Here is a 281,044-nt window from a genome sequence, read left to right as displayed (position 1 = left end):
CATGTCTTTTTCCTTTTTTTTTTTTTTTTTTATATTGTAATTTTTATATGCACACATACATACATACGTACATACATATACATACATATATATATATATATATATGGTGCAGGATAGGAGTTTGGAGGAGGAAGAAGGAGGAGCACGGAGGATTCTCTATGGCGTACCGGACGGAGGTATGATAGCAAAGCAGCAGATATGGGCTGCTCAGATTCAAGAAGGTTTGCAGAGCCTCGTCGCCGGTGTTGAGCTCAGAAAGCATGCTTTGGACCCATGCGGAGAGATCAGACGGGTTGTAGTGGACGGTGTCGGTCTTCTGAGCAACGAGGTGGGATTCTCGGGTCGTCAGCGTAGGCGAGTGGCTCCAGTCCGATAAGATCTGGTCGGGTTGGTCTTCGGGTCGTGTCGTGCAAGGACCGGTGCGAGATCCGGTTGGAGGATCCGAACTCTAGCGAGCTGTTCGCCGCCTACTTCGTGCTCAAGATCGAGGATGGCACCGGGAAGTACGCCTTCATCGGACTATGATTCGCGGAGCGGAACAAGGCTTTTGATTTCAACGTGACGCTTTCGGACCACGAGAAGTACGTGAAGAGGGAGCACGAGAAGGAGAGCAACGGCGGCGAAACTAGCGACGACTGCCACATCGATATTCATCCCGCCGTCAATCATAGATTGAAAGAAGGTGAGACGATAAGGATAAACGGGAAGCCGAAGCCGCAGTCGACGAGTGGGGCCGGGATGTTGTCCTCATCTGGTATGGACTCTGTGAAATGGAGGAAGGTTTGGGTGGGCGGCCATGGAAGAGCAAGGCCCTGACGGTGCAGCTCCGGCTCAGGTAGCGGTTCAGGGTGGAGAAAAGGTGGAGCAGACTATAGAGTTTGTGTGCTCGATAGACGCTGCGCTGGAGGCTATGGAGCTTGATGATGAGCTCATCTTCTTTTTCAGTGAAATTGCCACGATTGAGATCAGGTCTAAGGTAGTTGATCCACCGCAGCCTGCAGCTCTTCCCGCATCGGAGGAGGCCCGCCGCCTTGGGCAGTGACCGCCAGCAACCCTCGCCGTGAGCTCTGATGTAGGCAATGAGGCGGTCGTATTCTTCCTTGGTCCAAGCTCCTTTGTTGGTGTGAGCCTTCTCACAGCAAGGAGATCTTCCCATTTAAAAAAAATATGGAAAAACTTGAAAGCTTTAAGAAGAATAATTAGTTGCAGCTAGAAAGTCCGTTGCCTTTGTTGTTGTTTATGTCTGGTTTTTTTTTTGTTTTAGACACAGATGAAGTGCTGGTAGATTCTGAGGACACGATCGAGGGTAAGAGTGAGGCCGTCGAGAACGACGCTGGATATGACAGCCTGCATGAGGAGTATCAAGAGACAAGGAAAAAATGTAAATCCGCAAGGCCGAGAGGATCATGATCATGCACTGCTACTGCTAGTTGTTCTTCTGTACTACTCATAATTTGATTATACTCGGATCATATGCTCCCATTGGGTCGGATATCTGCTCTCTACTGTCACTGACCGCCGAATCACGTGGTTGCCGCTGGAGAAGTACTGGTAATTTCTGAGGACATGATCGAGGCTAAGAGCGAAACCGTCATAAACGACGCTGGATATGACGGCCTGCATGAGGAGTAAGGTTGATGGCGTGAACCGTGCTGGGCAGAGACATATATATATGTTTCCCTTTTTTTTTTTTTTTTTTTCGAAGAAACTGTAATTTATTTTGTACAAAGAGAATTGCAAATTTTCTTAACAAAATAAATTTGTAATAAAATTGACTTTCTTTAATAAAACATTTATTCTTTTTTATTTTGATGTGACTGAACTCGAAAAATTGAACATTCGAGCTGCCTACGTACCCTTCCAAAGAAGAGATCAAGTCGTAACGTAGTTCAAATACTTTTTTTTTTTTTTTTTTTTTTTTTTTGCGCCGTTTGCAGTTTTAGCTCATGCAGGCAAGGAGTGTTGGTGTGTTTGCAGTTTCAACTCGTGCAGACAAGGAGCATTTGGTGCCGTGTTGCAGTTTCAGCTCGTGCAGGCAAGGAGCGTTGGTGTTGCCTTTTATGCTCGTGCAGACCAGGAGCGTTTGGTGCCGTGTTGCAGTTTCAGCTCGTGCAGGCAATGAGCGTTGGTGTTGCCTTTTATGCTCGTGCAGACCATGAACGTTTGGTTCGTGCAGTTTTAGGCTCGTGCGAATAAGGAGCAGTGTGTCCTACAGTTTAGGCTCGTGCGGACAAGGAGCTTTGTGCCATGCAGTTTAGACTCGTGCGGGCAAGGAGAATTTGTGAATTTTGTCAAGCAATCCGGGAGAGGCGTTCCTCACAATTTTCATAGCAAGGAGCTTTGACCACGTGATTGAAGAAGTCTTCGGGCAAGAAGTCGCGCATCGTGATGGCAACGGACGATCTTTGTGTCGCAATTTCATCATCTTCAACACGTTCACGTTGCTTTGAAGGTTGACAAGAGCTGCTTTGCCCCCTTTCCGATTGGCGGACTTGTGGAGGAGACGTATGCTTCTTGTGCAATTTCTTAGGAGTGACTTGAGTCCATCCTTCAACTTTGCTTGTCTTTGAGGATGCCCCCAGTGGTTGAGGTGAAAACTTTGAGTTGGAAGAGCCGAAAGGGATGGTGGTATAGTTTGACTTCACCACATCGTCAAGATCTAGCTCGATGATTCCTTTTTGAGCCAGTTTCATGATAAGATCTTTTAGCACGAAGCACTTTTCTGTCGGATGACTGATGAAGCGGTGGAATTTACAGTACCTTGGACTGTCGGTGCGATTCCTCTCTTCTGGCCGTCTGCACTCAGGCAAGCCGATCACCTTCTTTTCCAGCAAGTCTTCTAACATGGCAACCACATCAGAGTCGGGGAATGGATAAGTTTTCTCCTCAAACTCCTTCAAAGTGCGTCTACACATCTCTTGATCACGAAAGCCTTCGACTTGAATCGCCTTGCCTCGTGTAGGGATTTTGACGGGAGCTGTGTTGACTGTCATTGCTTCCTTGGTGGATTTCCACGCAGCTTTCTCCACATTTGTCTCAAGAACTTTGTCGTTCTTGTAGTCGGCGATCGATTCTTTCTTCCCATGATGGGCGATGCTTAACTCCATGTCATGGGCTCGGGTGGCTAGCTCTTCGAAGGTCCGTGGTTTAATGCCTTGGAGGATGTATTGCAAACCCCATTGCATGCCTTGGATGCACATCTCGATTGAAGAGGTTTCCGAGAGCCTGTCTTTGCAGTCAAGGCTTAGAGTGCGCCATCTGTTGATGTAGTCAATGACTGGCTCATCCTTCCACTGTTTTGTGCTCGTTAGCTCTAGCATGCTCACAGTGCGGCGGGTGCTGTAGAAGCGGTTGAGGAATTCCCGCTCCAATTGCTCCCAGCTGTTGATGGACTCAGGCTCTAGGTTCGTGTACCACTCAAAGGCGTTTCCTTTCAACGAGCGCACAAACTGCTTGGCAAGGTAGTCCCCTTCGGTTCCTGCGTTGTTGCAAGTTTCAACAAAGTGGGCAACGTGCTGTTTCGGGTTTCCCTTTCCATCGAATTGCATGAACTTTGGCGGTTGATAACCCCTTGGCATCCTTAGGGCATCAATTTTCTTTGAATACGCCTTCGAGTACAACCCGGAGGTATTTGAGCTCCCTTCGTATTGTGCCTTGACGGTGTTGGCAATTATCTCCTGCAGTTGCTGGATAGAAAGAGATCCCGTGAGTGCCGTTGCTTGGTCTGGCTCCGGCTTCACATCGATATTCTCCACTGAAGGCTCCTCTTCTGGGTTAGGGTTATCTCCGTCATGTGGCTCCAGTCGGCTGACGAGTGCAGCGATTTGCAAGTCTTTTTCTTCCACAGTTCGGGTTAGCCTTGCGATTGCTTCATTCATTTGAGCCAGCTGCTCATCGATTGAAGTTGCTCCAATGGTCATGACTTGCATGGCTGAACTGTCGCTTGAATCGGCATCGGAGAGCATGGATTCGGAGTATTTCCTTGGGCTTTCCCCCCTTGGTGCCCTTAGTGAGGCTAAGGTGATCAAAGGCTCGTGCCTTGGGTGTTTTTGTTCCCTTGGCAGAGTTGATGCAGAGGTGAAAGAGGCAGCAGAAGTAGCTCTTGCCATGCTTCGAGTCGTGATGCCCAAAGTGACACCAGTTACGACGAAGACGCTTTTGTTCTTTGCGTCGGTTGCGGGAACAGTTTGAGCCTTCCTTGATGCCATTAATTTTGGAAGTGCGCTTGAATTTCTTGAACGGAGAAAGAGATGAGAGACAGAGATTGTCCCACTGGGCGTGCCAATTTGTGAACACGGAAATTTTCTGAAACGAAAGAGACAAGAACAACGTGCACAAACAAATATTTGTATTTGATGATTTTGGGTTACAATCTCTCTTAAATTTGATCCTCTGATTCAATCTCCGTAAGGTGTGTATTTGTGGATGTGTGATTGATCCAAAGGGCCGTTGGGCTTGATCTAAGGATGAACGTTCTTCAAGGGCCGTGGACTTGATCTTGAAGGTGGATTTGAGCGGATCTTCAAAGGGGCTTTTGGGCTTGATCTTTGAAGATCAGTGATGAACGGATCTCCAAGGGTTTTTGGGCTTGATCTTGAAGAACAGTGATGAACGGATCTTCAAGGGCTTTTGGGCTTGATCTTGAAGAACGGTTGGATGTGTGGATTTGTCGACGTTGTTGATCCAAAAGGCCGTTGGGGCTTGATCTTGGATGAACAGATGATGAACGATGGTGCTTTCTTCAAGGGCCGTCGGGGCTTGATCTTGAATTGGTGGATGGTTGATCCAAGGGCCGTCGGGGCTTGATCTTGGAAGAACGATGAACGAAGAACGAAGAACACTTTCTTCAAGGGCCGTCGGGGCTTGATCTTGAATTGGTGGATGATTGTTGATCCAAAGGGCCGTTGGGGCTTGATCTTGGAAGAATGATGAACGAAGAACACTTTCTTCAAGGGCCGTCGGGGCTTGATCTTGAATTGGTGGATGATTGTTGATCCAAAGGGCCGTTGGGGCTTGATCTTGGAAGAACGATGAACGAAGAACACTTTTTTCAAGGGCCGTCGGGGCTTGATCTTGGAAGAACGATGAACGAAGAACGAAGAAGGCTTTCTTGATTCTTCGGGAACCTGGATGCTTGAGAGCTTCGGAGTTTCAGAACTTCAGAGCTTCAAGGTGTAATATGAATTGGTCCCCTCAAATGAGTGAATTAGCCTTCTATTTATAGAAATTTCCAAGGCCTAATTTTGAATATAATATTCCAGATGAAATAAGTCGTTTCTGCCAGGTGTTGACACGTGTCCTGTTTGATGACTTTTCCAATTTATTTCGATTTTTTGTTTAGACACACGCTACGTGTAAAATTTATGTAATACATGAGCGTTGAAACTTTGATTTATTGGTCAACATTTATTTACCGAAATTTCGATGTCTACAATATCTATTTGGTCTAGTTGCATCTAGTCAATATATATTTTTTTGTTTGGGGAGGTATTTTGTTTGAATTTGTTGTGTCAGAAGATGTATTAAAAAAATTCTTCTCGTTGTGCCACTTTGTGAATTGCCTTTAGGTCTTCCTTTTGTGAATGGCCTTTAGAAAATTCTCACCTTGAACAACATGAGCTATAGTACTGCTTACTAGGGCTGGTTTGGTATGGAATCCCATACTGAAATCCTTGTCCCGATTTCCAAACCAAAATTTTCGGGAATCCCAATTTCAATACCGATCCCAAACCAAATTTTCGGGAATCCCGAAATAATTTCGGGATTTCGGGACAAATCGGGAATCCCGAAATGGTTTTGGGCTTTTGGACTAAAATTTGACATATTATCCAAATTCCCATCAATAAATAAAATAAATGGTTCAAAAATATGAGCATTCAACATAGAAGTATCGTGTATTTGAACTAGGAAGCAAATAAAAATAGCTCGTTTCTAAACTAGGAGAATATAAGTAGCCCCACCCCCACAAAGATAGTACAAACATGAAAGCTAGAACCTACATACAAGATTTATCAACACTTATTTGTAGCGCTTGTATGCTAAACCTTTAAAAGTTGCTCGAGCATCAACAGGTTCAAGAAAAACAACCTGAAGAATAATAATTCAAGAAAATAATTAGTAGAGAATCACTCTTTAACAACACAACAACATAGTAGACTAATATGATCAGTAATCTAGAAGTTTCTTCATCTCTGCAGTATGAAAAGATTGGGAGAACAAAAGTACATAATGAGGCATGATCAACCAAGTGTCAAAGAGTGGTTGAAAAACTCACCTAATTAAAAAACCAAAAGCAAAGTGTCCAATTTCCTAAAACATTACAAAACTACTCTCTTCTACTCTCCTTGCCCAAACCGCGGCTTAATCAAGTGCACCACAACACATTTATTCAATTATTCTTCTCACTTGTTAGTAAATAGTGGAGCTTTCATATTTGGCATTAGTTAAGGAGTGGAACCAGGAAAAAGGATTAATTTGCATTTAAATGTACATGATCGTAGACTAAATATTCATGTCATCAAACTGGTTTGACCAAACCCAGAAAATAAAATGCCTCAAAAATCAAGAAAGCACCAACCTTGATGAAATTGTTGCCTGCCTGCGATTGGGTCTTCGAATTTTGCCTCCGAGGAGATAACAGATCCAGAGAGAAAACAGTAGTGTGGCGGTCGGCCGGTGGCTGTGTGGTGAAGGAAGGCTGGAGTGGAGAGTCAGAGAGAGATGATAGTATGGTGTGGTGAAGGAGGCTCAGGGGCTGGAGATGAGGGATCAGTGAGGGAGGCTCAAGCAAGGATAATCGGATAAGGACTGCGCAGCGCTTCCGCTTCCATTCCAGTTCAATAGAACAAATGGAGACGGAAGCGAAGTGAAGTGAAGTAATGAGATCAGACCTAAAACAAATCAACGACACAGATTAAATCTAAAACAATGAACGGTTCAAATAATTTTCTTATAATTAAAAAATAATATATATATATATATATATATTTTTTTTTTTGGTTCGGTATGGGAATACCGAAAAAATGAAACGTAAAACCGAATCCCATACCGAAACTTTCGGTTTGGTTTGGGATTATATCCCGAAAATTTTGGAAATTTTGGTTTGGGATCGAGATTTTTTCGGTTTGGTTTGGGATTTTTGGGATTTTTTTCCAGCCCTAGTCTCTCTTACCCCCAACTGATACATAGAAAACAGGGGCCTCGTTTGGTTTCTTGAATTGGAAGCATAACCCACTATAGAGGTGAATGATTTTTTATTTTGAGAAAATTAGAGAAGGATTAAACAAAAAGGAAACTTGTCCTTCTAATCTTTGTAATTCGGAAGGGATTGAAATAGATTCTCAAGTATTCCATTTTCTACCTTCAGTTGAACTCAATTTTATCAATTCTTCCTTCAATACAAGGTTATCAATTTCAATCTAATCCTAGAAACCAAACCCGGCCAAAGTGATTAGATAAGATCAATGAGCTATTGTGCTAATTACCAAACATATTATTGCTTACATTTATTTGGACACAGATATTTCTATGCTAGTTTTGACTTTTGGGCCTACTTATGAGTAATGATCAATAGACCAACTTTTTAGATCACATATACAAATCATATGATGTGTCATCAATATGAAATAAGTACGTTAATCAACACTGTAATAATTCAATCTTCAACAATCATGTCAAAATTTACAAAATATGGTTTAATAGATGGTCTCCCTAGCATTAACCGGTACTTACATATGGATATTTTTGCTAAGTAATTTTCACATAGGGGACCATGCCATGCTTAGTTGCTAACGATATATTGAATCCCAGTAGGATTAAAGACGAAAGACTTTGACATTCAAAGTAAACCACACATTATGGATCTGAGAATTTCCCTTTAGCTCTTCAGTTTGTGCAGATGCATTCCACTTCCAAATCCCTTTAAGCCATTACCATTCTCATCTCTCAGCCTTCTTTTTTCTTTAACTGGTTTAGTTACTGTCTGTTGCATGCATGCTAGATATGGATGCAGCTGCGAGCATTGTTTTATCCCCGGCTTTGCAAGTGCTCTTTGACAGATTGGCGTCACCGCTCCTACAAAAGGCTTCTGATCTCTTTGGTTACAACGACAACTTCCAGAGCCTGCAGCATGCATTGGTGCGAGCTCAAGCTACTCTTGAAGTTGCAGAAGAACAACAGTTCACAAACAGAGCTGCCAGACTTTGGTTGTTGGACCTCAAGAACGCAGTTTGCCATACTCAGGACCTTCTTGACTTCTTTACTGCTCGGAAAAACTGGAATCATATTTTTCGTCTTTCAATATCAGATGATGGAATTATAAAACCTGAAAAACTCAGGATTATGCTCCAGGAGTTGGAAATGACTATAACCGAGGGATTTCGCATGTTCAATATCAGAGAGCCTACCCAGCTGCTGCCTGGTATCGTGGATCAAGGGTCTGCGAAAAGGGAGACCAGCTCTTTTGTTAAGGACACAGAAATACATGGGAGGAAAGAAGAAAAGGAGAAGTTAATCAAGCTGTTAATATCTTCTGATGCTAACCAGGTTGAAGGAGGATATGCAGCTTGCATTCCAATAATTGGTCATGGAGGAATTGGTAAGACGACTCTTGCTCAATTGGCATATAATGATAATAGGGTAAAGCAACACTTTGATGTTAGGATGTGGATTTTTGTTTCTGATGACTTCAATATCACCAAGATCATGAAAGGAATTATTGAGTCGGTAACAAAGAGTAAGTGCAAGATTACCGGGATTGACGAACTCCAGACTCGGATTTGGCATTTGCTGCACGATAAAAGATTTCTCCTCGTGTTAGATGATGTATGGACTGAAGATCTGGATGATTGGGAAAAGCTAACACCTTTGTTTAGAGAGGGAGTTGATGGATGTAAGATTGTTGTTACCACACGCAGCAGAAAGATCCCGTTGATGATGGACAGCTCAATTCCGTATCAGTTGGATGGTTTAACGTTTGATGATTGCTTGTCTTTGTTTAATCAAAGGGCTTTTGGAAGAGGAGGAGAAGAAAAGTATCCACACCTTGTTCTGATTGGGAAGCAGATTGTCAAAAAATGTGGAGGTTTTCCTCTAGCGGTAAAAAGCTTGGGAAGTGTAATGCGCTTTAAAAGAGAGGAAGGACATTGGTTGTTTATGCAGAACAGTGAACTTTGGCAATTAGATGTATGCCAACAAAAAGTTTTACCTGCGTTGATGTTGAGTTATCATCGTCTTCCGTCATATCTTCGACAATGCTTTGCCTTCTGCTCATTATTTCCCAAAAATTATGAATTCAAGAAGCAAAAGCTAATTCATCAATGGATGGCAGAAGGCTTCGTTCTAGGACAAGGGAGCAAGCGACTAGAAGACATTGGTGATGAATACTTTTCTGATTTACTGTGGATGGCTTTCTTTCAAGAAGTAGAGGTTTCTGAAAATGATGATGTAGTCGGATATAGAATGAACAATGTGATTCATGATCTTGCACGATATGTTGCAGGAGAAGAGTCTTTGATACTCGAAACAGGTCTTCCACCATATATTAATCCATCACAAATTCGACACTCGTCTATTGTTTATACAAACAGAGATGGAGAAATCACAATCCCATTGGAAGCTCTATATGCAGCGGAACATTTACGAACTCTATTATTCTTAGGAGATTCTGGCTTGTCAAGCAGCATGGAGAAGATGTTTTCAAGGTTTGTATATTTGCGTTTGCTAGATCTTAGTGGCTGTGGTGTTTCTAGTTTCCCGGATGCATTGGGTGCCTTGATATGTTTGAGGTATCTTGACCTCTCTTACACGCCTATTGAAAACCTTCCTCTTAGGGTATGTGGGCTTGTATCATTGCAGACTTTAAACCTAATTGGTTGCTATAATCTCCTTAATTTGCCTTCCTTGGAAAGAATGACCTGCCTAAGACATCTCAATCTAACTGGATGTGAACAATTATTTCAAATGCCTGCTGGTATTGAAAGTTTACATCAACTTCAGACATTGCCATTATATGTCGCTGGGAGAGATAATCGCCTTAGTGAGCTGAAACAATTAAATCTTTATGACAAGTTGAATCTAACACACTTAGAGAAAGTACGGCACGCAGCGGAAGCAAAAACAGCTGGGCTGATGATGAAGAAAAATCTCGATTCATTGGGATTATTCTGGGGACTGTATCAGCCGAGATCGGAAGATGTGGACATATCACTGGGGATAGTACCTAAACGCGGAAAGGTATTTGGCATACGGGAACAACTTGCACCCTCTGCAGCACAGCAGTATAAACATGCCGAAGAAATTCTCGACAGTTTACAACCACCGAAAAATATGAAAAAGCTATTCATAAATGGCTATCCAGGATTTAGATTTGCTGCTTGGGCTCTCCCGGAATATGTAGTTGCAGTTGAAATTGCGAATTGCCAAAATTGTGGACATCTTCCAGCCCTTGGGAATCTGCTGCTGCATAAGACTCTTTCTCTGCATGGGATGCATGGCGTAAGGCGCATTGGTACAGAGTTCTACGGTGACGGTGCAGACATAAGATTTCCATCACTTGAAAAACTATCACTCAGTGATTTTCCCAACTTGGAAGAGTGGACAAGTGCAAATAGCGAAAATTCGTTCCCAAGCCTGAAGAAATTAACCGTCAAAAGATGTCCCAAGCTAGCACATATCCCATCTCCTCAATCCCTTCAACATCTAAAGCTGCAAGACTGTAATCCAATGCTGACGTCCGTAGCAAATTTAGGTCTGCTTTCTGTGCTTGTTCTAGAGAACATTCCAGGCCTACTCACTCTCCCAGAAGGGCTCACTGCATCAGCTTGTCTGTCTTCTTTGAAGATCTTGTCGTGCCCCAAACTTCGTTCACTTCCTTTGCAGATCCGAAACCTTACTGCTCTGAAATCATTGACCATTCGATGTTGCGAAGAGCTCTCCTCTCTGCCTCAGACTTTACAAAACCTCAAAGCGCTGGAGTCACTAGAGATTAGTAACTGTCACAGTATAATATCCATGCCGGATGGTTGGATTGGAGGTTTGAATTCCCTTCGAACATTGTCCATTGAAAACTGCAGTAACCTAACTTCTCTGTCGTCGAGTTTGGAACGGCTCACGTTGCTTGAGCACTTGACGATTATGTTCTGTCCAAATCTTGGTTCTTTTCCAGAAGGTGTTCAACACCTCTCCTCCCTTCGAAGTTTGATCCTATTGAGCTGTCCTTGGTTTGATTCTCTGCCAGAAGGGTTACAACATGTGAGAACACTGCACTGTCTCAAAATTGGTAGCTGCCTCAATCTAACAGCTTTGCCAGAATGGTTTGAGGGTCTTGATTCTCTTAGGTCCTTGACGATATTTGATTGCCCCGGTTTACAACAATTGCCACCAGGTTTCAAGATTCTCACTAAACTCCAACACCTCTCTATTCAAGAATGCCCGGAGCTTGAGGAAAGATGTAGACAAGGTAATGGTGAGCATTGGTTGAAGATAGCCCACATCCCGCATAAGTACATCGGACCACCTCAGGCCAGGCAGTCCGGTGAAGCGAGCACATCTGGCAGCTGATCTCTTCTTTCAAACATATTCTCAGTGAGCAACTTTCATTTCATTGTCGTCAACAAGCTTTCATCATTATGCTAAGCCATGCCTAGCCTCCTTGTGTACTTGTTTCCGATGGGATGATAAGTAAACACTGCTTATTTTCTTAAAAACACAAAATCATTCACTAATTAACAAAAGCAAGAGTAATTAATTAGAAGGATGTGTGTAAACTGAATTAATTGATCACCTGCTCATGATTTACCGTGGTTCTAATTTCATTGTATTGATAACTGCAGCATGTTTGTATACACGGTGAAGAGGCTGCACGTATTGAAGAGCTCACAGCTATCCACTATACAACGTATGTGAAGCGTACTGTTGATCTCATAAACTTTTTAGTTTGAAGATTGCTATCCAGACTCGCTTTGAGCAACTCTATGCAACATGCAAGCGAGTTTTGAGTATAAGCCGCTCCTGACTGTGCTTACACTAAGAAAAAAAAGCTGTAGTTTGCTTGTTGTCAAATGATCATAGCTAGAGTTTGCTTGTTGCACTTGTTAATTATGATTTATTAGGTACTTGCTTATTAGTATTTATCTTCAATGACTAAATAAAACTAATCGAATACATACTTTATTTATTTTTCATATGACTCACAAAGTCACAATGATTTGGCGAAATGACAAGTGATATTAAGCCGGGGACAAAACAATGCCTGCAGCTGCTTCCATATCTAGCAGCAGACAGTACATTACCAGTTAAAGAAAAACAAGGCTCAGAGATATGCACATTGTAATGGCCTAACCCTAATGAGATTTGGAAATGGAATCGATCTACACAAGTTCAATTTAGTTGAAGGGTAGCCAGAGGGAAATTGTCAGATCAATTGAAGAAAGCTAAGATTTCACCATAAAATCAATTGACAAAACGAGGAGTAGCCCAATTTACTTATAAGCACATGTATGGTTTCTCCTCTCATCAATGTAGGATTGATTCTCAACATCCAACAATCACAATGTAGGTTTGAATCAATGTCAAGGTCTTTCATCTTTAGTATTGGTGTTTCAGTTAATATTTGAATATTAGGCTTAACAGTAGGGAGGCCCAAAGACACCAAAATGAGATAAACTCGCCTGAAGCCCAACTATGAAGCCCATAGTCAAACTAAAGCCTTCTTAGCCAAGGTATAGGCCATGTGTCTATGGTTGAAGTGACAAGTGACAAAGACCAGCTCACTACCAACCAAAAAACACTTTCTGAGAGCATAAAGGTGTAATTACGTGATGACTCACTGCCCCTAAAAGCCCTCGGCCAAGAACAAAGACCAGACAGTCGGGCCAAATCGCTTAGAAAATGAGGAAGAGACATAAAAGACAAGGACACTCAACCAAACAACATACAAACTCTGCTCTCAAGCCAGATTTGCATCCAGAAAGCTGAAACCATCCTAGATTCAGTCTTTTTAGTCATAGTCTCCTTAGAAAATCTATCTTTTGTCTAGTGTAAAAGCTCTGCTACCTTCCCTCGTGTTGTAGTAACAATCCCCTCTTGTAAAATCTATTTACCATCCATCCGTTTTAGTATACCACCTCTGTAAACACAAAGAGAAGTGAATGCAAGAAGTTCAACCTTGCCCGACAAGGTGAAATCTTGTCCGAATCTCTTTGTTTGTCCTCTAAATTAGTAGATCTGTCACCTAAATGTATTTTTCAGCATGCATTCAAGTTATTTCTAGTTATTTCCCACTTAAGAGTCCCATTTGCATTCGGATTTGGTAAACTTAATAGATCTGTTTGCATTAAGAACAACTTGGAACCAAGGAAATGTTTTAAAATGGCTCTTGACTCCTTTCATTCGAACATACAAGATTGCAAACTAAAAGTCCTTGTTTATAAGGCAAGAAAAAAAAAACTTAATACAGACTCAACCCATCTGTGACAATCTTTTGATAACAAGAAGTTTGAGTAACTTGGGGCGCAAGTAATCACTCAAAACACCTTTGTTTCAACATCTGTTATACTGAGATAACAGTGGCACGCCTAGCACTATGTTAGTTTTGATTGTGAGCCTCAAGGCCTACACCTAAGGCCCCACAAAGCACCTTTCAAACTAACTGTGAACTCTTTTTGCAACACACCAAGCAGCAAGAGGTCACCCAACTACAAGTCACCAAGTGCCATCGATCCTTGAGGAGCTGTGCGAGGGACCATCCACCTTTGCCTTCGAACAATTGGAATCAAATCATTGTTAGCAACTTAGCATAAATATTCAAATAAAAGTTGTAAAAAATATCGGTGTCCAAACAAAAGTAATTAAGCACTAATATGTTTGCTAATTGGCACCATGGAAGTAAGCATTCCAAAATACCAACCTTACTAAATTACTAGTAGAAGCCGTCAATGGAAAATTAGAAGATGATGGCGAAGAAAATTTGTTCTTAGTATTTATCTTGTATGTATTCTAGGTTACTGCGTTTTGATTTGTTCGTAGTCTTTTTATTTTTTATTTTTTTTATTTTTAAAATTCCTTCAAAGTTGGAGAAGAGTATAATGAATTATGTGAGATTTTAATTTAAGGAGAACTCTGAAATTTAACCCCAAAACTTTATTTTTTAAAACTCAATATTTACGGTGGTTTCAGTTAGAATATTATTAAGGCGTGTTTGTTTGCCCTCGTTAAAGTTCACTGGACTGGATTGCTTTGCTAAGACTACTAATCATGTGTTTAATGCGAGCTGGACTAAACTTAAATGAGACTAAGTCGGACTTGTTCCAACTAAGTGCTTCGCTAGGTCGTCCTAGTGAGACCCCCCAAAAAGCATGGGATTCCTAATTCTATCTCCAACATCGTTTGCATGCCTTTGTCGTCTGCAACTTCGACTCCTTTACGCATGCCCAAATCTCAAACTCATTGCCTAAATCTCAAAATCAACACCTAAAATTCAAAACAAAAAAATGCAAAACCCCCAGAATTAAGCACTTGCAGACAAATCCCCCACACAAATTCAAAATAAAAATGCAAAATCACCATAAAATTTCGAGATTTTCCTAGAAAATCAATGTAGGTGTTGGGTGGAGAGCTCCAATAAAACCTCTTCGTGAATCTTTGCATAAGGAAAAGAGGGGGAGAGTGGAAGAGGAAAAGTGGGAGAGGGGAGGGAGAGAGTGGGCGGAGGAAAATAGGGAGAGGTATACGGAGAGGAAGAGAATTCTAGAAAAATGGTGAAACAGGATAAAAAGAGGGAGAGGAGAGGGGGAGACTGGCGGAGTAAAAGAGAAATGGGTTAAGATGATTTTAGAAATAAATAAATAAAAAGATATTGGCTATTAGATAGAGAGATGATTCTAGAAAAAAAGATGATAAATTATTAATAAACTATTAATAAATGTAGAGTAAATAATATAATATTTGAGTCTTTTAGTTATCTTGCTTCTTAGTCTGACACTGCATCAAATGTTTCACTAAGTTAGTCCAACTTAGTCTAGTCTAAGCCAGTCCAGTTTAGTCCCTAAAGCTTGTACAGTCCGAGATAATCCCGTGCAACAAACACACCCTTATAGTCTAATAAAAAAAAGGGAGTCACTTTATGATAGAATTAGAGTATCCAACCCAAAACGTTGGTGATGAAGGAAGAGGCTCAAAATGTTCTCGTTTTAAATAGGTTTCAGGGTGCTTTGAGGTTTCGATCCCATTGTTTAAGGCATTTCGTGGCTGCTGTTAAAATTTCATGCAACATGAAACCAACCTTAACGTTGGATTTGTAAAGTCAAGCCAGAAGTTCAACTAAAACATTCAAAGAATACGAAAAAATTAGATAGAGAGATGATTCTAGAAAAAAAGATGATAAATTATTAATAAACTATTAATAAATGTAGAGTAAATAATATAATATTTGAGTCTTTTAGTTATCTTGCTTCTTAGTCTGACACTGCATCAAATGTTTCACTAAATTAGTCCAACTTAGTCTAGTCTAAGCCAGTCCAGTTTAGTCTCTAAAGCTTGTACAGTCCGAGATAATCCCGTGCAACAAACACACCCTTATAGTCTAATAAAAAAAAGGGAGTCACTTTATGATAGAATTAGAGTATCCAACCCAAAACGTTGGTGATGAAGGAAGAGGCTCAAAATGTTCTCGTTTTAAATAGGTTTCAGGGTGCTTTGAGGTTTCGATCCCGCTGCTGTTAAAATTTCATGCAACATGAAACCAACCGTAACGTTGGATTTGTAAAGTCAAGCCAGAAGTTCAACTAAAACATTCAAAGAATACGAAAAAATTACAAAACAATATGTACAAAAGAACAACATGAAAAAGTTTAGATTTCTTGCAAGTCAAGATTGGATTTGATTTTGACCTAAAACTAATAAAACATAAAACACTATTATTATCTTAATTAAGAAACTTTATTTGGAATCTCTCAAAGTAAATTTAAGTGAAACTTTCCGACATCGTAATATAGAATATGAACAGCAAGAAACCTTATTTACCTACGGGAAGATTATTGGGAGTTTTAACGAAAAGCCCACGGTACTGTTCACTTTAACAAAAAACCACATTTTTACACTAAAAAGTCAAACCTGGTACTATTCACTTTACCCTTTATTTTGTCCTTATCATTAAAACTCAAAGTTTTCAAGCCCTTTTCATTAGTTTTCCTAAGATTATTACGGTACGTATCACTGTATTTATACAATATCATTGCCGTCCCTGACTGTCCAATGCCAATATATCACCTTCTGTTCGAAATTTCATATATCTTAAGGGTGATAGTAGGCCTGGCAATTCCTGACATGACCTGATAACTCAATACAACACGAAATCAACAGGTGTTCAGGTCGACACGATAACAAATCGGGTCGTTATCGGGTAATCCAATAAACACATGTTAAGATAACGGGTTGATTCGGGTATACACGTGGGTAACACGATACACGATTAGCAAAATATTAATTTTATAATTTTATAACCCTAAAAAATACTATAATAATTATAGATATTAATTTAACAATTTTATACCCCTAAAAACTATAATAATTATATATATATATTAAATTAAATATTAAAAAATTAGTGACCATTGGATCGGCTTAAATATACATACCATTCAATTTCTTAAGTGTTATATGTACAAAATAAATAAATTTAAATTTACTTAATAAATATATATATATATATATATGCCATTAGACTTGATGGGATACGAATTATATAAAACTAATTTCAACGATCCAACCGTCAAACTTGTTTGTATATGCTTTGAGATCGCATCAACAAAAAATCGTAAAAAAAAATACATTCAAAGATCAAGTAACGGGACAAAACTTTTCGACAATTATCAACGAAAAATCACAATTTAACGGTTATTTTAAATCCAATTTTGATGTTTTTTTACAGCTACACTCCTTGACCTTATATGAATACAATGAATGAACTTGATCTTCAATTTAAAATATTTACACTAGTGGATACCACAAAATCTTATGTTATACTTAATGAAAGTATGAATAAACTCTTAAATGTTAGTGAATCTATCGTTTTGATGGGATACGCATTCTACGAAACTAGTTTCAATGATCCAACCGTCAAACATGTTGTATATAAAAATTGCATAAAAAAAAACATTTAGGGATCAAGTAACGGGACAAAACTTTTCGACGGTTATAAACAAAAAATCACGATTTAACGGATATTTGAACTTCGATTTTGATGATTTTTTACAGCTACACTCCTTGACCCTATATGAATATAATGAATGAATTCGATCTTCAATTTAAAATATTTACACTAGTGGATACCACAAAATCTTATGTTACACTTAATGAAAGTATAAATAAACTCTAAATGTTAGTGAATCTATTGTTTTGATGGGGTACGCATTTTACGAAACTAATTTCAATGATCCAACCGTCAAACTTATTTGTATATGCTTCAAGATAGCATACGCCAAAAATCGCAAAAAACAAACATTCAGAGATCAAGTAACAGGACAAAACGTTTTGATGGTTATCAACGAAAAATCACGATTTAACGGTTATTTTAACTCCGATTTTGATGTTTTTTACAGCTACACTCCTTGACCCTACATGAATACAATGAATGAACTCGATCTTCAATTTAAAATATTTACACTAGTGGATACCACAAAATCTTATGTTATACTTAATGAAAGTATGAATAAACTCTTAAGTGTTAGCAAATATATTGTTTTGATTGGATACGCATTCTACGAAACTAGTTTCAACGATCCAAATGTCAAACATGTTTGTATATACTTCGAGATCGCATACGCCAAAAATCGCAAAAAACAAACATTCAGAGATCAAGTATGAATAAACTTTTCAACGATTATCAACGAAAAATCACAATTTAACGGTTATTTTAACTCCGATTTTGATGATTTTTTACATCTACACTCCTTGACCCTATACGAATACAATGAATGAAATTGATCTTCAATTTAAAATATTTACACTAGTGGACACCACAAAATCTTATGTTATACTTAATGAAAGTATGAATAAACTCTAAGTGTTAGTGAATCTATCGTTTTGATGGGATACGCATTCTACGAAACTAATTTCAATGATCCAATCATCAAACTTGTTTGTATATGCTTCAAGATTGCATACGCTAAAAATCGCAAAAAACAAACATTTAGATATTAAGTAACATGACAAAACTTTTCGACGGTTATCAACGAAAAGTCACGATTTAACGGTTATTTTAACTTCGATTTCGATGATTTTTTATAGTTACACTCCTTGACCCTATATGAATACAATGAATGAATTCAATCTTCAATTTAAAATATTTACACTAGTGGATACCACAAAATCTTATGTCATGATAATTGATGAAAATTGAGGATTTTGTAAAATGAATAACATACAAGCTTTGAGTTCCATTGGCAAGGTTTAAACTTTTGAGAAGGTCTTCACAACCTTGAAAACAAAAACTCTTTCATTTTGCATATCCTTGCACATTTAATATTTTGTAATAGGCTAGTAGTGTATGAATGTTTGTTTATTAGACTCTTATTTTCGAGTGTAAATGTAGTACTTAAACAAAAAATGTGTTTTAATGTTTTGAAGTAATATTTATGTGGCAATGTGTGGTATGTGCAAATTGAAGAAAAAAAATGGGTAAATTACATAGTAGCCCATCAGGTTTGAGGTCTATTTGCAATCTTATACAACATCTTTAAAACATTTCACTTTCATACCTCAAGTACTATTTTATTTCAATTTCATATAACCGTTACATTTTCCATCCATGGATCTATTAAATGCTGACGTGGCTGCCACATATATGCCATGTGGCTGCCAAATGTCTGCCATGTGGCAAATAAAATAATTTTTTAATTTTTTAAAAAAAAACCTAAAATTGGAAGAAAAAAAAAAGAAAAAGAGAAAGGGACCGAACCCAGAAGAGAAGAAGAAAGAGGAGGAAGAGAAGAAGAAAGAGGAGGAGGAAGAAGAAGAAGAAGAAAAAGAAAAAAAAAGAAAGAAAAGGACCGAACCCAGAAGAGAAGAAGAAAGAGGAGGAGGAGGAAGAAGAAGAAGAAGAAAAAAACAAAAAAAAGAATGATTGAACCCCCTGCAACCCAGAAGAAGGAGGAAGAAGAAGAAGAAAAGGAGGAGGAGGAGGAGGAGGAGGAGGAGGAAGAAGAAGAAGAAAAAAAAAAGAGGGACCGAACCAAGAAGAAGAAGAAGAAGAAAGAGAAGAAGAAGAAAGAGAAAAAAAAAGTGGCAGACAAGTTTTTTAAAAAAAAATTAAAAAAATTATTTTATTTGCCACGTGACAGATATTTGGCAGCCACGCGGCATATATGTGGCAGCCACGTCAGCATTTAACAGATCCATGAATGGAAAATGTAACGGTTGTATGAAATTGAAATAAAATAGTACTTGAGGTATGAAAGTGAAATGTTTTAAAGATGTTGTATAAGATTGCAATAGACCTCAAACCTGAGGGGCTACTATGTAATTTACCCAAAAAAATATATTTTTCTTAACAGGTCATAATGGGTGTGACATTACACGACCCGTTAAGATAACAGGTGTTACATGAAAATAACACGAACACGACAGACACAACCTGTTTACCAGACCTAGATGACAGTAGGGTGGGTTAATCTGGCCCCTTTTTCATCTTTTGGGTCTTGCATGCATTACCAAACGCTTGCCACTGAGGTGGACTATTTGCTATAGGTATGAATGCAGTACACAGATCATTAAGGCAATGTCAATCGTTAGTTTCGGTTGGATGTAGATATTACTTGGTCAAACAAAATTGTGGTCCTAGAAAAATGCATATCTGGAAGTTAAATATCGCAACCAAAGTCTAAAATATCGATATTATCTCGATATTTTTATCGAAATTTCTGTATTTTTTTACTACCGATATTTCCGATAATTATCGATATTTTAGATCTTAATAGGAACTCTATGTGGTACTAAGTCACTCATGTATCTTACCATGCAATGTATAAAGTGTAAAATATTGTACTAATTCATTATATATAAATGATTATGGTGTGTTTAAACTTCTTTAATTAATTACTACATATTTTCTATACTCATAATGTTTGTCAGCTCGGTATATATTCAACTTAAATTAGTTAAATCCAGCATCCAATGCATTTCCTTCCAATTTTTTGTGATAAACTAATTGATAATTGACTAAATAAACATCCAGCAAAGTTTCAATAAAAATTTCCAAGTTTTTCTTACAATTTCCGTGGTTTTTATTCAATTTTTATCGATATCGATAATATCCCGATATTTCCATCGAAGTTTCCGTATTTTTAGACTACCGATATTTCCGATATCATCGATATTTTAGACCTTGATCGCAACTAAGTAATGCGTAGTTTCGTTCGATTTCTTATAACCATGCATATATTTAAACGAAAACTAATGAAAATGGCTTGAAAACTTTGAGTTTTAACCATAAGAACAAAATAAAGGGTAAAGTGAATAGTAGCAGGTTTGACTTTTTAATGTAAAAATGTGGTTTTAAATTAAAGTGAACAATACTGTGAGTTTTTCGTTAAAACTCCCTATATTTAATAGCGGAGTCAAAATCTTATGACAATGAGGGTGTGATAAAGAAGTCCTCAAATGTTGATTGTTCACATATATATACTTTAGGTTATACGCATATATGACAAAGATATAATTTTTTTATTAGTCAAAATGAAATATGAGATTGGTATAACTCATTAGTTTGATTCTTAACAATGAAAATCAATAGAAGTACTTTCTGAGTTTATCTATCGTAAATCATTTTGTGAAAAATCTACTAATATTATTGTTAAATTGTCACATGCGAATACATGACCACCTTTTAAGAGTATTTTTGTCAAACCAACCTCTTCACTTAACAAGAATATTGATAGATTTTTCACAGAATGATCAAAATAATTTACGGTGGACAAATTCAAGAACCACTTCCATCGATTTTCATTGTGAGGGACCAAAGTGAGGAGTTATGTCAATATTAGAAACCATTTTCACTAAAAAGCCTGATTTTTATCGCAAATTTAATTTTTAATATATCTTAGATCTTCGGATATTTTTCTTTCCAATATTTAATGTTAAAAAAAATCTTAGATTCAAATTCCGACCTTATTCATCGAAGACGAAGTTCTTGGTGCTCTAATTAATACACATTCAGAATGGTCTTAGTGTTATGATGTGCAAAAATAGTATCAAATGCACATGACTTGTTTTATCTGTGTATTAATATATTTCTTGGAATCAGATGCTAAATTTTAATGGTAACAAAGGCATCTTGTAAGGGTCAGAGACACCCATTGCCCCCTACCTCCTCATAGGCACCCATTGCCTCTACCCAAGGAAGAAAATATCGGTAATATCGGAAATATCAGTAGTCCGAAAACACGGAAATATCGATGGAAATATCGGGATAATATCGATATCGATAAAAATTACATGGAAACCACGGAAATTGTAAGAAAAACTTGGAAATTTTTATTGAAACTTTGCAGGATGTTTATTTAGTCAATTATCTATTAGTTTATCACAAAAAATTGGAAGGAAATGCATTGCATGATGGATTTAACATTATCAAGTTGATTATATAGCGAGCTGACAAACATTGTGACTGTAGAAAATATGTAGAAATTAATGAAAGAAGTCTAAACACACCATAATCATTTATATATAATGAATTAGTACAATATTTTACACTTTATACATTGCATGGTAAGATACATGAGTGGCTTAGTACCACATAGAGTTCCTATGAGGTTCAAAATTTTCACTATCTTCATCATCTCTATGTGTAGAATGAGTGTATTTTGAAGAGTAGTTACCAACTATGGCAATGGTTTTCAAGAACCAAAACCCAAAAGTCAATAGGAAACCGAATACTTCGGTACTTTTCGGGATTACCAAACAAATGGGATTTGGAAACCAATCCCATATCGAAAATTTCGGTATTTTTCGGGATGGGATTCCCGAACTTCAGGATGGTTTTGGTTTGGGATTTTTCGGTTTGGGTTTGGGACTTTTTCGGTTTGGTTTGGGATTTTCCGGAATTTTTTCCAGCCCTTGACCAAATAAAAAATAGAAAAATTAAAAACCACTTGCCATTGACTAAGTAATTAATTGACACAATTTAAAATATAATACCACAAAAAATTTGGAATATGTGCAAATTTGTTTCTTGTAAAAATAAACCATATATATAAATATTGTAGCTTATTATCATAACAACATAAGTGGTACAGTGGTTAAGGCATTAAGAAGTTAAGTGGGAGGGGTTCGAACCCCTTTATGCTCAAAACCGAGTCTTTTCCAAATTTTAAGGAATTTTGGGACTAATATCGCGATATTTTAGCTAATATCGCGATATTATAAGAAATATCGATAAATATCGCGATATTATCGAAAATATCGATAATATCGTGATATTTTGACGAAAACTCATTGGATACTCCTTAAAATATCGGTAAGTCAAAAAAACGAAAATATCGCCGATATTTTCGATATTTAAATCCATGCCTCTACCTCCTTCTAGGCACCCATTGCCCCCTACCTCCTTATAGATAAAATTTTCAATCTATCAAGAACACGATGCGTTACAGTAAGTGTCACAGTATAATTAGATAAAATATATTTTCTAAATTTTCAACTAATTGTATTATAACACTTAACATAGCAAATCATGTTTGCGACACTTCGAAAAATATCTCATCATATTTGTATGTGTATCTCCGTAAAGCACAACAAAGTGAAAAAGGAGGTGCACTCAAGAGTGCACATACATACTGGTCTTTCCAACTTACCTTACATGTGTATATGATAAGGCTCAGCGTTACCATGTTTGCGACACTTCGAAAAATATCTCATCATATTTGTATGTGTATCTCCGTAAAGCACAACAAAGTGAAAAAGGAGGTGCACTCAAGAGTGCACATACATACTGGTCTTTCCAACTTACCTTACATGTGTATATGATAAGGCTCAGCGTTACTATAACGCCTCCCTCCATCTGGCCTTCAATAAAGATATGAATTTATAATCCACACCATGCAAAATTCGGTGGTCAATTAATACTTAGTCAAATTCAAAACATGAAAAATTGATGTCACCTCAGCTTTAAAAGATAAAGAGACTATGCAAATCGCTAGGGGTGGATTTTTTTGCCAAATTGCCGTGCCAACCGAATTACCAACCGTGCCATACCGATTTTGTGCCAAATTTTTTGTGCCAATCGGTAATGGTACGGTATTGTACCGTACCGAAATTTCTTGGTACGGTATTGGTAATGGATATCATTACCACGGTATTACCTTACCGTACCGAACATATAATATAATATATAATTTATAAATTATATAATATATTATTATATAACACATATTTATAATATTCTAATAATTTGATATGATGAAAGAGGCTCAACCTTGGTTCAAGATTCCAAATAGGAAGAAGATTGCGGCCAATGTGTGGGATTTATATGTGTTGGAGAAGTCTAAGTTATTTGAAGCAATGCATAATCAAAAGGTAAGTATCACAACCGATACTTGGACATCGGTACAAAACATTAACTACATGGTAGTTACCGCTCACTTCATGGATAGTGAATGAAAGTTGCACAAACGGATCATAAATTTCATAAAGATCACGGGTCATAAGGGAGAAGACATTGGGAAAGTTCTAGAGGTGTGTTTGAACCAATGGAGGATAGAGAAGATCTTTAGCATGGGGGAAACTTCTATTTGTTTTGGTTCGTAACTTCTATTTGGATTGTAAGCTTAATTTTCATCATGAATCTTGATGCATCATTTGAATTATTGTGTGTGTGAATTGTAAATGATGAATAATAGATGAATTTAGGCTACAATGTATGAGATAAAGGTACAATAAAAAAGTTTTGCCCTTGAATTAGGTTAAAAAAGCAAAATCAAATTTTGTCCCAAAACAAAGTGGTAATTACCATTGCCATACCATGCCAACCGAACATTTGGCAATACCGAACTTCGGTATACCGAAAGTTTGGTATGGTAGTGGTAATAGATTTTACCAAACCGAAAGTTTGGTATGGTAATTGGTACGAGGGTTTTGGTACGGTAACCGTACCGAACCCACCCCTACAAATCGCCACAAAAGAAGGTACCTAGTGTGTTGCCCCTGGAGATTTTTTTTTATGTGTCAAGAACACGATCTAATACACTAAGTGTTATAATGAAATTGGTGGGATTTTTTTTTTCTTCAAATTTTTAACTAATTGTATTATTGTACTTGATGTGTTAAACTGTGTTCTTGACACACTGAAAGTTTTTTCATTCATTTGAGTTTAGATTCCTTTTTGCATCCATTAAAGTAATTTGAAATATTGTATAAAATAAGACATGCACAATAAGAAGGTATTAATGCATCCACCATTTTTGAGAGTGGGAGTTTGTAGTCTTGTAGATATCTATATATCCAGAGCCTTTAAGGAAGGGTTTTTTTTTTTTTTAAATGGAGATTAGTTGGGGGTCCAAACAATATTGAACTTTAACAATTTAAACTGTCTATTTTCAAGTTATACCTCATAAATCATTCTAACAAAATATTAGCCAAATCGGAAATATTTGACACATCTAAGTGAGTTCAAAGAAATTGACGAACACTATGGTTTAATAAACATTGAAATTTTATCGTGACAATTGAATGAGTAAATGATTTTTTATTGAACTGAATTTTTGTAAGGATGATATATGAATCGAGATTTACAACATAGACGGTTCGATATGAAGTGAGTCCCATAACTAATTCCTTTATTATTATTTTTCAAAAATGAGAGTCCCTCCCCATAAAGGGCCTATCTATATATCTATATACATATCTATGTATCTATATACATAAATACATATGTATCTATACTCATTTCCCAAAGACTCTGCAGAATTTTATCTGAAAGGAAGAGCTTCCTTAGGCAGACATGGCGAGTACTACTAGTGTGATTGATCATGAATTTCAGAATGAATTATGTGAAACTGGTTTCAATCCTCTCCAAAATGTGGAAGAAGGAGATGTAGACGATGACGGAAAATCGAAAAGAACTGGTATGTTCTTTTTAGTTTCTCTCTGCCATGTTTTTAACCACTTTTTCTCTATATACAGGCTTACATTCATCTTGTTTTTCAATATATCTCCTGTAATAAAATTGATCTCTTTTCTCCTTTAATAAATTTCTCTACCTTCTTTTTCTTTTCCTTCCAATATTTGGGCTGAGGAAGACTGGGTGGAAACTGGCAATTACATAAGAACTATCCAGAAGCAACAGTTCAGAAAGAAAAAAAAAAGTTTTGATGTCTAGATTATTGCATCGTTTTGCTGATAAAAAATAGCAAATTTTCCTGGTTTCTTCAGGAGAAAATTGCATTTATTTTAAATATTACACGAAGTATTAATTTAGAGTGGTGCTATTTACACATTTTTTTTTACCTTTTATACATTCCTCTTAATTTGTCATCGTCGGATGAAATAAATTGAAGAAGATGAAAAGACAAAAATTAACAGTGTGTGTGAAAAGTAAAAATGAGTGCCAGATATACGTAATTGGGTATGCAAAAAAAAAATATATTTCAAGTATGTCTTGAATAATTTTCTTAGAAAAAGGTGGTAAAAAAACCTTCAATAGAGTTTTTTTTATTTGGGTCAACTGAAATACAGCCATTTATGCATGTAACAAACTTTCTTTGGAAACTACTATTAATAATTTGGAAATTAATTAATGTAGTCAGATTCTGGCTTTGTTTGGGCTTTTTGTTTGAATTTAACAATTTGAAAATATATCCGCATATATATGCCGAAAAAAACAATTTGAAAAGCAAAATTAGACGACTCATTTTTAGAATAGGATGGAAATTTTCTCTGAATCTCCTTTGTGCAGACACTTTTCATCAACTAATACTGGGTTTTCATCAACTAATAGTCTAATACTGGTTGTTCATCAACTAATACTGGCTGTTTATACAAGATCCTGTTACTTAAATTCAAGGTTCTAAAAAACGCTAAGCGTTAGTTGGACGGCAGGTTGGCGCCTAGCGCCTAGGCGGCTAGGCGGAGTCGAGGTGGGCGTCTAGGCGGATTTAGGTAAATTTATTGTATATCTTGTAAATAAGTGCATATTGACACTTACAAAAAATTATACTTGTATGAAATTCATGGATAAGATAATAAAAGAAAAAAAGAATAATATATGTGATGTTAGGGTTTAAATACATACTAATGTAAGTGGTCTTAAAAGAAAAAAGAATAATAAAACAATAGAATTTTTAGGAAAACTAATGAAAAGGGCTTGAAAACTTTGAGTTTTAATGATAAAGACAAAATAAAGGGTAAAGTGAATAGTATCAGGATTGACTTTTTAGTGTAAAATGTGTTTTTTCGTTAAAGTAAACAGTATCGGGTGCTTTTCGTTAAAGTTCCCTAGATTTTTACCAGTTTATGTAGATGGTCTTAAAAGAAATAAAAGAATAAAAAATTGGTAAAGAGAGTTAATTGGGACTAGGACCCGTGCAATCAAAGAGATGACATGGTGGGACCATAACAAATTCACCCCACCGGTCAGTTTAAACTTTAAACTTTAAGTTAAAAATTAATATGCTGGTCCCCATCCCCATCCCCTTCATTTTCTTTCTCCCGACCTGCAACATCATTTTTCCAAATATATTTTCAGATCCCGGCGTCTTCTCATAAGCCCGCCTAGGCCCTCCTAGCTTCTGCCCAGCCCCGCTAGACCCGAATAGCTCCGCCTAGACCTATCTAATCCCACCTAGGCGTCCGCCCAATACATTTTTTGATTTTACGATCGATTAACAGTTAATCGGAGAGGTCGGTCACCGTCCAGCGCCTAGGCGCCGCCTAAGTCGATTTTTAGAACACTGCCTAAATTAGATTTTAATTTGGAGAAATTAGGTTCTCATCATTTCTTTTGCTATTCCATTGATTAAAATCCTATTCATTTTCAATTTTTTATCAAGGTCCTTGGGTATTAATAACATAATTAATTATTTCAATAATAAAATATTTTTTTTATTTTAAATATATTCATTTAATGTTAAAAATGTTACAATTAGTATATTTATATTAATGACTAAAATTTTTATCATATATATTTAGTTTTAGTTTGTACCCATTTTTAATTTGTAATTCTTTTTTAACTTGTACCAATTTTCTTTTCAGTTTTAATTTGTACCCATATATTAATTTCTTTTTGTGCCCATAGTTTTTAAAGTTTATCTGTATTTGTATTTTTTATTTTGCTAAATGTACCCATGCTAATTATATGTACCCAATCATGTAAAACTTTTTATTCTTAAAATATACTCATTCTTAAATATACCAATTTGTTATATGTAAAATGTACCCTTTTTTTTATATATAAAATCTATTCATTTTTTTTTCTAATCTATTTTAAAACATATATGGGTACATTCTTTTTTCTTTGATTTTAAAATGTATCCATGTCAAGTTTAATCAAAGAAATTTACTAATATTATTAAGCCTAATATCTTTTTTTTTTTTGTGATTTTGAAGAATGTACCCATGTTTTGATACAATAAAATTTTTGGTTAATTTTGATGAATGTACCCATGTCTATACACACACACACACAAAATAGTATATTTGTATTTTAATATTTTTAATCCCACAAATTCTAGTTTTTTTATTTAAAATCTCATTTATATAAACAACTAAAAATTCTAATTTTTAATTTAAAATATATAGTAACGTACATAGAAATAAATTATCATATTAATTTCAGAGACTTCGATCAAAAATTAAAAATCAACAAGATTTCAATAAAAGAATATTCATAACTAAGGATCGCATCCATACTCTCTCTTTTAATTTTTTAACATTTTTTCACATGCAACGAGGCACTCGACTTCTTTCTTCGTCAAAAGATATTAATCTTCTTTTTATGTGACATATATGCAGGGACAGTGTGGAGTGCGTGTGCACACATAATCACAACATCAATAGGTGCTGGAGTGCTCTCTTTGGCATGGGCAATGGCTCAACTTGGCTGGCTTGGTGGCATTTCCATTCTCTTGTTCTGCACAGTTGGTGCACTTTATGCTGCTACTCTCTTAGCAGATTGCTACAGATTCCCAGACCCAGTCACTGGCAAGAGAAATTACTCTTACATGGAGGCTGTCAAAGCCTATTTAGGTAAAATACTCATACGATTTGGAAACTCTCATGCAAATTTATGTTTGGAAAATGCTCTAGTCCACCGCCCCTACAATTCAAAGTGAATGAACTACCATTATTGCATCAGACAGAAATGGATACGTGGGTTGCTTACCATTCACTTTGAATAGTACGTATAGTAGTAAATTAGAGCATTTTCCGTTATTTTCCATGGTCAAATTTTTATTACTACTATATTTGTCTTTAATTTCTTCAACCTATTAGGTGGAACAATTTACAAGTTCTGTGGATGGATGATATATTTAAATCTTGCTACCATTGGAGTCGGCTTTACGATAACTACGGCAAAGAGCATGATGTAAGTTTTTTTCTTATTTGTTCTTTATTTGCAGACGAAAAATTGAGAAATTAATATCACTAGACTAATAACTAATTCGAATTTTTATGTGAATTTGAGTAATCAGAGCCATACAGAAATCGAATTGCCATCGCAAACATGGTAGTGATGACCCATGCAAGTTCTCCAACATTCCACATGTGATTGCATTTGGAATTGTAGAAATTCTCTTATCACAACTCCCAAATTTTCACAAGCTCTCTTGGCTCTCAAAGCTTGCAGCAATTATGTCTTTTGGGTATGCTTTTATCGGAATTGGACTTTCCATGTCAAAAATCATAGCAGGTAAGTTCTTTCCGTCCAAAAAACTATTGACAAAGTTATACGTATGTGGCACTACGTACTCACACAAAAAGTGGGCTCCATTGCATGCACGTTGGTTTCGCCTTAGCCCATCATTTGTGTCGGTAGTACCACATATTGACATGACGTTTGTATCTAAGAACTTCTTCAAACTAGGATAATGGTACGATCTAGAAATAATTTAAAATTTTGATTGGGCAGGGCATGGAGGAAAAACTTCTCTTGCAGGAGCGGACCTGCCTTTATCTGAAAAAATTTGGAGGATGTTTGCAGCAGCTGGAGATATTGCCTTTGCTTGCTCATATGCTCTAGTGCTTTTGGATGTCCAAGTGAGACATCCCAATTGTCAAGTCAATTAATTAGTTCTTTCTTTTCTCACTTATAAAAAATATACTGAGGCTTTTTCTATTTAGGTTTAGTTTTATACATTTTATTGCATTTTATTAATTTTCAGGACACTCTAAAGTCATCGCCACCAGAAAACAAAGTGATGAAGAAGGCTGTGTCAATAGGGGGTTTGGTTATGTTAATATTATTCACGATGTGTGGTACGTTGGGATATGCTGCATTTGGAGATAAAACCCCAGAAAACCTACTGGCTGGTTTTGGAGATGATGTAGCCTTCTGGCTTGTTGATATGGCTAATGTTTTCATTGTGGTGCATATAGTTGGTGCATATCAGGTACATATATATACCTTTTCCCTAAATTTATGCTTCTCAAGTGTGCTCAAACACGAAGACAACAATATCACGTCAGAAGATTTTGTTTTGCTAGATAGTCTAACACGTTAAGTTCTCGATAACTAACAATCTAAACTCACTACAAGAATACATTCCAATAGTTTAGTAGCATAAAATGAGGTGAGTAAAAGCGCTATCAGTGAGTAAAAGCTTTAGCCACCCTATCATCTTGTGCCAATTATGTTAGTGACTGTTGATGATGTTTTCTTAGTGATTATTGATTTAAATCTTGTTTAAATATGTCAAATTAACAATATAATGACATCATATGTCATATTATAAATATAACATGTTATGAGCTAAGTGAAATATTATATATCTAAATATGTTGTTCAAATTGACATTTTTATTAACATAACAAGTTAGATTGTCAACGTATAAACTTAAGGTCAGTGTTATTCTATTTGAGCAGGTACTTTGCCAACCGGTGTTTCGTATTATTGAACTATTGGCTAGAAGGAGGTGGCCGAAGTCCAAGTTCATAAATAGAGAGATCCCAATCAGACTAGGGAAGGTAAAGTTCAACATCAACATGTTTAGGCTGTCATGGAGGACAGCCTATGGGGTGTTGGTCTCGTTTCTTGCCATAGCTCTGCCATTCTTCTCCGACATGCTTGGCCTTCTTGGAGCCCTGGGCTACTGGCCACTCATAGTGTACATTCCGTTGGAGATGCACATTGTGCAGAACAAGATTGGGAAATGTACAATTAGATGGTTTGGGCTCCAATTGTTTAGTTTTTTGTGCTTGCTTCTTTCTTTGGCTGCAGCATCTGGTGCCATTCATGGTCTGTATAAGGGTCTCAAAGCCTACAAGGTCTTCCAATTTAAAGAGTGAAGTGAACCAAAAATTAGTATATGCTTCGATATCAGCATATAGCTATGTGTATTAGATAAAAGGATTTTGCTAAGAACATACACCTTGGACGAGTTGCAACTGACTTAAGTGTTGTTATTAGACATAATTTGAGAAGTTTACGTAAGAACAATCTCATTAGGCTCTTATACTATCCTATTAACTACTCCATTAACATGTTTGGTGTTCAAAAGAACAATTATTTTCTTAATTTTTACATGATGAAGTAGTCTAGTTACTAGATGGGAGACTTTTAATTATGCAGCCTTCATTTTCTACGTTCACATATGCTTTTTTTTTTTTTTTTTTCCCCGAAGGTATTCTGCTTTTTCTTCTCTCTTTTTAAGCATTTCAAACTTCTAAAAGTGGTATGTGGAAGCCCACTTAGGCACTTTAGACTAATCTAAATCTTTTTTGGAGCACAAAATTGGATGCATGTCTATGTGCCTATTATCAATGTTATCAAAAGCACCAACTATCAAAGTGCTCTAATAATCTAAAATCACAAGACGTGTGTGATAATAGATTCCAAATTAGGTTATATCATCACAATGACCATTTAGTCTAACAATACTGAGTAGATCTGCTTTGCTAGAGGGAGTGCTGAGTTCAAATTTTACAAATGATAATTGTTGATAAAAGAAAGTAGGAGCAAACAGAATAATTAGGATGACATTCTTCTGACATGCCATCTCAACTTTCAACTTAGTTATGAGCTCTCCTAATCTCTTAAAACGTGTTAGTTTACCTTTGGGTACATTCATGTTGGTTATTCTAATATTTTCAATTCTCCCCTAAAAAACATCAGCCTATGACAAAACAATGTTAGCAAGAAATTCAATGGGATGTTGTACACTGCAACCAAATATATGTAAAGTTAATATAGAAGGGAAACTTGTATATGATGCGGACGATGGTTTTTTTTTTTTTTTTTTTTTTTTGTCAATGGTAGAGAACATCCATTATGCGAAATCCAAACGGACAGATTACAACTACAAAGTCCTAAGAATCGGCATTCATAAAGAAGACGTTACTTATGCAAACAAAGCATGAGTAATAGTTATTCATTGCAACAATTACAAAATAGACATAAAAGAAAAATCATAAAAGGGTTTCGAGCTAGTTTGGTATTGCTATGCTTTGAAAAAAAAATGCTTCTGCTGTGCTGTGAGAATAAGCAGTTGTGAAATAAAGCAGCAGAATGTTTGGTAACTTTTTTGTAAAAGGACTTTTGGAAAAAAAACAATATTATAGTGTTTGGTAAACTTTTATGTAAAACAACTGTGACTGTGTGAAATGACCAAAAAGGGTATAATACAAGATGTGCCATTAATTTAATTTTCTTTAAAAATAAAGGTGAATTATTAAATATACTTTATTTTTAAAAGAAAAATATTTATAAACTTTAACTTAAATATTAATTAGTATGACAAACTACTTCAATTGAAATATTTTAGACTGAATAGCTAGGATTCATTAGTACAATATTGTTAATGTACTTGAAAGTAGTCTAATTAGAAGCATTCATCAAACTTGCCTCTATTCTATTTCTTAATGCTTATCTCTCATGTGATCATTCAACTTATGTAGTTATGAAGAGCCATTGTAGCAATGACAATCTTCACTTGCTTGTTGAACGGGTAATTAGGCATACCCCTTAAAATTGCCCATCTTTTCTTCCATACTCCAAAAGTTCGTTCAATGATGATCCTAAGAGAAGAATGCATGTGGTTGAATACCTCTTTATGACCCGTTGGTTCGGCACCCCTATGAAAATCCGGGAGATGATATTTTTCACCTTTATATGGTCCCAAACAACCTCTCATTTGTGGGTACCCCCGCATCTACCAAGTAATATTTTCCTGACAATTGAAAATTTTGTTTTGTATCGTAATAATTATACAAAGCAAGTAATTGAAGGATTTGACGAAGATGCCCCATTTTTTGCCATCGATACCAACTAGTGATTTGTGTGTGTGTGTATATTAAAGCAAGAACAGATGATATTGTAATATAACCAAGAAATCAAACTAATTTGAAATCAAACTATTTTGCTAAGGAAAGACACACCACTTGGAGAAATCAAACTAATTTGAAATCAAACAATTTCTTTATTATTACCACTATATAACTCATGTTTGAAACCCACTACTTTTACCTCTAGTCAATTAAATTGGTCCAGAAGGTGCCAATTTGACATCTGGAAGATAAACAATAACATTACTAAGGACAAGATCATCATGCTAAGCAGCTAAAGCCACAGTACCTCCCAAAGACCATATGTATGCGTGGACCTCCCAATGCTAAAATTTCACGATTTACCACTGCCCACAAACCATATGTATGCGTGGATCTCCCAGGCTCAAACCATAGACAATCATACTAGCAGAAAGTCTCAAGAAGTTTAACATTCAAGCCATTTGCACCCTCAAAAGAGGGTACGTAGATCTGTTACACTAAAGTCTAAACATTTTAGTATGCCTAGCTAGTAGACACAGATAGAATACATAATTGTAGTAAACGATATAGGCACAGACAGTACTCTGCATCATTTTTGGATGACAGTCTTTATTGTGGGACAATAAAAGACACCAAACACATAAATATCAGGAAATATATGGTCATAAGGAACCAAATCGATTAAGGGAACCAAATCTAACCAAATCGATTAAAGGAACCAAATCTAACCATATTTTTCTACAAATAAATAAAAATTAGACAAATAAAATTAGCAGAAATCCTGAAAAGAAGGAAAAAAATATATTAACCAGCCTAAACCAAAAATTGTGAACCAAAAACTCAAACCTAGTAGTAATTAAAAGAATAACATAAATGAAGACTTCAGCAAAAAAAAATATAAAACACGATAATAGATGGAGTGAGAGAGATAAGATACGAGCACTGACTTGGAGGTTGGAGTTTCAGAAGAGATTGCGGAGCTTGAAGAAGACGATGAAACGGCGTCCTAGAGGGGTGTGCTGAATCGCAAGAGACGAGGGAACGGCGCATGACCAATCAGAAGCAGAGTTCACAGATCAGAAACAGAGCAGAACTTTATCCTTTCTTATATTCCTAAACCCTAAGATATAAATCAGAAGCAGAGTTCACAAACCAATTCAAAGCAGTTCACAGAGCAATTGAGATAATGACAAACAAGAAATTAATCTAAAAAAAGTAATCAACAACTATAAAAATGTTTCCTCCAGACCTTCTAAAAAAATGAATAGAGAACTTGTAATGTTCTAACCCGAAAATTTTTATTTCGGAATTTACATTTAGTGGTATGCTAAAAATTAAACTCTTGTTTATTTTCTACTATTTATCACAATTGTTTTATTTAATTCTTAGATACTCACAAAATCTACAACCCAAATTTATTTACCAAAAACATAAGGTTAATTTTTAAATTAATCACCCAATTCCTCTTCTTAGACAAATTTCCAACAAAAGATTAATCTCGGTTATTTTTAAGGATGCATCTAACTCCCGTTAGATTGCCTACGTACCCTTAAACGGGATCAAGCCTTTTGTAGTTCACATTCATTGTTTTTTTTCCATCTCCGAGATATTCTAGTAACGAAAATATTCGACATTAGCTTTCATAATCGAATCACATCAAATGGGTACAAATTACGAATTTAAAATATCAAAATTTATATGAAAAGACAACGTCAGCCCATTGGCCACGCGCTGCCGTGGGTGGCGGTTTCCGGTGAACGAAAACTCCATTTTCCGAACAACTCTAAAAATTTCCAAATTTTACAGGCAAGTAGAGTTCAATGAGAGGAACAACTTTCATACTTGGGCCAAAATCCAATTTGACCGGGAAACACCTCAACTCGACCTCGATCCGCCGAAAACCCTAGAAATGGGTGGCTTCCAATCTCATAAAAAAAAAACCGAGTTAAATGGGTTTGATTTTGGGATAAACTCACCAGCGGGTTCGTGGGGGTACGACTCAAATTCCTTTATTTTTGAAGGTAGTACAGTCGACCACCACCATCAAACAACTCCTTTTGAGGTCTGGAACAAAGCCCAAACAACTTAGGGGCGTGATAAATAGTAGAAAATAAACAAGAGTTTAATTTTTGGCCTACCACTAAATGTAAATTCCGAAATAAAAAATTTCGGGTCAGGGCGTTACAGAAGTAATTAATTTTTCTTACTTCTCTTTCAATTTTTCTTGTTTCCTCCACAAACCCTAATTTTTTCCCAATTAATATTTTCCACAAACCATATCACCTTCCCCAATTAATTTTTTCCCAACCCTCCATCCCCAATTTTTTTTCCCGACACCCATACACTCATCCCTTTGTTCTTCCAACCCCTCTTTCACTCTCACTCGCCCATTCCCAAATTTAAAAATCCAAACAAATAAATAACGAAGTTTTAGACAAGATAAGCTTACCAGAGGAAGGACGCCGAGTCGAAGAACGCGACCTGGAGAACGAGAGAGATCCCTGGGATGAAGGATGGCTTCTTTCAGATCTAGTGTAGCAAATTGGATTCTGAAGGAGATTGGGGGGACATTGGGTCAAGAGGGTAAGTCGGGGTTCGAAAATGGTTGGAATCGAATAGTGTAGGAGTTTTACGAGGCAAGAGGTTCTGGCTTGAGCTGAGATTGAAGTTTTCTGGTTTTGCAAGGGTTTTGCGAGAAGGCGTGCTGAAAGTGTGAGGAAGGTAAGAGAAAGGAGGGCAATGTTGGCAAATTGAAAAATTCATTAATGAATTTACCGTTCACCCTTGTTTTTCAAAATAAGCTAGTTCTTTGAAGGTTTTTTGTTTTTTTTTCATCCAAAACTTTAAAATAAAGTTGGTTTGGAGTGTTTACCAAACACCATAAACTCTCCCAACTTTTTTTAAAAACATCTTAGTACCAAAACAATACTTCAACTTATAAAAAAAAAAGCTTAGGTGAGAGATGACCTGCCGTAACTGCCCAAAAACCAGAAGCAGCTGACAACACACACTGCTAATTCTCCACCACAAAATAATATTTGTTCACCCTCTACATTGTACCATATACAGATCTTCAAACTCCAAATAATAAACAAAACTAAACCACAAACAAAATATGTGCATCATTCCTTCTAGATGCATGGCCCATCAGTTTGTTCTTTACTCCACCAACTAGATAAGTTCGTCGTCCCTTCTAGATGCATGGCCCATCATGTTTCTCTAAAGCATATGCTAAAAATTCGACCGTTTTGCTTAAGTGATGCTCTATGGGTAGGGGACTTAGTTTTCTAAACCAACCGAAAATTACATATTCAGCCACCAAAAGTGCATATGTACATGCTCTATTTTCAAATCGTTTTCTATCTTTCTCCGACTTACCTAACCTATTCACCGTTTATTATGTTATACATAATTTACTTGATATACATTGTTGACTTATTTATTGTAAAAGGTCGGATTTCAGTTACTGTATCTCTTGAATGCTTAAAGCTTTTTGGTTTTTTTGTTGTATAACATTTACTAGATCTATATAGTTTCATTTTTCTTTCTTTTTAATCTATCATCCTTTTTTTGGTTCAAACTTTTAGTCTTGTTAAGTGATTGGTTCTTTGATTTTTCCACTCAATTGACTACTTGTTGAATGGCAACAGTCGTATAGGCGGCCGTGGCAATGAGTGTGTCCAAAAGTTGAGAGGTCTTTAATCTTTATGAAGTTCTTTTGAAAAAGGACATATTTTGACTATCATGCATATTGAGCTGGTTTGGTATTGATGTGCTTTGAAAAAAATATTACTTCTGCTATGCTGTGAGAATAAGCAGATGTGAAATAAAGTAGCTGAGTGTTTGGTAAATTTTTTTGTAAAAGTGCTTTTGGAAAAACAAGCAGTATTATAGTGTTTGATCAACTTTTATGTAAAACAGCTGTGACTGCGTGAAATGACCAAAAAAGATATAATACTAGATGTGCCATTAATTTAATTTTCTTAAGTCTTCCCCTTTTATTTTCTCCATTTGCATCGAGAAGTCTCTCCCACTACCCCACTACTGAACCAGACTAGGCTGGGTCACCGACAAATTCCACTCCCTTTATCGAAGACCACTACCGCAGCAACACCAACTGCAATCCCTCGAACACAATCCTTGCTATCTCGACAGAGATTTGGGAAAAGTCGCGGGAGAGTTCCCACTGAATGGTCTGCTGCATTTTTCACAAGTTTTAAATTGGGGCCACAGCAGCTTGCTGAAAATTATTCAAATGCTTCTATGCCCACCTTATTAGACAAGTGGGTATCCATAGATGAGTATCTTGAAGGGTACTTAGTCGAGAGGAGTAGTAGATACGGAAAGAAGATGAAGATGCTTGAACTAGGAATGCAGGATATAAGTACATATTTCAAGCTCTTCTTGTTACGTCTGTTCTGTTAATGTTCATGTTCTGTTCCAAAATTTCAAAAAAGCAAGTGTCCTAGACCAATTGTTTCTGCTATTGCAATCTGATATTGAGAAACAACTATGTGTTAGAGGCTTCATGTTGTACTGTATTGATCGGCCAGCTTCCTTTCACCAATGACGCCTTTACGGGACGCCTCGAGTAGGTCGACGCCGTCAATGTCCATGGCCATGGTGGAGCTCTGGTCTTCCATGTCGTTGAAGAAGTCCATTGTCTCCGGCCTCATCACTCTGAAACCTAGATTACCCAGGATCGTAGATCACCCACATTACCCAAAAATCCAAATCTTCCAATTCTACCTTCCAATCATTCAATTCAATATTCCAATTACCCAGAAATAGAGTTGAAAAAAAGGAAATTTACCTTTTTATTGATGAAGAGTGCTCGAACCAGATGAGAGGGAGAGATTGTGCTCGAACGGAGGGAGAGAGCTGGAGAAAGGGAGTGGGCAAGAGAGAACATTGAAAAGACGAGTGAGGGTAGGTTTGGGAATTTGGAAGTTTCATTTAATGAACATTATTCATCCGTGTTTTGGAGAAAATAAGCCGGTCTTTCAAAGCTCATTTTTGTTGCTTCATATTTTCAGCTTATTTTCATCCAAAACTGCAAAAATAAGATGTTTTTAAGTGTTTACCAAACCCCTTTTTGAGCTCAATTTTTTTTAATACCCACTTTTTATAAAAACACCTTAGTACCAAACCAGTACTTAGTCAATGACCAGACCATGATTATAAAAATTTAATGGGAAAATTAGCTAATTAAAAAAATTTAAGGAGGTAATCAATTAAAATTAAAATTTCGGGAGGGGGGGGAAGGGAATTGGCAATTGCATACAAGTTCAAGGGACAAATCAACAAATACCTCTATTGATTTTTATACACAAATTAATAGTACAGACAAATTATCTGAAAAAAAGTTGAGGTTTTGCCGTAATAACAATTGCAATATGAGGCCTTACAAGAAGCGACCCTCACTGATGTGACTATTTTATTTTCATATACTCACACGCATTTTCATGTGTGGAGAATTTTCAAAGCACACTATCATTAATATAAATTGGGTGACATAGAGCACGGATGACCGTTAAGCTTCACATGTAAGTCACATGCTCTAATATCATAAAAAACTAATAGTAAATATAAAGAGTAACCCAAAGTATGAAATTTCCTGTCACCTGCCATTGTCCTTCTAGTTCGTGGAATTTGTACTCTTTTTGACTTTTGATATAAACTGAACGTAGACATTGAAAATCATTAATTTAAAAAAAATATATATAAGATATAGGCTTAACGGATATTGGAGAAAGGGGTATTCACACATCATTTTTTATCGTTTACATATTTTCGATTGTTAGATTAAATGAATTTAAAAAAAAAGATAAAAAATTAATAAAATATGTGCGAATAGCATCATCCTTGAAGAAATGCTTTATAAAAATAAAAAATAAAAAATAAAGCAAAGGCCCATGTTCCTTTTCACATTCACGCATATGCCCCTCAGTCACTTTTCGTAAGCTCAGAGATTATGGACGAAATATGCCACTTAGCTAATCAGCGTCACATTGAAAAATTTATCAAAATGACAAATAAATGTCTCTTTCAACATGTAAAAAAATGTATTTCTAATCTATCTTCTCACGCCATATCAAGAGATTAGTAAAACTCACATCTGCAGCTTAGCATAATCATTAGTATTAGAATATAAGCTTTGTTATCGATATTTCACAATCTACTAGTAACTGCATTACATCACCAAACTAATCAAACAATGAATTTTACTTGAAATATTCTTCAAGAATATTAGATTATAATTAAATCTAACTTGATAGAGATTAGCAGCCCCTAGATTTTGCTTTATTACTTAATATTGTTAAACGATCCATATTTTCCTTAGACAAGAGACAAGAAAATTAAAACAAGACCATATGAAAATTAAAACATACCAAATAATTTTTTTTTTTTTCAATTTCTCCCTAAACATATGATTATTAGTAGGTTTGGAAATTTTTTACATGATCTGTTAATTCGACACGAAACGACACAAAAATAACAGGTTTTGAGTCAACTTGTTAACGATTCGGGTCGTTATTAGGTGGCTCATTAAGAACACATTCACAAATCGGGTCATTATCGGATCACCCATTAAGAACATGATGAGATATTGTTTGTCAGATCTAGACATTAAACATGACAATTTATTGTACAACCCGTTAACTTGACACAAAACAACATGACTCGTTAACAAATTGGATCGTTATCTGATCATCTGTTAATAACCAGTTAAAATAACCAATTTAACATGATAAGACACGTTAAAATAACGGATATGACAAAAAAAAAAAAAAAGGAGACGAACACGACTCGTTGTCAGGTTTACTTAATAGCTCCACTTGATGCGTGTCAAAATAAACCTCTAAGTTGACTAAAACAACACAATTATTATCATTAAATCAATGTCTGTGGCATAATGTAATTTTGGCCATTGTGGGTGGCATTTCTACACGCAGAAACGCATATAATCCCGCGGTCCAACCCAACCAAGTTTGAATAGCAGCAGTTGCCTCTCCCACATTTTCCCGGTAAAACACCCAACCGGAGCAAACGAACTAAGCCACATGAAATGTCGAAAACACCCCTGCCACTCCCATCCTCCCTTCTCCTCTTCCTCCTCATCTCCCTACCCTTGATCGTAATTTCACAATCCACAGAGCAGTCAATCCTCCTCAAGATCAAAGCGCAATGGGGAAATCCACCGTCCATCCAATCGTGGAACTCCTCCTCCTCACCGTGCGAGTGGCCGGGGATCAACTGCACAAACGGCATGGTCACTGGGCTCTCCCTCCCCGATGTAAACATCACGGAGAGAATCCCGGAGGCCGTCTGCGAGCTCCCAAGCCTCGCAGAGCTCCACCTCGCCTGGAATTACATTCCAGGCGAGTTCCCGAAATTTCTCTACAACTGCTCGAATCTCGAAGTCCTTGACCTCTCGCAGAACTACTTTGTCGGCCCAATTCCCCCCGATATCTACCGGATGTCGCCGTCTCTTAAGTACTTGGACCTCGGAGGAAACAATTTTTCCGGCAACATTCCTGCGGCCATCGGCCGGCTGACGGAGCTGAGGACACTCAGGCTTTATTCGAATCTGTTCAACGGGAGTGTTCCGCGGGAGATCGGGAACTTGTCAAATCTCGAAATATTCGAGATGCCTTATAACGGAAAATTGGCTGCGGCCAGCATCCCAACGGAGTTCGGGAATTTGAAGAAGCTGAAGAGCTTGTGGATGATGGATACGAACTTGATCGGAGAGATTCCGGAGAGTTTTTCAGGTCTCTCGAGCCTCGAGAACTTGAATCTTGCGAGGAACAATCTGGAAGGGAAGATTCCAGGTGGGTTGTTTTTGTTGAAGAATTTGAGCGACTTGTTTCTCTTTAACAACAAATTTTCAGGGGAGATTCCGCCGGCTGTCGAGGCGTTGAAGTTATCTCAGATTGATCTGTCTACGAACAATTTGAGCGGCTCGATCCCACAAGATTTTGGGAAGATAAAGAATCTGACTGTTTTGAATCTTTTTTCGAATCAATTAACGGGTGGGATTCCGGAGAGTTTAGGCCTAATTCCGGCGATGAGGGTATTTCAGGTCTTTAAGAACATGTTGAACGGGACCTTGCCGCCGGAATTAGGCCTTCACTCGAAGCTCGAAGCTTTTGATGTATCCGGGAATCAGCTGAGCGGCTCTCTGCCGGAACAATTATGCAGCGGAGGAGTTTTGCAAAGAGCTGTTGCCTTCTCTAATAATCTTACCGGAGAGTTGCCGAAAGGGCTTGGAAATTGTGATTCTTTGCGGTCACTGAAGGTCTACCACAACCGTTTTTCGGGTGAGATTCCTTTAGGAGTTTGGACCGGACTAACTCTGTCGAGTTTGATGCTGAGTGACAATTTGTTTTCGGGTCAGCTTCCCGCCAGCAAGCTGGCTTGGAACCTATCGAGACTGGAGATTAGCAACAACAGATTTTCCGGTGAGATTCCGGTTCAAGTTTCGTCCTGGGAACGTTTGGTTGTTTTTAAGGCGAGCGGAAATCTGTTTTCGGGGAAAATCCCAGTTGAACTGACTAGTCTTTCTGAGCTGAACACTCTGCTGCTTGACGGGAATCAATTTTCGGGCGAATTACCATCTCAGATCATCTCATGGGAATCCTTGAATACTTTGAACCTCTCAATAAATGCGCTTTCGGGCCACATTCCAGCAGCCATTGGTTCTTTGCCTAACCTGCTATACTTGGACTTGTCCGGGAACCAATTCACAGGCGAAATCCCAGCTGAGTTCGGCAGCTTGAGGCTCAGTTCTCTTAACTTGTCTTCCAACAAGCTTTCCGGCAAAATCCCAGATGTGTTTGATAATCTCGCGTATGGAAACAGTTTCTTGAACAATTCGAATCTTTGCGCCAATAGTCCAGTTCTTAACCTTCCCGGTTGTTACACCAAAGTCCGTGTCTCCCACAAGCTGTCCTCGAAAGTCCTTGCCATGATTCTAGTCCTTTCCATCGCGGTGTTCCTTGTTAGTGTTCTATTGACCTTTTTCGTGGTCAGAGACTACCGGAGGAGAAAGCGCGGTCAGGACTTGGCAACATGGAAGCTCACCTCATTCCACAGATTGAATCTCACAGAGTTCAACGTGTTGGCGAGTTTGACGGATACCAATCTCATTGGAAGTGGAGGTTCAGGGAATGTTTATCAGGTTAGCACCAACTGCCCGGGTGAATATGTCGCGGTGAAAAGGATTTGTAACAGTAACAGATTGGATGAGAGGCTTGAGAAAGAATTCAATGCTGAGGTTGAGATACTGGGGACAATTCGCCATTCAAACATTGTTAAGTTGTGGTGCTGCATTTCAAGTGACAATTCCAAGCTTCTTGTGTACGAGTACATGGCAAATCAGAGCCTCGATAAGTGGCTACATGGGAAGAGGAGAAGGCCAGCATCAGGGCTGGGTGTGGCTAATCACATCGTTTTGGACTGGCCGATGAGGTTGCAGATTGCGATAGGGGCTGCACAAGGCTTGTGTTACATGCACCATGACTGCTCTCCGCCAATAATTCATCGTGATGTGAAGTCCAGCAATATCTTGTTGGATTCTGAATTCAAGGCTCGAATAGCAGATTTTGGACTGGCAAAGATTTTTTCCAAGGACGGAGATCATCACACAATGTCCGCTATCGCAGGCTCCTTCGGCTACATGGCACCAGGTAAGAGCTTAAATTGTTCTGTTTAGCATTCATATATTTCGGACATTGCTTACATTGTATGACATTTTGCTTTTCAGAGTATTCTTATACAACGCAAATCAACGAAAAGATAGACGTCTACAGCTTCGGGGTTGTACTCCTGGAACTAACAACCGGGAGAGAACCCAACTGCGGAGATGAGCATACGGGCCTAGCAGAATGGGCATGGCGGGAATACAGCGAGGGAAAGACCATAACTGATGCCCTCGATGGGCAGATCGCAAAACCGTGTTACTTGGAAGAGATGACCACCGTGCTAAAACTAGGACTCATCTGCACCAGCACATTACCTTCAACTCGTCCTTCAATGAAGGAAGTTCTGCACATTCTTCGCGGCCATGGTCCGTCGGAAGGTTTTGAAGTGAGAAAGGTGGGAAGTGACTTTGATGTTTCTCCCCTCCTCAGCACTGCCACCTACCTTTCCAGTTACAAACGCGGTAAAGAGGTGGACGATAGCTTAGTTTACAGTGTGTAATGTACATAATAATTGAGAAGAAATCTCGCCGCGAATATATGCCGGCGGGAAAGCATCGGTAGGGGTTCCATATCGAATTTCCAACTAGTTTCAACTTTCAAGATCAGTATAGCTTTATACATAAGAGACGGGAAGCATTGTAAACACTTTTGGAGTCATAAGCTTCTTAGTCTCAGTTTTGCAAAATGTTCACTTGGTACTGCTGTTTCGATATTGTGACAAAATCGAGCTTTTATTTCCACACAGAGAGAGAGAGAGAGAGAGAGAGAGAGAGAGAGAGAGAGAGAGAGAGAGAGAGAGAGAGGGAGAATTGCTAAAAATCTGTATTACAATGGCGGGTTGTACAAACTCCAGAAGTTTGATGAGTGTTTAATTTATATATAGACAATAAGAAAGCAAAACCCCTCACAGCCTGCTCAGCTCAGTTCTTGATGAACTCTTGCCCTGATAAAAGTGACTTCCATACAAATCTATACAGCTCAAATAACAGGGTTCTTGGCGACTGCAATGACACTTTTTCATGAATTCATGGTGCTTAACTTTAGCAGGCCACATTGAAGCCGAAGATACCAAGCCATGCGGCATTCTGTTTTGCACGGATGAAACTTCCACACTACTTTGGAAAGGCATCACACACCTTGAAACCGTAATGAAATCCACCAGTTAAAATGGCACTTACCCTTGTGCTACCTTTTTTTCCTTGGAAAAGTGAGATTCCACCATCAATGATTTGTTGCCGAAAGTTGAAAGGTCATTCCAATGACCTCAGATTTCACCTGTTGCAAAAGAGCCACCAAACAGGCCAGTATAAAAATATAATGGTTTGTTTAAAAAATATTATGAGTTGCAAATGCATGCCTTACTGTTGGCCTCTGCATAGATCCTGACCTAGCTCCATCTTCAAAATTGACGGTACTCCCGATTGCTACAGCTGGCTCTACAATGCAAGATCGAGAATAAAAAGACTTTTCAGGTTCCTAAAAATGTGTTGGAGAAAAGAGATGAGATAAACACGAAGGGTACACAAAACTTGTAAGGTATTAAGCACAGTTACTGGGAACAAATCACGTATAGTGGTGCAGAACCTGCCACCACAATATGCACCAGTTAAAGACATTGTCTGTGCTAAAAAAAGGAAAATAGAGAAAACATGTATAGGAGAGTTTATGTTAAAACCTTAACCTCTTCTGACAAGGCATTTTGAAATACCCTATTCGCATTTATAAAGCACCATTTCCCAAGCAACTCTGGCAATTCCAAAAGTGAATCATCCTGCAAATATCCCCTTCTCCCACCATCTTCTCCAGAACTTTCAGTTTTCTCACTTCCATCTGGTACATTTCCTAATCCAGAGTTCACAAATCAAGTAACTCACTTTGCAATTGAGTTTATGAGTGATAGAAGTGACCCCAATGCACATTCAGCATTCTCCACCCCCGTCTTCCGACTACATGGTTTGACTAGTTCTTGGTCAACATCAATAGCATCTGCTGTCCAATTCAGTAGTCTTCCAGTAGAGCCAGCCTCCAAAGTCTGCATTCAGCCAATGTCACATTTCCAATTCTGTACTTATTTAGGTCATCTCACATGTTTCCTTGGACTCTGAGATAGAAGCTGCACATGGAATTACCAGCTCCTTCCAGGGAAGAGGTTTCTCCAACTGTTCAGATGGTTTTACCTCATAATCCTCTTGTGAAGGCTTGACCTCATTTCTGACTTTGGGGAATTCAGGAACATGCATAGATGTGCACTCGCTTATAGTATTGGATTCGTGCACAACATTATCAACCATTCTCACGTTTCCAACACTTCCCCTTTCACTCTCTAACTGTTCAACAGGCAATCTACTATCAGATTTCTTTTCTGCATCTCCAGTTGCCAGACACTCTAACCTAATGCTGTTACTGAAGCTGGTATCAGGTGCTCCACCTGTACTACTTTCTGGGGCCACAGACTCCATCAATTGTGAACTAACAGATGTCTGCTTCTCGAGTTTGATTGCCCTCACATCCTCTGTTTTATGATCAATTTTCCTCCTGGTATGTCTTTCCGCAGACCCAGAACTACAACCTGCAGAATCTTCATAAGTTCTTTCGTCCTGCTGACTTACATGCATTGATAATCGAGGCCGCTTACACCCATCGGGGAAAACAAAGGGAGGAAGCTGCTTCCGGCGAACATGAGAAACATATATATCCATCCCAGGTTTCCAGAACATGTACATGTTTATTCCTTCCCTGAACTCATCGACTGTTCCACGTATATCAAATTGCTGACCTTCTTTACCTCTCACTCCCTCTTTCCTCTGCAAACCCATAAAGAAAGCACAGTGCGGGCATGGCTTGGATACGTCGACATATTCCTTAGGATATGGATGGCACTGCAGCATCCCTTTTGTGTCTCGCTCTATCTGCACGGAGATAAAATGCAAAACATTAAGAGGAAAACCACAATAAAAGCTTTCAAAACAACTCCAGAAGAAACCGTTTACCTTCAGGGTAAGCTGTCTAAACCGGGATTCCACCCATCCCTTCCACGTCAGCAAGTCATCAACATCAGCTGCAACTATGTCCACTTGTAGATAATTTTTGTATGCCTCAAAGAAGAGATAAGGTTCAAAGAGAGCACTCCACTGGGCCTTATTCAGCTCAATCTCCTGTAATAAAACCAAAGGGCAAAGGCAATCAATAATGAAATAAAACCAGCCAACGCATAAAATATTCAATTCATGCTCTCACCTCACATATCCTATTACCATGGTCAAACTGCTCCGCTATAACACGTAAAGTACTTACTGAGACATTGTAACTAGAGTTCATGCAAGGGTATGCAGGAGTTATTATTGGCATATGATGAAGGCGGTCCCGAGGGTTTCTACGAGGGTCCCATGTAGGGAACCCAAGTTCATTCTCTTCAATTGAACATAAAATTACAGGATTTGGCCAACGCCACTGAGTATACACTCTGAAAAATTTGGAAACCAACACGCTAGGAATTGCATTGGGATAAAGCTGGCATATCCGAGCAACTAAGATAGCCCAATTTACACCACCAAGGAATCCAGTAACCTACACACAATAGAAAAAAAAAATTACGACATTTCATAAGTGTAAAAATAATGAGTTATTAATAATGAAATTCTGAACAGCTCTGAACACAGCAAAACTTACATTTGAATAAACACCACGTCTTTTAGCCCAAAACTTCAAACATCTGAGTGTCGTCCGGAAGTGCTACAGTTAAATAGAGTGTCACACCTTGAGTCAATTAAACCACAAAATAAACCAGGGCAAGAGATAAGACGTGATCAACCTCAACATTGGGGACAAGTTTAAGAATTTGATCTGCAACCCTGCAGCCGTTCAGACTTCGAACAGTTTGCTCATCAACATCATATAGCACAGATCCATATGAGATGTCTACATCCTGTTGACAAGCATGTTCCAACACCACATCAATATCATAGAGAACACCAGGATCACTCTTTGTTATCTCTATCATGGTAGCAGTGTATGCATCTTCAAATGTTAGTAATAAACCGATTTTCCACACTAGTACCAGAACCTTAGATGGCCCAGCTGACAAAACAAGTGAGGAAGGATGCAAGAGAAAAATTACATTGGCTCGGAAATAGTTTTTCATATATGGTCATATGGTCATGAAACACAATGAAATGGATAAACAGAACAAATAGCAATAGATTTTAAGAATATGTGTTCTGTACTCACTTCTGGAACAACCAAAAGAGAGATGCTTGCATACAAAAGATCTATTGATATTCCCTGGAACTTGAATTTCATGACGGGGACATGAGCATCAGGAACTGGTTGAAGTTCAGTAACCTCTTCCAATTCAGCAAGGATACCATGCAATATAATAAAGAAATCTTCCTGCAGAAATAGTCAAGTGTGAGGTAGAGCAGCAGGTAACAATTCTGGTCGAACAAATTAAGAAAGAATCGGTCACAATTCTGGTCAAACAAATTAAGAAAGAATCGGGACTATACATATGAAAATGTATGCATAAATCACCTCTCGATTCACATATGATGGCCCAACACACAAAGTGTCTATGTCAGCTCCAGGCCCATGAACCTGTCACAGAAATAAATACATCAATAATAATACAGGTACCATGGCCATAATGCTACTGGGCACAAGTAGCGTAAAAAGTTCCGCACTCAGTAGTTGGACAATACAATCAAAGCAAGAACAAAGTTAGGTATGTACAATAACATCTAATAAAGTAAAGTTGAGTAAACAATCACAACAGCAGCAAATTCTAAAATAAGACTGATCACATAGGAGTTGTTCACTGTTGTGGAACTAACTGTTGTCATAGATGCTTCTGATGATCCTCAGGTGTTTTATATGTTTGCATGATCACATCCACTGGCAATGGCATCAATTTCAATGAACAAATAAGACTGATCACATAGGAGTTGTTCACCTTGGTGGAACTAACTGTTCTCATAGACTGAAGCATTGATGATCCTCTGATATTTTATATGTTTGCATGATCACATCCACTGGCAATGGCATCATTTTCAATGAACAAAGTCCTAATAGGGGCTTGTTATTCTTATAAGGTTTCATTATAAATGTGAACCGTCCAGTAGATTTTAATATCAGCATTATCCTTGGCTAATTGACATGTACCAGTTTTTTCATTACAAAGCATGGATCCTTGCTTGCCACATCCAAGCATATGAGTGGCAAATCAAATCACCAAAAACGGATAGCATACCATTCTAGATCATAACCCAAATCTGTTCGTGAAACTCCAGAGATAAAATTGTATCCCCCACCATATAAGAACAACATGAGTTACAAGGTACTTGTAAACAGTGTTACTTAGAGGGAAAAATAATCAACTGTGGATCCACTACGAATTCAAACATAACATACCTATAAAAATGATTATACAAAGCAAAAGAAATTGATGTTGCACTACTACTAGAAGTAATCGTTGGAACTGATATTTACCCCAAGACGATAAGACCCAAAAGTAAAAATGACAGCATTCGCGTCCTCCACCATCTGATCCGTGTAGCCTCTTTCAATTGTCAACTGCTTCACCCAGCCTTTCACAATCTACAGTAAAAATAAACTCAGTATAACCATTGGTAACCTCATTGAACGAAAATACAATCCAACCGAAGCAAAATGCAAGCCTTCAAATCTATAGAAGTTTGATATACCACATGGCGTATCAATGACGACAGTAATGGTAAACATAAGCTAAGAATCCAAAGGGAACCAAATAATAAAATTTTGGGCTCATTTGATGTCTAGGATTGGCTTGGACAATCAACTAGATTCAAAGAATGTTGAATAGAAATATAGATGTCAATTTGCATATTTTGTCCAAGTGGATATGATCGAGAAGTCATGAAGAAAACTTGTCCCTTTCAATCCTACCATTTTTGTGGGGATTAGGAGGGATAAGTTTTCTTCATGATTTCTCCATCTTCTTCCATCACTTGGACAGAATATGCAAGTTGGCATCCAAATTTTCATTCAACATTAATTGAATTTAGTCAGTTGTCCAAGCCAAGCCAAGGCAAGGCAATCCTAAGCATCAAATGAGGCCTTTAGGTCACACACAACTGACAGTATGCACAGAACAACCCTACACTGGTAATGCCTTAAATCGACCCGCCAATTGTGATAAAATTCTTAGTCATTCCCAAAATCATCAGAAAAAAAGACTTCCATTGTAAACATAAGGGTCACATCACTGATATGCCAACAATAGAACAGTGAACTATATACCTGATCAATGCGACCAAGAACCTCTTCTCTCTTCGCAGCCTCGTCTTTACTCTCGTAAAGTCCCGAATCAATCAAGTACTACCAAAATCAATAGAACAGATAAAAATAGCAACTTGCAAATCAAGCCAACTAAAAATAACCAATCTTTAGCATCATAAAACAGATTTATGTACGCATCCATGTACCTTTTCGAGTTCGACATTTCGTTGAAGATCATACTCGGTAGGACCGGAAAGGAAGATTGGCCTGGTGGTGCCGTAGTGCTTTGGCGGCTGCTCAGCCGGGGAAGAGGCCACTGGATCCTCAGAACCCGCCATTTCAGCACTCGAACTATCAAGATTGAGTATTTATCGAACCTAATTGAAGAAATTGTTTAGGAAACTGGGGTTTAGAAGGCAATTCGAGAAGAGAGTGTGAGCTGCTGAAACAATCGGAACCCTAATTCGTCGGCGGAGGAGAATCGGAAATCTAATTGGTTGGTGGAGGAGACGGGAGAGAGTGAGAGCGATCAGAATTGGGCAATGAGAGAGAGGATTCAGAAGTGGCGGTAGAGACGGTTAGGGTTCGATCGGATGCGGAATAGATTAAATTAAAGACCCTGCGCACGTTACGTCCAGCTAGTCTGTTCCGTTTATTAAAATTACATTAAACTCTCAAAATTTTGATTTATTTCACTTCATAGATTTTATTATTTTATCACAAATGGTTTCTGACAATATTTTTTTTTATTTTATCAAAAGTAGTTCATAAAGTTAAAATCTATCAATTTAATCTGTAAAGTTTACAACACATCAATTTACTCATTCCCTTAAATTCTCTAATCTTCCTCCACCCTCACTCCCTCCAATTTATCTGTCTTCAACGGCGTCCATCTTCGAAGTCTCGCTTCAAATCGAGCAGTTGTCCATTGCAGACTTGGGAAGTAATGCAGTGAATTGCCATCAACCTATCTTGTAGCCCTAGCCTCTGACCTTCCCATTCAACATGCCACATTTGCTACTCTTACAAAACTTTGGTGAATAGGGTTGGGTTAATACCATGAGTTACGAGTTTGAAGATATATTTTTTTAATTATTGTAATAATTTTGGATCTTTCTGCTTAATAATAATAAATTTAAAAAAAAAAATTTGGTAGCCAAAAAACGATTCTAGTTTATTCTAGTCACGAAAAATAACGAGAATGACTTTACACCTAAACCATTGTAAAGTTTGGGAGTTCGATAAAAAACAAAGTTTCGGGGGTTAATTGTGGAAAACAATCTTTTAGCCGCTAATTTCATAAAAATGATAACATTTGGGTGACATTTGTATTAAAAAAAAAACGATTCAAAAGTTTTTATAAGAAAAAAAATATGTTTAGCCGGTAACGTCACTGTCGCTGTCCGTTTGCTATTCACAAAGCGGGAAGCGACTAACCAATCACCGCACTCACATTGCCTCAAGAGCTCCGGACGCCTAGATACATGCGCCTCCACCCACTACTTCCCCTCCTCCGCCGCTCTAATGGCGCGTTACATCCCACGCGCCGCCCTAATTTCCAGCTCATCGTTTCCATCTGCGCCGGGTTTAATCTCCACTCCAAAAACACACCGCATTGAGGCCTCCGTATCATAGGTATTTGGCCGGAGACTTCACTTGACGCTCGGAGACAAATGGAGGTGTGCAGCCAGACCGCCACTGTTAAAAGGACGAAACTGCAGTTCGCAGAAAGGCGAAAGAAAAGGTTCGGCGGCGGTCCCTGAAAAGCAAGGAGAAGGAGCTCGAGCTCGATGTCAGTATTGTAGAAACTCATGATTCTTTAACAAGTCAATAGCATATTTAGACTGGTGAAGAAAGAGTCCTGTAGCAGATCTGTGCACCTCAATTCCCAAAAAGTAGTGAAGATCACCCAAATCCTTGACAGGAAACATAGTTTGTAATTGAGAAATGATGGAAGTGCAGACAGAGGTAGAGCTCCCGGTGATGATAATGTCGTCGACATAGACTAAGATGAAGGTGATGGTAGAATCCTTTTTGATAAACAAGCTGGTATCAGAGGAAGAAGCCAAGAATCCCAAGGACAAAATAGCTTTGTAAAAGGCTTCATACCAGGCCCGAGGGGCCTGTTTTAAACCATAGAGAGAACGCTTGAGTTTACACACATGGTGAGGGTAGTTGGAGTCAACAAAACCAGGGGGCTAGATCATGTAGACATCCTCTTTTAAAGTACCATGCAAGAATGCATTACTGACATCAAGCTGATGAATGAACCAGTCATAGGAAACTGCAATGGACAGTAAAATGCGAATGGTAGTTGGTTTAGCAACTGGACTGAAGGTCTCAGTAAAATCGAGGCCCTCTTGTTGATGGAACCCTTTAGCCACCAGCCTAGCCTTATACCGTTCTATTGAACCATCTGGTCTATGCTTGACTTTAAAAACCCATTTGCAACCGACTAAATTCAAGGCAGGCTGAAAAGGAACTAGATCCCAAGTCCCAGTATGCTGCAAGGCTTGAAACTCGGCCTCCATGGCAGCCAGCCAGTGCAGATGCTTGGAAGCTTGTAAAAATGTGGTAGGGGTTGGAGGAAGACAAGTAATGGAATCAACAGAAGCAGGAAGAGAGTGTTTAGTAGCAGTGAAAACCTTCGGCTTGTGAATTCCAGCTTTAGCCCTTGTAGTCATTGGATGAAGATTAAGAGGAGTAGGTGTGGGAGTAGGGGAGGAACCCGCTGGTATAGGACAGGGAAGAGGAGAGGAAGAAGCAGCAGAGGGTGAAGAGGTAGAAGATGGTTGTAAAACACTGTCGGGATGTGCCAACTGAACTGTACTTGGGGAAGAAGAAACAGGAATAGTCAGAGGTATAGGGGCAGGAACAGTACTTGGAGGAGAAGCATCAGAAGACAGAGGAGAACCTGAGAACAACCCAGTCTTGAACGGAAATAAGTGTTCATCAAATGTAACATGTCGAGAGACATACAACTTATTAGCCACAGGATCAAAGCATCTGTAACCACTATGATGAAGACTATATCCCAAAAATACACACAGTTTGCTCTTGGTATCCAGTTTATGCGATGAGTAGGGCTGCAACCAAGGATAGCAAGCACAACCAAAAGCCTTCAAATTATGATACTTATGAGGCGCTTGAAATAGTTTCTCCCAAGGACTAACTGAAGAAGCTTGAGGTGGCAGGCGGTTGATGAGGTACACAGCAGTGTGAAAAGCTTCTACCCAGAATTTTGGTTCCAAACCACTCTGAAAAAGAAGAGTCCTGCCCATTTCGACAACATGGCGATGTTTCCTTTCGGCACACCCATTTTGTTCAGGGGTATGAGGGCAACTTAATTGATGTGTGATCCCTTGTGCATTAAGAAACCCCTGAAATTCCTTGCTTAAAAATTCACCACCAGAATCAGACCGTAAACATTGTATTTTACAATCGAAAAAGGTTTGAACTTTGTGTACAAAAGTCTTGAAGACAGAGCAAACATCAGACTTATAGAACAATGGATATAACCAGCTGTATTTCGTGTAATCATCTACTACAATGAGATAGTATTTATAACCAGTACAGGAGGAAGTGGGAGAAGGACCCCAAACATCAGTATGGAGTAAATGAAATGGCCTATTTGAAGTACACGGCAAAATGGAAAAGGGTAGTTTAGAGGCCTTTCCCAACTTACAAGCAGTACAAATAGAATCTGTGTTAACAGAACCAATCACAGGTAGTTGGTGTTTATTCACAACATTATGAAAAACTAGACTCGACGGATGACCGAGGCGTTGATGCCAGACATGAGCATCCGCTTTAGTAATCATCAATGCATGAGGAGAGAGAGCAATGCCTGAGATTCCATTGGATGCATCCCAGTAGAAAGGATATAAGCCACCTTCACAGGGGCCCTGGAAGAGCATCTTCCCAGTACTTAGGTCCTTGATATATAACCCAAACGGATCAAAAGTCAGAGAAGCCCAATTATCACAAACAAACTTGTAAACAGATAACAAGTTATGTGAAGCTTTGGGAACTAACAACACATCATTAAGTCGAAATGTAGCATTCATAGTGCGAATTAAAGCAGATCCAGTGTGAGAGATACACAGACCTTTACCATTACCAACAAAGAGTTGATCATTGCCAGTGTAGGGAATGGCAGAATTGAGAGAAGCAGGATCCGGAGTTACATGATGAGAAGCACCACTATCAGTTAACCAATAGCTTGGTGGAGGAGAAGTAGAAGCGGTCATACCAAGAGGAGGTCCAGGATGAGATCATTGAGATGCAAACTGAGAGAGCTTCTCACAATTGAGAGCTTCATGACCAGATTTGAGGCATAACTGACACTGAAGAAACCGACCAGAGTAAGAGGTATTATTGTGCTGACCAAATCCATTGTGCTGACCAAATCCTGTAGATCTTGAATTTGGACCCGAGCCAAGCAGACCACTAGAATTGTTAGGAGTATGACGATTGCCTCCAAACGTGCGATTGTTATGATAGCGATTACGATTCTGAAAGCGACCTCGAGAATTACCTCGGTAAGAGTTGATACCAGAAGATCCTTGTTGAGCCGTATAGGCGTGAAATGGTGCAGATGATGAAGAAGAGGCTCTGGTCTTTCGTTTCTGAAGAGAAATTTCCTTACCAAGAAGTAATCCATGAAGTTCATCAGTGTTGATAACCTCAGTTCTTGTTTCAATAGAGTCAACGAAGGAATCATACTCATCAGAAAGACCAGAAAGGATGTAGGCAACAAGATCGGATTCAGAAATCGGATCGCCAGCCGCTGCAAGTTTATCAGAGATCTCCTTGAGAGAGTTGAGGTAATCCGTCATCGAGGAGTCACCTTTCTGAATTGTTTGGATCTTCGAGCGTAAGCTGTGAATATGAGTACGAGAAGCACCAGAAAAACGACGTTCAAGAGACTGCCAGAGAGACTTGGAATCATCCATGCCAACCGTCAAAGGAAGGAGATCTTCAGATAAAGTCGAATTGATCCAAATCATCAAGAGTTGATCGCGTTCACACCAAGTTTCATACACCGGATTAGGAATTTGAGCGCCGGAAGAATCAAGCACAAACGGAGAAGGACACACATCAGTGCCATTGACAAGCCCTAAAAGCTTGAATCGCTTCAGAACAGGGAGGAAGAGACTACGCCAGGTGATGTAATTGTGACGAGTGAGTTTCGTCGCCACCATACCAGTAATGTTCTGAACGATAATCGAAGAGAGAGATTGAGCTGACAAATTTGGACCGTCGACATGAGAACCTGATGAAGCAGCCGGAGAAGAAGAGGTCGCAGCCATCCAGAAGAGTAGAGAAGAAAAATTCAAGAATTTCAAGAAATTGAAGAAATTAGGGCAGAGAAGATCTGTTTGGGAGAAGAGAAAGAGGTGAGAAAATTCAAGAAGATGGAAGCGGTGGATCGAAGTCGGTAGACAACGGCGAAGATACCATGTAGAAACTCATGATTCTTTGAGAGAACAATTAGAGATAGAAAGAGAAAGAATTTTAGAGAGAGAGAGGATTGAATAGAATGATTTTCATTATATTCAGACTATGTACAATACAATATATATAGATACAACCACCTACTCTATCAACTATATCTTAACAGATAAGAAATCTTTTTAATCAGATATGGGCTTAGTTGGTGGTCCTATTGTATCCTTAACAAGTATTTCTATCCAAGAAGCTTTGAACGATCCCGAAATCTTGGTATGTAACTATCAGTCTATCACCAACTGTTTGTATAAATGTCTCTTACGTAATACCAGTATAGCTGATTGGCTGAAGTGAAATGGAGTTTGAAAATTGCAGAGAATTGTGGAACTGCTCCGGCTGGATGCTCCGGTGGCAGTGAAGCTAGCGTTTGATTGGCTGAAAGATTCAATGTATAAAACAAGGGACAATGCTATAGGCGGTGTTGCGGGATATGAAAGTGTGGAGCTTTCGGTGCTTCTTTGCTATAACGAGTTTATCGGGAAACTTAATAAGGAGTGGAGAGCGGAGGACAATGCTACTGATGTTATTTCCATGTCCCAACACGTCCCTGATCTTAAGCTTCCCATGGTACTACTGTACTAGCTCGTTCGATAATTTATATCGTTTTCTTTATTAGAGTGAAAGCATGCATTATTAGTACATTGTATGGTTTGAAGCTTATGTTGGTGGACATTGTGATTTCTGTTGAGACAGTGGCAAGACAAGCGGAGCAAAGAGGCCATATGCTTCTTGACAAGATGCGCATTCTCATGGTTGGTTTAAGAACATTATTATTAGTGTGTTATACGCTTCTTGAACTTATGCTTCTTCGAACAAATGTGTGGTCTTCAGATATTAAGGAATTTGAATTTGTAACTTTCGGTCGTAGTTTGATAACTATAATTACTAAACCCTCCTGTAGGTACATGGATTGTTACATCTGTTAGGATTTGATCACAAGGTTAGTGAAGACACTGAAGTGGAAATGGAGGAGGAGGAGGAGGATCTTCCCTTAAAGAGTCTTGGGTGGAAGGGAAAAGGGTTAATTCAGAGTGCATATGATGCTGCGACCCATTCCGATGGGCTCAAACTAGGTGGTAAACCTTATCTTTCTACAGCTTCACTTTTACATCCTTATTTTATGGAAATTATTTTATTTGTTAATCATTAAACTCTTCATTCAATCTGTAGCCGCAATTTGCTTGGTTAAACTTTGTGATGAGATAATCTTACATCTGAGTTGTTAAAGACAGAAAGAAAGAAGGAAGCCCTCAATACTATAAGCAAATGTTCAGATATATATTCAGTGATATGGATGGCAAGTTTGGGCTTATTGTGTCATACGCCTGTATTTTATTTTACTTAGCTTGTAGGTTTGTAGCCTTGCACCGACTGTTTTTATATTGTTTTATCTTGATATACAAGGCACCCTTCTCAACAGCAAAAGCCAACTGAGCTCAACAAATGTCAAGGCTATGAAAGAGGCCTCATCAAGGGCTGTGAAAATAGTGATAGCAACCGGAAAAGTAAGAATCTCATTTTCTGTTCATTATCAGCAGGAGACATTGTAGAAATGTATTATAAATTTTACTTATTCTGGTGTTCTACTGTTGGTCAGTGTTTCTTGGTACATGATTCTTGATTGTTGAATTGTGTTGATTAAAAAAATCTTCTAATTGTTGACAGCTCTTTGGAACAGGCTCGGCCAGCTGTGATTCGCGTTTTTAAGGGGGTAGATTTAACTGGAAAAGATGGCATTGTTTCAGAATTTTCTCCTGGGGTTTTCTTGCAGGTTCTCTTTTTTCCTTTGAAAATTTCATCTCAAGCTTGCTGCCAAGTTATGTGTGATGAACATGGAATTGTCTTCACTTGATAGAAGCATGCTTACTCCTGTCCAGAGAACTGCTATCTTAACGTTTTAAGTTGCTTTGGTTATATCTCACACATGAAATAATTTTCTCACTTTTATCTGCCCTCAATCTACATGTGGTACTCTCTTTTGTAAGCTTGATAAGGACAATAGAGGGAACCGTGATATCCATTCCTGTTCCCTCTTAAACATTTACATACTCTTCGTCTGTCACCAAACTTATGTAAATTCCACCACCTCAAGTATCTTATGAATGACTTGATATCTGTAATGGTTGGTCAAGCTTTTAAGAAACAAAATTCTCAATGGTTGTTACCTTTATCATCTCTCCCTCTTAGGACTGTTTTTTGTCCGGCTCGAGTTGATATTAATACATTTTGTCCTTATCGTCTGCCTCAACTTGATTCCAGGGATTGCTTGTTTATGGTACACAAGGTCGGGAAATTTTTAGAAGGAATTTGGATACAGATGTATGCAGAGAGGTAATAGTTTGGTGAGGCGTGCATGAATATATTATTCATTGGCTTGTAATGAAATAAAAGACCAGATGTTTATGTGCAGGCATGTCGTTACTCTCTGGAAAATGAGGTTCCTCTTATAACATTCACCAAGGATCATTGCTTATCCCTTTATGATCACCCACTTGTTGATTCCATGCATACTGTTTATCACGAGCAAAAGGTGCCAAAAGTTTGTTTCATCATGGTCATAAATAATAGCTTACTGGCTGAGGTTTCATTTTGCGCCATTTTATATAACTTACATGGAAAGTATTCATTTACAGGCGGAGATCATGCCTTCAGTTGAGCATCTCATGGCTGCTGCTGGTATACAGGTACGGCCCTCAAGGAGGAACAATACTGTCCCCATCCTCTCTAACAAAGAGAAAAAAAAAATATTAAGCTTAGTGTTTTGCTCTTAATTTCTATTGATTCATAAAAGATTGAGGTTTTAGTCAGAAATCCATTGTCTAGCGTCTCCAGTTCATACACTTGGTCTCATTTGTAAAATTTTGATTGAATTAATATCCTATAGTTCTTGCTTCTTTCAGTTCTTGTAATGTCGCACGCCTCAATATACAGAAACTAGTCTTCATGGACACTGCTGAGGGAGTAACAACTGCTATGAGGCCATACTGGTCAGAAGCAAATGGAGATGGTGCCAGAGTTGTTCAAACCGTGCCTGACATGCTTGAAATTGTTCCCCCTGGAACCTCAAAAGGAAGTGGAGTGAGCATGCTGCTCGATCATTTGGGAATCACTCCAAAAGAGGTATGGACAACAAAGCTGTTCTCCTATCTCCTTTTTTTTAGCGTTTTTCTTGTTTTAATGGGAGTTGTTCATGTTCCTCAACTTGACCGGCACAAGGATTATCACCACAGATTGAAAAGGGGTATTTGATATTTCACTGCATCGTTCTTACCATGATAAGCAGTATGCGTTGTTCCAAGAATAGTTCAAACAGTATGTTTAACCAACCGACACAAGTTGGCGATGTTGGTGGATGATAAGGCCACTGTCATTGACTTTATTTACTTCTTGTTTGCATACAAATATCGTTTCCATTCCTGATCGATTCTTTTAATTTGTTTTTTCAGATCATGGCTATTGGCGATGGGGAAAATGATATCGAGATGCTTGAGCTGGCTTGTTTAGGCATTGCTCTTGGTAACGGAGTGGAGAAGACAAAAACTGTGGCTAACGTAATTGGTCTCAGCAACGACGAAAACGGCGTAGCTGATGCAATATACCGGTATGCATTGTGAGCTTCTCTTCAAGACAGAGGAACCGGAATACAGACATAGCTTAATAATTGTGAGCTTCTCTACCGATATCCAACCTGCGAAATTGCTACTGAGGTCAATTGTATTTGTACGTGGAGTCATTCCTCCATCCACAACACTTGTCAATAATTTTTGCCAAAGATGGAAAAGAAAAGATTGTCATTCATGGACAATGAATTGTAACTGAGAGGTTTTAGTTTGTTCGTGGAGTGTGAATTAGATAAGAGTGCAAATGTTTGTCTTCACTAAGTTTCACTGGACTTAATTAATATTGTAGTCTCGTGTTTGTTACCCACAAAGACTAGCTTTAATGAGATTAAGAGGCACTCGTCTCAACTAAGGCCTCGTTGGACGGTCCTAGTAAGACCCCTCGAAAACCAGAGAACTACTAGACTGTCCTCTCTTGCGACCTCGTCCTGCTCGAGTTCTCTGACAACGATTCCTCGTCTTTAAGTCCTAGACCCCCTTCTCTGCCCTCTTCCGCCTCGTCTTTTCCTCCAAGAAGTCTCGTCCGAGATAATCCGATGAAACGAACGCACTTAGCATAATTATGTTACGTTCGTCCGTAGTGTAAATTCAAAAATAAAACAAAGGAGGCATTTAAGTTCGTGCCGTCTCCGTCAGATTGTCGCTCATTTACAACACAAGGTGCGATCGAAGCAGCCACTCGCACACACTCCCTCGCGAGCTCCAAAAGCCTTGGCCCCATAAATGCTCCTCCGCCTCCCTACTCTCCTCCGCACCCTCCACCCTCCCTCCCCGTCCTCCGCCACTCAAATGGCGCGTTACATTCCGCGCGCCACCCTAATATCCATCACCCCTCTTCCCATCCGACAAACCACCGCCTCATTTCCCGCGCTCATCCATTCAATCTCCCCTCCTGAAACGCACCGTTTCAACACCTCAAAAACTTCTCTATTCGGCCGGAGATTTCACTCTCTGTGCGGACACGAACGGATACGAGCAGCCAGACCGCCATTGCTACGGGGACCAATCTTCTTCTCACAGAGAGAGTACCGAAAGGTGAGACGGCGAGCCGCAAAAAGCAAGGAGAAGGAGATCGAGCTTGACGTCAGCATTTGCATCGAAGAAGGATTGCCTGACGATCCTGAAGTGCTGGTAATCTCGGGACCGCCCACCAGGTGTTTGTGTAAATGCCTCTTTATATAAGCTTGGCCTGATTACCTGAAGTTTGAACTTGCAGAGTATTGCGGAATTGCTTCGTCTGAATGTTCCAATGGCAATGAAGCTGGCGTTTGATGGGTTGAAAGGTTCAGTGTATAAAACAAGGGACAATTCCATAAACGACGTTGGTGGATTCGAAAGCATAGAGCTTTCGGTGCTTCTCTGCAACGATGAGTTCATCCGAAAACTTAACAAGGAATGGAGAAATGAAGACCATGCCACCGATGTTCTCTCACTGTCGCAGCATGTCCCAAATCTTAAGCTTCCCATTGTACTAGCTCATCACTTTTTCTGTTTTTTGGTTCCATTTCTTTTTGCATAACTTTAATCACTGAAGCTTTGTATCGTGTGCAGCTTATGTTGGGTGACATTGTGATTTCTGTTGAGACAGCGGCAAGGCAAGCGGAGGAAAGAGGCCACACGCTTATTGATGAGATACGTGTTCTCATGGTTAGTTGGTTTAAGGATTTTTTTCGTAGGAGAACCAATTAATTGAGAGCAATGCCTTTTAGTGTAGTTTGATGACTTTAATCACTGAATCCTCCTGCAGATACATGGGTTGTTACATTTACTAGGATTTGATCATGAGATTAGTGAAGAGGCAGAAGTGGAAATGGAGAAGGAGGAGGAGCTTCTTTTAAAGAGTCTTGGGTGGAAGGGGAAGGGATTAATTCAAAGTGCACATGATGCCGAAGCCCAAACAAATTCCCATGAGGAAAAACCAGATGGTAATCTTTTACGGTTTCATTTTCACATCTTTTGTCATTGGATTTGCCAATATAAGTTTTTAGTGGAGTAATCTTACTGGTGAATTGTTAAAAGACAGGAAGAGAGAAGGCAGCCTGCGATTTTATAAACCAAAGTTCAAATGCATTTTCTGTGATATGGATGGTAAGTTGGCGGTTACTGTAATCTAGCGCCTTCATTGTGCTATGTTAAGCTTAAAATGAACTTTATATATTATTCTCTTGATATTCAAGGCACCCTTCTCAACAGCAAAAGTCAAATTAGTTTAACAACTGCGAAAGCTCTCAAGGAGGTGTCATCAAGGGGTGTGAGAGTAGTGATAGCCACTGGAAAAGTAAGAACAACATTTTTTTTCTTCATAATGATTATCAGCATATTATGCTCGAAAATGTGTTTTCATTATGTTTGCCAATACGATTTTTTGCTTATGATTGATTTGTTCAAAAACTTTTGGAATCTAATGTTTTACTGTTGCTCTAGCCTGCAGTGTTACTTTTTATGTCAGTTTATATATTGATGTATGTGTTGCTTCTAAATATTATAATTCACATTGAAACAGTCTCGTTCAGCTGTGATGAAAATTTTTAAGGAGGTAGAATTAGCTGGAGAAGATGGCATTGTTTCGGAATTTTCTCCTGGGGTTTTTTTGCAGGTTTATCTTTTCTTCCTTGCAAATTTCATTCTCACCATGTTGCAAGTTCATCTGATGACCGAACTATTCACTTGCTACATGCTTAGTCCTCTGTTGAATGTGTTTCCATAATTTTCTCACTTGTATTTACCCAATAATCTTCTTAGACCTAGATGTTTTTTCTTCCTTTTGTAAGCTTGATGAGGACACTATACTGAACTGTGCTAACCATCCCTGCTCATCTTAAATGTTTTCATGTTCTTTTTCTGTCGCCATAGGTAACTCCCTGATGAGTTTTACTTACTGAATCTTGGCAATTGCCGGTCATACTTTTAGGAACAGACTGCCGTACTGACTATTGCTTATGCTAGTCTTTTTCAGAACTGTACTTGCTTCTGTCTTGGGTTGATATTCGTACATGCTTCTTATTGTCTGCCTCTACTTGATTACAGGGGTTGCTTGTTTATGGTAGGCAAGGTCGGGAAATTTTTAGAAAAAATTTAGATACAAGTGTCTGCAGAGAGGTAATACCTTGGTGGGGATTTCTAGAATTTTGGGGTTTCACTGGAAATCTGTCTAAACAAAAGACTGTATGCTCTTTATTTGCAGGCGTGTCTCTACTCTTGTGAGAATAAGGTTCCTCTTATTGCGTTCAGCAAGGACCGTTGCTTTTCTCTGTTTCAGCATCCATTACTTGACTCAGTGCATACATTGTATAATGAGCCAAAGGTGCTATAAAAAATCAATGTTTCATCATGATGATAAATATTCTTTATCGCCTGAGCTCCCCCCTCACCATCCCCTTTTTCGTATATGGAATGATATTTACAGGTGGAAATCATGCCTTCGGTTGAGCACCTCTTGGCTGAAGCTGACATACAGGTGCAGATTTGATTGTATTACGAAAATATGCAAGCCACTAGCTCTCAGCTTTGATCTTAATTTTCCTTGAATCAACTCTTCTTGTGGATAACTAGAAGTTTCTTCGGTCTCAAACCAACTGCGACCCTAACATGAAACTAATTTATTGTTGGTCTTTTGCATATACAGAAAGTGCTCTTCATGGAGACCCCTGAGGTAGTGGCTACTACTTTGAGGCCATACTGGTCACAAGCAACTGGAGATCGTGCAACAGTTGTTCAAGCTGTGGAAGGGCACCTTGAAATTGTTCCCGCAGGAACCTCAAAGGGAAGTGGGGTGAACATGCTTCTTGATCATTTAGGAATCACTCGAAATCAGGTACAGAGTTATCTTCTTGTTTTAGCGTTTATTGTTTTAATCGGAGTTAGTCGTATGCCTATACAGAGTTATCTTCTTGTTTTAGGAATCACTCCAAAATCTTACAATCTGTGTTGGTGCTGATATCGTGTTTTGCATGTTTCCTTGTTTTAGTTATGTACCAATTATGATTTCATTCCTGATTAGTTCTAATAATATATTGTTTAGATCATGGCTATTGGCGATGGAGAAAATGATGTCGAGATGCTTGAGCTGGCTTCTTTGGGCGTTGCTCTTAGTAACGGATCAGAGAAGACAAAAGCTGTGGCTAATGCAATTGGTGCAAGCAATGATGAAGATGGTGTGGCTGATGCCATTTACCGGTACGCATTTTGAGGTTCAGTTTTGACAAAGAAGAGTTAGCATAGACAATTCATAGCATATTGAACGGATGACTCATGCAACCTGCCGGATTCTTCAGGACAAGTCTTCCCGGTTAAGGTGATGGAAATTGTCATTTTTTTACGTTTTGGAAGAATTTTTTGGTATTTGCATACTGAATCGCCCTCGGTCCAAAAGAAAAATACTTTGGTTAGTGTGATCCCCGACGAGTATTTCATCTATCAAATGTTAATTTCGGGTGCAATAGTAGTCGGGTGAATTAGGTCGAACTACTATTTCTTTCTCTTCTCCAAAATGGTGTTTTAAGCATTGGATTGATCAAGTAAGGCTCTCAACTAAAGAATTCATGTGTATTGAAAGAAGAACGCTCCCATATAAGAAAATACTACATGTATTTCTCAAAGGTTCTGGTATCTCAATCTCATCAAACGATTCGGTGGCCACATCAAACAGCACTATGGAATCTTCGCAGAGCTTTTTTATCGCGGGGCAGAAGCCAGTGCACGGAACCATTGACGAAAACGTTCCTAGGACATGGGGTTGCTCTTACCGAGAACAGGGCAACCAGCAAAAGAAACAGCAGGAGGAGCTGGAAGAGGACTAAGAATCCTCCAGGATCCCCTGGCTAAGGAGTAAATTTAACGCCATACGGGGTGTTACTGGCATGAAAACAAGAAAACCTGTCCCGGAAAATTCTCAGCACCTTGCACTTACAGTCATTGGTGCGCGAATCATAGCCGAACGCAGACGCGGTTACAATACAAAATATCGGCAATGTATTTTGGTCTAGTTTTGGTCCAAGGGAAGGTACAAATGGTAGGAGGGAGGGGGCAAAGTCACAAACATTTTACTGCAGGGTTGCCAATTTATTATGGGGCATGTGGGGGAGCAGTAGAGGTCATTAGCAGTGTTCTAAAAACCGGCTTAGGCGATGAAGACCCACCGTGATTTAGGGCAAATTGTTTTGAAAAATAGGTCTGGAGCTAGGCAGCCGCCTAGGTGGGCTAGGCCAGTCTTAGGCAGTGGGCTAGGCGGTTCCTAGGCAGTCCTAGGTGGATTTGGTTTTTTATTTTATATTATTTATTTATTAATTGTGTGCTTTTTTATTTTTTAGTTTCATGGTGGTATACTTCTGAAAATGGTGTACCTAATTTGCAAAGGATGGATTGACTACAAGTTTATCCAATTGTGAAATGAATTGGAGAACTTTTGAGGGGATACATACAAAAAATAAATAAATAAATAAACTAGATACAATAACGTTAAATAATTTAGTCTATGTCCAATCCAATGCAAGAATCATGAACAAGAAAATTTAGTCCATCATCCAAGAATACTCCTCATTATGATTATATGCTTACTGTTTTTTAAATATTGAGCTTGTTGGATGGACATACTTTATGTATTCTTCTACTTCTATTTTTGCAATTTGTCATTCTTTTATTATCCATTTAAGTATAGTTTTTTTTTTAAGTATAAATAGGCACCTATTTACAAGATATATAATAAATTTATATAAATTCGTCTAGGCTGCCTAGGCATTAGGCCCCTGCCCGCTGCTGAACTAGCGCCTAGCATTTTTAAGAACCTTGGTCTAGGGGTGGGCAAATGGGTATAGGAACTGCGGGTCAATCGGGTAATCAAGGTTCAGGGTGGGTATGGGCCGGTTCTAAATTTTTAATAAGAGAAACGGGGCGATCAAATTTTAGGGGCGGGCCGGTTTCAGAAGTATAGAAAAACGGGTACCCGAACCAGCCCGTTTGTAATTGCGTCACATAGCTCTCACCAGTCACCCCTCCACTCCTCGTTTTTATTATCTTTTTCCATGCGAAATCAAAAATTTCTCACTACAACTAGAAACCAAATCTTTCTTTAACCTCTTCAAGTTTATAAAGTGGCATCGTTTCGAGACCATCGTTATCACCGTCACCAACCATGGCATCATTGTCGAAGAAGATCACCCTCAAGAGCTCGGACGGTGAGTCATTCAAGGTAAAGGAAGCGGTGGCGCTGGAGTCACAGGCCATCAAGCACATGATCAAGGACGATTGTGCTGACAACGGCATTCCTCTACGCAATGTCACCAACAAGATTTTGGCCAGGGTCATTGAGTATTGCAAGTAGCATGTCGACACCGCCAACCTCGACGAGATCAACAAGTCATCCTGATGGTAGGACGACATCTTCTACGCTCTCTGCAGCGCCTACGTCCTCGTCTCCTCTGTCGCTCTAGTCTCTCTCTATCTAACTTCATATATTTAGTGCATATGATTCGATTTCATGCTTCTTATCAAAGATTTGAGGATGAGAAGAGGCAGATCTGAGTTAGGCAGCGTCGAATCTCATTGTGGGTGGCGATTTTGAACTGGGCTTGGTGGCAATTTGGTACTGGGTTCTGGAGCTCTATATCAAAACCGAAAAAAAAATAAAGTAAGAGGACCTGTTGTACCCGACCTATAACAACCGACCTCTGAAATATATATTTTCGGGAAATAATTCCGATGATAGGCCCAAATTAAACTCTTGTTTATTTAACTACCATAAGTCATAATTCTTTATCTAAATTTATGAATCACTCACAAAATCTATAACCAAATTCAACATCCAAAACATAAGATTTAATTTTACAATTAATCACCAAACTTCTTTTCCTAATTCAAATTCCCAACAAAAGATTTATCTTAACTATTTAAGGCTACATCTAACCCCTGTTAGACTGCTTACGTGCCCTTGATGTGGGATCAAGTATTTCGTAGTTCACCTTTCATTGTCAATCCATTTCCAAAGACATTCAAGTAATCGAAATAACCAACATTGGGTTCAATAATCGAAACACATCAATTAGATGCCAAATTCATATTTAGAATATCAAAATTTGCACAAAATGACATCATCGGCCCACTGGCCACGCCCCGAAGTGGGTGGCGGTCGGCCGGCCCGACTCGTTGGAAAATTTCACTATTTCTAAAAATTCTCAAATTTTATAGAAATGTAGAGCAAGCCAAGGGGAACAATGTTTATACCTGGACCGAAGTGCAATTCAACCGGAAAACACCTTAAATCATCACAAACTCGTTGAAAACCCCAGAAAGATGGGTTTTGATTCGACCTTCATACGTAGTCCTACGCCTCCACCATTGCTTGGGCCTTGTTCCTGGCCTTCAGAGGAGTACTTTGGTGGTGGTAGTGGTGGTCGAAACCTACAGAAATGGGCGATCTCGTTGTGACCCCGTCGGAACCCACGGGTTCCATTTTTCCCAAATCAGGATCCAATCGAGGTGGATTTTGGGTGGAAATGAACGAGGGAAGGTTAGGGAGTTGTTTGGTAGGGGTGATAGGACGTAATTTGCTGGAAAAATGGACAGAAAACCCATCGAAAATTATTGTAGGCAAGGGTCGAGTTAGAGAAGAAAACCTGGCAAGGGATTCAGTGTGGTTCTTCTCTCTCATTTCCCCTCCTTTCCTGCTCTCCCCATTGGTCACCCCTCATTTCCCTCCTTTCTCTGATTGGCCTCCTCCTCTTTTTTCTTCCTTCCTTCCTTTTTCCTGTGGCCTATTTCCACCAAAACAGAATCTGGAGCCTTCCAGATTCATGGCAAAATGACTAGTTTGCCCCTACCTTCGTTCGTTTTTATTTCATTCGTTATAACTTTGTTTCACGAACTGTTTTCACCTACGCACTCGGAGGGTCGTCCTCTATCCAAATATGTCAAAAAAATCCGATAAAGTATATGAGTATAAAATACGTCCTAGTATAATTACGTTAAACCAAATAGGGCATTTTCGTCTTTTTAACTTAACGATAAATTTTTCAACATAATTTATAATAACTTCCGGAATAAAACTATAAAAGTTTTCAATTCATTTTTACATACCCATAAATCGATTTATTTTCGATTTTTCTCCACATATTCATATATTAAATTTTCAAGGTATTACACGGCCCAAATCTGTTGTACCTACCACAGACCGTCCCATTTCTTTTAAACCCCGGTCCGGTCCGACCCATTTCTTTTAAACCCTGATCTGGTCCGGTCCGATTCCTTCAAAATTTGGCCCGGCCCGGCCCGTGCCCAACCCTACCTTGGTCACAAACATTAGGTTTCATTTGACACATTGTATAAGATCATTATAGAGCATTAATAAAACGGAACAGGTGTTTGGTAAGTTTTGTATTACATAAGCACCAACTTATTTAATCTGTCCCCACCTATTTTTTAGTGTTTGTATATCGAGTCACCGTCTATCTAAAATAAAAGGTACTTCAATTAAGGTACTTAATTTACAACTAATTATATTTGTGAAAGATAATTAAAAGAAAAAACAAGAAGATATATATATAGGGTTAATCTCAGTTTACTACCCTAAAATTTCTTGGTTTTCAACATTTAGTATATCATGTTTTTTTTGTCCCAGAATGGTACCTAAAGTCATAATTCTAGGGTAGTAAACCAAGAAATTTTAGGGTAGTAAACTGAGATTCTCGGAAAGATCCGATCGGAAACTGCCCCTTGGATGATTCCAAGTGCCTTTGCATCTTTGATTATGTTCTCCCTCACCAGCTTGCTCTCAGCTTCAGTGAGTTCTTCATCCTTCTTCGCCGGAGTAGCGAAACCCTTCTCGACAACATCCCAGAGTTCATGAGATTGGAATATGGTCTTCATCCGAATCTGCCAAAAATCGAAGTTGTCTCCATTGAATACCGGTGCTTGAAGATCAGCACCACTTGACCCAGCCATATGAGACTCGATTCAAGATCACTGAGATTTCTTCTCTGAATTTTCCTTCAGCAACAAAGCTCGACAATCAGTTCGAGTTCTTTGATGCGCTCTTCACAGATTCACGCCTAGTTGCAGATGGTGCAATCTGGCTCTAAGGCCATGTTAGATTGTGTGATTTAGTGTACTGTGATTCAATGGATATAAGAAGGAATTTTTGGAAGACGAATTGAATAATTTCAGAGAGTTTCACAGTGATGGACGCCTCACTTATTTCATTGAATTGCTCACTCTCTCTCATACAAATCAATCCAATATTACCGTTTCAACTAGAAGGAATATTACCCTTCTCTCTCTTCTAAGAGAATGAAACAATCCTAGCCCTTCATGACATCTATCCTATGAGATAGTTACAAGTGTCACAAAATATCACTAACTCTAATTAATCTAGAGCATTCATTTGGAATAAGATCCAAGGGCTCTGATTAAAACAAATAAAACATAAACTTATTTAAGCTAAAATCACTTAAATACCAACACGTCGTACAAATACGGGCACAAAACGAATGCACGGTACTTATTTTGAAGATACACTTCATCCTTGGCCAAAGAAAAGAAACGGGGCAGGCAGAAAACAGTACATAATAACGAAAACAAAAACTCATCTACTAAGAAGCCAAGCTACACAATCATGTGCCGTAATAAAAACAAATTATTGCGAATTGACGAGATTCGTTGCAGCTCTCGATAACTAATGAAATGATAAGCCCATGAGGGGTTTATTGCGGGAGGGTTCAGTTCACTATCCCCAACAAGTATTCACCTATCAAATGTTAATTTCGGGCGCAATAATGGTCAGGTGAATTAGGTTGAAATACCATTTCTTTCTCTTCTCCAAAACGGTGTTTTAAGCATTGGATTGATCAAGTAAAACAAGGCTCTCTACAAAAGAATTCATGTGTACTGAATGAACAGCGCTCTCATGTAAGAAAACGCTACGTGTGTTTCTCAAAGGTTCGGTAGCTCAACCTCACCAAACGATTCAGTGGCCATATCAAACGGCACTATGGCCTCTTCGCCAGAGCTTTTATCGCGGGGCAGAAGCCAGTGCACGGAACCATTGACAAAAACCTTCCTAGGACGTGGGTTGCTCTTACCGAGAACCCGACAACCAGGAATAGAAACAGCAGGAGGAGCTGGAGGAGCTGGAGGAGCTGGAGGAGGAGGACTCCAGGAGCCCCTGGCTAAGGAGTAAACCTCAATGCCATACGAGGTGTTTCCCGGCAGGACCACAAGAAAACCCGTCACTGAAAATCCTCAAAACTTTAGTTATTGAATCACCGTCTGTCCAGAAGAAAAAGTACATTAATTAGTGCACTTCATTTGCAACTATTTATCATACTGAAAAGCCCTTCAAACATCAATCTATAGAAAAATCCATCACCTATCAACTGATCGCATGGCTACGATGGCGTGACCGTTGGCTAACAGTCACATTTCAAATTCTTTTTTTTTTTTTTTAAACTTTTTTACACTTAATATGATTGGGATCAAATAAGACCAGATCCAACGATAAAAATTAAAAGCATTCAACAGCTCAAATTTAATGGTTACAATTTTTTAAGAAATAATTAGGTCTAAATCCTAATATTCTAAGCCCCGTGCATTTGGAGATGGTCTCATTGTCAAGTGCATTGACAATTGGGCTAAAAGCCTTTTTTTCTTCTTTTATTTATTTATTTATTTTTTTTTTGAAGACTTGTATATATACATATATTCGTAAAGCGTATTGTTAGGGAGACTAAATTTGTAGACAAAATTTTGAAAATTAAAGGACATGAAAGTTGATGATTGGTTTATTACTTAAGCATTGATAAAAATGCTCATTCCTATTGATGACACATCACTTAGTTTGTCTCTCTAGCATTACCCATTTGTAAAAGATAATTAAAACAAAAAAAATAATATATTTATCATCAATACTTTTATAATTCCAAATCCATACATTTGAAGGAATGTAACACAATAATTTGAAGAAGGAATGTTAATTTACAAGTGAAAAGAAAGTGCTAACTAATTAAATCCAGAAAATTACTTGTTGCTTGCTCGCTGCTGCTTCTGCTTAGTAAGAATAAGCATCAGATTGGTCAAGTAAAATAAGGCTCTCTGCAAAAGAATGGAATAGGATTCTCTCCCCTCCTATTACTATCCTTTTCTTTCCCCTCCTCTCACACTCTTCTTTTTGTCTTATTCTCTATATAAAAATTTCACAAGATGTAGACGTAGCGTAATCGCAACCATTTAAATAGGAGGGAATGGAATGGGAGAGAGATTAGGAGATGAGAGAATCCTACTTCCAAAAGAATTCATGGACTCGTATTGGTACGATCGATCAGCCCTAGAACATTTTACTTGTTTAGTCTTAAAATCCACTGTCTGCATCCATTCAGATCGACCATCCTCAGTAGGCACTTTAAACACTTGTTCGCCATTGCTTTTAAAAGCGAAGTGTTCGGGAGGAGAGTACACCAACTTGTTCAAGGTTACGTTGTATAAATTAGTCCACGATTCCACCGTACCATACTGTTGCATGACCCATAACTTGTCATCACAAACGTTAGCTCTTTCCCATTGCATCTTAACTAAGGCAAGGGAATCCTCATATACTGAAACAACAAGGTCGTCATAAGGTAAACCGGCACCTGGTGTTTTTATCAAACGTTTCGGTATCTTAATTAATCTCGCCAAATGATTCAGTTGCCATATCAAACGACACTACAACATCTTCACTAGAGCTTTGATCACGGGTGCACAGCACCATTGACGAAAACACTCCTAAGACATGGGTGGTTGTTATAACAGAAAGCATGTCAACCAGGAAAAGAAACAGCAGGTGGAGCTAGAGGAGGAGGACTAAGAATCTTCCAGGAGCCTCTGGCTAAGGAGTAAACCTCAATGCCGTACGGGGTTCCCGGCAGGATCAAAAGAATGTTCATTACTAAAAATGATTCTCAAAACTTTGTAGTCGTTGGTGCGCAAATCGTAGCCAAACGAAGTGGAAATATAATAGGGCAAGTTAATAACGTTTTCTTCTTCTTCTTCGTTGGTCCAAGGGATGGTAATGGTAGAAGGGGGGGAAATTATTGCGGGGACTTCGGGGGTGAAGTCCTCATCATTAGCAAGGCATATGAGGCTGTTGCAAGTCCCGGCCAGATCATAATCGGAAGAAGTAAGTTCGCCGTGAGTCGAACGGTAAGTGAAATTAGTTATAGCCTTGCTGTTGGTACTATCAAATCTAAGGAAAGATGCAGAAACAGAAGCAGGCTTATCCCAATACAGCAAGTATCCCTTAAAATGGAAGGGTCCTTATAGTAGATGGAGACTACCGACATCACCATCATCATTATCAGCAAGTTGGTCATCATCATTATCAGCAACATGGTTTTGGTTGAGGAGGAGGCGGCGTCGGAGGTGGGCGTCAATGATGGACGGGCTTTGGATCAGATATTTCCAAGACTTGCACACGGCGGTGCACTTGATCACAGATTTTACCGACGGCAACCTCGCCAGGATTTCCCTATGATTTCTTCGAGGAGTAATTCCCCATCAATTTTGAAGCAGTCGGTGGTTTTTACGTCTGGTAGATACTGAAAGGCGGTGTCGGTGTTGGCATTCCGGTGGTTCTCCTCTACCGACGAAGACCACAACTTCCTCTTCTTCAGGCGAGGAGGAGTTGGTGGTGAGTTGTGTGGTGGCCATGTTGTTTGTTGTTTTTGATCAAAAACTCTGCTGCGCTTTTTTCACTACAAATTTAGGCGCTTATTTAAGCTAAAGCATAAATAAAAGATAACCCAATTCAAGTCAACCAAGAGATGAACATGTTTTCAGCAATAAATGGCAGAAGTTTGTTTTCAATAAAATGAACAAAACACAGATCAGATAGCCAAACTGAGAGCCTTGTCATACATCGTCATACAAATATGCCACAATACGAATCCACGGTACTTATTTTGAAGATATTCTTCCTTGGCCAAAGAAAAGAAACGGGGAAGGCGGAAAACAGTACAGAATAACGAAACAAAAACTCATCTACCAGGCAGCCAAGCTACGACAGTCATGTGCCGTAACAAAAACAAATTATTGTGAATTGACGAGATTCATTGTAGCTCACGATCACCATAACGAATGATATGATGAGCCATGAGGGGTTTATTGCCGGAGTGTTCACTATACCCATCAAATGCACAATTTTTTCAACGACGAGGGCACCTTCATATCGTTTTGAGCTACAATTGCATTATATTACTGCTCGCGCTGGCGTCTCAAGCTGTCTTGCAACAGGGCATTTTTTCTCGCACATGCCAAGATGGTTTTATCAACGGTGATGAAGTATGTAGAAATTGTTGCTGTTCATCAAATAAATTAAAATGTCAATTTTTTCATGGTCCAGACAATTAAAGCTCTATGAGGAAGAATTAATACTTAAAAGCTCTATCTGGTAAGTAAATTGCCACAAAGCTAGAATCTCTGTAAGCCATGCAAAAAAAAATTAAATAATTAAGTCATACCAGCACTGATGATGAGTGCTTGAGCGGTGTAGTTGAGGTTATACTTTGCCCAAGGTACCGTACGAACAGCACCCAACTGGGAATATGAAGAACAAGTAAATAGTAGTCATTAAAAAATATACCAAGATAGCAAGATCTCCCTCGAACTCAGGGTAAAAAACAGACTAGTAAAAGATATCCTAGACTCCTAGTGTAAGAGGCTCTCAATGCAAAATGGGCCAATCTGGAAAGGACACAGCATACACAGCCATACCCATTATTCTCAGAGAGGGCTATTTCTATGACTCGAGACGACGACCACCCAAGTTTGGAGCAAGTCCACCAAGACACAGCCTCCAAACATATACAATCTGTGTGAACTATACTACAGAGTTACTACTGACCTAAATTTTTTAAAGGAAAACTAATGAAAAGGGCTTGAAAACTTTGAGTTTTAATGATAAGGACAAAATAAAGGGTAAAGTGAATAGTACCATGATTGACTTTTTAGTGTAAAAATGTGGTTTTTCGTTAAAGTGAACAGTACCAGGTGCTTTTCGTTAAAGTTCCCATTTTTTAAAGACAAAAGCTGCAAGACCATTTCCTTTTTCCCACAGACAACCATACAATTTTGTTAGCACTCCATTTTCAAGTTCACATGGAAACCCACGGACATTCAAAATTCATAGATGTTTGGTGAATTTTACACTCAACTACGAAGGCAATACCAACAAGTTTAAGAGCATAACCCAAGAGGAATGAAGAATAAAAACAAGCAGTAGCAGAGACTAAGAAACGAAGAATAGGATTCAGTTTTGTTGTTCAAAGGCAGTGGTTATACAGCCTACCAATTTCTAACAAACAAATAAAATTATGGAAAGCTGGGGAACGCTACACATACCGTAGCCACACTTGAGATAACAGCCGCAACAGCACCGTACTTGAATCCCTCCTGAACACCCTCTGCAGATAATGAAAATGTTAAGTGATATCGGACATTGTCCAAATGTCACATGTATTACCTATTATCACGTCGTAATCAATTAGCCATAAGTCTCTCTCTACAAATACGTTGCTGATGAATCGATCTATCGCACATACACTCTACTCAACTAGAGATGAACTTAAAACCAATGGCAATGGGTAGCAATGCCCAAGATCAGTTAAAATATGAAGCAAGGCTTTAACTATCCCATGTGGGATTCCCACTCTCAACACGCCCTCTCACACGTGGGGTCACTCAAACCAAACACACGAGCAACCCATGTCGAGTGATCGAACATGCATTCTACTCAATAGACATGAACCTAAAGGCTATAACCAATTGGCAATGGTGGGGATGCCCAAGATTAGTTAAACTATTAAGCACGGACCTAATAAACCGCTGTGGAATCTCACTCTCAACACGCTTCCTTACATGCTATCGCGTACGGCGGTTGGGCCTTACACGCAAATACACTACATCATTTACTACAGATAATGTAAGCATCCAACCTAACATCAGCGAGCAGTGGACCCAAAGGTTTCCAACTAATTACGCAATAATTTACTTCCCCAATGTTAAATTCACACTCCCAATTCCCCAAACACAACATAGCTAGATTAAATTCACCTCAACTTAAACAAAAAGTTCCCAACTTTTACAAAACAACAGATCAAATTCTTGATTAACTTCAAATAATCAAAACATTACAGATTAAAAAACCAATCAATAAGTAACCTAGAACAATTTAAACAACCAGATGCTCCTGCTAATTGTAATTAATGGAAAGGATTAAGTAAGAAACGCAAACCGTCGATGCACTTCTTGGATCTCAGCAGCTTCGCCTCTTCAGCTGGCGAAGGAATCACCAGAGCATCCTTGCGGTTCACCCACATGTCCCTCAGTTCCGATGGAATCCCCATTTCTTCTCTTCTTCTGCAACTTCTTTTTTTTTTTTTTTGGTCAATCTTCTGCAACTTCAATTACTCCAGATTTAGAGAGAGAGATAGAGAGAGGAGAGAGAAAGGATGTAGCGGTGTGAGTAGAGTGAGGATCCTCAAATGACGAGGCGAGAGCGCCTGAGATTCTGCCACGTTTTTTTCGTTTAATCTATGGGCTGCTTTACTTTCTTGTCTCTGTCTCCCTCCCCACGCATGTGATTGTTGCTTTTACCCAATAAATATATAAATTCTAGATTTGGATATGTATGTTGGATTCGATGCCTTTTTTTGGATATGTATGTTATTCTTTTAATTTTCTAATGCACATTTAGTCGTTAAATTTAGTAAAATATTGTATTTGTTTGATGTATTTTCTATTTTGAAAAGCTAATAGTTTAACTTTTTAATTAACCATTATAAATATATACCCTACGACTCTTTATTGGAGGATTACGATATTAGACATAAATATTTACGCTCGGACTCCTTATTAGAGAGTCCTTGCAGACTTACTTTAGGCGAGTCTGTTTAGCCTTTCTTTAAATATATATGTTTTGACTATTATCTCACAAAAATATTAGTGAGAGAAAAGTTATAAAACTAAAATTCTACTAGAGACTGATTCCTCCTATGTGGATTAGAAAATTGTACACCGAGTCCGAGAATTGCACAAATTATGGGGTGGTGCCGAAATCCAAACCTGAGTTGCAATAGATGGCAATCGCTGACACTGCCGTCCACCTGCATGGCAATAGAAACAACAATAACTACCTATTCAGAGACAAAAAGGAAGACTGCCATCGAAAAATGTTCGTTGAAGATCTTACGCTCACCTGCGCGTTCTCTATAAGAGGATCTTCTAGGACGGATTCTAACAGCTCAGCGGCCTTTCTGTATTCTTTGACTTGCAACTTGTGATTGTGAAGCCCTTCATGATATGTTTGTGAAAGACGGAATTCCTACCAAGACCAAACTAAACAGTATGAACTCTATCTAATTACTGATCGGAAAAGGAAACATCTTCGGCTGAGAAAATCCAAACGCTTCTGAATCGGGCTACCATACAAAAAACCCGCATTCAATTCACATTTTCCGGCTCACTCATTTGTTGAAACAATGATAAGAAGTACAATAAGCTTCCCAAATATATAATGATACACAGAAGTCAAATTTCTCTCCTCTGTTCTCATCAAGTTGACTTCTGCTAACAATGCTCGAAATTTACCCACAATAATACAATCCCATAAAATCCCAACTCATTGACCTAATCCAACAAAAAAATAGCTGAACTGTGAAAGAAAACGTAGAGAGAGAGAGAAGGAGGCATGCCTGAGCTTCTTTCGTGGGAGGCTCCCAATTGCCTTTGGACTCCGTATGATTGATAGCTGCAATCGAGAACTGAAAAAGCATAGAAATTCAGAACACAAACACCGAAACAGAATCGAAAAAAAACTAAATTAAATTAAATAAGCTCGATCGAACGAAAGAGGCGTTCGAATTACTCATCAATTCGAATGCAGTTATTAAGATAAACTTTAATTGAAAAAACAAATGTCGATGCATTAAGATAAACTTTGATTGAAAAGCCAAATGTGGGGTGCGTGAGTTGTATTCAACAATACGTGGGCTGCTAACAAGCCTTATTTAATAATCACAATTAGGCTTAAATGTTAAAATGGTCCATATGTTTTAGTCATTGAGTCAATTTAGTCACTGTGTTTTCAATTTAACCAATTTGATCATTGTGTTTATCTCCGTTAGCCAATTAAGAATATTTCCATCTAATTTCTGTAAAAAAAATTATAAATTATTATAAACTTATTTATTAAATTATTTATTCAATTTAAAATATTTAAAAATTAAATTATATTAAAAGGAAAAGAAAAAATTTTCTCCTCCCAACTCCCCAACCTCCTCCCTAACACTACCCCCTCTTTTTTCTATGTCACAACCTTAATCATTTTTCAGATTGGAAGTTTTATCTCTTATATGTGTTATTTCTTATTGATTTTTATTTTTTGTTAAAGAGAAAACGTAATTATATTTAGTATAATTTTTCTTATAAAAATTTTAAAAGAGATTGAATGAAATGTTCTTAATTAGCTAACATAGACAAATACAAGAATTAAATTAGCCAATTCAAAAATACGAGAACTAAGTTGGTCATATGACTATAACACCGAGATCATTTTAATATTTAAGCCTCACAATTCAGAATCACAGGTTAAAAAAATAAAAAATTGAGAATCACATGTCATAATAATTTCTCCACCCTGAGGAGACTGAAAGTGAAATAAGATATGAAAAGCTAAAACCCTAGAGCCGGCAAAGGCCCTCCGACGGTTGGGTTGTGTCCTCGTCAGTGAGCAAAAAATGGCTCGTGGCAGCGGCGGCCGTTCTGGTTCCCGCTCCGGAGGTGAGAAAACACAGAATTCGATCTGTTTATGTTTATGTTGTTGATCCCAGCTTATTTCTCCATCTTATCTGTGGCTCGCAAGGTTTTGGTCGATCTTCCTTTAATAGCCACGTTGGTTTTCCCTTCTTTTTTGGGATCCGTATATAAAACTATGGTCTGGTTTGGCTTGGTAGTTAATTATTCATTTGCATAATTTTGGGGGTTTTCCCAAAACCCTAACCTAACCTGATAAAATAATTTCATGTTTAATCTGCAGGATTCAGATCCTCCCGCTTCCGTTCCCGTTCCTGTTCCTCTGGCACAAGTTTAAAGAGTACGTACGAATTTAGTTGTTTTCAATTCCGTTGCATGCTGGTGGGTGGGTGGGGCTTCAACACTTTGATAGTATTAATCTTCATGATCCGCACTTCCCCGTCACGTTAATTAGGTTTATCTCGTAATTAATTGCCGGTATCATTTCATTTCGTGGTCTATCATCAGTTCTCTCTGTATAATTACAAAACTATTATGTAATGATAATATCTAAATTAATTCTGTTAGGTCCTAGTGCCCCTGATGAGGTGGTGGTGAGATATTCGAACGGCGGCCCTGTTAGGGTTGTTCGTCCTTCAGAAGTTGAAGGAGCTGCGTTTCAGAGTAATTTATATTCCGAGTATGATAAATACGGGACTCCTTCCGGATCCTTGCCTTGTGAGGGATTTGAGTTTTGTAGCTGCAAAAAATTGCTTATGTCTGCGATTGAGGTATTTATACTTCTCTCAGTCTTCTTCTTCTTCTAGTACCATATACAAGTTTCGTCTTGCACGTAGCTTATAGCTTTTACATGATCTCCATCAGTTTTCTGGAATCGGAAACCGAATGATATAACTAGAGCACTTGTTACGTCAGTTCCTATGAATAAAATCAACTTCTGCGTGATTGGCTAGCCCTGTATTGCGATTAAATAGAGAAATCAAGCCAATATTTTGAATGAAAACCTCTTCATGTTTATTTATTTTTATTGTTTTTATGCTAGACAACCCTATTTGATGGGTGTAACGGTCCCATCGGTTTGTCTTGCCGCCTTCTCTTGGAACTTTATTGTGGTGTTGAGGTGGACATTGGTGCGTTAAAGAAAGGCTCGACTTGCAGTGGTCCGGTTCAAAAATGAACATGCTCAACAATTGCTTGCTCAAAGCTCTGGATATTGTGAAACCCTTTCTTATGTCTTATTTGTTGTTTTCATTGCTTTTTCATACATGGTTTGTAATCTCTTCATAATTCCAACGTGACATGCAATGCACTCCTAATTCCATATGCTTTTGTCGATGCAACGGAGTGGCTTAATTACTTTGTGGTATCGAATTGGAGGTAGTCATGGATGTGGTATGCTTCTTGCGGGAAGATCGATGTAAACATTTATTTGTCGTCAAATTTAATCTCTGCTTACCGAACCGAGTCTGGGGGCAAAAATTGGGGCAGTTCTTGAAGTTGAAGATCCAGCAGAGGTTGGATTTCGAGGTTTCCTGAGATTAAGGGTGGATTTTGACGCATTACGGCCCTTAATTACATGTCGTTCAGTACCATGCCCAGCTAGGGGTTCCTATGTGATTCGATTCAAGTATGAAGGATTGAGAATTTTCTGCTACCGTTGTGGGAGGTTAGGCCACTCGAGTGCGTGTCCTCATCCAGCGCCACCGCTACCATCTGGCGAAACCCGGAAATTGCATTGACAACACTCGAAAAATTATCTCGATATCAAACGACGTAGTACTAGACTGCCTACGTATCCTTGATGAAATCAAAAGACCTAGTTCGTTAATGTTTTGAATTTTTGGGGCTTCTAGCAAGTGAATGACCTCACTAAAATTTGGTACTTTTGGATTTGTGGGGTTGCGTCTAGATTGAATTTCTAGATTACTTATGTATCTTTGACGGAATCAAACCGGCGTAGTTCTAGCGTGATTTGATTTTGATGGGTTTTGTACCATTTGGATTTCGGATTGGCTTTTTGCCATTTTAGAATGATTTTGTGTTACTTGAGAAATGTGGGACAACTCTATGCCGTTTGAGACTTAACACGGTTTCGTGCCGATTGAGACTTGACGCGACTTCGTGCCATATGAGACTTGATGCGGCTTGTGTCATTTTTGGCTTAATATGTGAATGACGGATTAATTTGAAAGGATTTGGGCCCTTTGTACGATTTCGAATTCAAGAACTTGATCGAGTGGGTGATTGACGCATTGAAGAACCCTCACGGCTTTCGTACCATTAGAAAATTTGGAATTTGGAGTTGGGAGTTGTAGGCTTGATACCATTTGGGTTTGGATAATTAATAGGTCAAAAGACCCATTAACTTGGAATTTGTGTGTGATGATTTGAAAGGAAAAGTTCGGCTAAGCCGCACAAAATGGGTAACCTAATTTAGTACCGAATTCGCCATCCACGAGATTTGAACCCAATACCTCTCACTCCCAAGCGAAGAGGAATACCATCAGACCGTAATACTGAATGGCAAAATATCAAAGTTAGACAACTTCAAAAGTAGTGAATAAGGCATCTGGGAATTTTAAACGTTGAAGTGTTTCCCTTGTAACAATGATAAAATTCAAAGTGAATTTGACAAATGGCTCGGTTAATTCCGGACAAGCTCGCCCAAATTTTGTCTATAATTTAGTGTCCCTAGCATTACTCATGATAAAATTCACCACTCAAAACTCGAAAGTGGTGAATATCTTTAGACAAGCTCGCCCAACTCATGGTCTGGTAAACCAAACTACATAGTACAAACACCCGTTTCACGTAGGCATTCCGTAAAGGAGAAATAATCACACATAAGATTATAAAGGCTTAAACAGTTGTTGATGCTCAACTCAGTTAAAATCTGAGAGAGGTTGTGTGTTTGTATTTATAGGAATGAATTACATCAAAGAGTTACAAGTCAAACTGATTACAACTAACTAGTCTATATCAATCCCGAAATATAAGAGATAATACAAGAGTATATCTCCAACTCTTATCAGCAGCATCTGTAGTGGAAGAGTCACAGCAAACAACTAAGTTATGGTTTATCACGCCCCCGCAAGCTAAGCGGTCGACCAAGAACGGGAAGCTTGGAAATTAGAAATTGAAACCGAGTGGAAGACAAGCCTTTGGTCAGAAAATCTGCTACCTGATCCGGAGATGCAACATATCCCACAATAATTTCCTTCCGAGTAACCTTCTCACAAACATAATGGTAATCAACTTCAACATGACGCATGCGTGCTTGATATACAGGGTTCGAAGCAACGGCAAGAGCAATTATATTATCACACCATAACTGAGGGGGTGTAAGATAAAGATGAAGATCATGAAATAAATTGCGAAACCAAGACAAAGTAGCGGCAGTATAAGCGAGTTGACAATACTCAGCTTCAGTGCTTGAGCGAGAAACACCACGTTGTTTCTTGGAGCTCCAAGAAATTAAATTAGATCCAAGAAAAATACAATAACCGCCTGTGGAACGACGATCATTAGGATCACCGGCATAGTCCGCATCCGCATAAGCTGTGATGGATAGGGAACTTGGACGATAGAGCAAGCCATGATCATGAGTGCCCTTAAGATAACGCAAAATGCGTTTGACAGCAGCCCAGTGTACCGTTGTGGGAGAGTGCATGAACTGACATACCTGATTGACAGAGAAGGCAATGTCGGGACGAGTAAAGAGCAAATACTGAAGGGCACCCACGACACTACAGTATTCAGTAGCATCAGAAAGAGGATCTCCTTCGTGAAGAAGCAAACGACGACCAGGAGATGATGGCGTTTGGATGGGCTTGCAATCGGCCATGTGTGTTCGTTGAAGAAGGTCCCTGATATATTTAGCCTGGGACAAATGAAATCCAGATGTGGTACGAGTAACCTCCATTCCTAGAAAATAATGTAGGGGCCCAAGATCTTTCATAGAGAAAAGGGAGCCGAGCTGAGCAATGAGTTGGGCAATCTGCGAACTACTATTTCCAGTGACCAAAATGTCATCAACGTAAATCAAGAGATAAATAATGGTGGTGCCATCAAAGTAAGTAAATAAGGATGAGTCAGCTTGGGAAGCAACGAACCCGAGTGCCTCTAGATGATTGGAGAAGCACTGAAACCACGCCCTGGGGGCTTGTTTGAGTCCGTAAAGCGAACGTTGCAATTTGCAGACATGAGTGGGAAACTGAGGATCAACAAAGCCCTGGGGTTGTCGCATATAAACATCTTCAGAGAGGGAACCATGTAAGAAGGCGTTCTGAACGTCCAACTGTCGGATAGACCAATTGTAGTGCAGTGCAACAGAAAGAATTAAGCGGATGGTGGCGTGAGTAACCACAGGACTAAACGTTTCGGCGTAGTCAAGGCCTTCCTGCTGATGAAAGCCATTAGCAACAAGGCGGGCTTTAAAGCGTTCGATGGAGCCATCGGATTTGCGTTTGATTCTGTAAACCCATTTATTTGGAAGAACATTAAGATGTGGTTGAAGCGGCACAAGAGTCCAAGTGTCAGTGCATTGGAGAACGGTGAACTCCTCAGCCGTGGCCTGACGCCACCGAGGACATTTGTTAGCCTGTGTAAAACTAGAAGGTTCAACCAAAGTATTAGTGACAGCAAGTAAAGCATAGCGGGGATTAGGTTTACGAATGCCATCTTTGGCTCGGGTAAGCATGGAGTGAGAAGGTAGAGGAGGTGTCAGTGGCACAGTGCTCGTGGTCCCAATATTCGCAGGGGAAGGTAAGGATGGGGAAGGGTTAGAGGTATGGGAAATAGTGGAGTCTGAATGAATAGTGGATGATATGATAGGGATAGTAGGGTTGGCAAGCGGTGGAGTAGGAGTAGATAAAGGTAGAGGTGGGGTAGGATTAGGTGGCAAGGGTATAGGGTGGACACGGTGGGTAATGTGGGCGAGTGGGTTTGTAGGTGGCAGGAGAGAAGGAGTTGGCAAGGGAATAGGATTGAGATGGTGAGAGGTGGTGGGATTTGAGACTGTAGGTGGCAGGATGTGGTCAATGTTGATCATGTCAGGGGATGGAGCATGCAGAACCGGAGGAACGACCATATCCTTATAGGGAAAGCATTTTTCATCAAAAATAACGTGGCGAGACATAAAAATTTTGCCTGTGGATGGATCAAAACAACGATAGCCCAGCTGATTTAAAGAATATCCAAGAAAAATACACTTTTTAGACCGAAATTGAAGTTTGGTGAGTATATGGGCGAAGATATGGGAAGCATGCACAACCAAAAACCTTTAAGAATTCATAGTTAGGAGGAGTGGAGAATAATTTTTGAAAGGGAGATGCATTATGTAAAACTTTGGTGGGCAAGCGATTAATCAAATAATTGGCAGTGTGAAAGGCTTCTACCCAAAATGTGACAGGGATGGATGCATGAGCAAGAAGAGTAAGGCCAGTTTCAACCATATGTCGATGTTTACGTTCGGCAAGGCCATTTTGTTCAGGGTGACGAGGACATGTAAAACGATGATGAATGCCATGAGAGGATAAATAGGTTTTAAAGACATGATTCATATATTCACCACCACCATCCGTTTGCAAAGATTTGATTTGTCTACTAAACATATTTTCAACGAGTTTCTTAAAAGTGACAAAAGTATTAAACACGTCGGATTTTAGTTTTAAAGGATATATCCAAGAGTAGCGCGAATAATATTTAAATCCATCAATCGAGTAAGACGGGGAAGTCCATACATCCGAATGAATTAAATCTAAAGGAAATTGGGAATTTGAACTGGAAAGCGGGAAGGGAAGCTTGTGACTTTTGCCTAGAGGACAAGAATGACATAGAGCAGAAGTCACATGGCCATGAATTGGCAATTTATTTCTAGCAACTAAAAACTTTAAAATAGAAGAAGAATGATGCCCTAATCTAGAGTGCCACACTGCATCAGAGACGCGACCACCATAAAATGCAAAAACGCCATGTTTATTGTTTGATGAAAGACTGGAAAAATGATAGAAGCCGTTCTTACTCCGGCCTTGCAAAAGGATCCTCCCTGTCTGAACACGATAAGAATGGGGATATAAGGTTAGGGAGCAGTGGTTATCCATAGTAAAACGATTGATAGAAATAATATTGGTAGAAGCATTGGGACAATATAAGGTGTTGGAAAGATTAAAGGTATGGGAGGGAGTGCGAATATGTGAGTGACCAACTTTAGAGATATGCAAACCTGTGCCTCCAACTACACCATTCACATGGTGATTTCCATTGTACTCTCGGGGATCAGCCACTTGTGTGAGATCATTCGTAATATGAGCATTAGCTCCAGAATCAAAAAGCCAATTTTGAACTTGAGGGGGAGCCACGGGGAGATGGTCAGGAGCATGAGCAGCGGTAGAAAAGGCTTGAAGCTTGGGCGCAGGAACGCGACCTTCGTATGCCATGTTCATACGATTATAGCAATTGATAGCAGAGTGACCAGGTTTGTGGCAGATTTGACACTGAACACGACCATTGGGATTAAAGCCATGACCTTGTTGAGGGCCAACACCAAGAACACCATCATGAGGAGCACGAGCTCCTGGTTGTCGAATCACGCCATGACCACCTTGAACAGGACCACGGCCGCCACGACCCGCAGCAGCATGAAAACCACGACCACGACCGACCTGAAAACCGCGCCCTCCACGGCCAACAACGAGAGCAGTAGGGGCAGCATCAAGGTGGACCACCTGACTCATCTTTTGACGACGTTCGGCACCGAGAAGCAAGGCCTCCAAAGCACCATAGGAGATGGCATCCTCTCGAGCTTGAGCAGACGAGACGGTGCTTTCAAACGCAGGACCAACGTTGTTGAGAACAATGGCTACCAAGTCCGAGTCGGAAACAGGAGACCCTGAGAGAGATAGAGTGTCAGCAAGAGAGTTCACACGATCCAAAAAATCAGCAATAGATGAATCACCACGATGTGTGTTCATCAGATCACTCCGGAGTTGCAAAAGACGACCAGTTGATGTGGAAGCATAACGCTCACGGAGAGAAGTCCAAGCGGAGTGAGAACTAGTTTTGCCAATAAGAGTGGCCAAAACAGTGGGGTGAACGGAATTGTTGATCCATGATATAACCATGGCATCCTGCTGCATCCAGAGTTCGAAAGCGGGGTTGACAATATTGGTGAGATTGCCGTCAGTATCTTTGAGAAAAGCCGAAGGGCACTGACTAGTGCCATCAACGAAGGAGACGAGGTTCCTGCTACGAAGCAGGGGTAGCATTTGCGCATGCCAAAGAGGATAGTTGGTACGATCAAGCTTGATCGTAAAAAAATTGGAGACATTAGGGATAGCGGAAGGGGTTAGGGCAGAAGAGGAGTCAGAGGGGGAAGACGCAGAAGAGGCCATGGCGAAGAAGGAAAAAAATTCTAGGGTTGTCGTGAGACTTTCTTAGCTCTGTGATACCATAAAGGAGAAATAATCACACATACGATTATAAAGGCTTAAACAGTTGTTGATGCTCAACTCAGTTAAAATCTGAGAGAGGTTGTGTGTTTGTATTTATAGGAATGAATTACATCAAAGAGTTACAAGTCAAACTGATTACAACTAACTAGTCTATATCAATCCTGAAATATAAGAGATAATACAAGAGTATATCTCCAACTCTTATCAGCAGCATCTGTAGTGGAAGAGTCACAGCAAACAACTAAGTTATGGTTTATCATTCCGGAGATAACGACACCAATTACATATGTTTTCAAGTATAAGAAGGAAGAAAATAAACTTTGGGGATAATGATTGTAAAATTAAAAGACTATCATTCACAACGACAATCCATATCCAGAGCATGAGTCGAAATTAAATTGTAACGGTCAAACAAAAGAAGGAATTCAACGTGAATTCCGGCTGATGCAAGCCAAGTCTCCAAAAACAGCAAATCACAGGAGGGGAATGGGGAGATAATCAACTCTCACCGAAGCAATTAGAGACCCTGCTCGATAAGGTAATCGCCCAGCCTCTCAACGACTATGTTGCACTGCCCAGGAGTCACAGGCTCATCATACACACCGATTAACAGGGCCTGGCTGGTCTTCTTGATAGTAATTCCACCCGAACCCTGACATAGTAGACCCATCACGTCAATAGAAATATCACAGAGTTAAACAAAATCAAACATCTGCACCTATAAAGTAGCAGTACGTGGTTTCAAAATCTAAACAATATGCGTTCTGAGGGTTTAGATTTACACTCTAATCTAAACAGTAATACAGTAAAAGTAAATCAAGCATCTGATTCAAATCAAGAACAATTACTCCGAGTTAATCAGATAAAAAACCACATAAACACTTTAGTTAAGTTCATCATTTCTCTATCAAGTTCAAATCCTATGCATGTCATCGATCGGATTAGAAAAAGTTAAAGAGAACGTAACAAAGGAGAATATTCCTGAGAGAGTTCGTTGTATGACCAACTTCAGTTTGACAAGACTCACTTGAGTTTTAACATTTATCACGGCGTTGAGGTGCTGAATCTTGCCGAATGCGATGGAAGCTTCAATGAACCAACTTCTTCCAATTTGATCCGTATTTACCAGACCAGAGAACTTCTTAGACAGGAATATGCTTGCAGTGTTGTACATTACTGACAAGATAGCATTGCATATCACCTGTGCTGCTCATCCGAATAGTGTCCTGCAAGCATATGATATAATTACATACTGCACAAAACATGAAATTACAAAATCTCTAGACTGATCCATAAAGTTATTGACTTGTGAAAACCTAATTCTTTGTTTGATTGGAAAAAATGTACCGAGCTTTACAGTTTGGGGTAAGCATGATCGAGCATCAAAGCTATTTATACATGAATACCGATTGACTTACAGAATCCCCAGATTGATCAATCCAGTTCTTCCCTTGGGAAATACACTGAGAAATAGCCTTCACTCCCTCGGCAACCAATAAATTCCAGCACTGCTTGCTTGAACTTTCTTGTGTGTCTATGTCAGAAGCATAGCGAGTAAGGATTTACAGGAATCAAGGCATTCACCAATCCCTGGAGCTGCCATAAGGATTTGCAATTTCCGCTGATGGCAATTCAAATAAACATCAACATCCATAGGTCTCTGATGCAAGAGACCTCTATTAGCAGCCTCCTCTAAAAGCAAATGAGCCACAGGGAAAGCACCATAGTTATTTGTTGTTGTTTTTTACTAAATCTGGACATATCACCATATTCGGTATCCCATGGATTGGCTTGATCAGGACATGAAACAGAAGTATCAGTAGAATCTTTGCTTCCCGATCTACCAGCAACAATAGCTTTGTAATAATATGACCGATGTCTCATAAGTGAAGAACTTGAGCTTTTCACAGAGCTTTCCGATATAGTAAGCATTTGACCAATCTTGCCTGATACAGAAGAAAGCAGAGACAGATTACCATTTGATGATGGCACATGAGGTGGCTGGTTTTTGTCTGGAAAAATGAAACTAGGTAGAAAAGAGGGCATACTTGTGAGCAAAAGCTCTTTTTAAAGTGTCTCGTTGATTTCCCACAAAACATCGTCCATGCTGCATCCTTCACAGATACAACAGTTCGCTGATCATAAAATGGCACCACTCTGATGGATATCATGGTACACCAATGCCAATAACTCGTGTATCTCAAGACTGAGCCACAAAATGAGAAAAAAACATCACATTGATCAATCACATCCCGAGGGTATTCTAATATCCAAAATCAAAGCGAAAAAACAACTAGCTTTTTTTCTTGTTTGCCATTATGGCATGCTAATGGAAAAGAAAAAATTTGGAAAATCCCAACATGAGCAGAAAGAGAAAAGACAACACCCCACTCCCCACCAATACAATAATATATAGGAAAGAAAGAGGTCTAACCTGCTGAACTGATGTCTTTGCCAGAGCCAAACTCATTAATAGACACCGTCTACTCCTCCTTCGACTTGTCTCAACTCTTTGAGGTAAAGTAGCGTTCTTTCTCCATCCTGCCATCATTTAGCAACAAGTCTACTTCCTGTAAACAGGATCATTACAAATGGAAACTTTTCGACACAAAAATCTTTTGGTTCCTATAGAATTCACAAATCAGAATGATAGACAACAAGCATCCATTTGAGGTATATGCATCCATATAATGTTCAGTTTCTTTTGGCAATTCGATACACTTCCTTCGTCCCATGTTCAATGGGATTGATCACTTCTATCCCTTAACTGCACAAAATTTCAAATTGTGGGTATATAACTATGTATGAATAGGCAAAGCTCCATAGCAAATATAGGAGGCTTATGAATTGGTCCAATGGCATAAAGGAAAACAAAAGGTGAGGAGAATAGGCAGATGCAAAAGATGATGAGCATAGGCTGATACATTTTTACTACACGAATCATACACATAGTCTAAGCATTCGAAAATACTAGCGATAAAGTCTTATCTTTCATTAGTCAATCAATCAAGTAAAGAAAGAAAGCTACAACGCCTTGTCATTAGAACCCTTGTGATAATTTGTAATGGTGAGCATAGGCACATGCAATGTATGCAAACACATGGAATTTAAATAAAAAGGGAGAGAGGGGAGGAGCTCACAGAAGAAGCCTTTGCATAAGGTAGTATGTAGTGAAAAACATCAGCACAATGTTCCTTTGTCTGGCTGTCACCGGGGCTAGTATTTTTGTGCCTACAGTACTCATCTTCATAGGATGAATCACATCAAATATTTGGACCATATTTAACCCAATCATTGTGCAAAATTTGGACAATTAATTAAATAGCAAGGCAACAAAATATAATAAAAATATATATGAAAAATGGAATTTTAACGAAAAACTTCGGTACTGTTCACTTTACCCTTTATTTTGTCCTTATCGTGAAAACTAAAAATTTTTAAGTCTTTTTCATTTGTTTTCTTTATAAAAAAATTCAACATCAAAGGCAAAGCCAGCATTCCCTTAATTAATAAAAATATTCAACTGTCCCATCAAGTCTCAAATAAACAAACTTCAAATAGGAGAAGTCCAAAAAGTCCGAACAAAATTTTAAACAAAGTCCTTCTGAAAATAGTATTTTTCCGGGGCTCGCCTTGATCATCCGTATTCATGCAAATTTCAAAAAAAAAAAAAAACTCTCCAAGATAGATCCTTTGGAGAAACCAAGATGTGCATTTTCGACACCGTCTGCAATTGCGGAGCTCTCCCACATCCTTCTGGCTCTTCCTGCTCTGAGAGAAGTGCTCAAGACGTTGACTCTGTATGAGGCCCTGGATTGCATGTTGAAGAAAGAGGGAGAGAAGTGGGACCCGAGCAGGGGCTACAAACAACAGGACCGCTCTAGGTATGAGATGACAAATGGCTAGTGCAAGGAGATAAGGACCAGAGTGTGTGGAGAGGCAAAGAGATAGAAACCAGAGGAATCGGTCAGAGAAAGCAAATCCAAATAAGAAAAGGAATCGGCGGGGGAGAGCAAATCCAACAAGGAAGAGGAATCAGCGGGAGAGAGTGAGGTACCTTCGGGCGAAGACGATTGAGCGGGTAATACTAATTTAATTAACAAGAAAATTAGTATTACCCGCTCAGTCGTCTCCGGCCGAAGATACCTTGCTCTCTCCCGCTGATTCCTCTTCCTTATTGGATTCGCTCTCTCCCTCCGATTCCTTTTCCTTCTTGGATTTGCTTTCTCCGACCGATTCCTCTAGTTTTTGTCCCTTTGCCTCTCCACGCACTATGGTCCTTATCTCCCTGCACCAATTATTTGTCATCTCATCCTTGGAGTAGTCCTGCTATGTGTAGCCCATGCTCGGGTCCCACTTCTCTCCCTCTTTCTTCAACATGTAATCCAAGGCCTCATACGGAGTCAACGTCTTGAGTGTCTCCCTCATAGCAGGAAGAGCCTGAAGGATGTGGGAAAGCTTCGCAAACATGGTGAGCTTGCATTGCAAATGCGCATCTTGGTTTCTCCAAAGGATCTATCTTGGAAAATTCAGAGGCATTATCCGGATGCATGCGAAGTTTGACAACCCCGTGGCCATCTTGACATCCTCCGTCAAAATCACTCGAAAAACCTTGGCATTGTATTTCCTATGTCTGGAGCACATCTTGGACAACCTCCACGCAGACACCGTGTCGTTCAGATGAACCATGTTGATTTTGTTTGGATTTTTTCTTTCAGGAGCAAAAATGGATATCACATCTTTTATAGTGTACACCTAGGGTTGTAGGGAGGGGTTCATGCCAACAGCCAGAATATGCTCACATCTATCGGCCAGATGGCTTGCTCAAAGCTCTGGATATTGTGAAACCCTTTCTTATGTCTTATTTGTTGTTTTCATTGCTTTTTCATACATGGTTTGTAATCTCTTCATAATTCCAACGTGACATGCAATGCACTCCTAATTCCATATGCTTTTGTCGATGCAACGGAGTGGCTTAATTACTTTGTGGTATCGAATTGGAGGTAGTCATAGATGTGGTATGCTTTTCCACGAGTGTTTGTTCAATCTTCTTGCGGAAGATCCATGTAAACATTTATTTGTCGTTAAATTTAGTTTGCAAATTTAGTTTACCTAACATTACTCGTGATAAAAATCACCACTCAAAACTCGAAAGTGGTGAATATCTTTAGACAAGCTCGCCCAACTCATGGTCTGGTACACCAAACTACATAGTATAAACACCCGTTTCACGCAGGCATTCGGGAGATAACGACACCAATTACATATGTTTTCAAGTGAGGAAGAAAATAAACTTTGGGGATAATAATTGTAAAACTAAAAGACTATCATTCACAACGACAATCCATATCCAGAGCATGAGTTGAAATTAAATAGTAGGAATTCAACGTGAATTCCAGTTGATGCAAGCTAAGTCTCCAAAAACAGCAAATCACAGGAGCCAATTGGGGAGATGATCAACTCACCGAAGCAATTAGAGACCCTGCTCGATAAGGTAATCGCCCAGCCTCTCAACGACTATGTTGCACTGCCCAGGAGTCACAGGCTCATCATATATACCGATTAACAGGGCCTGGCTGGTCTTCTTGATAGTAATTCCACCGGAACCCTGATATAGTAGACCCATCACGTCAATAGAAATATCACAGAGTTAAACAAAATTAAACATCTGCACCTATAAAGTAGCAGTATGTGGTTTCCAAATCTCCCCATCTTCGACGCAAAATTCTATATTAGTACCAAAACTTTAACCACAATCAATCAAAACGACATTCATGTGACAAAGAAGTTCTGTATTCCACCATCTCTGAATTTAAGCTAATAGCAATGGCATCTGGTAAGAGGGCATACTTGTGAGCAAAAGCTCTTTTTAAAGTGTCTCGTTGTTTTCCCACAAAACATCGTCCATGCTGCATCCTTCACAGATACAACAGTTCGATGATCATAAAATGGCACCACTCTGATGGATATCATGGTACACCAATGCCAATAACTCGTGTATCTCAAGACTGAGCCACAAAATGAGAAAAAATCATCACATTGATCAATCACATCCTGAGGGTATTCTAATATCCAAAATCAAAGCAAAAAAACAACTAGCTTTTTTTCTTGTTTGCCTTAATGGCATGCTAATTGAAAAAAATTTGGAAAATCCCAAAGGACCTGTATGGCCAACATGAGCAAGAAAGAGAAAAGACAATACACCACTCCCCAGCAATACAATAATATGGAGGAAAGAAAGGGGTCTAAACTGCTGAACTGACGTCTTTGCCAGAGCCAAACTCATTACTAGACACCGTCTACTCCTCCTTTGACTTATCTCAACTCTTTGAGGTAAAGTAGCATTCTTCCTCCATCCGGCCTTCATTTAGCAACAAGTCTACTTCCTGTAAACAGGATCATTATAAAATGAAACTTTTCGAGACAAAAATCTTTTGGTTTCTGCAGAATTCACAAATCAGAATGATAAACAACAAACATGCATTTGAGGCATATGCATCCATATAATGTTCAGTTTCTTTTGGCGATTCGATACACTTCCTCCCATGTTCAATGGGATTAATCACTTCTATCCTTTAACTGCACAAAATTTGAAATTGTGGGTATATAACTATGTATGAATAGGCAAAGCTCCATAGCAAATATAGGAGGCTTATGAATTGGTCCAATGGCATAAAGGAAAACAAAAGGTGAGGAGAATAGGCAGATGCAAAAGATGATGAGCATAGGCTGATACATTTTTACTACACGAATCATACACATAGTCTAAGCATTCGAGAATACTAGAGATAAAGTCTTATCATTCATTAGTCAATTAATCAAGTAAAGAAAGAATGCTACAACGCCTTGTCATTAGAACCCTTGTGATAATTTGTAATGGTGAGCATAGGCACATGCAATGTATGCAAACACATGGAATTTAAATAAAAAAAGAGGAGAGAGAGGGGAGGAGCTCACAGAAGAAGCCTTTGCATAAGGGAGTATGTACTGAAAAACATCAGCACACTGTTCCTTTGTCTGGTAATCACCGGGGCAAGTATTTTTGTGCCTACAGTACTCATCTTCATAGGATGAATCACATCTAATTTCTGGACCATATTTAACCCAACCATTGTGCAAAATTTGGACAATTAATTAAATAGCAAGGCAACAAAATATAATAAAAATATATATGAAAAAGGGAACTTTAACTAAAAACTCCCGGTATTGTTCATTTTACCCTTTATTTTGTCCTTATCATTAAAACTCAAAGTTTTCAAGCCCTTTTCATTAGTTTTCCTTATAAAAAATTCAACATCAAAGGCAAAGCCAGCATTCCCATAATTAATAAAAATAGTCTCAAACAAACAAACTTCAAATAGGAAAAGTCCAAAGAGTCCGAACAAAATTTTAAACAAAGTCCTTCTGAAAATAGTATTTTTCCGGGGCTCGCCTTGATGACCGCGTGGAGGTTGTCCAAAATGTGCTCCGGACATGGGAAGCACAATGCCAAGATTTTTCGAGTGATTATGAAGGAGGATGTCAAGTTGGCCAAGGGGGTTATCGAACTCCGCATGCATCCGGATAATGTCTCTAAATTCTCCAAGATAGATCTTTTGTAGAAACCCAAGATGTGTGTTTTCGACGCCGTGTGCAAGCTCACCGTGTTCACGGAGTCGAAAATGCACATCTTGGGTTTCTCCAAAGAATCCATCTTGGAGAACTTCAAAGGCATTATCCGGATGCATGCGGAGTTCGACATCCCCTTGGCCATCTTGACATCCTCCTTCAGAATCACTCGAAAAACCTTGGCATTGTGTTTCGTATGTCCGGAGCACATCTTGGACAACCTCCACGCGGCCATCATGCCGTTCAGATGAACCATGCTGATTTTGTTTGGATTTTTTCTTTTAGGAGCAAAAATGGGCAGTGAGCAAAAACGAATATACGTAAATAATATTAAACAATATTAAACAATATTAAATAATATTAAATTTAAACAACATTAAAGAACACAATCTTCAACATAGTACTACTTGAAAAGATTGAATTGAAAGAGATATTGGAGAGAGCAAAGCTGAAGGTGTGTGAATTATAGCCCAATATCCACCATATTTATGGACATTGGAAGCTGAAGATAAGAAGTGTCACGCAGATAAAAATCATATCTAAAATTCCCACGACCAATTACATCTCGACACGTGGCACTCAAAATCTTATCTGAAAAATTATTAAGATTACATATCGACAGGAAATCTGAAGCGTTGCTCACATATCGACACATGGCATTCAAAATCGGAGAAGTAAAATTATTGAGATTCCATATCGATAATAAATCTGTAAAGTTACTCACATATAGACACGTGGCACTCGAAATCCGAGACGTAAAATTATTGAGATTCCATATCGACAACAAATCTGAATAGTTACTCACTTTAGCAACATGTGCCACTTTATTCGAAAATTTATTGAGATATCTCATTGTCCGTATGGTCGTTGAGGAGCCTGCCGATGGTGGCCCACTTATTTCCGTAATTGGCATGCGCCTCGTCCGTGATCTCATCCTCCTCATGAGTGAAGGCCCGTTGCTTCACCTCCGGCGATTGCTGGTTGTACCACTGTTGCCAGCAGGACTTGCCTGATCGTCCTGGCATCGACTTGATTGTCACTGACCAGTTGCGAGAGCACCGTGGAGGTGAACGAGCTGCCGTAGCTTCTCGTCGTTGTCGCGGCTCCACAGACCTTTTACCCGATCCAATTCTCCCTGCGCCATCACAGAACACTCCATTGTTACCTATTCAACTCGTTGATCCATATAGAAATCCATAATCCTAGCTAACTCTAGATAAAAACTAAGTCAAAATTCAAAAGGGATAAATAATCTACGAAATTGGAGGAGAGAGATTAGGAGAGGCGGTGTGGGGCAGGAGAAGGAGTCTCCGCCCTGAGAGGCTTAACAAAAAAAATAAAATTTGATTTGATTTGATTTTCAACTTGTAATAATAAACGGGCAAACGAGTATAGTTAAATGGGTAAGTGATTATGGTTATGGTTACGATTACCCGTTTATAAGATTATCCAATGAGTAAACAATTATACGGGTATTAATCTAAACGATTATGTGCAAATAACTGCGGTTACCCGTCTGCTATAACCGTTGTCCATCCCTAGTTAGCACAAGAATGTTAACATTGGGGTTCTCATGTGCTCCCTCCCTCCTATGCGTTAAAATCTTTTGCAAGCCATGCATGACGGATAGGCCGCTTGCGGTACATACGTCATTGTGGTGTTTTAACGTGTTAATTCACTTGGCGTGGAAATTGTCCTATCTGACCAAAATAATCATCGTGGTGGTGCCGCTTCAACCCGTCTAATAATGTTTATCAACGCTTAAGTACTAATCCAATCATCAACCTTTATGTCATTTGGTATGTAAAATTTTGTTTACAAGTTTGATCTTCTTAGCATTACCGTTTGAGTAAAATGAGAGAAACCAAATTTGTGTCAACTACAACCATATTTGTCGTCAATTCTCTTACACTATGTTTGGATGAAGAAATTTAAGATTACTAAAGAATTTTAAAATGACGGAAATTGAATTGACGGGATTTTATTTTCTAGAATTTGTGAATTTTCTTTTTTGGTTAGCCTAAAAGAACAATGGAATTGAATACGGAATTTGTTATTTTTAAGCTCTCAATCATAGAAATTGGGAAATGACACCTATTTACATGGAATTTTAACTTGGGAATTGGAGGTCCCAAATTCCAAGTTTTTTTCTACGCGGAAATTCTAAATTCCTTTGTTTATGAATCCAAACAAAGGAATTGGTGCATGTCAATTTACAAATTCCAAGTTTATTTCCCTCATCCAAACATAGTGTTACAGTGAGAACTAAATGAAGTTCATAAATCTCAATATCAAGGTTCACATCTTAATATTTATTGTAAAAATAGAAATAAAAATGAATGAAACAATTAGAAAAAAACCATTAGGATTTTATGTACAAAAATTTCCTCTAAATCTCTTAAACTAACTTAATATATATATATATATATATATTCATATTCATATTCATATATTTAAGCCTACAAAGAATTATATACACCAGCTACTACCAGATACAAATAGTTGTATATTTTGTGGGTTGTGGGAAAAAAAAGTCTAGTATTAATTTTTTATTTTAAAATAAACACTATCCAACCAACGATTAAGATCAGGAAACAAACATTCTTACTCTTATTGTGAGCCATTAAATTACATGACATAAATATGAATTATGATGGGGAAGTTTTCCAATTATTGAGCCTGAAAAGGATGAACAAATAAAAGTGTCGCCGCATGTGACTTCATCAAATGCTGATGATTATGTGACTAACATTCACACCATGTTCAATATTTTGCATTTCGGGAGGGCGATACACCCATGACATTTGTGTAAGATTTATGTGGAGTTTGACGAATATCAACTGTTTACTTGGACGACTAGCAACCTATTTTTACTAAGAATAAGGTGGCTGGAGATGAAGGGTAGAAGGAATGAATGTATGGACAACGATTAGAGAGAGATAGGGAAGAGAGAGGGATCAAAGATATGAAACCCATGAATTGTTTATGTTGTTTTTCTTACTTTTTCGTTTTTAAATGTGTTATACAATGTTTGGAAATTGAATTTTCTGTTGTTCTTCTTGTTTCAATCTATGTGACACCATTTGATTGAATATGTGAGTTTTATATTTGTGCCATGTCGGCCATAAGTGGGCCCTAATTATGCCACATATACAAGCGGAATACAAGGAACAAGTTAGAGTAGAGTGAATATTGAGTTTTAGAGAGTAAAATGACGACTTTTGAGTTTTATGAGGCAAAGTGAGGTTGAAAATCGAGTTTCAAAGAGCAAAGTGGTGTCGTTTGAGTTTGAGGGAGAAAAACGCAATCAAAATCAAATTTTCAAGAGTAAAACAACGAATTTTGAGTTTTAAAGAGCAAATTATGATCAAAATTGAGTTACAGGAAGCAGCATAGATAAAATAATAATAATAATAATAAAATAAATAAATAAATAAATAAAGGACTCTGCCATCGTTCTCTCCGCTCACCGATGTCACAGACCAATCCATCCCTGATTACCGTTGAAAACAGAAATATAAAGCCAAAACTCATAACTTTACAAGCTGAATTACTTTGTGGCTTCTTTTTTTTTTTTCTTTTTTCTTTTTTTTTTTTTTTTTTTTTTTGAAAATTGGGCTGCAAGTTTTATAACTAGCAACACATAGTTACAAGAGAGAGACTCACATACAACACAAACACAACAACAAAAGTATGGACCAAAGTACAACAAAACCAAGCCCAACAGAAAACAGAAAAAAAAAAACACCGAACAGCTTGCATCCTCTGCCGCTGCTGCCATCCGAAGAACCTCCAGACTCGAACTAGTTGCCAAATCGAGCCCTGAAAATGGCTAAAAAGAAGGCTTCAACAACCACCAAAGAGCACATTGAAGATCTGCACCACAAATCGAAGAAAGCTCGCAGGAAACAACCCATAAGCAACAGAAGCAACAAGGCCAAGTCAAGGCAAGAAGGTGGTGACAACACCTGAGCATCAAAAAAATCCGAAGCTTTACACATCTCCCTCCTAAATAGGAATCGCAAAGATTCGCATTTACGGTGTGGATTAGTGGAAGCCGACCTAGAGGATGAGAGTACTGGAGGAGTGAGCCAAGTGGAAAGGGTGGAGTAAGGTTGGGCAAACGGGTCCTGGACCCGCGGGTAGGGGTGGGTAATGCGGGTACGGGGCGGGTACATATATTGTAAATTCAAAACGGGGCGGGGCGGGTCCATTTAAGTAATGGGGCGGGGCGGGTACAATTTTCAAATAAAGCGGGCCCCCGGCCCGAACCTTTTCCACCGTTCAATTATAGGGATTGAATCCCCACCGTTTATTTTTAACACCGCCACATTTCGAGTCCCCGACTCCTCTCGACCTCAATCTCCAGATCCAGATCCAGATCCAGACCAAAGTCCTCTCGAGTCCTCCACTCATTTCGAGTCCCCGACTCCTCTCGACCTCAATCTCGACCTCGACCTCTATCTCAACCTCGACCTCGACCTCAACCTTGAATTCTTCGTTTTAGCAACCATTTCCAGCTTCCAGAATCCAGTTCTCGACACCTCCAGTCGTCAGGGGTCTGTCGGTCGCCAGATTCCTTTCCTATTTCAGCCATGCCCGGGAAGGACGACGCTCATCCGAGAAGGAGAAGAACCTCAAGCTCTTCCTCAAAGTCAAATTGGACGAGCGCGCGGCCAAAAACACCATCGCCAATATCGCCAGCCTCACCGTCGTCATTCACGAGGTACTCAATCGTTGATTTTCTTCTTCTTTTGCTGCTTAATTTTTGGGGTTTTCCGATTTAAATGCATGCAATTCATAATCCCGCAGATGTATACTTTTATTTTACCTATTTTGTTGTTCTTGAATAATTCCAGGCCGTGCTTACTAATGGATCCAGTTTTCTTATTTGTCTCCGGCGGCTCTTCAACTGGGAGCCTGGTGGGATACTGAAAATTAAAGAGAGAGAAAGAGAGAGAAAAAAAAGAAAAAAAAAAGAGTACCCGTTGGACCCGTAGGAATCGGCCCGTTTTATACGGGCCGGGTTAAGTCCGGTTCTCATTTTCAAAATAGCAAAACCCGTCCCGCCCCGACCCGTTGTATTTTCAAGCGGGTCTGGTCCGGTCCCTCCAATTTTGGGCCCGGCCTGGCCCGTGCCCAGCCCTAGTGTGGAGTGATGAAAACAAAGTAGGTGGAGGGAAAAGGAAAGGAAGAAATGGGAGTTGAGGAAGGGAAACTAGAGGCAGCAGTAGAGTAAAAAACTAGCAGGGACAAAAGGAAAGAAAAGGAAAACAAGAAGAGCAAAGAGCTACCACCAACCCTAGTCATAGCTAGGATCAATGGCAACGAGGAGGAGAACAGAAGCTGGAGATGCACTCATACGCAGACGGTGAGAAGAACTTTCATGAAGGAAAGGAGAACTCTCATGAAGGAGAGAACGAAGTTCTCTTTTGTATATCGAAGTGGAGGTAATCTTCTTGCGGAAGATCGATGTAAACATTTATTTGTCGTCAAATTTAACCTCAGCTTACCGAACCGATTGTCTACTTATCTGATTTTTTTGTTTTTTATCATAATTCGCTCTCTCAGCTTAAGGAGAGTGTCTATTCAAATTTAATCCTAGCTTACCGAAACGATTTCGATTTCTAGAATTTGATCGAATGGGTGATTGACGCATGAAGAACCTTCATGGGTTCATACCATTTGAAAATTTGGATTTTAGAGTTGGATTTGTAGGTTTTATACCATTTGGGTTTGGATGATTAATAGGTCAAAAGACCCATAACTTGGAATTTGTGTATGATGATTTGAAAGGGTGAGTTCTTCTGAATCATACAATAAGCAACTTAATTTAATATCGAATTCGTTATCCACGAGATTTGAACCTTAGATTAGAGGTGCAACTTAGGTTGGGCCAATCCAAACCCGCCCATGTCCAACTCGACTTTAAACCTGAACAAGCGGGTATTTTTTTAGTTATAACCCGTCCGAACCCAACCCAATTTCAACCCGTTTATTGATTGGATTGAGTTGGACTGATCATTTGCCCATCCATTCCCAACCCGACTAACCAAACTCAATCTAAGCAGATTGTAACCTATATCAATTAATGCTCATACTACACCCAAGTAAGCCAAGTCCAAAAACCAACGCCCTTTCTAATATTTTTTAAAAAAAATTCCTTTTATAATTACTTAAGCTTTTAGGTAATAAGAGGCTTTGATTAGTCAGCTGATATTCGTAGTCTCTAAATCCTAAAGCTTTAGAGTAGATTGTTAGTCTCCAAAACCTAAAGTTTTAGAGTAGATTGTTAGTCTCCAAAACCTAAATTCATTGTGTCTCGAAGCAATTGCTCAACAACTTTGATTGATTTATGAATTTAAAGTTAGCTAGCTTTGATGCTACTTGGCTCAACTTTTTTATGAATTCTTAAAAACTAAGTTGTTACAAGATTAAACTTAAAAAAGTTGGGTAACCCAAACCCAACCCAAGTGAACCCTAACCCAATTAAACTCGAGCTCAAATGAACCCGAATGAAACCCAACCCAAACCCGAGCCCGAATTGTAAAAGTTGGGTTATGATTGAGTTGACCTTCCAACCCACCCGAATTGCACCCCTATCTAAGACCTCTCACTTCCAAGCGAAGAGGAATCCCACCAGACCGTAGTACTAAGTAACAAAATATCAAAGTTAAGACAACTTCAAAATTAGTAAATAAGGCATCTGAAAATTTTCGACTTTGAAGTGTTTCCTTTGTAACAATGATAAAATTCAAAGTGAATTTGACAAATGGCTCGGTTAATTCCGGACTAGCTCGCCCAAATTTGACAAGTGATAAAACTCACCACTCAAAACTCGAAAGTGGTGAATATCTTTAGACAAGCTCGCCCAACTCATGGTCTGGTAAACCAAACTACATCGTACAAACATCCGTTTCATGCAGGCATTCCAGAGATACCTCCGGAGATAACGACACCAATTACATATGTTTTCAAGTGAAAGGAAGAAAATAAATTTTAGGGATAATAATTGAAAAATTAAAACACTATCATTCACAACGACAATCCATATCCATATCCATCACATCCCAAGCAGCAACAACTTTGTTTTCAAACCAAATTCACCATGACTTCAAATTAAATTGTAACTGTCAAAACAAAAGAACGAATTCAACGTGAATTCCAGTTGATGCAAGCCAAGTCTCCAAAAACAGAAAATCACAGGAGGCAATTGGGGGGATAATCAACTCACCGAGGCAATTAGAGACCCTGCTCGATAAGGTAATCGCCCAGCCTCTCAACGACTATGTTGCACTGCCCAGGAGTCACAGGCTCATCATATATACCGATTAACAGGGCCTGGCTGGTCTTCTTGATAGTAATTCCACCCGAACCCTGATGCTGATAGAGTAGACCCATCACGTCAATAGAAATATCACAGAGTTAAACAAAATTAAACATCTGCACCAATAAGATATTATTACATGCTGCACAAGACATGAAATTACAAAATCTCTGGACTGATGCATAAAGTTATTGACTTGTGAAAACCTAATTCTTTGTTTGATTGGAAAAAAATGTACCGAGTTTTACAGTTTGAGGTAAGCATGATCGAGTATCAAAGCTATTTATACATGAATATCGATTGACTTACAGAATCCCCAGATTGATCGATCCGGTTCTTCACTTGGGAAACACTATAGCCTTCACTTCCTCGGCAACCAATAAATTCCAGCACTGCTTGCTTGAACTTTCTTGTGTGTCTATGCCAGAAGGATAGGGAATGTTTGATCCTGATTTCAATAGTAAGGATTTACAGGAATCAAGGCATTCACCAATCCCTGCAGCTGCAATAAGGATTTGCAATTTCCGCTGATGGCAATTCAAATAAACATCAACATCCATAGGTCTCTGATACAAGAGACCTCTACTAGCAGCCTCCTCTAAAAGCAAATGAGCCACAGGGAAAGCACCATAGTTATTTGACGTTTTTTTTAATAAATCTGGACATATCACCATATTCGATATCCCATGGATTGGCTTGATCAGGACATGAAACAGAAGTATCAGTAGAATCTTTGCTTCCCAATCCACCAGCAACAATAGCTTTGTAATAATATGACCGATGTCTCATAAGAGAAGAACTTGAGCTTTTCACAGAGCTTTCCGATATAGTAAGCATGTGACCAATCTTGCCTGATACAGAAGAATGCACAGACAGATTACCATTTGATTATGGCACACGAGGTTGTTGGTTTTTGTCTGGAAAAATGAAACTAGGTAGAAAAGAGGGCATACTTATGAGAAAAAGCTCTGTTAAAATGTCTCGTTGATTTCCCACAAAACATCGTCCATGCTGCATCCTTCACAGATACAACAGTTCGCTGATCATAAAATGGCACCACTCTGATGGATATCATGGTACACCAATGCCAATAACTCGTGTATCTCAAGACTGAGCCACAAAATGAGAAAAAATCATCACATTGATCAATCAAATCCCAAGGGTATTCTAATATCCAAAATCAAAGCAAAAAAAAACACTAGCTTTTTTTCTTGTTTGCCTTAATGGCATTGAAAAAAATTTGGAAAATCCCAAAGGACCTGTATGGCCAACATGAGCAAGAAAAAGGAAAGACAATACCCCACTCCCCACCAATACAATAATACATAGGAAAGAAAGGGGTCTAACCTGCTGAACTGATGTCTTTGCCAGAGCCAAACTCATTAATAGACACCGTCTACTCCTCCTTCGACTTGTCTCAACTCTTTGAGGTAAAGTAGCATTCTTCCTCCATCCTGCCATCATTTAGCAACAAGTCTACTTCCTGTAAACAGGATCATTATAAAATGAAACTTTTCGACACAAAAATCTTTGGGTTTCTACAGAATTCACAAATCAGAATGATAAACAACAAACATGCATCCATATAATGTTCAGTTTCTTTTGGCAATTCGATACACTTCCTTCCTCCCATGTTCAATGGGATTGATCACTTCTATCCTTTAACTGCACAAAATTTTAAATTGTGGGTATATAACTATGTATGAATAGGCAAAGCTCCATAGCAAATATAGGAGGCTTATGAATTGGTCCAATGGCATAAAGGAAAACAAAAGATGAAGAGCATAGGCAGATGCAAAAGATGATGAGCCTTAGTATAACATTGGGTTAAAAAAAATTAACATATGAAAATTTGAAAACCCTGATAATTCAGGATAATGAAATGTGAATTACCCTTAATATTAATATAAATCACCAACACAAATGCTTGGTGTAGAACAGGGCCACATCTACTACCTTTAGTTGGGAAGAGAGAGAGTTAATCTCCCCCAAGTAAAGGAGTGGTTGAAAATATCTTGAACCATGTACTTTCTCTATATATGAGAGAGTGTAGAAATGTATGGAGTGCTTTGAACTCTAAACATATAGTCATCTTTTGAGTTTTAAGAAATACCAAATCATGAAATAAATAAAAATTAGTGTGGACTCTATTGGAGCCAATCTCTGAATTTTAAAGTTTAATTTTATTTTTCTCCTCCTTGCCAAAAGGGTAGTGGAGCTCATTATGCATTCCGAGAATGTGTCACACATCCACTTTTTCAAAAGTGGAGGTTAGCAGTAAAGAAAGCGAAGTTGTTTTAAGATGGTACGCGAAAACCCATCTAGTTTTTCGCTTTGTGTTGTAATTTTTATTCTCAATATTTTTTGTTGGATTCTAGACAAAATCGTATTTGAATTATATTATTGTTAACTTATTATGAGGTTTAACCTACTTCCTTACTATAAATCGTTTGTAAAAAGATGAACCCTAAAACCTGTGCTATCGCATCACTCATTTAAGTCTATTGCCTTTAGCTCCCAACCTCAAAATTGAAACGAGAGAGAGGCTTTACTGCAGCGAGTCGGGTGATGACCGACTGGTGACTGGTTATTGAATCACAAGCCTCTCTCTCACATTGGTGACTGGCTAATGCAGCGGCGTATCAATATTCATGTCTCTCTCATCCCTCATTACCGTACCATCTGGCTGATAGCTGTGAGCATATTCTGGCTGGGGCCATGAACTGCTCCCTACAACCCTAGGTGTACATTATAAAAGAGGTGATATCCGTTTTTGCTCGCAAAAGAAAAAATCCAAACAAAATCATCATGGTTCGTCTGAACGGTGCGGTGACCGCGTGGAGATTGTCCAAGATGTGCTCCGGACATGGGAAGCACAATGCCAAGATTTTTCGAGTGATTCTGAATGAGGATGTCAAGTTGGCCAAGGGGGTTATTGAACTCCGCATGCATCCGGATAATGTCTCTGAATTCTCCAAGATAGATCTTTTGTAGAAACCCAAGATGCGTGTTTTCGACGCCGTGTGCAAGCTCACCGTGTTTGCGGAGCTCTTCCACATCTCTTCCTCCCTCAGAGCAGGAAGAGCCAGAAGGATGTGGAAGAGCTCCGCAAACACAGTGAGCTTGCACACGACATCGAAAACACGCATCTTGGGTTTCTACAAAAGATCTATCTTGGAGAATTCAGAGACATTACTGGATGCATGCGGAGTTCGATAACCCCTTTGGCCAACTTGACATCCTCCTTTAGAATCACTCGAAAAACCTTGGCATTGTGCTTCCCATGTCTGGAGCACATCTTGGACAACCTCCTCACAGTCACCGCGCCGTTCAGACAAAACATGATGATTTTGTTTGGATTTTTTCTTTCGCAAGCAAAAACAGATATCACCTCTTTTATAGTGTACACCTAGGGTTGTAGGGAGGGGTTCATGCCCCCAACCAGAATATGCTCACAGCTGTCAGCCAGATGGTACGGTAACGAGGGATGAGAGAGAGGCATGAGTATTGATACGTTGCTGCATTAGCGAGTCACCAATGTGAGAGACAGGCTTGTGAGTCAATAACCAGTCACCAGTCGGTCATCACCCAACTCACTGCAGTAAAGCCTCTCTCTCTCGTTTCAATTTTGAGGTTGGGAGCTAAAGGCAATAGACTTGAATGAGTGATGCGATAACACAGGTTTTAGGGTTCATCGTTTTACAAACGATTATAGTAAGGAAGTAGTTTAAACCTCATAATAAGTTAACAATAATATAATTCAAATACAATTTTGTCTAGAATCCAACAAAAAAAATAATAAAAATTACAAAACAAAGCGAAAAACTAGATGGGTTTTCGCGTACCATCTTAAAACAACTTCACTTTCTTCACTGCTAACCTCCACTTTTGAAAAAGTGGATGTGTGACGCATTCTCGGGATGCATAATGAGCTCCACTACCCTTTTGGCAAGGAGGAGAAGGAGAAAAAAAATTAAACTTTAAAACTCCAATAGAGTCCACACTAACTTTTATTTATTTCATGATTTGGTGTTTCTTAAAACTCAAAAGATGACTCTATGTTTAGAGTTCAAAGCACTCCATACACTTTTACATTTCTACACTCTCTCATATATAGAGAAAGTACATGGTTCAAGATATTTTCAACCACCCCTTTACTTGGGGGAGAATAACTCTCTCTCTTTCCAACTAAAGGTAGTAGATGTGGCATCTTCTACACCAAGTATTTGTGTTGGTGATTTATATTAATATTAAGGGTAATTCACACTTCATTATCCTGAATTATCAAGGTTTTTAAATTTTCATATGTTAAATTTTTTTTAACCCAATGTTATACTAAGGCATTCTCCAATCCTGAGTTAAAACTCAAATTTCCACTTCTATTTTCCCCAAAACTCAACCCAACCCAATGCTAAAATGTGGCGTAAAACCTAAAACTCAAATGGAAGCCAAATTTAGCCCAGGATTAGTGGGGCTGGCCCATCATATATGTATATTTTATTTAGTTTTATTTTTATAAATTCATTTAATCCAACGGTTAAGATCTAATTTGATGAAATTCAAAGGTAAAAATAAATAAAAAGTTAATGGTCCAAATTTAAATCTAATGGCTACAGTAATTAAAAAAAATCTTTAATTTGTTTCATATTTTTTCATAGTGTTTAACGAGTTTCATGGTATCGATTAGTGATTTTTCAGTATTTGTCAGAATCTAAATATCTTTAGGTTAAAATGTTCATAGAATTAAATTATGATAGTCTACATAATTTTTTATTTTAAAAAGGTTAATTTAAGAAAAAAAATTTAGTCTAAATTCATTCTATAATAATTTGACGTTAAAATTTTAGGCCAGAATGGTTGGAGCAGAAAAACTGTTTTTGGGTTAAAATTTAAATTTTCTGGACTAAAAATTTTAGATTTTAGGCCAAGGATTAGAGATGATCTAAAGTTTGAGATTTTTGTGACACTTTTATACTTTTGCTATCATTGGACAAAAATAAATAATAATAAACAATGGAATTTGATAGTTTCATCATTAACAGTGAATGACAGTTGCGAAGAAACTTGAGAGGTTTTATGCTCCGACCATTGAAAAGATTATTTGCGTTTTTGAAATAGCGTTTTAATATCTTTATTTTATTGGTCTTCTCGTGCCAATTGCGAAATGAATAAAGGAAATGATTCCACGCGCTCAGTTCTTACTAGAATTTGTACCCGCACGTTGCTGCAGGATTGAAAACTATATGAAAGATTATGCAATTTCAATCTTCATAAACAATGTTTGTCAAAAACTAAGTTACCAATGCCAATGCAAATTATACACAACCTCATCATGGATGAAACAAATTTAAATATCAAAAGAGAAACCTATTTCGTCTATTAAAAATATTAGGAAGTTCTTTGGATACGAAAAAAACACAAATTGCTTCATGTCCAAAAACATTAATGGGAAATGTTGTTTACTGCAATGCTAAAAGTTGTCCTATGCTATGTTGATCATTAAGGAAGCATCCCAAGCAAGGGAAAAAAAATTGAAATAAATTTATAGACAGTAGAATCATATCATGAACAAAATAAGAATAATGCGTGTTTACCTAGTGTTTTTGTGTGCAGAAAGAAGTCTGATTTTGCACGAAATGGAGATGACCTTCTCTGGCATTTCTATAGGACGCAATCAAACTTTTGTGCGTTTCCAACTTGCCTTGCAACCAAGTTTCTACAAAAACAGAAAGAATTCAAGAAAGTAATTAGACCAAGGCATAAGAGATTATAAGAAAAAGTATAGAAAATATAAACCACATATACCACTTATTATACTACTTTGTATTCCGAATACACCTAAAAATATATCGCTTTCTAGTGAATGGTTCGGTTCCAATTAATTCCACTTTAGTTTCTTTCAAACCCTTCAACTTATCCTTGACTTTTTTTTTTTAACGGCATCATAATTAAGAGTTAGCTAATAATAAATATACAAATTTGTTAACCTTTAGTTGACCCTCAACATGTGCTCGGAAGAGGGCTCTTCCAACATCCTGAAATCATGTCAAGAGTTAAAAAGGAGCAAGAAAAAACTAATGTAAGAGCTCTGTAAAATTGAGGCAGAGCATATTACCTTATAGGGCCTCTTTAAAATCAGGTGGACCAAATTCCGTTGCCATGGTTTCATCATCCAATTTGTCAACCATCTGAAAAATGAAGAGAGAGTATCTACATAACTAAAATCTGAAAAGTAATAGCAAAAAATGAGTCGGTTGTTTAAAACAACGATCTAGCTAAGACAACATCCATACCTGCATATAATTCACAACTTCTGAGACAGAACAGTGTAATAAGGAATTTCCACCAAGTTCCTTTTCAGAGATCCACCAGTCCCTCTCAAAAATCCCACTTCAATGAAAAGGAAGTTAGGCCACACTATAAAATGCACTACTCCAGCTTTTTTCAAAAATGATATTCTAAGAAGCTAAATGCTTGAAGAACTTAATAAGATAATATATAAATTCTATATATACTAAAACCCAAACCGGTTGGTACTGTTCTAGGACAGTGTGCGGACTAAAATGCCCCTTAAATTGGTCTTCAGCCATTACTTTTTATCTTTTTTGTACAGTAAAATTCCGAAATTACCCTTTATATTCACCCTTTATTCCATATGTGGAGTCTTTCTTTTAGTTTTTTCTTAATTTTTTAAACCCTTATCTACACGTGTCGGCCATCGTAGAAAGGAAGGGGACATGTGGCACTCTTTCTGCTTCTCTCGGGTGGATCTCTAGAATTCTCCTTTGGTTTCCGTCACCCAACCAATCCATCAGACTCATAATTGCTCTCACTTTGTCCCACGCCTCATTTACTCTCTCATTTCTTATACAAATCACCTGTGGAAATTGGTTCCGTTAAAAACCCCTTCTAGAATTAATTACCTCTGGAAATTTTTTGGCCTTTAAAACTTCTCGATCGGTTCCGACTGGATTGAGTTTTCGATTTCGTGAGAGTGGATTTGTTAGCTCCAGTTGGTGAGTTTTTAATTTTTTTATTAATTGTGTTTTAGTATTTTGCTGGTAGTTTACCATGTTGTGGTGATTTATGGATCAATTTTTTTTAATCTGATTGTGGGTATTTTCTTTATATTGTTAGATCTATTGTTTTGGTGTATGATTTGTTTGTGTTTTTCGTTCTATTGGATTCCTGAGTAAATTTGGTTTTCGTTTGTTTGGGGATTTTGTTTCCAATATCCGTTGTTCGACTGGTTGTGCATCTCTGTAAAGCTAGATTTGTAAACGTTTTTTCTGTTGTTTTGCAAGGAACCAGAGCCTTTCCATGCTCGAGCTGCACAGGTATGGCACCGCTCTTTTACATGTTTTTGCTTTGATTCGAGTTTTTTCCAAGGTTGACGTGGCGATTCTCTACGAGGATTGCAATGGGAGAAGGTGGCTGCTCTGTGATTTTTGCAAAGGGCAGAAAACGAATGTGAAATCTGAGACCAATCGAATCTACGGCCGATGCCCATCTTGCAGAACTGTGAGTTTTGAACTCTTCCTCACAAGAGAAAGCCCAATAACTTTATGTTTCAGAAGTTTGATTTTTATGGAATTTGAAGTGAAAGATTTGGTGCTTAATTTTTAGGTTTTTTTTAACATAAATTAATGTGTTATAGGCTATGTCAGAATAATGAAGGACCTAAGAGAGCTTTATTTGGAAGTAGAAGTCAAGGTAATTGTTTGCTCCCAATCCTCATCCTCTCTTCACGTTTTTTCCTTTTAAAGTAATTTTTCCACCCCTTAAGAGTGTAAAATTTTATGTTCTTCTTTTCTTGATGGATATGCTTTTGTTTGTAGGTTGATCCTGTTGTTTCATTTTGTTTGTAGAAGTCAATCAAATGCTTTGCTGAAACATCCAATAAGAATAAAATAACTATGGTAAGAAGCAACCTAATTTCAGAAATTTTATGTGATTTAGTTTTAAAATTATAGTCTTCTAAAAACCTTCTGTGGATTGCAGAGCCATTGGAGAGAGGACTTGCTGAGGACATTGAGAATGTATATAAGCTACAGTGTTCGTTTCTGCAATGCAGATTGAGTATGATTTCCTAGGTTTGATTTATGCCTTCCATCGTGTTAAGTCGGTTAAATGTACTATTTGGTTTTTTTTTGGGGTTGAATAATGCGATCTGAATCTCGGGTTTAAAATTTTTGTAGTTTGATTTTGCCTCTTCTCGACTCTTCTTCATTTTTGTCTCTCTCGGAAGTGAAAGGTCTGGATGTACTCTTATTTTCTCCTCTCTCTCTCTCCGTCTGTGTTTGCGCATGGCTATCGGGTTTTCTTGGACGACAGCAGATACCTGCAGCGAAAGAAATCTCACCCTGCGGCACCGCCTCTCACGGAACCACCGCCACCACCATCGTTCGGCTCGAATTTTGTGGGTTCTCAAGAGCAGCAGCGACATGCAAATATGTGGTACCCTTTTCTTCTTTCTGTATTTTTTTTTGTTTAATTTTGTATTTTTTATTAGATGCATGGTGGATTTATCGTTGGTAACTATTAAATCGCTTTTGAATTGTGTTTAATTTGGATTTTTGTGTTTTGGATTTCTGTTTTTTTTTTTTTTTTTTTTTTAATAATCTTGAACTGATAATATGCTATGTCTTTCAATTTCTAGCAGTGGATTTTTGTTGTGATCTTTTGGTGATTAATCGGGTGATGATCTGCATGTGATTATTTATAGAATATTCATAATTATTTCACAAGATTTGTGCTTCCACTTGCCTTTTCTTTTTTTTTTCTTTGGGAGTCTGGAAAAATAGGGCATCTGTTTTTGGCTTAAAAGTTTTAAGATTTATATTCTACTTTGTATGTGATTTGAAAATTGAAAAACATATATGAATTATTCTTAGTGCTTTGGCCATGAAGGGTATTAGCAGGTTGTTCCCCATATGAGAAAATGATTGAAAAAGAAGATTTTTTTATTTATTTGTTGGTTACTATGTATTAATTTTTGTTTGGGATTTTGTGTAGAGAGTTCTCTGTGGAAACAGCAATGCAAGGGCAGGATCTGATCGGTAGCACTCAAACAGGGGTTTGTTTCTCAAATTGCGTTCATTAGTTAGATTATTAATGTGCTTTGGTAGGGGTTTCAATATGATTTTCTATTTTCTCTTTTTCTTTTTTTGGTCTTTGAACTATCTATGTGATTTATGTTTTGATTATAAAGAAAAATTAATAAAACAAAGAGATGCAGCAATTGGAAACATGGCTGCAAGTGATAAGTCAAAGTCTTTGTTTTAAATCACTGTACTACTTTTGTAGTGTATGCATGTGTAAGAGAAATTCAAATTGTAATACAGGATCTTAGGGCTGTGCAAAATGGTGTACAAAAATGCACACGAGTTGGAATTGTGAAACCAAGTCAACTCTCACTTAGAAGTAAGTACTAGGAGGTCATCCTTGAGCGACCTGGCATGAGGAATTTAACCAACATGGTTAGATTTCTGAACTTCATTATATTTTCATGTATTTTTCTTATGTAGAATGCGTCTATCTGGGGATCGAAACATGTCCTTTTTCTGAATTTTTCAGGGCATGAAAATTCAAGCTCGGGCGGTGCCCCCATTTCAAGGCAAATGAGACCATTCGACGATGGTAACCCAAAGGCTTTCTTTGTTGTTTTTCCTTAATGGGTTAACGATTCCTTGCTTTTTACTGAGTTTTTGGCTATGTGTATTTTGTATTTCTAAGCTTCAAGGCACATTTGCCCAGTACGTATAATTGTATTCATAATTTAGTATTCAGCACCGCTTGCCAATTTATTGCATGAAAATTTTGAATATTTTTTTGGAAAACATATGGTAAACCAATGGATAATATGTTTACCTGAAAATTTTGAAAATTTTGAATATTTGTGTGTATAAAATATTTTTTTGGAAATATGGTTATCTTTTCTGGTCTAGAAGGGGATGTACAAGCAATGTCAAAAAGAGTTTTTGAGTTTTAGTTTACTGGAAATGTAATGGAATATGTGTTTATATTTATATGAGTTTGATAGTTATTACATCTTATGAGCTATGTTCCTTTTTAGAAGCTTTGATCAGAGCATTGCTCTGTGACAATTGTGATTGATCTTGATTGGGAACATTTTGGCATGGGTTGAGAGGTAGCTTTTATCTCATACGTATAACATAGTTTTGCAACCCGCGGCATCGCGCGGGCTCAAATGCTAGTTAATACTAAATTGTAATATTAAATCTACATATACTAAAGTAAAGTTATCATAAATGCGCAAAAATAAATCCAAACAAAAACTTGAAACTAAAAACCAAATGGTTATCAAACAGCTCCTAAAGGAATACACATTTTGGATTTATTAAATGGAGTTTTTCAATACCTTCAACTAAGTGAAACTAATATACAAATACTAAAGAATAATGTCGCATAGCTTTACTTCAATCTTCTCAAAATTGATCATGACACCCCCTTTTGTACCACATGGAATATCCCTTGCCTACAATGTTGCTAACAGAAGCTTTCAAAACTATAATGAATGGAAGGACAGAATCCTCAATCTTCCAAACATGGATTACCATAGTTACCTGACCAGTCTGCAGGGTCACTTGAATGGGTTCAAAATGGGTGAACCTAAAATTTGAAATAATGAGAAGCAGGCAAATTTAAGGCCCTATGCAAGCAACTTCTCAATGCACATCACCTGGATTTGTAATTGTCTTCAGAAGAGCGCTTCCTCTCCAATATACCCCAACATGACCTTCTGGGATTGATATCAGTCCTTGGTTGATACCCAGGTTCTGGTTCACAACTAAATTTATTAATATTCACATAATCATGAGACACGATTAGATTATTAGGTTCACAACTAAATTAAAAAAACATTCACATAATCATGAGACATCATTCCAACTCATTTCATAAACCCAAAAGAAAATCTAAAATGAAACTATTATTTCCACCACAAAGAAGTTGGAATTCTCTACTGTCACCACCCTGTTTTCTCTGCCCAGAAATTGGAAGAATCCAATATTGGACCCATATTCTCACACTAAATAGCAAAAAATAAAATAAAAATTCTGAAGTTCGAAGAAATTGGGAGCCAAAATTCCATAATTAACCAAAACAAAGAAAAATATCTAAAACCTAGATTTGAAAACATAGAAATAAACATATATGCCACTCGCCATTTCAGTGGCTTCTGATTTTGTAAGGTTATTTATTTGACTGCTGCAGGGTATACGAAACCAAGCGTAAAATAAATGGAGCATGTTCAGAAAATATCCCAGATGAAAACCCAAAAAATCAGAAGAAAGAAAACCAAAAAAAATACACGTTCCTAAATTTCTTTTTGGAGGTTTTATCAGAAATTTGTAAATCAAAATTAAATTCCAATCCAAACTCAAATTGCAAAAAATCAAAGCTACAAATTTAATAACCCAAAAGGTTAATGAAACCAAAGCTATACTTGAGTACCTCACTCAAAGTTTCAGTTGGGTGTGTAGCATATGCTTCCCTGTAAGAAACAGCTTTCCGCAGGCGCTTCCCACGACCAAGAGCTGCTTCTTCCTCACTTTGATATTTCTCCCATCTACAAATCCAACTAAATGCAAGTAAGTCCTTAATAAATCAAGAAAATGGGAGATGGAAAGCACTTGGTACACAGGAAACCTCATCACAAACACTAAAGAATTCAACCTTCCTTCGAGATCCAGACGCCAATTTCATCGGTTCCTCCGATTTCCAGAAACCAATCTGAAGCACGCAGCAATCCTAGTAAAGAAAAGGAGAGAGAGAGTGAGTAGGAGAAGCAGCGATCTTTTTTTTTTTTTTCCTAGATGATAGAAAGGGAGGCAGATTGTCTGCCCTCCCGTTGTGGTGACCTTCCAATCGTGTACTCCTATGTTGTGTGATCACGATTAAGCCACGTTAATATTTTTTATTAATTTTTTAATAAAGATAATAAGACAAAAAATAATAAAAATAAAAAATATTGATGTGGTTTAACCGTAACTTATAAATAGGAGGGCATGGAAGGTCACCACAATTAGGAGGGCAGACAATCTGCCTCCGATAGAAAGCGGAAAACAGCAAAAGAGTCAAGAAGCAGAAGTCGAAGTAGCAATGATGGACGCGTGGGATAGGATGGCAAACCCGTCTTTTTGCTGTGTAAAATGGAAAAAGAGGCTGATATCAAAGGAATTGGATGGCATTTTCGTCCTTACACTGTTAATGAACAGTGTTTTTGGTTGAGTTTTAGTATATGTATAATTTTACAACACAAATGATTGCCTTTTGTTCCATGACTTCATACAGGATTTGGATCCTCTCCTAAGCTTAAGGAGAGGATCTTCCTGACCAAGACACGTGGTTCGTTAAATTTTCTATAATTATTATAATTTTAAAGGGACCCCCTGTTTGTAGCCTTTGGATTTTCATCTAACAACCCACGTGTCTTGGTCCCACGTGTCTTGGTCAGGAGATTCCTCTCCATAAGCTTAGGAGAGGATCCAAATCCCTTCATACATGTTAAATGCACATTTCGTTTTGTCGATGTAATAATTCATAAGAATGAATGTTCAATAAACTTGATAGCATAAAATAATCATGTCTATGTACTCTGGTGCGGATTTTGCTTTCAATCAAGAAAATACCATTACAAAATTCTTTCATTGGAATAAAGAATCTTGGAAAATTAATGGTCTTAACTTAAAAGCCAAAGTCTTGGCCTATATATAAACATCTCTTAGGTCATCTCCAACTGAGGGTTGGCCAGATTGCTCGTTTTAACCATCTGACCCTTGAAGATATTAATATTTTAATGAACAGTAGGGTCATATTTGCCTCCGTCTCCAACCGAGGGCCATAGGGCTCATTTTAGCACTGTCACAAAAAACCGTCTTCAACCGAGGGTCAAAGGGCCAAACATAATTTATTATTTAAATTTAAAAACTACAACAATTTAAATTTAAATCCAACAACAACTTAAATTTAAAAACTACAACTTATATTTAAAAACTACAACTTAAATTTAAAAATGATGAATTAAATTTAAAAACTACAAATTAAATTTAAAAACAACATTAACTTGAATTTAAAAACTACAACAACTTAAATTTAATATCCATAATCAACATCATCTTCATCATTCGCCATTGTAAGGGTATAGTCAGAGGTAAACAACTGCCGTTGGGTCATAATTTCTTTTTTTTCCTATCAAAATAGGTCTTACTCATTGGAGTGTAATTCGAGGTGATCATTTCCATATTCTTATCATCCATCTCTTCTTGTATTTGTTTGACTCGTTCTTCATGCATACTTTTCCTTTCTTCCGCCTCAAGGGCATTTTGCTCTGCCATTAATCGCAATGACGCCGCCACTTCATGTTGAGCGGCGTAATCATCATTTACCTTGCCATTTTTCCTTCAATCTTCGCGCCTTGTTTCGTCCCATAGCCCTAGGTATGGAACCTTCACCCGAAGATGGATTTTCTACCCTTGTTTGTTGAATGGTTGGAGATCCATCTTCATCCATATGTGCAACTGAGGATGCAGTTCCGAACACCGGCGTATGAGCTCTACGTGGTAGATCTTCAAATAACATCCACCCTTTACAAATTTCCCAACAACTGTGAAACTAAAAGGCTTTCGAGCTGCTCTCCTTATACAATTCATCCGCTTGGCGTACCTAGAAAAAAATTAAAGGAAATTAATTTATGAAATTAAATGTAATATAATTAAATATTTAAAATAAATTGTGAAAACACTTACTTCGTCGTAGTAATTAGCGCCGCTTTCATGTTTACTTGCGGCTGCTAACAATGCTTGATGCCATTTGTTCAAACTTGGCTGAAAATGTTTCTTCCATCTTGAAGAACAACTCTCGTGGTTTCGAATATTCACTGGAGTGGTGCCTTCATAGAGCTCTAAGTATTTTTTGGACACACAAGTCCAAACATCGTCATTTGTTTGACAATTCCCCCTCTCACTATCTTCTAACACCCATCTATAAACATTGCAAAAAGCTTCATCTTCTTTTCGGGTCCAAGTCCTACCTTTCATTGCAGACGAGGCCATTTGAAAATTATTGAAAAAATTGAAGGATAAAATTTTGAAAGATGAAAGAAAATATGAGAATTGAAATGGTGAAAATTTTGTGAGGAATGGTGAATGAATGGTTTAGGTATTTATAGGAAATAAAATTTAGAATTTAGAATTTTTGAGATTTTGTTTTTTTTAAAAGGCCCAAAAAACCTATATAAAAAAAAAGAAAAAGAATCCAACGATAACCGGCGCTAGCTAGCAATGGCTAGCTGATGTTAGCTAGCTGTTGGATTCAAATTTCTTTTTTAGCATTCATGTCGGTTATAACCGACAGGATTAATCATTTTTCTGGCCAGCCCCGGGCTGGCTAGTTGGCTGCATGCAGCCAGCCCTCCAGCCTTCCAGCCCTTTCAGATTCCTTGGGGCCCTCTCAAATTCCACAAGCCCTCTGGCCTAGCCCTCGATTGGAGACGGTTTTCAAGTTATTTTCGGTCATCTGGATCATTCGGTTGGAGATGGCCTTAGGGCTTCCCATTCATAGATAAGTATTATCATCACTTCCTATACATGTTTTCTAAGACATACTTCAACTCTTAGAGTAAAACTCAAAATTCAGGTTCTAAATTTATCCAAACTTACTCCAACCCTTGAAACAAATATGAGTTTTAACCCAAAACTCATTTTTGGGACAAATTTAGCCCAGAATTTTCCCTGGGTTAATGGAGTTGGTCCACCATATATGTGTACTTTGTATAGTTTTATATTTATAAATTCATTAATTCTAATGGGTAAGATCTAATATGATCAAATTTAACGGTAAAAAATAATAATTAACGGCCAAAATTCAAATCCAATGGCTAAAGTAATTAAAAGAAATTATTTTATGTGTTTCATATTTTTTTCATAGTATTCCACGAGTTTCCCGGTGTCGGTTTAGAGGTTTTTCAATATTTATCAAAATCTAAATATTTTTCGGTTAAAATGTTCATAAAATTAAATTAGAATAATCTACATAATTTTTTTTTTAAAAGAAAAGTTACTTTAAGAAAAAAAAAATTATCCTAAATTCATCATTTAATATTCTCGGGCTAAAAATTTAGGCTTCATTGGATTAATAGTTCCCGTGGTGATAAGGTAGTCCAAAGGTACCTAAGGTCAAAAAATTAGGACTTAGTGAAATTTATTGAGATTTAAATCCAAAATTGAAAATTTCATTAAACTCTTCGTTAATTGAGGCTCACATGTGAGGCTAAAAAGATAAAAATAGCCTCACATGCAAGCCTAACGTACTTAGAATTAATATAGAGTTCCGTTTTAGCCTCATAATTGTGGCTCATGTACTAATAATTAACAGAAAATTGACAGAATTTTAATTTTGAACATAAATCCTAACAGACTTCACCACAGGAACTTAAATCCTAATTTTTTTTACCACAAAGGTTATCTTCCTATTACCACATGGACTAATAATCTAATTAGGCCAAAAATTTAACCTAGAAGGATTGAAAAAGAAAAATTGTTTATGGGTTAAAAATTTTAGATTTTAACCTAAGAGTTGAAAATGATCTAAGAGTGCTATATATGTGGGAAAATGATCATCTCCAGTTCCCTTCCACCAAATCCACCAATCCGGACCCTTAAAATTTGATCAAATGGCTAAAATTATTATAACTTTTAAAATGAGCCTCTGTTTTTAGCTATTAGATCAAATTTCAAAAGCCCGATTAGTGGATTTTGTGGAAGAAATCCAGAGAGGATCCCTTTCCATATATGTGTACCTAGCTAGGGCATTAGTGTTCCGGGCGATGCCCAAATATAGCTCTCTCCACTTCAACTATGACAGGAGGTGATGGTAAACCTCAGTGAAAAGTGCTGATGAGAAGCAGAGAACGGCTTCCAAAGCCGGATGTATGGGGGAACAGAATTAGTAGCCACCTACTTAAGCATCTGGGAATTTTCGACTTCAAATTTTTCCCTTGGTAAAATGATAAATTTCACAATAAATACATATGTAAAACACGTCGTTAGACGCATAATAATATTGAAGATTGCTCAAATACCCTCACATCAACAAACTCAGCAAATGGCTCGGTGATTCGACCCCATTGGAAATCCACAAATTCCACTTGTTAATTGCATTGTGGAAATCCACAAACTTGGTTCAAAACCCAAAAGTTCCCGGAATGCAAAGCAAATAAATTTTATGGAATGAAAAGGCAAAGCAAATAATGTTCCCCGTCTTTCGCCCAACTCATGTTCTGATAAACCAAACTACTTAGTACAAATACGCAAGGCATTCCGGAGATAACAGCAGCAATTACATGTGTTTTCCAGTGAAAGGAACAAAATAAATTTTAGGGATAATAATTGTAAAATCAAAACACTATCATTCACAACGACAATCCATATCCAGAGATCCCGGAATGCAAAGACAAACGGCTTTTACACATAATATCCATCACATCCCAAGCAGCAACAACTTTGTTTTCAAACCAAATTCACCATGACTTCAAATTAAATTGTAACTGTCAAACAAAAGAACGAATTCAACGCCAATTCCAGTTGATGCAATCTAAGTCTCCAAAAATCCAGAAATGAAAACAGCAAATCACAGGAGGCAATTGGGGAGATAATCAACTCACCGAAGCAATTAGAGACCCTGCTCGATAAGGTAATCGCCCAGCCTCTCAACAACTATGTTGCACTGCCCAGGAGTCACAGGCTCATCATATATACCGATTAACAGGGCCTGGCTGGTCTTCTTGATAGTAATTCCGCCCGAACCCTGATGTAGTAGACGCATCACGTCAATAGAAATATCAAAGAGAAAAACAAAATCAAACATCTGCACCTATAAAGTAGCATTATGTGGTTTCCAAATCTCCCCATCTTCGACGCAAACTCTAAATAGCAACACTGAACCACAATCAATCAACACGACATTCATATGACAAAGGAGTTCTGTATTCCACAATCTCTGAATTTAAGCTAATAGCAATGGCATCTGGTAAGAGCAGGATTCCAAAACCTCACCTTCTTTCCTCGAATGACAGCGCCGGGTTCACCCTGGATCACCATATACTTCGTCCCACCAAGGAATAATCCAGTTGGGGCAAGTGTTCCGGGTTGATCGAAATCTTTCAGAATTGCAGCAATCTCCTCAGGCTTAAACTATAACAACAATCAAACAACAAAATCACGCCAGTGAACAATATACTCGGCAACATAACAAAAAAATAAACCAATTTGTTCTGAGCATTTAGATTTACACTCTGATCCAAACAGTAATACAGTAAAAGTAAATCACGCATCTGATACAAATCAAGAACGATTACTCCGAATTAATCAGATCAAAACCCACATAAACACTTCAATTAAGTTCATCAATTCTCTATCAAGTTCAAATCGTATGCATGTCATCGATCGGATCAGAAACCGATCGACCGAACCAGTCAGTGATAAAGTTACTTTTCGAAATCAGATCCAGTGAACGAAGTAAATCTAGAACTTAAAAAGCGAAATAAACACTAAGAAAAAAGAGAGAGAGAGAGAGTCGAACCGCAGGGAAAGAGGCGCTCTGAGACCAAACGCTGCCGTCTTGGCCGAGGATAGCGGCGGCGGTGAGGCGGTTGCCGTCGATATCGCACATCAGGTGGTCGTCGACGTACTGCTGCCACGACATCGTTTCGGGATCCCGATTGATCTTCTTCTCTCTTCTGGCGTTGAAAGCTTTTGCGGTGGAAAGGGGGGAAGCTTCTGGAGCTCAACGGAAATGGGAGATAAATATCTCGGGTGCCCTCCTACTTTCTGAAGCGGGTTTGTCTCTGGAGGTTACACGTGGCGCGACGTGAGTTGCCTGTTATTGTATTATATTGTTTTCTTACCGAATCCAGTGTGAATCGGGTCCATGCCTTTTCTCTGGGGTTTACGACTCTATAATCTTAAGATTTGTCGGTCTAATTATGTTCATGTGCCAAAATAATTAAGTTTGGAGTTTATTGTTTGGAGTTCATTAAGTTTGACATCCATTGCCGTCACCCCACTCCACATCCAACTCAAGTATTTACCCGTTTTCAACCCTCTATTGCTAAAGAGAAATGTTTAATGGCATGTTTACGTAAGGGTAATCGGAATAAAGAAAGGGAATTGAATTTCGATTACGGAGTATTCCGGTGTTTACTTAATATTAAGGAATAAGAAAAGTGGTGGAGCCCACACGAAACATGGAATCCAATTCCTGAAATTGGAGGAACGGGATTCCCTAGTTTTGTGAGGTATTTGAATTCCCTGGGGGCAAGGGAATTGAGAATGCATCTTTTATTTCAATTATGCCCTCACTTGTTTCTTATTATCCCAACATTGCCCTTCATTTGACACTCATTATGTCATTTTTAATAAATAAATAAAACCTATTTATATATTTTTATATAGATAATTTTATTATATAAATTTAATTAATTAGTATGAAAATAATTTATTTATGTAAGGGCAATTTAGTCATCAACTTAGTTTTCATTCCAATTAAAATGAATTAGTAAACAATTTATATGGACTCAACATCATTCTTGCCATCTTTTAATAAATAAATAAAACCTATTTATACATGCTTATATAGATGAATTTTATTATATAAATTTAATTAATTAGTATGAAAATAATTTATTTATGTAAGGGCAATATAGTAATCAACCTAGTTTTCATTCCGATTGAAATGAATTAGTAAACAACTTATATGGACTCAACATCATTCCAACTCTGATTCCTGACAGTTTTAGTAAACACTTTCAACAGGAATCTGATTCTGATTCCACCTCATTTCAATTCCTTCTCAATCCAATTCCCCCTCAATCCAATTCCTTTCAATTTGATTACGGATTAGTAAACGCGCCCTTAGTGTGCTGAAAATGTGGTTTGGTATATTAAATTTCATAATATAAATTATTAAAAATAATTTCAAGCATGTAACTACTTATATTATAATGCATAGTTACTGTACTATTTTACCAACATATTGAAAAATCTCTTATTGTTTAAGTGCATGATATGCATTGATTGCAAATTAACATGTTGGAAACAAGGTTCTAAAAGGCGGTAAGCTCTAGTCGAGCAGCGGGTTGGGATCTAGCACCTAGACTGCTAGATGAGGGCATATAGCGAATTAGGCGGATTTAAGTAAATTTATTATATATGATATAAATAAGTGTCTATTTATATTTTAAAAACACAAATAATTAGATTGAGATACATAAATTGCAAAATAAAATGACATATAAATTATAAAGTATTATAATATATTGAAAACATAAGGACCAAACATATAATGAATCTTCATCCAAGTATTCAACAATTCTTTTACATTTTATTGAAAAATTAAAATTCAAAATGAAATTATTGATGTTCTGTTTAAGTTAGGGTCGCGACCTTAAGCAGGTTCAGACGCGCTAGGTGGACGTTTAAGCTTGTCTAAGCACACTTTCTTGATTTTCAAATGCTTAGGGACTAATCGGAACAGTAACTAACCGCCTAACGTCTAGACAGAATCTAATCCGCGCTAGACAAGCATTTTTAGAACAATGGTTGGAAACAAAAATTTCATTCGGCACTGTGTAAAACTACCCGGTTCAAAAAACATATGCGAAGCCCATTAATTTGCTTTAAAAACCAGGTGCCTAAAGCGGACAATTACCAATAACTAAACCGGCCCCCTGATTTCCCTCTCAAAACCAAAAGCCCCTCTCCTTTTACCGCCACCGAAATCCCGCCACCTGTTTCCGCTTACCAGAAACTCCCACCGCTCGAATTGACCATCCCAACACGCCGTCGCTAACACATGTCCGATATTTGACTACGCGCTCCGTCCCTCGCGGGTCCAATCATTGCGGAATATAAATTCCCTCCACATCATCCAATTTACCATATCAACTTCCCTCCTTCCTCTATCCGTACGCTCCGATATTTGTTCTGCTTCCTTCGAATTACATACATTTTCCGTCAGAGAATAAAATTCAGAAAATAATTACAGATGGGCGATTTGAAACCCGCCGCGAAGGCAATGTGTCCCGCCGGAAACGTGCAGATGAAGGTGGTCAAGGGCGACTTCGGCTACGTGCTCGAAGACGTCCCCCATCTCTCCGATTACTTGTCCGATCTTCCTGTAAATATCCTCGCTTTCCCCCCTTTTTTTAATTTTTTAATCTGCATTTACGTTTATTTTCTGATTTTAATCGATTTTTTGGGGGTGTTTGGTTGCGGGTGCAGACTTATCCCAATCCGTTGAGGTTCAATCCTGCTTATTCAGTTGTAAAGTACGTAAATTTAATCCATACCCATGATTTCTGGTTTTGTTTGGTATCTGATTCGATGCAAAAGACTGACTCTTTTGTGATCTTACTGTTTTTAGGCAGTATTTTGTTAACGTCGATGACACCGTTGCTCAAAAGGTAATTACCCTTTTCTTAATTTTATAAATTATTCAAAAAAATAATAATAATTAATGTATTAATGTAATTTCATATAGAGGGTAGATCACATTCTGTATTATTTTTGTATAATGTCAATTAAATTTTGTTTATTTAATATATATATTTTTTTAATTTAACAGTTTTTGGGATTGGTTGTTATTTGTAAGTGTGAGCTTGAAATGCTATGGTTTTCCTCTGGCTTACAGATTGTTGTTCACACGGATAGTCCGAGGGGGACTCACTTCCGGCGAGCAGGACCACGCCAGAAGGTATCACATTTTTGCTCTCTAATTGCTACCAAAGTAACAATACTATGAAATGTGTTTGTATTTGAGTGAAATGCGTTCATGTGTTTTGGTTTGGTTCAGGTTTATTTCGACCCGGCTGAAGTTCACGCTTGTATTGTAACATGTGGTGGTTTGTGCCCGGGACTCAACACTGTGATCAGGGAAATTGTGTGTGGACTTTATCACATGTATGGTGTCTCGAAAGTTCTTGGGATAGACGTGAGTGTTTACATTAACATAATCTCGAGGTTCAATTTGTTTTTTGACATCGAAAAAGAAAATAGTCTGTTATTCCTTTTGTAAAATAGACATGAATGTATGTTGACATTTCTTTAGGTTCACTTTGTCATACTGACAAATTATACAATTACATGTATTAGGGAGGATATAAGGGTTTCTATGCCCGAAACACCGTTACCTTGACACCCAAGGTTGTCAATGACATCCACAAACGTGGTGGTACTATAATTGGTACATCGCGAGGAGGACATGATACTGGAAAGATAGTTGACAGCATTCAGGATCGTGGAATTAATCAAGTAAGGATTTGTTCTTCTCAACTATGGTTCTGCGTCATATTAGCTATATATATCGTACATTCAAACATAATATCTCACAGACAAGGCACGGAGACGAATTCTCATAGCATGCGTTTTGTGATACAGGTTTTCATAATCGGAGGTGATGGAACTCAAAAAGGAGCAGCTGTTATATATGAGGTAAAACTACTCTCCACAAAAATATGAAAGTTTGATACATTGGCATAAAGTAACTGTTTCTGACTTGTTTGATAATATGTATGTTACAATCTCATTTGTTTATTTGCTATTGAAATTTAAGTAATATAGAATTTACTCGTCATTGTTCTAATGTCAGAACTATTTCTATAGCAGTTTAGTTTTCATTGTGCAGGAAATTAGGCGGCGTGGCCTCAAAGTTTCTGTTGCAGGAATTCCGAAAACCATAGACAATGACATTCCGGTACTTCTTATACAGAACATATGATCTAATTTTGGTTTCTGCTTTCGTTGTTTCGGGCAGTAATTTTATTTTCTTCATTCAGGTCATAGACAGATCTTTTGGCTTTGATACTGCGGTTGAGGAGGCTCAGCGTGCCATTAATGCAGCTCATGTTGAAGCTGAAAGTATTGAGAACGGTATTGGTGTTGTGAAGCTAATGGGACGCTACAGTGGTAAGTATTCTCACACTGCGCCTAAAGATGTTTAATGTCAGACTCATGGCAATATATATCCTAATCGATGATATTTAATTGGGAAGAAATTGTAGAATTTTATTCGCACTAGTTATGTTTTGCTACCAGCCTTGTACAGCTTTCCGTTTAAACTGGAATTCCTGATGCAGGTTTCATAGCTATGTATGCTACACTTGCCAGCCGAGATGTGGACTGTTGTTTGATTCCAGAGTCTCCCTTCTATCTTGAAGGGAAAGGTGGACTTTTTGAGTACATTGAAAAACGACTAAAAGAAAATGGGCATATGGTTATTGTGATAGCTGAGGGTGCAGGACAAGATCTTCTGTCAGAGAGCTTGCAATCCATGAACCAGCAGGATGCTTCAGGAAACAAGCTACTTAAAGATGTTGGGCTATGGATTTCTCAGAGGATAAAGGTATCCCGTGCAATCTTTTCTCCCCGCTTTATTTTCTGCATATCATATAAATTTTCTCTTTATCTAAGAATCTACTGTCATAAAAGTCACAAGTCGTTCTTCTCCATTTGCAAGTAAAAATCTCATCTGTGACTGGCAACTGAGGAGTTGATAGCTGATGCAGAGATATTACTAAAGAATCTGTTTAAATTTCCTTTGTTTGATTAACGGTTGTTGGCTTATGTTTCAGAGTCACTTCGGAAGACAACAGAAGCTTGCCATTAATCTTAAGTATATAGGTCAGCAGCCGTAGATTTCCCTCCTTTAATTGTTTCTGTTTCCCCATTCAAAAATTCACCAAAACTATGTATGGAATAGCATCTAACCAGTCAAATTGTTTTTCCAGATCCAACGTACATGATCAGGGCTATTCCAAGCAATGCAGCCGACAATGTCTACTGCACACTTCTTGCTCAAAGTGCTGTTCATGGAGCAATGGCAGGGTACACAGGCTTCACATGTGGGCCTGTCAATGGAAGGCATTCTTATATTCCTTTCAATGTAGGTTCCCCATCTCCTACATAGTTATCGCTTCTTATTTTCTCCTTCAACTGCATCTTCTTTAATTTCATGCGATGTATCCCAATAGAAATGTTGATCCGAACAGTTTAAAATGAAGACCCATCAGTGATTGATCTGTTTGATTTTCGATATGCAGCATATTACAGAGAAGCAGAACAAGGTTGTGATTACCGACAGGATGTGGGCGCGACTCCTTTCTTCAACCAACCAACCGAGCTTCTTGAACCCTAAAGACGTCAAGGAAGTCCTAGAAGAGGAAGAGCCTCCAACCCAAATGTTGGAAGGGGAAAACTGTAAAGATAACAAGTTCGCAACAAAAGACATCCCTACCATGTCATGAAAACATGCATGCGGCTCTTCTCCTTAACATGTCTAAGTTATAATCCTTAGTCAGATGATGATTGATGTACCATCCCCAGATTGCGGATGATGGAAGTTCAAATTGACTTCTTATATATGTAGACCATTGATTGTTCGCTTGTATCTAAAGTTTTTTAATTAAGCAAGTTGTACGAAAAAGATGTATCGGTTGGTTTCTGCTTCCACGGATTTGCATATCAGAACTTCACTCTGTTGGATCAGTGTTGTATTCAAATTTTATTTATTTTCGTATCCAAAAATGGACCGAGTGGAGAGAATAACAAAGAATTTTTATTAACAAACAAATTTATATCAATAGATTCATACAAGTATTGCATCACAAAGTTGGCCGACTAGAAAAACAATGTTGAGATGAGAACATAAAAATCTACTGCCATTATCTCCTCCATTAGGAATTTGACGGTATCTGGCATGGTGGATTATATCCTATATACGCCAGAGGGCTCGGCGTTCTGAACAATCCATGGATGTTCAAGAAGCTTGTGTAACGGCAGGCGTTGAGCAGAATCCTTGACAAGCATCTGCATTTAGAAGCGAAAAAATTCAGGCATTGAGCATAACCCCTTTATTTTGAAGCGACAAAGATTACCAAATACTCGAATTTTAAGTGCACAAAATGAGGGCAAAAACCTGACTAATGAGGTCCTTTGCATGAGCAGAGACAATTGGTTTCGAAGGAAACTTCAGATCCACTTGCACAATCCTGTGAAGACAAATAGAAGAGCCGTATTAGCCATGTACCATATCCTATTGCGAAAATTTGCATCTTAAGATTGGTGTTAGCGTAAAATGGATGTCACTCTATGCAGAATTCCTCACCACTCATACAAGTTACATGGGGAATAGGAAATTAGGTGATCACAAAAGCTATTTTGTGAACTTTAATAATCATTTTGCAGTCTACATTTTACCTTCTATATGTGTCTGAATGCTCCTTGGCCTCGAAAGGTGGGACTCCGTATAGGAACTCATAGCACAGGATGCCAAGGCTCCAGATATCCACACTAGCATCGTGCTCTACACTCTCCACTGTTTGATGACAAGTTTCACAAGCCCAGAAGTGTTAGTAAGGTAGTAGATATAGCAGGGGTGTTTTTCACAGAAAAATGCTATAAATGGTTTTCTATAAAAGTTGCACAACGATAAGAAATGGATGCGAAAGATGATCAATTTGGACACACTGTTCCAAAAGCATGACACAGTTTATATGGTAACACAGCAAGTGAGTTTAAATAAAGACAAGTCCTTCTAGCATTTGCATAAGAACAGTGTCTTCTATTAATATACCCATCTCAGGAGGGAGGTAATCAAGAGTGCCGCACATGGTCCGCCTGCGGTTGAATGTGTGCACTGACCACCCAAAATCTGCTATCTTGAGTTCACCCTATCAAAGGAGATCCACATCGATTCAATGAACATCATATACGTATTGGAAAATGTAGGGAAACATATAAAAGCATGGATGGCAGTCAGTACCTGTGCACCAATGAGTAGGTTTTCTGGTTTGATATCTCTATGAATTACGTGCTTTCCATGGCAGTATATAAGGGCGCGGGCCAATGATGCAACATACTGCCAATACAACATACATAAACACATCAGAATTCTAGCCCAATTTTAAAAAATAAATGACCTAACATGGTAAAGTATTTATGTCAAAGCACAAATGTAAATGAATTACGAAACACCACATGAAAACAACTTACAGTGGCAGCACGTCTTTCACTGAAGTATTTACACTTTTGTAGTTCCTTGTACAGTTCACCTTTAGCAGCATATTCTAATATCAAATAAACTCGTTTCTGCAATAAATACATTCCAAAGAAAGGGTAAAAAACCTTCCTTCCAACGAGTAATACAGGTTTAAGATGTTGAAAAATAAGTAGCTTAGGAGTAATATACCTGATCGTAAAAGTAGCCGTAGAGGCGTAGGATATTGGGATGTCGAAGATGACTTTGTATCTCAACCTCACGACGAAGCTGATGTTCAACCTGAGACTGCTGCAGCTGGCTCTTAAAGAGGACTTTGAGTGCGACGATGTGATTGCTCTGTTCAAAGGATACATACAGATCAAATTGGGTACACAATTGAATCTAGGCAAACGTATAAGAATGCATATTGTAAACCAAAATCTTCATTAGATTTCCCTATTCATGCCAATCTTCACAACAACCAAAGAAACGACAGATCAAGAACGAAATGCAAGTCCGAACCTATAAAAGATTAATTCCTTCACCAAAATAAACCAACCAAGATCGAAACACCTAATATCCATGAATTGAGCACAAGTACCGAACAAAAAAATAAATAGCAGCTGGAGAAAATCAAAATTTGCAAAATGCATGCCCATAAAAAAGAAGAAAAGGAACATACCCTCTTCTCTCTTGCCAAATAGACGTGACCAAACTTTCCTCGTCCGAGAGGCTTTCCGATATCGAAGTCGTTGAGCGTCCATCTTCTTGTCTCCGTCGCCGAAACCTCCGAAGATGCCTGTTGAAAGTTAAAACCGAGCCCATTTTTCAAAATCCACATAAAATACAAAAATCAAGAAATAAATAAATAAACTTTTCACCAATGAGCATTTTAAATTCTCGAAAATTGAAGCTAATTGATCAACCCCAGATTCCTAAATCTTCGAACCAGAAAACCCTAGTGTCAAAATTTGAATTTTAAAAATGCAATCTCAAAATTCACATAAACCTAAAGAAACCATTATCTTCATAGGATCGAAAAGAAATGAAAAACCTAGAATTCGAATTGGGGGATTCAAAAACCCCTAACGGTTGAAAAAAATATTTGGAACTTGAAAGGGGTTTCTTTAGTTCTCACCTTCTCTTGGGGGGCCTGGTTCTCCGCAGCAATCGCCATGAGAGAGAAGAGAGAGAGAGGGGGAGACAGATAGAGAAAGAATATGACAGAGGGAGCAAGATTGAAGGAAAGGGGAATGCTAAAGAAGGGATTGAATAAGCACTTCGCAACGGTCGAATTCCCAGTTGTCGCCACGTGGTCCTCCCGCTCTGGCTTTTGTCTGGGACTTTTCAAAATTTATGAAGTAATTACCTGTTGCCGTGTAGATTATAGTCCTGTGAATCTTGCGGGACTTACTAAAATCGACGGTGCCTGTTTCTTTATTCGGATGAGGAGCGTATTAGTATCGAGTCTTGCTAATGTCACTGACTGTGAAAGTTAGAAGGTGACAATCACTCCAAGCAAGCTTCTTTTGGACAGATCGGAACGCTCGAGATTTTTGGAAGGTCGGAACTTGCGTGTGTCGAAAATGGCTCCGAATTTGAATACGTAATTAGAAAGGGCAATGACTCAAAATTGAGGACTTAGTTGATGATGTTCTTCAGCATTGAACACCTTGATATATCTTTCATGTTATTAAAAGTAATTTTTCTCAATTGAAATGGTTCATTTAGCATTCTGAAAATTGAACAGTCAAAATTTAAACATTAAGATCTAACTGTGATAAAAGGATAAATAACATGTAGAGGCATTCATTATCACGAAATATTGTTTTTAATTAATAAAAAAAGATTCATTGGTGGTTTCGTCACGATAGTTTACTTTTTTGGGAGTCGAAAATACTCATAAAGGCATTTCAACTTCTCATCACCATCATCGTGTGATTCATTAGTACCATAAATCAAACCATGATGTGACATGTGGAATATGGATCTGGAATTCATTTTCAATCATTGAGCACTATAATGGAATATTTTTGAAGTTAGTCATTGTGGGTAATCCAAGTTAACACTATAGCTAGCCACACAAGAGAAAGCAAGAATGCCAGGTGGTTTTGCTCCGAATGGAACTCTATTTTGGCCATGAGGAATCGTTACTATAAATAGAGAGGGGAGTGTATCATTCAAGGCCCCTCCAAATCACCACACAAAACTGTCATGCGCAAACTCTTGTTCTACACGAAACTTCTCAAACACTTTGAGATTTTTATGTTCCTTTTTTCTTGCCAACACATCTTCAGTTTTGATTAACAGCACTGGAGTCATAGAATCAACCAACCGAAAAGCACCTTCAGTTTGGATAAACAACACTGTTTCGAGACCGACTAGTTATCTATCCAAGTTTCGGCTAGCAAGGTATCTCCGAATCCTTGTTGGAAGAGGTCATCTCATTAGCCTTCTCGGTGAAGTGAGGTGTTACCAGGTTATGACATTCGACACACTCAAAGTCGAATTTGATATTGAACTTTGCAAAATTGGCAGCCTTGTCTTCAGGCTCTAAAACCCAAAGGCCGAGATATGTTCCTTCCTTGGTTGCAGTCGCAAGATTTAGAAGTCATCAGTGCACCCAACACCACATCAACATTCATTCACTCCCCGACCATGCTTGGCCGACGAGTTGGCACACCTCGCATTCAACCGAATGACGTAGTTAGCTTATTAGCTATTCGGCCTATGCGCCATGTAGGCTAGGTAGTTTTTAGGATCAACATTTTGGCACACACGGTGGGACCCAGTGCTAAAGCTACGAAGTTCATGACCATTGAAACATGGTAAACCAAAAAGAAAACAACTATGGATAAATCAACTACCAGTTTTGCACCTATAATCCAGAGTCCAGTCCAAAGTAATACATTACCACAGGCACATGATCTTCTTGTTGCTGTGACACCAGAATCTACAGGCACGGCTCACCGAGAAGTGGAAATAAATCTCAACGGCCATAACATGATGTCGTAGTATTTACTCAAACTACAAGGGTCGCCAATGATAGACCTATTGAGGGTCTAGTAGAGGATTGTGACAATGAAGACGATGAGACTTATGGCGAACCGTCTAAGTCATTTTTTCGGAAGAACTATCTTGACAACTCGAGCACATCGCTAGTTGAGAGGCAGGTGGTTTAAGCATTAAGCAAGACATAGCAAATGTGAGCCACACAATGACCAACAAGTTGCTCGAGAATCTAATTTACGAGGTTCGAGAGAGTAGGTTTGCCGATAAACAGAACATACCACATCTTTAAAGAAAAATGCTCCCTTATGAGGAGAAAGACCGCTACCAGTGCAGGCCGATGTAGAGTTTAACCGAATCAAAACAATTGATTTGGAAAAACTATATGGAGAAACTAGTACTAGTTCGGCCAAGAACTGGAGTAACATTTACCGACATGGATGAAGTTCAGAAGATGATTGATTCAGCCTTAAAGAAGGGGCCAAAAGTTCCAAAATTTATCCATCCCTACCCTGCTTTCGTCTAAAGATTTGAGTATCCCAAGGATTCAAAATCCTAGATTTTGGCATTTTTACTGGGGAATCATCCTTGTCCTCATTGGAACACGTGGCCAAATTCACTGCCCAATGCGGAGATATCAACAACAATTGCCACAAAATGCGGTTGTTTAACTTATCATTGACAGCCACGGCATTGCATGGTATATCAACCTTTCATCGAATTCAGTGCAAAATTGGGAGGAATTAGGCAAGAAATTTCACGAGTAATTCTATCAGCTAGGGATGGAAGTGTCAATATCATCCTTAGCCAGAATGGCTCAGACATCTGATGAATCACCAATGGAATACCTTACCAGATTTAAATCAGCCAGGAATTGGTATCGAGTACCCCTTCCTGAGGCCGAATACATTCAGATTGCCCAAAATGGTCTAGACATGGAATACAAGAAGAAATTCCTGGGAGCAAACTTCCAAGATATGTATGAGCTGGCCCAGCATGTTGAGCAATATGATTATTTGCTCAAAAGAAGAAAAAATCTCGAAGACGTCAATTCGAGGAACAATGTACAAGAATCCGTTAGTGAGCTATGCATCGGCTGGGGCGATGAGTCCCAATATATTAGTGTGGATGCAGTTGAGATCGTGATTAACAAGCCTTATGTGACTACACGTGGCTTACATCAGAAGTAGCTACACGTCACATGTAGATTGTGGCTACACGTGGCTTACATAAGAAGTGCCAATATACACTAATTGAATGAGCATTTGAGAGATTTTATTTTGGCTAAATTGGATTGTTCATCCCCCGTGGTCATAGGACACTTGCATGATGACTCCCGTGGTGAAAAAACTAAGAATTAAACCCCTGTGGTCTAGAATGTCAGCAAATTTAGTCCAAAAGTAAGATTTCTGTTAAAAGACTGTTAAAAGTTGGGGTAAAACTGTATTTTCAGTTCCAATTGACATGGAATTGGAGCTTTTTTTTATTTAAAAAATTAAGCATTATTTTTTTTGTTAATTGTTATAAAAAAATATTTATTTTAAATGTTAATTGGAACTGAAAATACAGTTTTACCCATACTTTTAACAGTCATTTAGCAGAAATCTTACTTTTGGACTAAATTGGCTAACATTCTTGACCACAAGGGTTTAATTCCTAGTTTTTTCACCACGAGGGTCATCATGCAAGTTTCCTATGACCAAGGGGATGAATAATCCAATTTGGCCTTTTATTTTGGTGAGCAGGTGACAATTTGTACAGAAAAATTTGTTTTAGAAAACTTTGCACTTTTATCAAACTCTTCAAATCTAATTATTTTATATTTTATATTAATTATTTATTTTTACAATTATTTTTTGTCTTTCAACTTACGTAGCCTACTATTTGATTTTATTCATAAAAAGAATTAATGTGAATAGTGAGAGAGAGGTTTCTAAATTTGTGGAGAGAGAAGGATGTCTTAAATTTGAAAAAACGAAGTGATTTTATCACACATTTTTTTCAGCCTTCACACACATCTTTATTTATGGCTATCAAATTGAATAAATTAAGCGAAATCAATGTTAGATTAGACAAGGTGTGTGAGAAGTTAAAAAATAGAACAATACTTAACTACTCAAATGATGATTATATTATAAATTACTTTATCCAAACCGCCTATGCAAAAAATTAATTAAAACTAAGGTTGTTTAGTCATCGGTTTGCAACGAGATTGGTAAAAGCATTACAAACCTATGTATTTGTTACAATAGATTAACTAAACGACCTTAGTTTTTATTCGTTTTTTTGCAGAGATGATCTTTACAATGTAATTCATAATATGAACGGTTCTGATTAATAAGTACAAAACTTTGTAATTCGAACACGAAATTTTTTGAGTAAGATAGTTCTTACTTATCCGTGAGTAACCAATCATTGTTCTGAAACATATGTGTTAGAATCACTACCGTAGCGGAATCCAAAATCAACTTGCAGTTTTGAACCCAAGGACAATGACTATCTAGTGTAAATGAGTTTTTCTTTCTAACCTGACTCGATGCCAAATGGCCCTCAACTCAAAATCGGAGAGATGCTCTCGTTTCATTAATTCAATAATTAGTGCGTTAAGTGTGATTAAGTGGGGATTACACTTGAGTAGGCTTAATTTAGGATAAAGATTAAACTTCTAATCTGAAACAGAGCGTAACATTCGTGAAACTCTTATTTGTAAATGATAACTGCCAAGGAAAAACCTTAACTAATTTGGTATATAATTTTGTGGGTGTTGTATTTTGATTAGTTAAGAAAAGTTAAGATTCGAGCTCTTAATTTGTGTGAGATGGACTAATAAGATATAATAATGAGGATCGCAAAATATGAATGGTAAGGTTTAGATTCGTGACTCTGAACATAAAGATCCGGTGAGAAATCTCAGTTCCTTTTCCTTCTCAAACTCACTAGTTGCCAGCTAGCCCTCGCCGCACATGAGAGCAAGGATGCCACGCATTATTTTCTTCAACCAACGTGTTTCACTCGTATGAATTCAAACTCAGGCAACAAACCACGTGGCATACAACACCAACCTCTTGTACTGCCGCGTGTCCACCCATGATGCATCCACCTCCCTCTCTCCTCATATTTATTCATCTCTCAGTCGATCAGAACACTTAACATTCTGAAAGATCACAACTGTGTTCACCATGGCCGATCAATCACGACAGCAACAACTGACCCGAAAGCTCCACGACCAAGACCAGGACCAGTGGCAGCTGTTGGCTCCCTCCTCCTCCGCAGCCGGCCAGACTGGCAAGTTCCTGACCGCGGGCGCAGCTGGTATCGCGCTCTTGATGTTATCCGGGTTAACTTTAACCGGGACAGTGATGGCCCTCATCATGGCCACCCCGGTTTTGGTCCTGTTTAGTCCGGTTCTAGTACCGGCTGCCATTGTCCTGTTGCTGACGGCAGCTGGTCTTGTTTTCTCCGGCGGGTGCGGCATGGCAGCAATACTGGCGTTTTCGTGGATGTATAAGAATGTGTCCAGTTACGTGTCTGCTAAGAAAAGGGGTAACCCGTATGGGCAGTTCGCACAAATTGGTTTGTAGATTTGATTGTGATTTTAGAGGGACTATCTTTTTAAGTTTTACTTTGTAAGCCACATGATGTGGCAGTTGATGTTAGATAAATAATGTTTAATGCCGTCCCAGCCTCCTCTTTCCCGTCAAATTCAATAGGAAAATAAACTTTGAATTTTGATTAAAGACATGATTTATAAATTGATATGCACCAATTTCCTTGTTTGAAGTAATAAATTATTAAGAAATTTACACTCCGTTTGGATACAGTAAAATAAAACAGAATTTCACTTAAACTAGGGAATTTGGGATGGGAAAACAGTTTTCCCTCGTTTGGGAACCTTGCAGCGTGAGAAACGCCAATTTCTACGGGAAAAAAAAGGGGGAAATTGGAGATGAAGAATACCGGCTTTAATTTCTGTCTAAATAGGTGGAATTTCACAATTCCAACAATGGAGAGAATCCCAAATCCATCGGATGGAAATCTTGCGGCGTCAAATTTCATGATTAAGGCGCCAAACTGGGATGATTAGTGCCAAAATTCCCAATAAAAAGGGCTTCACTCTGTCACCAATCTTCGAAGGGATTCTCGGTCATGCTTCAGCTTCTTCCTTCGTTCTAGGTCAGCCTCTTCTCTCATTCTTTCTTGAATTATTTTAAGCTATTTGAGTATACTCTTTATAGCAATTGTGAATTTTGCCTTTTGCCATTTCCCCGACTCTTATATTTATCCCACCAACCTGAGCAAATCACCAGTTTTGTAAGGACCTGACAGATTTTTCAATGTTAATTTTTTTATCCGATTGAATTGTGTATTGGGTTTGTAACCTTATCTGGGAAACAACTCTGATCTGGGAAACAACTCAAATAAAAAATCAGAGTGTAATTGTCTTGTCAAACCATACAGAAACTAATCATATATAATTTCGATATGCTAGAATTAACTAACTGCAATTTTAAGGTCTGCAGTAGACATACTGATCTCAAAGAAATCTTCAAACTCATTGGTGATGCCTTATTTAGCGCTTGAATAGTTGAAGTTAGCCAATCATCCACCCTGTTTGCAGCCTCCTCATCCTCCTTTAATAGCAAATCAGCCTCCTCATCCTCCTTTAATAGCAAATCATAGGTATGGTCAATTAAAGTATACATGTTCAATCTACAAGTATAACACGAGCCAAAGAGTAGTGAACGCTAATTCTATGAAATTTATCTGATTGAATTGTGATATCAAACTGCAATTTCCTTGATTTTCATGATTTTGGTGTTAATTTAGAAAGTTCCTTGATTTACCGAAGCAATAGGTCGTACCCAGTGCACAAGGCTCCCGCTTTACGCAGGGTCTGGGAGAGGTGAATGTCGGCTAGCCTTACCCCCATTTTATGGAGAGGCTGCTCCCAAGTCTCAAACCTGAGACCTACCGCTCATGGGCGAAGGCACTTGTCATCGCACCAAGTGCGACCTTTGGTGTTAATTGAAAGATTATAAATGATGATTTTGATGGCCTTTGGTGTTAATTCAGAAAAACTAAGATTTGAATGTGACTTGTTTTTTTCTGTTCACTTTTGCCTTATTTGTTTTAAAACAGAAAGTTGCATATCCCATAATTGTTGTTGCATGTCACATTATATCTTTGTTCATATATTCAAACAGGTATGGAAAATACTGATGTTGTAGACATGCTAACGAGGTTAAAGCGAAAACGTGCTATAAATGAAGAGGAAAATAGGAAAAAAAGGAAAATTATTGTTAGTACAATTATATATATTATTGTCATGGTCATGCATTAGTGTAGTACGAGTGTTCTTCTCAAAGAACCTTCAAAAGATTGGGATCAAGAAAGACAATCTTTCCTTGGCCGATTGTTCGATGGAAAAGATTCAACTTGCATTGAACAATTACGAGTTAGCAAGAGTGCATTTAAGCAGTTATGTGAAATTTTACAAGGGATTGGTGGATTAGTTCGCACGAGAAATGTGTCCATTGAAGAATCTGTTGCAATTTTTTTTAATATACTTGCCCGCAACTTGAAGTTTAGAGTCATCGGTTTTCATTATTATCGTTCCAAGGAAACAATTAGTCGGCAATTTCACAATGTGTTGCATGCAATGATGAAAATAAGTCAAGAATATGTGAAATATCAGTCATATGTTATTGGCAATTCTGAAAGAGAGAAGTGGCGGTGGTTTGAGGTAATCAATCAACAACTATACCAAAAAAATGTCTTCGTTTGATATCTTCATTAGCTTTTTAAACTTAGCTTTCTTTTTTTTTCATTTGTATGACATGTATATTTAGAATTGTCTTGGAGCACTTGATGGAACTCTCATACCAGTAACAATAACGGCTGAGGAAAGACCAAGATATCGAGATAGAAAGGGTGATATATCCACTAATATGTTAGGAGTTCGTGGTCCAGATTTAAGATTTTTTTATGTGTTACCTGGATGGGAAGGCTCTGCATCTGATGCTCGTGTTTTGCGTGATGCTTTACATAGGACTAACCGGTTTCATGTTCCAAATGGTAATGTATGATACCAATTAGCTCTATATTAGAAAGAAAAAATTTTAAAATATATCTAAATTTGTTCTCTAAATTTGTATATTGTAGATAAGTATTATCTTGTGGATGCTGGCTATACTAATGGACCGGGGTTTTTAGCACCTTACCGTGGAACTAGATATCACTTGAAAGAATGGGTTGGAAACCGTCGACTTGAAAACTACAAAGAACTGTATAATTTGCGGCATTCAAGGGCAAGGAATGTTATTGAGAGGGCATTTGGATTGTTAAAAAAGAGATGGAGCATATTACGCACACCGTCCTTTTTCGACATTAAAACACAAGTTAGGATTATAAATGCGTGTTGTGTCTTACATAATTTTATTAGAACTGAGCAAGCTACTTATCCAGTTTTAGAAGCTCAAGATTTACAGTTTTTAGCATCTGTCGACTCAGAGTTGTTAAATCGTTCAACAAGAGAGGAAAATGAACTTAACTCCGATGGGATTACATCTGTTCAAGCTACAGTCGAATGGACAGCGTTTCGTGATACATTGGCATTGCATATGTTCCACGATTAGCTCCATTCACCTGGATTCCTTTTTCTCTAGTAGAGTTTATAAATTGCTGCTTAGTGGATTAGCTCTATTCACCTGGATTCCTTTTTCTTTTTTGGTAATTTTGTGGTCGGTAGTGATATCTTAATTTTTTACTTGTATGACTTGTGAAGTGATAATGATACCAGTGAAGATTGTATGTTGTAGCATTTTGAGTTTAATAGATTTCTTTAACTTTTCTGTTGTCTTGAAGGTGTATCTAGTGATGTATATTGTGTGGCTTTATGTGTTTCTTAAAAATGTTCTAGTGAAAAAGGTTCGAATTCTTCTGAACTGCAGGTTGCGTGTCGAGTCCTGCCAAATTGCCAATTCTATTTATTTGTGAAATCATGAACTGCAGGTTACTATGAATGTGTCTATGAGTGACTTAATGTCTGAATAATATATTTTTTATGTTAGGAGCAATGGAAGGATCTGATAGAAAACCAGTATGCAAACAAAAACCAAGGAGAAAGAAAGAGGACCAAGAAATTGAAAATGAAGGAGAGGAAAATAATTATTTTAGATGGAATGTAGATATGGAACGTGATTTGGCTGACATTCTTCGCGAAGAACGAAGATTGGGAAACAAAGGAGATGGTGGTTGGAAGACAGCTGCTTATAATTCTGCTGCAGCCATATTATCTGCTCAATATGATATTCATATAACTGCTGATAACATTCGAAATCGTGTGAAGTCTTGGAAAACGTTTTATGCAATAGTGAGTGATATACTAAGTCAAAGTGGATTTAATTGGGATGCAACCAAAAAGATGATAAGTGTAGATGAAGACCCTGCCTGGCAAGAGTACGTGAAGGTAACAAATTCATTAATTTTCTTTTGTGTGTGTGAAATTCTTTTAATTGTTCTTATACTTATGTTTTGTTTTTTGATCTTTTATGTTTTGATTGGTAGTCACATGCTGGTGCTAAAAGCTTTCGTTGGAAGGTCATTCCAAACTGGGATGATATAGTGGATTTATGTGGAAAAGATAGAGCCACGGGTGAGGGTGCTGAAACAGGTGTAGAAGCCGTTGAGATTATGACTCCTCCACATAATGAACCTAATCATATAGATTTGTTTGGCGATGCACAAGGTTTAGAAGATATTGAAATTATTAATGAGATTTCACCTACTTCAGCCAATGGTCAAAAGACCCAAAGCAAGAGAAAGGCAGGAAGTTTTGTTGATGTGCCTCATACAAAAAGAAAATCAACCACCCCTAAAGATGTGATTGCAGATTCACTTGCCAAGATGGCTTCATCCTTTCAAGACTATATTTCTGCAGACACAAAGAAACTTGATCCAAAAGAGGTATATGATGAAGTAAATGCAGTTCCATATCTCAGCGAAGAAGAACAAATCAAAGCATGTGCTTGGTTGATCGAAAATGACAAGCAATTTCTCATGTTGAAGACTCTCCCGATTGAGAAGAAAAAGAATATGGTATTATTGCTTACTTCACAAGGCGCATAAGATTATTTTCATTATGTTTCTCATTTTAGTGTTTTTCAGTAAGACATTGGTTAGAATAAAAGTCTTGCATGTCACGAATGTTGGTTGACATTTGCAAGTGAACATTGATGACTTTGTTACCCTTTAGTGCGGGTTTACCAGTTAAACATTTTTCTTTTTTTCAAATTTGTATTCTTCTATGGAATACAAATTCTAAGAAATATCCAAACAATGAAATTTGTAATTCCCTTCATTTTGCAATTTCCATGTATCCAACATCCAAACAATGAAATTTCAATTAACAGGATTTCAATTACTAGGAATTGTAATTCCCGTCATTTAAAATTCTATGAAAATTTAGAAATTCCTCGTCCAAACATAGTGTTAGAATTTCTGCATGAAAAAAAAAACTTGGAATTTGGGACATTCAATTTCCAAGTTTAAATTCTATGTAAATAAGAGTTATTTTTTAATTTCTATGATTGAGAGTTTAAAAACAACAAATTCCGTATTCAATTCCATTATTTTTTTAAGTTACCCAAACAAGAAAATTCACAAATTCTATAGAATAAAATTTCATCACTTAAATTTTCGTTATTTTAAAATTCCTTAGTAATCTTAAATTTCTTCATCCAAACATAATGTAAGTCTACTATAATTTACGGCAATGTCCTGGCCTTCTAAATTTGGATTAAAATGATGACTTTAACCTCGCGATCGTGAGTTAAATTTGGATTAAAATGATGACTTTAACCTCGTGATCGTGAGTTTATTTAACAGAAAACTGGCGGAAGTTCAGGTTTGTACCCCTATATTGCCAACGATGTTCACCGCAATCCCTTAATTATTAGGTTTTTCACACGAGGATCACGTTGAAAATACCCTCTCACTTTGATCGAACCCATTTGCGAAAGGGAAAATGCAAGCTCCTATTCCATCCCAACCCAAATTCAACCATTTCCCCAGCTTATAAAAAGATAGTTTATTTAGTTATTTTTTATTTATTTTTATTTTTATGTCAAACGTTAGATTAGCCACCGACGGAGTTTGAACTCACGCTGTCATGTAAAACTTCAACACATTTTCACCACTGTGGTAAAGGATCACTTGTATAAAAAGATAGCTGGGTTGATAAAAAGATACAGGTTTTACCGTTGGGGTTTTTAAATTTTAGGGCTTAGATTTTAACTTGCGTTTTCAAAATCTAATATAAATTTTAAATCATATTGAAGTAATTATAGCACATTATTTTTATTTATAAACTTACTATTCGAAATTCTTTACTCAGTTATAATTAATGTATATTTTTTGTGCTTCAATATGATAAAAATTCATTCAAAATTCAAATTATTATTAATAAAAATTTCAACAACAAAACAAAAATAATTTATATACATAATTTTCGGTATTTTATTTTATTCTTAGGTACGGAAGTATTTGTACATAAGTTTCAGTATGAATATATCGGTACATAATTTTAGGTACTTTATTTTACTCATTAGTGTAGAAGTATCGATATGTAAGTTTCAGTACAAATGTATCTATAGGTAACTATAGTCTCTAAACATACATATATACGTAATATGCATATACATACATATGGAGAAATTCATGCACAATGAAAAATATATGATAATATATGACTACATTTTTATTATTTATGGGAATCCATATATAATCTTCAAATAAAAAACTCAATAATTATTAGAACCTATTTAATATTTAAAAATTACAATTAAATGTCAAGGATTAAAATTAGTTTTTAATCTTAGACAAGGTTTTATTCCAAAAGTAATCTTAGACAAGGATTAAAATAGAATTTTTCGTTTAGTAGCATGAGCTTAACTTAGTGGTGGGTTAACTATATAGTAGAGGGACTTGGATCCTCTCTTGAGTCCAAGGAGAGGATCCTCCTGACCAAAGATCTTGGACCATTAAATTTTCATCCAACGATTATAATTATTATAATTTTAAAAGGATCTCATATTTGTAGCCATTGAATAAAAATTCAACGGTCCAAGATCCTTGATTAGGAGGATCCTCTCCTTGGGCTCAGGAGAGGATGGCTTAAACAATTCAAATTCAAACTACTGTGTAGTGGGTATAGAGGCGACAGAACTAGTTTGCTGCCTTTATGCATGGCTTTGTATTAGTGCCCCGACGCGTGCCGAGAGAGAACGGAGGAATATGTTGTCTCTACTATTTCACACGTGTTTCATATCTACAAACTCCAAACGCATGCAAATCACTACGTGTCACCAAAAAGCAAATTTATAAACCCCCTTCACAGATACGCTTTTTCACCGAGGGAGTCCGTGAGCAAAACATGGCTGATCAATCAAGACAAACGAGCCAGAAGCTCTACGAGTCGGCCCCGGTCTCATACCGGGCCACCAAGTTCTTGATCGCGGTCACAATCGGTGCTGCGCTCTTAGTCTTGTCCTGCTTAACCTTGACCGGGACAGTGATGGCCCTGATCATGGCCACACCAGTTCTAGTGCTGTTTAGTCCGGTACTACTCCCGGCTGGGATAGTCCTTTTTCCTCACAGCCTCCGGTTTTGTTTTGTCCAGCGTTTGCGGCATGGTGGCCGTGACGCCATTTTGGTGGTTGTATACATACACGTATAACTATGTCGCGGCGAAGCAAAGGGCTCACGGGTATGGGCAATTCACGATACTTGGTGTATAGTAACGGTGGCTGTGGTGTTTTAGGTTTGTATTAATAGATTATGTAGGTTTATGTGTTTTTGTTAATGAAGAGACTCCTCTTTTGTTCTTGTTTTCTCTGCTTTCATGTCCTGTGCTTGTGGAGTCAACTGTAGTTGTATTTGAGACACATGACGCGCTTTTAAGTTGGTAACTTTATACTTTATAATGTTAATCAGCACTTCCTTGAGTTTGGCAAGTTTTCATAAATTATCTTATGTTTGAGACATTAGATTAAAACTGCATTCGGTTTTTACTTTTTAAGAAATCTCTTGAGTAACAAATTTAATGATTCAACGGTGAAACGACAAACTTTTTACAGACTAGAATCTCACAGATCTTCCTGTATTACATAATTGAACATTGTAGTCGCCCTTTAAGAGAAGGCCTACTTAGTACTGAAAACGTGAAACAGCAAAAATGAAATTATTCTCACAGTACAGCAGAAGTAATTTTTTTTGAAAAAGCAGAGAAGGCATACTTACTTTGTTAACCAAGAGTTTAGACAGGAATAGCGGTTAATTGACAAGGCAACTTTATTCTTATTAATTACTTGAAATTAATTAACAAAAGCTTCATAATTATATATAAAAAATGAATAAATATTAGACATTTAAAAGGGCAAATTTGGCATCGCGCAGTCTTGTATTCTACACCTCGTATAACGCAGCCTCCCGACGGCGTCGTTCTTCACCTCACTGTTTCATTTGGCTTCACACAGGACTTAACGACTCCAAAGTTGCAAGGATGGTTTCATTTCATGTTGGGGAGCCTAGCTGTGAACTAGAGGTTTATAGCTTAAACCCTATAAGGTTGGAAAAGGATTGGTAATTAAAATTTTAGGGTGTTAATGTAATGTCTTAAATGTGAAGAGTTTTGTGAAAACTCACTAAACTTCAGTTGTGTTAATGTAATCAACTCATTTGTGGATCTTGTTTATGCTTTCCCTACAAAATAATCTCGTGATCCAAGAGGTCTTAATTGACATATCATTCTGGCAAAAGCTCACTTAGAACGGAAATCGATTAGTTATTTAATTATTAATGTATTATTGTAAACATTATGTTTGTTGTAACTTTGTATATGTTCGATCTAGAGTGAGTCTTTACAAGAATAATCTTTCAATGACTTTAAAAATAATCCATCCAAATTATACCACATCAGTGTATTCATTCGATCCGAGAAGAATGAGATGACTATTTTGAAGTGTTGATAACTGTTTACATTTGAGAAAAAATAAAGAAAAATAAGAATGTAAATTAAGGGACTGAATGTGCTATAAGTAGCTACACGTGATTTCATCGTCCGAGTGCATGCCAAATTTGAGATAATGTGCTAAATCTTCCCAACAGGTAACAGAAAATTAAGAAGCACCACCATTCGGATTGTAAGCCAAACAAGAAGTGCTTCCTCCAAAAGTTGCTTCTGAATTCAAATCTCTATAGAAATGCGCTGTAAAGTGGAAATGCAGGATGATACCGAAATACCAAAATTTGACGAAGCCAGCTGCTTTTGTGAGTCCGATGTTCAAGAATCTTTAGAAGCATTCTCATCCACCCGCGGCAGCAAAAACGGTGGAAGGAATGACGGTACGGTGAACGCCAAGGCCAAACACACCACTACAAAGCCTACAACCCACCAAGCTTTGTACGGAATCCCCAATAGTAGTTCATCACAAACTGCCACCAACATAAAAGAGATGAACTTTGTTACAAAAGCAAATTGTAACAGGAAAATCTACAGTAAAGAAGAGGGAGATTGATAAAGAAAAACATTTACATATGGGAGCTGTTATTGGCAAGCCATGCAACTTAAAGTGCAGTTTGCAGATGGTTTTTCGAGTGCCAATACCAGCTCCTTTTTCGTACCAACTTCTCGTGCAAAGTTTACTGTAATTAGTGGCATGATGGCAGCAATTGATTGATATCTGCATTACCTATGTTGAATATGATGTGTTCCCTCTCTTGCACATTTGGTATTGCAACAACCCCCTCAGGCTCCACACTCACCAACACAGACATTTCACCCTGAACAGTCATCAGAGTTCAAAAGCTTACAGGGCATCTCGGAAAATGCAAGTTATAGTGCAACAATGCATCCAATTCAAAGGGTCAGTGGAAAAAATCGAACCTGATCATCAGAGCCAAGACTCTCAGTCTTGAAAATAAGCTTTTCCGTATTTAGTAATCTTCGGTTCCCAGTCAGCGCCGATTCCAAGTCCCCTTTCTTGAGTTGCAAGGAAAAGCTAGCCGGTATCTATTAACACGCATCAACAGAAGTTATGGAACCCATACGAGGATTGCTGAACAGCACAAAGCAAATTAAAAGTTGAGAAATACATACAGAAGCAGGATATGATATCTTCACTTCATACGAAGTATAAGGCTTGAGTCCATGAAGCCGGTAAAGGCATGAACCCGAATGCAGCGGTAGAGTCTCCCTCCACAGCTCTTCACCAACCTTCAAAACTTTGATGTCTGTCCTGTAAAAGGTGTAGAGCGGTGAATTGGGTTTAAGCCAATGCGCCTAGAGAACGAAATCAACGCAGAAAAATTTGCAAATTGGGTTTCATTCGGGTAATACTAACGCGTTTGCCTCGCTTGAATTTGAGCAGCTGATGATGATGCAGATAATGCAGAGGCTGATCAAAAGATTACGAATTCGACGCATAGCTTCCTGAACCTGACCAACCAGAATAACACATTTCAGCGGTTTTCCTTCTTCATTGGCGCATTTCATCAAACATTTGGTGGGTAACAAAAACCGCAGAGTAATCAAGCTAATAACTTTATATAAAGCAAGAAATAAGCAACCCCACTGGAGCTCCATAATCTACGAAGCAAAGATACTGTCGTTTTGATTGAAGAAAGAACACAATTCTTCCAGCAATTTCATTTGATCATTCCAAATCAAAGAACGACAGTTGTTTTTGCATTCAAGCTAGTTTTCCTTACCTTTCAAGGAAACCAAACAGAAGAATGATCGATCGGCGGCAGAAATTAGGACTTACAGAATCCCGCAGTGCTAGATTGCATATTAATTTTCTCGGGAATCGATCAGTGAATATTTTCTCAGGAACCAATCAGTCGGCAACCAGCTCTAAACGAAGCGTTCAGAAAGCAGCACTATAGAAGAAGAAGAAAGCACTAAACGCACCGTTTCGGTCGTTCTAAATTTCTTATTACGAGTTAACTAAAAAAAAAAAAAAAAAAGTTTCTTATTACTTCATAAAACCGCTAAAACGACGCACTCCGGTTGCCGTTAATCGTCTTCCTACCGAAATCTCCCTCGCTCAATAACAATAACAGCTACTCAGCCAGCTCTGATCGAATTATATTTTTGGGGTTAATTTTGCAGAGCAAAAACCCTAATCCCCTTTTCAGTAAATAGAATTAGTATTAGCTGAACAGAGTCCCTCTCTGCAACTGTTGCTGCATTCGAATTTTCGACAATGGTGAGTAATTCGAACGCTTCTTTTATTCGATCGAGTTTATTTTATTTAATTTAGTTTTTTTCGATTTTGTTTTCGGTGTTCGGGTTCTGAATTTCTATGCTTTTTCAGTTCTCGATTGCAGCTATCAATGATACGGAGTCCAAAGGCAAATGGGAACCTTTAGCTCCCACCAAAGAAGCTCAGGCATGCCTCTCTCCTTCTCTCTCTCTCTACTTTTTCTGTTACAGTTCAGCTATTTTTGGGTTGATTTAGCTCAATGAGTTGGGATTTTCTGGGATAGTATATTAATTTCAAGCACCTTTAGCAGAAGTCAATTTATTGAGGACAAAGGAGAGAAATTTGAATTCTGTGTAGCATTAATATTTGGGAAATTTATTGTACTTCTTATCATTGTTTCAATAAACTGAGTGAGCCGGAAAATGTGAATTGGACCCGGGTTTTCTGTATGGTAGCCCGATTCATAAGTGTTTAGATTTTCTCAGCTGAAGATGTTTTCTTTTTCTGATCAGTGATTAGATAGAGTTCATACTGTTTAGTTTGGTCATGGCAGGAATTCCATCTTTCACAAACATATCATGAAGGACTTCACAAATTGCAAGTCAAGGAATACAAAAAGGCTGCTGAACTGTTAGAATCCGTCCTAAAAGATCCTCTTATAGAAAATGCGCAGGTGAGCGTATGACCTTCAGCAGACATTATTTAGATGGCAGTCTTGTTGTTTGTCTATGAATAGGTAGTTATACTTGTTTCTATTGCCATGCAGGTGGATGGTAGTGTTAGTGATTGCCATCTTTTGCAACTCAGGTTTGGATTTCTGCACTACTCCATAATATACTTTGTGCAATTCTCGGAGTCGGTGTACAATTTTCTATTTCACATAGGAGGAATCAGTCTCTTGTAGAATTTTAGTTTTGTAACTTTTCTCTCACTAATATTTTTGTGAGAATAAAAAAGATAAAAAGAAAAAAAATGAACAAGATGTCCATAAACATCTTTCTCCAATTATATTTTTCATGCCGACTGCAGATTTTTGGCTCTGAAGAACCTTGCCAATGTTTACCTTCAACAAGGTTCAGCATATTATGAGAATGCTTTACGATGTTATCTTCAAGCTGTAGAGATTGATACCAAAGATTCTGTTGTCTGGAACCAGCTGGGAACATTGTCATGCTCAATGGGTTCTCTCAGTATATCCCGTTGGGCATTTGAGCAAGGGCTTATATGTAGCCCTAATAATTGTGAGCAATTTATGATGTTTGAATTATTTTTCTCTACATCCATACTAAAATACATGTCCTATATTCATAATGATGGGCTCAGCACCATATTTTGACAGAGTAATATTATGTCTTCTCTGAAATTTTTATGCAGGGAACTGCATGGAGAAATTATTGGAAGTTCTTATTGCTATTGGTGATGAGGTTGCATGCCTTTCTGTGGCTGAGTTAATTTTGAGGCATTGGCCATCACATTCTCGTGCTTTGCATGTCAAGAGAACCATTGAGGAGTCCGAGCCAGTTCCATTTGCTCCTAGAGGTATAGATAAGCTAGAACCCAAACATGTCCGTCTAAGATTCGTTGACAAGAGAAAAGCTACTGATGAAAATCTAGAGGAGGGCGCTGCATCCAAGAAGCTGAAGCAGACCATAGATCTGAACCTTGCAGAAGCTTCTTGGGCTGCTCTTGTTGATGCACTCTTGGATATCTTACTCCCGTTGAATGGGTGTCAGTCTGAGATGGGGGAAGCAAAATCATACCGATCTGGAGATGTCAGATTAATTTTGCATTTACCTCCTAGTTCAGAGAGTACCATAGGATTTGAGGAAAGGAAAGGGTTTAACTTATCCCCAATCAGTGGAAATGCTGTATTTGGTGATTGTAACACTGAACGAACAGGTGTTGTTATAGAAAAAGCAACAAATTTTCTAGACTTCCAACCACAGGAAAGGCGGAGTACTCGTCTTGAAAGGCTTAGAAGCCGTAAACCGGGGAAAGAAGATATTGAATTTGCTAATGGTAAGGATCAGGCCAAGGCTGTACTTCAATATCTAGAACCTTTTGTTGCTGGTAGATCAGGAAGCAAAGATTCTGGTCATAGTTCTGTTTCATGTCCTGATCAAGCTAATCCATGGGATACCGAATATGGTGACGTGTCCAGATTTATTAAAAAAACATCAAATAACTATGGTGCTTTCCATGTGGCTCATTTGCTTTTAGAGGATGCTGCCAGTAGAGGTCTTTTGTATCAGGATGCATTTGTTAAGTTCTTGGAGTTGGAAAGAATTACAAGGAATTGGGGGAAGGATAGGAGCCCTGAATGTTGTCTTTTTCTTGCTGAACTTTATTATGATCTTGGGTCAATGTCTTCCGATGTTTCCAGGCTATCTGAATTCATGTCTGAGGCATCTTATCATCTTTGTAAAATTATCGAATCAGTAGCTGTGGAAGATGAATGTATTTTTGGGCTTAAGAGATTCTTTGGTACTGATGGAATATCCGTGAACACCTCTGTTTGTCAGGATGTATCATTAGGTGGTTCTTTAACAAGTAACAGTTCCTTCTGGGTTCGTTTTTTCTGGTTAAGTGGACGGTTGTCTGTTTTGGATGGCAACAAGGAAAAAGCCCACCAAGAATTCTGTATTTCATTGTCTCTTTTGGAAAAGAAGGAAAATACGAATGATTCCCAATGTGTGATCCGCCTCCCATATTGCAAGGTTGTTAAAGAGTTAACCATTTATAGAATTCTCCATGAAATTAACATTTTAAAGGTTGATTTCTTGATGAAGAAGACTTTGGGTGAGATGATTGAGAAGGAAATGTACATGGAGTGCATGTCCTTGCTTGTTCCACTTCTATTTGCAACAAAAAATGCTCCCCCTGATGCATTACCCTTGCGCTTAGCTGATAAAGGCGGAGAGGAAATTACTTCTGTTGAACTATCAGCACTAGACATTTTAATCAAAACATGCGAGAAGACAAAGCCTATGGATGTTGATGTTTATTTGAATTGCCATCAGCGGAAATTGCAAATCCTTATGGCAGCAGCAGGGATTGATGAATGCCTTGGTTCCTGTAAATCCTTACTATTGAAATCAGGATCAAACACTCGCTATGCTTCTGACGTAGACACCAAAGAAATTGCAAGCAAGCAGTGCTGGAATTTATTGGTTGCAGAGGAAGTGAAGGCTATTTCTCAATGTGTGTCACAAGTGAAGAACTTGATTGATCAATCTGGGGCTTCTGTAAGTCAATCAATATTCATGTATAAATAGCTTTGATACTTGATCATGCTTACCTCAAACTGTAAAATTCAGTACATTTTTTCCAATTAAACAAAGATTTAGGTTTTCAAAAGTGAATTTAACTTTATGGATCAGTCTAGAGATTTTGTAATTTCATGTTTTGTGCAGTACGTAATTATATCTTATGCTTGCAGGACACTATTCCGATGAGCAGCATAGGTGATATGCAATGCTTGCTCTTGTCAGTAATGTACAACGTTGCAAGCATATTCCTCTCTAAGAAGTCTGATCTAGCAAATACTGATCAAATTGAAAGAAGTTGCTTCATTGAAGCTTCCATCGCATTCTGCAAGATTCAGCACCTCAACGCCATGATAAATGTTAAAACTCAAGTGAGTCTTGTGAACTCAAGTTGCTCATACAATGAACTCTTTCAGGAATATTTTTTGTTTCATTCTCCTTACCTTTTCTAAATTTTCGGATTTTGCGTCGTAGGTGGACTTAATTGTGACAATGCATGATTTACTCGCTGAGTATGGGCTTTGCTGTGCCGGGAAGGGTGGTGAAGTGGAGGAAGGAACTTTTCTTAAGTTCGCAATTAAGCATCTGTTGGCCTTGGATATGAAGTTTAAATCTAACGTTAACTCATCAAACCAGGAAACAACCCAATCTAGTGAGCAGCTTTGCCTAAATTGTCCTGCCAAAATGTCTCCCAAGGAATCAAAATCAGATACTGATTTGGAAATGGTGCACACTGGAATAGATGATACAAGTGCTGTAGGAAAGGATGCTTCTGAAGGGATACCTTCCAAAAGCACTTCACTTGAGAATGCCGTGGATAAAGACAGCATGGAATTGGAAGGTGGAAAGCCACATGTAGATGGGTCAGGTGGCAAGTTCAACAGATCCGAAGAAAGTGATCACTTAAATGAAGCTGGAGATGAGCTCATTGAAGATGAAAGGGAGGAACTTGAGTTAAAAATTGATTATGCATTGGATCAGTGTTTCTTCTGCTTATATGGTCTAAATATTAGATCTGATTCATCCTATGAAGATGAGTTAGTTGTGCACAAAAATACTAGCCCCGGTGATTACCAGACAAAGGAACAGTGTGCTGATGTTTTTCAGTACATACTCCCTTATGCAAAGGCTTCTTCTGTGAGCTCCTCCCTACCCTCTCCTTTATTTTTTTATTCCATGTGATTCCGTACATTGCATGTGCCTATCCTCATCATTACAATTTATCACAAGGGTCCTAATGACAAGGCCTTGTAGCACCCACAGCTATTTAGTTTCCCCAACCTTTATTTGGCTACTTGTATACCTGTATGTTGCAGAGGACAGGATTAGTTAAAGTTCGACGAGTGCTCAGAGCCATACGCAAACATTTTCCACAACCACCAGAAGATGTTTTAGCTGGAAATGCAATAGATAAGTTCTTAGATGATCCTCATTTGTGTGAAGATAAGCTCTCAGAAGAGGCTGGGTCTGATGGTTTTCTTGAAACCATAACAAAAATTATACTCCCGGATGCGAATGCGAGAAACCTTAAACAACAGAAGACATCACCAGTTGGGAGGTATAAATAAATAGATTTCCTAATTTGTATTCGAAAATAATTGTTCTCTCAGTTGAGGGTTAATTCATAAATTTCATAATTCTTAGAAGTGATCTTTCTAGTTGTATTATTGAATAATTGCAGCTCGGAGCCGTATCTGGATGTCTATTGCAACTTGTATTATTTCCTTGCCCTGTCTGAGGAAATGAATGCTACTGATAAATGGCCTGGCTTTGTGCTTACCAAGGAAGGGGAAGAATTTGTACAACATAATGCAAAGCTCTTCAAATATGATTTACTTTACAATCCTCTACGTTTTGAAAGTTGGCAGAGACTCGGAAATATCTATGATGAGGTAGTTTTTGTTGTTTATCATTCTAATTTGTGAATTCTGTAGAAACCAAAAGATTTTGGTGTGGAAAAGTTTCATTTTATAATGATCATTTTTACAGGAAGTAGACTTGTTGCTAAATGATGGCAGTAAGCACATCAATGTGGCAGGATGGAGGAAGAATGCAACTTTACCGCAAAGAGTTGAGACAAGTCGAAGGAGGAGCAGACGGTGTCTATTAATGAGTTTGGCTTTGGCAAAGACACCAGTTCAGCAGGTAAGACCCCTTTCTTTCCTATATGTTATTGTACTGGTGGGGAGTGGGGTCTTGTCTTTTCTCTTTCTTGGTCATGTTGGCCATACAGGTCCTTTGAGATTTTCATATTTTTTTTCAATTGGCAGAATGTAAGACCAAATAAGAAGTCTAAAATTGTTTTGATGGGGGCCATCTTGTGCTGGATCATGAATAGATTTTTTATTTCTTAGCATGCCATTAAGGCAAACAAGAAAAAAAAGCTAGTCCTTTTTGCTTGATTTTGGATATTAGAATACCCTTGGGATGTGTTTGATAAATGTAATGAATTTTTTCTCATTTTGTGGCTCAGTCTGAGATACACGAGTTATTGGCATTGGTGTACTATGATAGCCTTCAAAGTGTGGTGCCATTTTATGATCAGCGAACTGTTCTACCTGTGAAGGATGCAGCATGGATGATGTTTTGTGAGAACTCAATGAGACATTTTAAAAAAGCTTTTGCTCATAAGTATGCCCTCTTTACTACATGGTTTCATTTTTCCAGACAAAAACTAACCACTTCATGTGCCATAATCAAATGGTAATCTGTCTGTGCTTTCTTCTGTATCAGGCAAGATTGGTCACATGCTTACTATATCGGAAAGCTCTGTGAAAAGCTCAAATTCTCTTATGAGACATCGTTGTCATATTATGACAAAGCTATTGCTCTAAATCCATCAGCTGTAGATCCAGTCTACAGGATGCATGCTTCGCGCTTGAAGATACTTTGTGCATGCGGAAAACAAAATCTAGACGCTTTAAAGGTTGTTTCTTCTTAGAGATGTCTGCTCAACTGATTTCATTGAAATAATTTGTGGACTTGGAGACTTTTTATATCCTACTATTGTACATGTTTTGAAATTAATCTTTGGCCCTTTCAGGTTCTTTCAACATATGCCTTTAGTCAATCAAGAAAGGATTCTATCATGATGATTTTAGGTAACATGGATTCTGAAAATTCATATTCGCCTAAGGATAAAAGCACACAAGAAAACACTGGGGAGAAGAATGAAGATTTACTCAAATTAGAGGTGTGGAACATGCTTTACAGCGATTGTCTTTCTGCCCTTGAAACTTGTGTTGAAGGGGAGCTTAAACATTTTCATAAAGCCAGATATATGCTTGCTCAAGGTCTGTTTAGAAAGGGGGAAAGTGGTGCATTGGAGAGGGCAAAGGACGATCTCTCCTTTTGCTTCAAATCATCTCGCTCATCATTTACAATAAATATGTGGGAGATTGATAGCACGGCCAAAAAAGGAAGGTACAACTTTAATTCTGTGCAACAGTTATGTTTTTCGAAAGTTATAGGAAAAACCCCATTTCAATAGTTTAAAACAAAACCATCTAAGGGAAAATCCTTCCAGTTCAGTTCAGTTTGCTTGTTGTCCATGTTGTTAGGTAGCTTGAAATTATAATTCATATGAAACTAATGGGATATTCTTCTCTGTTTATCAGGCGGAAAACTCCTGGTGTTTCTGGGAGTAAAAAGTCCCTTGAAGTTAACTTACCTGAAAGTTCTCGAAAATTTATTACTTGCATTCGGAAATATTTGTTGTTCTATTTGGAACTGTTGGAGAAGACTGGAGACATCTGTACTCTTGAACGTGCTTATATATCTCTTCGAGCTGATAAGAGGGTAATAATTTAACCTCTAGTACATTAGTAGTTCAAATTACTGCTAAAACGGCAGTGCCTCATCAAGCTGTTCTTATTCTGTTGCTGATGTATTTTTTTTTTCTCCATCAATTTAAATGGGATCTGACTTGATTCCAAAATTCAGTTTTCACTATGCATTGAAGATCTTGTTCCAGTTGCACTAGGGAGGTACGTTAAGGCCCTGATTTCATCCATACGTCAAGCTAAGACTGTTGGCTCTGGTGCTACAAGTAATTCCGAGCACATATTGGAGAAAGTGTTTTGTTTGTTCATGGAGCAGGGGAACTTATGGCCAGAAATATGTGCTTTGCCTGAGATTAAAGTCACAGAGACGTCGGAAAGCAGTTTGTATGGGTAAGTTGAATCTCAACTGCTTTCTAAGCCTCGATCCTCAAATTCTAATTAAACTTGAGTGATTAACTTCAGAGTCCTGATCTATTTATGTTATTATTTTAAACAAGATGGTTCTCCTTCCAGATTCTAATGATCTCCTCGTACTTCTGCAGATTTCTTCATGAACATATAACAACATTGGAGAAAAATGGCAAGCTGGACACTCTTGAAGCCATAAATGAGAAGATACGGAAGAGGTTTAAGAATCCAAAATTGTCAAACAGTAACTGTGCAAAAGTTTGTAGGCATGCTTCCATTGCTTGGTGTCGATCTCTTATACTGAGCTTGGCACAGATCACTCCCACGCAGTCTGAAATCACCAGTGAGATTCAGGTCCTTAAGCCATCAGATATGCTGGAAAATAGCGAGCTGCTTTGTGTTGATCTACAAACAGATGAATTATGGAGTTCAGCATTTGAGGACCCAGCCCATTTCAAAAGTCTCGAAGAAAAACGGAATCCTATTTTCTCTAAAATAAAAAATTTGATAGTTAAGAAAGCTTCGGATGAGAATTTGGAGGTTGCCAGCTCTCTGCTTCGATCTTCTTATAATTTTTATCGTGAGAGCTCCTGTGTGATGCCCTCATCTGGTGTCAACTTGTATTTGGTTCTGTCTTGGTTAGCAAAGGATACACAATTGAGGCCGACCATGGATGGCGCCGAAATCCTTGACCTTAGCATTCCAAGAAAGCTTCTCTTGTGGGCTTACACATTACTGCATGGCCGTTACACAAACATCTCTTTTGTTGTAAAGCATTGTGAAGAAAATGCAAAGGTATGGAAACTCAAACGCCAAAAATCTAATTTCTCTGTAGCCAGATCTTTCTCTTTTTGGGTTTAATCTTGACTGCAGCAGTCTGAAAACATTCAGAAGGGCCCGATGACACCATAAAATGTGTTTCTCTTAGTTCTTTTATGTTAAGAAACCCAAACATAATGTCATTTAGAATACGTCCGCAAAAAAGCAGAACAACTTCTATACAAGTTTGAGGTAATTAAGGAAATAAATTTGAGTAACCCGTGACAAGTTTATTGTGGTTGTGTTTTGCAGACTAAATTGAAAAAAGGAGCTGGAACCTCATCAGTGTCCCCGAACACAAGCATACCCAATACCGGCATTGTGCATACAGGTGATTCAACTTCTTTCTTCCATATTTCTTGTCGAACACAAAGTACTCGCATTAAAAGTGTGCTTCTCAGCTTTCGGGGGTGAAAAAAGCACTGTTATCTTTAGATTGTTGGAGTTCCGTGGATGTAATATTTTAACTCACGCAACCACTGAACATTACTGGCTGCAGGTATTGCGAGAGATGGAGCCGACCATACTGGAACCAGTGACGCAGAGGCCACTCCAGTGAAAACCATAGCACCCACCTCATTTCCCGAGGACTCCATTCAATCTGCCAATCCACCACCTTCCAGCATACATCAAGCGGGTTTATTTGCTTCTCCCTTACTGCAGCATTGCAACAACAGCGTTACAGAGAGGAGCAATACAACAGCAGATGGAGGAGGTTCGGACATAAGTTGAATTGCAATCGGCGAATTACATGTAGCTAATTGTATCAATGTTGTAGATATGTTCTCCTTGTTAATCTCACTAGGCTAATGTGATACCCAACTGAAAGCAACGTGCTAAATGGCTGATATCAATGATATACAACAAGGCTTTTGGAGAGTTAGCAATGTACTTGTATTTTCAAAACCCCAAAAGGCCAAAACCTACTAATTCAAACCCCAAAACTCACGCCTAAATAGTAAGTTGTCTAATTTTACGCCCAAAAGGTCAAAAATGCAAAATCTTTTACTCCTAAGGCTATCTCCAACCTAAGGAAAATTCCAAATTTAGCTCCGTATTTTTCACTATTCATCTATACGTACAAGGTTAGGCAGTTGTTTCCTCCAACGATAAGGGACTTATAATTTCTGCCCCCAACTTTATAACTTGTTAAACTTTTGTATTTCGTTGATCTTTTTTTTTTTTTTTGCTAATAATTTTGGAATTAGTTTTTGTATAATCTATCTTATTTTATTTTTACGAACATTTTGATGTAAAAAAATTCACATTCTGAACAACAAAAAAATTGTTGATAAATTGAAGTTTTTTTTTATGGATTAATGAACAAAGGACGTGTATTTATAGAGTTTTGGAGGAATTTTGGTGTCGGATCTGATTTAGATTAATTAATAATATTATTTTAATTGGTGAATTTAGATTTAAACCGTTAGATTTAAAAATAATGTAACTGAGTGCGCCACATTGGATCAAAACCCAGAAGGCGCGACAGCCATTAAATGGCAACGGCATGCCAACCTGGGCCGTAGAAACCATGTTGCTAGTGCACTCGCCCACTTGGGGTGGGAAGCAACCCCAAATTCCCACCCCTAGATCCAAAATCCCTAAATTCTCAACCCCAATATCCTTGGAGAAGTTTTGGACTCAAATTTAGGATTTTTTTTCTGTTTTCCACCCCAGCACCACCCCCAATTGGAGATGGCCTAATGGCCTAAATCCACACCTCAAATCCAAAAGTGCTAACTCTAAACTCCAAATTATTAAGATGCATTGCTTCCATTCGAATGCACTAAGGTGCATTAAGGTGTGCGTTTATATAAGGAAAATGAGAGTCATTCATGTTCCTCATAAACCCATTGTTTACCTATTCAATGGGAATGAAAAGTGTTGTGGTTTCAATCCGAAATCAGGAATCACATTCATGATATTCAAGGAATTGAATTCCGAAGACAGGAGGTCCGATTGGTAAAGGGTAGAATGAGAATAGAAAATTTTATACCCAAACTACACTCACATTTTTTTCTTTTCCTTGCAATTTCTTGACTCTTTTCTTCATCTTCCTTTTCACTTACTTTTTCAACCATCTTTATTTCATTCTATCTTGTCGACTTTATCTTTTTAGGGTAATGTTACATTTATTATTTATTTATATCATTATTTGTATCATAAAGGTGTTGTCCATCAGCATATGTGTGTTTCATTTTTATTAACGATATGATATAAATGATTGTACAAATAGATAGTACAAGTAGAATTTTTAATCCTTTTATTCAACACATCATTTTGTTTTTTTTTTCTTACGTGGCATAATCATGTGTTCTGGATCAACTTGTAAAAGTATATTTCTTTTTTTTTAACAAACGGTAGTATCTACACTAAGAATATTGAGAAGTGGGCTAAGTTTTACAATGTGTTTACCATAATAATGTGGTTCAACTTTGTTTTTGACGAGAATCAAATTTACGACCTCTCTTCATAATATCACTTAACCGTGGTACTAAGGGCTGATTTGGTATTGCTGTGCTTTGAAAAAAAAGCTGCTGTGAGAATAAGCGGATGTGCTGTGAGAATACGCGGCTGTGAAATAAATCAACAGAGTGTTTGGTAAACTTTTTTGTAAAAGTGCTTTTGGAAAAAAAAAAGCAGTCTAATAGTGGGTTTTTTCATTAAAGAAGCACTGTAGCTCCGTGTGCTTTGAAAAAAAGCCAGTTTTCCAAAGCTGCAAATAGCAGCTTCAGCTTTTTCCTTTGATTTCAGCTTATTCTCACAGCAGCTTCCAAAATAAGCCTTTTTTTTTTCAATTTACCAAACACCTAAAACCCTCAAAGTTTTTTTTCATGAGTGCTTTTTTTTTAAGCACCTGACTCCCAAACTAGGTCTAAGTGACACCTTGTAAATGTTTTGAACGGCGGTGGATGAAAGGGATGAGGGCGCAGGAAGGGGAAAGAGAGAAAGTATGCGCAGCCAAGCACTATTTTGTCATTTCGTCAAACAGTAATAGGATGAGCCAAGCTTAGTTGCCAGTGGAGAGAGAGACCAGCGACTTTGAGAGGATACTACTGTCGAGGAAAATGGAAAGCAGAGTTTTGCTTCTACTGAAGGGATTATCTTGTTCCTCGCTACCCAAGAAGCTGCTTTTCCCAAAAGTCCTTCCTCCTCGTAACATCAATTGGGTTCGAACAAATTGCTCGACACCCAAAAGCAGCGGCCTTCCTTTGGAGCCTCCGGACTTGCCACGCTTGGCCGAGACTGCTCGAATTACTCTGACCCCTCATGAGGTAAGGTATCAAACCCTTAATGCTTTGCTTTGATTGTTTCCCTTCTTTTTGTTCAAATTTTAAATTTTAATTTAATTTTACTCTTGTCAGGTAGAAGAATTTGCTCCCAAAATTGGGCAAGTCATAGATTGGTAAAAAGCTTCGTCTTTTTCTCTTTTAATCGACAGAAAATGTTGAAAGTTTGGAAGTATTTTTATGCATTTTTGTAATTGACATAATTTTTGCAGGTTTGGACAGCTTGAAGCTGTTGATCTTGAAACTGTGGAGCCCTCAATCAGAGCAGGTAGTTGCTTCATAATTCACATTGTTGTTTTCGATTTTTGTTTTTTTTTCGGAAAATAAATTAATGAGACTGTATTCAAACCGCATTGCTTCAGCTGCAACGCTGTGTTCATAGTTTATTAATCTAAGGCAGGAGGTTGAGTTTTCGATATTTTCTTTGTTTTGATTAGTTGGATAACCAGAAGATGTATGGATAAAAGTCTTGCTGTATTTTCGCCTTGCGTTTGAATCTGTTTGTGGCAATTGCAGATACTGAAGGCGATAGTTTCCGTGAAGATATTCCTGAAACGTTTGAGAACAGGTGCGATGGTTGTTTCAGTATGTTCATGCATTCGAATTTGGGGTTCACATTTGTTTTCTTTGACAAAGTTATTGAAACTTGGTTTTGTGGGGTTCAACAGGGAGGCCATGATTGCTGCCGTTCCAAACTATGAGCAGCAGTATATTAAAGTTCCCAAAGTCTTGAACAAGGAGTAGCACTATTGCTATTAGGTAGTTTTTGCATTCTCTCTTAGAATCTCAAGGGAATTAGATGAAACCTATCGATTCAAACGTTTTGTTTATGTTTTCTGATTTTAGAGGTGTCCTCGTTCAGTCTTTTGTTTCAATATCTGTATTTTTTACAGTGAAATCGAAGGTATGAACTTGTTTCTCAAAAAGTGATCTCCTTATTGCTTGATTTTATCTTGTGTAGATTTAGGAAAGACTTCGCTTCCTTTTGATCGTTATACTGAAAATTTTGTTGTCTCAGATCTTGTTTTTCGATAATGGATGGTTATTAGGAATTTGAAGGTAGTTTTAGCTTGAGGACATATCAGGGAAGAAGCCTTTCACCTTAAACTTTTCGTAATTTCAAGGAATATGTGCTCAACCATCGTTTGTTGCTTACCAAGCGTTGGAGGATGCATTTTTAGACTTGGAAGATGAGATACCATCCAAGCATCTGCTTGTAGTCACCAAGACGGGAAAGGAAATTGAATCCCAAAGTATGTTAGTTCAAAAATATCCATAACCATGACTGGTGCAGAACACCTGAATAGGTCGAAGGTGAGGGCTGGTTCTGGTTGAGTTGATATGTGATGTGAAGCAGGAAGAGTCATCGATCGCTTTTCAAGCTGAGACATTGTATTTTGAATCTCGTTTGTAGGTGTGGAGTGCGGAAAGGCAACTGAACTTGGGAAGAGATTCAAGAACAGTATGCACCCGCGCACCCGGTGATGGTTCCCGTGTACAGGACCTTGTCTAAGCCATTACTGAGTTTTAACAAGTGATGAATTTTGATGCAAATCTTCATTGGTTCATCACCGCACCTCAGAAACCATATTATTATCTTGTTTTTTCTAATTGTTAGAGGACCTCAACTGAAATACAGGATCCACAATTTTTAATGTCCTTCAAATTATACGTGTGTTAGCTGAGCGAGCCGGAGTAAGAAGCAAATACATACATAGATCTACAGAGTATCAAAACTTGAATCCCTGTTTTGAATTGGGTGATGAATATTGTGAACGAATTTGTACAAGTTCATCCTCCAATGCTAGATTTTCATCTTAAATTCGTTGTATCTCGTCCAACATAAAAATTGGAAGGAGCAAATTGAATTAATAGCAAGTAGATCAATTCAATAAAAGAAAGAAAAAAAAAAGTAAATACTCCTTTGCATGTGTTCTAATATTCTACTGGATAAGGTGTTTGGTTTTTACCAATGCGTTCCCGATTCAAGGCTCCTCTTGTCTAAATTATTGTAATAGTTTCAAACTTCCTCATCTCTTAATAATAGTAAAAAAACTTTTAGAAAAAATAAAGAGTGGTAAAACTCCAAAATAATTCTTCTTTTCACTTAGCATTAAGAGCGTGTTAATAACGTGCTATACCATAAATTTGGAGAGGGAGAGATGTAGATCAATAGAGAGGAGAGGAGCTTGAAGAATTCAGTGACTGATATTTCTCATGCCTTGTGCCTTTATTTATATTAATAATGAAAAAAGAAACATTCTCCAAATAACACAAATGCTGATTGGAAAGACGTTCTAGACCTCATGTGTTGAACGAGAAATTTTTAGTTGTGACGAGAACACGAATGGTACACCACCATTGACGGTCACACTATAAAAATCTCTCGCGTTCAACAACAATAATAATAACTATTATTATTAAAACGGACTCAGTCAGTCCTGATTACACTTAAAAGTTAGGGCTGAGTGACCAATTACCATTTACAAATTAACTTGCTTCACATTGTTCATAACTCAAAAGTGGTTGAATAAATCAATCCCTCTCTCTCCCCCGCCCTTCTCTCTAGTGTATTTCTTTCGTTTTACTTTCACGAATGTTGTTCATATTTCAGCACTCTCTTTCTTTTCATTTTTTCTAACCTATGTCCTGTCAAATTGTCAATCACTCACCTACTGCCTACTGCCTACCGGCTACTGCCGAAATATAACGCACAACAGAAACGTATCACGATAAAAGAACCGAAGCAACTTGTTAGTATCTTCTTGTTAAATACGATCATCACATCACGACTGCCAGAAGAGCTCAAAATCATTGCTGTACAACGAACGGTCCTGAATCTCCAGATTCGCAACGTGCCAATTGACTAGCTGGGATTGAAAAACTTTACAAAGCAGCAGACCGGCGGGAAAAATCCACCATTCACTTTCGTCCCTGCACCCACCAGCCAGACAAACGAACACAACCTGTTAGTTGAGTATTGCGTCGAATATAACTTACCATCTCAACTAATGAAGCTTTCGGCAGAGAGAGATCCCCTCACATGTTACTCCACGGTTGAAAGGGATGCTTTTTACTTGATGATTGAGTGCTATAATGAACGTAACCGCAACCAAAAGCAACCGCCTGGCAAAAGAACACATATGACCAACATACGATACAAATTAGTGAACCCGTATACGAGTAACCAGTCAACAAGCTTTAGAAAGCCAAAGATGTTTCTGGGAGAAGGAAGACTTGAAGCGGAGGGCCAAAAATAGAAACTTACAACATTAAACAAGGATGTAAGGTTCCACAAAGCATAAAGACGTGCAAGCCCAGCAGAGCGTCTAGGTCCATGACTGAATAGAGCATTGATACCAGCAGGAAACGGGAGAAGTATGCCAAGGGGTAAAATAAATAGAACCAGAAAGACGTCCACCAATGAAATCGAATACAGCTGGAGTAATGTAAGCAAAACTAAGCTCAAATCTCCTAAAAGAAGCATTGAGATTACCAAACCAACAAGATCCTGCAGTTCATAGAAATATATGTTTAGAAATCAGAGATCCCAAAGCTGAGACAAATTTATATAAGCACGAGAGATACCTGGTGTCCAACAGGTTTAGTATTATGAAGTATAAAAGAGAGAAGATAAAACATGTCTCTCTTTTCTTCAAGCGTTTGTAAGTTGTTAGCATCTATAATCCCTCCGTATTCTCTTTTTGGCCTCATAAAATTTTCACTTCTGCGAGACTGGTTTAGGAGCGATTCTCTCAAATGACCAGATGAATCTTCTTTGTACCTTGCACTGAAAGTCAAAGGAAAGACAAAGTCAGACTCAAGGAAGGGGTCTAAATGAAAAGGACTAAATAGGTGTACTATTTCTAAACACAAACGTTAGAAGCCATTACCGTGATTCTTCAGTTCGTATTTCTCCATCAATGTTCCTAACAGAGGCAGGTTCACTGTCTTCTTCAAGAACATCCACCACGAGCCCATAATGACAATAACCAAAAGATGTAGCCTGAAACCAGGCAAGATCAACACGTACACCATAAATCTTCAAGGCAGGATTGGCATAATGTTCTAGCCACCGAAGGACAGGCTGAAGTGTAACTCTTAGCCGTCCACGGCAAACTAAGCGTAACTGTGCATTCAAACCAGCAACCATACGGTACCATGCGGTAGGCGGGACTGACTGCACAGCAAAAAGCATTAAGATTAATGAAGTTCTTTAGAAGCTAGAGCATAAAAATATCAGAGCTGGGTTTGGATTCGTCAGCATCAATCAACAAACCTGACTCATGAGGCTTGTAAGAATGTTATCACTGTGAAGTGAGAAAGGGGCCATGTAACTTCCATCACCTCCAAAGGGTAATGAAAGAGGAAATCTTTGATGTAAACGGGGGGGAAGATCAGTTCTCTTTTCATCACCACCAAGGAAGAAGTCGATATATGCTAGCATTAAATCAGAAGTTGCAGCTACCTGACGGTATTACAGAAAAAGGTTACAGGATGGTTTTCCAAGTCCACATAGTGCACGTAAATTAGTTTGAAGCACCCTACTATCATATGAATTGAATTAATCACAGGCAATGTATGCATTTAATTCACGACCCTCAGTGCTGAACTATAGAATGAATTTCAAACCTTAATCCCTTCATACAAAGCACGCGAACGGCAGGACCGTAAGCAGGCATGATCATACTCCGATCGAACAAATTCACGTAGATGTTGCAATTTCAATCTTCGGCGGCACTGCTGCCATGACCATGCAAGCGGGTATGCAAGAACAGAAAGAATGATGTACATTGCTCCCTCCCACCACTGATAAGTGGCTATGGAATTAATCTCATCGACAAATGTATTGAATGGCCCCTCATATCTGCCAGAAGGAATGCTATATTTCAAACTATGATCTTTTAGATTTGTTATAAGTTATACGCAGACTAAGATTGATAATTAATATGAGGAAAGTCGCCATAACTTTAAAGTCCTTAAAATTCCAAGTGGGATATTGAAATGAAAATATAAATGATATATAAAAGTTAACTCACACAATCTCTTTTATTTGTTCTGGAGGTGTGTGGGGCAAATGCCAAGGATCACCAAAAGTATTAGGACCCATAAAATACATCCGGTGCACATGGCTCTGTGACTCCTCAGCCCTGTTTGTTTCTAAAACCTACAATATGAATACCACCTATTAATAAAAAAAGTGGGGGAAGAAAGAGAGAGATATATATAGGGAGACAGAGGGAGATAGAGAGGTTCTATTATACAAGAACAAACCTCATTCAATGACTCTAGGAAAGGGAAAGAGTGGTCTATTTGTGAGCCATGTTGAGTGGGAGCAGGGCCTGGTAATTCATCAACCCCAACCAATTTCATACGTGCAACACTGAGTACCAAAGCCAACAGGATGAGGAGCCCAATCAGAAGAAGACCGAATAGCCAAGGCCCACCAAATGTGTAAATCAATTCTTCAAGAGCTGTAAAACAGTTTGGCATGTGATATCTGTCTGAAATGCATTTGTAAGGACAAGGAATCTCAGCAACACCACCTGATAAGAGAACAAGAAATGGTTTCATGTTTAGATACCAGAAGTGACTAATATGGTACAGGAGACTAAATACAACAAACTACAAATCAAAGGATGCAATACCACTAAAAACTCAAAGGCAGTAGGCCTGGCTCCCAATAAAGCAATAAATTACTAATGTTAGAGAAGTACCTCGGACAGGAATATAAATCGCACGAGGGGGAAGCTGAGTAGCAGGACAATGATGACAGAGTGCCCTATCAGACCCAATAGCATTCTTGTAAGTACCAGCTGGACATGCCTGGAAAAAAAAAAAAAGGAAAAAAAAAAAGAAGTTTGAGTAGCAATTATTAACATTCAAAGTGCAATAATATTACTGCCTACAGAATCACTTTTTCTTATAGACTTTTAATGAGTGCACGTTCATGTGAAAGAGAGAGAGATCTTAGAAGTTAGAAAATAACTAGATGATTGTACATAGGAATACAAAGTATGTCCAAATAATGAATAAGTACCTCACAAAAGGTCCCATAGAGACCTTTTGGGCAATCTGCACCTGTCAATGTTCCATTTTCTCCAGCACCACCCTGGTCTCTACCCACCCCTCCCCTGCAATATAGTTATAAACCAATAAATTATTTGTTCCTTTCCCTTTTTTTTACTTGGAGAATTAATCATAATAGTCCTTATGCACATATGAGCAAATTAGACTACACAAACCCTGCAAGGATGCTTCCGTCCACACTTGCAATGGGCTGATACACATCTCCAGTGGGAATATCTGACCAATGAAAATGAATCCTTCCACCACCACCTCCACCACCACCGATGGAACTACCATATCCCCCAACACTTGAAAGAATAGCAGTCTCACCAAGAGCTAGTGTTCGCAAGAACAGAAGTATAGTTCCACCAGACCCACCCCCAGGCCCTCCAGTTGTGTTATCAACAAGGGCATACTTTTCCTCCACAACAGTCCCTTCAAAACTTTCACCATCAGCTGTCATCGCGCCTTCAACAGACAAACTTGACAAGGGATGTTCTGAAGAACCCATTACTGTTTGGAAAATACAACGTATTAGAATGGGGAAAAAGAATTGGAAATGGTAACTGTTAACTCAATTAAAGTGTAAAATATACAAGTCAAACATAAGCTTACTGATAATACCACCGCCAGCAGTTAAGCCAGCTGAAAGGTCATATCCACTTCCACTACCAAGTTCGCAAGGCAACTTTGCATTCCCATATGAGATTCCACCCTCAACACAGCTGCCATTATAACATGCCACCCCACCTTTACCTCCATGCCCGCCACCACTGCTAATTCCATTGCTTAAAATGTTGCCACTGCCAATACCACCAGTACAACCTGCATGCATATGTAATCCAACCAAGAAAGATTATCATCACCAAGCAGTAAAGCTTTGCTTAATGTATTCTGGGGTTGGAATTTGGATAGGAAGGTGGGATCCCAAAAATCTTACCCATTCCTGATGCACTTATTTCTCCAGAAGAATGGATAGCAATGGTCCTTGCCCGGTGAAAATTAACAACAGATCCTTTTATGAGGCCTTCAATAATGATATCCTCAACTCGGCATACCTGACAAAGAAAGTAACAGAACTGTAAAACTTGAATACCAAAATTAACTTTTTTGAGCCCCATTACGGCATCACTCAAATGATACGCACCTGAAGAGTAAAGGGCAGGGATGAGTTCACATTGCAATCTTCAGGTGGAAGAAGTAGCTCATAGGGGCAATCTTTGTTTTCACAATAAAGCTTTGGTGTTCTATGGAAAATGAAAATTGAAAAATTTAGTGACTAAAGGACCATACAAATTTCCCCATTCATTTTTTTTTTTTTTTGGGTTTGTTTTTTTTTTTTTGGGGGGGGGGGTGTTGTGGAGATTCAACAACAATACCCCAGGTCAAACTTACACAGAATCAGATGCGGCATTCTCTAAAGGACCACGCAAAACAGATCCCGGTCCAACCTTGATAAAGAAAAAGAAGTCATAAATAATGACGAATCAGAGGAAAATGGGATTTGTTAGCATGATACAGCACATAAATTATCCAAGAAGATCGCTTATCAAATCCCTGGATATATTTCAATTCAAAATGTCATGGTTAGAAACTTTAAACAACCAATTGATCGAAAACGAACGCAGTCCACACAGAAACAGTACAAGAAGAACAAGCACAATCCATAGGCCCTTGCATGACCAAAATTGCTAATAAATTTTCAGAATGAAAGAATAAACAGTTAATGACATACGTGTAAACAGAAGATTAGACATTGAGGCTAAGACATCAAAGAAAACCACTCACATGAATACTGTAGAATAGCGATAGAACCAGACGTTGTGCTTGAATCCAATCTCCAGGTCCTGATAAGTTCAATAAACCTTGTCCATGAACTCCCAGATTTGCATTAGAGTGTATCACAGATGATCCCTATTACAAACAAAGATTACTTGGCATAAATGAAGACAAACTCCACATAATGCAAAGAGATAGTAAGCAACTTACCCTGAGAACCACCAAGTTGCTAGACTCGAGTAAGGATGTCTCAACAGCTTCTTCCCCTCCACCATCAATGAGCATCTTGGAATTCCACATCAAGAACATTTTTACAGTCATGCGTAAGGCCCCATACACCTGAAATTAGAAAAGGAGGGGAGGAAAGGCGACAAGTTCAAAATTTTGAATACCATAACATCATATCAAGTTCAAAATCAAAAGAAAAAATAAATAAATGGCTTCGTACAATGTGAAATTTATTTATCTGAAGGAATTGAAACAAAAAATTGTCAACAAGATTGCATCTTAATATAATAAGGAACTGCAAACAATGAAATCCAAAATTTGCTACTTACTTTGATTACAGAGTCGCTCATCAACAATTCTTCAGCCAATAACTCAAACTCTGATGAAGCATAATGTTGAAGTCCAAAGCTTAACACACCATCACTCAAAAGGCTTATCTGTCCTTGCACCTATACAGTACATAAACAATGGATGACTCAACCTTTTCCTCAAATTTTAAATTCTTTATGGTATTGATACCTGTATTCTCTTTTCAAACTAGACCAAAATCTATATGAAAGTAAGACAAGGGATATAAACAGAAAACACCTTTTATCCAACAAGAAAGTGTTTTTATATAAACCATACAAAAAACTGAAAATTTACAGAGAAGGAAGAAACACTATAGGTTACACATTTTGAGTTCCACAAACCTGGACACGACTCCAAAGCAATGGGACAGTCGCCCTCGCCTTATTTTGAATATAAACATTTGTCCAAAGAGGCTGATAAGGAAATTCCATAAGAAGTGATTCTGTATCTGTTGACTTGTTATGATTGCTAACAATAAGGCTTCGAGGAACTGCATCATATAAAGTCCCAGCCCCGCCTGCATTTTCTGGACAAGAATAGCTATTTCCTCCTGATAATGAGATAATTAATGTCACATCCCCTCAGTCCACATCAAGAAGTAATTACCACCAAAACAATTTTTTGAACTCCACCAAGAGGGTTTTCATAAAAGCTGACACATTTCAATTTTAAGAATCGCATAACTTAAATATATAAAGATAAATAATAATTTATCTTCTGATAGATGACATTTTAAGAATAAAAGCTAAAATGAATTGAGTTACTTGAAGAGAATCAGTCTTTAACAAGTAAACAACGAGATCAGTGGAACAATTGTGAACACTAAAATTACTTTTCGAAGAAATTTAATATTGAAATCAGAACAGCAGATTACAAAACAAGAGAAACTACTGAGAGAATATTATAAAACGCTAAAAAACAGGTCAAGAAAATCTCAAACATTGAATTGAACATAAGATTTGTCCAAATTTTTTTATAAGAAATGACAAACAATTAGCCATGTCAGGCAAACACATGGTGTCTCACCATGCACAAAAATTTTGGGGTCATCATGCCTGCTATAGACATCAACTGACACTCTTCCACCACCACCACCAGCGTAACCATCACCACCACAGGCACTTATCCTGCCACTACCAGTCCTGCAGTTCATAACAACAAAATTCTTTAGAAGGCATATAGGTCACCCTGCATAAGATTCACATCCGTGTTGATATAACTTGATGCAGATGTAAAGCACAATCGTACCAACAGTCACATGGTCTTGGGAAATGAGAACAATGAGATGAAGCACGGTGGCACGTTCACAAACAACTATGCACACATAAGAATCACATTTGAATAATAAGTAAAAAAAAAAAAAAAAATTTGAAAGGTAACATTTGAATAATAAGTAAAATGATCATGTTTTGATGCACAACTACAGAGTTACCACAGACCCCTGTTGTTACCTTTCTATCATTTTTGTCACTGGCGTAGAAACAACAATAAAAGGTCGTACCCAGTGCACAAGGCTCCCGCTTTACGCGTAGAAACAACAATGAAGACACAAATTCAAACATAAAATCAAAATTTAAGATCAAACATCAATCATTCACTTTACTTATCCACAAAAACTCCATTCCAAAAGACAAGTAAGTGGATGTAAACTAAACAAGAGTTTTTAGAACACATCTCAAGACTCAAAGTACAACCAATTGTGACTGAAACAGCGCACAAATATCATCTCTGACATTCTATAAGAAAAATCTGGGTGAACACAACGTAGCACTGTAGAATTTATTCCAACCGATCAAAATTTATGTCATGTCAGTTCTTTCAGTGTTCCATTCTATTTGACTTGCCTCAACAAACTAAAAACTCAACCAAACGAAGGGTTATAATCCAGGGACATCTCTGAGAATTTGAGGTCATGTGCGAAAATTTTAAATGGGGCCCTCCTTAATATAATCTTTTATGAAAACACCAATATGTTTTTAACATACTAATTTTTGTCTTGGACATTGTACAAGGAAAATGATAATAAACACACACGCTTTTTAACCTCGGACACCTATTTTTAATCTTGTCCGTTGTTTTTGTGTGATTTATTCAATTCGATAGCCAAAAATAAAAGTATCTGAGAAGCTAAAAATGATGTGTGAAAATCACTTGCCAATAAACAAATGTATTATCAAAACTAACACAAACTATAATACTAAAACTCATAATCAATTAAGAAACACTCAAGTCAATTCCATAACAGTAGTAAAAACATAAAACACCTAAATTTCCTATGTCCATTCAATTAACAATCGTATTATAATATACGTTAAATGCCTTACATGAATCAAATTGTTAGCACTTCACTCCAAGTAATTGAACGATCTCATGTATATGGGGATTTACTTAAGAGCAGTATTATGAGTTATGGACTCATGAGAGAGAAATAATCCAATATTATGTTCCCTATTAGGCTATTATATATTTATATACTATTGAAGAAAACATATATTATATAATATATCTATGGGGTGCAGAAACATCTGGGGTGCCTGTTCAATTGGGGGGCTGTGATGGCAACATTTCAGTTCCCTAGCATTTCTGTAAAATTCTTACTGAACAAATAAACTCAAACTCGCCGTCTTACCAACAGTAAATTTATATCTACTTTCTCCTACATATCATCAACATATGCATCAAAAACACAAAAAAGATCATTTAACAGAAAAAAACCACTACAGAACATCTAATTATTAATTAAATTAAGAAAAAAATAGGAGAATTGATGATGAACATTACATTTTATGAGCCTTAATGTAGATACTGCCACCAGAACCACCGCCACCTCTATTCCCTCCGCCACCGCCTTCAGCCAAAACACTTCCCTCCACCACCAGCAATTCCTTCACTTGGAGCCTCACCCTCCCTCCCCCTAAACCTCCATAATCCACCTCCTTACTCGTCGACCCGCCTCGGCTCCCAAAACTAGCCGGCCTCTGCAGCGTCGACCACGAGTATGCATCCCCACCCCAGACGTCCTCCGGAAGCTTCGTCTTGTCCACCAAACAACACGCCCCACGCCCTCCGTGTCCCCCACCCGCCCCATCTATCCCCTGCGGAGTCCCACTTGTCTGCGGAGGCGGCTTCCCAGCCAAAGCCGTCGTGTTCAGCGCCGAGCCGTTGAGGAAGCTGGCATTGCACGCCGTGAGCTCGAAAGCCCCGGCCAAAAGCGACGCGTTGCTGCCTAAGCTAAAGTTACCAGTAATGTTAATAATTATCGCGCAGCCAGGAATCGCGCAGCCGAATCTCACCCCGGGCAGGATATAAAAGTTGCCCTTCCCTGTTATGTACACGTCGCTGGTGAGGTTCGAATCGGAGACTATCTGACACGTGGCGTCCAGAGAGCCGACGCCGCCGAGGTCATCGGTGCAAGAGACCGACGGCGGCAGCGGCGGAGGAGGTGGCGGAGCCGGCGGCGAGTAGTCTTGGTGGAAGAGATAGGAATCGGAATCGTTAATCGGAAAGTCATCATCTTCGGACGCGAGGAGGAGGTGGCTAGGGTTTGCGGTTAGGGCAACAAGGGCGGAGAGGAATGCGAGGAGGAGAGTGGGAGTGCGGAAGCGAGCCATTCACTGGTGGCGAGAGTCATTACTCATCAGATTGAATTGGGAACTTTTTAAGGCGAATTGGAATTAGGGATTTTTGAATACTATCAAAACGCAGAATGCAGTGTGCGAAGTTTTGCGTTTTGGTGTGTGAATTGGCCTGAAGAAATCCGACCGGCAACCCTAGAAATCGCTTCTGCAACAATGACGGAGAGAGAGGGGACACAGAAACTTCATCAAGTTTTGGGAAGGTTGAGGAGGTTAAAGGAAATGATCGCCTGCATCAGGTTCCACAAAACCTTACTCGTGCAATGCAACCATTGGCTATTGTGTACGGGTCTTGTCGGACCGTCCTACCAGGATTGGTGAACCGGGTTAGAGTTTCGTAGGATTGAGCGTAGGTGATAGCACAGACAGATGGATCTCACGCTTCTATAGAGAACGTTTCAGACACTCTCCGAGATAAGGGGGACAGATAATGAAGAAGTGGGAAAACGACGACGTTTACTGTTTGTTGGCGCGTGGCGGAGGCAAGAAATTTGGCAGCAAAAAAGTAACGGCTACTTCCCCGCGGGTCAGCGAGCTACGTGACCGATGGATGAAGTTCTGCCAGCGAGGCCGCTCCCATGAAGTTTGACTTAATCCATCAACGGGAATCGGGGAATGGATTGGTCTGTGACGTCGGTGAGGTGAGAGGAGGGTGACGAAGTCGTTTTCTTAACGGAATGGGTTAGGTTGCTTTCGGGAGGATTAAAAGTAGACACGTGTCCAAATTGGGGTGAAAGCGATTAATGAAGCTTACTCACTCGCACAAACTTAAGGGCGTGTTTGGTTGCGGGGTTTTGCGTGGTTGGTTGGGAGGTTTGGGATATTTTTTTAACTAATTTTTTTCCTTTTTTAATTACTTGCTGTTTTAAATTACTAGGTTCTGAGAGTGTGAGAAGAAAGTTTGGAAAACCTCTGATTTGTTGACGAATGATTGGATTCATCAATAAAGTAGTGTGTTTGGTGGTTTGTCAGTTTGATTTTTTTGGTTAACTTCTCCTCACCGCCATAAGTAGTCAAGGACAAGGATCCTCTCCGGATCCCTTTGTAAGCATCTGGAGATTAATTAATCGTGTCCGTTTATAGTATATCATATGATTAGAAATCATTTTAAATTTTAAATTGAATATAAATAGTACCTAATAAAAACTGACCGTACAATATACGATGAACAGACATGATTGATTGATTATCCGAATCCCCACAAAGAGGATCCTATTCCAATAGTCATAAAGATTGTCGACTCCATACACTCATTTTTACTTTTTACACATTTTTTGTTATTTTATATTTTTTGATATTCTTCAATTTCTTTGATTGGGCACCAAAAATTGTGAGAGATGTGTGGAAAGTAAAAAAGAATACGTGGATAACACATCTCTTGTCGCAAACATGGATTAAGACCGTGTTTCTGTATAATTATCTTTGAATTTTCTTCTTTTTAAATTATAATAGTTTATTATTTAGTATTTAGATATGATATTTTTCTTTATTTGTAAGTCAGAGATCTTAAGTTTAGATATTAGAAATAACGAGTTTACAACTAATTTATTACTCTATTTTTTTAGGATAAATATAATCGTTATATAAAAAAACTATAATATTTGGGATGTTGACTTGTAAAAATTGTATGCAGTTAGATGTGTTATTTTACATGAGATACAAAAGCATTAGTTTGTTATGTGATTCAGCAAGATTCATACGTACTTTTTAAATGCATTATACTTAACAAAATTAACTTGAGCAAAATTTGAGTTGTAATACAAAGACTGAGTAACCCAAAACAGCAAAAACTTAAGGAATGATATTAATATTTGGGAGTTTTAACGAAAAACTCATGGTATTGTTTACTTTAACGAAAAACCACATTTTTATACTAAAAAGTCAAACATGATACTATTCACTTTACCCTTTATTTTATCCTTATCATTAAAACTCGAAGTTTTCAAACACTTTTCGTTAGTTTTCTATTAATCTTTCCTTAAAATTAGTGCTCGTGGGAGGAACGAGAAACAATAAAGTTTACAATAAGGAGAAAAACTTAAGTAAGTTGCCTCATGCATCGTTCAATAACAAGGAGCTGAACTTCCGGTCCTTGCGCGTGGTATTGCATGAGTCAACCCTATTGAATAATATCTTCTACCCCGAGAGGTGTAAAAGATATGCCAAAAAGATGGAAGGGCGGCATCTCTATTAAAGCAAGAGGTGCAAATGAAATATCAGAAGGAAAAGTGACATCTCTTGGTACGGATGGATGGATTTTGTAAGAAAAATATCTTAAAGAGTCATCAATGTACATCAGACTGTATAAAACTGTGTCATACATTGGCGTACTCTAAAATTTTCAAGGTCGACAGGTCGTTTTATGCCTTGTTTTCATGTTTTAGAGACAAAAAAATTGGTATTGGAAGTATAACGAGTGAGGCAGATAAGTCCACACTTTCTATGATACACGATACATCCGTAGTCAAAGATCAAGCTACTTTGTCCTTAAGGCCTTCAAATTGCGTGGAGGGTGAGCTGACAGGAGTTTGAGAGAGAAAACACAGATGATCGGGAGGGAATCAATTTAGCATTCATCAAATAAGCTAGATTAACGGAGTTTAACCGCGTCATTAGAGCAATCCCTTGTGTATAAACACCACCATTAGATCAAATATACAATACGCGCCATACGGCCGCCTCTATACTATACAATCCCACCAAGGGAAATGAAAGAATGCTAAGGATACAATACAACAGTATATGATCTTCACATGAGAGAACGGAAAAATTCCCATGGTAGTGTTGTGAGCTGAAATTTTGGCGCGGAACAAAACCGAAGGTCACCCATGATTCTGATAGAGAAACTCAGAATGACTTGCTCTTTTTCGTATTACTCTGAATCTACTAGTTATTCAAGTAATGGCTTAAACTTGTGTGTGTTTCATCGTCCCTTAGCTTCGTGAGAGCTTTCTTTTCTATCTTCCGTATCCACTCCTTGCTCACATCGAAAAGCTTTCCAATCTCCTCGAGTGACTTGGGGTCGTAGTTGTTTAGTCCATATCGCAGCACCAACACTTGCCTCTCCTTCGAGTTCAAGCACTTCAGCAGATCATGAATGTCTTTCTTCATGTGTTGCCTCGTTACAGTTTCTTCAGGGCTCTTTATTGACTTGTCCGCTGTAAATTCCTAGATCATTAACACAAAACAGGTTTTCTAATTAACAAGCTAATTACACTACAACTTTCGACGAGATTTTCCAGTTTATTGCTTGTTTTACAAGGTTAGCATCCCAAACTATAAAAGCTTCGAAGTTGACATGTAAAGAATAAGATAATTTAAGTGTACAAACTAGCGAGACTAACGACATTGATCTTCATTTAGCACTTCCTATAAACAAAAAATATGTATTTAATGCGAATGCACGAGAGATGGAGAGGATTAGTTAGATCGTTACCATAAATGTCCCAGCAGAGCTATCCCACATCTTGTCATCTATCGAACCCACAACTCTCAAGCATGTGCTAGCTGATTTGATTCTCGCCAAAGAAAGACCTGTAATCTTTGCAATTTCATCATCGTCGGGGTATTTCATTTGGCTGTTGTAAGTGGCTTTGCGAGCTTTCTGTATCTGATTTATTGCCTTGCTTAGCGTGAACTAAAATAAAAACAACTCAAGGATCAAATGCCATCGCTCACTGAGATGATAATGTATGAAGAGTATTTAAAATAAGGGAGGAACATACAGGAATTTGGATCCCCCTAGCATGCCGTGCCACCAATCTTGACATTGATTTCTTTATCCAATACCGGACGTAGGTTGAAAATCTGTAACCCCTCGAGGGATCATACCTTTCTGCACCTTGCAGGAGACCCAAGTTTCCAGCCTGTGAAATAGGGGGAACTCAAGAGAGGGACTAATAAATTGAGAGTAAATATCATGGAAATACAAGAAGTAGTAAGTTTCGAGCAAAAAAAAAAAAAAGAATTTATGCATTGAGTTTTGATGTCTGAGTCTACCAAAGCTGTTTTTTCAGCGATCAATAACGAAATGTCTCGAACTTAATCATATGTAAATTATTTCACGAAAAAGTTTACTGAGAAGTATCTTTTATAAACTAGACAAAACAGTTAAATGTTATATTGCAACAAGCGGAACAACCACAAAATAGTTATAGGTTTCACAAACCTGCAGTAAATCATCCATGGCTACTCCTAGCCCTCTATAGCTTCTAGCTAGGTATAGGACTAAGGAGCGAGTGCTCCTTATAAGCTCATCCTGGCAATACCAACCAAAATGCAATTTCTGTAACAGCACCTTCTTGTGAACTCCAGCTGCTTCCGCCCAGCAACTTAAGGTAGCTACGGTACCAGTTTCCTTTTCCAAAGTTGCCTTAACTCTCTCCAAGTTGGCGATCACCTGTTAAGATACAAAAGTAAAGCTGGTAAAGACATCCTTGAAGTAAGGAAGGAAAGCTTCATTTTAATCTGTATGTTGAAAGATAAGTACAACCTTAACCCCGGTTGACAGTTCTGCCTCATTTAGAACAATTGTAAGTCTTCTCCTTCGAGAATTTGATGCTCTTTTTGCTGATGAAACAGTAGGCGGCTTAAAACCTTCCCAAGTTGTTTTAGGAGACAATAATTCAGAAGAAACTCTAGCATTATCTGATGCTCTTTTCCTTGATCTTCGTTCTTCCTTCTTCCCAGACCAAACAATAGTCTTGCCTCTGTCATTATCTACTTTCCTATCCATCTTATACTCTTCAATGGGTACCGTAGGTATGTCAGACAAATCGAAAAAACTTGATGATGTAAGAGTTCTCGACAGATAGGCATTGAATAACTGTAGAGCTCCAAGCCTTCCTAACTGCGAAAGTATCTCATTTTCCAACTTTAACACATCCGAATTAGCAAAAGTCTCCTCCAGAGCATCAAGATTTTTCAGTAACAAACTAAAATGAGCTGCACTGCAAGCTTCTAATCCTTTGCTGGATCTAAAGTCACCGTCAGGCATCTGGTTATTCCCAGTTGTATTTGATGAACTACTCTTTGGCACCCTCCTAAATCTTATCTGAGAGGCGAAAGTCCTGGGTAAGATTTTCATCTACTAAAAACAAGGAAAACATAGTGCCCTTAACACTCTGCAAATTGTATGCAACAATTCAATAAAAGGCAAACTATCACCTCTTCCAAATTTGAGAAGCCATCCTCTAAGATTTGTGGGGAAGCAGATGAGCAAGAGTAGATTTTCAGAGTATCTTTACCGGAAGTCTCGCCTTCCTCAGAAATAATTGACAGAAATGACAGCCTTGCTGAGTTGAAAGAGCCCTCCCTACCTCTAACTGTGTCATTTTATATTGAACATCATAAATACAAAAATATTTGACAAAAAAATCGGGCAAATACCAATGTCACTTATGTTAACAGATAAACAGGAAATTTAGGTTTAGCAAATACCTCGTAAAAAAAATACTTCTTTTGTGGAATTAAACATTCTCTTTCATTTAGGTTTAGAAAGAAATTTAATTATGATTATGTCCAAATAAGAAAATATGTCATGGTTGCAGGAGTCTATCCATCGCATATAGGCTTTAAGAATTAAACTCACCAGAAGCAGAAGAGAGCTTGGAAGGAGAAGAAGCAGTTTGCCAGTGAGAACGCTGTAGTGGGAAGCCGGACTTGAGGAGGTTCAGCCTAAAACCAAACCCCATTGCCTCCTTTGGGTGTCTTTCTTCTTGGCAGCTAAAAGTGGTAGAGAAATAGGGTCCATTAAATCCTCATTCCTCATCAGCCACCAAAAAAATCTTCATGGGGTTTTGTTTCCTCGACAAGTAATAAATTCCCCAACTATTTCTTTCTTTTTTTTTCTATTTTTTCTTTTGACTTGCTGTCCACCACCGATTCTTCATCTGTTTAAACGTTTGGGTGAACTCTGTTTTTTCACCTGTTTGTTTGTTTGGGCTTTCTCGATTGTTGGGCTTTTCTTCTCACTCACTCTGTGATCGAGGACTGCAAGAAACAATAGGCCCAGGAGCTTGTGAATAAGAAAGAAAAAAGCCCGGGAAGTTGTGGGACCGGTGGCCGTCTAATTAAGGAAAATTGTTTGGTAATCCTTGAGCAATTAATTATTCAACTAATAGTCACTTAGTACTACGATCTAATGATATTCCTTTTTATATATGAGTGAGAAATCTTAGGTTCGATTCTTGCTAAAATATTCAACTAATAATACAAAATAAAATCCTATATATAAAGGTAGTGCTATCTGCACACTTATTTTTAATATTCACACACCCTTACCAATTTCAGACTATCGAATCGACTGAATTGAAGAAAATTAATGACAAAAAATTAACAAGGTTGTGTGGGAGATTAATGAGTGTATTGGAAGTAAAAATGAGCGTGTAAATAACATTATTCTATATAAAATCTGGTATACGATCAATGAACTGCGTATTTGTGCAATCACAACTAAAATTGACATCACCCAACCTCATTATTGATCTTCCTCGTGGAAAGAATCTCACATTACAGTTGAACGTACATAAGAATTACTCTTAGAGGAGGAATACTTCATTGATATCACATGATACACATCTATTGAATACTAAGAGTAATTTTTAAATACGTGATAAATATTCAATAAACCAAAACGTTGCTAAGGCCATGCATTTGTTTCAAGACAGAATATTATCCTGGGTACAAACCAAAGCATCGTGATCCATGTCCAATGGCTATAAAAGAGTGCAAAAAATAAAAACGAATAAAAGGAACAGGATTCTCTCCTGACTTTGTGAGGATTTTAATATCCTTTAATCGTATCCGTTCATCGTTACGACTAATTTTCATCAGGAACTGTTTGTGTTCATTCGAAGAAAAGAATATGAAGTTCTTATTATGTTACACCCTTTTTTACTTCTCACATACCCTTGTTAATTTCTGTCAGCTGATCTTCTTCAATTCATCCGATCCGACGGCCTAAAACCAAAAAGGTATGGGAGAAGTAAAAAAGGATGTGTGGATATCACACCCCTTATGTTATTTATGGTATGTGTTGCATAATTAACCTAAAAGCTTTCTAAAGATTCGATAATACAACGTGGCAATTGGCCAACATGCAACAAAGCGAAAACAAAAATAAATTAAATAATACAAAAGGGCGTAATTTTTTAATAAATCATGTAACACATGCAGGAGAATTACGTGTCAAACCGTCAAAGTCGTTTGCTACCCAGTAGAATCGTAGATGCAAATTTCAAAGCTTCTGGATACAAAAACAACCACTACCAGCGCAACATATGACATTTCCGTAATTAACTTCAAGACCAAGGGCTATTAACCACCAACCCCATCAGCAATGGTTCGCTCCAGTTCGCGGTACGGACCCATCTGCCCGACGCCAAAGTCCCGAATCGAAGGCGAAAGATCACAAAAACCCACATTTCATATTGCGATTCGCGAGCTCGTGCGACTTCCAAAAGTCCACAACCTCTCGCATTGACGGAAGATTCCGCGGATTTGCAGAGCATGGCGACGATGGATGTGGAGATCGGCGGCGATGGAGTCGTGCGGAAGGAGGAGCCGCCCCCGAACGAGATGAAGCACAGAGGGAGCAAGAAAAACGCGGGGAAAAAGAAAAGGAGCAAAAGCAAGGGGACGATGACGACGAGCGGAAAAAAAGAAACGTTTTCTTACATGCCCAAGTTTCGGGGTTTCAGATCGAAACCCGAAACGGATAAGAATGGGGGTTTCGAGATGAAGGTGGAGGATCAAACGGGTGAAAAAATGAGTCCGACCCATTTGATTATTTTGGTGAATGGTCTCATCGGCAGGTAAGTGAAAAATGTACTCTGTTTTCTGAGTCTCAGTTCCGTTAATTTGAATGTGGGTTAGGCCAGTTGGCGAGGGTGGTGAACCCTCGGCCTTGCACCCGAGTTCAAATCCTGCTCTCTGTAGATTAGAGTAGTTTAGAATATTGCTTGCATCGAAAGAAAGGAAAAAAAAATGAATGTGGGTTGCTTGAGGGTTGAGTTGATTTTGTGCATTTACGGTGTAGTGCTAAGAATTGGAAATATGCAGCAAAGGAGTTTCTGAAGAGATACCCAGAAGATGTTGTTGCTCACTGTGAGTCCTTTTCTTATCAAAGTTGCTTGCTTTGGCAATATGTTTTTTTTTTTGGTTTTTAATAAATTACTACTTGATAAACCCATGAAATTAGACTGTACGAAATACGAATGGCATTTCCAAGCAATGAAGTGAGTATGCTAATTAATTTGCAATTTTGCATTGCAGGCAGTGAATGCAATTCTTCAATGTTAACATTTGATGGTGTTGATGTGATGGGAGAGAGATTAGCAGAAGAGGTGGGTTTTTTCTTTTTTTGGATTTGTTCAGTTTGAACCTACTTGTTTATCATTTTTCATTTGAATTTGAATGATGGGTGTTTGATCTCGTATTCGTTGGCTTGGTTCGTATATGAAGGCATTATGGAGTTAATGGCTATTGTCATTGTTTATTTTCTCAGGTTATTTCTGTGATAAAACGTCACCCGAGTGTACAGAAGATCTCGTTTGTTGGTCATTCGTTAGGTGGGCTTATAGCAAGATATGCCATTGGAAGGCTTTATGAACGAAACAACACCGGAGAACTATCTCAAGAAAATGGAGAGCATAGGAGAGATGGAGTTGAGGATCCCTTGCTGAAACAAAAAGTCCAACGCAAAATTGCTGGACTGGAGCCCATGAATTTTATAACGTCCGCAACTCCGCACCTCGGTTCCTGGGGGCATAATCAGGTGAACCAATTTGGTTATGAACTTATGATATAATGCTTATTCTATGTTATATCATCTGTAGTTTTGTTTAGAAATTAAAGTTTACCTTTTTGGTGCCATTTTATGGTAGAACTATGAGATATTGTTTTCGTTGAATGAAGAATTAGGTATTTATTCACATATCTACCAACATCTTGAAAGATGATGAATGGTAATTGGGATTTCTCCCCCAATTCGTGACATTTTTCTGGACTTCCAAGACTTATGTGAGGGCGGAATTATATGAATTGCCTTAATCTAAACAATACATGCAAACTTGAAGCTTCAGAATTTCTTTAATGAGGAGAGAATTGGTACAGAATTTCTATAGTTCTTGATTATGTGTTGGTTTAATATTTCAGGTTCCAGTGTTTTGTGGCGTAAAACCCCTTGAAAAAGTGGCGGCTCGTACTTCATGGTGTCTAGGTAGAAGTGGAAGACATCTGTTTTTAACTGATAGGAATGATGGAAAACCTCCCCTTCTTCTTCAAATGGTCCATGACACTGAAGATCTCAAATTCATGTGAGTCCTCATCAATAATTACAGCTTCTTCTTTTTCGTAATATATGATCGTCTATTGTCGTTCATAATTCTAGAACTTGCAATCATATCTTCTTGTCTCTACAGATCTGCACTGCAGTCCTTCAAGCGCCGTGTTGCCTATGCAAATGTTCGATTTGATCGTATCCTTGTCATTTGTTTGTGCTTTGTGTTTCTTTTTATTTTCTATTATTTGGCGTTGTTGAAGGGTACATGTTGGGAGATAATTTGGCGTCTTTAAATGTAGGTAAAAGTTTGAGTGAGTTGAACTTTCAATTTGCACTGACAAGTCTGTTTATTACTATGTCCGTCATGTATGTGAAGCACTTAACAACTCTTATAGACCTTGTGGGATGGAGTACATCATCTCTACGGCGTAAGAAGGAGCTGCCAAAGGTATTTCTGAAGCTACTCACGGGTGCTTTATTAGTGTCTGGAGTTAATCTAACATGAACTTTTCTATCAGCTTAAAAATTTATCCAGAGATGACAAATATCGACATATTGTAAATGTGGAGACAATTAAAAGTCCAAGTCCTCAAGAAGAATTACCGTTGGAAGCCATAGCCAGTGGCCGCGAGAAAATTGACTTCGAAGGTATTCTATTTGTGTATCTTGTTTGACTAAAAACTTATTTCCAGTGGTTCATTGCTCTCTGAAGCTTATTCCAGTTTTAGCACGAAGGAATATCTACTCATAGGGTTCCATGTTCCCACGGGATTATACGGGTATAGGACATGCACTAGTTGTAGACAAATTGAAAGAAAAACGTTGGAAATTCTGAGTACCTTAGCAGATTATTTTTAAATATGTGTAGGCTGATTAGTAGTTCTATGGGACTAAATTGATGTTGTAGTAATCATAAATTTGGAGGGAGAATAAGTTTATGTTGCGAGAGGCATCCAATGTAGATGGTTTTGTTTTGAATAAAACAAGTTGGTATTTATATCTCTAGTTGTCGCATTCATCCGATAACCCAATTTTATGATGTCAACCCATTGATTGCCTTATCACGAGGTTGTACTTCTTAGTTCCATGACATTTTATTCACTAATTTCGCAACACGATTGCAGAGGAAATGATCAGAAACTTGACCAAGATGAGCTGGGAACGGGTGGATGTGAACTTCAGCGGAAGTAAACAAAGATACCTTGCACACAGTACCATTCAGGCAAGTCGATGCTTTCTTTTCCTTGAAATTCATTGTGTTAACAAAAAAATCTTGTAATGCAGTTGGAAAGATTAGTCAAAAGGCTTCAGAAATTCACCATTGCCGTTATTTTTCTTATTCGTTTCACATTGCAGGCTGAGTTTGACATGCGTTACGGTTTTTATTGTGTTGCAGGTGAAAAACACTTGTCTACACTCTGATGGGGCTGATGTGATCCAACACATGGTTGACAATTTTCTTGTGTGAAATGTGCCAATTCGTTATCAACTCAAACTCAAAGCCAGCAGAATTGCATGCCCTACAACAACATTGGCTTCGGAAAGAGAAGCCAAGGATTGAGGTTCTGGGATCGTGCTTGGAGGGTGTGTTTGGAAGATTCCAAGCCTCAGGTGAGCTTAAGCGTGGGGATCTGAAGTGGACATTGAGAGAGCAAGCATAAAGCCGGTCGGTTCGACAACCAAGTACAGTACGTACCTGGAAAAGAGAGGCAATGTGAACTTCCTGAGGCAGGTAGTAAGATTTGGATGTGACAATACGAGTGTATGACCTGTTGTCTTGTATCAACATCACTCATAAAACTCAAAAGCATGTTTAAGTGCTTTTAACATCAGTAAAAGTGGACAAATTCATTGTAGTAGATCTTCCTGGCAAGCATAAGCAGCACGTGAGAGGGAAGTGGACTGAGGGATTCGCTAGTACTGGGCTCACAGCAAGCCCATTTCTAAAACTCAATGCGCTAGCCATTGTCATCCATTGATCGCCGCGCCTCTTGGTTATGTTATGGTTTAGTGAGGTGCGCCCAACTAGAGCCTTTTGAACAGTAACTATGTTGTGCGGCTTAGATTTATTGACCGTTGCAGTCCAACGGTAAGTTTTGAATTTTTTTTTCAACGGCAACTTTTAAATTCAAAAACTCAAATCCAATTTAATTAATTTTAACGGTAATAAAAAAGATTCAACGGTTCAAATAGGAATTTAACAATCAAAATAATATTATTAATTAATCCAAATCAGATCCAATAATAAAATTCTTCCAAAATCCTAAAAATACCCATTAATTTGTTCACTAATCCATAAAAAATAAAAAAAAATTTAAAAAAAATCAACGTTCTCGTATTTCAACTATGGCTGATTCGGTTCGATCCCGAACCCAAAGTATTCAAGAAAGAATAGTAAATACCCTTTCCACCAAATCCACGATCCTGACCGTTGAAATTTGATTTAACAGCTACAGTTATTATAACTTTTAAAAGGATCCCCTGTTTATTATAAATTTTAAAAGGATCCCCTGTTTATAGCCGTTAAATCAAATTTTAACGGCCCGGATTCCGGACTAGGATCCCCTTCCGGTAAATACCAAATCCAAGTTTTCTCAAAATTTGGTAATACCGAAATTATTTTTATTTTTTAGTTCGGAATTGGGATCGGGATCGGTAATGACAAACAAATTTCAATAAAAGATACAGATAAACAATTGAATTTCAAATTCAAAAACCCCAATTTCAGAGAACCTAATTTGAAACCCAAAACCCTAATATCAAAAACTTCAATTTTAGAAACCCTAATTTGAAATGCGAATCACCATTTAAGAATCCCAATTTCAGAAACCCTAATTCAATTTCAGAATTCCTAATTCGAAACCCTATTCCCTATTCAAGGGGGGTGTATTCAATTGGGATTTTGAGGGATTTTAATTCTTTTAATGAATCTAGGGGTATTTAATCATGATTTTAAGTGATTCTCTAAAATTCAAGGTGTATTCAATTAAAATTTTAAGATAGTTTATTAAAATCCTTAGAAATCCAAGTATATTCAATTAGGGTTTTAAAGAAGTTTATAACATTCCGGGTGTATTCAATTAGAAATTAATTTTAAAGAATTTGATAAAGTTGAGGAATTAGAGGGAATTGGAGAGATTTTGTAGTGTATTTTAAGCATCCACAAATTTCACCTCTCCCCATGAAATTTTGAGGGAATTGAATCAAAATTTTATATGAAATCTCTACAAATCAATTAAACTCCATAAAAATCCATGGATTTATAAATCCATTAAAATCTCTCAAATTCTCAATTGAATACACCCTCCTAAGAACCCCAATTTCAGAAAGTCTAATCCAATAAAACCCTAATTTGAAACCCTAATCCCCATTTTAGAATCCCAAATTGAAACCCTAATTAAACTTGACGAATAAAAGTGAAAATTTCTTGCTTTGAGCAAGACTCAATCAAGAAGGAAAGTCGGAGAGAGACTAAGTGTTGCCGGAGTCAAGATCAGGTGGCTGTGGCTCATGTGGGCAGAGTTGAGAAAGTGACAGAAATCGGGAAAGAGGACTGAAGAACCGAAGTACTGAAGAGAGGCCTGAGGAGACTTGGGAGAGTTGAGTCGAGATTGAGTGAGGTGAGGTTGATTGAGAGGGTATTGGTTTGGTACTGAGATGATTTTATAAAAAGTTGGTATAAAAAAAAGCTAAGCTTCAAAAGGTGTTTGGTAAATACTTAAAAAGAGCTTATTTTCATAATTTTGAGTAAAAAAAGTTGAAAACATGAAGCAGTAAAAATGAGCTTATTCTCACAGCAAAGCAGAACCAGCTTTTTTTTTAAAGTACAGTAATACCAAACCAACTCAGAGTGACTTGATTTTAATTTCACGATTAAGATTAACTCTGAAACAATCCGACAGCATTAATAATTTGGAATCTTATATATTATGCATTTTAAATTAAAATTTTATTTATATTTAATTCGGTTCGAGTCAGTCTTATCAAATGAACCCACATTCGTACTGATTCTCGTACCGAAAGTGTCGGTTTCGAGTACTGAATAATTCAGTATTTTCGATTGGGTATTCCTTCATTTCGATTTTTTGGTCAGTTTCGATTTTTTTGGTATTTTTCTCTACCACTATATTTCACTATCAATTTCCTCGATCATTCTATTCTCCTTTTAAATTTAGCTTATCTGGTAGACAAAGAGAGCGTTAGAAATTCCAATTGCCTTCTTTCTTGTTTTTAGTATTTTTATTGGAACAACATGCTTGAAGTATTCTTGTGTAATCTCTTTGTTATTCATGTAATGTTAGGAATTTTATGTAATGTCAATTTTATTTGTGTGCACATCATAGATATTGTGATATGCAATCCAGTGATCCAACTCTAATTTATTTATTTTTTTACATCACAATGTTCGTAAGAATAAAACAAGATTATACAAACATTAATTCTAAAATTGATAGAATAAAAATTCAACAAATTATAAAGTAGGAGGTGTGAATTATAGGTCTCGTCATTGGAGGAAAAAACTGAAACCTAATACATGTAGATGAATAGTTGAAAATAGGAGACTAAATTTTAGGATTTCCCGGCTTAGATTGAATTGGAGATAAGTCTTAGAAGTCCGATATGTCCTACAGTTTGGATTAGAAATATATCGTTGTGGTTTTGGATTCCTAGTCGAATACTCCTTGTCGACGTACACACACATATATATAAACACCAAGGGGAAGGAACTTTTGCTGGTATACCATTCGACAACTCTCAGTTCCAGCAAACCAAACATGTCCACCTCTTCTCTTGGAAGCGCCACCAACATCAATTCACCACCACGTCCTCCCTTGAAGGAGAGGAAGTTGTCGTCATCTTCTTCGGTGGAGGAGGCTCCAAGTGATCCTCGTCGCCGGTTCTCTGTCCTAGGGGAGAACCCTAAGACCACCACCACCTACGCCGCCCTTCAATATCCACCTGATGTAAAAACCATCTGCATCAAACTCCAAGGGGAATTTCAGTACTGCTGCGACTTACCCGAAGAAATCGTGCGTGAAATCCTGTTGAGGTCGTCCGTCAAATCTTTAGTTAAATGCTGCGCCGTAAGCAAGTCATGGAGATATATGATCCAAAGCTCATCCTTCATTGCCGCCCATCTCCGCCGCAGCCAAAGTCCAAATACCGACGACAATGATATTGGTCGTCTCCATCTATTATGGTCCTTTAATGATTATTTGTTGTATTGGGATAAGCCTGCTTCTGCTTCTGCTTCTTCCTTCAGCATTAATGCTACCAATACCAAGAAAATAACTCCCGTGACTTACCAACCGGCTTACAAAGGAGGAAGAAGCAAAGTGACTCCTTCAAGTTACGGTCTGGTTGGGACTTCCAACGGCCTCATATGCTTTGCTAATGACATCCCCAAATTCCCCATAATAATTTGGAACCCTTCGGTTAGAAAGTTTGTGACTTTGCCCCCTCCTTACACGTATAAACGGGTTAGACCTACTTATGCGTTTGGCTACGATTCGAGCACCAATGACTATAAGGTTCTAACAATTTTTAGGAATGATCGTTATCGTTCTAGTGGTCCTGCCAGGGACACCCCAATCGAAGTCAAGGTTTACTCCTTAGCCAGGGGCTCCTGGAAGACTCTCAGTCCTCCTCCACCAGCTTCTCCTGCTGTTTCTCTTCAACGTTTATATCATAAGACTGTTTTCGTCCGTGGTGCCGTGCATTGGATCCTACGCCACGACCGAGACTGCAACAATGATGTCATTGCGTCGTTTGATATGGCCACTGAATCGTTCAGCGAGATTGAGTTGCCGAAATCATTGACGAGAAAAAGGTTGCTCCGTGGTGCCTCTCATTTTGTTCTTTCGGCACACGAGAATTCCCTCGCCTTGGTTCAGTTTCCTTGGCATTACTCGAGATTCGGAGAAAATACTTGCTGCCTCAGTTTATGGGTGATGCAACAATATGGTGTGGTGGAATCGTGGACTAAATCATCCCGCGTGGTGCTGTCCAAGGGCCCTGAATCACTCTCTTTAATCTTCCATGTTGCTTATGTTGGTTCTAAAGGCAATGGAGAAAAAGTCTTCCGCATGAGTAGTAAGAATAGTATAAGACTGGTAACGGTGGATTTTAAGACCAAACAAGTTAAATATTCTGGAGAAGGAGAGGGAAAATACGAATCCATGCATGCTTTTGTAGAAAGTCTTGTCTTACTGGACCAATTTAATGCTTATTCTTACTAAATGATAGATGATGAATTTTTTTTTTTTTTTAAAGTTTGATTTTTGAAGTGTTTTTTTTCTTCGTAAAGAATCATGAGTCTCTACATTTAACATCGATGCATTTATTCGCATTCAGCACGATCTCAACCATTAGATTAATTTACCGAATTTCAATATGTCCGCGTCAACGTAATTGTATTAAACCATTTACACAGTATCACTCACCCGTCTCTCCCTCCCTCAGTTTGCTTTTCCTTCTCAATCAGGTGCGATTGTTCCCATTATATCATAGGGTTTTTTTTAGTAAACAATAGTCTCTGAAACTAACATAGCTCCTTATATCATAGGGTTTTTTTTTAGTAAACAATAGTCTCTGAAACTAACATAGCTCCTCACTTTTTTCATTGAGATTGAAAGTTGATATAAGTCGTTCCTGATATAACTCCTCACTTTTTCCATTGAGATTGAAAATCGATATAAGTCGTTCCTTTGGTCATTGCTTGAAAATTTCTGTTAAATTAAGGGTATTTTTGTCTAATCAATGGACAAATTTATGGACCAATTCTGTTGATTTTCAATATCAAGGACCAAATGAGTTGCGTCAATCTTTAAAGACCATTTTAACTTAAAAACCTAATATCATATTGATTATAACAATCAAACCTGAAATCCCATAAACCTATGAATAAATTATGGCCTCCATTAGATTATAGTCCAATTTTAACCATTGAATGGTCATGGATAATCCCATAAATAATGGCATCAGATCGTCTTTCTCCTATTTTTTCAGTTTATCTATCTCACCTTCTTTTTTTAATATTATCTCTCTTTGCACCAAAAATTATAGATGGAGAAAAAACTTAATTTGGTGTGCTTTATCTCTTTTTCCGAAATTATAAAATCCCATAAACTTGAAAAAGCTTTCAGACTGCAGATTTTTTTCTTAAATTCCGTTTGGGCAGTATTTCAGGGAAAAAAAAAATGAAGCGGCACTTTTGGTTTGTCAGATGAGACATAGAAAAAGGAAAATTGCAGACGAGAAAAATATGAAACGGAATGAGAAAGAGAGACGGTTGAGTGATGATTCGGTGTAAATGGTGAGTTTTACTTCAATACAACTATTCTGTTTTGGATTGATTGTCCTCGATCTCTGTCTCAATTCCTAAGGTTTGTCTCAATTTTCTTGAATTTGTCTCAGCCTTTATGCACTTTTCTTTCACCAACGGTTTTTTCCATCGTGTATCCTCAACTACCAACCGCTGCGACTCGACTCGGGTGCTTCTCCTCGGCAGCACCCTTGGGTTATGAGTGGCTGTTAAAGTAGAATTAGCACTATTTAGTAGGATTATGGGAGCGCTCATTGCACGGGTGACTCGCTCACCCCCATTTTTCGTTGATCTAGTTGGTTTGTTTGGTTCATTCTCTTGGTGGCGGTAGCCATGCGATGGAGGCACATCGGCTGACTTGGTGGTGGCTGCTGGTTTCCTCTCCATTTTTAGGATTTTTTGTTGTTTCTAAATTCTTGTTGTGTTTTCCATTGTATTTTCTTTTTCATGTTGATCTTGTATTTAGGTTGTGAACTGCCTTTTGGGTTTTCTTCTCCTTGTATTAATCTTTTTATTCAATGAATGTAACTTAGTATGACAAAAAAAAAAAAAAGAGGTTAAAATCTTGCTAATGCGAAAGTGTACTGATGCTAAATATAAAGATTCGGGATGTTTCACTAAGATAAATGGTTGTTAGGGAAATACACTAGTTAAAGAATTTTTCTTTTGGATCAAAGGCGATTCAATGTGCAAAGAATATTGCTTGTGTTTCTTTCATTGGGGAACATACTTGTCTTCTCATTTACGATTAACGTATCTTAACCAAGCGAATATTATAATCAAAATTGTTCATTCTCTTTATAATCATCTAAATATCATACATGCAAAAATCATTCAATTTGAAGATTTTTTAATCATCTATACGTCTCAAACCACTCAAAGATTTTGTGACTAAGTAACAAGTAATACCCCGGTATTTTACTTGTTATATATCACAAGTTATGGTTGATGCAATAGCATGGTGCGGTGGAATCGTGTACTCAATCATACCGCATGACGCTCCCCAAGCCAGTCTATCTTCCATCTTGGTTCCAAAAGCAACGGTGAACAAGTGTTCACAAGTGTTGATGATGAATACACACACGCGCGCACACACACATATATATTGTTAAATAGTATACGGTAAAGCATTGTTTTATTGATTGATAAATAAAACCAAATACAAAGAGTCCTTTAAATAGTGAAAACCTAAAGCAAACCCTAGACTAAAACAATAAAGTAATTTAAAACTTAATGAGCAAGTGATTAATCCTTGGCCCGCAAGACAACTAATTTAAAAACTAATAATCTAAATTCCAACACCCCCCGTCAAACTCATGGCGGTACACGACATGGGTTTGCTAAAGTGATGTGGATGCAAGCTCCATTATACTATCTTCCGATGCCAATTCCAATACGAAATTCCATTGGTGCAAGTGCAAGATCCCAAATTCTAGTGCCAGTGCCAGTGCAAGATTCCAATGCCAGTGCCAGTACCAGTGCAAGATTCCAATGCCAGTGCAAGATTCCAATGTCAGTGGCAGTGCAAGACAAATACTAATGCTAGTGCAAACTTTCAATCCAAGTTCAAGCTACCATGCCCAATCATCCTTTCTAGATTCAGATTCTGAATCATTTGCAATATGCAAAAGAGAAGGCACAACTGCTGCTACATGTGGTGGTTTATGTGGAAATCCATGTTTTTGAGATAACTTGGGACATTGGGATTTCCAATGCCCTTTCCCTTTACAATAAGAACACTCATCCATAGCAACACCAGTTTTATTACGAGGTCTCGGCCCAATTGTCGCAGCCAATGCTGAAGTGTTTGACAACGATGAAGAGAGCCTATGCGACTGCACACTTACTTTTTTGGCTTGTAACTCATTAAGAACATAATCAACAGATGGAAGAGGAGTTCGATGTAGAATGGAGCTACGGAGTGTCTCAAACTCATCCCGAAGAGGCATTAGAAACTGAACAAGACGTTGTTCTTCTCTATATTGACAATAAAGCTCGACGATGCCAAGTCCTTTAGGTTCAATCAATGCAAGTTGATCCCAAAGATTGGTCCTTTCATTATAAAAAACTTGAATACTCTTATCACCCTACTGAATTGCACGAATCTCCATTTCTAGTTGATACCTCTTAGCAAAATTTGCCTTGGTATACAACTTTGCTAAGTGATCCCAAATTTCCTTACACGTTGAGAACTTAGCAAGTTGCATTCCAATAGTCAAATCAACAGAATTATTAATCCAAGTAATAATCTTTGAATTATTCATCTCCCATGCAACAAACAATTCAACATGTTTCTCATCTTTAGGGTTATTCGGAATAGAAACCATTCCAGAAACATAGCCCCACACTCCTTTTCCAATCAAAAAATTCTTCATCACATACGCCCAATACACATAATTATTTCCATTTAATTTCACACCAATGGTTTGTAGGGAATCATCCTTTGCAGATGCCATGACAACACTAAGGAAAAAGATACCTGATAGCAAGCAGGTGACTTACTGGTGCAGACTGATGCAAGTGCAAAGATGCAGATTCAAAGGGTGTGGGTGCGAGGGTTTCAAGGCTTATGAGCACGAGGGATGACAGGTTGCATGTCAAGTTGCAAGTACAAACTCGAGAATACAAAGGTGCAGGGCGGCGAAGCGGTGTGCGATGGTCCAGTTGGCTGCGATGATTGCAGCGATTCAAGCAGGTGCAAATTCAAGCCGATGCAGGCAGGTTGCAGTCGAAAGCGTACATATAGGTGCATTGGTGCAGGGCGATCTGGTGCTAGTGGTGGACTCACGAGTTGACGAATCACTCAGGCTGACGGCACCGAGACAGGTCCAGCGAACCTGCTCTTGATACCATGTTAAACAGTATACGGTAAAGCATTGTTTTATTGATTGATAAATAAAACCAAATACAAAGAGTCCTTTAAATAGTGAAAACCTAAAGCAAACCCTAGACTAAAACAAGAAAGTAATTTAAAACTTAATGAGCAAGTGATTAATCATTGGCCCGCAAGACAACTAATTTAAACTAATAATATCTTTTTCTTTCTTTCTTTTTTAAATATTTTTTTTATTTTTTATCATATAGTACGTTCTCAAAACTATTGTAACCGAAAAGAAAAAAAAACCTCAAAACTCCTTTTTCATAGTCAAAATACTTAATTAAAAAACACCGTTTTGGAGAGCACAGAATTTTTTCGAACTCAATGTACTTGACTATCATTACATCCAAATTAACAGTTGACAAATAATATAATTTTTTATAGTTTGATCGTTGAAGTGTTTTTCACTGAAATAAATCGTTGTAAGAGAATTAAGCACAATAGTTTGTAAAGTTTTTTTTCCCCCTCCTTTGGCAATAGATTAAACACCCTCCCAACTGGCTGTGATTTATAATCCTACTGTGATCAACAGAAGGTATAAGATTAAATTTCTTGTAATGTCATTGGACAAATTAATGGTATCCATGCGATCGATGTGATGCAATTCAGAGATATGAAATTTGTTTGAAGTTTGGAACTAGAACTAACTAGGCTGCATCATATATATATATATAGGAAGCTATCTTAAGGGAAGAGATCTCCATTTAAAAAAAAAAATAAATAAATAAAGACACCCTCTTGATCGTTAGATTTAGCTTTAATGAAATTATGTGGCTTGTGATTTAATCTGAACCACAAAATTTCATTAAAGCCAAATCTAACGGTCAAGAAGGTGTTCTTATTTTTTTTTGAAAAATGAAGATCCGTTTCCTTAAAAGGCCATATATATGAGAAGGTGATTAGTAATAGTTCTTGTGCAGACAAAGAACGGAAAAAGACATATATAGAATGAGCTCATCGTCATCACTGTTGGATTTTGGAACCTGCCAGTTTTCATGGCGTTACAGTTTGTTTAGCACTTTTGCCACAATTTCCTTCAGACTTCTTCACCTGTGACTAAAAGTTTGTTACTATTCAGTGTATTTTTTTTTTTTGGCAAACTACTATTCAGTGTATTCTTTCATTGTTTCAGATATACATTATAAGAGTCCTTTTTATTTGTACACATTATGTGTTTACTGTGTCGAGTTAGTAAGATTCTTGATTACGTTAAGATTTTTAGTCATGTATATAATGAACGGATCGAGAATCTTATTAATTTGACACATATATGAAAGGGTTGTGAAACCGAACGTGAAGCGCGCGCATGCAAGTTATGCTTTGAAAAACAATACCATGCACAGTTAAATCGATGAGTTGTAAGGGAAGAAATTTCTGCAAGTACTTTTTCATTTTCTACCCACTCCTTTTAGTTTTAACCGTTGATTCTCCTTTCATTTCAATAGTTAGAAAAAGAACAAAGTGAGAAATGTGTTTGAGGTGAAAAAATTAGTGTGCAAAAAGGATTTCCTATAGTCCTGTATTGTATTTAGGCTAAATCACTTAAAAAAACAATAGAGGATTATTGAGCTCAACCCTCTAAACCACTTGAATCGAACATAGCCTGAATTTTCCTAAACGAACCAAAACATATCACTTAACAGTTGTTTGGTTTGTTCATTAACTTAAAGTAAAATAAATCAAATCAAATCAGAGCACGTACAAACTCTAATGTAAACTCATTTTTTACTCATATTTTTAGAATGATTTGTTTTCAGTAATCCTGCCTATCAAATAGTAGACATTTAAACAATTATAACTGTTGAATTTCTTAAAATCAACCTTCGCCTTTTATTTTCTAGCCTACTTTGTAATCCTAAACCGTTGACGAAAATTGGTTTTGGGATGGAGCTTCGTATGAGTTGATTCCATGCGATGCATGATGTGAGCTGAGCAATGTCGTAGCAAAGATGTGGTGAAAACTTGGAAAAGCATTGATTGATTGTCTTGAAAGATGACAGCTTTTTAAGGGTCCGATCAGGACCAGAGTTTTCCAACTCCAACTCTGTCCCTTTGATTTTTGGCTAAAAACAAGCAACCGTCTGATTTGATGACGCAGGGCTTCTTTTCCATACACGGTTATTTGGGAACTTGATGAATAACTAATCCCGTTACTATTGCGCACGAGGTACAAATCCAATTCCAAACCGACGGCTCAGATTCGATCAAGGACAAGTGTTGTCAGAATCTGATGGAAGGAAAGAAACTTGTCTAAGCAATTTTTGGGTGTCCCCAAAATCCAGTTTCCTCTATGCACGCCCAGAAATAGTATCTTTCTGGGGAAATCTATGGAATCCAACGTCCATGGTACTCTTTTCGAGAAATAAAGAAACAAACAGAGCACTCTAGCGTGTTGAGATGGAGCACCCCAGATTCTCACAATCCATTAAAAAAAAAAAAAGAAAAAAAAAAGACTAAATAAAGTTATAGTCCTCATAGGTTACTTGGATTTCGATTTCGTGTTTCTTAGTTTTTTTTCTTCCATTTTCATCCTTGTAATTTCATTTTGTTTTCACTCTTAGTCAAATTCGACAAATGAGGCAAGTTCATTCAAAGTTGAGTTTTCCAAAAGGGGTGGAGGGGCGGGTCTAAGACTGTTGAATCGATAGACCAAACTAAAAACTTGTGTTGAACAAAAGTTAATTTTGGTTTAAAAGTTGAATTGAAGCGGTCTTGACCAATTTGATTCTTAATTTTTGCCTTAAAATGGTTAAGGTCCAAAACCGAATAAGACCAGGCTAACCAAAGTTGATTGGTTTGGTTTCCTGGACTAGTTTTGCTTTGAGCGAAACCTGACCAAACTGATGAGGAGCTTAGATTTCGTTTACATCTTTTCTATGATCAAATGTGATCATGAGAAGATGTGCACTAAAATGGATTAAAATATTACATTAGTTGAAGCGAAAACAAATTGAGACAATAAGGACGAAAATGCAAAAAAAAACTTTCAGATAGGAAAATGAAAACTCTAATAAACTACATGGATTATTAGTGCAATTTGAAAAGGACACGCAACACCAAAACTGAATAGAATAGAGACATACCAAACTCGGCTATTTTAGGTCCGAATTGGTTTAAATTCCTTCACCATTTCTGCATTGGGCTGGACTGATGAGAAAACTCAACATACTATTCATTAGGATAATTTAAGACAGAAGAGAGTTTCGAGAAACCCAATATCTTATTCACTAAAATATTAGATCACGAAACCTTAAATACGAAAATGAAAAGTAGTTCTTACAGAGACGAAAATGAAAACTCCAATAAACTACAGGAACTATATCTATTAAACACAGAACATAGTGGGCTCCCTACTCGCTAAGCTGTCCATGTTTTTCTTTTCTGCATGCAAAACTCATAAATGTTTCTGTTTTGCTTTAGAATCATAATTCATAAATTGTACTAATTAGTAATTACCTGGTTTTTTGGTGGCCCATCAAACGAGGCTGATGTCCTTCCCTTCTCGCTTTGTGATCAGGATCCTCTCCTGAGCAGATGGAGAGGATCCTCCTGACCAGGTCCATCGAATCGTTCATTTTTTATTTAACGGTTATAATTATTATAACTTTTAGAGGAGCTACCTATTTGTAACCGTTGGATAAAAAATGAACAGCCTGATGGGCCTGGTCAGGAGGATCCTCCCCATCTGCTCAGGAGAGGATCCTGGTCCATTTTCCTCCTCTGTCCTCCACGTCCACCATATACACTGTACACATACGTATGTATATATGTCTGTTCCGAAACACCCTATCTCCCTCTTTCTCTCTGAACTTTCCACTTTTAATTACATCCCACTTGTCTCCTCCCATCAAGGTTTTTATTATTTACATTCTGAAACTTTCACTCTCTGCAAAAATCTGATCTTGTTTTTCTTCAACTTGTTCATATAATCATTTTCCAATCCTCTTCTGAGAAATGGGCATCTCTCAAGATTTCATCTTTTGCCACAGAAATAGAATTCTTTGCGTTTCCATCCTCCTGTTCTTGGTTTCGAGCTCGGCCCATCTGATATTCCTGGCTGAAGGTCAGTAAATTCTACTCCTTTTTTTAAATTTATTGAAAAAAAAGAAGAAAAAAGACCTCTTTCTTCCAAAGAAAAAGAAAAGCTCACATGGGTTCTGTTTGTTTTTTTTTTAATTAATTTATGGGTTTTGATTTTTCAGGTGGTAAAACAATTTCAGGCAAGCAAACTGAGGCTGCTCCGGCGAGAGTTATAGACGAAAATAGAGCAGGAGTGGCGGTCAACGCACGTCAAATAGGATCAGTGCCGCCGCTGTGCGAGCGGATTTGCAGCGCTTGCGGGCGTTGCGTGGCGGTTCAGGTTCCAGTTGCTCCTCAAGGCAATAAAATGAGAAGCCATGGCGGCAGCTCCTCTACTTCTCCCATGAATGTAGCTTACTCCAGAGGAGATGACATTACAAATTATAAGCCAATGAGCTGGAAATGCAAGTGTGGGAATTTGCTCTTCAATCCTTGAATATTTTGATCAATTTTCCCATTATTTTGTAATTACTAATTAAAAAAAAAAAGAAATGAAAAGAAAACTCTTATTTGTACACTCTGTCGTTCTCAATGTTTTTTTATTTTTTATAATTTTATTGTATTTTGGTATTTTTGGCATGAATGCGGTCTGTGCAACAGTAACAATTGTTTATTTTTGCCCTTTTTGCAGACTAATTTTCAGTGTGACATGAACACGTACGGTACCTGAAGTGTCATAATATAATAGAAGGTTAAAATTTGTTTAAATATACAACTAATTATATTATAACACTTGATATACTTGATTGTGTTTTCTGCACACTAAAAAATATCTTCTTTTTGCATGGCTGACATTTTTTAGTTATGAATCTAAAGAAGAAAATATATTTTAAAAGGGAGTGATGTAATTACTAAATACCCACCGACATTATGGAATGATGTAATAGCTAAATACCCACTGACTTCATCTTTATTGTCATTAGTATCATCTAATTAATAGAATTAGGAGAATTTTTCTTAATGCCCTAGAGTATAGAATATTTCGAAAGTTTTACCTCTTATAGTCTTATTGAAGTTATTTAAACAAATGATGTTATTTATATTAAAGAAGAGGGGATGAATTTAGACTCATAAGACCATCTCCAACATTTGCCCTAAAACCTAAAATTTTAGCCCCATGTTATTAAAAAATAAATTTAGGCTAATATTTTTTTTTTAAAATTAACTTAAAAAAATTGTGTACACTATGGTAAATTAATTTTATGAACATTTTAATCTAAAAATATTTAAATTTCGATAAACATTGAAAAATCACTAATTCGATACATGAAACTCATGAAACACTATAGAAGAATATGAAAATCATGATATAAAATTTAATAATAAACCACATAAACTTAATACAATCGAAAATTCATAAACTACATAAACTTAATAATGATATCCACCATTTTGACTTGGTGGTGGACTTGGGATATAGCCTTGAGATGAATCATCATCTTGAAATATACTTCTTGTGGCATGCCTTCGCAAAATTTCCTTTTGCTTAGCACGTAAGAACTTCTTCCTCTTTCAAGTGTATTTGTTGAGGTCCTCCATCAAGAAATTACATTCGATCCTCTTTTGTGTGGATGTTTGAACAAATACAAAGGTATTTAGAGAGTTTTTTGATGAATTTTGAGTTAAATAATTTTAAAAACAAATTATTTTAGTTGTTGGATTTAAATTTGAGCTGTTAGATCTTTTTTTTTATCGTTACATTTGATTATATTCGATCTTTGCAGTTGAATTCAATGTATTTTAAAATTAGATTTAAAAAACAAAATTGAATCTGGACCGTTGAATCAACCAACGGTCCAAAGAAATTAGCCGTTGAATTACAAATAGAGCCGTTGGGCTTGTGATGGTGGCTGACAGCTGCCTTGATAGTGGGCCCCCTCATGCCGGGCGTTGAAGGCTTCAAACCGTGTGTGGAAAGTGGGGCGCGTTGGTGGGCTAAGACTGGGCTTGTTTCTAAAGAGTCCATGCGCATAGCTAGGCTCCATCAGTACTTTTGGGCTAAATCTTGGTTGGTATTTGGCTTTGTTTTAGGTTTTAGGTCCAATTTTAAACTTGGGTTGGGTTGGATTTGGGGGGGGGGGGGGAATAGAAGGGAAAAATAGGTTAGGCCATCTCCAACTGAAGGGTCCAGAGGGTCGGAGGGTCGAAATTAGCCCAAAAACCGTATCCGACCGAGGGCTAGGCCAGAGGGCTCTGGAATCTGGGAGGGCCCCAGGGAATCGGAGAGGGCTGGAGGGCTGGTTGCATGCAGAAATAATATACACTATATTATTAGTGTCGGTTATAACCGACACTAATAGCAATGTTAATATAATATCAGTTTGAACAGTGTCGGTTAAAACCGACACTAATTTGAATTTGAATTCCAACGGCTAGCCAGTCACTAACTGTTGTATTCAATTTTTTTTTTGTTTTTATGAATTTAAACCTTTTTTTCTTCTATAACTTCCTATAACTTTTTTTCTATAACTTATATTTTACAAAGTTTGGTTCATATTTTTTTTCGTATAACTTCTATTTTACAAAATTTGTTTCATATTTTTTTTAAATTCCATTTTTTCCTATAACTTCTATTTCACAAAATTTGATTCTTTTTTTTTTAAATTCCATTTTTTTCCTATAACTTCTATTTCACAAAATTTGTTTCATATTTTTTCCTATAACTTCTATTTCACAAAATTTGTTTCATATTTTTTTTAAATTCCATTTTTTTTCCTATAACTTCTAGCCGTTGGATTTGAATTTAAGTTGTAGTTTTTAAATAATAAATTATGTTTGGCCCTATGACCCTTTGGCCCTCGGTTGGAGACAGAGGCAAATATGGCCATGTACTGTTTATTAAAATATTAATATATTGGAGAATCTTGGAGGGCCAAAGGGCTAAAACGAGCCCTTTGGCTAGCCATCGGTTGGAGATGGCCTTATAGCATGGTTATAGCCTAGGGTTGGAGTTCGCCTAATGGACTAGAAATAATGTAATTCAAAGTCTTATTAAAGTTATAATAAGCAAAATCTAACGAATATAAACCTCAAAGCATAAGATACTCTCGAACAATATAAATACTTCATAAAACCATAAACGTACAATAGGAAGAAAAATGATAGAAAAAGTACTACTGTTTGGATCAAAACTTAAACTTTGGGCTCGGGGGAAGTTAGCCCAAAGAGCAGCCTAAAGGGGAAAGGTACTCGGATGCCCAGTAAAAACCCAGCCGAAGTCCAGAAGATAGGAGAAGCCCGTTTCTGATTAGGTGCAGGCCATGCAGACCACTTGCTCACCTACCCAAAGGCCAAGTGGTATAGACCAGCCAGCTATACAGCCCAAAAAGTACTTTTAAATGGCAGTACAAGTAAAATAGCTGATGAGTCACTACCCTTCAAGCTGCATTCGGGCAAGGTTGCTGCTACAGGAGGCCAAGCCAAGGTGTCTATAAAAGGAGAAAAAGAGGTTAGAATCAAGGACACTCAAACAAACAAATACAAGCACAAACTCTGCTCAAAAGCCATATTTGCCTTCAAAACGAAGCTGTAGTCAGCCCAAGCCTTTATCCCTTTCGGGATAAACCTCTTGTAATAGCTCTGCTACCCTGTTCAACTCTTGCTGTAGTATCGATTTCTTTTGTAAACTCACCTCCCAACCCTTTTTCTAAGCTTTCAAACCTCTTGCAAGACGATCAGCCTTGCCCGACAAGGTTAAACCTTGCTCGACCCTCTTTGTTTTTGTCTTTTCATTCATTAGCCTAGCAATATGTTGTATACTACAAGTTATATCCAAGTTATTTCTAGTAATATGGCTATTAAAAGATTCTCTCAGTGCTTAGATCCGATTTGAATATGTCCTCACAGTTCAAACCAGATCTAAGTTCTAAGCCTTCGGGTATATAAGATTTGATCACCTTAAAAGTCCTTGGCCTCAAGGCATAAAAAAGAACATGATGTGGACTTAACCCATCCACTACAAGCTTTGATAACAAGAAGTCCGAAGTTACTTGGTGTGCAAGTAATCAACCTGTCACTTAGTTTTATTGATGTTATATTATGATTACCATATAACGTTCGGGGACGGGATGAATTCTGATGGGAAGCCTCAAGGCCTACACCTAAGGCCCAACAAAGGCACCTATTTGGATTCATCCTGTTTCTCTGGCAAGAACATTGAGAATGGAAGGGGTTCTGATGGGAAGCCTTAAGGCCTATTCAAGGCCCCACAAAGGCACCTATTTGGATCCATTCTGCTCTTTGAGTCCAGGTAATCAGAAGTATGACGGTTATAAGACCTACATAACTAAGAAAAGGAACCTTATATGTTCGAGTACTAAGTTAGTTATTTATGGGAAGCCTCAAGGCCTATACTTAAGGCCCCACAAAGGCACCTGTCAATAACTAACGTAGTCTTTCGAATATATAATTAAACTCAAACATCCGTTCTACATCTGCCATACTGAAGATGGCAGTGGCACGCCTGAACACTTAAAAGTTAATCTTGATTGTGAGCCTCAAGGCCTACACCTAAGGCCTCACAAAGGCACATTTCAAAGTTAACTCTGTCTTTCTCTTTCAGCCTTGCCCGACAAACCCGCCAGTAAAGTAGGAGCCCGACATAAAAGCATCAACCGGCGCCAACCTCTCGGGAAGCTGTGTGCTCGTCGGACAGGAAGCATCCCCCACGGAAATTTCCGCCACAAACAACTACCACGATAAACACGTTTGGGCACATGTAAGGTGTTTTTAATTCACTCTAACATTTTAATTTGTGATCCACATGTTAATTTTATCGTAAAATATTTCACCAAAGTAAGCTATTGTCATTTAACTTGAACAATTAATAAACTTACACGCCTAAATATTAAAAAGAAACAAAACTAGAGAATTCCCTCAAAACTACATGAACGTAAATCATAATTTAGCTTAAAACTCTGCGAATGGTGAGACTGTAATTAACAAAATAAATTTGAAAGAAATAAGACTGAATAACAATAATACTAAAACCACTCGTATTTGGAAGAATATCCTCCTTCTTCTTAGTAAGTGATACAAAAAATAAGTAAAAATAATGGTATCTCAGTCTCACAAAATAAATACATGAATTTATATATTCGATTTTATTTAATTTTTTGGTGGGAATTTGGTTGGTAGGGAGGGAAGGGAGGAAGGAAGGAATGTGAAATTGGAAATGGGAACGGAGGGTGTCAAGTGACGACATGGAGTAAGATAATAAAAGAGTTAGAAGAAGATGGCGAGGTGTCAGTCTGCTCTCAGGATTCAGGCTACTTCTGCACCTTCTGTTGCGTATCCTACAAGATACTCTCTCTCTCTTTTTCTTTGCCCCATTTGCTTTCTCTTGCTTGCTTGCATTGCAGATTACGGTTTAGAGAGAGAGGGAGGGAGAAGAGAGAAGGAGAGACATTACAGTTTAGAGAGGGTGGGAGAAGAGAGAGAGAGAGAGAGACATTACACTTTAAAGAGGGTGGGAGAAGAGAGAGACATTACAGTTTAGAGAGAGACACAGAGAGAGAGAGAGAGAGAGAGAGAGCTGAAAGCTGAAGGCCTCTGCCATTTGTTGGACAATAGACAGAGTCACACAGCCCACCCACCGCCACCTCGAATCGATAAACATTTAAACCCTACCTACGCCCTTTTCTTTTCTACCCACCACCACATCGGACTCACATGAGACGGTATATTATAAGTTTCTATATAAATGGTGAGATATGTGTATTAAAAAATTAATAATTTAAAAATTAAAAATTTTCACCACTTACATAAAAAACGCGGTGTACCATCTATATTTTCATCACAACTAAAAATTTCTCCATCACATAATCTCATCTCATATTTACTTTTGAGAAATGTTAAAAACTCTCAAAAGTCCGACTTTTTATGAATTATCCGTCATTTTATTTTTTGATATAATTTTTATATCAATATAATAAAATATTATGCTAAAAATATAAGGTGACGGAGTTTCATTGTAAGTGAGTCTCCTTAGTATTTCTCTTACTATATTATTATACATAGTTTTCTAAAATTAATTAGGTACACTGCTACTGTAATATCCTACACTAATAAAATATGTTTTTATACACACGACGTCACACCAATAAGAAAGAAAAGCTAATGGTGCATCCGTACTGTTTAAGGCGCTCTCTAAATTAGGGTGATTATGTAATCCATAAGACTTAATGGCTCGGTGCATGTTGCGTCGACTGTCGATTTCGATCCGTTGCAAAAACCTGAAACCCTCAAAACATTCACAAGGTCATGATTAAATTAGTCTGCCAACCATAAAATAATTATCAGTATTTAGGAGACGTCAAAAGCATCCATCTTGTTTGAAATTGTTTCTGGAATACCTAAAATTAATTCTCAACCACTTAATAATCTTTTGATTGTGTAACGTTTTATGAAAATACACCTACCAGATGCGTCATCAAGAAGCACTTGAAAGCGTTTCCGGGCTTGTATCAAAATGGCTTATGAACTAGTGCTTTTAACAAGAGCAATCTCAAAGAAGCCCTAAAAGCGCTCCCAAGCAAGGGGAATTCCTGATCGCAACGGGTTATTGTATGAGACAATATCTCCACAAGCAGAATATGAGATGATTACACACTATACAACTACATGAAAAATAAATAAGAGCTGCCTCAACATATCATCCCCTATGCCTCTGCTGGAGAAATCATAAGACTGAAAATATAATGACAAAAGAAATTCACATATATCAGAAATTTTATGTCATTCCTTGTTAAGGTTCACAATTTAATACAGCAGTAGGGCTTGCATTACATGGATATAAAAACACAGTAAGTGCGAATGTTCGGCGAACCGGTCAGATTGGGCCTAACAACTAGTAGGAAAATGAATCTGGCATCAAACAACAACATGAAACTCTGAAAGACGAAACTAGATTAGTCTAACATTCAGCGAGGTGCAGCAGCATACATTTGGCTCGAGTCATACTGGGGATAACCAGGCTGGGGGGACACCGTCTTTCCATAACCAGCTGATGCAGCTGGTGGTGCAGCTCCATAACCAGCAGACTGGGGGATCGACTGATCATAAGTTTGTTGAGCTGCTGGTTGTGCATAACCTGGCTGCGCAGCTGCTGGTGCACCATATGCTGCTGCAGAGGCTCCTCCATATCCAGGGTCTTGAGACCCCTGGTACCCATAACCTGCTGCATTTGGAGCAGCCTGCTCAGCGTAACCTTGCTGAGAAGATGGGTATTGTGCGTACCCTGCAGTGGGAGCTGCCTGTCCATAGCCGGGTGCCTGCTGTGCACCAGGCTGGCCATAACTAACAGGTTGTCCTCCTTGTTGTGGAAAACCCGAGCCAGAAGCGGGTGGTGGCTGACTGTACCCATCAGCAGCTGGTGCAGAACCATACGCAGGATAGGTCTGCTGAGCAGGTCCACTGGATGCATATGGATATGGCTGTTGAGCCGGGACATTTGGACCATATGAATGAGGTTGTGCAGAACCCTGATAAACCGCTTCTCCTGGTTGACTAGCCCTAGGAGGGCCATAAGACTGAGGATTTGGAGCTTGTGATGGCATGCCATATGGTGGTGGCTTGCTGTAAGTCTGCTGTGGACCATAACCTGGATGAGCTCCAGTTTGTGGATATTGCTGAGAAGGTGCTTGTCCTCCGTAGGGATACTGCATTGGAGCATGATTATCATATTTTGGTTCTTCGTATCCATGCCCATAGTTATGCTGAGGAGGTGCAGCCTGGGAATAAGTTGCCGGATGACCATAATTGTAATTTGCTTGGGAGGGTGCACCCATTGCAGGGTTAGGAGATGGGCCAGGAGCATGAGAAGGAACGGGAGCAGAATGTTGGGCAGATACTGGGGCATCTGCTCCTTGTCCACCATAGTAATCATATCCACCACCATGTGGCATGCTGGAAGGTGGCCTTTGCCCCCAACCAGAACCATAGCCACTTCTTGGACCCATATGTTGAGGATAACCCCCATACGCAGGAGGGTACTGAGGATTATGGGATGGATAAGGTCCTCGTTGTGGATAATCATACGAATATGGCTGAGGTAGATGAGGTCCTCGCGGACCCCATTGAGGACCACCTGGTCCATGGGGACGATAACCCTGATGATTAAAACCACTGGAGAGAGGTGATGGCCTCACATTCTATTCAAAGAAAATCACAAAATGAAATAATTAGTACATATAAACAACAAAGCTATAAATAAATGAGAAACTAAATACAGAAGTTGCTGCTCTAGCCAATCTTGCGTTCTTAAAACTTGAGGGCTCCTGTGCATTATCTTGACTGAATGTGATGAATGGATACAAGGAACAAGAGTTACTATAGCAAAAGATACAATGTGAAATTGCAATCAACAAACCATACAAGAAAATAATGTCTGAGACTACACATAGCAGACAACTGTTTAAATAGAAACAAACTAGTTTAAAAGGTTGCTAAAACAAATAGTAAGCCATCAAACAATTCATTGTAGAAGTATGTTCAACAAAACGTATACTCAGGGTAGTTCTATATTGTCTGGCTATCACAGTCCCTGTCTTATCAAACAAACAAAAAAATGAACAATATGTTGACAGGTGCCTCTGTAAATGTCTAATAAGTTCAAACCCACTATACACTATAACCCTTTCAGCAAAGTCATCCATGTATCATTTCACAGTCAAAAAGTAAACTACTAAGATACAATGCAAAGTTGATTTCTAATGCAAAAGTCACAGATCTGGTTTTACATGCTTGAGTTTACCCTATAAAGATCCTTCCAAACTCAAATAGCAGAGATAGCCAGGTGATGCTAAAATTCTATCACTACCACACTAGAGTAATAATTGCCCTTTCTTTTTTTCGTTCTCTTAAGTCAATATGCAGTAAAGAAAATTAGTTGATGTTAACGACTCCAACTTTGACTGGCATCATCTCAAATGTTACGAAGAATTTCTAGCAAAGCCGCAACATTGAATCACAGGCACGTCAGGATTTCAAAGTATCAAGCAAGAAACATCACATGTTGATTTCAACTCTTTGAGGACTATGATAATTTGGCTTGACGTATGTGTGGGGCATTCTTCAGCATTAGTTCAAGTTGATTCAAATGGGTAACAAGTAATAGACGTAAGATACTGTTATATTCTAGAATTGACCCTAGCCAAAGAAATGCCGGTACCTTCATTGATACATATCAGAAGACATGTACACATAGTTTGAGAACATCAGCATATCATCATACACAAACACTTAGACTAATGGTTTCATACAAATTCTTTTGAATCATCAAGTCACCAGGAATATCAATTTTTTCCACGGACGTGTCATGCATAGAATACTGGAAGTGCTTATGAGCACTAAGGCTAATGAAATATAGTCTTACTAAATTAGGATTTTCAACTTCAGGTCTCAAAGCAATCTTACCAACTATTAACATCCTGCAATTGCGAGATTAAATGCCTGATACCTTTCTTCGGTGGATGAGAGTGAATAGTGGTTGTCTAGGCAATGCTGACCCCATGCAAAATGCAATAGCCAAATCTGCATTTTTAAAGCCAACCAATTCGAAATTGGCACCTTCAACACAAAAAAATCATGGCAACCGGCATCTTTGATTGAATACATGATCTTCCTAACAGCAATTAAGCGACATTGGCATGGTTCATTCATCAATATTGCAAACTCTTAGGGGCAAAAGGTCATGCTCTCATTCCCATGGCAAAATAAGGTAACAATTCTTTCCTCAAATGGACCAAAAGTTGTTACAGGCATGCAAATACAGTTCTTGGACATCCAATCATACCATACTATATAAGTGTACTTGTTTATCGGCGTCTCCAAAAACAATTGACAAGAATCAAAACATCCAAATACCTCAGTTCATTTTTACTCAATATCTAAATAACAACACTTGACCATCTCTATCTTAAATCTTGATGAGCATAGGATATAGTTGACCGCATTTCAACTAAGCAGGAAAGCCATTATGCAGGCACACTTCAAATAGAATTAAAATAGAAAAGCACAATGCTACACATAAAGCTCATGCTTTTACACAGTATCCAACCATTTGTAGCGTAGAACATGCCTATCAGGTGTATGAGATCAGAAATAGGTACAAGAAACAAAAGAAATCAACCACCATACAGTGACAATGGTTCAAGGCAGAAGAAACCACACTAGCAACCACAATACCGCTCACAGAAAATAGAACACCACAAACGTAACAACCTCTGTATAGGCAATCACAAATTAAAAATCCAAAAAATAAATAAATATATTTTGAGGAGTAGGTCAAATAGTAACCTGATTCATAACCTCCTTTATCAATTCTTTAGCAACTTCAATCTGCTTCTTATCACCAGTAACTCGGACAGTCCTTTCTTTAGATTCATCCCCTTCCGGAAGATGTTGGGGTATCAACTAAATGACAGGAAAAAGGCTAGGGCAGTAAGGACACGTTGCAGTAAGAAAAAAGAGCAACATTCTATTCCCATGCATAAAGGCAAGGCATACAATATCAACTACCTGGATGCGTGCCCCTGATGTGGTCTGCAGACCTTTAATGGTCTCCCCACCTCTGCCAATTATCAAACCGACCTAGCAGAAGAAACTTTTAGACTTTTATAAAGTAATATGGAATGTAAAGGCACAGAACATGTACACATGGAAGAAAATCAATCACCTTCTCATTCGGAACTTGAATCTGAATTTGTTCTGCAGCGGCAACAGCCTGTGCAGTAGCAACACCTCTAGCAACCAAAGAAGGAGAACCCCCTGCATCAGCCTGAAAAAAAGTGTACACCATATTCAGCATGAAAAAACTACAGATCTCCAATTGAGTTTATATAGGAGGAACAAGATTCTTGGAAAGCAGAACAAAACAGAGTCAGAGACCTCTGCAATAACAGCATTAATCAGTTTCTCTGCCTTGCTTATACTATCCAAAGTTCCTATTATCTCCACAGGCCTGGTTGCAGAACATGGGTCTGCATCGGAATCCCTTGTGATTTGAATCTTTGCTCCAGAATTGTATTGCAAGTACCGTATAGTATCCCCCGACTTGCCAATTAAAACCCCAACCTGCACATATATTTATACTTTAGGCCACTTTTTTTTCTTTCCAGCTAATATTTACAAATGAATTCCGAACAAGTTATAGGTGGAATTTGAACCAATTGGAGCTAAGAGCTCCCAGTTACATAATATGAATGTAAGCAGCAGACCTTATTATTAGGAACCTCCATTTTGTGTGTCAAAATCTCATTTGCAGAAGGCTGCTCTTGTTGCACAAAGTAAGCTCCACCTTGCTGAGGTTCCTCTGCGTGGTGTGCTTGACACTCCCCTTGAGGGGGTTCCTCAGCTTTTTCCGCCACAGAATTCTCAGCAGGCTTTTGGGTGTCACTCGGCTCACCATTCATGTCATTATGTTGCTCGTTAACTTCAGACTTTTGCTCGTCAGTCACTGCTTCAGTAACTTCCACAGATGTGGGCTGGGGGACCTCTGGGTCATCACTATCAACATTTGGTTGATCCTCATTCTCTTTTTCAGGCTCATCTACCTCCTCCTCTTGGTGGCCATTCTCACTAGCTGTTACCATCAAAGAAGATGCCGCATTAAAATAGATAAATAAAACAAAAAACAAAAAGCCCTTATTTTTTTTTCATGCAAACCACTTCTTAAGAACTAGTAAATTACCTAATCCTTTACAAAAAGGGCACAAAAAATATTTCTTTTATAACAAATTTAAGTACTCCTAATCAAGAATTACTTCATAATGCTAATCAATTCAAACAATTACAGGAAATCACTTCAAACACATTTACAAGATTCTAGCAAATAAAACCGAAAAAAACTACACTAGGCAGCTAAAAACAAGAGAACCTGCAACTAGTTCACACCCAAAAGGATGAGAAAAACCCTAGAATTCAAGCAAAATTACCTATTCCGTGGGGCTTGTCATCAAGGCGGGGCCTCTTCGCCTCCGATTCATCCGAAGGCGGCACATCAACTTCTTCAGCACAACCAGGCTCCGCATTCGCATCATCCTGCCCGTCGGAATCGAGCTCAAGTATTTCCGGTGCTGCCTTAGGCTCCAAATCCTCGAGCTTCCGCTTGTGATCCGACGGCCCAGGGCTTTCCGCGGCCGCCACAACCTCCTCCTCCGCCATATAGCACTTATTTAGGCCGGTGGGCCTTGGCGAATCTAGGGTTTGGATGAATGTGAGGGTTGGAGTTTTTGAGTGGGTGGGAGCTATGGAGGGAGTTGATCAGAACGGATACGACTCTGCGTGTGTGATATGTGAGGGTTTAAGGCTTTATATACAGTGGGGCCCTTAGTTAATTTAATGTGACCCACCCAAATCAATTTCTAGGGTTAGCCTGTATTGGGCCAACGGGCCATTTTGAATTTTTCTTCAATGGGCCGGTGGGCTGCGTTGCTTAGGGTGAGTACGGTCCAGTTCGGCTTGCTTCCTTCAAACTAAAATCGGCACCAGATAATAGGATAATGCTACCTACGCATTTATTCTTAATTCTCAAACTTTTTTTTTAATTTTCAGCTATTAAATTAAATAAATTGATGAAAATTAATTAAGAAAAATTAACAAAGTTATGTGAGGGGTAAAAATTGGTGTAAATAACGTTTTCCTTATCTTTTTGTTGATGAAAATTTTGAGAGAAATAGAGAAGGCTTGCAAGTTGCAACTATAACTGGGACTAAAATCAAACTAAACATGGCCACTTGGTACTACAATGTTAGTGTGATTCTATTTTACAGGTAGCGTCTATTGGCCCTACTTCAATACTTATCCACGTGAAGTTTGTCCTGTTTTACTTGGACTTTGTTGTCGCAAAAGAAAATAATTTTATTTTTTCAAACGATAAATTTTATTAAATTATTTACGAATAAATGAAGTTCGATACCACACCAACGTACAAGTGCCCATAGGAAACTATTTAAAAAATGAAAAAAGTACAAGAAAGAAAAAGAAAGGGGTCGCAACGGCCAATTGCAACGGTAAGTGCGTGCCGACGTTGCAATCCACCTTCCATTCAACACCGACAGAGCTGTCATTCTTCTTCCGAACAACAATTCCCTCGCATTTCCTTCTCATATCTTCCTTCTCAGTCATGATTTTTCCAGATTCACTCTCCGCAAATTCCGCAACCATTTGGGTTTTGCATTCCACTTCCTGGCGCTCCTCTCACAAATTCTCAAATTCCGAGTTCCACTATAAAATCCCGACCCAATTCCATTGTTTCTGATAGTGTTTCCGGCGCCGGCGATTATTGTTTTGGGATGAATTGAAAAGGAGGAGCTTTTGAGTTTGGGATTTGAAAAGGGGGGGGGGCAAGGAACTGGAGTATGGGCATGGCGGATTCGGAGGCGAAGCGTGCGGCGCAAGCGGAAGAAATGTTTCCGGATTTGCTGAAGAACTCGCCGAGTAATATCGCGAAATTGGAAGATGAGATTGGTAAGTGTAAGGGCCACCAGAAGTACTTAGCTCAGACTAGAAGCCCGTCCGACGGCAGCGATGTCCGGTGGTACTTTTGCAAAGTTCCATTGGCGGAGAATGGTAATTCGAATCTCACTAAATTCAAATTCCAAGTTCTAGTGTGTGTTTCTACTTCTCAATTCACATTTGACTCACAATTGGTAATATTCTGCTTCTGGGATTGTGCAGATGTGGCTGCTTCAGTCCCAAAGAGTGAGATGGTGGGGAAAGGCGAATATTTTCGGTTCGGTATGAGGGACTCTCTGGCAATCGAGGTATCGTTTTTGCAGGTACGTTTGGTTTGTTATGTATAAATTTGCGTTTTTGTGATGTTTTTGTGTTTGAATTAGTCTAATTACTTGAGGGTTGGATTTGCATGTATGTAGAGGGAGGAAGAGTTGCTTTCTTTTTGGTGGAAGGAGTATGCAGAATGTAGCGAAGGCCCGAAAGAGCAGCCTAGTTCAAGTAAGAAGGTGGCTCAGCGGCAGAGTTCATTTTCTTTAGAAAGAGGCCGGTCAGTTGAGTTAAATCAAGTGGAAGAAGAGAGAGTTGGTGTCCCTGTTAAGGGAGGGCTTTATGAGGTCAGCCTTCTATTTCCAAGGTTTTCTGTGTCCGTGTAAAGAGTAGAGAAATGCCTGTGGACCTGAAAATGTAGCTATCCAGTACCAATCAACTCATTTGCATGCTCTGGCAAGTCTTTCGTGGTGTTCTCTTAAGTAGTAGTTGTTCATGAATCCAGTTGAGTTGATGCGGGGAAAGTTTTGTATGATTTTCAGCAAAACTCTCATGATGTTGTTTGCATGATTAGATATATATTGGTTTCTTAGTCTGAAGTGTGTTGAGTGAAATGAACCGACTCCAACTATATTCTGGATGAAGGTGTGATTGATTGAGTTGACATAGTCATGTAATTGCTGCAGGTAGATTTAGTGAAGCGACATTCTTTCCCTGTTTACTGGGATGGAGAAAACCGGCGTGTCTTAAGAGGTCACTGGTTTGCTCGTAAAGGGGCTGATTGGCTCCCATTGCGTGAAGATGTTTCTGAACAGTTAGAGGTTGCATATCGTAGTCAGGTTAGCCGCATTAATTTGGGTGAATTTAAACTTTTACATGTTCTTCTCATTGTCTATTTGGTAACTTTTATCCAGATTCTATGTGTCAGAAAGTGTAATACTCCCTTAATTTAATTTGATTCAGGGTATTATTTTAAGTTCAAAACATAAAAAAATTATGGAATGATTTTAAGACTGTTTCAGTCGGCCCCTTGTACAATGTGCTCTTCCATTTTAGACTCATGTTCTGAATCTCATTTGGTATACGCGGTATAAGTTGGAACTTTTCATCTCCAGGTTTGGCACCGGAGAACGTTTCAGCCCTCTGGACTTTTTGCAGCTCGAGTTGAATTGCAAGGCTCTACACCTGTAAGTGTATTGCTATTTGGAAAAGACATTTTATTATTTTATTGTTGTATTCTTAAGCACATCCTGGGGATGCACTTTTAGGGACTCCATGCGCTTTTCACAGGAGAAGATAACACTTGGGAGGCTTGGCTAAATATACACGCTTCTGGTTTTTCTAGTGTCATTTCTTTAGGTGGAAATGGAATGAAGTTAAGGCGTGGATATTCAGCATCTCACTCTTCGAAATCCACCCAGGTGTCTATTTTGCCCCTGATAAATTCTTTGATAGGATAAGTTCCGACACTGCCTTCAATATTTTTTTTTAATGTTTTATCTTTTTGGGATATTTATATGAGTCAAATTCTTGAATTTGTTTGAGCAATTTTGTAATTGATGCCAGATTTGTTGTGTCTTTTTGGTACTTGTGTAATTACACTTATTGCTGTGTGAACTTTTCTGTGATATCATCTTAATCTTATGGTGTCTATGCTTTGGATTCTAATGGACGTTTGAAGTTGGAAAAGTCTGATCTGAATTTTGTTGGAAGTCTGGCATTCTATTCAGTAGCTGGTGTATTTGTAAAATTTCAGATAATCCTTAAAACTTTTAAACAGAAAATGAAAATTGCTTCTCAGATTTACTGAAACTATTTAAGCAAGGCATGCATGGTATTTGCTCCTAGATTTTATCATAGTATTTTTGCTCCAAGAATGAAGCAGTCATCTTTAACTTTTATAAAAAACAGCCAGTGTTCCAAAGGCTGTCTATATATTTTAGGTGCAAATTGTAATAATGATAACAAGAGGAAAAGGAAAAGACAACAAAACAACAGGAAAAATTAGTTGCTACCATGATAATAGGTTTTATGTGTCATTGCATTTCGTGATGGTAAGGGTTTGGTCAGGCAGTTACATTCAAATCTCTAGTGGTAGCACATGAACAATTGCCATTGTTTCTTAACTGTATGTTTGCTTTGCCCCAGCGTTGTCTTATTTATCTTGTTCAGTTCTGATTTTTGAAATGAGGATGTCAACCATTTCCAGCAAAAGAAAATCTTCTTTGTGCTTTAAAAAAATAAAAATAAAAAACTTATCATTTTTCTCACAAACTTTCCATTATAGGATGAATTGCGCCAGCAGAAGGAGGAGGAAAGGGATGATTATTGCTCACAGGTATGCATTTTCACATATCAAATAATAATGTTGTTGTTAGGTTTGGTCTTATTCTTTTCATATATTCTTTCCTTCATACAACTTGTACCAATAATATATGCGTGTTCTTCCCTGACCAATGTCTTCATACACTTCTTAGTGATCTATAGTTACACAGCTGGGAGAATGGATACCTTGCCTGCCTGACTTGGATTCTTGTTATGGATTCGAGTGTTTTTTGTTGTTTTGTTTACTGTGAAATCCTGGGTAAGTTGTGGTACTGAAGCTATCTACCAAAATCCCTGTCCAAGGAAATTGTCAGGCCGGGAAATAGTTTAGTTGACTAGTTGGTAACAAGTTCTTTATAATGTCCCTGAACAATTTGAGCCATTGACGAACCAGAAGATCATGTGGCCCAGGCTTTTAGGATAAATCCTGCCTTTTGCCTATTATATTTTTTTTAAGGTTAAACCATATCCTCTTTGGTTGATACTTAGTTTCAAGGTGACAAGTGTATGATAATAATTTTGCTAGGAAAGTGAAGGTTGGTTGCTCTGATATATAACTGGCATAACTGGAACTTTAAATTTAATTTGCCTAAAAAGAAAGGTGCTCCTTCATTGAGTCTGTTGCGGTCTTTGTTTCTTATTCAATAATTTTTGTTTTTCATTAACCAGCTATTTGCAGCAGTAAGCTTTCATATCATTTAAGTTTTCTTGGTTTTTTTGAAAGTAATAAGGTTGATGTTGCATATTTTATTAGGTTCCTGTTCGACACCTTGTTTTCATGGTTCATGGAATTGGTCAAAGATTGGAGAAATCCAATTTAGTTGATGATGTAGCTAGTTTTCACCGTATAACAGCAAGTCTTGCTGAAACACATCTTACTTCACACCAACGTGACTCCCAAAGGGTTCTTTTTATCCCATGCCAGGTAAGCAATCTATTTTGTATGCTATTCAGCCCATTTTCTTTCTACTTAATTTCTTTTTAATTATCACAAAACTCCTGTTTTGTACTATATGAAATAAAGTGAATCACCACTTCAGTGATACTCGAGAAACTAGTTGTGTTTTTATAGTATATATAAACAGGGAGGTAAGAGAGCACCCCTGGTGTTGTATGTGGTTGTCTATCATAATGTTGATCATCATTCTTCTCCTTAAAAATGAGTGAATATTCGTTTCCTAAAGTAAGAACATTTGATGGTCATTATTCTTCTCCTTAAATATGACTTATTAATAATCTCCCTGCAGAAACGGTCTGGTCTATATAAATGAGTTCTATTTAAGAGGTCTGGTCTGGTACTTTAGGTTTGTTCTTAGTTGGTGGATTCCTTATCCACTTTTTGTAATCCTTCTGTTGTTTATAAAAATTGTTTCGTAAAAAATAAAAATAAAACTGAAATAAAATAATGTAAAATCTTCTGACATTGAAGCTTGTTAGTCTCCTGACACCCCTGGAAAGTATATTTTAAAACATCTTAGAGATTTTAGAATCATGAATTTGAATTTGGCTATCACTCTTTGGTACCATGATATGACAATATTTCTATACTTGAAGATGAAAATTATTTAAGGTGGCTGATTTGTTGTGGTATAAGCTGCAACCTGTTCTGATATGTTGCATGCCTCTGTCTAATGTCATTTTGGATTTATATGGTACCTTTTCAAACTTCTAATCTGGTTTAGTTTCTTCTTCATTTTCTCATTTTTATTCCTTATTTTTCGTTTGTGCCTTTTATGTCCTCACCTTAGTTTCCTGTTTTTTTGTTTCATTGTTTTTTCAATACTCTAGCTGATTGATCTTTTTATTTCAGTGGAGAAAAGGTTTGAAGCTAAGTGGTGAAACTGCAGTCGAAAAATGTACTTTAGATGGTGTTAAGGGTTTGCGTGTCATGCTGAGTGCAACTGTTCATGATGTGTTATACTACATGAGTCCCATCTATTGTCAGGACATCATCGACGCGGTAGTGCATACTTGATCGTTTAATTTCAGTGGTTTGATATTGTTGGGATGATATCATGTTTCACTTTTCTAGTACTTTTGCCTGAATTTTTGGATGTGAATGGCATCATAATTGCACACTTTTTTCCCACCAGGTATCCAACCAATTAAATCGGTTATATTTAAAATTTCTTCGGAGAAATTCAGGTTATGATGGAAAGGTAGGCAGTTAAAAAACATATCACTATATTCTTTAATCATGGGTTGTCTATATAAGTTTGGATTTAAATTAAGTGCTTTCGTCTCACATCCACATAGGTTTCCATATTTGGCCATTCTTTGGGAAGTGTCCTCTCCTATGATATCCTTTGTCATCAGGAGAATTTTTCCTCCCTGTTTCCAATGGATTCGATGTTCAAAGAACATGCTAGAGACAGAGAACCTTCTCCTGATATCGACAATCAATCTACGTACAACACTCCGAGTAATTTGGGAGATGCAATCGCTTTTGTAAATAATCAAACTGATGACATTATGGGTTCAATTGATGATGGAAGTATGAATGCACAACCACCTCTATTGATACATGAGGATGGAAATGCTGAAGATGCCTCGACTGTTGTTGGTTGCAACACATCAGATTCTAATGAGGTCATTGCACGGTCTGTGGACTCGAAACAACCACATGGTGATACATTTGTCAATGAATCAGTTTGCCAAGCAAGCGACATGCTTAAATGGGATGGGTTGGATGAAACCAAAAGCATAAACTGTGGAGTCCCGGTTGTTGGTCCTGAGGATGTGGTTGAAGAAGTATGCAAAGAAACAAACAATAAAGATGAAGTAGTCAAATTGCTGAGGGAAGAGGTGAGATTATATAATTGGATAGGTTATTCTGCCTAGCCTTTTGTGGGCACCATTTATATACAATGCATATATTCAATGAATTCTCTATTTTCCAGATTGATGCACACAAATCCAAAATAGCAGAATTGGAAGCCAAATGCCGTGATAGAGGTCATAGTCCAGGATTGCATCAAGGTGCTCTATGATATTTGGATTTCTTATTGTTCATTTTTCATTTAATTTTTGCTTCTAGTGTATGAAAGGAGCTCTTAGTGTTCATATACATAATCTGAACAGAAAATGAAGAGGTTCTTGCAACTGTGGCAAAGCAACCCATTTATGAGGAATTGCCTGTTGTGCCAGATGGCTCACCCAAGAATCATACCCCTTATATCACATATACAAAACTTGAATTCAAGGTGCAAGAAAATTGTCCATTTATTGTATATCCCTCTTCCATTTTGATAGTAGCATGTGCAAAATTTAAATTTTGAATTTCACCACTCATTAACTGTAACTCTTCACATTTCAGGTTGATACATTCTTTGCAGTTGGATCACCCCTTGGGGTTTTTCTTGCCCTTCGTAATATTCGTATTGGGATTGGTAATGGTCGATGATTATGTATTAATATGCTTTACATGTTGGTGCTTTGCTTACCCAAATTCTTGATTTCTTTCTGTGAAGGATGTTTTGATGCTCTTGTATGCATTACGTGTGTGCTGTGTCTAGTTATATTGGGCTTCTTTCAAGAATATTTTATTTTTGTTACTGTATCTATTGGTGCTTTTGTTAATGCACAAAATCAGTGAAGACTTTGGAACAACGTAAAGTGTCAAGTTTGTGACCTTCGCTCGGTTGCTCTGGTCACTAGTGAGGATAAATATGTAAAGAGATAGAGAAAGGGAAGCAAACACAAGATGTACGGGGTTCACCCTAAGTTTGGCCATGTAGAGGAGTTCTCATTAATAGTGAAGGGTTTACACAAATACATAGGTTCAAGCATAATCGTCATTAGTGAGTTCTAATGACTAGTTTAAGTACAATAATGACTTTAGGGATTCATTGTAGGAGAATGGTCTTCTTTTGTAGTTGAGGAGAGTCTCCAGCTTTTGTTCGTGGTAGATGTGGGACTCTATGAGCTTTATTCTGACGTTGACATGTGTCGTGCTGTGATTGGCCTCCTGGTTGGAGGGAAACTCTTGTGCTTTGGCAAGGGTGCCTCAACATGAACCCCTTAGTGGATCCTTGAAGGTATAAAGTTGACCAGTGCTTGGTAGTTTCGGGATTGGTCAAGTATGGTACAAACAACTTTAACTTCTCAATGGTAGAAATTCAGATATTTGGTGACATCTGTGTTGCTTCTACTGAGTGGGGTTTTTTCTGTGATTGAAATGGTGCATGCTATTTTCATGATGTATAATGGAGGGATGGTGGTAACCCATGTTTAAGGTTGTTTTGTTGCTTTGTGCATTGGCTTATTCCCCTTGTATATCTTTACTTAATAAATTGAAGATCTGCCAGGAGATATAACTTCGGATATGCTTGTCTGCTTTTGATTTGAGACCTGAATCTGAGATTTAATATACTGTATCATTTCATTTCAGGAAAGGGGAAAGAATATTGGGAAGAGGAAAATACAAGTGAGGAGATGCCAGCTTGTCGGCAAATATTCAATATATTTCACCCCTTTGATCCTGTTGCATATAGGTCTGTTACAATCCAGCTCTCATGATGTTTGTATTTATTAATATGAAGTCCAATTTAAGTTGAACCAGTACCAGATGTCGTTTCTCTTAGGGATATGGTTTGCAGTGCATGACATGAACCTTTTATTGAATAGATTCCACTTAGTTTGCTGACAGTGCAAAAAATCTGATGATATCATCAGGAAGTTCTTGTATACGCATAAAACAACTTTATGTTTATCACTTATTTATTTTATTATTTTGGGTTCTCTTGTTTAATTGTACATGTTGATCTAGGAGCACATGATAGAACTTTTCTCATATTGAAATGCAGAATAGAACCACTTGTATGTAAAGAATACATCGGCAAGCGGCCTGTTATCATACCCTATCACAAAGGTGGAAAGCGGATGCATATTGGATTTCAGGTAAATAATTTTTAACATATGCATGATTTTGGATCGCCCACCTTAACTTCCCCCTTCCCCACGCATTCTCTCTCTCTCTCTCTCTCTCACTCGCACACTGCTTTGTGATGTAGGAATTTACTGAAGATTTAGCTGCTCGTTCTCAAGCAATAATGGATCGTCTAAACTTCGTAAAGGTAGGCGTGTTTAGACTTCTAGAAGTTGATATAACTTCTAATCTGTTATGGTCATACATCAGCCGTATGTATAGTAATTGTATATATGTTATGATAGTCTCGGTAAACTAGGGTTTTGGACTTTGAATATGTGAATTCTCTCTCTCTCTCTCTCTCTCTCTCTCTCTCTCTCTCTCTGTGTGTACAAATTAGTTTACACAATATAGTATGGCTAACTTATAAGTGTACATAAACTAAGTTTCAAGGTTGCGTGCCTACTGCCAACATATAGGTGCCAGCACCAGTCTAAAACTACTCATCCTTGCATTGGTTCTTAATAGATTAATCATGCGACCAAAATATAATGATTTCTTTATATGAGATTCTGCTAGTAAAACATATTGGGACTTAGGGTTTAATCAGTCCTTTTTTTTTTAACAAAATTGTGTTATTCGATTTACATCTATGATTTGGTTCCTATACTATGTTAGAAGTTGTTATAAAATCAAGGTTCTGTATGTTTGAACACAGGTTAAAGTGCTGACAGTTTGCCAGTCAAGAAGCTCGGACAACCTAGAAGGTAGCAGATTTATTTATTTTTTATTTGCTTCTTCAATCTATATCCTCCTCTTTTTAATGATATTGACATCAAAGAATAAATTTTTAATAAAAGTGGCCCTCTGTAGTGATCTCGCTTTTTTGTTTTGGTTATATAGCAGAAGAATCAGAAACAACCCAAGAAAAGGAAGTGAGATCATACGGTTCTCTTATGATGGAAAGAGTAACAGGAAGTAAAGAAGGCCGGATTGATCATGTGCTTCAAGTGCGTAGATATTCCCACCACCTCATTCAGTCTACAACTCTACATAGACATACAAACACAGACACACACAAGAATTCACACTCATTCTTGTGCATCCATTGATTCTCATTGATTCTCATTGATTTTTCTTTTCAGAAATATGCCTTCCATTTGATTGCCTTATAGCTTTGTTGCTTTTCTTTATCTCAGTTAGGCATAACAATTACTTCCCTTATGTCATCACTACCAGCTCATTTCTTTGATTCCTCAATGAGTCTTTGGTGATCATGCAGGATAAGACATTTCAACATCCGTATCTTGCTGCAATTGGAGCACATACGTACGTATTCACTTCGAATGTTTCCTTGTACATGCAATTGGGATTGTTATTAATCTTTTTTTTTTCTCTCTAATAAACTACTGTATACTGTTGATGCATGTTTTCGTGTATCCCCAAGCCATGTTTGTTTATTTCCTTGCTGGGATTTTTTTTTTTGGCAATTGTTGAACGGCCATATTAAATTCAGCTCTTGTTGCCTTTATCTTTTACTCGAATGTTCCTCGTATTCATTTGAAAACGTATCTGTTCCTCATTTAATGGGTGAGTCTTGGTGTGCAGAAACTATTGGAGGGATTATGATACTGCCCTTTTGATATTGAAACACTTGTACCGAGGAGTTCACAATGAAAGCTTACATGAAGAATCTAGTAGGCGAAACTCAAAAACTGAGAGCGGTTTCACAGGTTGGTCTGATCAAAGAGAGACGGGAGAGGAGGAGCGTCCTTTGACATTCTCTGACAGTACGGTCATAAATTTCTCAACGTAAGCTAACAAGTTTCCGTACAACTCCTGGGTTATAACACAGCTTCCTTATTTGTGGTTGCAGGAAGACGACGCTAGATTAGGTGGTAGCAGCAGGGGTTAAAACCATTTGGAGTTATATAACCGTAGCCTTTCTTTCTTCGACCAATGTCTTCACAGCGGGATGTCCAATCTGTTCCAGCTTCCATAAGACCGTGGTAGATTGGAACTACTTCAAAAACCTCAAGTTACGATACGAAGGATACTGTACCGGTAGCTTAGCTAGCTCCCTCCTTTAGTTAGATTGCCGGGCGCCGGAGCGGAGGGTGCGTGCTGGTGTTAACGGATAGGTGCACATCCTAGATCTCTTCTTTTATGTTTGTCTGTGTAAACATGTGTGGTCTTATATGCTGAATGAAATTAGTTATAGATTATCAGAGTCGAGAATTATAAGTAGAAATAATTTAATTCATTGGATAGTTAATTTAATCTCTCTTTATTCTGGCACATAAATGAAGGGATTGAAGAGATTATGTCAGATCATGTTCACCAAGAAATAGACCCGAAATTTTATCGTGGTCCATTTGAGGTTGTTCCTTTTAATCGTAATGAAAGACGTTTTCTTGTCTCTCGTTTATTTTCCGAACAAATCGAAGAACCTAATGAATCGAATTCATCATTGGCTAACATATACTTTTTTCATTTGTCTATCATCTGATCCACAATAATGATCTATTCTTGCATTGCTTCTACTTGTGTTATTGCTTCAGAACTTCTCTTTCTAAAATCTCTCTTCCCACTGAAATGCTGCTCCTTGTAGTCCAATTACGTTCGACAATTCATCCATATATAGTAGGAAGCATAGTTAGTAAAATACGGAACGAATACGTACTTGTATTATTCGGTAGCTCGGCTAAAAAATAATCTGAAAACTTGGCCATTTCTTTATATTTTAATAATTATTTAGTTTTTAATTATTTTTCTTAAAAATATGTTAAAATACATCTAAAATACATGGATTTTATGTGTATTATTATTGACCAGAGATAATATCAAGGGCCAAATATTTTGACAGTAAATTTTCATCCAACAGCCTACCTATTATTGTAGAATTGCAAACCTAAACGGCAAATGAGAAAGATGGAGGTTGGATCTATTTTAACTTCACAAAATTCCTCTATCAAAATATTTTATGGAAGTTTAGTTTTATTTCCATGTCATTGCCACCTCTTCTTTTTCTTTTTGGAACGCATGAGACGATTAACGAGACGCTAGGCCCTTCCTAACATAGTTGGTAAATTCGTCTACATACTTATAATATAATAAGGAAAACTAATAAAAATGACTTCAAAATTTTAAATTTTAACTAAAGGCCTTCTGATAATTTTATTTAATGGTAAGAAAGAAAAAAAAAAACAAAACAACAAATAATCACCTAACAAAGCGCCTCTAAGCCCACTTGCCAACTCAATTCCACTTGCCGACCAATTCCTCTCTTCAATATAGAAATTTTTCATTGAGATCGGAATATGGATGGTACACCACGTGTTTTTATATAAGTATTAAAAAACTTTATTTTTTAAGTTATTAATTTTTTAACACACACACCCCACAATTTGTATAGTGACATGTGGTGTACCACCCCGTGTTCCGATCACATTGAAAATCCTCTTCTTTGGGTATTGGTTATATCTGCTTTTCTGGTGTTTACAAAAAACGAAAACAAAATAGAAATCGTTTTTTTTCTCCACATCATATATATACATACATACATATATATATATATATATATATGGGTTAATCTCTGTTTACTACCCTGAAGTTTCGTGGTTTTCAACATTTAGTACATGAAGTTTTTTTCATCCCAGAGTCATACCTCAAGTCTTAATTTTAGGACAGTTTCATACCTCCGTTAAGTTTTCCGTTAGAATTTCTGTTAATTGATGATGTGGCGCTCACGTGGACAATAATTGAGCGCCACGACCCATTTTAATATTAAAAAACTAAAAAAAAATACAAAAACACAAAAATAATGAAAAAAAAGCCCAACTTGTCCCTCACCCCCGCACCATTCTCTCTTCTGCAAATCCCAGCACCTCACCCAAATCCCACCCCACCCAAATCCCAGCACCTCTCGATTTCTTTCTTTCTCTCTCTCTCTCTCACTACACTCACTTTCTTCCTCCGCCTTATTCGTCGTGAAAAGAAGACGACGAGAAACATCCAGCAAACCCCACCACCGCCGCCAATCTCTCTGCCAATCTCTTTGAACCCACACCCTACAAAACCCAGCAGAAACCCAGCAAATCAATCTCTAACTGAGATTCCCTAACCTTTCTGGTTCTCCATGTCCTCCGAATCGAAAGCTTCGACCTCCGGCGGCAAAGCCTCCGAGCCACACCCTAACCCTGACCATCTAGATCTTGAGTGAAGAACACTCACTGTCAACACATCTAGTACAGTCACAAGAAAAGAGAGTACAAAAGAGAGAAAGAGAGCTCTAAGCGCCGAACTCGACAAAATGCAAGATCCGGCCAACCCGAAACCGGATCCGAGCTCCAGCTCTCAGGACTTTCACCACCCACGCATGGCGCCCGCCGTTTCCAGACACGACTCCGAGCACCCCGTTCCAGGGCTTTTACCACTGTCAAACCCAATCCGAGGCCATTTCCAGATCCTTGACGACCTGGATCTGCTCCAGGACCCGTTCGACAGCCCGTCTTGCGGCTTCAAAGAGTTGGGCAGCTCCGATGACGACATCTTCGACACCTACAAGGACATAGAGAAGCTCAGATGTGCTTGGAGAGAGAGAGAGGTGAAGAGGGAGGTGTGGGAGAGATCGGGAAAGAGAAAAGGAAAGGATCGGGGAAAAGGGGCGGGCGGGTGGGTTTTCTTTCTCGTCGTCTTCTTTTCACGGCGAATAAGGCGGAGGAAGAGAGTGAGGGTAGTGAGAGAGAGAGAGAGAGAAAGAAATCGAGAAGTGCTGGGATTTACAGAAGAGAGAAGGTTGGGATTTGCAGAAGAGAGAAGGTGGGTGCGGGGTAAGGGGACAAGTTGGCTTTTTTTTTTTTTTGTATTTGTTTTTTAATTTTTTAATATTAAAGTGGGTCCATATTGACACGTGATACTCAATTATTGTCCACATGAGCGCCACGTCATCAGTTAACAGAAATTCTAACAGAAAACTTAACGGAAGTATGAAACTGTCTCAAAATTAAGACTTGAGGTATGACTCTGGGATGAAAAAAACTTCATGTATCAAATGTTGAAAACCACGAAACTTCAGGGTAGTAAACAGAGATTAACCCTATATATATATATATATATATATATATATATATATATATTCATTCTTGCGAACGTACTCCCCAGGCGGGACACTTAACGCATTAGCTATAGCACTCCACGGGTCGATAAGCATAGCTCCTAGTATCCATCGTTTAAGGCTAGTGTCAGTCCATACAGTTGTCCATGTACCAGTAGAAGATTCAACAGCTACAGGGGCCCTTGTTTCCTCAGGTGGAACACCAGGTTGAGGAGTTACACAAAATGCTACCAAAATATCAGTATCTTTGGTCTCATAGTTAGTAGTATAATAAGGTATTTCAGTTTCTAGGGTAGGATCTGCAGCTCAAATTAAAGCCATGAAATAAGTAGCTGGCAAATCAAAATTGGAATTGGCACAATTTGTAGAATTAGAAGCCTTTGCATAATTTGCTTGTAATCTTGATAAAGCTACTCATAATCAATTGGCAAGAGGTCAACGATTATGTGAGTTGCTTAAACAATCTCAATCATCCCCACTTTCAGTGGAACCCAAACTATGTGATTGAATAAATCCTCCTTTATCCGTTGCGGGTCGAGGACTCCTTCGCCTTCTTCAAACTCCGATTCATAATGTTCATAGATAAATCTTTGACCAACGATAGAACAAGATTCATTTTGCATCATATTTAAGGGATTCCTTGGTTCGGGCTGAAAAAGAATTGTCACTCAATCATTATCAAACTGACTGCAATATCAAGTTGGCACTTGCAAACAGCTTGATGCACTATCTCCCTTCAACCCTTTAAGCGAAATGCGTCATAAAGAAGAAAAATCCATGGACTGACCCCATTGTCTCCACCCTGTAGGAACTACTAGATCACCCCAAGGACGCCTTCAGCATCCAGGGGTCGCGGACCGACTATAGAACCCTGTTCAATAAGTGGAGCGCATTAGCTGTCTGCTTTAGTGAATGTGTCACAATTAATTACTCTTTTTTTTTTTTTTTTTTGTAAAGATGAAGAAACAAATTCTAATTTCTCACCTATTTACTACGGCGACGAAGAATCAAATTATCACTATATTTATTCATTTTTCTACTTCTTCTTCCAAGTGCAGGATAACTCCAGGGGTTGCGATTTTTTTTCTACCAATTGGGGCCCTCCCCTTCAGGTTATACAATTCATCCTTATTGATGAATTATCCACGTCCCTTGTTGATAACTTGGGTATAAATTGATTTAATAGGCTCTTAAGTTCATATTGAAAAAAAAAATTAATGACGAGTTTGAAGATAATGTATAACGGTGGTTAATCTATGCAATGCTTGACAGTTTTAAGATGATTCTATTATATGCCAACCTGTGTGCATTTTCAAAAATAGTTAGTGCACGTAAACCTGTATTACAGTTTCAAAAATAGTGTATGTGTTCAATTTCGAAATTAGTGTAATACCCGTGTTCAATTTCAGAAATAATGTAGTACTCATGTTTAGTTTCAGAATTAATTAGTGTTCAGTTTTCAAAAATAATATTCAGTTTCAAAAATAGTGCTAAATTTCAGAAATAGTGTAGTACCTTCCAGTTTTAGAAGTAGTGTGTGACTGACACGTGGGTCCTGCGCATCAGCTTTTTATTACTTTATTTTATTTTTTATTATATTAACTTTTGTCATTTTCATTAAAGTTTAAACCATTTCCATTAAATAAAGATATAGGATGATTTTTTATTAAAATAAACTTAGCTCAAACTCTTTTCATTAAAGCTCTCTATATAATATATGTACTAGCGTATTTTAAAACACTTCAATTTTCCGTACAGATTTCAGTCATTCACAACATTACACATTTTTAAAAACTCTAATGTATAACACACGTGCATGCATGCTTTTTACCTTTTTTTAACACAAAAATAAAAATAAAAATTTTAACACATTTGTCAATACAGATAGGATAAAATGACAAACATTTAGACAAATATTTTTATACTTTTTGTACATAGAATAGAATGGGGCTGTTCACCACATGTAGCCGGTCATCTCCCACCACTTCCTGGTGGTAATGATATACTATAATTCCTCATGGCATCGTACCCGGAACTCGTATGCTCACCTTATCCATAGCTGCTACCATTTTCCGACGATATTCCACTGAGAAAATGCTCGGTCTCTTGTAGATTAGATCCATCATGAACCCACAGATGCATTACGTACCTGCACTCCTCTCAGTCCCTCTAGTGTTGGGGCTTAAAAAGACTTCACTACTTTGAAGATGTTTATCTCACAAAAAAGAATGTAATACAGCGGAATTGATAGGCAAGAAAAAAAAAGAATACTCAAAGTATTACACAAGATTTTTTTTCACTCACAAACTTAGTACAAGAGGAAACACTCAAACACTCTTATAAGCTTTGTTGCTTCTTCTCACTTCTCACTACTTGCTCTCTTGGTTGTTACATCACATAGCTTAGCACCTCACCTATTTATAGGCAAGGTTTGCCAACTTTGACATTGCTAGAACATTCTAGCTAATGCTTAACAACCACACAATTTTACAAGATTCTAGATCTTTCTACAAAAAGCCTTAGATATTTATGCATGCATTCCACCAACTTGAATTTGCTAGAACTCTTAGCATGTGCATAGATCTTTCTTTGTGTATGGGCCGGATCAATTGTCTTAGGCCAAGACAAGAATACAATTCAACATCCCCCCTTAATCTTGTCTTGTGACGCCGATTGAGTTCCTCAGTCTGATAAAGTCTTCTTATTTGAGTGGCTTAGTGAATATGTCTGCAATTTGGTCTTAAGACTTCACGTATTCCACTTGCACATCCTTTCTTGCAATACACTATCTTATGTAATGATAGCGGGTATCCATGTGTTTGCTCCTGTCATGGAATACTGGATTCTTTGCTAGAGCTATTGCAGACTTGTTGCCGACATAGATCTCTGTTGGCTCTTCTTGTGGCATGCTTAATTCTTTTAGCAAGTTTCTTAGCTAGATTGCATGACAGACACATGAGGTAATAGCTACGTATTCAGCTTCGCAAGTATAGAGAGTGATAATCGGTTGCTTCTTCGACATCCATGTGAATGCAGTGTCTCCCATGAAGAACACAAATCCAGTAGTGCTTTTTCTATCGTCGAAATCTCTTGCCCAATCACTGTCGCTATATCCAACAAGTTTGTAGTTACTAGAACTTGAATAGAATAAGCCAAAGTTAATACTACCTTTAAGGTATCGAAGAATTCTTTTGGCGGTCTTCAAGTGTGTAGTTATGGGATTCTCTATGTAGCGACTAACTAATCTGACGACATAGAGGATGTTTGGTCTTGTGCATGCCAAGTAGCGCAAACTTCTAACTAAACTCTTGAAAAATATTGGATCTACACTTTCTCCTTCGTCATGCTTGGTTAGTTTGACTCCGCGCTTTACTGGCGTGCTTATGGGCTTGCAATTGTCCATTTTGAACTTTTTCAGTATCTCCTTTGTGTAGCTTTCTTGGGAGATGAAAATGCTTTCTTCGTTCTGCTTAACTTCAATGCCTAGGTAGTATGCCATTAGCGCGATGTCAGTCATCTCGAATTCTTTGGTCATCACTCTCTTGAACTCTTCATACATGCTTGGATTACTTCCGGTGAAGATTGGATCATCCACATATAAGCACACAATTAGAATATCTCCATGTTTGACTTTGACGTAAAGAGCATGTTCATGAGGGCACTTGGTGAATTTGTTTTCTTGGAAGTACTTGTCAATGCGACTATCCATGCTCGTGGCGCTTGTTTTAACCCATAGAGGGCTTTCTTTAGCTTCATAACTTTGTCTTCATGCCTTTTAATTTCATAGCCTGACGGTTGCTAAATGTAGACTTCTTATTCAAGGACTCCATTTAGGAAGGCGGACTTTACATCCATTTGTTGAATCTTCCACCTGTTTTGAGCTGCCAAAGAAATTAGTAATTGTATAATTTCCAAACGAGCAACGGGTGCAAATACCTCATCATAGTTGATTCCGGCTCTTTGACTGTAACCCTTCGCCATTAGTCTCGCCTTGTCTCTTTGGACCTATCCGTTGGCATTTTTCTTTGTCTTATACACCCACTTGACTTTGATGGCTGTGTCATTTCGAAAGACTAGCGAGTTCCCATGTATCATTCTTCTAGATTGCTTTAATTTCTTCATCCATTGCTTTCCTCCATTTAGTATCTTGCAATGCTTCTTGGAAGTTAACTGGTTCACAATCAGCAAAGAGACAGAAAAACGTAGGATTATCAAGTCTTGCAGCTACCTCATAGAGATCTCGTATACTTCTTGTGCGTGATACTTCTCTTTCATTTAGGCTCCCACTTGACGATGCTGATGTTGGTGAATTACCATGATTGGTTGATGTCGGTGAGGCAGGTGGAGTAGTGGATTCTTGTTGAACCTCTCTTGCTTTCTCCATCATCCCTTGTTTATTCTCTTCTTCAAACTGGGGAAAGAAGCTGAGATCACTTGCATGAGAGCCAAGATCTCATTCTTCTTCTTCATCGAACGTCACGTCTCGACTGATCAACGTCTTCCCATTGTTTGGATTATACAGCTTATAGCCTTTTGAATTTGAATCATATCCGATGAAGATGAACTTCTCACTTTTGTCGTTGAGTTTGGTTCTCCTCTCGTCTGATACATGTACATGGGCTATGCTTCCAAAAACTCTTAGATGAGAGATACCTGGCTTTCTTGTTACACCTACCCCTAATTTAAATTGTATTTTCACTAAGTTTGAGATTATCTTGCTTTTAAAATTGTTTTTAGGTCTTAAATGGTGTGCCCAACGGGCCCACCCCTGTTTTGTCCCCCGGTTCCCTTTCCATTTTCTTTTATTTTTCTGAAAAGTCTTTTTATTTCTCTTTTCTCTTCTCCCACACTCTCCCTTATCTCTCCTTTTCGAGCTCACCTCTCTCTCGGGCTCTTTCCCGATCGACACCCATACATACAAACGTACACACACACACCCATACACACTTTCATGGATGCACCAAGTCACCATCTCAACGGAGGAAAGAATGAATACCAACCTTCGAAACCATAAGCTCGGAGAACAACTCCCTCCTTCGGTGAACCCTCAACCTTGGTAAGCTTCGAGACTCTCTCTAATCTTCCTTAGATCGATCAAACTCTAGTTAGGACTCATTTTAGGTACTTTGGTGAAGGTTTGTAGTGAGAAACAACTTGGGGAGCTTTCCCCAGATTTCCGGCGAGGATTCCATCACTTTCGAGGCAATTCCGGCCAAACCATGGCGAGTTGGCCGGCATGCAAGGTATCAATCTCTTTGTCTCGCTGAGTACTACAACTTTCCTTTTTATTTCACCCAATTTCGTTGAGTATTGAAGAAGTTATACCCATTTGAATCTTACCTAGTTTTCGGCGACCTCCGTGGATTTCGAGGCGTTTTCTGGCCAAACCACAGCTAGTTAGATGTTGTGCGAGGTACCATTCTCTTCGTCTCTTCGAGAACTATGATTTTCATTTTTGAATCACTCGATTTCGTTGAGTTTTGACAAAGTTATGAACATTTAAAGTTAGGGAAGTTTCTGGCCGAATTCCGGCCTTCTTCTCCTGCGAGACCAAGAAACCAAGGCCTTTAGGCCTAAACCCATTCGAACCAGGCCCTTTGGGCCGTGCTTAAACCCAACCCAACCCCTTTTATTTTATTTTATTTCTATTTATTTTATTTCTATTTATTTTATTTCAAACCCAAAACAATTGGGCCGGGCTTTTAAGCCCAATACCTTTCAAACCCTTTTTTGTTTTATTTATTTTGTTTTTTGTTTTAAAACCCAAAGGCCTTGGGCCATTTCTGTTAGGGCCTTAAGCTTGTTAGCCACTAAACCCTTTAAACCTTTTCAACCCATACCCTTTTTAATTATTAAACCCTAAAGCCCTTTGAGACCAAAACCCTATACCCTAGCCGGCCCAAACCCTTTATGTGGAATATTCCGTCAGGGAATATTCTAGGAATATTATATTGACTTTTATGAAATTTATCCGGGACCCATCTTAGGGTAATTCGACATTCTGAATACGTTTCCAAAGTCCTTTTTCCCAAATTCAATTGCTATTATATAGTTTTATTAATTGGACTCTTTATGTGCTTAGGGGCAATTATAATGGCGTTTCCGTCTTCGCTAGCTCCGTGATTCTTCGGCGGCGAAGTACTGTGAGTGGACCCCTTCTAAAATGCATGTTTTTATAGTAGAAATGCCTGCATGAAAGGCATGATTTAATGATTACGTTTTATGAAACGCTTTGAGATAACATGCTTATTGAGGCTAGTTTGAATTATTACTATTTTTCCTATAACCCATGTTCTTATAGAATATCCGATGGATGACGATATGATATTTAGAACATGTTTCAAACACCTCTTTATAGTATAGATGATGGATGACTTTATACTATGAAATTGTTTTTCAATATATATATGTTCAATGGTTTTGTACTTACCTAGTGGTCATTTCCGCTACGGGACGTAGGGAGATTCCGGTCCGTCCTGAGCGACGGTTTGGTGTTGGCATAGGGCCTGGAGTGTGTTTCCTCTAGCTATTAGCACAGGGACGGGGAGCCGGCATGGGGCCTGAATTGTATTTTTCTTTGACTGTCTGCTCAGAGATGGGGAGTCGGCATGGGGCCTAGGGGTTATCGGACATTCACTAGTGATTATTATATATGAGTTATGATTTGAGACATTGCACGACATGCTAGGTTTCAGAAAACCTATGTTTATCATGATATATATGTGTTTTCATAAAACTTGGGGGTTAGTATGTTGATAACTGTTTTATTATATATATATATATATATATATATCAACTTGGTCCACTCATGTTTGTTTTGCGCCATTTTCAGGACATAGAATCGAGGCATACAATCCCAGCATCTAGGCACTTCCTCATCGGCATCTTCGAGTCCTCTTGGTGTAGGACACGTTCTTTTGTTCATTCAATTTTATATTAATTCTTTTAGTGTTCTAGATTAGATGTGTGCTCTGAACACGTTCCTTAAATGCATATTCTTTATTGTTTTACATTTATAAACCTTATTTATTCCTTATTCTCAGCATTTGCATTCAATAAATGGATTTCGTCACCCTCGAGTGTCGGCCAGCACGTGCCTATCCTGGTGTTCGTGGAATATCGGGATCAGGGTGTGTTAGATTGGTATTAGAGCCTGGTTTGTTCAGATCATACTTAAGATTCTCTTATATTCTCGTAATGTGTCGGTCATGGCATCATTTGGGTGTCCCGACTTCCTGATTTGGTGTCATTCAACGCAATTGTACAAAACTTTCTCTATTTGAATTGTCACATTCTGGTTGAAATACAAGAATTCATGTTGGGATTATGCTTCATCGGTGACGTGTTTGATTTGTTAGACGACTTTCCACATAGGACGATACTCTGCGATGTGCATTCCCTGGGAATGGCGAGCAGAGTTGGTGTTACTTGGAAGCAACATGTTTTAGAAATATCAGTTTGCGGAAGTCTGGTTAAGACCAGTTGTAGATCCAAAATGGCGATGCCACTCTGCAACATGCATTCCCTAGGAATTACTGGCGGAATTGGCTCTACATCGAAATCTTGGGAAACAGAAAAATCTTAGCGGTACGAATTGGTTAAGACCAACTGGAGTTCTGAAACGGTGATATCACTCTGCAACATGCGTTCCCCAAGAATGGCGGGCAGAGTCATATTTCAGTGACAACTACTAGAAACATTCGAAGTGTGTGTTGGGATAAAACGAGTAAATGCTAGTTATGACGACGGTTAGTAAGTGGTTTTTGGTGGGAGCAAATCAATGTTCTCAGACTCATTACCACTGAAGAAATTAGTGTGGATCTTTAGAGCAATTCTCGACGATTGTTCTATCAATAAACTTCTTGCTTACTCCAACAGTGAAGTCAAGTTCACTAACCTTTGACCGTCAACTTCACATCAAATTCTTCGAGTGTTGACTTCGTTTAGTTTATATACTTTTCTTGGGAAACTTCTCAGTAATGGACGATATTATCATCAATTTCCCAAAATGGAGTTGCGATTCTTGTTGTTGTGGTAGTTGGACTTGGATGATGAAGATCCAGTCTTGTTTGGATAAACAGACTCCTTAAACTTCACATGGGTCTGGTACTCGATGGTAACCCTAGCTTAGTGTCCATGTACTTTTCAGTAAAGGTGAACTTAGCCTTTTGCTTGTAGCCTAACTGACCAGTGCTCTTGTCTACTGGCTGTTCAACCTTGTAATTTTCAGTGTAATGGCTTGAGACTCCACCATATTCATCATTGTATGAAGATCGAACTTGCTCTAAATTTCTCTGGACTCATTGAGCTTTGGTTTGCTCAAGAGCATTACTTTAAGGTAACCAATCGTGCCACTGCATGCATTTGCAGGCTGCTTTGTATCTTTCTTCTTCGTCATTCTACTGATTCAGAGGTTCTATTTTTAATTTTTGAACTTTGAAACAGCTTGCACAAAGTATTGTGAATTTTGAAATGTCTTTGGCCTTGTCAAATCTTATTAACAGTTCTTAACTATTCTTGAGCTTAGACCTGTTTCCTTTTTGCTAAGAAACCAGTCAACCTTACGATGATGTTTAACCGAATAATTAGAAACAGTGACTTCTATTTATACATCTTTACCTTCATTTGCTTGTTTGTTTCTCAATGTGAACTGGATCAGGTTGGAACATTACACGAAGGGTGTAAAAAAATTAAAAAATAATAAATAAGAAAAAACGTTTGTTCTCGACATGATTTCTTACTCAACTAGATACCTTGTACTTTAGATTTAATGGACTTATTTTGACCCTCAAAATCTTGAGTGTTCTTCTTGCATTCTCGACATGGTTTCTCGCTTAATCAGTGAGGAATTCACAATCGATTGATTCGGCGGAAGTGTGCGCCCAATTCTCATCGATTCAGACAGGAACGTTAGGAGCATCATATTTTTACAAGCTTGCTAGGTTTACCAAAAAGAGTTCCACGTGGGTGTGAGGTTGGAGCCGTCTTGTGGTAAAAGATTGATGAAGATTGTAATGCAGGAAAACAACATATTGCATCACTATCTTCACGCTGAATTGAATGGTCACCACTCATTGTCTTGCTACAATTCATAACCATCATATCGTACTCTAGTAGACCTTTTCGATGATGTGACGTGTTCGCCTCAACACAGCTTTCCACTACCTTGCATCAGAATCCTTCGGTTCGAGAGCACGTGGGCGTGAGGTTTGTGCGATCATTTAGTAAGAGTTGGATGAAGGTTTTAGTACAGAAGGTTAACAGATTGTATCACTATCTTACTATAATTTATAGGCATCACATCATTTCTTTTCCAACGATATGTGTTCGTCTCAACGCATCTTTCCACTGCTTCACTTCTGAACCTTATTGTTGTGAGTATGTGGATGTTGAAACACTTATAGCAGATCTGTTTGGTGCACTCTAGAATGGCACCACAGCGCGGTCAAGGCGAGAATCGGAAGATCTTTAAACTTCTCTTGAATGGTGTGTGCTCTTATGGGGTTTTTAGGTTGATCACTTGAGAGTCCTTCTTCTTTCCTCCAACATTGACCTTATTTGACTAGAAATCTGCAACTAAGCAAAAATGGAGAGATGGATTGAGTACTACAATAGCTCCCTAGAGATATTGCTTGTTGAGGAAGATCAGTTCTAGTTTTCTGCTTACTTGGCTTGAGCTTTTGGGTATGCTACTAACATGGTAGCCGCTTTTCTTGAATCTCAAGGTACAGTTTTAAAATGGATTCTCTGTTGGCAAAATTTTGGAGTAGTTGGTCACATTTGGAAGAAGAAAGGTGAATATGATGGTGTGCTTGGTGCTGGATGAAGTTGTTACGACGATAGTTCTTATTTTGTTTGGTGGGGTATGACACTTTTTGCGACATGGTGTGAAAGTTTTCTATAGGCAACATTGGTTGGCAGATAAGTAATGTGAACTGATATTCGGAAGGTCAAAAATACATTATAAGAAATTGTGCACCCTCAAGAAATTACTGCTTGTTTATCGAGACAACAAATGTGTGATCAATATCGCGGGCGGCCGACTGTGGTATTGAAAACTTATTTGTTGGGTTCATTGAGCAAGTGAGCAGAAAGATCTGTCTACGGCAGCTGATATAGTTTTGGATTTGTTATTATTGGGACTCAATCCAAAGACACATCTATCCTTGGAGTGCGTGAGGTTACGAATTCTTGGGCGAGACCCTCTCTCATTTTTCAGTCTTGGTTTTCAGTATAAGTATTTTAACTTCCTTTACTTTAATTATTTGTTTTTGCCGTTACAAATGTTTTGGGGGAAGTGTTTCTGTTTTCAGTTTTTAAGTTCAGCTCGAATTTTCAACCTATATGTTAGTACATATCTATTTTTGACGCTATAGTATCTTGCGTACCTATTTTTGACCTTACGTCAATATGCGTTTTCGACTTTATATCTTTATAAAGTATGTTTTCTACTTTTACAATGATGGGGAAGAAAGTAAGAGCTTGGAGGCACGATAGAGGATTTTGCAACCCGCTCGCGACAATGTGGTATATTTTCTTTAATGCACCCACTCTGACTTGATTTCTCTTTATACATATATTCTTCTTCCTATTTTAGAGTATTTCAGTTTAGTAAGTGAATTTAAATTTCGGGGACGAAATTCTTTTAAGGGGGTAGATTGTTACACCCCACCCCTAATTTAAATTTTATTTTCACTATGTTTGAGATTATCTTCCTTTTAAAATTGTTTTTGGGTCTTAAATGGTGTGCCCAAGGGGCATACCCCTATTTTGTCCCCCAGTTCCCTTTCCATTTTCTTTTATTTTTCTGAAAAGTCTTTCTTTTTCTCTTCTCTCTTCTCCCTCACTCTCCCTTAACTCTCCCTCTTGAGCTCACCTCTCTCTCGGGCTCTTTCCCGATCGACACCCATACATACAAACATACACACACACACCCATACACACTTTCATGGATGCACCAAGTCACCATCTCAACGGAGGAAAGAACGAATATAAACATTCGAAACCGTAAGCTCAGAGAACAACTCCCTCCTCAGGTGAACCCTTAACCTTGGTAAGCTTCGGGACTTTATCTAATTTTCCTTAGATCGATCAAACTCTAGCTAGGACTCATCGGTGAACCCTCAACCTTGGTAAGCTTTGGGACTCTCTCTAATCTTCCTTAGATCGATCAAACTCTAGTTAGGACTCATTTTAGGTACTTTGGTGAAGGTTTGTAGTGAGAAACAACTCGGGGAGCTTTCCCCAGATTTCCGGCGAGGATTCCATCATTTTCGAGGCAATTTTCGGCCAAACCATGGCGAGTTGGCCAGCGTGCTAGGTTTCAATCTCTTCGTCTCGCTGTGTACTACAACTTTCCTTTTTGTTTCACCCAATGTCGTTGAGTATTGAAGAAGTTATACCCATTTGAATCTTACCTAGTTTTCGGCGACCTCCGTGGATTTCGAGGCGTTTTCTGGCCAAACCACAGCTAGTTAGACGTTGTGCGAGGTACCATTCTCTTCGTCTCTTCGAGAACTATGATTTTCATTTTTGAATCACTCGATTTCGTTGAGTTTTGACAAAGTTATGAACGTTTAAAGTTAGGGAAGTTTCCGGCCGAATTCCGGCCTTCCTCTCCGGCGAGACCAAGAAACCAAGGCCTTCGGGCCTAAACCCATTCGAACCAAGCCCTTTGGGCCGTGCTTAAACCCAACCCAACCCCTTTTATTTTATTTTGTTTCTATTTATTTTATTTCAAACCCAAAACAATTGGGCCGGGCTTTCAAGCCCAATACCTTTCAAACCCTTTTTAGTTTAATTTATTTTGTTTTTTTGTTTTAAAACCCAAAGGTCTTGGGCCATTTCTGTTAGGGCCTTAAGCTCATTAGCCATTAAATCCTTTAAACCCATACCTTTTTTAATTATTAAACCCCAAAGCTCTTTGAGACCAAAACCCTATACCCTAGCCAGCCCAAACCCTTTATGCGGAATATTCTATTGACTTTTACGAAATTTGTCCGGGAATCTTCTTAGGGTAATTCGATGTTTTGAATCCGTTTCCAACGTCCGTTTTCTCAAATTCAATTGCTATTATATAGTTTTATTAATTGGACTCTTTATGTGCTTAGGGGCAATTATAGTGGTGTTTCTGTCTTCGCTAGCTGCGTGATTCTTCGGCGGTGAAGTACTGTGAGTGGACCCCTTCTAAAATGCATGTTTTTATAGTAGAAATGCATACATGAAAGGCATGATTTAATGATTACGTTTTATGAAACGATTTGAGATAACATGCTTACTGAGGTTAGTTTGAATTATTACTATTTTTCCTATAACCCATGTTCTTATAGAATATCCGATGGATGACGATATGATATTTAGAACATGTTTCGAACACCTCTTTATAGTATAGATGATGGATGACTTTATACTATGAAGTTGCTTTTCTATATATATATGTTCAATGGTTTTGTACTTACCTAGTGGTCCTTTCCACTACGGGACGTAGGGATAGATTCCGGTCCGTCCCAAGCGACTATTTGGTGTTGGCATAAAGCCTGGAGTGTGTTTCCTATGGCTAGTAGCACAGGGACAGGGAGCCGGCATGGGGCCTGAAGTGTATTTTCCTCTGACTGTCTGCTTAAAGACGGGGAGCCGGCATGGGGCCTGGGGGTTATTGGACATTCACTAGTGATTATTATATATGAGTTATGATTTGAGACATTGTACGACATGCTAGGTTTCGGAAAACCTATGTTTATCATGATATATATGTGTTTTCATAAAACCTAAGGTTAGTATGTTGATAACTGTTTTATTATATATATATATATATATATATATATATATATATATATATATATATATATATCAACTTGGTCCACTCATGTTTGTTTTGCGCCCCCTTCAGGACATAGAATCGAGGCATACAATCCCGGCATCCAGGCACTTCCGCATCGGCATCTTCGAGTCCTCTTGGTGTAGGACCCACTCATTTGTTCATTCAATTTTTATATTAATTCTTTTAGTGTTCTAGGTTAGATGTGTGCTCTGAACACGTTCCTTAAATGCATATTCTTTATTCTTTTACATTTATAAACATTATTTATTCCTTATTCTCAGCATTTGCATTCAATAAATGGCTTTCGTCACCTTCGGGTGTCGACCAGCACGTGCCTATCCTGGTGTTCATGGAATATCGGGATCAGGGCGTGTCATTTTTTCCACTCCATGCTTCTTGCGGAGTCTTTCCCACACACTTCTTTTTGGAGACCTATTGGATAGGTAGACAGCACATGCTACAACTTCTACCCATAACTATTTAGGCAATCTCTTGCTTTTGAGCATATTTCGAGCCATGTCGAGGATAGTTGAATTTTTTCTTTCCACCACACCATTTTGTTGAGGGGATCTTGGAACTGTCAAAGGTCGACGAATTCCATTGGCTTCACAGAATTCTTGAAATTACTTAAAAGTGAATTCTCCTCCTCGATCAGATCTCATGGCTTTGATCTTGCAGCCACTTTCCTTTTCTACAGCGGCTTTGAAGTTCTTCAATGCTCCAAATGCCTCTGATTTCTGCTTCAAGAAATATGCCCATGTTTTCCTTGAAAAATCATCAATGAAGAGAAGGAAATAATTATTTTTACCGAAAAAGCTTGGTTTTATTGGACCGCACACATCGGTATGAATAAGCTCGAGTGACTTCTAGGCTCTTGTGGTCGACTCCTTTGGAAAGCTTTTCTTGAACCATTTCCCTAGTAAACATTGTTCACAAACTTGATTAGGGTGGCTGATGCACGGTAAGCCTCTCACCATCTCATTCTTGGATAATAACTCCAGTCCCCTAAAGTTAAGATGCCCAAAACGAAGATGCCAAAGCCAGGATATGTCTTTGTAACATATCTTGAGACACTTTGCAACATCGTTTTGAATATTCATTGGAAACATCCTATTCTTTGAGATTTTCATCTTGGTAATTAATCTTCATTTGTCATCTCTAAGAAAAAGGCTATATTTTTTCATATGAATATCATAACCTTTTTCTAAGAGTTGACCCAAGCTCAAAATGTTGCTTTTCGTATTGGGCAGATAGTAGACATTTGAAATTAATTGGTGACTGCCATTTTTTAGGGGAATAAGGATGTTTCTTTTTCCTTTTACGAGCATTTTGGATTCGTCTCCAAAAGAAACGTTGCCACTCACCGATTCATTGAGCTCTACGAACATGCTACTTCTTCCGCACATGTGGTTGTTGGCGCCAATGTCAAGGTACCATGTATAGTCTTAGTCTCCATCATTGTTCTTTCATGCTAGTAGCACAATGCCATTCTTTTCTCTCTCTTCTTTCACATAATTGACCTTCTCATCAGGTCTGTTGCTTGGAGCTCTACATTCCCAAGCATAATGCCGAAACTTTTGACAATTGTAGGATTGAACTTGAGATTTTTCATACCTCAAGTTTGAACGTCCTCTTCCATGACCTTTTGTTGAGCTTCCTCCTCTTTTGTAGTTGCTATGGTTGTTAAAGTTCCAACCACGTCCACGTCCATGTCCACGCCCACGTTTGCGACCTCGGCCACGACTTCTTTCATATTGGATTCTCTCGTTGTCAAAGCTTCCTTCTTTCTTCTTTAGCTGAACATGCGTCTTGAAGAGCTGCTCATCATTCCCTTACCTCTTCTTATGTTTCTCTTCATATGCTTGTAGCGAACCCATTAATTGCTCTATACTAATTTCTTCCAAGTTTTTAGTTTCTTCAATCGTCACAATAATGTGCTTGAACTTGGGGTCCAACAAGCGTAGTATCTTCTCCATAATTCTAACATCTTCTAACTTTTCCCCATTTCTTTTTAATTGATTGGAAACTGCTAAGACTCTTGAGAAATAATCAGAGATTGACTCAAATCCTTTCATTTGTAGAGATTCGAACTCACGTCTTAATACTTGATGATGAACCTTTTTCATTTGTTCGGCTCCTTTGTAAGAGGTTTGAAGCTTCTCCCATGCTTGCTTAGCAGAGGTTGCACTCGAGACCTTCTCAAAGCCATTGTCATATAATGCTTGGTAGATGAGGTAAAGAGCATTCTTGTCTCTCTTTCTTGAATCTTTCAAACTCTCATTTTGGAGTTGGGACAGAGTAGCTTCATCTTCTGACTCAGTGTAGCCTTTCTGTATGACTTCCCATACATCGTGTGCTCCCAAAAAGGCCTTCATTTTGATACTCCAATTAAAAAGAATTAACTACTTTGGAGATGTTTATCTCACAAAGAAGAATGTAATGCAGCAGAATTGATAGGCAATTGAAAGAAACAATACTCAAAGTATTACACAAGATTTTTATTCACTCACAAACTTAGTACAAGAGGAAACACTCAAACACTCTTAGAAGCTTTGTTGCTTCTTCTCACTTCTCACTGCTTGCTCTCTTGGTTGTTACATCACATAGCTTAGAACCTCACCTATTTATAGGCAAGGTTTGCCAAGTTTGACATTGCTAGAACTTTCTAACTAATGCTTACCAACCACACAATTTTACAAGATTCTAGATCTTTTTACAAAAAGCCTTAGATATTTATGCATGCATTCCACCAACTTGAATTTGCTAGAACTATTTAGCATGTGCATGGATCTTTCTTTGTGTATAGGCCGAATCAATTGTCTTAGGCCAAGACAAGATTACAATTCAACATCTAGTACCAATGTTCCATTGCCACTTCCTTCATGGTTGGCCTCTCTTCTCCTTTTTCTATCAAATACACCTCTTTGCAAGCCAAGAAACTTCCTTCACCTGCTCAACATTTGACTCATTTACCATACAATCGTCGAGAAGTTGTACTGAGCGATCATGTCTCGATCCAGAAAGAAAATACGTAGCCAAATTTCTTTCTTCTGGCTTGTCAAACAAAAGCAACTCTTTTCCTGTTAGTAGCTCCACGAGTTCATTCACAGGCTGGTCCGATCAAAGAGAGACGGAAGCATTCTCTGGAGAGTACGGTCTCTCAACGAAAGCTAACAAGTTTCCTAAAAATTCATGAGTTATAACATAGCCCTTGCTTCGTTCCTGGTACCAGGATGAAGATGCTACTGTAGGTGCAGGGAGTTACACCCTTTGGAGTTATCGTTGGCAATTTTTACTTTACCAATTGCCTCACAAAAAAAGAAGAGTGGATCAGACAAGAAAAACGAAAAGTTGGAAAACTACATTTGTAAAGCAGTCTAAGCTTTATTGTAACGGGATAATCCGCCCTCACCAGGGCTATGTCGTCACACTCAGCTAGTCACAACTAAGCAGCGAACTCATCATAATCTTGATTTCCTCGTGGGTTGAATTTTGGAGTGTTAGATCACATATATAGTAAAACCCTAATTTATTAGCAAGTCATTAATCACATATATCAAAATTAGATAGAAGTTAATCAATAACCATTACTTCAAGATGAAACAAATTAAAGGTATAAGGATGAACTGCCTACCTAAAGAAGCCATGGAAGAAAACCAAAGAAGAGCTTCTACTCACACGAGAACACTGACAGAGCCGCCATGGGTTGTAGCCCAGGTGCATCCGGTGAAAAATAAAATTTTACATGTAATGTTGATTGATTTTCGAATGTAGCCCATCATATATTTAGTCACTAATTTGAATTCTCTAGGTTTAACTATATAAAATTATATACTGCAGTTTACAAACCACATTTTTTTTCTTAAATCATTTTTCTCATTGCTTCTTGTACATGTACAAGTTTGGATTTGTTTAATTACAAAATTTTTTGGCTCACCCTGTGAATTTTTTTTAAGCTAGCTGATACTATGAAAAATACGGTATCAAATTTCTTTATTTATAAGATATAAAATTTTAAGCTAGCCCACTCGATAAAAATTTTGAAGCTCCGCCATTGCACAAGAACCTTTTACTTTTACTGGTGAGTGGTAATATGGGATTTATGTAAAAGAACATATATATTTCTTGTGAGCAGGGACCTTCTTTTTACATCAATTTAAACCCTAACTGATTTCCACCTACACTACAAGAAAACAGGGCCTATGTGACGACATATATTCGTCACAGAAAATAAAAATGCGTCACATTTGATAATATGTGACGTTTTTACAGCGTCTCAAATATGACGCTTTTACAGCATCATTGCAAGCGTCACCTATAACGCGTCACAGAAAGTATACGTGACGAATTTTAAAAGTGCCACATATTTTTAGTATATGTGACATTGCCTTTTCACTTAATACTGGTTTAAATTAACAAAAATAGGAGATTGTGATGGAGAAGGCCTCACAAAAGAATAAATTATGTGACCTATATAATTTGTCACTTATGAAATAGATAAGTGACGCTGAAAGCGTCACATTTTTCTTCCATATGTGGTGTAGCCTGGGTCACTTATGTATAAATAAAATACCTATTTTGGAAATATATGTGACAGACTTATACATATTCCCTATTTATAATATGAAATTACAATTCCCTGTTTATAAAATGAAATTACAATTCATGTCAAATATAAGGTAATGCTTTAGTTAATTGCATTTGGGTAAATAGCCAAAATGGTCATTGAGATTTGCATAACTCATCCCTTTGGTCCCTAACATTTCAAATCAATCAAAGTGGTCCCTGAGATTATCCACCATCCATCATTTGGTCCTTCCGTTAAAAACTCCGTTAAGTGTCCCGGAACTCTTGGCCGAAAGTTTGGGCAATTTTCAAAGCTTCATAACTCAATCGTTTCTTAACCAAATTCGACCCATAATATATCAAAATGAAGATAGGAAAGTGTAGAATAAGATTATACCTATTTGGAAGCTCAATGATTGCCATAGATGATTATAAAATAGCCTCAAAGTTGACTGGTCCAAGAGAAACCTGGAAAACTCGCCGGAAACTGGGTAAACTTTAAACGTTCATAACTTCTTCAATACTCAACGAAATCAAGTAATTCAGAAACAAAAATCATACTTCTCGACGAGACGAAGAGAATGGTACCTTTTTAGATGGCTAAATAGCAGTGGTTTGGCTGGAAAATGGCTCGAAAGTGGCTATCCATGGCCACTTTCGAGCCGTTTTTTGGCCAAACCACGGTGAGTTAGCCGTTGAAAAAGGTACCATTCTCTTTGTCTCGTCAATAAGTATGATTTGCATTTTTGAATAACTTGATTTCATTTAGTATTAAAGAAGTTATGAACGTTTAAAGTTTACCCAGTTTCCGGCGAGTTTTCCAGTTCTCCCTCAGACCAGTCAACTTTGAGGCTATTTTTTGGCTATATCTGGCAACCATTGGGCTTCCAAATAGGTATAATATTATTCTACACTTTCCTATCTTCATTTTGATATATTATGGGTCGAATTTGGTTAAGAAACGATTGAGTTACGAAGCTTTGAAAATTGCCCAAACTTTCGGCCAAGAGCTCCGGAACACTTAACGGAAAGACCAAAATGATGGATGGTGGAAAATCTCAGAGACCACTTTGATTGATTTGAAATGTTAGGAACCAAAGTGATGAGTTATGGGAGTTATGCAAATCTCAGGGATCATTTTGGCTAATTAGCCATTGCATTTTCATTAATAAACTACTCGGGCACATACATCAAGTACTTGTGCATTTCATATACTCACATAAAAATCCAAAAAAAAAATCTAAATTTTGGTGTCCCATCTCAGCTCGATGGCAGTTCATCATGAAGGGCACCAACTCCTCTATACATGTAGAGATGCTAACAAAAGAGAAATCTAAGACACTGAGGAGCTAACCAAAAAGTTCTACCATGTGCATGACTAAAACTAGATAACAGTAAGACTTTGTAATATAAATCAGTCTTCATCCGTACCAAGGTCTTCTATTTCAGCATATGCACCCTTGATATCTGAAAGATCATCATCAGTACCTATAGAGTTGTTGATGCTTGCCCCTTCTTTGCTAAAAGAGCTTTCACTTGTAATATGAGAATATCATTCTTCTTTTTCAACTCTTTATTCTCCTTTTCCAAGTTGACGAAACTAGTTGACAAAAGCTTTATTTGATCTTTCATCTCTGTTAACTCAGAACTTGAAGGCATTGAAGAAACATAACCAGATGTATTCATACGAGGAAAAATACCTACACCATTAACAAATTTTCCCTTCCTCCCAAAGGTTCTCAGCCATGATGCCAAACTCATCATCCAATGGAACTTGTAGAGAATCTGGTGGAGTACCATCTGGTGCTTCTTGAATCAATTTCTGCATAACTTCATCATTTTTTTTCTTCATCTTATCCTTACAAAACAAATAGCACCAAGAGAATGCTAAAACAGTGAATTCAATATTCATCAATTGCTAAATAAGTAATAAATAAACAATAGTAATATGTAAAGAATTCAACTTCTTTTAGTGGCTTTGCTTTCTAGGGGAAAAGATGGAGCGTTAATTCCATTTCGGGTTGGGACTGAAATGTTCAACATTAAAGAGGGAGGATTTTCTGTGGAACTGTATGGGTCAGGCTAGGTGGTTCCAATTGCTTGAGTTGAAGAAAGAATGATGAAATTATGATTTTGTAGAGCATCTCATTTCTGTTTTCGGGTAATTTGAGTTTTTTTTTTCTTTGGCAGTTTATGGGTTGTTTTATAACCAGTTTATTTTTTTATTTTTTTATTTTTTTAAAACACACAGTAGGGATAATGCTTGTGTTCTTAATTATGCAGTTGGTATGAAGTTTGATTTCTTTCTAACCACAAATATATTTACTCCTAGCCCTTGGCTATAGGATACGACAACTTCTTCAACACGGTTGTCAAATAAGGTCCGAGGTGACCATGATGTGCATATTATTAAGACTCCAAAAAGGCAATAAGTGGGACGAAGATAAGATAGGGTCAAGTATAACAAGAACTTGGACATTGTAAGTCTTTATATATACCAAATGAAATTAGGAATTTAATTAAACTCTCTATGCAATTGGCGATTGCACTAAATGTCATCAGGTATGAAGGTACAAATGTGTGTGTTTGATTCTACTTATCAATATATCAGTAGAAGTTTTTTTTTTTTCATTAAAACTTCAAATTTGACCTATTGGTGACCTGTGTCATATTTTTTCTAACAAGTTTTGGGGAAATGTACTCTTGCAGTCAAAAGCATGGCTGTGTGGAAAATGGAGGGGAAGTAAATGGCACGAACGTATGATGGACAAAATAAATTCATGTTGATGATTAAAAAAGCACAGTTGAGGTTTTAATTGTTTTCCTTTTTCATGACTTCAAATGAATTTGATCTCACATATATTGGGTATTGTATTTGTTTGTACTATACTTGACCAATCCTGAAACTACAGAGCACCGGTCAACGTTATACCATCAAGGATCCATAAAAGTTTCCCTCCAACCAGGAGACCAAGCACAGCGCGATACGTGTCGATATCAGAAACCAATAATAGCGCGACACGTGTCAACATTGGAAGCCAATTACAACACGACATGTGTCAATGTCAAAACAAAACTAGAAACTCTCTTCTATAAAAGGAGATCATTCTCCCACAATATTTCCTAATGTCATTTGTACTAAATCATTCACTAGTACTCACTAAAGGAGAGCTTGAACCTATGTACTTGTGTAAACCCTTCACAATTAATGAGAACTCCTCTACTCCGTGAACGTAGCCAATCTGGGTGAACCACGTACATCTTGTGTTTGCTCCCCTGTCTATATCCATTTACATATTTATCCACACTAGTGACCGGAGCGATCTATCGAATGTCACAAACTTGACATTTTCTGTTGTACCAAAGTCCTCACTGATTTTGTGCATCAACAATATTTTCTAATTGTAATGCATTATGTTATTGCAGAAGTACGTATAACGCAAATTGTGAATTTGACAAACTAAAGCGTTTGAAAATTAAAAAAAAACTTCAACAACCATTTGAGTTCATGATTGTTCTGCAACTTTTTCAATTATATTATGCTGTAAGCTTTCCATACAGTGTCAAGATGAAAAAATGACCAAGAGCCGTTGGCATTCAATTTAAAGCTTTCCTCAACATGCCAGCTGTAGGTAATTCTAGTTCCCTATAATATTGTCGTGTTTTTGGCTGAAAGCTTGCAAGTATCTCTAAAATTGATTCAGTTGGTTTCTTGGACTACAATGCAAGACTTCTCATGACCTTTTTTTATGCAGAAGTTTATTTGATCGTAGGTGGGATCTTAGATAGGATAAAAATGTCAAAGCAATGTGGAAGGAGATGTTAGATTAATTCAAAAGTTGTTTGTATCTCTTTAATTTAATAAGAGGTGTGCCCTTATTATGTAAATGTGCAATTGTTGAATTCAATCATAATATAGTAGTTTAATAAATTTTGAATTGAATCATAATACAATAGTTTAATAAATTTCATATTTTATATTTTCAAAAAGTAAAAATTTGTATAAGAAAGAAAACAATTAACACAATATGTCTTAAGGGACGCTTTGAAAAAAAACATCTCGCATGTGCATTAAGTATAAATCAAGGTCATAATAATCGTTGTAACTCAACTGTAGAGATAAAAAATAAGGTAAATTACAAAAAATTACCTCAATTATAAGTCGAACCACAATATCATATCTCATGTTTGAAAATTACAATGTCTTATCTCATCTTAAGAATTCGTTTCAATGTCATACAATTTTTCTTATTAAATGCTGACGTGGCTCAAGATGGGCCCCACTCTTTAGTTCAAATGCATTAAAAATTAATTATATATTAGAAAATTAAATCATAATTTATTTAAAAATTTTTATTTAAAAAAGTGGAACCCACCCCTACAAACTCATCATCCTCACCAAATTAATCTTTGTAACCAAACATCCTCACAATCCTCCTCTGCTCCAACTCCACTCTACACTTCTCTGTTTCCTTTCTCATCTCCACTCTACACCATCGCCGTCCCCCACCGCCTCTCTCCCTCTCTTTAACTTTGATGTTGCCGCCAGTCATTGCAAAAACGAGGCATTTTCGAATAATCTCTCCATCTCTTCTTCTTTTTCTTGTTGATGTGGCATCTCCTCCATGGCCATAGCAGAGATGGGCATGGCCCGAGGAGCTCTGGTTTTCTGGCCGGAATTGGTTCTCTGGTTCTCGAAGAAGGGCCAGCCGGAATTGGTTCTCTGTCCGAGGCGCTTCTTCATGGTGCGGTGTCTATACAGGAGCTTCTCCATCTTGTGGCGGTATTGCGTGTGGATTTCGACGGCTCGCCGTAGTCGTAGCTGCACCTGGTCGCCACGGTCACCACCAAATCCTCCCACTGACTCGAGTTCTGCTCGACCCTCCTTAGCTGCACCGTCTTCTCTTGGGTCCACAGCAGTGGCTGGGTCTTCTTAGCGGAGGCTAGGGACGATGGCAGTGGTGGTGATTGGGGCTAACAATTTGAAATTTAGGGTTAGGGTTTAGGGGGAATTGGGGTTTTCTGTTTGAAATTGGCATGGAGATTGTGGGTGTTTGGTTACAAAGATTAATTTGGTGAGGATGATGAGTTTGTAGGGATGGGTCCCACTTTTTTTATTAAAAATATTTAAATAAATTTATGATTTCAGTTTTTTAATATTTAATTAAATTTTTAATGCATTTGGACTAGAGAGTGGGGTCAATCTCAAGCTTCGTTAGTATTTAACATAAAAATTGATGGAGGTATGACATTGAAACGAATTCTTAAAATGATGTATGACATTGTAATTTTTCAAATATGAGGTATGATATTGTAAGGAGATAATTGAAAAAAGAAAATAATAACTGTTATGATGTGCGCATACACACAATTTATAAAATAATCACTTAAGAAATATAAGAATTATATAAAGCAACACATTTTTGAAGCTTACAACGCCCGTGATGCAAAAATATATCTCGCATGCACGTGAGCGCGTGCGGAAAGACTATTAATTAGTTAAGTCCAATTAGTTACGTTCAAACATGGAGATCCTTCAATCAAGTGAAAACAACTACTAGACTAAAGACTTAATAAAGGTCACGGTTTGAATTCTTCAAAACGAATGAAACAAGATGATAAAATCCATCACAATTTACATTGGCTCAACAGAAAATTAATTAATTTGGTTGATCAGCCTAGCATAATCGATTTCCAATCCCCCTCTCTTCTTTTTTTTTTATTTTAATTTTTTTTTATCAAATAATAGATTTTGTTGGATTAAATGTTAGATTAGCCACTGATGGGGTTTGAACCCACGCTGTCATGCAAGGACTCAATGCCTTTCCAACACTTGTTGAGAGTTGATGATGTGTGGACAATTTGTCCCACATCGGTGAGGGATTGACTTAGCTATGGGCTTATATGGTCTTAGGCTAATTCTCATATTATCATTTGGTTTTATGGTGAAACCTCAATTTCATCATGGTATCAGAGCGACTTGTCCCTTGTATGAAAGCCCAAAAGGGCCACACGTGCTCAAGCGTCACCCAATTGTTGTCCATGTGTAGGCTTGAAAATTGGCCACACGTGTGGGAGCGTGTTGAGAGTTGATGATGTATGGACAATTTGTCTCACATCGGTCATGGATTGACTTATCTATGAGCTTATATGTTCTTGAGTTACTCCCAATATTGCTAATTGATTTTATGGTGGAACCCCATTTCATCACCATTGTGGTAAAGGGTCACTTGCTCCAATCTCTTATTCAAACTTTGTGACTAATTCATCTTTCACCTTCAACACTATTTCATCTTTTACCTTCAACACATGGATACTTTAATGTTTACATTAAGTTCTTCATTAAACATACTTCCAGTCTAGTGAGTATTCCAATCCGATACACCAAACGAAACCCTAACACATTGGTAACGATTGCAACAGCTTTGGCAGGTATAGCTGACTAAACAGAGTCGACGAGTCATGTCTTTAAGCATGGATAGTGAAGCATGGATAGTGATTTTAGTGAATGTTCTTATATTTTGACCTGGACAAACAGAAAGAAACTTATATCAGTAGGTCCTCTAAGACTCATAAACCTAGTTTGGAATAGTCAATGGTGGTGCTCCATCACCAATCAATTCCTGAGTGAGCCCCCTTATAACTCCGATTACTTGACTTTGTGATTGCCATCGTGCTCCCCCGAGGCATAAGTTAAAGTCATGGTAGATACTTTCAACCACCTTAATTCCCAGCAATGACTTGTAGAACTACGTTTTGTTTTGTTTGGCGTAGTAAGCGACGAAATGCTTCGGGGAGTTGAAAATAAGCGTAGATCCGGAGATTCCCGAATAGGTTAACCTTTCGAACTGCTGCTTAATCCATGGGCAGGCAAGAGACAACCTGGCGAACTGAAACATCTTAGTAGCCAGAGGAAAAGAAAGCAAAAGCGATTCCCGTAGTAGCGGCGAGCGAAATGGGAGCAGCCTAAACCGTGAAAACGGGGTTGTGGGAAAGAATTAATAACACGTCATATCTAAGTTATGGCAGGTATCCTCTCCAAGGTTTGCTCAATCAATTCACAAGTCTCCTCTCCAAGTCTTCCCCTCCAAGTCTTCCTCTCCAAGTCCTCCTCCTCCCTACCAATAAAAGGACTAAAACATCTCATTTTTTTCAACAACAAAAACTTAGAAGCCATGACCATGAGCAAACAAAAAGTGCTTCTGCAACCTATCATCCTCCTAATAGTAATAGAGGTACTATTAGCAGCAGCCACTTCAGCCCAAACACAATTAGCCTCTCCACCTCTTCCTTCTCCTCCTCCACCTCCCAGTGAAGTAGAAGTCAAGCCGGGTTGTCAAGACAAATGTGGGAATGTTAGCATCCCATATCCATTTGGTACAAAAGAGGGCTGTTACTTAAATGAGGATTTCCTCATTACTTGTGATCGCACTTATGACCCCCCAAAACCATTTCTTAGAAAGAGTGATTTCATTGAAGTCACAAACATATCCGTGGATGGGAAGCTTTACATTACCCAATACACAGCCGTACAATGTTACGAAAGATCAGGCCGGCCAATTGAAGGCTTCTACAATTCTCTCGATCTTTCCAAATTCTTTATATCAAACACCGACAACGTGTTTGTCGCAGTTGGTTGTGACACCAATGCGTACATCGTAGGCTACAAAAATGAAACCTACGGGTACACTGGTGGGTGCACTACAAGATGCAGAAGCATTGAATTCGTTGCCAATGGTTCCTGCACTGGTATCGGTTGTTGTCAAACAAGCATTCCTAAAGGAATGACTTTTTTTTATGTAACTGCAGAGAGTTTTGATAATCATACGGCTGTGTACTCCTTTAATCCTTGCAGTTTTTCCTTCGTTGTCCAAGAGGGCAAGTTCAACTTCTTCTCCAATATGTTGGGGTCGGATTATTTGAAAAATGCATCCCTTCCGGTGGTACTCGATTGGTCAGTTGGAAATGAGACCTGCACTAACGTTGTTGAGAAGAAACAAGTGATGAATTACACATGTCAGGGCAACACAACGTGTTATGATGTCGAGAATGGATCCGGGTATCGCTGCAAGTGCAAAGACGGTTACCAAGGGAATCCATACCTAAATGGCTGCTATGGTATTTCTATTTCACTTTATTAGTACTACTAATTAAAATAACATGCTTAATTTCTGAGCATGGATTATGTTGTTCTGCAGACATTGATGAATGCAAGGTTCCAGAGCTCAATACATGCAAGCAAAACTGTATAAATACAGAGGGAAACCATACTTGTTCTTGCCACAAGGGGTACCATGGTGATGGTAGAAAAGACGGAGAAGGTTGCACCCCTGATCGGACCTTTGTTATCCAAATTAGCGTTGGTAAGCATGCACATATATACTAACAAGTGGATTCACTGCTTTTCTACAGTTTTTAAAGAATCCCAACTATGTTGAAGATGTGAAAAAAAAGATGGTCAGTACATATGGTCTAAATAGCAATACATACTCATATTTGATTTGGTTTTATCTACCTACCAGGGTTTACAATTAATTTGTTGGATATGTAGGAATTGGCGTAGGCCTCGTATCCCTACTAATGGGCAGCTCTTGGTTGTATTTGGGATACAAAAGATGGAAGCTCGTGAAGCTAAAGGAGAAATTCTTCAAACGAAATGGAGGGATCATGCTACAACAGCAACTTTCAGAACGGCAAGGATCCTCTCATGAAAAGGCAAAAATCTTCACAACAGGAGAACTTGAGAAGGCCACCAAAAATTATCATGAGACTAGAATCATTGGCAAAGGAGGGTTCGGTACAGTCTACAAAGGAATTTTAGCAGACGGCAGAGTAGTTGCAATCAAGAAGTCCAAAATGGTAGATCAGAGCCAGATAGAGCAATTCATAAATGAAGTGGTCGTACTTTCCCAAATCAACCACAGGAATGTGGTCAAGCTTTTAGGTTGTTGATTCGAAACCGAAGTCCCCCTACTAGTTTATGAATTTGTCACCCATGGAACCCTATTTGAATACATCCATAACACAACCAAATCATCCAAATTCAATGCGCCTTGGGAAATTCGTCTACGTATAGCTACAGAAACTGCTGGAGTGCTATCATACTTGCACTCTGCAGCTTCTGTTCCTATCATTCACAGAGATGTCAAGTCTACAAATATACTCTTAGATGAGAATCTCACAGCCAACGTGTCCGACTTTGGAGCCTCAAGATTGGTTCCGATGGACACAGCTCAGTTATCTACAATTGTGCGAGGAACTCTCGGGTATTTAGACCCCGAATACTTACAGACAAGCCAATTGACTGAGAAAAGCGATGTCTATAGTTTCGAAGTTCTCCTTGTAAAGCTACTAACAAGAAAGAAGGCACTTTCCTTTGACAGGTCGGAGGAAGAGAGAAATTTGGCAATGTATTTTCTTTCAGCACTGAAAGACGACGGCTTGCTGCAAGTTCTTGATGAATGTGTTGTGACTGAGACAAACGTTGAGCAGCTTTGGAAGTTTCTAACCTTGCATAGGGGTGCTTGAGAGTAAAAGGGGAAGAAAGACCAAGAATGAAGGAAGTTGCAATGGAACTGGAAGGGCTGAGAAGGATGGTCATGCATCCATGGGTTAATGATAATTCCAATTTAGAAGAAACTGAATGCTTTCTTGGAGGAATATCAGTGGAAACTATTAGTTATGAAGGAGGTGGCGAATCAAGTTCGGGGATTCATAATATGAGGAACCACGTTGTATTACCAGTTAGTGATGGGAGATGATCGTGCCAGTGAACAAGTCTGTTTTATTGTGCTTTTTTTGCGGAATGTTCCATGGAGTACTGTTTGGACCCGAATTTACATCGTCGGTCCGTGCAATCAAGGCCGTTGAGTGAACATAACTTTACACCGTTGGATGGAAAGATGAAGATAATTTTGTTATTAAAAGATATTATTATGGTTTTATTATAATAATTATCTTTTAGTAAAGAATTGTTTTTATAAGATAAATGAGGTGCAATATCTGGTTAAGCAACGGTCTGCGTGCAAATTAAATGGGTGATTGATTGGTGCCGTGCAAGTCTTGGATGCCATGGAAGATGGTCTTTAAGGTACCAGATGATAAGGCATGCATGCGTGGGATAAATGCTACTGATGTTGGGAGAGTTATGATAAGGCAAGAAGTCTAGATAGGCTAGACTTTTGACAGAGTTTGAAAAGTCAAAATGAGGCTTTGATCTTGGAGGGCCAACCATTTGGACGAAAGGTTACTTTAGATAAACATGGAAATAAGGGAATCATCAAGGCCACATGATCCATTTGGGATAATTCGAGAAGTTTAGTCTCGGTTGGTTTCTAAGGTTACGGGATCATGCAGAATATTCCCATTATTTTTCGTAACTCACGACGACAATCCTAGCGTTCTGCTACTATAAATACAAGACATTCAGCAACGAAAAGGCCCCCTGCAAATCAATACAAAATTGCCCTGCGCAAATTCTCACAACTTGTGATTTTTCTTTTTCCTTTTTCGCTGACACATCTTCCGTTGGCATCAACAGCACTGTGGAAGCAACCGGTGATATCTTAAGTCGGCATAGATAGCTCTGTCACCGTAGAATCAGTCGGTCTCGCAGTATCTTCCGTTGGCATCAACAGCACTGCGGCGAGAACGACTGATTACCTATCCAAGTCTCGGTCGAGAAGGATTTCTGAATCCTTATTGGTCGAGGTCATCTCATCAGCCTTCTCGGCGAAGTGAGGTGTTACAAGTGATTACATTCGGCACGTTGAAAGCCGAATTTGATATTGAACTTCGTAAAAATAGTAACCTTGTATTCAGGTTCGAGAGCCCAAGAGGCCGAGACGCGTTCCTTTCTCGGCCGCAATCGCAAGACGCAGAAGTCAGCCGCGCACCCAACGCAACATCAACAAATTTACTCCTCGGCCGAGCTCGGCCGACGAGTTGGCACGCCCCGCAATCACCGAAGGACGTAGTTAGCTTATAGATTACTCGGCCTGCGCGCCACGTAGGCTTGGTAGTTTCTAGGGTCAACAAGTACTTATGTCTATCATTTGTTTTCTTTAATTACCTTGTTTAGTTAATTTGGAGTAAATGTAATTTTGTAGTGAATGGAAAAAAGTTGCTCTTAATGATTGTATCCATGGAGTTCTTTTTTTGCCCTTCTCAAACTGCATTCATTGTTTCGTGATGCACTTTCTTTTTTTTCTTTTTTTTTTAATTTTAACGAACGATATTTATATACACAAGAGAGGTGGGATTAGTCTTACAATAAGCTAACAATAATGTTGTTCAAATACGCATTTGGAAATAATTGAACTTAACCTCTTACATATAAGTAAAAAAGAATATCACTAGACCGTAGTACCAAACGGCAATGTAGACCTAACTTATAAACGAATGATCAAAATCAAAATTTTATGGAACACTAGGATTACTCTTAAACGAGCACCAAAAATTAACTAACTAAAATTTAAGGGTATTTAGCTATAAATTACTTAAATTACTGATTAGGCATATACTATCAAGCGTGCCCGCGCGGTGCTGCGGGTTTTGAAATTGTATAAAACATGTAGAAAGAGGCAAAGAGGCAAGTGTAATTCATATGATCTCACAAAGACTGACATTATTGCAACACATTCCAATTGAAATTTAAAATGGTTCATCCTCTAGTGCAAGTCCTTCAGATGATACAAATATTTAAGCATGAGCACACACCTCATCTTCAGATTCAAAACTCTTTTTAGATCCAGAGCTGCTAGTGTCTGCCTTCTTAACAGCCACTGATGAGCCTTTCTTTGCAACTGAGCAGGCTTTTTGGGCAGTAACCTTTGCAGGGGTTTCCTGTGAACACAAAAGTCTATCGACCAAAAGGTATCTTTCCCAATCTAACAAAGAATAAATACACAACAAAAATCATGCAAGCGTCCCTGTAGAACCTTTCCAACTGACGAAAAATAAAGGAAGAGATCAAGACTGACCTGCTCAGCCAAAAACTCGATTTCAACAAAATCTATTAGTTGCACATCTTTGTTTTTCCCAGCAACCTGTTTGGCGGAGATTGTTTTACGAGTCTAATCCCCCCTACAACATTGAATATAATTAAAACCCAATATGTTAAGCAATAAGAAAGCAAGTTACCTGAGCAACAAGCCGTTGTACAATCCCAGCGGACCTTGCTCTCGCACGATCTTTTCCAGTGCCCGGAATGATGGGTTGACCTAGACGACAACGACTCGCAGTGCAGTTGCAGCCTCATCTTCGTAACGTCTACCAGAAACGTCGTCTCCGCCACCATGGCCAAGACCGAGGCCAGTAAGATCTTCCTGACGCTCTGCGATCTTCGCTTGGTTTCATCGTCAAGAGTAAAAGCCTTAGAAATTGAATCACTCCATGCATCCTTTCCCAAACCAAAATTTCCATAAAATCTCATTTCGGTGAAGATTTAATAAACATTTGTCCAATGGTTAAAATAGCATGATTATCTGTTCCTTCAACCAAGCATCAACAAAACCAAGACACCATCGACCAGACAGAGAGTGAGAATTTCAGATTGGGCAACATGCTTGAACCACCCATGCACAATGGAATTTGAAGCTCCAATTCAAAAGATCCAAAAAACCCAACTCCACCAACCAACACAAACACAGAGAAGAGAAATACATATTAGTGGAAGAGTTATAGTGCCCACGATAAAAAAATAAACTGCAGCAATCACCATACAAATTTTATACATTCTTAAAGCATTAGGATTTCTTTAATGATATTGACATCAAAGAATAAATTTTTAATAAAAGTGGCCCTCTGTAGTGATCTCGCTTTTTTGTTTTAGTTATATAGTAGAAGAATCAGAAACAACCCAAGAAAAGGAAGAGAAATCATACGGTTCTCTTATGATGGAAAGAGTAACAGGAAGTGAAGAAGGCCGGATTGATCATGTGCTTCAAGTGCGTAGATATTCCCACCGCCTCATTCAGTCTACAACTCTACATAGACATACAAACACAGACACACACAAGAATTCATACTCGTTCTTGTGCATCCATTGAGTCTCATTGATTTTTCTTTTCAGAAATATGCCTTCCATTTGATTGCCTTATAGCTTTGTTGCTTTTCTTTATCTCAGTTAGGCATAACAATTACTTCCCTTATGTCATCAGTACCAGCTTATTTCTTTGATCCCTCAATGAGTCTTTGGTGATCATGCAGGATAAGACATTTTAACATCCGTATCTTGCTGCAATTGGAGCACATACGTACGTATTCACTTCGAATGTTTCCTCGTACATGCAATTGGAGATTGCTATCAATCTTTCTTTTTTATCAAGTGAACTGCTGTATACTGTTGATGCATGTTTTCATGTATCCCCCAAGCCATATTTGTTTATTTCCTTGCTGGGATTTTTTTTTGGCAATTGTTGAACGGCCATATTAAGTTCAGCTCTTGTTGCCTTTATCTTTTACTCGAATGTTCCTCGTATTCTTTTAAAAACGTATCTGTTCCTCATTTAATGGGTGAGTCTTGGTGTGCAGAAACTATTGGAGGGATTATGATACTGCCCTTTTCATATTGAAACACGTGTACCGAGGAATTCACGATGAAATCTTACATGAAGAATCTAGCAGGCGAAACTCAAAAACTGAGAGTGGTTTCACAGGTTGGTCTGATCAAAGAGAGACGGCAGAGGAGGAGCGTCCCTTGACATTCTCTGAAAGTACGGTCATAAATTTCTCAACGAAAGCTAACAAGTTTCCGTACAACTCCTGGGTTATAACACAGCTTCCTTATTTGTGGTTGCAGGAAGACGACGCTAGATTAGGTGGTAGCAGCAGGGATTAAAACCATTTGGAGTTATATAACCGTAGCCTTTCTTTCTTCGACCAATGTCTTCACAGCGGGATGTCCAATCTGTTCCAGCTTCCATAAGACGGTGGTAGATTGGAACTACTTCAAAAACCTCAAGTTACGATATGAAGGATACTGTACTGGTAGCTTAGCTAGCTCCCTCCTTTAGTTAGTTGGCGGGCGCCGGAGCGGAAGGTAATTGCTGGTGTTAACGCGTAGGTGCACATACTAGATCTCTTCTTTTATGGTTATCTGTGTAAATATGTGCGGTCTTATATGCTGAATGAAATTAGTTATAGATTATCAGAGTCGAGAATGTCTGTAGAATACTTAAGTCGAGAATTATAAGTAGAAAGAATTTAATTCATTGGATAGTTAATTTAATCTCTCTTTATTCTGGCACATAAATGAAGGGATTGAAGAGATTATGTCAGATCATGTTCACCAAGAAATAGACCCGAAATTTTATCGTGGTCCATTTGAGGTTGTTCCTTTTAATCGTAATGAAAGACGTTTTCTTGTCTCTCGTTTATTTTCCGAACAAATCGAAGAACCTAATGAATCGAATTCATCATTGACTAACATATACTTTTTTCATTTGTCTATCATCTGATCCACAATAATTATCTATTCTTGCATTGCTTCTACTTGTGCTATTGCTGCAGAACTTCTCTTTCTAAAATCTCTCTTCCCACTGAAATGCTGCTCCTTGTAGTCCAATTACGTTCGACATTTCATCCATATATAGTAGGAAGCACAGTTAGTAAGATACGGAGCGAATATAATATGTGAAAAATACGTACATGTATTATCCGGTAACTCGGCTAAAAAATAATCTGAAAACTTGGTCATTTTTTATATTTTAATATTTATTTAGTTTTTAATTATTTTTCTTAAAAATATGTTAAAAATACATCTTGAATACATGAATTTTATGTGTATTATTATTGACCAGAGATAGTATCAAGGGCTAAATATTTTGACATTCCTTTTGACATAAATGATGGTTCTAATTAAGCTACTTAGTACTACAGTCTATGGTATTCTTTTTCACTTATAAGTAAGAGGTCTTAGATTCAACTCTCGCCAAATGCGAATTTAAACCAAATTATGTTAGCTCGTTGTGAGGCTAAGCCACCATCCCCTCCCCTTATCATTGGTTCAAAATGAAGTGGACTATAATTAATATAATAAATAAACAAATAAAGATTAAAACTTAAAATGAATAAAACTGTTTTTATTTTCAAGGTAGATAAATAGTATTGTACAGCCGTGTTAAGATGTATTCACTGCATCGAAGACAAAGATGAATTTCGTGAACAACATGTATTGCAGACCTTTTTGTTGTTGTTGCAAAGTTGCAAACCTAAATGGCAAATGAGGAAGATGGAGGCTAGATCTATTTTAACTTCACAAAATTTCTTTATCAAAATATTTTTATTTGAAATTTAATTTATTTCCATGTCATTGCCACATCATTTAGTAATCATCTTAACTTTTAATTAGAAGCGTTAAATATAAATAGATCCATTAAATATAAATAGATCCAAGAGATTACAAAAAGTGTAAAAATATTTGTCACTTGATCTTATCTCTATTGACAAATGTGTTAAAATAATTTTTTTTTTTGTTAAAAAAAGGTAAAAAGTATGCATGCACGTGTGCTATACATTAGAGGTTTTTTTTTAAAATGTGTAATTTTATGAATGACTAAAATGTGTACAAAAAATTGAAGTGTTTTAAAATACGCTAGTACCTATATTATATAGGGAGCTTTAATGAAAAAAGTTTGGGCTAAGTTTATGTTAATAAAACACCATCCTATAACTTTAGTTAATGGAAATGGTTTAAACTTTAATAAAAATGACAAAAGTTTAATATAATAAAAAAATAAAATACAAAAAGGTAATAAAAAGCTGCTCGCAAGATTCGCGTGTTAGTTACACATTACTTCCAAAACCGAGCGGTACTACACTATTTCTGAAATTTAGCACTATTTTTGAAACTTAATATTATTTCTGAAAACTGAACACTAATTAATTCTGAAACTAAACACGAGTATTACATTATTTCTGAAATTGAACACGGGGTATTACACTAATTTCGAAATTGAACACATACAATATTTTTGAAATTGTAATATAGGTTTTCATGCACTGACTATTTTTGAAACTGCATACGGGTTTCGCTCTATAATAGAATTATCTTAAAACTATCAAGCATCACATTGATTTATCGCACAGAATAACCGCCCCATAGAATTATCTTCAAACTCGTGATTATTTTTTTTTTTCTTTTTCAGTATGAACTTAAGATCTATTAGCCTATTAAATCAATTTATACCCAAGTTATCAACAAGGGATGTGGATAATTCATCAATAAGATCATATAGGGTCAAATATAACGAGAACTTGGGCATTGAAACTCTATATGCAGTTGGCGATTGCACTGAATGTCATCAAGTATATGAAGGGATAAATGTGTGTTTGATTCTACATATCAATATATCAGCAGAAGTTTTTTTTTTTCATTAAAAATTCAAATTTGACCTATTGATGACTTGTGTCATATTTTTTCTAACAACTTTTGGGGAAATGTACTCTTGCAGTCAAAAGCATGGCTGTGTGGAAAATGAAGGGGAAGTAATGGCACGAACGTATGGATGGACAAAATAAATACATGTTGATGATTGAAAAAGCACAGTTGAGGTTTTAATTGTTTTCTTTTTTCATGACTTCAAATGAATTTGATCTCACATATATTGGGTATTATATTTCTTAATTGTAATGCATTATGTTGTTGAAGAAGTACGTATAATGCAAATTGTGAATTTGACAAACTAAAGCGTTCGAAAATTAAAAAAAGACTTCAGCAACCATTTGAGTACATGATTGGTCTGCAACTTTTTCAATTATATTATGTTGTAAGCCTTCCATGTAGTGTTAAGATGAAAAAATGATCAAGAGGCGTTGGCATTCAATTTAAAGCTTTCCTCAACATGACAGCTGTAGGTAATTCTGATTCCCTATAATATTGTCGTGTTTTTGGCTGAAAGCTTGCAAGTATCCCTAAAATTGATTCAGTTGGTTTCTTTTGAACCACAATGCAAGACTTCTCATGACCTTATTTTATGCAGAAGTTTATTTGATAGTAGGTGGGATCTTAGATAGGATAAAAATGTCAAAGTAATATGCAAGGAGATGTCAGATTAATTCAAAAGTTGTTTGCATCTCTTTAATTTAATAAGAGGTGTGCCTTTATTATGTAAATGTGCAATTGTTATTAGATTGAATCATAATACAGTAGTTTAATAAATTTTGAATTGAATCATATTAGAGTAGTTTAATAAATTTCATATTTTACAAAAAGTAAAAATCAGTATAAGAAAGAAAACAACCAACACAATACGTCTTAAGGGACAGCATCTCACATATGCGTTAATTATAAATCAAGGTCATAATAATCATTGTAACTCAATTGTAGAGATAAGAAATAGGGTATATTACCAAAAAACTACCTCAATTATGAGTCGAACCACAATATCATACCTCATGTTTGAAAAATTACAATCTCATACCTCATCTAACGAATTCGTTTCAATGTCATACCTCCGTCAGTTTTTCTGTTAAATGCTGATGTGGCTCAAGATGGGCCCCACACTTTAGTCCAAATGCATTAAAAATTAATTAAATATTAAAAAAAATTAAATCATAATTTATTTAAATATTTTTATTAAAAAAAGTGGGACCTATCCCTACAAACTCATTATCCTCACCAAATTAATATTTGTAACCAAACACCCCCATAGTTGAGATAATTTTTTGTAATTTACTTTAAAAAATATCATAAGGAGATAATTGAAAAAAGAAAATAATAACTGTTATGATGTGCGCATACGTGCAATTTATAAAATAATCACTTAAAAAATATAAAAATTATATAAAGCAACACATTTTTGGGACTCGCAATGCCCATGATGCAAACATGTTTCTCGCATGCATGTGAGTGCGTGTGGAAAAATTAGTAATTAATTAAATCCAATTAGCTACGTTCGGAGATCCTTCAATCAAGTGAAAACAACTACTAGACTAAAGACTTAATAAATGTGACGGTTTGAATAGGCCTGGCAAACGGGTCGTGTCAGTCGTGTTCGTGTCGTTTTCGTGTAACACCTGTTATCTTAACGGGTCGTGTCGTGTCACACCTGTTATCTTAACGGGTCCTTAACAGGTCGTGTCACTTTACCCAATGGGTAAAGTGACCCAACCCGTTATGACCTGTTATGACCCGTTAAGAAAAATATATTTTTTTTCTTAAATTTGCACATACCGCACATTGCCACATAAATATTACTACAAAACATTAAAACACATTTGTCGTTTAAGTACTACATCTACACTCGAAAATAAGAGCCTAATAAAAAAATAATACATACACTACTAATCTATTACAAATTTTAAATGTGCAAGGATATGCAAAATGAAACAGTTTTTGTTTTCAAGGTTGTGAAATCTTTCTCAAAAGTTTAAACCTCAATTTACAAAATCCTCGATTTACATCGATCATCATAAAATTGCATTGGAACTTTGGCTTGATCTATTGCCTTCAAGAGTTATGTTGATGATGTTTTCAGTAAGGTTTTCCACGTCATAACTATCTTCTGCATAAACTAAGCATAGAAAAACCAAACATTAAAAATCATTCAAATTATGAGAAGTTTACCAAAATAATTATGAAAAAAAATAAAACAATAGTACTATACCATACTTTTATTAAGTATAAACATAAGATTTTGTGGTATCCACTAATGTAAATATTTTAAATTGAAGATCGAATTCAATCATTGTATTCATATAAGGTCAAGGAGTGTAGTAATAAAAAATCATCAAAATCGGAGTTAAATTAACCGTTAAATCGTGATTTTTCGTTTATAACCGTCGAAAAGTTTTGTCCCGTTACGTGCTCTCTGAATGTTTGTTTTTTGCAATTTTTGGCGTATGCGATCTCGAAATATATGCAAACATGTTTGATGGTTGGATCATTGAAACTAGTTTCGTAGAATGAGTATCCCATCAAAACAATAGATTCACTAATACTTAAGAGTTTATTCATACTTTTATTAAGTATAACATAAGATTTTGTGGTTTCCACTAGTGTAAATATTTTAAATTGAAGATCGAATTCAATCATTGTATTCATATAGGGTCAAGGAGTGTATTTGTAAAAAATCATCAAAATCGGAGTTAAAATGACCGTTAAATCGTGATTTTTCGTTTAGAACCGTCGAAATGTTTTGTCCCGTTACTTGATCTCTGAATGTTTGTTTTTTGCAATTTTTGGCGTATGCAATCTCAAAGTATATATAAACATGTTTGACGGTTGGATCATTGAAACTAGTTTCGTAGAATGAGTATCCCATCAAAACAATAGATTCACTAATACTTAATAGTTTATTCATACTTTTATTAAGTATAATATAAGATTTTGTGGTATCCACTAGTGTAAATATTTTAAATTGAAGATCGAATTCAATCATTGTATTCATATAGGGTCAAGAAGTGTGGTTGTAAAAAATCATCAAAATCGGAGTTAAAATGACCGTTAAATCGTGATTTTTCGTTTATAACCGTCGAAAAGTTTTGTCCCGTTACTTGATCTCTGAATGTTTGTTTTTTGTAATTTTTGACGTATGCGATCTTGAAGTATATACAAACATGTTTGACGGTTGGATCTTTGAAACTAGTTTCGTAGAATGAGTATCTCATCAAAACAATAGATTCACTAATACGTAATAGTTTATTCATACTTTTATTAAGTACAATATAAGATTTTGTGATTTTTCTTTTTATAACCGTCGAAAAGTTTTGTCCCGTTAATTGATCTCTTAATGTTTGTTTTTTGTAATTTTTGACGTATGCGATCTCGAAGTATATACAAACATGTTTGACGGTTGAATCATTGAAACTAGTTTCGTAGAATGAGTATCCCATCAAAACAATAGATTCACTAATACTTAATAGTTTATTCATACTTTTATTAAGTATAACATAAGATTTTGTGGTATCCACTAGTGTAAATATTTTAAATTGAAGATCGAATTCAATCATTGTATTCATATAAGGTCAAGGAGTGTAGTTGTAAAAAATCATCAAAATCGGAGTTAAATTAACCGTTAAATCGTGATTTTTCGTTTATAACCGTCGAAAAGTTTTGTCCCGTTACTTGCTCTCTGAATGGTTTTTTTTTTTGCAATTTTTGGCGTATGAGATCTCGAAATATATACAAACATGTTTGACGGTTGGATCATTGAAACTAGTTTCATAGAATGAGTATCCCATTAAAACAATAGATTCACTAATACTTAAGAGTTTATTCATACTTTTATTAAGTATAACATAAGATTTTGTGGTATCCACTAGTGTAAATATTTTAAATTGAAGATCGAATTCAATCATTGTATTCATATAAGGTCAAGGAGTGTAGTTGTAAAAAATCATCAAAATCGGAGTTAAATTAACCGTTAAATCGTGATTTTTCGTTTATAACCGTCGAAAAGTTTTGTCCCGTTACTTGCTCTCTGAATGTTTTTTTTTTGCAATTTTTGGCGTATGCGATCTCGAAATATATAAAAACATGTTTGACGGTTGGATCATTGAAAATAGTTTTGTAGAATGAGTATCCCATCAAAACAATAGATTCACTAATACTTAAGAGTTTATTCATACTTTTATTAAGTATAACATAAGATTTTGTGGTATCCACTAGTGTAAATATTTTAAATTGAAGATCGAATTTAATCATTGTATTCATATAGGGTCAAGGAGTGTGGTTGATGTGAGAATTTCTTGACACACAAATTAAACCCTCTTTTTATCAAATGTAGTAAAGTATGTAAGTAGGGTATCGTTCTAGGCCGGGGATTAGGAGGGATTGCTAATCTATTCTAAATTAATTTAAAAATATTAAATAAGACTCAAGGACATAAAATTAGGCTAAAAACTCTAATAACTCGAAACACACTTAAAATGACTCAAAATAATGAAAACAATTAAATTAAACACTAGGAACTGAAATGGACGGAAATTAAATTAAAAGACTAACAATAAAGAAAACTAACTAAATAATATAATTTAATAATGGATGGGTGTTTGGTTTTGATGAAAAGTAAATTAAACTTAATTAAATTACAGAATTGACAAAAACATAAAATTAAGGTAAAATGATAAATGACGGACTAGCTAGAGGGTTCTTCTCCACACATGACACATATGCAACCTAAATTGATTTTCAGTTGTTCTTTCAATAAATTGTGAATCTCAATACTCCAGATTAACCGTGAACAGCACTTTTTTAATCTTCAAGTTTTCCTTAAGTTATTGAATTGGACGGAAAAACGCATACAACAATTCAAAACATTCTTCAAAAGTCCCCTACGTGAAAAGCACAATAGCGATACAATCAAAGATCATTAAACTTTGTGAAAACTATAAGCATTGACGAGGCATTCGTAACTATGAAAAGCATGATACTCTTGCCAAGAATTTACTTAACGTGATTGTGACTAGCAACCTTTACTACTTGTGAAAATAAGTTCATAACGATTAGGTGAAATTCACTTATATTCTAGCATCAAATTCATGCATGTAAATTAAGCGTGCACTCTCAACCAACATACACAAATCAGTTTTTATACGAACGGATAAGTAAATTGAAATCACAACTTATGAAATCACAACCGAAGGTAATCAATTCATATTACAAATATATTCATGGTTTCGAATTAACCTCTAGCCAAAATAAAATTAATTACACATTATTAAAACAAAAATAAAATAGGAGTTTGGAAAGATTAAACCGAAAGAAAGGATCTGCTGCTTGGACTCTGAACTGCATGGACTCTGAACTGCATTTTCATGCTGACCTCCTGTCCTCCTCGCCACTGACTTCCCTTCCTCAAGCTGCCCAATGGCAGCACTCTCCTCTCGGTCCTCTTCCTGCGTCTCTGCGAGCTGCCCAAAGGGCAGCTCCCTTCTCTCGCTCCCCAGATCGCCTTATCTTTCCGTCTCCCCCAAGACCGCCAAGGCAGCTATAAGCTGCTTCTTATTTCCTTTTTTTTATTTTCTGTCAGTGCCCTTCTTTGTTTATTCATTTTTTTCTTTCTTTATTCCTCCATCATCCTTATTATTATGCCGTGTCCTGCTTTCCGTCCCCTTTCTTTTATATATTTCCTACCCACTGACTTCCTGCTGCTTTATTCCTCCACCAGCCTTTTGCACCGCCCAAAGCCTTATTGCCACACGTTGCAAGCTGTCAAAATCCCTCCTAGCCGTTGCAAGTGCATTACCAGCTGCTTTTCCACCTTGCAAGTTGTTGCAAACTTTAATTCTCCTTTTGCATGTTCTGTTATAAGTGGTCCGATAATTGAGTATAGAGAAATTCCATCTGCCAATTTCTGATCAGAATCCCCAACCTAAAGCACATGCCAGCTCTCAATTAGCAAATATGATCAGATGAATATGTCGATCCCATAAGCCATCTTTAGACTAGTAATTGTTATGCGACAAAAGGTTATTAGGATTGATTGGGGAATTGAGATAAGATCTATGATATGCGACAAAAGGTTATTAATATTAGTAATCCATACAGAATTAAGTTCACAAGTGACTCAACTCAAAGGTGAAAACACAAGGTTTTGGGCAACACAGGGCCTTAACATTTCTGTTTGAACCAACACTACCCACGAAAATAACGTAAATAGATCTCATTTGTGCTATTTTATTTTCTTTGCATAACAAATCCTATAAACACAAAAATAACGTAAATAGCTCAAAAATATAAGGAAATAACTAAGAAAAGACGGGTAAATTTGAAGTAAAAATATATATAAATATGATCCGATCAAATACCCCCACACTTAACTTTTGCTAGTCCTCGAGCAAAACAAAGACAACTAGAACAAGAAGTAACAAGAAAAACATTAGCTTCCCTCTATGTGACCCTCATAGAATTTCATTCGAGAAAACAAATCATCAAGAACCATAGCTAGCATCAAGGAACTAATCCAAGTTCATCTTCCTTATTCAAATATTAGCAGTAATCCTTGAAATCATCCTTGAAGTGTAGTGTGTGAGATAGCCATGCTAATGCAATTTCAAGTTTTTATTTTTAAAATCATCATATGCAAACTAGTGACCTTCTCACGAGATATGCACTCAATCACACATGTGTTTAGTTTTAATGTGTTTCGCTCAAAGAATCAAATGTGAAATTTCTACCATAAGCTTGCATAAAGATCACTTCTCCACAGTCATAATTGCAAAACTTAAATTAAGAGGACTTTTATTGGATGTAATGAGGCTTATGGATATGGTTATTGAAACGAAAGAATAGGAAAACACAAGTTCCAAGCTACATTGCAAGTAATTATTTTCTTTAGATTTATAAGAACTCAAGCTCTCCAACGATTCTTCTTAAACCTCCAACCACACCCTTAAACTGAAAATTAAACAACTTTTCATTTTCTTTGTATACAATCTTTCTTTTTTTTTTCTTTTTTTTTTTTTTTTTACAAACATGAAATACCCCCACACTTATTCTTTTGCCAAACACCTTCAAAGTACTTCACAAACGTTTCTCATAAAACAATCTCACATTGCTCACTAGCTTGCTTGGAAAGGGTAAGGAAAAATGTTTCAGGTATAAGGGTAGACATATCTGGTGATAAGAAATAAAAGGCTCAACATACATGGCTCAAATTGGCAATCTAATGATATCATTTTTCTTTGGGAAACATGGTTATTTGGGCCATAGTGGTAAACCTAATGCCTCTATCATTTCCAAGTTCATGCAATCAATGACAAACATTTCGAAAGATCGTTACGCAAGTTCTAGAGATGTATCTCACATAAGTTCATCACACATGAAAGAATAGGAGTGTATGAAAAATGCACACACTTTCAATAGGCTCAAAAGCTCACATAGGAATTATATATGGTCACTAAATTCACATATGAAGCTTTAATTCATACTTTAGTTTCACATCAACAAGGCTATGTGCATTTGGTTTTTCAAAGATGGTCAAACATGTACAAAACTAACAAGAGAATTAGGAATTTCACAAAATACATGTTAACTAAGTTCTTGATGATCATGGTTCAAATTTGATCCAATTATATCATTGGGTAGGGAAACTAACAAAAAATCTAATTCAAAACAATAAGGGAAACAAGACAATATTTTTGGATTTTTTTAAATTTTCCGATTTTTTTTTTTTTTTTTTTTTTTTTTTAAGAAAACAAAAACTAACAACACAGAAACAAAATGAAATTCTAGAGATTTCTACCCCCACACTTAAACTTGACATTGTCCCCAATGTCAGAAAACACTATAATGCAAATAAAAAATAAAAAATAAAATAAATAATAAGAAACAAAATAAAACAAGTGGACTGAAAACTTCCCTAATTTGCAGTAAAATCAAGCGATGACCCCCAAGCTAAAATTCTGCAATCAGCTTCAAGGGTGGAAAGAACCAAAAGTTCCTGCAAAGAAAAGAAATAATTCAGTTAAGTAACGCAAGAAAATTAATTAAAAAAAAATTGCAAACGAAAAATTGAAAATTACGATAAAAGATAATGAATAAAACTAATAAGTAATCATTGGTCGTGCTTGTTGACTTTCCACAGCTTTCCTCTTGAACAGGGTGACACTTAGCTTTTCACTTGCAAGTGATGATTTTATGCTATTGTACTGCAAGGCTTTGCTCTTTGGGAATGTTGCAGTTCCTTATTTGTTCTCCAAGCAGATGTGGCAGCTTCTCTTGTTCTTCATCTCAGACTCCTTCCGCTGGGATGATTGCGCAAGCTGCATTCTTCTCTGCTTGTTTCCTCTGCATGGCGGGCATGCACGAGGTAGAGGTATTGGTCTGTTTCTTTCTTCAATCTTTCCAAGTGCCCACCTCTTGCTCTCTTTCTCCTTGTCCCTAGCTGAGGATGAATCAGCACGTTGTCTCCACATGCTTCGAGGTATCATCTTCACTTCCCTTATACGTAAGAGACGAAGAGGAAACACAAGATGATGAGTACTCGAGAGCAAGTGCTGGCTGGAGAAAGGACAGGGAGAAAGCATGATATGAGATACTCTTGCTTTCAACCTTCATGATATGAAATACTTTTGCTTTGAATGGGTTGTTCGCAGGAGTATCCCAAGGAATGAGGAACACAGAGTAACTTAGGAGGATTCTTTGGGAATGCATTTTCGGAGATGAAGAAGTGTTGAGAGGGTGTGCTGAGAGAGTGTGCTTTTGCTGTGGAAGGCGAAGGTAGATACTTATGGGACTTCTCTTCACAACCGGAACTGTTCTCTCACTTAGTGTCGGCAGCCGGTGGATGGGTGAAGAATACAAATTACGCGCTTTCTGACAAAGTTGCCCATAATTTCCGCAAAGCTGCCAGTTGCATGTGACAAGTGCTGACTAGGCTGAGAGAGACAGATGGTTGGAATCGGCACTTCGACAGACTGCCCGTGATTTTTGCAGAGCTAAGTTTACGTGTGACGGGTGACAACACGTCTGGACGAATTGATCTTGCGAAATCCGGGGTTCGGCTCGTGGTTTCTGAGCAAGCCCAACTTTTAAGAAATGAACGCCTCTTTTGAGAAAAGAATCCGGCTTTTGAGAACGGAAACTCCTCTTTTGAGAAAAGAATCCGGCTTTTGAGAAAAGAGCCCCGACTCTTCGATTTGCGAGAGGACGCTTCTCTGAGGAGCGCCTCTTTGATTTCTTCTTTTTATAGAGGCGTTAATTTTGTTCCACAACACACTTGAGCTCCCTCTTGTAAACACTCCCTTCTTGCACTTGTTTAATCTTGATCATTCCGACTCTCTTCTTTCTTCACCACCTCTTAAAAATGTCTGGCCCTTTTGATCGTCGTTTTGACTTGAACATTGGTGAAGAGGCAGCTCCGCCTTCACCAGACAACATATGGCGGCCAACCTTCATATCCCCTACCGGTCCTCTTACCGTGGGGGATTCGGTGATAAAAAATGACATGACCGCTGCGGTGGTGGCCCGAAACCTTGTCACTCCCAGAGATAACAGACTGCTCGCTAGACGGTCCGATGAATTGGCGGTTAAGGAGTCTCTGGCTCTTAGCGTGCAGTGTGCGGGTTCTGTATCCAACATGGCCCAACGCCTATATGCTCGAACCCGTCACGTTGAATCGTTGGTGGCTGAAATACAGAGTCTTAAGTTTACCGGCTCAACCCGGCTTACTCTTATTCACTCTCAGCCCGACTTACTCTTATTTACTAATTAATTTTACACTCAATGCGATCCCGACATGTTCTTATTTACTAAATAATTTTCCAGCATGCATGTTTATTAGGCACTCATCGACTCATATTCCTCAAAGGTACTAAGCTTAAATGTGTCTTTATTGCATAATTTGTGGTTGATAATAAATGGGATTTTGTTGAAATGTGTGATTTGATCGAAATGCAGTTTTGATTTTCCACTCTTTTCATTTTTTTTTCCTTGCAGATTCGTGAAAAGGATTGGGAGTACAAAGTGAATCTTTTCCGTAAGTTTTCGATTTTTTTATGTTGGCTTTGTAGTTTGTCACTGATTTTTTTCTTTTTTTTTTCCTTGCAGATTCGTGAAAAGGATTGGTAGTACAAAGTGAAGCTTTTCCATAAGTTTTCGTTTTTTTTATGTTGGCTTTGTAGTTTGTCACTGATTTTGGTATTTTAGATTTCTTTTTGGGGAATTTAAAGTTACCCAGAAACTCCAATTGCATAATTTGTGGTTGATAATAAATGGGATTTTGTTGAAATGTGTGATTTGATTGAAATGTGTGATTTATATCATCAGACTATGAAATTTTACTAAATTATGTTTCAAGCTATGGAATTTACTTAACTGTGTGTTTTACTACTATGTTTACAGACTATATACGAGCAGGAAATGGAAATCGAAGGGTTGAATGAAAATTCTTGCGGATGACTTCAAAGGTATAATAGTGAAATTAATAGTGAAATTTAAAAAAAATGCATAAATAATTTAGAAACTGCACATAAAAAAAAAATTACCTGCTGCTCCTAGGTATTCCTCCCAATTTAATAGGGTGGTATATGCCGTTGAAGGCATCACCTTTTTATGCCTACTGTCTTATCTAATTTGTGCAAGCATCATTTTTTATTGTTCAATTTCAATGCTATGTTTTCATATTTTTCTTCAATTTTACCTTTATTAAGAATCATCAAATTGAAATTTCAGTATTAAGATCTTCATAGGCTTTCAGCATATCAAGTATGGAGAGAATTGATAGAAGCGATATGTCAGAGGTTGTTACCTTATCTGCATTATTCCTCTTCTGTAGAGATGCTTTATTTTTTCTTCTTTTTAAAAATAAAAATAAAATTCATTCTCTTTGGCAATTTCTCCATGTAGGTCGGCAATCATGAAGTTCACTTTGGACAAACATATGTTAACAATTCTCAACAATCAGACCAAAGGTATTGTAGGAGCAATCAACAAAGGCAAAGACGACAATCTATGAATTCATCACAGCGGGCTCGAATTTCAATACAACGGCGTGCCAATTATCAAACTCGATTGAACTCGGTAAATATAGTACAAAATCAAGCGGAAGTAAACCAAGAGGACATAGGACCAACATCGGCGGGTAACTATGAATATTTTTTTTTGGTCTCTATTAATTAAATATTTGTAAATCCATATATTGTATGAATATGTTTTTACGAATTATTAAGACACATCTATTAAGATTGAATGGAATAGTGATTTTACATTATCATTGCCTTTTTGTACTATCAATGCAAATATCCATTTAATAATTATGTGATGTCTATAACAATTTCAACATTTGGATTGTATATATCTACCCTACTGACCAACGTTTTAACAAGTACTCCAAACAAAAAATAAATAAATAAATAAAAAAATTAAGGAAAAAAATTAAAAAATAAAAAATAAAGGAAAGGAATATGTCTGGAACGATAGGTGATACAAAATTTTATGAAAACTTGGAATAACAATTCAACTATAACAGTCAAAAGAAAATTGTAAAAATAACATCACATAAAGATATAGTATATCTATACTAAAAGGCAAAAATTGTGAACTTAAAAAAACTTCATGATACGATCAACCAAAATTTATAATCCACTATTAAAGGGCAAAAATTTAAGGAAATGATAATGGATATAGATATAGAATATCGATCTAGCAACATAATTAAAAAAAAAATGAAAAGTTCTATCAAAATTAGTGGAGTGAACCTCCATTTTTATTGTTTTTCCGTTTTTTTTTAACCCCAAAACATTAAGGTAGTAGAAACCATTTCTTTGTCCTCCTCTCCAAACGTGTCATTATGTGGTAAATCAAGTCTGCTGTAAACTAATTTTATTTTACCACTGTTATAATATTTACTCTTTAATAAACTAAGTCTACCGTAAACTATTTGTTTCCAATCAAACGAAAAAAAAAAGAAAAAAAACCGTAATGTATACCACTGATTCAATTACAAAAACAAAAGGCAAAAAAAAAAAAGTTTGTAGGTACTTAAATAATATTCTATGCTTACAAATATTTTTCGTACACCATTACGTTTCTTGGTTTAGAGCAACAAAATGCATATGTGACTGATGAGAGACAAAGCCAACGAAAGCAATGGCGGGATCAACAACGTATGAGGCGGAATTCAATGAGTTCAAGGCAAAGATATGATTACTTAGCATGGCGACGATCCAATTATCATGTTCAACAAATTCAACGCTCAAACATAATGTTATTTGGTGGCGATACCGATCAAGTTCAACACCCTAACATAGTGCGATTCGATGAAGGCAGTAGCAATCATGTTGAACAACTCAACATAGTGCCATTTGGAGAAGGCAGTAGCAATCAAGTTCCAAGAACAATGCGCTTAACTCATATAAGGCAAATTGCCCGATCGAATAGGACACGCTTGCCTCAGGATGGACTTATTCAAAGTTTTACTAATAATGGTAATTGCACAAACTACCATAGTACAACTTTGAAAAAGATAAACATCAATATCATCATTACTGTAAACACCACTTATTACCTTACTTCCATTTCATTTGATTATAACAGAAAATACAACAGCGCAATCATTCCATTCGAATATTCCAATGAATCATTCTTATCCACCCATCATCAATGAAGGTATCAGTTTTGGAATGTTAATACCTACATTTTTTACTATGCTCTCTAAACCATAAAACACTTTTAATGTTTCCTTTTGAAGCAGATGATTTTAATCTCATTAATGAAAATGATATCCAGCCTAACGAGGACGTACCACCTCGACAGCATCCGATGGGAACAAGGCCAATTCATAATTGTGCTAGAAACTTTAATGAAAACATGGGAATCCCAAGATTTCACATGCCAAATCCAACCACATGTCCAGATTGTCATGCCTGTTTGTTCTCTCATGAAACATTTGAAATGTGTTGCTTACGTGGAAAGCTTGCTCTACCATTGATACCGTCCCCTCCTGAAATGACTGAGCTTTTTTGCAACCAATCTGCCCAGGGAAGACATTTTAGGCAGAATATACGAGCTTACAACCACATTTTTGCCTTCACTTCAATGGGAGTTCATGTTGACGAAAACCTAGCAACAAGAAGACGTGGTATTTACACATTTTGTGCTCAAGGTTCCATATACCATAAGATTGGAAGTCTTTTGCCTATTGGAGATAGTAGACTAAGATTCCTACAAATGTATATATATGACACTGCTCATGAAATAGACAATCGGATGAGAGAAAGTGAAGCACTAAACAGAGATGTGGTTGAAAAAATCCAACAAATCTTGAATCAATATAATCCATTTGTGCAAACATTTCACCACCTTGTGCAACGTCAAGATTTGCAAAGTTGTAGATTGATTATCAAGGAGCAGCCCACGAATTAACGACAATATTGTTTACCGTCTGCATCTCAGGTTGCTGCAATCATAGTAGGTGGTGAAGGATCAGAAAATATTAGAGGTCGAGATATTGTTGTGCAAACTACGGATGGTCAACTTAAGAGTATCAAAGATTGTGTCGGCTACTATGACCCTTTACAATATCCATTGTTGTTACCTTATGGAACATACGGATGGGATGTGAATACTCGAAATAATACCAACAGAAAAGTGACATGCTGTGACTATTATTCGTATGTTCTTCAGGTAACCTACCACCTTCATCTCTGTCAATAAATATTAATTTTTAAAACTTATATTGTGTTGAACAATGAATTTTATCATTTTAGATCCGTCAACATGATGAATCGCTTCTACTTCGTGATGGCCGCCTATTGCAGCAATATGTAGTTGACAACTACGTAAAGATCGAATCACAAAAGCTTAGATGGATGCGTGATAATCAACACACAATTCGATCTAAATTTTATCGAGGACTACAAGACTCATTAATTGCAGGACAAAATAATGCAGGTATGAGGCTAATCAGTTTATAATAAAAAAAAAATATTCTTCATATTCATGTTTTGTCACATTAAATGAGACTTATTAATGGGTTGAAACAAAACAAACATATTTAGACTTATTAACGACTTTTAACAAAACAAATACAGGAAACATCGATCGTTGTAGGACTATATTACCATCATCTTTTGTTGGTAGTCCCCGTGACATGTATCAAAGGTATCAAGATGCGATGACTTTGGTGCAAAAATATGGAAGACCAGATATTTTCCTAACAATGACATGTAATCCAAATTGGGAAGAAATAAGTGATGAGCTACTACCTGGCCAAGCACCACAAGATCGACTAGATTTGCTTACAAGGGTTTTTCGTGCAAAATTCGAACAGTTGAAGAATGATGTTATACAAAAAGGTGTTTTAGGCAGAGTTCTTACATATGTATATGTCATTGAGTTTCAAAAGTGCGGTCTCCCCCATGTTCACATGCTTATCATGTTAGAAGAAAATGATAAGCTTAATAGTCCAGATGATTATGATAAGATGGTACGTGCTGAAATACCAATTCCAAATGAAGAGCCTAAATTGTATGGTGCCGTGTTAAGGCATATGATACATAGTCCATGTGGAATACATAATTCACGATCACCCTGTATGAAACGTGGTAGTTGTAAACGAAATTATCCTAAGCCATTTGCACCAACTACAGTTCAAGGAAATGATTCTTATCCAGTCTATCGTAGAAGAGACAATCATAATCCAGTCTCATTACATCAAAATGCACGTATAATGGTGGATAATCGGTGGGTCATTCCGTATAACTCATGGTTACTCCTCAGATATGATTGTCATATTAATGTTGAGATTTGTTGCAGCATTAAGAGTGTTAAGTATCTATACAAATATGTTTATAAAGGTCCCGACCGAGTAGCTTTTGAAGTCCATCCTGAACCTATTCAAGATGAAATAAAGCAGTTTGTTGATGCAAGATGGGTCAAGATGAAATAAAGCAGTTTGTTGATGCAAGATGGGTTTGTGCACCTAAAGCATTATGGAGAATATTCAAATTTGTAACTAATCGACTTTATCCATCGGTTGAACGATTACAAATTCATCTCCCTGAAGGACAAACTATTCATTTTTACCCTCACCAAAGAGTGTCAGATATTTTGGCAGATGACACAAACTCGATGACTATGTTGACAGAGTTTTTTACCAAGAATACCACTTGCCCGGAAGCACGACGATATTTATATCGGGAGTTCCTTGAATGGTTCAGATGGAGTCAAAGAGATAAAGTCTGGAGTGAGAGGATAAATAACCATAAAGTTATTGGCCGAATATATGCAGTTTTGCTAAATGAGGGTGAAAAATTCTACTTACACATCCTTCTTAATCATGTTAGAGGACCAACATCATTTGACGATTTAGAACAATCAATGACATCGTACAACCAACATTTAAAAAGGCAGTGGAACAACGAGGCTTGCTAGAAGATGATGATAGCATCAAACAGTGTCTTCGTGAGGCTTCTAACATTCGAATGCCGTCAGCTTTACGAAGGTTGTTTGTTACCATATTGGTTTACTGTGAACCACATGGAGTAAGAAGATTGTGGGATGAATTTCATTCATTTATGGTAGAAGATTATTCTGTCTCAAGTACCATAAATAATACTTCTATCTTAAACAAGCTTTTGTAAAACTTGAAAAGGCTATTAGTGCAACATAGTAAGTCTGTATCTGATTACGATCTACCACAAATAACACAAGATTATGTTAGAGACAACACACTTCCAAGGATAATACAAGATGAAGTTTCACTTGACATCTCTGACGCAGACCTCAATGCGGTACATAATCTAAATGAAGACCAAATGGCAGCGTATAATTCGATTGTGTCTGCTATTGAACGTCGAGACAATGCCATATTTTTTGTGGATGGTCCTGGAGGGACGGGAAAGACATACTTATATCGTGCTTTGTTAGCAACGTTAAGGAGCAATGGTTATATTATATTGGCAATAGCAACATCTGGAATTGCAGCAACCATATTGCCAGGCGGAAGGACAGCACATTCTAGATTTAAAATTCCCCTCAGTCCAGATGCATCTTCCACGTGTTCTATTAGTATCCAGTTAGATTTGGCATAATTGATAAGAAAAACATCAGCTGTTGCTTGGGATGAAGCACCAATGGCACACAGGTTTGCATTTGAGACACTCGATCGAACGTTCAAAGATATAATAGGTGTTGACCTGCCATTTGGAGGAAAGGTCATGATTTTTGGAGGAGATTTTCGACAAGTTCTTCCAGTTGTTCCAAAAGGTACAAGGTCTGAATTGATGCAAGCAAGTATGATTAATGCTTCATTTTGGGGACATGTGAAAATCATTCGTCTTAAGCACAACATGAGATCCATCAATGATCAAGATTTTTCAGAGTTCTTACTTCATGTAGGTAATGGGGAACAAGAAACTATGATAGACGACATGATGCAATTACCATCATCTATGGTCATTCCATGGAATGGTGAAGAATCCATTGTCCAATTTGTTAATGAAGTTTTCCTTGATTTGGAATGTCATGTATGTGATTCAAGATACTTGGTGGAAAGGGCAATTATAACTCCAAAAAATGAGGATGCTGACAAGCTTAATAAAATGATCATCGATAAATTTCCGAGGACTGAACATATCTTTTACTCTTTCGATTCAGTTGAGGACGATGTGAGAAATCTGTATCAACATGAGTTCTTGAATTCAATATCACCTGGTGGAATGCCCCCTCATCAGTTAACTTTGAAAAAAGGTGCCCCAATAATGCTTTTGAGAAATATCGATCCGAAGATGGGGTTGTCCAATGGTACAAGACTGGCTTGCCATGAAGCTTACAATAATCTAATTGATGCCGAAATCTTATCTGGACAATTTGCTGGAACTAGAGTATTTTTACCAAGAATCTCTTTAAATACCACAGAAAGCGTAGGACTCCCATTTGAAATGATGAGAAAACAGTTTCAAGTGAAATTGAGTTTTGCACTAACCATAAATAAATCACAAGGGCAGACAATACCAAATGTGGGTATTTATCTACCAGATCATGTATTCAGTCATGGACAATTGTACGTGGCTTTATCAAGAGGAGTATCAACGTCTACAACAAAAGTCTTGGTAAAGAAAGGAGAATTACACGGTCATGAAGGAGTCTTCACAAAGAATGTTGTGTACAAAGATATTTTGCTTCCCTCGATTTCAACATAAGGTTATATTCTTTCTTTTAATGTTTAATTCCCGTTTTCAAATTTAATGCAATTCAATTACAAATAATGCTAATATTTGATTCTAACCGAACGCATTAAATTTTCAACAGGACGACGATATGAGTTCATGATATGAAGAACCGTCAAGTGTATCAAGACCAATTGAAGTTCTTGGATTGTTTTTATACTTTTTACTTAACTTTTAGTTGCAACTAAGTTATAAGGATCTTCTATGTTATTTATTACTTTTTTTTGGTTACAAATTCTAGATAAATACTTTAAATTACTACCTGTATTATTAGAGATGATAATCGTCTTTATTTTATGTTTCTATACATTGAACCAATCCTCGCATATAAATACATCTAAAATGTGTAAGTCGCGCGTAGCGCGCCGTGATGAAAAAAATGTATTTCGCACGCGCGTGAGGACACTGTAATAGGCACTACTGTGTGTGAGAGAGTATCCACGTCAACAACTTCAAATTTATTGCTTCCTGTTATGTGCAACCATATCATACTTTCTAAACCATATACATTGACAATTACAATGGAAGAAAACTAACACAATACACATTTAGGGGCGCGTAGCGCCCGTGATGCAAAAATGTCTCTCGCACGCACGTTGCAGAGAGGCTAGTTCTGGTGTAAGTTGCAAACGTGGAAAAACTGCTTCCTATAAGCAAGGATACGTGAACATGCAGCAAATGATAACTGCTTATCCATTACTCGACTGATTTCCACGGTAGATGGAAATTAGATGAGGCATGTGTCTATATAATCCAATTCCCTACCTGTGAAGAATTGTTCTGAGATTCAAGGGTTCTATCACCTTTAGAACATAAGGTCTTAAACAAGTAGAAGAATTGCATTGCCAACCAAACACATGGCTACTCCAGGTATTGCACGTAGTTGAATATATGTAATCTGGGATACTTGTTAATTTTTTATACTCCTAGTTTTCCATCATTGAATAGTCAATGGTGGTGCTCCATCACCAATCAATTCCTGAGTGAGCCCCCTTATAACTCCGATTAGTTGACTTTGTGATTGCCATCGTGCTCCCCCGAGGCATAAGTTAAAGTCATGGTGGACACTTTCAACCACCTTAATTCCCAGTAATGACTTGTAGAACTACATTTTGTTTTGTTTCATTAACATGTATAGTTACAGATCCATCTGGAAGAACGTAAGTCCCAAGTTCCATAGAGAGTGAGGACATGATAATTACAGTCCTGAGTTGTAATGGTTAGCATATACATATAGATATAGTTAATGTAGTGTAGGTACTAGGTAATGCTTTCTTGTCAGACTTACATTGTTTGATGATATTTATTTTATTTTGTCTGATTGTGAAAATAAACACGACCAAGAAAGAATTAGTAACACGTCATATCTAAGTTATGGCAGGTATCCTCTCCAAGGTTTGCTCAATCAATTCATAAGTCTCCTCTCCAAGTCTTCCCCTCCAAGTCTTCCACTCCAAGTTTTCCTCCTCCCTACCAATAAAAGGACTAAAACATCTCATTTTTTTCAACAACAAAAACTTAGAAGCCATGACCATGAGCAAACAAAAAGTGCTTCTGCAACCTATCATCCTCCTAATAGTAATAAAGGTACTATTAGCAGCAGCCACTTCAGCCCAAACACAATTAACCTCTCCACCTCTTCCTTCTCCTCCTCCTCCCGGTGAAGTAGAAGTCAAGCCGGGTTGTCAAGACAAATGTGGGAATGTTAGCATCCCATATCCATTTGGTACAAAAAAGGGCTGTTACTTAAATGAGGATTTCCTCATTACTTGTAATAGCACACATTATGACCCCCCAAAACCATTTCTTCCAAAGAGTTATTCGACTGAAGTCACAAACATATCCGTGGATGGGAAGCTTTACATTACCCTATGCCCAGCCGTACAATGTTACGACAAATCAGGCCAGCTGACTGACGGCTTCACCAGTTCTGTCAATCTTTCCAGTTTCTTCATATCAAACACCGACAACTTGCATGTCGCAGTTGGTTGTGACACCTATTCGTACATTTTCGGCTACAAAAATGAAAAATACGCGTATAGTGGTGGGTGCATTTCATATTGTGCCGGCATTGATGACTACGTTGTCAATGGTTCCTGCAATGGTTTCGGCTGTTGTCAAACAAGCTTTGCTCAAGGAATAAATTATTTCGAAGTAAGTGCAATGAGTTTTAAAAATCATACGGATGTGTACTCCTTTAATCCTTGCAGTTTTTCCTTCGTTGTCCAAGACGGCAAGTTCAACTTCTTCTCCAATATGTTGGGGTCGGATTATTTGAAAAATGCATCCCTTCCGGTGGTACTCGATTGGTCAGTTGGAAGTGAGAACTGCACTAACGTTGTTAACAAGAAAAATCACCCATGTAAGGGCAACGCATCGTGTTATGATGTCGAGAATGGAACCGGGTATCGCTGCAAGTGCAATGACGGTTTCCAAGGGAATCCATACCTAAATGGCTGCCATGGTATTTCTATTTCACTTTATTAGTACTACTAATTAAAATAACATGCTTAATTTCTGAGCATGGATTATGTTGTTTTGCAGACATTGATGAATGTAAGGTTCCAGAGCTCAATACATGCAAGCAAAAATGTATAAATACAGAGGGAAGCCATACTTGTTCTTGCTACAAGGGGTACCATGGTGATGGCAAAAAAAACGGAGAAGGTTGCACCCGCACCCCTGATCAGACCTCTGTTATCAAAATTGTCGTTGGTAAGCAGGCACATATGTACTAACAAGTGATTCAATGCTTTTCCACATGTTTTTAAAGAATCCAAACTTCGTTAGAGATGTGATAAAAAATGGTCGGTACATATGGTCTAGATAGCAATACATACTCATTTAATTTGGTTATAACTACCAGAGTTTACAATTAATTTGTTGGATATGTAGGAATTGGCGTAGGCCTTGTATCCCTGTTAACGTGCATCTCTTGGTTGTATTTGGGATACAAAAGATGGAAGCTCATGAAGCTGAAGGAGAAGTTCTTCAGGCAAAATGGAGGGATCTTGCTACAACAGCAACTTTCAGAACGGCAAGGATCCTCTCATGAAACGGCAAAAATCTTCACAACAGGAGAACTTGAGAAGGCCACCAAAAATTATCATGAGACTAGAATCATTGGCAAAGGAGGGTTCGGTACAGTCTACAAAGGAATTTTACCAGACGGCCGAGTAGTTGCAATCAAGAAGTCCAAAATGGCAGATCAAAGCCAGATAGAGCAATTCATAAATGAAGTGGTCGTGCTTTCCCAAATCAACCACAGGAATGTGGTCAAGCTTTTAGGTTGTTGTTTCGAAACCGAAGTCCCCCTACTAGTTTATGAATTTGTCACCCATGGAACCCTATTTGAATACATCCATAACACAACCAAATCATCCAAATTCAACGCGCCTTGGGAAATTCGTCTACGGATTGCTACAGAAGCTGCTGGAGTGCTATCATACTTGCACTCTGCAGCTTCTGTTCCTATCATTCACAGAGATGTCAAGTCTACGAACATACTCTTAGATGAGAATCTCACAGCCAAGGTGTCTGACTTTGGATCCTCGAGATTGGTTCCATTGGACGAAGCTCAGTTATCTACGATGGTGCAAGGAACTCTCGGGTATTTAGACCCGGAATACTTGCAGACAAGCCAATTGACTGAGAAAAGCGATGTCTATAGTTTCGGAGTTGTCCTCGTAGAGCTACTGACAAGAAGGAAGGCACTTTCCTTTGACAGGCCGGAGGAAGAGAGAAATTTGGCAATGTATTTTCTTTCAGCACTGAAAGACGACCGCTTGCTGCAGGTTCTTGATGATTGTATTGTGACTGAGGCAAACGTTGAGCAGCTTAAGGAAGTTTCTAACCTTGCAAAGAGGTGCTTGAGAGTAAAAGGTGAAGAAAGACCAACAATGAAGGAAGTTGCAATGGAACTGGAGGGGCTGAGAAGGATGGTCATGCATCCATGGGTTAATCATAATTCCAATTTAGAAGAAATTGAATCCTTGCTTGGAGGAATATCAATGGAAACTATTAGTTGTGAAGGAGGTGGCGAATCAAGTTCGGGGTTTCATAATATGAGGAACCACGTTGTATTACCAGTTAGTGATGGGAGATGATCGTGCCAGTCAACAAGTCTGTTTATTGTGCTTTTTTTGCCTAATGTTCCATGGAGTACTTATGTCTATCATTTAATTTCTTTAATTACCTTGTTTAGTTAATTTGGAGTAAATGTAATTTTGTAGTGAACGGAAAATAGTTGCTCGTAATTATCCATGGAGTTCTTTTTTCCCCTTCTCAAACTACATTCATTGTTTCGTGATGCACTTTTTTTATTTTTTTTATTTTTTTTAACGAAATATATTTATATACACAAGAGAGGTGGTATTAGTCTTACAATAACTTATAAACGAATGATCAAAATCAAAATTTTATGTAACACCAGGATTACTCTTAAACGAGCACCAAAAATTAACTAACTAAAATTTAAGGGTATTTAGCTATAAATTACTTAAAATTACCGAATAGGCATATATTATTGGGTTGAACTTACTTTTTATTAATTAGACGCTTCTTTGTATCACATCGATCCGAGTATTCTCGCTCCACCCTCCCTCACGGTTCAGTCCTCATCTCTTGGGCTGCAATTCTTTTTTCAATGTTGGATTCCAAAGTTATACTATTCAATGTTGGCATGGTCCCTCTTTTGTCCTTCATCCATGATTCCAAAGTTGTACTATTTAATGTTGGCTTGGTCCCTCTTTTGTCCTTCATCCATGATTCCAAAGTTGTACTATTTAATGTTGGCATATTCCCTCTTTTGTCCTTCATCCATGATTCCAAAGTTGTACTATTTAGGGCTGGGCACGGGCCGGGCCGGGCCCATTTTTGAAGGGACCGGACCGGACCCGTAATTAAAGGAGACGGGGCGGGCCGGGCCGGGGTTTACAATTTTGAAAATAGGAACCGGACCTTACCCGGCCCGGTTGAAACGGGCCGGTTCGGTCCGGGTACACGGGTTTTTTTTTTTTCCTGTTTAAAACTGTTTCCTGCACACAAATTGCAGTTTGAAAAAACTGCACAGATTGCAGTTTCTCACAAACTGCACAGATTGATGCCATTTTTAAATAAGGGGCCCAAGGACCAATAAGGTAGTTTTAGCAATGTATCATTGAAACAGCATTTTGCAAACAGCAAGGAAAATCATACAAGTTTGAAGAAAACAGGACGCCATCTAACATAGTGATTAAACCGTTACTCATGTGAAATCTAAGCAAATACCAGCAAGAACCAAGAAGTTGGCTTCGATTATGACTAAGATATAGCAGTGGCCTCGCATTTCAGTTTTCAATTTATCCCAGGAAAACGGAAAAAAGGAACAATTCACAATCTAACCAAACTAACATAGTGATTGCAATTTAATGCAGTTTTAAACCTTCTGCTCCAGGTAGAGTTGAAAAGGAAAAAGGAATAAAGGATGTGGCTGCTCCCAGATATGTATAAAGATCATCAACAAAGAGTATCTAGATACAATGAAATTCCAAAACGCATTTATTGAGCACATATGACAGACTTTACTGCTATAAATTAACTTGATGACAATACACTCTTTATGGGGACGCATGATACATCGTTTACAGTCAAACAAAATTCAAGTCTAATGTATGTACATGGTATAGCTCATAGCTTACTAGGCATGACCAAAAAGTAAATAAAGAACAACAAAGGAAAGGTTAAATCATCTTACAGCAGTGCGTCCTTTGTGAACCCATTCAGTTATTTCGAATGAACTACGACAAAACTATTGAATAAGATAGATATCTGAGATGTCCACCCAAATCAAAAGCCTTGAACTTGATTTTACCAATGCTCAACTCTCGGCTGGTGTTGAACTAACCTCTGCAACAATGCATCATCAACAAAACCCAGAAGCAGAAAACTAAATTCTATGCTAATCAAGTAATTATCAAACAGAATCAAAACAATTCCAAGAGCAAATTGCTTTATTCATTTCTTCTTCTTCTTCCAGATATTAAAACTTGAGTTATTCAATAGCATCTTTAAACTCAATACTTATATTGGATTGGGAGCAGAAAATCTAATGAAAAAAAAAACCCATAGGAATTACACAAAAGAAAAGAAAAAAGATTTTCAATTGCACAATTAAAAACTACACTCTCAAAAAAACTATTCCTTCAGCCCATATTTTCTTTTTCTTCACTTTCTCATCAACCAAACAGACCCCGGATTGATTAAACGTAAAACAAAATACACAATGTGCAATGCGTAAACAAAGTTAGCACTTAGCACACAAAATCGCAAAGGAAACAGAGATATCAATCATTCAATGTGATTAGCAAAGCTCATCGTGCGAACGGCAGCCAATCGAACGCGATCTTCCTCAGAGGTGGTGATGGGGGGTGATGATGTTGGTCGCGACTCGCGACAGCGCTGTGAGAGTGGTGGGGTGAGCACTGTGAGTCGGAGTCGAGGGAAGGGATAGGGAGAGGGATTCGAGGGAGAGGGATAGGGAGAGGGACTCAGGGAGAGGGACTCGAGGAGGGAGAGTCTCTGAGAATCCGAGAGACTGAGGTCTGAGGCTGCTGAGGTTGAGGTGCTTCTGGAACTCGGGACACGGGGAAGTTGGCTAGGGTTGAAAGTTGAAAACTTAAACCGACGGTTGAGATTGGATGGAGAGATGATATTAAATCTCGTCCGTCCAATCTAACACAAACGGGCCGGTCCGGGTACCCGCGGATCCTATAATTTTGGAACCGGCCCGCCCCTAAAACTTCAATTACCCGCCCCGCCCCGCCCCTTTCTATTTTTACAAAACTAAGAACCGGCCCGTACCCGCCCCGTACCCGTATTACCCGCCCCTACCCGCGGGTCCAGGACCCGTTTGCCCAGCCCTAGTACTATTTAATGTTGGCATATTCCTCTTTTGTCCTTCATCCATGATTCTAATGTGTAAATTTCCCCTTTTTCTCTTCTGCCTGTCCACTCTTGCAGTTCTTATACTATTCAATGTTGTCATATTCTGTAATTTCTAATTTCTTGTACGAATTTTTTTCACCCATATGATTTTGTGCGGTTTTTCTTATGAATCTGGATTTTTTTGTGAGGATTTTGGAAATTTATGAATTGTGTCCGTTCATCTTACATCGTGCAGTTAAAAATTATTTTAAATTATTTTATTTAAAATTAAAAACAAACTGCACCTGATAAAAACTGATTGTACAATGTATAATGAACGGATACGATCTACGGATCTCTAAGATCCTCATAAAAAGAATCCATAGTTCTGTTTCTTTTTTTATTGGAAAAAAGAATCCGGTTGGTTTTCTTATTGACTTTCTGGACAAATTAGTAAGAGAAGCTTTCATTAATGGGAATATAAAACAAAAGTAATAGGAATATAAAATGTGACGTGACTTAACCGTAACCACACAAAAAATGAAGAGATGAGAAGAGTATGAAAATGAGAGGACAACCAATCCTCCTCCCTGCAAAGTAGTGCTGGAATTAAAGCTTTGATGTGAACAAAAAGAAGTGACTAATTTGATTTTTGGAAAAAAGGTAAACACATTACCACAAGAAACCAACAAACTTACAAACAGTATAAACAACAAAATGGACCAGCCAAGTAAAACCAGAGCAAAGCCCAACAAACAACGTGGGCCCAAACCAGAAAAACCAAAAGAAAGCCGAGAAATCCAGGAATTCGGCAGCAGCCACCGCTGCAACAGTATTTCAGATTCATCCAATTCCACGCCTCCACCCGCACGCCGACTCGTCGATCATAGCATCCAACCCTAAGCACCACTTGGTACGCAGCCACCATAGTTGAAATCAAGCAACCAGAAGAAGAATTTCGGCTACCAGAAGAAAGAAGCACGTGGAGATCCACAAGCAACACTGCCAGCAGAGGCAGACATCAAGAATGTGGTGGTGTTGGAAACACTCGAGCGGGTGCGCCGAAGCTCTACACACCATCTCAGCGAAGCATGACTGCATATTGGAGTATGGATGAACGAGGAGGAGAGACGCCAGTAGGATAAGAGGAAAAGGGCAAAACGAAATAGAAAGCAGGGGAAAACTCTGCCGAAGGAAGGAAGAGGAGACAAAGAAAGGAAGGAGAGATGGGTTAACCAACCCCAGCCGAAGCTAGGGTCGGCGCCCGCTGATCTGCACAGAATTGAAACCCTCAGACAAACACTGAAAAAAGCCTTCAAGCAGAGGGGAAGGCTTTCACAAGGGAGAGAATCAAAAGTAACTAATTTGATTATAATAAAATAAAAACTGCAATGCTATGTTGATAATTCTTGATCATTAATTTGGTAATAACTAATGACTAACTAACACGATAATCAAGCTGCTCAATCAATTCGCAATTCTTTCATCCATCAATAAACGGACCAAATATCTCATTTCAAGTTCGGACACTTGGACAGCGAGCTAAAATTTGAAGAAGCCTCAATTGAGAGTGTGATAAGCATACGAAAAATGCTTTTAACGCTGATTAAGGGTGCGTTTGGTACGCAGACGGAACGGGACGGGACGGGATGAAACGGGACGGGACGGAACGAAGGTGTAATTTTTGAAAAAGACATGGGGTATATTTGTCTTAAAATGGTAAAATATTGCGTTCCACAAACGTGGAACAAACCCGTTCCAGGGGGGGAGGTGGAACGCAAAAACACTCAAAATCTGTCCCGTGGAACAGCCCGTTCCACCCATTTTTGGCGCACCAAACGCGGGACGGAACGCCTCGTCCCGTTCCGTCCCATCCCGTCCCACGTACCAAGAGTCAAGTGTTTATGCATGGGCTGGGATTTACTGATATTTTTTTTATCCACAATTGTCCAAAAAACATCAACAGTATGAAAGAAACTGTAATTTATGATTTAACAAGTCGATACTTTTAAATTTCAACTAGACAAAGAGACGAAATAAGCATGCCTATGGATTAGGGGAGTATGAAGAAGTGATGTAATGACACAGATTATCACCCTCATAACCATTTCTTACACAAACTAACATTAAGATTACAAACATATCCGTGGATGGGAAGCTGTATATTACCCAATATGTTGCTTGTAAGTGCTAAAACAAATTGATTGTCATCATAGATGACATTAAAAAACAGTCTTCCCTCACTATGCCTAAAATGTTCAACACATTATACATTGACAACAAGTTCATGAGCGTTGGTTGTGACAACAAAGGATTCATAATCGGTAGATTAATCCAAGGGTTCAAATAAAAGAGATCGTCACAAGTCTCAAAATAAGGACTTTAGGAGAGCAACTCTTGTTAATCTTATTAGTATTTGTTTGATATCTAGGGGTGGAAAAAAAAAGACCAAATATTTTGAACCGAATCGAAAAAAATACCAAACCAAAAATCCTGAAAATTTTGGTACCCAATGACGAACTGATCCCGAAATTTCGGTACAAGAATCAGTCTAACAAATTCATTTGTTCGGTAATCCTAAACCGAACTGAAATAAAAATATATATTATTTAATTTTAAATATATATATTAGGAATTATAACAGCTGTCGAATTTGGTTGAGATTTGATCTCAACCATTGAATACAAATAAAACCCTCACTCATACTCAATCTTTCTCTTTCTCCGTCTCTTGACCTCACCTCACCCTCCTCGCCGATTTCTCTCTCCGTCTTCGAATCCAGCCACACCCACATCACACAGACCTATCACCTCTTTGATCTCTCTCTTGACTTCTCATCCTTCATTGTGGTGCCTTCCTTCACCACACAGAGCCACGGCCACCGCTCTCTCTCTCGTGATTCTCTCTCAACTGAGTCCTGACCTATCAGCTATCACCTCTCTGATCTTTATCTCGACTTCTTCATCCAGTGCACTGTGCATCGATTCTCCCCCAAATCAGATAAATTTTGGAATTAATTTTGGGTTTGAAATTTAATTTAGGGTTAGTGGTCATGAAAAGTGATGGTGTAGGTGCCTACGTTGTAAATCATAGGGATTGATTGTGTGTTAAACTGATTGCACCAGATAACAATGGTACTTGGATGGTCATGCTTGGTATATCCGCAATGGGGGACCATACACATTCTAGGAGTGATCATGCTTGGTATATCGGTGATAGGTGATCACTACCTAGAGTTAGGACGTGGTCTTGCTTGGTATATCCACGATAGGGGACCACACGTTAGACTATGCTTATGGTCCTGCTTGGTTTATCCGCAATGAGGAACCATACACATTCTAGGGGTGATCATGCTTGGTGTATCCACGATAAGTGATCACTACCTAGAGTTAGGACATGATCCTACTTGGTATATCCACGATAGGGGACCACACGTTAGACTATGCCTATGGTTCTGCTTGGTTTATCTGCAATGGGAGACCATACGCATTCTAAGAGTGATCATGCTTGGTATATCCGCAATAAGGTGATCACTACTTAAAGCTATATGATATAGTCCTGCTTGGTATATATATGATAGGGCACGATTAGGAGTGATCATGCTTGGTTTATCCGCGATGGATGATCACTACTTGCACCTTTAGATTATGCCTATGATTCTGCTTGGTATATCAGCAATGAGGGACCATATGCATACTAGGGGTGATGATGATTAGTTGTACTTGGTACACTTCGATGGGCGCCCTTATTTTAGTTGGATTTCATTGAGAGGTCCGAAATCTCTACTCTTACTCGTTTCCATAAGGTTAGTCCGGCCTTAGATTCGAGTGAATAGTAATTGCTTACAGTAGGCATTGTGTTTATAAATTATATTTACCATGTTATTATTTATAATCTAAGTGGGGAATTGTATAGGCTTATTTTATTAATTTTGTGAGGTGATATATGATCTTGTTGATTGATTAACGTAATTAAATGTTAATATCGTGCCTCCTTGATTAATGGAATTGGTTAATTGAAGTGATTGTGGAATGATGTTGGATATGATTGTTATTAATTGATTAGATTAGTTGATCAATGTGACTAGAGGATGATATTGTGCTTTATTGATTCTTTGATATGTTACATGCTATGAATTGCGATTTTGTGTTGAAAACATAATGATTTATATGATGGATGGAATGGAAATCTTGACTTGTGCTTTGTTCATAGCCGGAGGCGAAGTACGTTAGATGTACCGGTACTTGGTGACGTCACGTGTTGATCTGGGACATATGTCAAGATCGGGGCATGACAAAACTCATGAATGTGATATCAATGTATTGAACTCACACATTAATGTGATAATAATGTTATAAATATCAAAACCCAAGTTGCCTGTTTTTTCTTAAGAACACAATATCTCTCATATGCATGGTGTACATGTCCTTCCTTTGTTTAGTTTTTTTTTGCTGAAACAGTGTCAAAATTTAGGGTTGATGGAATTTTTGAGACAATTATGGAGAAGATTCGGATCGATCCAACATTAACAGTTGAAGATGAATTTTTGATGTGTTTGGACTTTAGATCGATAGCATAAATTAATAAACTCGTAGTCAACCTCACTTGATCCCAAAGAAATAATACAACATTTAACTTAGTGATCATATTATAAGTTGGCCTGAAAAACTAAATTAGCACATAAACATTTTTGGACAAATGATATTTACACTAAGAGGGAGGGGGACTTAGCCCACAAAATTAGCACATAAACATTGAGTATAGCATCTCATGACTTGTAAATATATGCATTTAAAACCAGAAACAATATTCAAACCATCCCTCTTCTGTGGTGTTTATTTCTTTATTCAAAATATAAGATCAAAATAACCCTAAAAGAAACGAAAAAATGAGGATAAAAGTTTGAAAGCTAAAAGTAAAATTATATAAAATAAAATAAAAAACAAACCAAATGAATAAATATACAGCAGAAGAATTAACTAGTTTGATGATCCAGTAGATCATCCCCACATTGCCAAACCATAAAATGAATGAATGAATTCAGAAGACCACACACACACAATTAATGCTAATCTACAGGAAAATAAAACATTCAAGGGATATTGAAGGGTTATCAATGTCCTCAGCAGGAAGAGAGTCCATATAGTCAGCTAGTGCTTCTCCAGCTGAAACCTCATCAATTTTAGATGTGATCCTGTGAATTCTCATCTCTGTTTCATTGCTCTTCAAACAAGGCCAATGCAGCCGGCTCGAATTGTTGTAATTTGTATTGGGGTTTGTGTGGCTCGATACGAGCTCTGGATGTGGATTTAGTTGCGCAACAATTTGAACCTGCAGGCCTAACATTCAATGCATTACTAGGCCTCAAATGGCTTAAATCTTTGGGTGGGATTGGCATGTTGAAGCTTCTACTTGGAGAGGGTGACCTCAAAGTTCTACTTGGATGTGAATCTGCAGGGATCATTGGCTTCTCTGTCTCTTTTCAGAAGCTCTTTTGCCTTCCTAGAGAAGTTGGTGAGCTTGATCTCACTCTCTTCTGTGGTGTAACTGACACATTTCCCCTTTTCGGGCTTGGCGGCTGCTTCTTGTTCACACTGTGGCCAAAACTGGCTTTTGTGGAATTGCCGATGAGGAAAACCTCGAAAAGCTTGCATCTTTGATCGAGTTAATCCAAATGACATGAGGGTTTTCCTTGTAACACGACCACAAGAACTCGTTGGAGAAAGACCGGTTGATTTTTGAGCTGGAGACCTTAGAAGCACTTGACAAGGCTGAGCTCAATGAGGAAGCGCTTGAGTTGGAAGTGCTTGTGGTGCAAGTGAAGGAGGAGGCAGAGGACGTGGAGTTTCTAGGAGATTGAGGACAAAGTGAGATTTTGTTGGAAGCAGAAATTGGAGGGATGGTGATCCTAGGAGGAGGTTGTGAAATTATCAACTTGTATTGGACATTGTTAAATTCTTGTAGGAAGTGCTTTTTGGGTGAGCATTTGCTAATGCAGGAATCCACTTCCTGGATTTTGAATTAATGTAGGAACATAATGGTTACACAATTTATATAATGGTGGTAGCATTTTTATTTAATTTGTGGCTTTTGCTTTTTCTTCTTTTGCTTTTCAGATATTTGAATTTTGTTGCGGGGTATGAATTCCGTTGTGCAACGGTTAGGTTGGCAGGGATGTACCAAATGGTGTCTGAATCCGGCTTCTAATATGCACATTGCAGCCAACTTTTTTGTATCATTTTCTTTACATGCGAAGATGGGGATGTTATCGACCTTTTTCTGTTGGACTTTCTTGAATTTTCTTCTCATTTTGCAATGTTGTAGTATAATCGGAATCATATATTTTTTATTTTACCTGATGAGTCCATATTATACCATATATTTTATCATTTTCTTAGTTATAGTTTATTGGTTATTTTGGTATAATTTTGATACTTTGTTATGTACTTTCAATGTAGGACATTCGACATCCTCTGGAGCAAAAAGTGATCAAACGGATGAATTTTGGAGTGATTCCAATTAGCAGATGTTCGTGAGTTTCAAGATGATTGTATCAAAATTCCAGATTTTTCTACCAAGCCGTCTGACCATAGCAATGAAATAAAGACCCAGCATGCAGCTTTCCCAGATTGACGTTTCTGGATATTTTTGGTATTTTGGAGGTCAAGATGGCATATTTTGAGGACAATTCCTTATGAGGATTTGTAGGGGACGTCTTCAACTTTCAAAAGAGACCTTTTGGGACCAAATCGGAGTTGATTTGGTCGGTCAAAAGTTTGATTTTCTGAGAAGTCTGAATTTCAATTTAAATAGGAAACCTTTTATTTCCTAGTTATCTTATTCTATTTGGTTTGCTAGTATTATTCTAAGACCTTTTCTAGGTAGGGTTTTATTTTCTAGTAGTATAAATGAGGCTTTTGAGCCATTAGGGTTTTTTTGGAGAAAAGAAGGAAGGAAATGAGGAAACGCACGCACGCACACTTTAGAGAGCTTTGAAGTTTATTTTCAAGCAGTTTTCTATTCATGTTCTTAATAATATTTTGTTTTATGATTGTTTGTAACTAGTTTCGTTTGCTAGGGTAAGGTCATGAGCCTTAGCAATAATATGTAGTCTCTTTTCAATTTGCTTATGATATTATGCATGCAAGTTTTGAATTATTAGTCACCGATTTAAACTATCTAATTGCCTTGATGATTGGCCACCATTAGGATATTTAGAAAAGTAATTTGATGCAATTTTGACGAAAGGCTGTCCCTGAAATTGGTGTTAGCTTCTTGTGATTAATATGTGTAACTTCTTAAGATTGACTACACATCTTAAGGGTTATATGATTTTTCAAAAGGTTTTCACAAAATTTAATGAGTCTTGCATGTTTACATTCGATCTGGACGCCATAGACGGGTTGCATGTTAGATATACGTTCTATGTTGGAGGTTCCAAGTAGGATATATATTAGGAAAACCTAACCTTCAAATATGCATGTGTAAGTCATAAGTAATTGGAAGAACTACGTAGGATTGTTAAGGTGACATCGAAACCCTAGTGCTTAAAGTTATTTTCATAACTTTTTTTTTTCTTTACTTTCCCAATTTATTTAATTGTTTTTAATTAAATTCGCTTTTAATATTTTAGGACATTAAATCAACCTCTTCCAAACTTTGTTTTCAAATAATTAAGTAAGATTTGGTATTTACATAAATTATTAATTCATCCGATGTGGAAAAAGACCTTGCTTGAGCTGCTATACTACGATAACATCATACTCTTATAAGTATTTTTACGTGTTTCTATCCCTATTTTTGCAAGTGGTAAAATCCTATCATTACCCTTTAAAAATCAACTTTAATAAAAGTTAATCAAATCCAAAATTGTTTAATCATTCGATTAATATTTCCTTCTTATTTTATCAAATAATTGTATGATGAATAAAATGTTACAAATTTAGTTGATTTTTGCATAATTGATAATTAAAGAATGACATAAAAAGTAATCATTTTGAATTTTCGAGCAACATGCGGAACATCTAATTACTCGAGATATACATAGGTGCACCTCATGCGCCATAAATCTAAAACAGAAGGAATCCTCAAGTCTTTCTTTGCATTTGTTCAAACCCAATTTCATTCCCAAATACAACAAATTGAGTGACAATGGGGGTGAGTTTTATTCTATGCGCCAATTTATCCAAGATAATGGGGTTATTTATCAACATACATGCGTCTACACACCTTAACAAAATGGTGTTGTCGAACGTAAACATAGGCATCTCCTTGAGACACCTAGGGCATTAATCTTCCAAGCCAAACTTCCCCTCCGTTTTTTAGGAGAAAGTGCGCTTACCGCTGGCTATATTATTAATCGCCTAGCTACCAAAGTCCTTGCCATGAAAACACCATTTGAGAAACTTTACAACAAGCCCCCTACTTATATGCTTGTTTTTGGGTGACTCGCCTATGCCACATCCGCTCACCCACTTCTAAATTCGCCCCTTATGCCACTCAAAGCATTTTTCTCGATTATCCCATTGGGCAAAAAGCTTATCATTTATATGATTTGGACACCCAGAAAATTTTCACTAACCGTGATGTTTTTTATGAAGAAATTTTTCCTTTTCAATCCAAAGATAATACCCAATTAGCCCAAACAAAAGAGGCAGCATCAGGCCCACTAACCACACTAGTGCTTCCAATATGCCAAATTCGTCCTTTTCTGGTGTAATTTGTCGAACTCCTCAGCCAAACCCAGAACCTGACATCGGTCCCTATGTGCCAAATCCATCTTCACCTATGGCATGTTTACGTAAGGGTAATCGGAATAAAGAAAGGGAATTGAATTCCGATTACGGAGTATTCCGGTGTTTACTAAATATTAAGGAATCAAAAAAGTGGTGGAGCCCACATGAAACAAGGAATCCAATTCTTGAAATTGGAGGAACCGGATTCCCTAGTTTTGTGAGGTATTTGAATTCCCTGAGGGCAAGGGAATCGGGAATGCATCTTTTATTCCAATAATGCCCTCACTTGTTTCTTATTATTCCAACATTGACCTTCATTTGACACTCATTATGTCATTTTTAATAAATAAATAAAACCTGTTTATATATTTTTATATAGATAATTTTATTATATAAATTTAATTTAATTAATTAGTATGAAAATAATTTATTTATGTAAGGGCAATTTAGTCATCAATTTAGTTTTCATTCCGATTGAAGTGAATTAGTAAACAACTTATATGAACTCAACATCATTCTTGCCATCTTTTAATAAATAAATAAAACCTATTTATACATGCTTATGTAGATGAATTTTATTATATAAATTTAATTAAGAATTTAATTTAATTAATTAGTATGAAAATAATTTATTTATGTAAGGGCAATATAGTAATCAACCTAGTTTTCATTCCGATTGAAATGAATTAGTAAACAACTTATATGGATTCAACATCATTCCTACTCCAATTCATGACAGTTTTAGTAAACAACTTCAACAGGAATCGGATTCTGATTTCACCTCATTTCAATTTCTGCTCAATCCAATTCCCCTTCAATTCAATTCCTCTCAATTTGATTACGAATTAGTAAACGCGCCATTAATGTAGTTTCTTCTTCTCAGTCAAACCCAAAACCTTCAGCGTCGGTGCCCTCTTCTCCCTAAAAAAATGTGGACAATTTGTCTACCCACATTGACTCACCACCAACTACCATCGCACCCCCAATCGTGACGCCACCTCCTCATCTTGAATCACCAATTGCCATGCCACCCGCTCCTCTTGAACCACCCATCGCCCCGCCACCTGCTCACCTCGAACCTCCACTACCTGCTAATCCCGTCCGTCAATCACAAAGTCCCAAACAACCCTCCGTTCTTCT

The 281,044-nt window shown here is 37.8% G+C and overlaps 28 protein-coding genes and 4 long non-coding RNA genes across 74 annotated transcripts in view; 22 read left to right on the top strand and 10 right to left on the bottom strand.

Annotated features, from left to right (window-relative positions):
• Positions 1-1,652, top strand: part of LOC126632596 (uncharacterized) — a 10,631-nt gene extending 8,979 nt beyond the window's left edge. Inside the window, exon 6 of the long non-coding RNA XR_007626774.1 lies at positions 1,265-1,652. This is a non-coding gene — a long non-coding RNA (uncharacterized LOC126632596). The remainder of the gene's footprint in view (positions 1-1,264) is intronic.
• Positions 1,653-7,659: 6,007 nt separating this feature from the next.
• On the top strand, positions 7,660-12,184 carry LOC126632579 (putative disease resistance protein RGA3). 2 transcript variants are annotated; one of them, XR_007626743.1, is made up of 2 exons: positions 7,660-11,679; positions 11,832-12,184. XR_007626743.1 is itself a non-coding variant. In XM_050303005.1 (2 exons), the coding sequence occupies exon 1, from the start codon at positions 7,993-7,995 to the stop codon at positions 11,557-11,559; it is 3,567 nt and encodes a 1,188-aa protein (XP_050158962.1). In that variant the 5' UTR covers positions 7,660-7,992; the 3' UTR covers positions 11,560-11,583; positions 11,832-12,184. The 2 variants fall into 2 exon arrangements, 1 of the variants encoding a protein (XP_050158962.1); XM_050303005.1 differs by having other exon boundaries at positions 7,660-11,583.
• Positions 12,185-24,890: 12,706 nt separating this feature from the next.
• Positions 24,891-30,659, top strand: LOC126632583 (amino acid permease 8-like). Its single transcript, XM_050303012.1, has 7 exons — positions 24,891-25,115; positions 28,000-28,233; positions 28,480-28,573; positions 28,680-28,897; positions 29,117-29,244; positions 29,370-29,597; positions 30,070-30,659. Exons 1-7 carry the CDS (start codon positions 24,992-24,994, stop codon positions 30,490-30,492), a joined length of 1,449 nt encoding a protein of 482 aa, XP_050158969.1. The 5' UTR covers positions 24,891-24,991; the 3' UTR covers positions 30,493-30,659.
• Positions 30,660-31,931: 1,272 nt separating this feature from the next.
• LOC126632595 (uncharacterized) lies at positions 31,932-35,521 on the bottom strand. 2 transcript variants are annotated; one of them, XR_007626772.1, is made up of 4 exons: positions 34,919-35,521; positions 34,446-34,533; positions 33,417-33,589; positions 31,932-32,372 (listed from the first exon to the last, which is right to left on the bottom strand). It is a non-coding gene; the product is annotated as an uncharacterized LOC126632595 (long non-coding RNA). The 2 variants fall into 2 exon arrangements; XR_007626771.1 differs by lacking the exon at positions 34,446-34,533 and having other exon boundaries at positions 34,919-35,519.
• Positions 35,522-39,449: 3,928 nt separating this feature from the next.
• Positions 39,450-42,916, top strand: LOC126632580 (receptor-like protein kinase HSL1). Of its 2 annotated transcripts, XM_050303006.1 has the most exons (3): positions 39,450-42,161; positions 42,239-42,669; positions 42,749-42,916. In XM_050303006.1, exons 1-3 carry the CDS (start codon positions 39,539-39,541, stop codon positions 42,761-42,763), a joined length of 3,069 nt encoding a protein of 1,022 aa, XP_050158963.1. In that variant the 5' UTR covers positions 39,450-39,538; the 3' UTR covers positions 42,764-42,916. The 2 variants fall into 2 exon arrangements, with proteins under 2 accessions (XP_050158963.1, XP_050158964.1); XM_050303007.1 differs by having other exon boundaries at positions 42,239-42,916.
• Positions 42,917-42,985: 69 nt separating this feature from the next.
• LOC126632581 (nuclear poly(A) polymerase 4-like) lies at positions 42,986-49,048 on the bottom strand. Of its 9 annotated transcripts, none has more exons than XR_007626746.1 (12): positions 48,635-49,048; positions 48,450-48,527; positions 47,661-47,768; positions 46,707-46,769; positions 46,404-46,565; positions 45,988-46,101; positions 45,846-45,908; positions 45,414-45,743; positions 45,167-45,331; positions 43,852-45,085; positions 43,539-43,612; positions 42,986-43,451 (listed from the first exon to the last, which is right to left on the bottom strand). XR_007626746.1 is itself a non-coding variant. In XM_050303008.1 (10 exons), exons 1-10 carry the CDS (start codon positions 48,764-48,766, stop codon positions 44,249-44,251), a joined length of 2,052 nt encoding a protein of 683 aa, XP_050158965.1. In that variant the 5' UTR covers positions 48,767-49,048; the 3' UTR covers positions 42,986-44,248. The 9 variants fall into 9 exon arrangements, 2 of the variants coding, with proteins under 2 accessions (XP_050158965.1, XP_050158967.1); XR_007626750.1 differs by having other exon boundaries at positions 43,858-45,085; XR_007626745.1 differs by having other exon boundaries at positions 43,539-45,085.
• A 751-nt stretch (positions 49,049-49,799) lies between these two features.
• Positions 49,800-57,816, top strand: LOC126632584 (endoribonuclease YBEY, chloroplastic-like). The gene is made up of 12 exons (XM_050303013.1): positions 49,800-50,229; positions 54,117-54,152; positions 54,255-54,506; positions 54,596-54,691; positions 54,841-55,012; positions 55,344-55,444; positions 55,618-55,710; positions 56,199-56,270; positions 56,350-56,469; positions 56,573-56,623; positions 56,871-57,059; positions 57,386-57,816. The coding sequence occupies exons 3-12, from the start codon at positions 54,327-54,329 to the stop codon at positions 57,551-57,553; spliced, it is 1,242 nt and encodes a 413-aa protein (XP_050158970.1). The 5' UTR covers positions 49,800-50,229; positions 54,117-54,152; positions 54,255-54,326; the 3' UTR covers positions 57,554-57,816.
• Positions 57,817-58,071: 255 nt separating this feature from the next.
• On the top strand, positions 58,072-62,097 carry LOC126632582 (endoribonuclease YBEY, chloroplastic-like). Its single transcript, XM_050303011.1, has 12 exons — positions 58,072-58,690; positions 58,776-59,027; positions 59,111-59,206; positions 59,307-59,484; positions 59,579-59,647; positions 59,737-59,837; positions 60,063-60,155; positions 60,587-60,658; positions 60,744-60,863; positions 60,966-61,016; positions 61,185-61,373; positions 61,581-62,097. The coding sequence occupies exons 1-12, from the start codon at positions 58,283-58,285 to the stop codon at positions 61,746-61,748; spliced, it is 1,797 nt and encodes a 598-aa protein (XP_050158968.1). The 5' UTR covers positions 58,072-58,282; the 3' UTR covers positions 61,749-62,097.
• An 8,256-nt stretch (positions 62,098-70,353) lies between these two features.
• On the bottom strand, positions 70,354-73,087 carry LOC126632593 (early nodulin-93-like). The gene is made up of 4 exons (XM_050303024.1): positions 72,813-73,087; positions 71,921-71,982; positions 71,041-71,116; positions 70,354-70,878 (listed from the first exon to the last, which is right to left on the bottom strand). Exons 1-4 carry the CDS (start codon positions 72,922-72,924, stop codon positions 70,775-70,777), a joined length of 354 nt encoding a protein of 117 aa, XP_050158981.1. The 5' UTR covers positions 72,925-73,087; the 3' UTR covers positions 70,354-70,774.
• A 2,084-nt stretch (positions 73,088-75,171) lies between these two features.
• Positions 75,172-76,666, top strand: LOC126632589 (uncharacterized). Its single transcript, XM_050303020.1, has 4 exons — positions 75,172-75,358; positions 75,615-75,671; positions 75,899-76,101; positions 76,374-76,666. The coding sequence occupies exons 1-4, from the start codon at positions 75,316-75,318 to the stop codon at positions 76,506-76,508; spliced, it is 438 nt and encodes a 145-aa protein (XP_050158977.1). The 5' UTR covers positions 75,172-75,315; the 3' UTR covers positions 76,509-76,666.
• A 6,379-nt stretch (positions 76,667-83,045) lies between these two features.
• LOC126632594 (profilin-3-like) lies at positions 83,046-88,650 on the bottom strand. 2 transcript variants are annotated; one of them, XM_050303027.1, is made up of 4 exons: positions 88,633-88,650; positions 84,201-84,728; positions 83,810-84,008; positions 83,046-83,434 (listed from the first exon to the last, which is right to left on the bottom strand). In XM_050303027.1, the coding sequence occupies exons 3-4, from the start codon at positions 83,954-83,956 to the stop codon at positions 83,300-83,302; spliced, it is 282 nt and encodes a 93-aa protein (XP_050158984.1). In that variant the 5' UTR covers positions 83,957-84,008; positions 84,201-84,728; positions 88,633-88,650; the 3' UTR covers positions 83,046-83,299. The 2 variants fall into 2 exon arrangements, 1 of the variants encoding a protein (XP_050158984.1); XR_007626770.1 differs by lacking the exons at positions 83,810-84,008; positions 88,633-88,650 and adding an exon at positions 85,217-85,303 and having other exon boundaries at positions 83,357-83,434; positions 84,201-84,939.
• Positions 88,651-97,436: 8,786 nt separating this feature from the next.
• LOC126632590 (profilin-3) lies at positions 97,437-115,561 on the bottom strand. Of its 2 annotated transcripts, none has more exons than XM_050303022.1 (4): positions 115,319-115,561; positions 114,793-114,930; positions 114,402-114,544; positions 97,437-97,520 (listed from the first exon to the last, which is right to left on the bottom strand). In XM_050303022.1, exons 1-3 carry the CDS (start codon positions 115,439-115,441, stop codon positions 114,410-114,412), a joined length of 396 nt encoding a protein of 131 aa, XP_050158979.1. In that variant the 5' UTR covers positions 115,442-115,561; the 3' UTR covers positions 97,437-97,520; positions 114,402-114,409. The 2 variants fall into 2 exon arrangements, with proteins under 2 accessions (XP_050158979.1, XP_050158978.1); XM_050303021.1 differs by lacking the exon at positions 97,437-97,520 and adding an exon at positions 114,000-114,284.
• Positions 104,323-107,543, top strand: LOC126632586 (uncharacterized). Of its 19 annotated transcripts, none has more exons than XM_050303016.1 (10): positions 104,323-104,733; positions 104,990-105,054; positions 105,148-105,293; positions 105,375-105,430; positions 105,586-105,636; positions 105,712-105,796; positions 106,055-106,174; positions 106,735-106,793; positions 107,062-107,196; positions 107,294-107,543. In XM_050303016.1, the coding sequence occupies exons 2-9, from the start codon at positions 105,038-105,040 to the stop codon at positions 107,149-107,151; spliced, it is 624 nt and encodes a 207-aa protein (XP_050158973.1). In that variant the 5' UTR covers positions 104,323-104,733; positions 104,990-105,037; the 3' UTR covers positions 107,152-107,196; positions 107,294-107,543. The 19 variants fall into 19 exon arrangements, 1 of the variants encoding a protein (XP_050158973.1); XR_007626762.1 differs by having other exon boundaries at positions 104,339-104,733; positions 105,131-105,238; positions 105,344-105,430; ... (2 more) ...; positions 105,916-106,174; positions 106,733-106,793; XR_007626763.1 differs by having other exon boundaries at positions 104,341-104,733; positions 105,131-105,238; positions 105,385-105,430; ... (2 more) ...; positions 105,916-106,174; positions 106,733-106,793.
• Positions 115,562-117,460: 1,899 nt separating the features above from the next.
• On the top strand, positions 117,461-121,216 carry LOC126633175 (ATP-dependent 6-phosphofructokinase 6). Its single transcript, XM_050303728.1, has 13 exons — positions 117,461-117,913; positions 118,018-118,064; positions 118,160-118,199; positions 118,427-118,489; positions 118,589-118,726; positions 118,888-119,046; positions 119,173-119,226; positions 119,420-119,488; positions 119,571-119,700; positions 119,871-120,136; positions 120,366-120,414; positions 120,522-120,676; positions 120,834-121,216. The coding sequence occupies exons 1-13, from the start codon at positions 117,782-117,784 to the stop codon at positions 121,035-121,037; spliced, it is 1,506 nt and encodes a 501-aa protein (XP_050159685.1). The 5' UTR covers positions 117,461-117,781; the 3' UTR covers positions 121,038-121,216.
• Positions 121,217-121,326: 110 nt separating this feature from the next.
• On the bottom strand, positions 121,327-124,073 carry LOC126633176 (serine/threonine-protein kinase Aurora-1). Its single transcript, XM_050303729.1, has 9 exons — positions 123,909-124,073; positions 123,453-123,569; positions 122,981-123,127; positions 122,785-122,880; positions 122,555-122,650; positions 122,366-122,462; positions 121,990-122,107; positions 121,709-121,781; positions 121,327-121,599 (listed from the first exon to the last, which is right to left on the bottom strand). Exons 1-9 carry the CDS (start codon positions 123,945-123,947, stop codon positions 121,498-121,500), a joined length of 885 nt encoding a protein of 294 aa, XP_050159686.1. The 5' UTR covers positions 123,948-124,073; the 3' UTR covers positions 121,327-121,497.
• A 4,860-nt stretch (positions 124,074-128,933) lies between these two features.
• Positions 128,934-129,455, top strand: LOC126633168 (oleosin Ara h 15.0101-like). Its single transcript, XM_050303718.1, has one exon. It carries the CDS (start codon positions 128,959-128,961, stop codon positions 129,358-129,360), a length of 402 nt encoding a protein of 133 aa, XP_050159675.1. The 5' UTR covers positions 128,934-128,958; the 3' UTR covers positions 129,361-129,455.
• Positions 129,456-129,871: 416 nt separating this feature from the next.
• On the top strand, positions 129,872-133,906 carry LOC126632081 (uncharacterized). The gene is made up of 3 exons (XM_050302307.1): positions 129,872-129,952; positions 132,850-133,247; positions 133,346-133,906. Exons 2-3 carry the CDS (start codon positions 132,855-132,857, stop codon positions 133,904-133,906), a joined length of 954 nt encoding a protein of 317 aa, XP_050158264.1. The 5' UTR covers positions 129,872-129,952; positions 132,850-132,854.
• On the top strand, positions 131,439-132,414 carry LOC126631329 (protein ALP1-like). Its single transcript, XM_050301493.1, has 3 exons — positions 131,439-131,522; positions 131,629-131,854; positions 131,942-132,414. The coding sequence occupies exons 1-3, from the start codon at positions 131,439-131,441 to the stop codon at positions 132,412-132,414; spliced, it is 783 nt and encodes a 260-aa protein (XP_050157450.1).
• A 3,823-nt stretch (positions 133,907-137,729) lies between the features above and the next one.
• Positions 137,730-139,736, bottom strand: LOC126632082 (uncharacterized). Its single transcript, XM_050302308.1, has 6 exons — positions 139,547-139,736; positions 139,180-139,274; positions 138,936-139,074; positions 138,723-138,848; positions 138,529-138,619; positions 137,730-138,271 (listed from the first exon to the last, which is right to left on the bottom strand). The coding sequence occupies exons 2-6, from the start codon at positions 139,260-139,262 to the stop codon at positions 138,120-138,122; spliced, it is 591 nt and encodes a 196-aa protein (XP_050158265.1). The 5' UTR covers positions 139,263-139,274; positions 139,547-139,736; the 3' UTR covers positions 137,730-138,119.
• Positions 139,737-139,875: 139 nt separating this feature from the next.
• LOC126632080 (calcineurin-binding protein 1) lies at positions 139,876-149,201 on the top strand. The gene is made up of 19 exons (XM_050302306.1): positions 139,876-140,046; positions 140,155-140,229; positions 140,597-140,716; positions 140,810-140,850; positions 141,073-141,284; positions 141,418-143,288; positions 143,483-143,680; positions 143,784-144,446; positions 144,626-144,867; positions 144,991-145,201; positions 145,299-145,454; positions 145,783-145,940; positions 146,043-146,235; positions 146,353-146,732; positions 146,927-147,107; positions 147,252-147,481; positions 147,634-148,294; positions 148,571-148,649; positions 148,818-149,201. Exons 1-19 carry the CDS (start codon positions 140,044-140,046, stop codon positions 149,048-149,050), a joined length of 5,907 nt encoding a protein of 1,968 aa, XP_050158263.1. The 5' UTR covers positions 139,876-140,043; the 3' UTR covers positions 149,051-149,201.
• A 2,052-nt stretch (positions 149,202-151,253) lies between these two features.
• LOC126632032 (glutamyl-tRNA(Gln) amidotransferase subunit C, chloroplastic/mitochondrial) lies at positions 151,254-153,274 on the top strand. Of its 6 annotated transcripts, XR_007626548.1 has the most exons (8): positions 151,254-151,593; positions 151,684-151,724; positions 151,821-151,876; positions 152,125-152,176; positions 152,277-152,367; positions 152,658-152,735; positions 152,849-152,922; positions 153,023-153,274. XR_007626548.1 is itself a non-coding variant. In XM_050302245.1 (6 exons), the coding sequence occupies exons 1-5, from the start codon at positions 151,387-151,389 to the stop codon at positions 152,350-152,352; spliced, it is 432 nt and encodes a 143-aa protein (XP_050158202.1). In that variant the 5' UTR covers positions 151,254-151,386; the 3' UTR covers positions 152,353-152,367; positions 153,023-153,274. The 6 variants fall into 6 exon arrangements, 2 of the variants coding, with proteins under 2 accessions (XP_050158202.1, XP_050158201.1); XR_007626545.1 differs by having other exon boundaries at positions 152,658-152,922; XR_007626547.1 differs by having other exon boundaries at positions 152,627-152,922.
• Positions 153,275-153,999: 725 nt separating this feature from the next.
• Positions 154,000-163,897, bottom strand: LOC126632030 (uncharacterized). Its single transcript, XM_050302243.1, has 22 exons — positions 162,817-163,897; positions 161,062-161,177; positions 160,377-160,585; positions 160,014-160,133; positions 159,667-159,795; positions 159,466-159,591; positions 159,073-159,128; positions 158,825-158,924; positions 158,618-158,735; positions 158,293-158,502; positions 157,854-158,190; positions 157,649-157,742; positions 157,326-157,434; positions 156,883-157,154; positions 156,648-156,775; positions 156,241-156,475; positions 155,888-156,076; positions 155,502-155,788; positions 155,197-155,398; positions 154,877-155,119; positions 154,652-154,734; positions 154,000-154,542 (listed from the first exon to the last, which is right to left on the bottom strand). Exons 1-22 carry the CDS (start codon positions 163,644-163,646, stop codon positions 154,395-154,397), a joined length of 4,341 nt encoding a protein of 1,446 aa, XP_050158200.1. The 5' UTR covers positions 163,647-163,897; the 3' UTR covers positions 154,000-154,394.
• A 2,326-nt stretch (positions 163,898-166,223) lies between these two features.
• LOC126633475 (RNA polymerase sigma factor sigC-like) lies at positions 166,224-169,523 on the bottom strand. Its single transcript, XM_050304088.1, has 7 exons — positions 169,261-169,523; positions 168,837-168,994; positions 168,163-168,723; positions 167,839-168,069; positions 167,396-167,536; positions 167,107-167,307; positions 166,224-166,838 (listed from the first exon to the last, which is right to left on the bottom strand). The coding sequence occupies exons 1-7, from the start codon at positions 169,361-169,363 to the stop codon at positions 166,557-166,559; spliced, it is 1,677 nt and encodes a 558-aa protein (XP_050160045.1). The 5' UTR covers positions 169,364-169,523; the 3' UTR covers positions 166,224-166,556.
• Positions 169,524-170,892: 1,369 nt separating this feature from the next.
• LOC126633468 (uncharacterized) lies at positions 170,893-174,812 on the top strand. Its single transcript, XM_050304081.1, has 10 exons — positions 170,893-171,484; positions 171,709-171,776; positions 171,945-172,015; positions 172,177-172,446; positions 172,827-172,987; positions 173,093-173,148; positions 173,349-173,401; positions 173,472-173,601; positions 174,078-174,175; positions 174,350-174,812. Exons 1-10 carry the CDS (start codon positions 171,180-171,182, stop codon positions 174,419-174,421), a joined length of 1,284 nt encoding a protein of 427 aa, XP_050160038.1. The 5' UTR covers positions 170,893-171,179; the 3' UTR covers positions 174,422-174,812.
• Positions 174,813-177,728: 2,916 nt separating this feature from the next.
• On the top strand, positions 177,729-179,192 carry LOC126631328 (F-box protein CPR1-like). Its single transcript, XM_050301492.1, has one exon. It carries the CDS (start codon positions 177,729-177,731, stop codon positions 179,190-179,192), a length of 1,464 nt encoding a protein of 487 aa, XP_050157449.1.
• A 7,683-nt stretch (positions 179,193-186,875) lies between these two features.
• On the top strand, positions 186,876-187,752 carry LOC126632958 (EPIDERMAL PATTERNING FACTOR-like protein 2). The gene is made up of 2 exons (XM_050303491.1): positions 186,876-187,218; positions 187,358-187,752. The coding sequence occupies exons 1-2, from the start codon at positions 187,110-187,112 to the stop codon at positions 187,669-187,671; spliced, it is 423 nt and encodes a 140-aa protein (XP_050159448.1). The 5' UTR covers positions 186,876-187,109; the 3' UTR covers positions 187,672-187,752.
• A 6,179-nt stretch (positions 187,753-193,931) lies between these two features.
• On the bottom strand, positions 193,932-199,531 carry LOC126630929 (uncharacterized). 2 transcript variants are annotated; one of them, XM_050301078.1, is made up of 7 exons: positions 199,169-199,531; positions 198,452-198,816; positions 198,123-198,308; positions 197,911-198,012; positions 197,751-197,825; positions 197,532-197,648; positions 193,932-195,385 (listed from the first exon to the last, which is right to left on the bottom strand). In XM_050301078.1, the coding sequence occupies exons 1-7, from the start codon at positions 199,395-199,397 to the stop codon at positions 194,156-194,158; spliced, it is 2,304 nt and encodes a 767-aa protein (XP_050157035.1). In that variant the 5' UTR covers positions 199,398-199,531; the 3' UTR covers positions 193,932-194,155. The 2 variants fall into 2 exon arrangements, with proteins under 2 accessions (XP_050157035.1, XP_050157036.1); XM_050301079.1 differs by having other exon boundaries at positions 197,754-197,825.
• A 698-nt stretch (positions 199,532-200,229) lies between these two features.
• On the top strand, positions 200,230-244,642 carry LOC126630928 (phospholipase SGR2-like). 5 transcript variants are annotated; one of them, XM_050301077.1, is made up of 22 exons: positions 200,230-200,804; positions 200,913-201,013; positions 201,110-201,304; positions 201,644-201,796; positions 202,073-202,144; positions 202,226-202,378; positions 203,245-203,295; positions 204,037-204,207; positions 205,093-205,242; positions 205,376-205,441; positions 205,539-206,087; positions 206,183-206,261; positions 206,364-206,485; positions 206,599-206,671; positions 207,673-207,775; positions 208,088-208,181; positions 208,295-208,357; positions 208,868-208,916; positions 209,053-209,159; positions 209,432-209,478; positions 209,758-209,882; positions 210,026-210,568. In XM_050301077.1, exons 1-22 carry the CDS (start codon positions 200,594-200,596, stop codon positions 210,037-210,039), a joined length of 2,748 nt encoding a protein of 915 aa, XP_050157034.1. In that variant the 5' UTR covers positions 200,230-200,593; the 3' UTR covers positions 210,040-210,568. The 5 variants fall into 5 exon arrangements, with proteins under 5 accessions (XP_050157034.1, XP_050157033.1, XP_050157031.1 ...); XM_050301076.1 differs by having other exon boundaries at positions 200,913-201,022; positions 201,122-201,304; positions 209,758-209,939; XM_050301074.1 differs by lacking the exon at positions 210,026-210,568 and adding an exon at positions 244,453-244,642 and having other exon boundaries at positions 200,231-200,804; positions 209,758-209,939.
• On the top strand, positions 234,762-235,808 carry LOC126630932 (uncharacterized). Its single transcript, XR_007626155.1, has 2 exons — positions 234,762-235,315; positions 235,352-235,808. It is a non-coding gene; the product is annotated as an uncharacterized LOC126630932 (long non-coding RNA).
• Positions 237,942-268,522, top strand: LOC126630930 (wall-associated receptor kinase 2-like). 2 transcript variants are annotated; one of them, XM_050301082.1, is made up of 4 exons: positions 237,942-238,769; positions 238,850-239,014; positions 239,203-239,595; positions 267,555-268,522. In XM_050301082.1, the coding sequence occupies exons 1-4, from the start codon at positions 238,436-238,438 to the stop codon at positions 268,370-268,372; spliced, it is 1,710 nt and encodes a 569-aa protein (XP_050157039.1). In that variant the 5' UTR covers positions 237,942-238,435; the 3' UTR covers positions 268,373-268,522. The 2 variants fall into 2 exon arrangements, with proteins under 2 accessions (XP_050157039.1, XP_050157038.1); XM_050301081.1 differs by lacking the exon at positions 239,203-239,595 and having other exon boundaries at positions 267,162-268,522.
• LOC126630933 (uncharacterized) lies at positions 257,620-258,307 on the top strand. The gene is made up of 2 exons (XR_007626156.1): positions 257,620-257,837; positions 257,944-258,307. It is a non-coding gene; the product is annotated as an uncharacterized LOC126630933 (long non-coding RNA).
• LOC126630931 (wall-associated receptor kinase 2-like) lies at positions 265,735-267,126 on the top strand. The gene is made up of 2 exons (XM_050301083.1): positions 265,735-266,730; positions 266,811-267,126. Exons 1-2 carry the CDS (start codon positions 265,794-265,796, stop codon positions 267,002-267,004), a joined length of 1,131 nt encoding a protein of 376 aa, XP_050157040.1. The 5' UTR covers positions 265,735-265,793; the 3' UTR covers positions 267,005-267,126.
• Positions 268,523-281,044: the final 12,522 nt, after the last annotated feature.

This window comes from Malus sylvestris, chromosome 8 (genome assembly GCF_916048215.2).
Source record: "Malus sylvestris chromosome 8, drMalSylv7.2, whole genome shotgun sequence".
Lineage (NCBI taxonomy): Eukaryota > Viridiplantae > Streptophyta > Magnoliopsida > Rosales > Rosaceae > Malus > Malus sylvestris.
The sequence above is the reverse complement of the archived record's forward strand: the minus strand, read 5'-3'. Positions and strand labels throughout refer to the sequence as shown.

Excerpts from the sequence above, each read along its gene's own strand:
- LOC126632590 (XM_050303022.1), bottom strand. The coding sequence starts at position 115,441 with ATGTCGTGGCAGCAGTACGTCGACGACCACCTGATGTGCGATATCGAC. Across the intron at positions 114,931-115,318 it reads AGAGCGCCTCTTTCCCTGCG|TTTAAGCCTGAGGAGATTGC; the intron begins GTTCGACTCTCT and ends TTGTTGTTATAG. Across the intron at positions 114,545-114,792 it reads CTGTCATTCGAGGAAAGAAG|GGTTCGGGCGGAATTACTAT; the intron begins GTGAGGTTTTGG and ends CTACTACATCAG.
- LOC126633175 (XM_050303728.1), top strand. The coding sequence starts at position 117,782 with ATGGGCGATTTGAAACCCGCCGCGAAGGCAATGTGTCCCGCCGGAAAC. Across the intron at positions 118,065-118,159 it reads CCTGCTTATTCAGTTGTAAA|GCAGTATTTTGTTAACGTCG; the intron begins GTACGTAAATTT and ends TACTGTTTTTAG. Across the intron at positions 120,415-120,521 it reads CATTAATCTTAAGTATATAG|ATCCAACGTACATGATCAGG; the intron begins GTCAGCAGCCGT and ends TTGTTTTTCCAG.
- LOC126631328 (XM_050301492.1), top strand. The coding sequence starts at position 177,729 with ATGTCCACCTCTTCTCTTGGAAGCGCCACCAACATCAATTCACCACCA.
- LOC126630928 (XM_050301074.1), top strand. The coding sequence starts at position 200,594 with ATGGGCATGGCGGATTCGGAGGCGAAGCGTGCGGCGCAAGCGGAAGAA. Across the intron at positions 203,296-204,036 it reads GGGATGATTATTGCTCACAG|GTTCCTGTTCGACACCTTGT; the intron begins GTATGCATTTTC and ends ATATTTTATTAG. Across the intron at positions 206,672-207,672 it reads TAATATTCGTATTGGGATTG|GAAAGGGGAAAGAATATTGG; the intron begins GTAATGGTCGAT and ends ATTTCATTTCAG.
- LOC126632580 (XM_050303006.1), top strand. The coding sequence starts at position 39,539 with ATGTCGAAAACACCCCTGCCACTCCCATCCTCCCTTCTCCTCTTCCTC. Across the intron at positions 42,162-42,238 it reads CTTCGGCTACATGGCACCAG|AGTATTCTTATACAACGCAA; the intron begins GTAAGAGCTTAA and ends TTTGCTTTTCAG.
- LOC126630929 (XM_050301078.1), bottom strand. The coding sequence starts at position 199,397 with ATGGCGGAGGAGGAGGTTGTGGCGGCCGCGGAAAGCCCTGGGCCGTCG. Across the intron at positions 198,013-198,122 it reads TTAATGCTGTTATTGCAGAG|GCTGATGCAGGGGGTTCTCC; the intron begins GTCTCTGACTCT and ends ACTTTTTTTCAG. Across the intron at positions 195,386-197,531 it reads TAAAGGAGGTTATGAATCAG|AATGTGAGGCCATCACCTCT; the intron begins GTTACTATTTGA and ends TTCTTTGAATAG.
- LOC126633468 (XM_050304081.1), top strand. The coding sequence starts at position 171,180 with ATGGCGACGATGGATGTGGAGATCGGCGGCGATGGAGTCGTGCGGAAG. Across the intron at positions 172,447-172,826 it reads GTTCCTGGGGGCATAATCAG|GTTCCAGTGTTTTGTGGCGT; the intron begins GTGAACCAATTT and ends TTAATATTTCAG. Across the intron at positions 172,988-173,092 it reads ACTGAAGATCTCAAATTCAT|ATCTGCACTGCAGTCCTTCA; the intron begins GTGAGTCCTCAT and ends TTGTCTCTACAG.
- LOC126632032 (XM_050302245.1), top strand. The coding sequence starts at position 151,387 with ATGGAAAGCAGAGTTTTGCTTCTACTGAAGGGATTATCTTGTTCCTCG. Across the intron at positions 151,725-151,820 it reads ATTGGGCAAGTCATAGATTG|GTTTGGACAGCTTGAAGCTG; the intron begins GTAAAAAGCTTC and ends TAATTTTTGCAG. Across the intron at positions 152,177-152,276 it reads CCTGAAACGTTTGAGAACAG|GGAGGCCATGATTGCTGCCG; the intron begins GTGCGATGGTTG and ends GGGGTTCAACAG.
- LOC126632583 (XM_050303012.1), top strand. The coding sequence starts at position 24,992 with ATGGCGAGTACTACTAGTGTGATTGATCATGAATTTCAGAATGAATTA. Across the intron at positions 25,116-27,999 it reads CGGAAAATCGAAAAGAACTG|GGACAGTGTGGAGTGCGTGT; the intron begins GTATGTTCTTTT and ends ACATATATGCAG. Across the intron at positions 29,245-29,369 it reads TAGTGCTTTTGGATGTCCAA|GACACTCTAAAGTCATCGCC; the intron begins GTGAGACATCCC and ends ATTAATTTTCAG.
- LOC126632584 (XM_050303013.1), top strand. The coding sequence starts at position 54,327 with ATGTATAAAACAAGGGACAATGCTATAGGCGGTGTTGCGGGATATGAA. Across the intron at positions 55,711-56,198 it reads CTCCTGGGGTTTTCTTGCAG|GGATTGCTTGTTTATGGTAC; the intron begins GTTCTCTTTTTT and ends ACTTGATTCCAG. Across the intron at positions 56,624-56,870 it reads TGGCTGCTGCTGGTATACAG|AAACTAGTCTTCATGGACAC; the intron begins GTACGGCCCTCA and ends CTCAATATACAG.
- LOC126633176 (XM_050303729.1), bottom strand. The coding sequence starts at position 123,947 with ATGGCGATTGCTGCGGAGAACCAGGCCCCCCAAGAGAAG. Across the intron at positions 122,881-122,980 it reads ACGGCTACTTTTACGATCAG|AAACGAGTTTATTTGATATT; the intron begins GTATATTACTCC and ends TATTTATTGCAG. Across the intron at positions 121,782-121,989 it reads CATTCAGACACATATAGAAG|GATTGTGCAAGTGGATCTGA; the intron begins GTAAAATGTAGA and ends TTGTCTTCACAG.
- LOC126630931 (XM_050301083.1), top strand. The coding sequence starts at position 265,794 with ATGACCATGAGCAAACAAAAAGTGCTTCTGCAACCTATCATCCTCCTA. Across the intron at positions 266,731-266,810 it reads ATACCTAAATGGCTGCCATG|ACATTGATGAATGTAAGGTT; the intron begins GTATTTCTATTT and ends GTTGTTTTGCAG.
- LOC126632593 (XM_050303024.1), bottom strand. The coding sequence starts at position 72,924 with ATGGGGATTCCATCGGAACTGAGGGACATGTGGGTGAACCGCAAGGAT. Across the intron at positions 71,983-72,812 it reads ATCCAAGAAGTGCATCGACG|AGGGTGTTCAGGAGGGATTC; the intron begins GTTTGCGTTTCT and ends CATTATCTGCAG. Across the intron at positions 71,117-71,920 it reads TTATCTCAAGTGTGGCTACG|TTGGGTGCTGTTCGTACGGT; the intron begins GTATGTGTAGCG and ends TCATATTCCCAG.
- LOC126632582 (XM_050303011.1), top strand. The coding sequence starts at position 58,283 with ATGCTCCTCCGCCTCCCTACTCTCCTCCGCACCCTCCACCCTCCCTCC. Across the intron at positions 59,028-59,110 it reads CAAATCTTAAGCTTCCCATT|CTTATGTTGGGTGACATTGT; the intron begins GTACTAGCTCAT and ends TATCGTGTGCAG. Across the intron at positions 59,838-60,062 it reads TAGTGATAGCCACTGGAAAA|TCTCGTTCAGCTGTGATGAA; the intron begins GTAAGAACAACA and ends ACATTGAAACAG.
- LOC126633475 (XM_050304088.1), bottom strand. The coding sequence starts at position 169,363 with ATGGGGTTTGGTTTTAGGCTGAACCTCCTCAAGTCCGGCTTCCCACTA. Across the intron at positions 167,537-167,838 it reads CCATGGATGATTTACTGCAG|GCTGGAAACTTGGGTCTCCT; the intron begins GTTTGTGAAACC and ends CCTATTTCACAG. Across the intron at positions 166,839-167,106 it reads GCTCTGCTGGGACATTTATG|GAATTTACAGCGGACAAGTC; the intron begins GTAACGATCTAA and ends TTAATGATCTAG.
- LOC126632579 (XM_050303005.1), top strand. The coding sequence starts at position 7,993 with ATGCTAGATATGGATGCAGCTGCGAGCATTGTTTTATCCCCGGCTTTG.
- LOC126632589 (XM_050303020.1), top strand. The coding sequence starts at position 75,316 with ATGGCTCGTGGCAGCGGCGGCCGTTCTGGTTCCCGCTCCGGAG. Across the intron at positions 75,359-75,614 it reads TTCTGGTTCCCGCTCCGGAG|GATTCAGATCCTCCCGCTTC; the intron begins GTGAGAAAACAC and ends TTTAATCTGCAG. Across the intron at positions 75,672-75,898 it reads CTCTGGCACAAGTTTAAAGA|GTCCTAGTGCCCCTGATGAG; the intron begins GTACGTACGAAT and ends TAATTCTGTTAG.
- LOC126633168 (XM_050303718.1), top strand. The coding sequence starts at position 128,959 with ATGGCCGATCAATCACGACAGCAACAACTGACCCGAAAGCTCCACGAC.
- LOC126632080 (XM_050302306.1), top strand. Across the intron at positions 146,733-146,926 it reads AGCACGGCCAAAAAAGGAAG|GCGGAAAACTCCTGGTGTTT; the intron begins GTACAACTTTAA and ends TCTGTTTATCAG. Across the intron at positions 148,650-148,817 it reads TACCGGCATTGTGCATACAG|GTATTGCGAGAGATGGAGCC; the intron begins GTGATTCAACTT and ends TACTGGCTGCAG.
- LOC126630930 (XM_050301081.1), top strand. The coding sequence starts at position 238,436 with ATGACTTTTTTTTATGTAACTGCAGAGAGTTTTGATAATCATACGGCT. Across the intron at positions 238,770-238,849 it reads ATACCTAAATGGCTGCTATG|ACATTGATGAATGCAAGGTT; the intron begins GTATTTCTATTT and ends GTTGTTCTGCAG. Across the intron at positions 239,015-267,161 it reads TGTTATCCAAATTAGCGTTG|GAATTGGCGTAGGCCTTGTA; the intron begins GTAAGCATGCAC and ends TTGGATATGTAG.
- LOC126632081 (XM_050302307.1), top strand. The coding sequence starts at position 132,855 with ATGGAAGGATCTGATAGAAAACCAGTATGCAAACAAAAACCAAGGAGA. Across the intron at positions 133,248-133,345 it reads CCTGGCAAGAGTACGTGAAG|TCACATGCTGGTGCTAAAAG; the intron begins GTAACAAATTCA and ends TTTGATTGGTAG.
- LOC126631329 (XM_050301493.1), top strand. The coding sequence starts at position 131,439 with ATGATGAAAATAAGTCAAGAATATGTGAAATATCAGTCATATGTTATT. Across the intron at positions 131,523-131,628 it reads AGAAGTGGCGGTGGTTTGAG|AATTGTCTTGGAGCACTTGA; the intron begins GTAATCAATCAA and ends ATGTATATTTAG. Across the intron at positions 131,855-131,941 it reads CCGGTTTCATGTTCCAAATG|ATAAGTATTATCTTGTGGAT; the intron begins GTAATGTATGAT and ends TGTATATTGTAG.
- LOC126632082 (XM_050302308.1), bottom strand. The coding sequence starts at position 139,262 with ATGCGTCGAATTCGTAATCTTTTGATCAGCCTCTGCATTATCTGCATC. Across the intron at positions 138,849-138,935 it reads AGATATCATATCCTGCTTCT|ATACCGGCTAGCTTTTCCTT; the intron begins GTATGTATTTCT and ends GCGTGTTAATAG. Across the intron at positions 138,620-138,722 it reads GTCTTGGCTCTGATGATCAG|GGTGAAATGTCTGTGTTGGT; the intron begins GTTCGATTTTTT and ends ATGACTGTTCAG.
- LOC126632594 (XM_050303027.1), bottom strand. The coding sequence starts at position 83,956 with ATGTACAACACTGCAAGCATATTCCTGTCTAAGAAGTTCTCTGGTCTG. Across the intron at positions 83,435-83,809 it reads TGATAAATGTTAAAACTCAA|GGTTCGGGTGGAATTACTAT; the intron begins GTGAGTCTTGTC and ends CTACTATGTCAG.
- LOC126632030 (XM_050302243.1), bottom strand. The coding sequence starts at position 163,646 with ATGGCTCGCTTCCGCACTCCCACTCTCCTCCTCGCATTCCTCTCCGCC. Across the intron at positions 158,925-159,072 it reads AATGCCGCATCTGATTCTGT|AACACCAAAGCTTTATTGTG; the intron begins GTAAGTTTGACC and ends CATTTTCCATAG. Across the intron at positions 156,776-156,882 it reads TCCTAGAGTCATTGAATGAG|GTTTTAGAAACAAACAGGGC; the intron begins GTTTGTTCTTGT and ends TTCATATTGTAG.
- LOC126632586 (XM_050303016.1), top strand. Across the intron at positions 105,637-105,711 it reads ATAAGAATAAAATAACTATG|ATTGCAGAGCCATTGGAGAG; the intron begins GTAAGAAGCAAC and ends AACCTTCTGTGG. Across the intron at positions 106,794-107,061 it reads TCGGTAGCACTCAAACAGGG|GATCTTAGGGCTGTGCAAAA; the intron begins GTTTGTTTCTCA and ends ATTGTAATACAG.
- LOC126632958 (XM_050303491.1), top strand. The coding sequence starts at position 187,110 with ATGGGCATCTCTCAAGATTTCATCTTTTGCCACAGAAATAGAATTCTT. Across the intron at positions 187,219-187,357 it reads TCTGATATTCCTGGCTGAAG|GTGGTAAAACAATTTCAGGC; the intron begins GTCAGTAAATTC and ends TTGATTTTTCAG.
- LOC126632581 (XM_050303008.1), bottom strand. The coding sequence starts at position 48,766 with ATGGCGGGTTCTGAGGATCCAGTGGCCTCTTCCCCGGCTGAGCAGCCG. Across the intron at positions 47,769-48,449 it reads TTCTTGGTCGCATTGATCAG|ATTGTGAAAGGCTGGGTGAA; the intron begins GTATATAGTTCA and ends TTTTTACTGTAG. Across the intron at positions 46,566-46,706 it reads CATCATATGTGAATCGAGAG|GAAGATTTCTTTATTATATT; the intron begins GTGATTTATGCA and ends CTATTTCTGCAG.